General features: G+C 49.0%; 3 protein-coding genes and 1 pseudogene across 5 annotated transcripts; 3 read left to right on the top strand and 1 right to left on the bottom strand.

Moving 5' to 3' along the window:
* Positions 1-80,177: 80,177 nt before the first annotated feature.
* Positions 80,178-80,455, top strand: LOC116906278 (annotated as a pseudogene).
* Positions 80,456-81,120: 665 nt separating this feature from the next.
* On the top strand, positions 81,121-81,492 carry LOC116905828 (60S ribosomal protein L35-like). Its single transcript, XM_032908794.1, has one exon. The coding sequence runs from the start codon at positions 81,121-81,123 to the stop codon at positions 81,490-81,492; it is 372 nt and encodes a 123-aa protein (XP_032764685.1).
* Positions 81,493-92,788: 11,296 nt separating this feature from the next.
* Positions 92,789-100,324, bottom strand: LOC116906034 (ATP synthase subunit ATP5MPL, mitochondrial-like). The gene is made up of 4 exons (XM_032909093.1): positions 100,295-100,324; positions 100,117-100,177; positions 96,355-96,419; positions 92,789-92,968 (listed from the first exon to the last, which is right to left on the bottom strand). The coding sequence occupies exons 1-4, from the start codon at positions 100,322-100,324 to the stop codon at positions 92,789-92,791; spliced, it is 336 nt and encodes a 111-aa protein (XP_032764984.1).
* A 35,876-nt stretch (positions 100,325-136,200) lies between these two features.
* Hpcal1 (hippocalcin like 1) lies at positions 136,201-241,741 on the top strand. Of its 3 annotated transcripts, none has more exons than XM_032907510.1 (5): positions 136,201-136,447; positions 216,774-216,858; positions 234,564-234,965; positions 236,432-236,537; positions 240,860-241,741. In XM_032907510.1, exons 3-5 carry the CDS (start codon positions 234,588-234,590, stop codon positions 240,955-240,957), a joined length of 582 nt encoding a protein of 193 aa, XP_032763401.1. In that variant the 5' UTR covers positions 136,201-136,447; positions 216,774-216,858; positions 234,564-234,587; the 3' UTR covers positions 240,958-241,741. The 3 variants fall into 3 exon arrangements, with proteins under 3 accessions (XP_032763401.1, XP_032763404.1, XP_032763402.1); XM_032907511.1 differs by lacking the exon at positions 136,201-136,447 and adding an exon at positions 174,024-174,111; XM_032907513.1 differs by lacking the exon at positions 216,774-216,858.
* The last annotated feature ends 45,999 nt before the right edge of the window (positions 241,742-287,740 follow it).

Genomic DNA, 287,740 nt, shown 5'->3' on the forward strand with positions numbered 1-287,740 from the left:
TGAAAGCATACATACCAGAAACATTATACAGACTGAGAAGTTCGTACTGATGTACATTTTACTCATCTTAAAGGGATGTGGCTAGCTCTGTCTGTTAGGACAAGGCTGTGGCGTAAGGTACACATGTCTACCCACGGGCTGTGAGCATCACACTTCCTGGCTGTGGTTTTCAGATTAGACTCCATATATGGAGAGGACTCAAAAGGTCTGGCCTTTGGCTCACGCTCTGTGAGTTTTAACATGACCGCTGTTGCCATCGTTGGATGACTCAGGCTCCCACTGTAAAATCCAGATAAGCTGGCACGGGATGACGCCTTCCATGTGGCTGGAATGAGAACATCAGGGCTTGGTCAGTCAGTGTCCTCCAGCAAGGGACATGCTGGTGTCCGTCTGATTGGTCTATGTTTGAGCCATGCTAGTTAAATAGTTGGGGGACTGTTTGTCTGTCTGGAGCTCATGTAGCCCAGGCTTGCCTCAAATTCACTGTTCAACTATGCTTACCCGTTAAATTCATAATCTTCTGCCTCTTAAGTCCTGAGTGCCAGGATCACTGGGAACGTACCACCACGCCCAGTTTATGCAGTACTGGGAATTACGGGCTTTGTAAAGGCTAGGCAAATACTCTTAACAGTGTATCCACCTCATAACCCCCAGGTTAAGTAGTTATTTTTTATTCTCTGAATATTTGTGTTTATTCTTTGATCGTGTGATGGCTGATAGTTTTACATCAACTTGACACAAGCTAAAGTTCTCCAAAAGGAGGGAAACCTCAATTGAGAAAATGCCTCCCTAAGATCCAGCAGTAGGGCGTTTTCTTAACGAGTGATGGATGAGGAAGGCCCCAGCCCATTGTAGGGGGTGCCTTCCCTGGGCTGGTGGTCCCCGGTTCTATTTAAAAAAGAGGAGGTTGAGCAAACCAGGAGAAGCAAGCCAGTTAGCAGCAACTTCCGTGGCCTCTGCATCAGCTCCTGTCTCCAGGTTTCAGCCCTGCTTGAGTTCCTGTCCTGACTTCCTCCCATGATGATCTGGAAGTGTAAGGTGAATAAGCCCTTTCCTCCCTAGCCTGCTTTGTGGTCACAGTGTCTCATCACAGCAATAGAAACCCTGCCCGAGACAGAGGCCATTAGTGAAAGTGCAGCCTGGTAAAGCAAGGAACCCCAACATTTTGGAGACGGCAGTACTGTGGGGGGACCACCAAGCACAGCAGCTGGGGCTGGAGTGGAGCTGACCCGAACCTAGAAGACAAGCTGTTGTGTGCTACAGAGGGCAGAGCTGGAGGAGTGACCCACGCCCTTTGGAGGGGCCCAGAAAATCATGAGCGAATCTCAGATAATTGGGCTCAGTTATTTACACCATTGGAAATTGGTTTTGCTTTGTTCAGAGTATGACTGTGCCCTGGTTCTTCCCTCTTGAAGAAAGAAAGCATTTAATTTATTTTTGATTTTAGAGGAGCCCGTGGTTAAGAGACTTTTAATTTTAAAGGGCTTTGGGTTTTAAAGAGACTGAATCTTTAAAGATTGGAACTTTTAAAGCTTGATATGTTTATGTTATAATGTTGATATTAAAGTGTCATCTTAGGGAAGAGCACAAAAGAAAAGATTATGGATTAACGATGCGTTGTGTGTCGAGTTTGCAAGGGGTCTTCTCGGCTGGCTGGTTTTATGCCAACTTGACACAGCTAGAGTCGTCTGAGAGGAAGGAACCTGAGTTGAGAAAATGCCTCCATAAGGTCTGGCTGAAAGACATTTTCCTAATTAGAAATAGAGGTGGGGAGGGCCCAGAGTTTTGTGGGTGGGGCCACCCCTGGGCTGGTGCTGCCCCTGCATCAGCTCCTGCCTCTAGGACCCTGCCATCCATGAGTTTCTGTGCCGATGTTCTTGGATGCTGAACCATGACGGGGAACTGTAAGTGGACTAAACCCGTTCCTCTCCAACTGCTGCCCAGTGCAAAAGGAAGCTTCTCCGGCCAACGTTGAGAACAGCACTTATCAATGAGTTCTCACAACTAATGAGAAGGCAGTTTGACAACACATTCACTGAACAAAGAAACACTAGTGTGTGTGTGTGTGTGTGTGTGTGTGTGTGTGTGTGTGTGTCATATGAAGCGACAACTGGGTAACACCAGTGATGTCTTTTCCTCTCCAGGGGCCTACATGAACCTTGGGGCACATGAAACCCAGCCCTTCCTCTGGGGAGGAAGTTTTCAGGGCAGTTCCTAGCTTGCTTTCTCCATGTTCTGTAGCAATATGTGTTGTCTTTTGCAATAGGGCCTTACCTTCTAGTTCTGGTAGGCAATAGCTTGTGTTATTTTGGGGCCTCCGGGGGCTTCCCTGACCAATAGCTCATAGGAAGGCAGCCCACACTTGGCGCTGATTCTTTGTTTAATGACCCATGTCTTCTGGGGAAAACATTGTCCACCCATGCATAATACCTGTGTTCAAGCTTTTTTAAAATTATGTTTTCAAAATGAACTTGCAAGGCAGTGGGTTTCCATTAGGGTTTTCCACATAGACTTAGTTTTGGTTAACCCACCTCCCCGTCCCTCCCAGTTAGATGGTTGAGATGTTCGTGGATGAAGAACCCCGAGGGCTGCTTATGAACATAGGGTGTGGGCTGCTGTGAGTGGGGCCAGAGAACGTAGGCCTGGAGACAAACTATCCTAGTTTGCTTTTCTGTTGCTGTGATAAAACACTGAACCGATTTGGGAGGAAAGGGTCTGTTTCTCTTTTTTTTTTTCTTTTCTTTTTTTTCCGGAGCTGGGGACTGAACCCAGGGCTAGGCAAGTGCTCTACCGCTGAGCTAAATCCCCAACCCCGGGTCTGTTTCTCTTATTAATCTGCAATCTGTTCAGGGAAGGTCAGTGCATAAGCTCAAGGCAGGAACCGTGAAGGAATGACGGCCACTGGCTTGCTTGCTCCCTATGGCTTCCTCTGCTCGCTTTCTTAAAACAGCCCAGGGCCTCCTGCCTAGGAGTGGGTGGGGGTGGGGCCCCTCTACATTAATCATCGGAAATGTCCACAGGCCAATCTAATGGAGGCAATTCCTCATTTGAGGGTCCCTCTTTTCAGGTGACTCTGATTTGTGTCAAAGATCACAAAGGAAAAAAAAAAAAAAGAACAAAAGCACACAGCCCTTTTTGCATCTGAGGAGACAGAGCTCCACGGGAGATCCCCCAATAGAAGCCCCCACTCCCGCCCCTGCCAGCCACTTCTGTGTCCAGCTGGCCACTGGTTGGGAAGCCAAGTCATGTTCAGTTTTTTCGGACAGCACAGAGGAACAGGCTGCACCCCATCACCAATGGCAACAGGGAGGAAGCCTCCTCAGTGTGCTCTGTGGTAGGATCCCGTGGCTCCTGAAACAGGTTGCAAGCTCTGCCCACAGGGGGATGGCCACTGTTGGTTCTTGACTACCTTAATGTCATCATTTGCAGGGTTACAGTGCTCAGGCAAGGAAACCCCCTATTGTGGAGGGCTCTCTCACTGAGTTCTATGTGGTGGAATTTCTAGAATGTGGGGGAGGGTCCAAGAGTTCCACATGGGGGCTTCTGTAGTCCTGGACCTGTGACTAGTTGCTCAAGCCTGATGGCTTTTTTATGGGGGGGATGGGGAAGGGACAATTCAAAGTGATAGAGGATGAGTATGTTTCAGGAGCCATGTATATAACTCAAGACCAGCCATCTCTCAGGCTCCATCCAGCCATTCAGGCTCAATGCAGAGGGGAGAACCAATAACTTGAAATCTATGCAAAATAATGTATCGTCGCTCTGCCTGTCCTGTATCTGCAGGTGTTGAGCATCATTGCTGATGGGACCCTCTGCTGGGCAGACGGGGGTGGGGGGTGAAGAGCAGAATAGTGGATGACTTCTGGAGCAATTGGGAGTGACCCTTCTCCAGGGAGACTGGATGCTGCCTCCAAATTCTCAAGAGCTATTCTGGAAAAGGTGAGCATGGTTCTCTGGCTGAGCTCTGGGATTTGGAAAGAGGTGTTGCTACTTGTGTCCTGTGAGCCCACTGTGTGTTAGGACTTGGTGTAGTTTCTCAGATCGTCACTCTGTGCAGAGGGACAAGAAGGAAGCTGCTTTGGATGCCAGGAAAGGAAGTCCTTACTGGAAACCCACCCTGAGGGAGGCGGGGAGAAGATTTGGGGGAGGCTGAGTGGCCTGGGGTAATGGGTTTTTCAGCCACAGTTGGTAGCAACTTTCTGGGGGTCCTCAAGGGGGCTCTGGAAAGTTCTTTTGCCCCGAGTGTGGCAGGAGTGGCTGAAGCAGACAGAGCTCTCTGAGGCTGCAGCCTCCCTCTCTCGGCCCGCCTTCAAGAAGCGCATGGTTCCGTCTTAAAGCCTTTCCAATAAAGCCTTGGAGACAACAAGCCCCATTTCCTGAGCAGAGCTGAATGGTTATTTTACACTTCATCTAATTGATTAAAATGACTCTCCCGAATTAACTGGGCTTTCCAGAGCTGAGCAGGGAGTTAAATCCAGTGAGCTGGGCTGTCAGGCTGGACAGTGGCTTGTATGAGGAGTGGCCCCCCTGGTCCCTGCTGTGTACATACAACTCTGTTCCCTATCTCCTACATCCAGTGCCCTGATGCCCTCCTGGAAAAGCTAAGGGCATCTTTGCAGGGTCTCACCCCTCCGAATGGGACCAGGGATGATCCAGCCGCTGGTCACTCCCTGAAAACCTCAAGCCTGTTGGCGTGCATGCATCGGACAGTTGCCTTGATTCTTTCACACTACTCCAGAGAGTCACTGAGACACCGAGGCCTCTAGGGTGGCATATTCATAAGGTGGCCAGGTCGGGGCTGAGGCCAACCAGCTGACAGGAAGTCCTGTTCACCCTGACTCCTGCCCTGAAGACACCGCCAAGGGAATACTCCTACACTGTCACTTGATTTCATGACCTTGATTCATAGCGTCAATGCAACTGGGTTTCAAGACTCCACAAGAGACCTTATCCAGAATGACACCTGAATCAGCAGGTCTCGACTTGCTGGAGGTGACATGAACAACGTTTTATGCCAGCATGTGACACCTGTCAGGAAATCTGTCATAACGTCCATGGTGGCACATACCTGTAACCCCAGCATTTGGGGAATGGAACCAGGCCAACCTCAGTTATATAGCAGACTTAGGTCAGCCTGAGCTATACAGTGCCCCCAAGTCCCCCCAAGAGAGATCTGTTGTGAGCAAGAACATGAGTACTCATGGTGAGTCTAACAAAAGTTATACTTTATTATGCTAAGGGTCATCACATGAAGTTCACACTCCAAATTCCTAACTACAGTTCTCAGCCATCTCACCAAGACTGCTCACCTGTGTGACTTAGCTCAGCCGAAGGTCAGGTCCAGTCTCTAACAGAAGCCTCCAGTTTGAGGGGAGAGTCTCTAGCCTCGGGCAGATCAAGGTAGCGTCTTTCCAGACGTGCAGAGGGGAGCATTGCTCTTGGTCTCTGCTTATACACTGTCCAGTGGGCAGTGGGGTTCTAGTCCTGAGTCTGGTTAACTTGAGTGATGTCACTGGGTTCTGGTTATCAGGTGCAGCCTTGGGTGTGGTGGGGGATACTGACTAAGCTATTTTTACAGGTCTGAACGGCAATTTTTACTATTCTAAGACCTGTCACAGACTTTCTGGGTCACAACCATACCCGGGCATCACCTCTTCTGTCTCCTCCCCAGGCCACCTGCTGTTCTCTTTTGTGAGGTGTGGTTTTATAGCGTTACTACGTCACTGTCACCAGCTGTATCTTCTCCTCTTCCTCCTTTGAGACAAGGTCTCACCATGTATTCATGGCTGCTCTGAGACTTGCTATGTAAACCAGGCTAGTCTTAAACTCACAGAGACCTGCCTGCCTCTGCTTCCTGAGTACAGAGACTAACAGTGTCATCTTGCCTTAGGTATCCCTGGGTCAGGCCCCATGATAAGTACTTAAAGGCCCGAACTTAAAATTAATGAATGGTGGGGAAGAGGGAAAAGCCAACTATAGGAATCAGGGGATATCTTCAGTGGAGTGTGGAGTAGACTGACTAGGGGACATCTGGACGGTCACCCTTGCCATGATTGTAGATGGTGTTGTGAGCCTGTTTTGGGGCCTGCAGGGTACAAGGGGCTCATGGACACCTCCTCCCAACCAAGCCCTTGACTGCGATCATGGCCGCCTGTTGGTTTCTATACTAGGAAGGGTATGGGATAGAGCTGGAAGGCAGGTGGCATGCTGTCAGTGTGCACATGAGGGGGACCCAAGTCGTCTTCAGCATCTTAGAAACGGAGACTGCCCACAGTCCCCAGCCAGGTGCCCATGGTAGTGAAGACATCTTTGCCTTGTTGTCCTGTGCTTGTGTTATTGGAAGTGGAGCAGTGACACTGGGACCAGTGCTGGCAGTGTCTCAGGCTGTGGTTTCCTCCTGGTGAATATTTATGACCTGCCTATCCCCATTCTCCAAATTGAAGCTGATGGTGGCTCCTTTGATTTCTTTCCCACACACAGCCAGGCGGCTGGCTGCCTAGGAGCATTTAATAAGCCCTTAGGCCAAATGTCTGCTTGCCCCAAGGGAGTGTCTCTAGGGCTTTCTTGCAGGCGGCTCTCATGGCAACCTTGTAGGAAGGATTTTTTTTTTTTTTTTGGTCTCTTCCTGCTTGGGTTCAGTTTGCAAATTCAATGGAGGACAGAGGAACAGGAGAGAATCCAATGGAGAGGCTTGGTGAAGAGTAAGACATGGGTTTATATTGCCTAATGTAGGAAAGGCTTCTATTCAGAAGAACAAATGAACAGGTTTTTAGAGGAGAAGTAACGGGAGACAGGACTGGGATTCTCAGGCCAACCAAGCCCTCCCCATCTCTTTCCCAATTTCTTTGTTTCGGATTCCTACTTCATATTAAAATGGTCTGGAAGCTTTAGCAAGAATCTTGTGGAAACCAGGCATGGTGGCTCCTACCCAGCAGCTGGGAGGCTAAGGCAGGAGGATTGCCTTGAGTTCAAAGTCACCTGAGCTACATAGTGACTACCCTGTGCTATGGAGTACAATCCTGTCTCAAAACCAAACAAGTAGGACAAATAGTCCTGTACAGTCAGATCACGCCAGACACACGCTCCACATCTGATTAACTGAACTTACCTGACCAGGTCCTCCTCCATGCTCCCCAGAGGACGTCTGATCTCATCTGCCTGCCTGACTGCCTTCACAAGAGTCCTGCTAAGTCCTTTTAGCCAGAAGCCTTCAATCCTGATGTTTCCCCTAGTAATTTTCCATCACTGACCTCATTGTCTTCTTGGCTATAAATCTCCACCTTTCTATTTATTTAAATTTACCCCCTGGTCTCTGTGTGTGTGTGTGTGTAAGTGTGTGTGCGTGTGTGTGTATGCGTGTGTATGTGTGTGTGTGTGCGCGTCTGTGTGTCTGTGTGAGTGTGTGTGTATGTGTGTGTATGTGTGTGCGTGTGTGTATGTGTGTGTTTGTGTGTGTGTGTGTGTGTGTGTGTGTGTGTGTGTGTGTGTGTGTGTGTGTGTGTATGTATGTGTGTGTGTGTGTGTGTGTGTGTGTGTGTGTGTGTGTGTGTGTGTGTGTGTGTGTGTGTGTGTGTGTGTGTGTGTGTGTAGTGTGTGTGTTTGTGTGTGTGTGTGTGTGTGTGTGTGTGTGTGTGTGTGTGTGTTTGTGTGTGTGTAAGTATGTGTATAAGTGTGTATGTTTGTGTGTGTGTGTGTGTGTGTGTGTGTGTGTGTGTGTGTGTGTGTGTGTGTGTTTGTGTGTGTGTGTGTGTGTGTGTGTGTGTGTGTGTGTGTGTGTGTGTGTGTGTATGTGTGTGTGTGTGTGTGTGTGTGTGTGTGTGTGTGTGTGTGTGTGTGTGTGTGTGTGTGTGTGTGTGTGTGTGTGTGTGTGGGGTGTGTGTGTATGTGTGTGTGTCCGAAATGTACCTACCCCACCTGTGCATGCAGCTGCTCATCGAGGTCAGAGGCGCTGGATCTCCTGGAGCTGAAGCTACAGGTGGTCGTGAACTCCCTAACATAGATGCTAAAGAAAACAAAAATCCACTCTTCTGCAAGAACACAAAACCCTTTTTAAAAAAGATTTATTTATTTTATGTATTCGAGTACTTTGCCACCAGAAGAGGGCATCAGATCCCATTACAGATGGTTGTGAGCCACCACGCAGTTGCCGGGATTTGAACTCAGGAAGAGCAGCCAGTTCTCTTAACCACAGAGCCATCTCTCCAGCCCTGCAAAACACCTTGAACGCTGAACCTTCTATCCAGTTCTAAACCTTTTCTGTCTTGTTCCTGGCTAAGCCTCATCTACCCACTGCTGCAAAGTTCCATTATTGTGACCCCAGACCAATGTCAATTACTGTGCCCCCTTCCAATGTGAATGATTTATTTATTATAGATGGGTTCTCATGTCACTCAGATTGGCTTTGAACCGGCTATGACCTTGGATTTCTGGTTCTCCTGTCTCCATCTGGAATCGTGGCCGGATCACAGTGTGTGCCACTGTATCTGATTTATGTGGTTCTGGGAGTCAAAGCCAAGCTCCATTCCTGTAGTCCCACCCTTAGACAGGGCTGCATTTTCTTCTTCCCTTTCATCCTTGTTACTTCTCATTACTGTGTTAAACACCATGACCAAGTTTGTTCTGGAGGGAGATTCCATAATGACAAGGAGGCAGGGCACCAGGCCGTAAGCCAGAGCAGGAAGCTGAGAGACCGCATCTGCTGTACACAGGAAGCAGAGAGAGTGACCAGGATGTAAGTGAGGCTATCTCAAGGCCTGCCCCCAGGGATCTACTTCCTCTGTCCAAGCTGTACCTCCTAAAGGTTCCATAACATCCCCCAACACCACCAAGGACTAAGTGTTCAAATACAAGGGACCACGTGGGACACCTCATTCAGACCACCATATCATCTTCAAAGGTGTCAGTAGGACATAGTCTTTTTCCTTTTTTTTTTCCACAGAAGGTGCTAATGGCCTGTCTACCATCTTCTTGACTAAACTGTTTCTCTCAGAGGAGGCTTTGGAAGTTCTTTCTACAGAGAAAGGGGGTTCATGAACAGAGAAAGTTCAAACACCACCACCAACAAAAACCTTGCTTTCGGGGTTGGGGACTTAGCTCAGTGGTAGAGCGCTTGCCTAGCAAGCGCAAGGCCCTGGGTTCGGTCCTCAGCTCCGGAAAAACAAAAACAAAAAACAAACCAAAACAAAACAAAAAAAAACAAAAACCTTGCTTTCCGTGACTGTCAAATCTCAGACGCCTTTACTTTAAAGACTTGTCAGGGCCAGCAAGATGACTCAAGGGATAAAGACACTGTCCTACAAGCTTAGCGACCTGAGTTCAATCCCTGGGACCCACATAAAGGTAGAAAGAGAAAATCCACAGTACAAGTTGTCCTCTGGACACAAATGTGCTATGGCATACAACAATAATAGGAAACTGTGTACTAACCCTGGGTCTGAGCATCCGCCCACCCCAAGCCTCCCACTTCCTCTACAAGCTGATCCTGACCACCGTTGTTCCTCCTAGTCCGTCTTCCTTCACCCATCTTTTCCCATTGTCCATCAGTCCTTCTCACTTCTGTCTGTGCATTCTTCCATCTAGCCTTTCCTTAGTGTCCGAAACACAGCTGTGTTACCGTAGGCACTCGGCAATTTTGCCTGCTCTTTGACCAACAGCGCCCTTCCCGATGCTGGCTGCTTGCCCCTCTCAGGGCATTCTCACCATCCTTTCAGGGTTCTACAGACACAGCAAACAACCAGGAATGTGATATACTAAGGGTGGGGTTCAGAACTGCCCTGGAGAAGAATCTGTCTTTATTCTGAAAGGTATCTGGAGATCTGCAATGACAACTCTAGGGGAACTGAGGTGTTCTGGATGCCCCTTAACATCTGGGAGTAGCAGAGAAAGCCCCCTTTCCCCCCGTGACTAGCTGAGCCAACAGTGAGAGCTCCAAGTTCAGCTGCAGGACTGGTCACTGGCTTTGTTTTGGGGGACTAGAACTCGGGATTGCAGGAATCAGAGGGAGCTCTTGCTCTATGAATCTGGGTTCTAGACCCCTGGGAGCCAGGAGCTACTGGCTCATTTCTCCTGTCTAGGTTCTAGTGTGGACTGAAGTTCAAATGCAGTTATTTCTAGGACTCCTTCAGGTCCCCAAGAGGCTTCTACCCTCCAGAGAGCACCAACCCTGCCACCCTGCTTCTAGGTCACAGAATCCAGTGTGGGACTCAAGGTTTTTCCAAGCTTGGAAATGAATGACACCCAGGAATGCAGGGGCCTGGAGGGGACGCACGGAGGAGAGTTACCACAGCAGCAAGTTTCAGAGGAGCGGCATTGCCCCACTAGCCTTCCAGTGTCTTCTGCTGGTGGCAGTGACATGGGGCTGGGGGCCCGTGTCACTGCTGGTCCCTAGCCTCTTCTGTCTTATTGGACTTCCCATCGCTACCACTGCAGTAAACATCAGAGCCTGTCTCTTTTCTTTTTTTTTTCTTTTTCTTTTTTTTTTTCTTTTTTTCGGAGCTGAGGACTGAACCCAAGGCCTTGCGCTTGCTAGGCAAGTGCTCTACCACTGAGCTAAATCCCCAACCCCCAGAGCCTGTCTCTTAACTCACTGTTGACTCTCCCTGTCGGTCTTCTGTTAGAGAGTTCAGAGCCCAAGTGACAAACAGACAGCAGGCCTGTCCAGCCTTGCGTCTGGGTCCGGATCTCTATCCTCTGGTTATGCCAGTCACTACAAACAGCCTGGGAGGAGGGGAGACTTTCTCTGTCATTCCCTGGTGTTAAGGGGCACCCAGAACACCTCTTGCATCCTTTAGGACCTCCCTGTGACACTTGCTACCTTCCAGAATGCTGGCCCATCTGCTGTTATCCCAGCGAGACTGTTCATTTCCTCCTTGCCTGGAACCTGGAGTTTGTTTCCGGGACTGAGCAGGTGGCTGGAGACCTGAACACAAACAGATCCTGATTTGGGAATTGACTTGCTTACCGTGGAAATAAATGTTCCTCCTCCTGAGGAGGAGTTGCTTGGCCAGGTTTCTGAGTAATCCTTGTATTAGCTTCAGTCTTGCCCTGTGAAAACCCGCAGCCCCCCCCCCCGCCCCTGCCAACCCCCTTCCCCTGAACGAGACCCTCGGGGTGTGGGGGGATTGTGAGTCACTGATTATTTGGGATAGGGTGAGGGAGTGAATCAGGTGTTGTCAGCCATGCTTGCCGGTAGGAGGGGAGGGCAGGAGGGGGAGAGACAGGGAAGATGAGTAAACAGAGAACAGTGCCAAGGAGACATCTGGGCAGCTGATCAGCTCAGCTGCCCTCGGTTCCTGCAGTCTTCCGGTCTGTGACAGGTCAGACAGACCCTGCTGGGAGGCGGCTGCTTCACAATCTGCCCTGCGGCTCACGTGTACCAAGGACTGTAGGGAGGCTCGGTGGGGACGAAACTCTTTGAAAGACCCACACGACCGATGCCTGGTTAGGAACCAGGTGCAGAGAGGTGCCACATCTGTTTCTAAGCCAGGAGCAGGCAGAGAGGTACCCTTCATGAATAGAACCTGAGGGAAGCTGGGGCTTATGTTGGACAGCAGGGCCCTCAGGGCCGCAGCTCCTCTGAGAGGAGGAAGAGGAAGAGGCCGTGCGTGCAGAACCTCATCACAGTGACGCAGATTCTGGATGTAGTATACGGCTGCTTGAAGGGAAGACATGGAGAGGATCATGAGGCAGGAAGTGGAACTCCCTTCCTGATTTGCAGCCGGGTTTCAGCCTTCTCACTGGTAGGAAGTCACATCCGCCCCAGAACTATAGAAGGGACGATGTGAGATCACACACAACCAAGCCATGCGAACAGTCACGTGGCCTCCAAGAAGATGGTGGGGAGGGAAGAGCAGAGGGTGGAAGCCAGGCCGACTGAGGAGCAGTGGCTCTATGGGTGCTGACAGCTGGGCCTACACAGTTCTCACAGGACTGCATTGCTTCCGCTCTTGGTCATCAAGAGGGGTCTGTCAATCATGAGAAACACAGGCAGAGCAAGCACTGTAGGTCTCTCTCCCCCGCCCTCCCTCTGCCTGCTCTTCCTTCCTCCCTGTCTCTGAGCCAGGGTTGGAACTCAGAGCCTCTCATGCTAAGCAAGCTCTGAGCCATATCCCAGCCCAGCCAGTCTCTCTCAGTGGGATCGGTAAAATGGAGGACATATTGAATAAAGCAGAGAGGAGACTGGCTGAACAGCAGAAGGCTGGGTTAGGATAATCCCCGTGTCTGAGATGCCAGCCAGGACCAGTCAAAGGACTCCAACCCCCATCACTGTCCCCGGAGTAGCTCATCTGCATCAGACCTGGATGCTGTTCTGGACAGAAGGTCTAGGAGTAAAGAAACAACTCCCAACACCCTACAGAGCTGAAGGATGGGAAAGGAAGGACAGGGTGCCCTGAGGGTGTCCTCACCCCATCAGGGTCTGGAAGATTGATGTCCAGAGAAGGTTGCTGGCTACTAAAAGTTTGGTGGGGGAAGCCTGTAGACAGACCCAGAGGCAGGGCTGTTCTAGGTCATGTCACCCAGTCTGTCAGAGCCCAAGGATGAGAGGAAGTGTGGTTGCCTGAGGTTCACACATTCAACATGAATATGCTGAGGGGAATGTGTGTAACAGGACCTGGAAGTAGGAACCAGACAAGCCTGGGGTGGATACTGCACCTCCCTTCTCCCTAGTACTAACTTGATGTGAGAGCATGGATGAGCCCATAAAGTTTCTAGGTTCTGAGTCAGGAGAGCTGATGTCTGTGCCCCAGGAGAGGGCCTGGGTGGGTCATAGGAGATGGGTGGGAGGGGTAGGCACTGGGTGGTCATTGGTTCATGCACCTCTTTTTCCCTCTGCTGGCCCCTCCACTATACCTGGTTCTGGGAAGACAGACCCGGGGGTGGCTGCCTTCTGCCCTCCTGTGATGTCCCCTCTCTGCTGGCACTGATTTATGGGTGGCCAGTTCCACAGAGAGCCTGGGAAGATAGTGATGCCCTTTGTTTTTAGTTCAATTTGGTGAGCAGAATGCTCCTGGGGCCAATAGATTTTCCTAGTAATGAAATTGTAAAAGGAATTGAGTTTTGCCTTACCAGCTTAAAGGACAACCTGTGCCCTTTCCCACGTCCCAGGGTGATACCAGCAAATGCTCGTCTCTTGGTCTTTTCTCCATCTGATATTCTCCTCTTCCTGCTGGAACAGAATTTCCATGAGGGAGAGGCACGGCGTGTTAGCTACCCTAACACATCGGTTCCCTAGAACTGGATGCATGATTTTGCACAGTGTGGGGTAGGGAGCTCAGGTCCATGTGTTGCACCTCACGTCTACCCTGTCTGGACAGCCTTCCTGCTTGTGTCTGAGGGATGTCATGTGATCCTTGGTGAAATTGCAGGTTCAACTTCTTGGAACTTCCATGGAAATGAGGTATCTCCAGAAACTTCAGCCTCCGCCAATGAAATTTCACCTTAAGAAGAACCCCTTCCCACCGTCCAACTCATATAGTCCTTGATACACCCTGAATAAAGTGTAGGCACACACACTATTCCTTTTTTTTTAATTAATCATTTGTATGGTGCACACACTATTTCATTGACTAGCATCTAAGAGAGCTGTAACACTAAACTCCTTGAAGAAGCACCGCCCACCTCCCCACATTCGATCCTGCTGACCCACCCAGCCCAGACTCCACCTCATCCTCATCTGCCTGGTATGCAGCCGTGTCCTGACACCCTGAGGGAAGGAGCAGGAAATCAGAACCACACCCTTGGGGGGGTGAAGGGAGGATGACGGCGCTGTCCGTACATTCAATGACGGGGAAGGTGATAGGAGCTCCGGGAAACATCATTTAGAGGTGGGGGGACTGAGGCTTCCTGTTTCCTGCCCCTCCCTGTTACCCCCAGCCCAACTTTGTCCCTCTTGGTGCTTAGCATGTAAAGTCCTGTCAGGTTCAGAGCAGCTGCCCACCTAGGCAGGTGCCTGAACTCTGGGCTCATTTTCCTCCTCTAAAATAGGGGGGAAAGTCCCAGCCTCTAGCTCAGGGATGAAGGCAGAACCATGAGCCGTACGGGCTCCACAGGAGTCACATTAGAGAGGTCAGAATGACAAGCATCGTCCTTCTCTTTCCTATCTCCCCCAACCCCCACTTTATTCTTTCATCTTCCTTTGGTTTCCTTTCTGTCCTAACTGCTTGCCCTGCATGCAAAAACAGTGGCTAATCACCCTGATCCTGCTTCTGAACGCCTGGCTCCAGGGACCACAAAGTACCTGAGAAGGAGCCCCACGCCTTCCACTGGTGCTCTTACAGGCCTGGTCCCCATGCTTCTCTTGAAACTTTACTCATCCCTTCCACATCTAAGTGACATCATATGGCCCTTTGCTGGCCAGAGCTCCCTAGAGCTTTGCTGTGTCACCCAGCAGTTTTCCTCCAGCATGAACTCCTCAATAAGGCTGTCCCTGAAGGAAGCATTCCAAGTTAATCAAGGATACAGGGTTGGACCCCCCTCCCCCCATCAGATTGGATTAGGGCCCTTACAGGAAGAGAAACCATAGCCTTGAGCTGTCTTACAGCCAAAGAAGGTCAAGGAAAAGTAACATTTGCAAACCAGGAAGAGGTCTTAGCACACAGTAAGTCCTAACCACCAGTGGTGGTTTGAATAAGAATGGCTCCCAGAGGCTCCCATTTGCATGCTTAGTCACAGGTAGTACTATTTGAAAGGATTATAAGGATTAGGAGGTGTGGCCCTATTGGAGAAGGAAGTGAGGTCTCAAAAGCCCATGCCACCAACCCCCACACATACCCTATTCCTGCCTCTCTCTGCCTACAGATCAGGATTTAGCTCTCAGCTACTGCTCCAGAGTCTGCCTGATATAGCTATGCTCCCTGCCATGATGATAATGGACTAAACCTTTGAAACTGTAAGTAAGACCCAGTTAAATCTCTCTTTCAAAAGAGTTGCCTTGGTCATTGTGTCTCTTCAAGGAGGATAAGAAGTTTAAGGCCAGTGTGGGCTAGATAAGACCCTGTCTTAAACTAATCAAAATCAAAAAAGCATTATTAGTTGATTGATTTTTTTTTCCTTAAAAATTTCATATACATTATAGGCTAGTGTGGTGGTTTGAATATGCTTGGCCCATGTGAAGTGACACTATAAGGAGGTGTGGCCTTGTTGGAGGTGGTGTGTCACTGACCTGTGGACTTTGGCGGTCTCCTCCTATGTCCAGGCTCCATCCAAGGCTGAAGAGAGATTCTCCTCCTGGATGCCTGCAGAAGATAGTCTTTCCTGGTTTCCTTCCACTCAAGATGTAGAATTCTCAGCTCCTTTATCAGCACCATGCTTCCTGCCATGATGATAACACACTGAACCTCTGAAACTGTAGGCCAGCTCCAATTAGATAATGTCCTTTGTAAAAATTGCCTTGGTTATGGTGTCTCTTCACAGAAAAACAAAACGAAACAAACAAACAAAAATGACAAAAAACAACCAACCAACAAACAAAACCTAAGACAGCTAGGATCTGTATATAAAGAAAAACATTGTTTTTTGGTTTTTTTTTTTCTTTCCTTTTGGATTTGGGACACCTTGCTTAATATTATACATTCTAAATCAATGCATCTTCTTGTAAAATTCATGCTTCTTTAATGGTGAATGATGTTCCTGTGTGTGGATGTACCAGATTTCCTTTTTCATCTGTTGATGGGCATCTACACTGGCTCCATTTCCTTCCTGTAGTGAATAAAATGGCAATGAATGTGGGGTGCAAATATCTCTACGTAGAGCGTGGTGTTCTCTGGGATATGTCCAGGAGTAAGAGAGCTGGGTCCTATGGTAGTTCTACTTTTAATGTCCTGATGAATCGCCAAACTGATTTCCACAATAACTGTATTAATTTGCATTTCACCAGCAGCAAATAAAAGACTTCCTCTCTGTCCACATCTTCTCCAGCATCTGTTGTAAGATTTCTTGATCATAGCCATTCTGACTGTGGTCAGGTGTTTTCTTAAAGCAGTTTTAGTTTGCACTTCCCTGATGACTGCAGATGTTGAACATTAGAAAGATATATATATCGGTCATTTTGGTTTCTTCTCTTGAAAATTGTCTAATTCAGTAGCTCATTTGTTTACTGACAGACTTATTCCCTTGGTATTTAATTCTTTAATGCTTTGTAAATTCTGGACATTAGTTCCCTGTCTTCAGTGTAGCTGGTAGAGTTCCTCCTGCCCTGTGGGTTGTCTATTTTGCTCTGAGATAGCTTCCTTCATTGTGCAGAAACTTTTTTTTTAATTTAAAGATTTATTTATTATATATAAGTACACTGTAGCTGTCTTCAGATACACCAGAAGAGGGAATCGGATCTCTTTACAGATGGTTGTGAGCCACCATGTGGTTGCTGGGAATTGAACTCATGACCTCTGGAAGAGCAGTCAGGTGCTCTTAACCGCTGAGCCATCTCTCCAGCCCCCAGAAACTTTTAAATTACATGTCATTTTATCATGGATCCTTGGGGCTGGTTTCTATGCTGGTCTATGTCTTGTTCTGAAAGTACTTATGCAAACAATATAGGTGTGGGCCTAGTTTAAAATGGAGACAGAGAAAGGTAATGTTTTATGTGGGCTTTGTGTCTGCAAGTTTACTTCCTTTTTTCTCCATGTTTAAGTTGTATTAAATATACATAAAAACTCAGGTGTGGTGTGCACTTGGAAGCAAAAGCAGGAGGATCTCTGAGTTTGAGGATAGTCTGGTCTACAGAGTGAGAGCCAGGACAGCCAGGGTCACACAGAGAAACCTTGTCTCGTAAAACCAAACGAAACCCAAAAGGCAAACAACCATAAAATTTTCCATCCTGACAATTTTGTTTATAGTCAGTCTATTCAACGCATCAACAACGTTGCACGACCATCCCCACCATCCATTTTCAGAGTGCTTCGAAATGCTCCAATTCTGTACTCCTCAAACAGCAGCTCCTGTTTTCATGAGAAATCCCCTGACTTCCTCAGCATCCAGCCACCACCAGGAACTTGGTGTGAATTTGGCCATGTAAGCATTCACACTGATGTGGGACTAGAGGGTTGTCAGTTTCTTTTCTGTGGCTGTGATTAAAACCTCTTGGTAAAAGTAGCCTCAGGGGAAAGGGTTGGTTTGGCTCACAATTCCGGGTCACAGTCCGTCACTGCAGGGAAGTCAAGATGATAGGAACTTGAAGCAGCTACTTGTATCACATCTACTGTCAAGAGCAGACAGCAGTGAATGAATGCACACTGAATGAATGCACACTAGCAGTGAATGAATGAATGCACACTAGCAGTGAATGAATGTACACTAGCAGTGAATGAATGCACACTAGCAGTGAATGAATGAACACTAGCAGTGAATAAAATGCACACTAGCAGTGAATGAATGCACACTAGCAGTGAATGAATGAATGCACACTAGCAGTGAATGAATGCACACTAGCAGTGAATAAATGCGCACTAGCAGTGAATGAATGAATGCACACTAGCAGTGTGAATGAATGAATGCAGTGACTAGCAGTGAATAAATGAATGCACTAGCAGTGAATGAATGCACACTAGCAGTGAGTGAATGGATGCACACTAGCAGTGAGTGAATGGATGCACACTAGTGCTCAGTTTGCTTTCTCCATTCTTATAGTCTAGACCTCCCCCCCCCCGTACAAGGAACAGTGCTACCCACTCTGTGTTGAGTCAAGTTAATTAATTAAAACTAATACAATGTTTGTCTTATTGTGTCTGACTTATCCTGTAGCCCAAAGCACTCAAGGTTTATCTGTTTGTATGTAGGATGTGTTAAGGCTGAACAACATACTATATACATTTTCCATGTCCCTCCACCACTTGAGTTACATCTACCCAAATGAGAACAAGGCTATGATGAGTGTGAATATGTCGATATCTGTCTAAGACTTTATTTTCAATTCTTGTGAACATATACCCAAATTGCCATGGTGTTTTCCCCACTGGAAGTGCCATTTTTACATGTTTTTGGCTTTTCACAGTGTGAGGCAGGTTCCTTGAGGTTGTGTGTGGCACGCACTTATGCTTTTAAATTGCCATGTTAAGGATTGAGTTGCAAGAACAGAACACAGCCAATTAATCCACTGGTGATGGACATCTGGACTGTTGCCTACCACGGCTATTATGGATCAAGCTATCATTGTCATTCCTGCATTCATGTTCTGATGGTCACTTATTTCTCTGGGGAATACATGGGGGATGGAATTACTGGGTCACGGGATAGGCGACTGTTTAGTAACTATAAGGCATAAAATTTCAGGTTTTTTTTTTTTTTCTGGGGCTGGAGTTTGAACCCAGAATTTCATGCATGCTGGGCAAACTTTCTTCAGCCCCAGCCCCTACATTTTGAGGCCTTGAAATAGCATCGTTCCTAGCATACACAAAGCGTTCTGGTCTATTCTTTACATTGAATCGTTGCTATTTTTAAGTGAAATTTTTTTATCTCAAGATAATTACAGATTCACACACAGACATGAATAACACAGAGAGATCAGAATGCCCAGAGCCTGGTTTTTGTAGTATCAATGTCTGTGTAAAATCATATCTAAGTATGAAGCCACAGTGACTATATTAACAAAGACTAAGACTCTCTCTCTCTCTCTCTCTCTCTCTCTCTCTCTCTCTCTGTGTGTGTGTGTGTGTGTGTGTGTGTGTAATTCTGTATGTTTTCCTACTTGTGTAGATTTGTAAATCCACCAGCCCAGCCCAATGCCCAAGCAAAGATACCCCTCCTGTTTGTACCATAGCTACCTCTCCCCATCTGGCATTCTCAAACCTGCTCTCTGCCTTGACCCTTGTGGTAGGTAGCCATTGTTGTCTTGGTTAGATTGGGAATCACACAGGAGACACTCCTCTGAGCACACCGTTGAGGATGCTTCTAGGGAGGTCTAACTGAAGAGGAAAGACTCATCTGAACGTGGGCTGCACCACTCTGTGGACCTGAACCTGGACTGAATGCAGAACAGGAAGCGAGCAGAGCACCAGCGTTCATCTCTCTGGGCTTCCTGACTGTAGATGCCATGTGACCAGACACCTCCTGCTCCTGCTGCAACACCATCCCACCTTCAAACCATGAAGCAAAATAAACCCTTCCTCCCTTAAGTTGCTTCTCATCAGGCATTTGGTCACAGCAAGGACACAAGTGACTAGAGTAACCCTTTACTGTGAGAAATGAAAGAGAATCGGTTTGTTAACAGCTGAGCCTTGCAGTTAGCAGACCTCTCTGCTGTGCACTGTGGTTCCGCTGGAACTCATAAACTGGGACTTTAACGAGTAGGAAGGACTTGAGAATGGGTCTTTAGGAAGAGCTATGTGCCTGTGAGGGCAGAGCCTTGTGTGTTAGATTAGTCCTCTTAGAGAAGAGACAGTGTGCACAGTGACAAAGTGCTGTCTCATGGATAGTGACTCTATGATGTCTCAACCTGGGACTTTCTGACCCTGCCAAAACTAGCATTATATTTTTGTTGTTTATAAACTAGTCTCAGATGTTTTGCTCGATGCTGGACTGGACTAACACATAGCACGTCATCTTTGGTTCCTCTAAGTATGTGGTATTCCAGAATATGGACCAGATGAAGTTGGTTCTGTACCTACCCTTGAGAGGACATCTGTTTCCAGCTTCTGTTTATCATAATAAAACCGCTGTAAGCGTTTGAGCCAAGTTTGTATGAACTCAAAGTCACTCCAGAATGCAACTAGAAGTTTCGTGATGTCCAACTCACTCCCATTTTGAGCAGGCCCCATTAGCATCTTCCTTACTCCATGAATCTGAAGCCTTCATGGTTATGGCCTCTTTGCTCCTCGTTTTTAAAAATTGTGTTTATTGCCAGGTGTGGTGGCACGTGCCTTTAATCCCAGCGCTCAGGAGGCGGAAACAGGTGGGTCTCTGAGTTTGAGGCTAGCCTGGTCTACAGGACGAGTTTCAGTACCACCAGGTCTACAAAAACAAAACAAAACACAAAAAAGCTCGTCTTGAAAAAACGTTGTGTTTGTTTTTCATTATTTATTATTTTTGAGTCTGTGTATTTATGGGGAAGAGGTGTGTACCACAGGACACAGGTAGAGGTCAGAGAACAATGTGTGAGAGTCAGTTCTTTCCTTCTACCGTGTGGCTCACAAGGGATTAAATTCAGGTGGTTGTCTTGGTGCCAAACACTTTTACCCACTGAGCCATCTTGCTAGCCCTTTGCCTCTTGTTTCTAAGGATTAGAATTTCAGTTCCTCTGCCTTCTCAGGACAGGCCATAGGCAGCCCTCCACCCCGAACAGCTCCCACCTGTAAGGTGCAGGCCTCAGGTGGGCCAAAGTTACAATTGATTCCAGGTTTTAGCTGAAGCCTACATCCTTGCACCCAGCTCTACATACCGGTGCCCTGTGTGTATAAGAAAACAGAACAGAATACACACCCCTGCTCATGAGTTGGAAAGAGCTTTCTCCTGGGAGAGGCTCACTTGATTGGGTGGAGACATGTTCTCTTGCACCCATCCAAGAGGAAACTAACGCATCAAAGAGCCTAGGGATGGCTAGGATCAAGCTGGTCGCTGGATAGGTCACTGTTGTTTCTAATGCTCTGGGAAGCAGCTGGGAAGCAAATGGTTAAAAAGAAATTCCAAACCTCTCATCATTCACCCTAGCTGTATAATGCATGAAGCAGAGGCCCTGGGCCGCCCATTCATGTTTTCAACGAGAGCCTCAAATGTCAGCTGCTGGAAGGACATTGGCCCGCTCTGTAAGTGCTTTATGAAGAGGGGGTGGACCTCATTCCTCCTGGACCCTCAGCCTGGACAGCCATTGTCCTTCTTTATTTAAACCCTTCTCATCCTTCAGGACCTAACCTGGAAATGTCCTTCACACTACAACCAGGATAGGAAGTAACTCTCCCCAGCCCTGCTGAAGCACTTTGGGGCCACTGACAGGCCGTTTACAGCCAGCGCTATAACACAATAACCATTACAATTCAGGAAGCTTCGATTCGCTGCCACACACTGAACTCCATCCTCTCATTCTGGTCTGGCAGTACCTGATTGAGACCAGAGATTCAACACTCAGAGTTACTGCCAGGATCCATTGATTCCTCAAAGACAGGAGAAAAGGGAGGCTAGAGATGATGGCCATCTGTTTTTCTTGATTATTCTCACCAGGAATTTATTAGTTTATTTTTTTCCCCCAGAAACCAAATATAGGCTACTTCTTAGTACAGAGTCTGTGAGGGTGTGTGCCTATGTGTATGGATACCCACAGGGGCCAGAATTTGAGTCACATCCCCTGGGGCTAGAGTTAAAAGGCAGCTGTGACCTGCTTAGTGTGAGTGCCAGGGTCTGAACTAGGGTTCTCTGGAAGAACAGGGAGCACCCTTAACTGCTGAGCCTCTCGCTTGCCCAACTTGTGTGCTCTTAACCAGGACATTGGCATCCATTTGCCAGAGCAGCCGTAGGGAGAGAACACGTGTCTTTCACCAAAATATGGAAGAGGACTGATTGTCTAGACAGCAGGTCTACAAGGAGAGCCCATGGCCTGGCAGTTCTGCAACAGCAGAATGGTAGGAATGAAGTTCTGGAGACTCATCCAGTCCCTCCGAAGTCATCCTGGTAGGGCTCGGTGTGGTTCAGTGGTAGAGAGCTTGCTGGGTATGTACGAAGCCCTGGCCTCCAGCCCCAGCAGCCCAAAACCCCAAACAAAACACTGTGTCACCATAACGGCATTCCCATGAGGGAGGACACACACACAGTCTCCTACAAAAAGAGAAGCATGGCCAGAGAAGGCACAACCTACTGCTGAAAGCCTTCCTGTGCTAGCAGCTTCTCAGGACCCAGGGGCTGAGGTGGCCTCTGACCTCTTTGGAAGCCCTGGCATCTATAGAGTTGGACATGGTGCCTGGCTGGGCAAGAATGCTGCGATGGGTCAGTGATGGCTGAATTGCTGGTACTGGGTTCTCTCTGCATCTATAGGTCACCCCTACAAATACCTTGCAGGGCTCTGGCATGCTCTGGCTTTAAGAATTCACTCCTGGACTGGCCTCTGGTGACCCCTTTCTGCACAGGAATATAGCCTCCCAGTTCAGAAACATCTTTGTCCCCTTTCAAAGCTGGATCATTTCATTCCACTTGAATAACCCCCTCCCTCCCGGTAATCAATAACCAAATAATCAGTGAACCAAGAGGAGGATGGCCAGGGTGTTGACCTACACTGCTCTGGTATTGTCCTTGAATATTTGTCGTCATCCTGGCAAAGGAGGAACGTCTGTCACTCCACCTAGGAGGCTTCCACCGCTCCCTGTAGTGGAGGAGGCAACTGAAAGATTAAAGTTACCTCCAGGATGTCCCTTTGGCTCAGAAATAGCTGCTGGCTGCTGTCCCTGGAAGAGAGCTAGCTCCAGGTGGTCACCCCCTTCCATTTCTTGTACACATGGGGAAACTGAGTCAGGAAAGGATGGGATCTTGCTTGCCGCTTGCCTTTACATTAGAATAGGACTTGTGACTCTAGCGTGGAGAATAGGGTTTCAGGGCCAACTCCTCCCAGGGCTGCAGCCCCAGGGGAGAAATCTGCATGCCTATGCTCAGAGCCGAGGTGTCTAAAGCCGATTTGTCAACAGACATCAGATTTACTGGTTTCCCTGATCTATTTACACAATTTAAATTTTGAAGCAAATCCTGTAAGATCTGGTGGATTTGGGAGATTTGGGAGACATTCTGTTTAACTAATGTTTGTTTTTTCCTTTGCGTCAGAGTTTTAACAAATGCTTCGGATTCCATCTAAGCAGCAGAGCCTCTGGAGCCAGACTTTTTAACTCCAGGACTAGGCCTGGGGACGGGGAGATTGAGGGCTTCATTCAGCCTTTGTCCAAGGAAGGCTATAGCCAAAACCTGAAATACTGACAATGTTCTCTTAAGAAACAATTTATATTGGAAATTTTCATACACAGAGAAACTATGTAACAAGCTGGTGTCCCAAACCTGACTTGTTCTCTCTGTTCTTATACTTTGAAAGGATTCTAGCCACAGTGTTTCAGCTGTACAGATAAATGACTAGATTATCAAACACCAAATAGGTTCTTAAAAGTACCATTTGGGGCTGGAGAGATGGCTCAGTGGTTAAGAGCACTGGCTGCTCTTCCAGAGGTCCTGAGTTCAATTCCTAGCAACCACATGGTGGCTCATAACCATCTGTAATGGGATCTGATGCCCCCCTCTGGTGTGTCTGAAGTCAGCTACAATGTATTCATATACAAAAATCAATAAATAATTTTTTAAAAAAGTACCATTAAATCAGTGGTACTCACAGGATGATGATGATGCATGCCTTTAATTCCAGCACTTGGGAGGCAGAGTCAGGCAGATCTTTGTGAGTTCAAGACCAACCTGGTCTACACAGAGAAACCCTTGAAGTGGAAATTTAAGGGTTGTTTGGAAAGTCAGTTGTGTTGGATGGTGTTTGCTGGGGCAAACACGTGAAGGAGTGTTTTCTTGAAGCAGACACAGGTAAAAGGATGTTCTGCTAAAACAAACACATGAAAGGACATATGATGAAGGGTTCTTTGTTAATGACACACATGTATTGGTCCACCTTACACTGAGCTCCATTTGCAGGGACTCCACAGAGAGAAATGCACCAAAAAATTTTCTGGTGGTGTGCTGAAGTTTCTTGCCATTTCCGAGGACTTGGGCTGATTGACAGGATGATGTCAGCTGATACCTGCTGAGGCAAAACATGTGATAAGGCAAGACCCATGGAGGACACATGATGATTGGAGGGACAAGAAATAGGACTCACAGATTGTCAGAGGAAGTCCTGGTAAAGCTAGCTCTGCGACACTTCTTGGTTTTGCATCTTTGAATCTTCGTTGGTCTCTGCTTCATAGAGAGAGAGAGGCACAGCTGAGAACTCCTGGCGTCCCTGCTGGTCCGAATTCCTCCTGCTGACTCATGCCACAGCTGCTGCTATCCCAACACTACGACACTATGACACTACCGTACTGGACTGAAGTACATCCATGAAGTATGAAGTGTTTGTGAGTGGACCGAGCTGCCACTGCTGACCTGTGAACTGAACAGCTGATTTCCCAGCAATGCAGATGGGATTTGCTCCAAAGAACAATTTCTAAACAGGTCCATTTCTCCTGTATCCTTTCTTTTCCACTACCTCTGGTGGGTGATGGGCTAGAAGAGAGGTTTAAGCATTTAAGAACCATCATTAAAATATAGGCTTTGTAAAAATTAAAGTTGCAAACCTTGTCTCAAAAAAAAAAAACCCAAAAAAAACCAAAAACCCAAAAAACCAAAACCAAAACAAAACAAAACAAAAAACACACACTAAAACCAAACCAATCAAACAACGCCCCCCCCCCCAAAAAAAAACCCACCAACCATACAAAAAACAACCCTTTCCCACGGTAGCTCTCAACCTTCCTAATGCTGAGACCCTTTAACACAGTTTTACTTATGTTGTGATGACTCCAACTACAGAATTACTTTATTACTACTTCATAAGTATAATTTTGCTACTGTTGAGATTTAAATTTAATCTGCTAAATAGGATGTCAGGTACGTGACCTCCAAGAAGTTTGCAAACCACAGGCCGAGAGCCATTGCATTAGATAGATTGAAGATGAGGAATTCTTACAAAGATGCTCTGGGTCTCTCCCTTTCTCTCACCTCTTAACCTGCCCTTGTCCTTGCCAGACTCCTCTGTGACCTCTACTCTGACCCTCAGTTTCTTTTCCTGGGGTTTAGCAGCCCAGCTGTGCTGAACCGACCCTTGTCTCTGTCCTTTCTGACTCAGAGTCCTTTATTCTCTAAGTCTGTTTCTTTTAGCTGAAGTGGTGGGCAGCTGTTAAAGGAGATCCAGGGGGTTGGGGATTTAGCTCAGGGAAAGAGCACTTGCCTAGCAAGCACAAGGCCCTGGGTTCGGTCCCCAGCTCCGAAAAAAAAAAAGAACCAAAAAAAAAAAAAAAAAAGATCCCAAAATGCCAGGAGCATCCTTCTGATATCAAATGTAAAAGAATTTGTCTAAACTAGGCAAAATTATTTTTGTAAAGAAAAATCTGTTATAAATCACGGTAATACTTTAAGTTGACTGAATTGGTTTTTTGTTTTGTTTTTCAAGACAGGGTTTCTCCGCAGAGCTCTGACTCACTCTGTAGACCTGCCTGGCCTTGAACTCAGAGATCCACTTGCTTCTGCCTCCCAAGTGCTGGGATTAAAGCTGTGTGCCACCACCACCTGACCAAGCTGGCCTTTGATGTAGTGCTGACGGAACCTTGTGATCTTAGAGGAGCCATTGCACTCCCACGGTCTCAATTCTCTTGTTTGAAAAGTAGGAAGATTGATCCATTGCAGCTACTCTTGGGCTGTGTGTGTTTGTGTGTATCTGTGTCTGTGTGTGTACACATGTGTATATACATGTGTATGCAAGTGTTTAAGTATGTTCTGCATGCATGTGTGTGGTCCATGTGTATGTCTGGTGCCCACAGAGGTCAGAGGAATGTGTCAGATCCCCCAGGGCTAGAATTACAGATGGTTGTAAGCCATCATGTAAGTACCATGGAACTAAACCAGATCCCCTAGAGTCTGTGCTCATAAGTGCTGAGCTATTGCCACCCCCCCCCCCAACACACACACACCTACTTTGCTTTCTTAAGGCACAGGGACTCTTTATTGGCCTGGAACGTGGCAGTTAGTCTATTCTGCCTGGTTAGCAAGCACCAGGGATCGGCTTGTCTCCACCTCTCTAGCCCTGGGGTGACAAGTCCTTCCCATCACACTTGGCTTCTTAGAAACATGGGACCCGGGGATAAAACCCAGGTAGATCCTCATGCCTGTCTAGCAAGCACTTTACTAATGGGGCCAGGTTCCCATCTTCTCTGAGACAGCTGAGATGCCTTTCACCCGCAGCTAAAGCCTAGTGAACCTCACTGGGGTTTAGTTAGAATCCTAAGTCAAGAGCACAGCATAGAAGGGCTTACACGAGTGAGCATGAGACCAGGCTCTTAGGCCTACCTTCTATGCTCCAGGCCTCAGTAGTACATCTGTAAATGGGTCTAAGGTTAGTTAGGAGGGTAGCTCCTGGGACTGAATGTTTCCAGGGCCTGACACAGGTAGTAACTGCTCAGTGAACAGCAGTGTTATGGATCTCACTGTGCTGTTTCTAAAGCAGGACATACGGACTGGGCATTGGTCATGAGGTCATCTTCATCTGGAGTCAGCCCATCTTCACGAATGCTCCTGGCTTGGTCCTGTGCCCACATTATAGGTCCCAGTGAGGCTGAACTTAAACCACCCAGGGCTAAGATAAGAACCTCTGGTGTCCAGGATTCTGTCTAGGGATGTGTTTGATGTGAGCATGGTGCTGGGTTTCTGGGTTCCTGCCAAGGTCCTGTGGGCTCTTTGCCTTCTCAGATTCCTTCCGCCTCCCATCTCACACAGCATCTTCCTCAGGAATCAGTGCCACTGAACGCTCCCAGACATGTAAGCCCGGACCAGACAGAAACAGCTCCCGCTGTCTGCTGGACTAGGGGAGCATAGCCCCCTCCCTTCCCACCATGAGCCTCCTCCAACCCCATGCTGGCGTTAGCTGTAATTATGGACAACCGCAGTTTGGTTGCTATAGAAACTCGCATGGTGGGTTGGTTGTCATTTCCTTCTTAAGGCTCCTGTTTTAACAGGCCTCAAGGAAGGTCCAAAGAGTGGGTGGGGAGGAGGCTGCAGAATCCCACAGCCCACAGAGTCACAGTTGCAGCAAAGAGTCCCCCGTGACCCATGACCGATGACGGAGTAAGGCTTTGTGTCTCTTCTGTCTGTTCCAGCAATAGCCAGGCTCAGATGAGCACATGCACCCACTCCCCTGTGCCCGAGCCCCGGCATCAGGAGAAGCCTGAGAAAAGCGACCTTGGCCTTATGGGGATCTGTGTGATCCTTGCTGTGAACTGGGTTTCCTCCTAGACATTTCCAGGGCAGCCGCACCACAGAGGTGGGACAGACGTCAGTCACCTTCCTGTGCCCTTGTTACCGGTCTGAGTTACGGTTTCATTGCTGTGAAGAGACAACATGACCAAGGCAACTCTTATAAGGAAAACATTTACTTAGCGCTGGCTTACAGTTTTAGAGGTTCAGTCCATTATCACGGTGGGAAGCATGGCAGTGTGCAGGCAGACATGGTGCTGCAGAAAGAGCTGAGAGTTCTATATCTTGATCCAAAGGCAACCAGGATGCGACTCTCTTCCACACTGGGCAGAGCTTGAGCACAGGGACCTCAAAGCCCATCCCCACAGTGATGCACTTCCTCCAAGGCCACACCCACTCCAACAAGGCCACACCTCCTAATGGTGCCACTTCCCATGGGTCAAGCATATTAAAATCACCACACTACCCCAGTGGCCTGATGGTATTTATGGGAGGGGAACCATCATGACTATTCCCTGCCCTGATTCCAATTATTTGACCACAGAGAACTCTGATGCAGGCACTGGGGACTCATGAGCAATGAAAATTCTCTGGTCCCACTAGACTCACTGAGTCAGCACCCAACCATGTGTGTCTAACCATCAGATTGACATCAGACATCAGGATCGGTGGCCAGGATGCTGGGCTTGCTTCCCTGAGAGAGGGCCCTGATTTCACTCTCAGCCCCCACTGCACCCTCTCTTCCTAATGGGGAGTCTGAGCTGGCTCCAAGTTGTAGAGATCACAATGGGCTGGGTCAGGGCTGCCTGTGGTCCTGCCTTCAGCAGGGGCTTCACAGTGGTGTCTTCTCCACTCAGTCTGCCAGAGCAGGAAGTTCAGACCAGCAAAGCACACCAGTTCCAGGCTTTCTAGAAGCTCAGCTCAGTTTCTAGCCAGGCCTCTTCATGGCCCACAGATGACCACCTTTCACTATACTGTCCATCTGTCCTTCTCTGAGGGTGGCAGGTCTGTCATGAGGGGCCACTCCTTTGGACTTCAGTCTAATTCCAGACTGTGGTGGGGGTTAGGACTTTAGTGTATAGACTTGGGAGACAATTCAATACATGCTCCACGATCCTGGACCCTTCCCTCACAATGCTGTCCCGTGCAAAGTGCTTCTCAGCCCACAGTGATCTCCTAAGGGTCTGTCTTTAATACGCAGGGCAGGCTTGTTAAGGAAGTACCTTGTTCCAAGATCCCCACCTTACCCTGTCCTGATTCCCAGCACACATGCTCTTGCTCTATATAGCCCAGCTGGTTCAGTATCCACTTCAGGAAACAGAGTGGCCTCTCGGGGCTGTGCTTCTGAGCTCCAGGGGGTTGCTCAGTGCTCCCCCTTCCATGATCAGTGGCTCTGCTCCCCAAGGTGTGTCAGACTGATTGATTGCCGAGACTGAAAAGGTCGGCCGGAAAACCAGTTGGAGGGGGAGAGGATGCAGGAGTTGTCCCTGCACGAGGGACATGACTCATGGAATTTAAACCAGAGCAGTTTGGAGACAGGAAAACAAAGGTGAAATATCAGTCTGGGCAGAAAGGGACAATGACCACAGTGATATTCCAGGACTGAGCATTGACTCCGCCTGGAATGGTCCCATTGCCCCCCACAAGCTGATCCTTGTTGTTTGCTGTGGGCCTAGGGCTAGGGTGAGTCTCTAGTACAGGTCTCATGGCACAACCACTGGGGATCCATGTGAGAAGGGCAATGCCTATCATAGTGACCTTGTGCAGGCCTAATTTTCCTTACTCGTGTCAAAGGATGACTATTAGATGATGTGCTTAAGACATGGGCATGGGGTGTGGGGCGTGGGGTGTGTCAATTACAGATAGTCTAGGGCCTTGGTTCTCAACCTTCCTAATGCTGTGACTCTTCAACACAGTTCTTCATGTGGTGACCCCCAACTGTAAAATTATTTTCATTGCTACAACATAATTTGTAATTTTGGTACTGTTATGAATCATAAGTGTGGTGGTTTGAATATGCTTGGCCCAGGGAGAGGCACTATTAAGAGGTGTGGCCTTGTTGAAGTAGGTGTGGCCTTGTCAGAGGAAGTGTGTCACGGTGGGGGTGGGCTTTGACACCTCCTCCTAGCTGCCTGGGAGACAGTCCTCTCCTGGATGCAGTTGGAACAAGATGTAGAACTCTCAGCTCCTCCAGCGTCTTGCCTGCCTAGTTGCTGCCATGTTTCCCGCCTTAATAACAATGGACTGAACCTCTGAACCTGTAAGCCAGCCCCAATTAAATATTGTCTTTATAATAGTTGCCTTGGTCTTGGTATCTGTTCACAGCAATTGAAACCTAGATAAAGGAATAATATAAATATTTTCAGATATAGAGGTAGGTTTGCCAAAGCAGTCATAACCTACAGGTTGAGAAAGGCTGATCTAGGACATCCTTTAGGCAGAACTTGCCTAGACCTGGCAGATACAGGGCACTTAAGAAGTGTAGATTCAGCACTAAATGCTCTTCCAGAGGTCCTGAGTTCAATGCCCAGCAACCACATGGTGGCTACAACCATCTGTAATGGGATCTAATGCTCTCTTCTGGTATGTCTAAAAAGAGAAATACAGCTACAGTGTGTGTGTGTGTGTGTGTGTGTGTGTGTGTGTGTGTGTGTGTGTGTATACACTTTCTTTTAGAGGGCCAATAACAATAGTGAAGATGATGGGATGCTGAATTACTTGGTGGTGGCGGTGGCGGTGGAGATGATGGTGGTGATGATGAGGGTGATGATGAGGTTGGTGATGATGGTAGTAATGGTGATGAGGGTGACAGTTGTAATGATGATGTCGGTGGTGGTGATGATGATGATGGTGTTGGCAGTAATGGTGGTGATGGTGGTAGTAGTGAAGGTGGGAGTGATGTTGGTGATACTGTTAGATATAATCACAATGGCAACCGTGGCGCTGATGCTGACAATGTTGGTGATGGTGGAGGTGGTAACAGTGATGATGACAAGAGCAATTTTGGTGAATAATGACAATAGTGATACTGTATAATTTCTTACTCTCTGTGGGACTGTATCTCACATGCTCTTGCCCGAGTTCCACTGTAGCCTACCTTAATCCAGGACCATAAAGGCCACTTCTTGCCATGGGTGGGGGGAATAATTCCAACTATGACATTTTCCTACAGTAAACAAACCACCAGACTTTTCTAGAACACACAAGACCAGGACTGGTGATCCTGACCTAGCTCTCCAAGCTCTTTGTTAAACCATAGTCAAGAACAAACAAGGTAGTAATACAGGTTACCTTCAATCGGTTCAAATGTCACCTATGCCTGGTGCACCAGCCATACCCATCGTGTCTGTGGGGTGGGCTCTCAATACAGCCATGAGTCTTTCACGGGCTGTGTGATCTTGGTCAAAGCTAAATGCTGGGATCTGCCATTTATGGTCTGTGTGACCTTAACACGCTTCTTAACTTCACTAAACCTAGAATGCCACTATGGAAGATTAATAAGAGTATGTCTATGAGAGCTCGCAGTGCCAGAATAAATCAGTGTCAGAGATTCCAGAACTTACTCAGTCCTATGGTCAGGGAGAGGCGGCTGGTGCTGGGTTGACAGATGCAAAGTTGGGTCTCACTGGGAAGGAGGAGGGGTGCATGGGTAGAATGTGAATTGGAGTTAATTATGGTTGAGGCTTAGAAGGGATAGGGGTAGGGCTAAGGGCACATGGCCTGTGAAGGAACCAGTTCCCACTGTCTGTGGGACGCATTTGGGACACCAGGGCTCAGCATACCAGGACTCACTGTGGTTCTGGCCTGATAGTCCTGCCTCATTTGTGGAGTCTGGTTTCTACTATGGCTTGAGTTTTAACACTAATAGATAGCAGGGGCAGATGGGACATGAGTAAGGATGGCTCTGCAGCAGGATAGCAGGAACATGGGGAATGTCCTCTTGTGACTCTGTGACCCTTGAGGAGTTTGTGGACCATCTGGGATGAGCCCTGCAGCCTGCGCCAACCACGAGTCTCACGGCAGCTGGAGCATACACAGCAGAGCAGGAGCTCAGAAGGCTGCAGGCCAGTGATTCTATGGAGTTCCCGAAAATAGCAGAGGAAGAAGCAGGAATTCAAGGCCAAGACTCTCTGCCTGGGGTAATGCATTTGTGTTTGTCTTATTTTGTGAATAGCCCAAGGATATGGATGCCCCTGGCCCACGGTGAGTGGGGGCAGGGTGTGCTAGCTAGTTTCATGTCGATTTGATACAAGCTAGAGCCATTGGAGAGGAGAGGGCTTTGGCTAAAAAAATGCCTCGATGAGACTGAGCCGTAGGCAAGCCTGTAGGACATTTTCTTAATTAGTGACTAATTAAGGAAGGAACCCAGACCATTGTGGGTTCTCTAGCACCCACAATGACAGTAACCCTCTTAGTTCTACTGTTGCCTCCCTATCCGACTCTTCTTCAGCCTTCAGCTCTCACCAGGCTCTGGGCAGACATCCCTTGGCCTGGGAATGGTGGTGTTTTCCACCCAGCTGCCCTCCATGTACACCAGCAACCCTTGTCATCACCTGAAGCCCTCTCACTCACTGTCCAGCACAGCTCTGTATGTCTCTTTCACCCAGACTCTGATAAGCCTGAGAAAGTCCCATCTTCCACTCATAGAGGACTTCGAAGCCACAAGAGTGCTGAAGCAAAGGGTCCTGCCTATCGGGGACATCTGTGCATGTGTAGGTCATGGAACTTAATGAAAGGCTTCCTCTTTTTGTCCCAGATTTAAGGTGTCCAGGTTCTATGCCCTAACTGAGCATTTTCCCACGGACAACAACCTACCTTTGGCTTCAAGATTTCTTGGTAAAGCCAGCCTCCCTTCCTGCAGGACATGCCAGGTCGAGCAAGAGCAAGTGTGAAAACACAGCACCCAAATTAAAGCTGGTGTCTTAGAGTTCCATTGCTGTGAAGAAACAGCACGGCCAGGGCAACTCTCATAAAGAAAAACATTTCATTGTGGCTGGGACAGTTTCAGGGGGTCAGTCCATTATCATCATGGCAGGAAGCATTGCAGCATCCAGGCAGACATGGTGCTGGAGAAGATTCACATGGAGCTGAGAGTTCTACATCTTGATTGGAAGGCAGCCAGAAGATTCTTTCTACACTGGACAGAGTCTGAGCATAGAGACCTCAAAGACTGCCCCAATAGTGACGCACTTCCTCCAACACGACCACACCTCCTGATAGTGCCTCTCCCCATGTGCCAAGCATATGTTTATATGAGTCTATGGGGGGCCATACTTTCTCAAACCACCACATTCCATTCCTTGACCCCCATAAGCTTGCAGCCATAACATAATGCAAAATGCACTTAATCCAACCTCAGAAGCCCCCATAGGCTCTCAGTCTCAACATGTTTGAAAGTCCAAAGTTCAAAATCTCTTCTGAGATTCATGCAATCTCTTAACTGTAATCTCCTATAAAATTAAAATCAAAAGGCAGATCACGTACCTCCAATATCACAGGATATACACTGCCATTCCAAAACATCATAGAGAGGAAATAATGCACCAAAGTAAGACCAAAAGCCTAGGCAAACTCCAAACTCTACAGCTCTGTGTCCGATGTCCAACTCCTTTCATCTTGGTTGACTGCAACAAACTTCTCTCTCCTGGGCTGGTTCCACTCCCTAGTAGAGCTTTCCCCAGCAGAGAGCTCACAGCTCTGGCATCTTGAACATCTTCAGGTCTCCAAGACAACTTCAACTTTACAGCTTCTGGTTCCAATGTCTTGGATCCACACACGGTCTTCTGGGCTTCTCAAAAGGGCTTGGGTCACTTCTCCAGCTCTGCCCTCTGTAGAACTCTAGGCTCTGGTTGACTCCACTCCACTGCTGCTGCTACTCTTGGTGGTCAGCCCATGGTACTGACATCTCCGATATGCTGGGGTCTTCTGCTGCAACTAGGCTGCACTCACACCCATAGCCTCTCACAGGCTCTCTTCATGGCGCTAAGCCTCAACTTCTTTGCATGAACCCTTCAGTCCTGGGCCTTCAACTGCCATTGAGGCTGTACCTTCACCAGTAGCTTTCCCTGGCCTCTCGCAGGGCCAAGCCTCAGCTGCTCTCCATGATGTTCTCCTTCATGCCTTCAAGATCACTCCGCCTGGGTGAGTCTCGAACATTACCAAGTCTGGCTGCCAGTATGAGGTCTCTCTCTGGAACACAGCTTCTTTGTGCCCTCAGAAAACAATTCAAAGAAGATTTCACCTCAGTGCTGCTTCTTCTTCTTCTTCTTCTTCTTCTTCTTCTTCTTCTTCTTCTTCTTCTTCTTCTTCTTCTTCTTCTTCTTCTTCCTTCTTCCTCTCTTCCTCTCTCTTTCTTTTTCTTTCTTTCTTTCTTTTTTTTTTTTCTTTTTGACTTCTAACCTATGGTAACTTATTTTTTTTTCTCCTCACCTTCTTCTTTCTCTCATGGTTCTCCTCCAACCCTATAGCCCACCTATGTCTCTTCTGTCCATCTGTTGGCTGTCAGCATCTTTATTCACCAATCAGAAATAACTTGGGGCAAGGTCACAGAGCATTACTTGGGTATACATATGGACTCTCTCATCTCTGGGACAACTGGGTCTTGAGGAACCAGTATCATCATTAGCATACAAGTAGCATTGGGCCAAACACTATATTTCCCCCTTGCAAAATGCTAAAGATAGATGTTCCAGTGTTATAGAGAATATGGGGGACTGTCCATGTGGTCGGCTGTCTCTGTATAATTTTTGGAAGCTGAGTCCTTGTGCCCTTCCTGCATACTCAGGTAATATCTATTTCCTTCTCAGGTCTCTGATGGGGAAGACTAGGTAGCCACAGACTTACTATAAGCTTAGGTTGTTTAGGATTTAAAAGGATGTTCTAGGTCTAAAAAGGTAATTTTAGGAGCATAATACAAGTTAGGATAGAAATTAATTTAGATACAGAACTCTGAACTTACCAGGATAGGAAAGATAACAAAACACTTTCTCCTCAGTTGCTAAATGCAAAGAGACTAAATGTTTTAAATGTAACTTTCACTTAATAATGTTCATAACATTTCATAATTGTTCCTAGTGTACGTTGTTTATTATTATTTTTTTAAAGAGCCTTTTTACTTGGACAGAAAAGATAAATTGTTGAAGTTGGTTCTGTTGCTGTCTATTGTAATGCTAAATTCCATATCCAAAGGGCTATGCCTTTGAGCGACTTCTCATGTTTACAAGCTTTTGTTGTGCAAATCTTGTTCCTTGTCAAATAGTTGTTTATAGTCAAATAAAACAACCATAGTCTGAGTCTCTTTTATTTGTAAGCTAGTCAGGAATAAGCTTAAATTATACTACATGGATTTTTGGGTTTTGTTTTGCTTTGTTTTTTGAGACAGAATTTCTTGGTGTAACCAGCCCTGGCTATCCTGGACTTAACCTTGAACTCACAGAAATCCACCTGCCTCTACCTCTGCCTCTGCCTCTGGAATGCTGAGATTAAAGGCATGCACAATCATGCCCGGCTAGAATGCTAGCCTCTTCTTAATCATTGCTAATTTCTTACCTCCAGTTAACCAGCCTCAATTGTCTCAGTAACTCCTATTCTTAATTCTAAAGCCAGAGCCACATGACCAAAGCTGCCAAGTTCTGCAGATTGTTGGGGCTGGAACATGACCCCCTTGTTCTATGACATCATTACTAGTTTTCTGTTTTCCAACTCCTTCACTGCTTGTCTGCCCTGGCACTTTCTCTGTAGACTGACTTTGAACTCAGAGATCTGCTCGCCTGTCTTCTGGGTGCTGGGATTAAAGGTGTGTACCAACATGTCTGGCCCTAAGCTTTTCTTTACCTGAACTTGCTCTGTCCCAGGCTGGCCTTGAACTCAGAGATCTGCTCGCCTCTACTGTAATTAAAGGCATGTACTGCCACACCTGGACTTAAGTTTTTTCTTTTTTTAATTCCTTTCTCAAGATCTTTATAAGTAAGTTCTGGATTGTATTTCATTCCAGATATAGTCAGGTTGACAAACAAGAATGGCCACCACAATCCACCCCTTGTCAATTTGACACATAATCATATCTCTTTATGACCAAATGAAAACAATTACCAGGTCATAATGACACCTAACATGATATAACTATCCCTCAATCATCTGCAAATGCATAAACAGTAAGTTTAGCTGAGTAGGATCTTGGCCTGAGGCCACAACTCCCTTAATTCCATTTAATATTCTTAAACACAGGATTTGTCTCCATTCCGCTTCCTGGTATCCTTTTAATCTTTGAACCAAACACTTTGTACTTGTCTTAGCTTGCTAGACTTGATCAAAATGTTCTTTATGAAAGTGAACCACTAGACAGAGTCTATGCTAGGCTTTTTTGAGATTTCCTTTGTAAATGCAATTAATCTGAATTTCTTTACCTTAGCCTCAGGCTGACTCTTCAGACAAGAGCAAAAAGCAGCCACATTCTTCGCTAAAATATCACATGAATGTACTAAAATTCTTTTCCTCTGAGACCTCTTGAGCCAGGCCCCCACAGTTCAAATCATCCTCAATACAACCGTCTTCCATATTCCTTCCAGGATGGTCCATCAAGCCACACTTAAAGCATCCCACTGTCTTCATAATCTAAAGTCCTAAAATTCATATTCCTCCAAAAAAAAGCATGGTCAGATCTACCACAGCAATATCCAGATCCCTGGTACCAACTTCTCTCTCAGTTAGGGTTTCATTGCTGTGAAAAGACACCATGACCAAGGCAATTCTTGTAAAAGAAAACATTTCATTGGGGCTGGTTTACAGGTTCAGAAGTTCAGTTCATTATCATCATGGCAGGAAGCATGGCAGCGTGCAGGCAGACACAGAGCTGGAGAAGGAGCTCAGAGTTTTACAACTTGATTGGAAGGCAGCCAGGAGGAGACTGGCTTCTACAGCCAGCAGGAGGAGGGTTCCTTCTCACACTGGGTAGATCTTGAGCATAGAGACCTCAAAGCCCACTCCAACAAGGACACATCTCCCAATAGTGTCACTTCTCACGGGCCAAGCATTCAAACACCTGAGTCTGTGGAAGTCATACCTACTCAAGCCACCACAAGTGTCAAACCACCATGCTTATGCAGAGAGTGACAGGTCCAAGGAACTCAATTTTGCCAAATTCCAAAAAGCAGAAGGGACAAATGGCTACCTATGGTGTCTATTAGCATACCAAAGTGCATCCTGGCCTCCAGGGTCTCTCAGTATCACAAGTACCTGTTACACATTTCACAGTCCTCGTTGGCATCTTAGCTCCTCCCACCTCCCATCTACCTTAAACTCCTTTCGGCTCAGAGCTTCTCTTTCCCTACTCATTCTCCTTAGAGCCTTGCAATTTCATCTTTGCTCCTCTTTTGCCTTCACACTTGATTAGTGTTTCCCCCCACCCCCACTTCTCTCTGCTCTCCCTCTCTGTATGTTCCTCTCTTTAGCTCTGCTCTGCTCTCTCATGGCCAGGTCCAGTCTGCTGGCCATGCTTAATCTACTACTACCTTTCTGCTCTGGACTCTTCCAGATACTTCTGGTCTCTCTCTCTCTCTCTCTCTCTCTCTCTCTCTCTCTCTCTCTCTCTCTCTCTCTCTCTCTCTCTCCCCCCTTCCTCTCCCTGCCTCTCTCACTTATCTATAATTAAAAAATCTTGTCTCCTGAGAGACACAGACAGAGCATGACAAATACAGAGGCGAATGCTAGCAGCAAACCACTGAACTGAGAACAAGACACATTGGAGGAATTAGAGAAAGGATTGAAAGAGCTGAAGGGGCTTGCAACTCCATAAGAACAACAATGCCAACCAACCAGAGCTTCCAGGGACTAAACCACTATCCAAAGACTATACATGGACTGACCCGTGGGTCCAACTGCATATGTAGCAGAGGAAGGCCATGTTGGGCACCAATGAAAGGAGAAGCCCTTGGTCCTGCCAAGGTTGGACCCCCAGTGTAGGGGAATGTGGGGGGGGGCTGTAAGGGGGGGCTGAATGGGGAGGGGAACACCCTTAGAGAAGAAGGGGGAGGGGATAAGGAGCTTATGTCTGGGAAACTGGGAAAGGGAATAACATTTGAAATGTAAATGAAAAAAAATCCAATTAAAAAAAGAAGGAAAAAAAAAAAAAGACCCTCATCTTAACTGCCTGGAAGCCAGTCTTCTACTGGCAGCCTTCAGATGAAGATGTAGAGCTCTCAGCTCCTCCTGCACCATGCCTGCCTGGATGCTGCCTTGATGATAATGGACTGAACCTCTGAATCTGTAAGCCTGGCTCAATTAAATGCTGTCCTTATAAGAAAAAAAAATTTTTTTTTCTAGCTGGATGTCAGTAGTGCACACACTTTTAATTCCAGTACTTGGGGGGCAGAGGTACTCTGATCTCTGTGAATTTGAGGCCAGTCTGGTTTACAGAGTAAATTCCAGGACAGCCAGTGCTAGATAGAGAAACATTGTCTCAAAAAACCTAAATGAAACCAAGCCAAGCTCAACCAAACCTTTCCTTCAACAATTATGGAGTGGTCATGGCCTCTTGCTTTATACAGAGACAAATTGGAACAATTGTCCCAGGGAAGCCAGTATGGAGGCCCCCAGTACTTGGTCCTGGGATAGAGTGTGGAGCTCAGGGGAATTTGGAAAATACTCACAAATTCTATGACCACCTCAGCCCATCTGAGTGCTTAATATAAAACATAAACACACCCCCAGATTCTGGAGGAGGTTGAATAACTGCCTCATCATTTATTCCAGATGCCTCATTTCATTTTACAGTTGCCTTTGAGAACAAAGGGAGATAGATGGTGGCCGCTATCTTAGGACAGTCACCGAAGTAGCTAGGACAGGTTACAGAGAGAGCTGCTGGTACACTATAGGGAAGGGGGCCATGGCCAGCTTGGGGCTCACACACCAGAGAAGCCCCAAGGGAAGTCAGTAGGCCTGAGGCCCGCCTCCTGGTCTCCACCCTGCTAGGCGTCTCTGCCTATCTGTAGTCAGGGAGGAGAGAGAGGACAACCGAGGCTCAGTTCACTTCTTCCTCTGTGCCTTGCCGGGTGCCTCCTACTTCATCTTTTCATTCAGCCTTTAACCCTGGCCCATAGGTTCTCTACACATTCAGGATCTTCCCTCAGCTAATCCTCTGGGAGCATCTTTATAGACAGGCCCGGAGGTATGTCTCCTAGGTATTTATACGAAGATTAATCTTTAGGAGATCACTGCTTGCCAATTTGACACACAAACGATCCATTTTAACCATAAAAACTGTGGGAATCAAGACAGTTCGTCCTCTGGGATCAATGCATGAACTACTTTGTCTTGCTTTATGGCTTTCTAATGTCTATGTCCATTTTCCCAGTCAATGAAGTCCTTGTGGCCAAGGATCATGGCTCTGCTAGCTGACTCTGCCCAGCATGGATTCTGATCCTAGTTAATACTTTTCAAATACAGTCTCCTTCTTGGTCATCTCTGCCTGGTAACCAATGTGAAGTCATCTCTAGCTGACTCAGCAGGGGATTCTGCTTGGTGTCTGAACTGTCCAGCTTTTTGGCCAGCCCCGTTGTCCTTGTTCCTGTTCCCATGTCATCTAACACACACACACACACACACACATACACACACACACACACACACACACACACACACACACACAAACACACACTATCAGTTGCCTCCTGCCTCTCTCCCTGCCTCCCCATGTGGTGGGAGAAACCAAAGTTCAAGTCCCCACTGTGCCCTGTGCTTGGCTTCAGATGAGTCACTTCTAATTTCAAGGTTGTCACTGTCTAGTGGTGATATAGAGATTTTCTTGTTCCTGGTACCAACCTTTATAGATTTAGAGCCAATGTCTGGGATTCACCAAGACCTTCACATGGTATCATGTTCTTGGCTCCTGCTTTTTTCTACATTGGATTTTGTTCTTTCTGCCTCTAAGGCCCATGTCTCTAGCAGGGGTGGGGAACTACAGAGGTGACATTTAGTCTTGACTCCCAGAAAACTCCCTGGTAGTGGTAGTGTATGCTGAGATACTGCCATGTGGGGGCGGTGTTCTGTGGGTGGGCTTGAAGGAATAGGAGAACTGGTCTACCTATGAGGGTAGAGGGGTTCTTTATGAAGGACACAGTGTGGTCTCGGTGGAGCTTGCAAGCTGGGTTGGGTATAGTAGGAAGGAGATGGATGACCAAGGCTCAAAGGGACATTTAGAAGGATCTCTGAAGTCACTAGGTGTCATGGTCCCCTAACACAGGAGTGAGTGGCAGATGTACATCTTGGGATCCGTTGGTCTGAGGGACAGGTTTCTTTGGCCTGGGTGATGGATGTGGAGAGAGCATTCCTGGTGAGGAAGAGGCACTTTCTTCATCTAAGCCTGGGAGATGATGGGTAAGAGGCCAAGCCTTAGGAAACAGAATGGTGGGTAGAAATAATTGCGGTAGCCACATGCCTTTCTCCCTGATGCCTAGCAGCAATGCCTCCCAGTACAGGGGGAAATCCAGGTTGGTCCGAAGCTGTCACAACCCCAAAGCTGGCTTACAGATGAATACGTGACCTGTTAGGAAAAAAAAGTAGGTTCTGGGGAAGGATTTTTCTGTTCAGCCAGAAATGGAGTATCACAGGAGAATCTCTGTTCCTGGTCGCTTTGCTAGTTTTCAACATCATCCTGTCTTTCCCCCCAGTAATGATCCTTGAGCTGTCAAAGCCGTCCGACAAGCCTGAGGCAAAGCAGAAACGCCAACCTAGAGACCTGACACCATTGGCTGCTGAGCCAACCGTGGCTCTGCAGCTTGTCATGCACATCTGTGGTTAAATGTCTTCATTATTTATGCAATTAATCAAACTCTCTGCTTCTCACAGTAAGTGCATCCCTAATTGATCCAATGCACTAAGACTTTTTATTTTTATCGCAGGCATTATGGGAAATTATTAGATGGTCTGAACACTTGAAGAAGGCTAGTGTTATGAAATATGGCATGCAGGGGGTGGTATCTTTGGTGGGCCCATGCCGAGGTGTACCCTTGAGAAATCACACCATGTAACAAATCTGGTGTAAAAGAGGTTTACTGGGGCAGGGAAGAAGAGCAGGGACCTGGGGGAAGGAGTAGAGGCAGATAAGTGGACATGTAGACAGACAGACAGACAGACAACAGAAAGAAAGCCACGAGGGCAGAGAGAGGAGGTGTGCAGAGGTGGAGAGAGAGAGAGAGAGAGAGAGAGAGAGAGAGAGAGAGAGAGAGAGAGAGAACTGTAGGTCCTTTTATCTGCAGCACACACCACAGGTAATGGTAGCAGATACAAGCAATTGCTTGTATCCTTGAGAGCAGGATATGATTATATCTTTTTTTTCCCCTGTATTGTTCTGAAAATAGATGGAATTTATCATTTCAACAGACCAAAGAAGAGAATCAAATGATGACCACAACAGATGATTGTGGTAAGCTCTTCCCCTAATAAATAAACATTACAAGGGACCAATCACTGGGCAAGTAGGTGGGACTTCTGGGTCAGAAAGAGGAAGAGAAGGGAGGAGAGAGGCACAGCACTGGTTTTTGGACAGGTGTGATAGGGGAGCAAGGGGACAGACAGAATGTAGGAAGCTAGAGGCTGTTGTTTCAAGTGGAGGGGATTTCTAACATAGACTAGTTTGTAAATTAAGATGCTAGATTCTGCGCCCAGTAATTGTGTTACCTGTTGTTTCTAAACTAAGATTGTTTGATGTTTTCCTTCCCAGAGCAACCCATCTGAGTTCCAGAGAAAGGTACGGCAGAGCGTGGCATCCAGCCACAGGAATTTGGCATGTGTGGTGACAGCCAGCAATGGGAATTTAGTGGGACAGGAGGAAAGAGAAAGAATGTGTTCTCGGCCTGTCCACCAGGCTAGAGACAGGCAGAGGTCATCTGTTTGCCGGTCGGTGTTAGTGTGGGTTTTTTTTTTTTTTTATTTCACACAACAGATGAAGAATCAACTTTTGATCCAATTCAATAATCAGTCATGATAAGTACTCTGAGTGGTATAGGAATTGAACCAAACTTCCACATTTTGGTAAAAGGCAAGGGCACACACACATAGCAGGGAAGTTTCTCTCAATGTTCTTCTTCAATACTGTCTTAGTTAGGGTTACTACTGCTGTGATGAAACACTGTGACCAAAAGCAACTGGAGGAGTTGAAAGGGTTTATTTCACTCACAGTTTTTAACGGTTCATCATCAGAAGCAGTGAGGGCAGGAACTCAAGCAGGAAGTCAGGACAGGAACCTGGAAGCAGGAGCTGATGCAGAAGCTACAGGGGAGTGCACCGGTGTCAGTTGTCCAGTTCTGTATTTATACAGTATGCAACCCATTGGGAAAATTGTTTGATGAATACAATTCAGTAGTACTTTGCATTTTTTAATGAATCAGTAATTAATTTAAAACCTTTGCTGGACACAGTGGTGCATGTCTTTAATCCCTGACTAAGAGAGATGGTGGGAGACTGAGGCTGACAACTTTAAAATCATTCTTTATCTTGTAGAATATTGATGCCCCCCGTGAGACAGTGTCTTGCTATGTAGCTGTGGCTGTCCTGGAACTCACTCTGTGAACCAAGCTGGCTTCTAATTCACAAAGATCTGCCTGCCTCTACCTCCCAAGTGCTGGGACTAAAGGCATGTACTACTACACTAGGCTAAAATCCTCCTATTTTATATACTCATAAAAGATAATTAAAGATGAATAAAACTCTAATAGCTTCTCCAAACATGAAATGCTTAGGGGAAAATGCTTAGGTAGCAGAAAACTATAAAATGTTGATAAACAAAGACTGCTTAAGGAAATGGAGTCATGCTCTCGGGTTGGAAGAGTCAGTGCTTCTAAAAGTGTCCTCCCTAATCTGTAGAGTCAAGAGAATCCCCAACAATTCTGCTCCAGCTGGAGCCCTAGGACAGGTGGGAGGGGCCAGCGAAGATGGATAGAACAATTTGGAGGGAACCCAAGGTGAGCATGGGCCAGAATGGCTATGTTCGAGCCAGGAGAACAGAAGGAAGGCATCCTACACTATGACAAGGTGAGATCCGCAGGTTAACTGTGCAGAGTGGACAGGGCTTTGTCCCTTTAACATGCCTTTCAGAAGATGAGGTCACCAGGCAAGGACAGTCAGAAAACGTGAGTGTGATGACCTCAGTCACAGCAGCTGTGGGGCAAAAAGAGCTCTGTGAGCAGAGCCATCAGGAGGTAGTGTCTGCATTCAGGTCTCACTGTGTAACTCTGGCTGTCCTGGAACTCACTATGTAGACCAGGCTGGCCTCAGACTCAAAGAGATCCCCCTGCTTCTGCCTCCTGAGTGCTAAGCTTGAAGATGTGCACCATATCCTGGTAGGTGTTGGTGCTCTTATCCATTTGCTGGAAATGTAGCCACAGGAGGTTAGTTGCCCAGGTTGGCATTGTTGATTTGGCAACAAAGAATCACCTGCAAAAGGAGCACCAGTCGAGTAACTGTTTGAATCAGCTGGGCCTGTGGATGTGTCTATGCAAGATTGTCTTGATTGATGTAGGAGGGGCTAGCCTATTGTGGGCCGTACTACTTCCTGGGAAGGTGGTTCTGTATTGTATGAGAATGCTAACTTGTGTGTGTGTGTGTGTGTGTGTGTGTGTGTGTGTGTGTGTGTGTGTGTGAGAGAGAGGGGGGGGGAGGGAGCCAGAGTGTGAGCAAGTGAGCAATCAAGTAAGAGAGTGAGGAAGTAAGCAGCGCTAGTCCATGGTTCCTGCCTTGGGTTCATGTTCTGACTGCCCTTAACAGTAGATTGTAACCTGGAAGTATAAGCCGAGTAAACCCTGTGTTCCCTAAGTTGTTTTCAGTCAGAGTGGTTTTTGCTTTTGTTTTTGTTTTTCACAGCAACAGAATATGACTAGACCAATAATCCTTTGGAAATTTAAGTCATTTTTAATCTTCCAAATTCTTTGATAAAAATTCCTGGTGTGGGGGTTGGGGATTTAGCTCAGTGGTAGAGCGCTTGCCTAGCAAGCGCAAGGCCCTGGGTTCGGTCCTCAGCTCCGAAAAAAAAAAAAAATTCCTGGTGTGGACAATCTCTTGAACCTTGGTCTCGTACACTATACCACATGCTGTAAGACTCTGCAGAGATTTGAACCGGTGTCTTCACTGGAGACTCTGTTGGTTTGGAAGAAGTCTTGGAGGGGCTGAGAGCCTCTCCTATATGCACGTTCAAGGTGTTGGCAGGAACATGGTGCCTGTAGTCTCCTGCTTCTGGTTATGGTCCAACTGGCTCTTTGAAAAGAACTCCTTTATGCACTAGGGAACAGCTGCACTGAGATAGGTAGGAACAGACCCAGAAAGCACAGGAGCTCGGTGGGAAGGAGGGGCTGGTAGAAGGAACTAGAAATTCAAATGGAGAGGCCAGTGACCAAGACCTCAGCCTCTGGCCAAGGGCTCTTGATACTTTGCTCCTCTGCCCACTGGAGCAGGACAAATGCAGGAGCAGCAAGACCTCACTCACTGTGAGGGTACCTGAGCCTCCAAGGATGAACAGATCACAGCCTTGGTTCAGCCAAGGGGTAGATATACAGTGGACAAAGATTACACAGTGATGTGGCTGAGGCTCTGCTGCTGGGAGTAAGGCCAGAGGTACATGAATGGCTGAAGCCAGAGACACTAGGACTGTCAGAGGAACACCAATGGGATCCTGAATGGAAGTCAAGACTTACCTCTGAGACCAGCAGAACACGGCCCATCCATGACTACACCCCTTAACACATCTCCTCCTGATCTCAGTCTCAGGGACACCAGCAGCAGCCATTTGCCTCTGAGAAGAGCCTCTAGATCTAAGGAATCAACTCATCTGACCTAAGAAGTAAAGAGCAGGTGGAGGTAGGGGTCTCAGGTCTACCATGGATCTCTATGGATCACCCTTTTCCTATGACATCTCCTCTAGCCCTATGGCATCAGCTTTCACCTATCCTAGTCTCTGTTGCAAGCTACTAAACTTATGAGCTGGGTTTTACTTCTGAATTTGGATTGTGATGATGAGCTGTCATTGTGAACTTGACCCACTTAGAATCACCCAGGAAGTCTCAAGGGATTATATGCTTGGGTTGACCTGTGGTGGGATTATCTTAAAGGTTTGGTTGTGAGCCTTAGACTTTAATGGCTGAGCTATGCTTCTAGTCCTGATTATCTTAATTGTTCTGGGATGATCCAGTCCACTGTGGGTGGCACCATTCCCTAGGCAGGGATTCATGAACTGTATAAGAATGAAGAAGTTGAGTTGAGTACAAACAAGCAAATGCATACATTTATTTTTCTCTGCTCTTGACCATATGTGATGTGACTAGTTGTTTGAAGTTCCTGCCCTGACCTTCTTCTTCTCACAATGATAGATGGTAACTATCCATGACAGATGGAATTACAAGCTGAAGCAATCAATATCTTTCCCCCTAAGTTTCTTTTTGTCAATATATTTTATATCAACCAAAATAAATCTATGACAGGGGCAATGTCCCTGCCTCACAGGGCTGCTAAGGAAACCACAGGAAATGTTCTGTAAGGGCAACCAATAAGTTCATATGTAGAATTGCTGGTCTCTCTGTACTCTGGAGGTACAAGGTTGTAGTGGGAACGATTCCCTGACCTGCTTCCTGCCTCTGCCACGCTTTTCTGTTCTTGAATTTGTTAGGTCACTTTATTATATCTCCAACCACTGAGGAGCACTTCCTACAGCACTGGGCAGCAGGAAGGGCAGAGGGAGTCTGAGGAGGAAAGGGTGGCATCAGGCCAAGGTCACAGAGAGCACTTCTAAGGTGGGAACCCAGTGGTGAGGACCTAGGCCATTGTAACACTAGGTGACAGTGACAATGACCTTAGCAGCCATCCTTGAGGTCTCTGGGTTTAAAATAATGCCCCATCTGTGATACTAAATGCCGACAAATTCTAGTTTGAAAGAACATAGTGTTAGAATCCTGCTGCTGCTCAGTGACGGTGCCTGTAATAACCTTCCCCTCACACAGGCACCCACAGGCATTCTACAGAGACATTCTGTGAGGTCTCAGCTCACACATTCCCAGGTGCCAGGATCTCGCTTGAGTTTATATTGAAGGGAATATTGGTGGTCACACCCCCTGCCCCCACCCCCTCCCTGACACCTGCCTAGGAATCAGAGAGCTTACCTGTAGGCTTATGTGGTAAAACCACCCTCCAGTTAGAAAGGCATGAGACTCCTGTTTCTGCCTTGTAGGCTCTGAGTCCTCTCTTCACAGACCACCACAATTCTATCTCTTGAACTCTCCTCAGAGTCCTCACCATGTTGTTGTCAATATGCCCATCTATCTACCCATGGTGTGACTGACTCTTTTGATAAGTTCCTAATTACCACCAATCTGTTTCAGTGTCCCTCTTGAACACCCACCCATGACCTTTTACACTGTTAGCTCCCACACAGGAAGTGAGGGCTCCTGGTGGGTTCTGCCCCAAAAAACTCTACAGTGTGAGAGTGGTCATACTTTCTTTGTGTGTGTTCATGTATGTGTATGTGTATGGGTACATGTATGTATACAACACTGAATGCAAAGGCTAACTTCAGGTGTTATTTCTTAGGCACTATCAGCTTTATTATTGTATGTGTGAGCATGCGCAGGTACATGTGTGTGGGGCGACAGGCTGTGAAAGGTACCCTGATTCCTGGTCGAGATAGGTCAAATCCCGGGGGACCCTTAAAAGGGACAGCAGGCACATTCCCAGTCTTCCAGGAGATCGAGGCCTCACATAGCTGCAGCCCCGCCCCCCCGGACCCCTGTAGAGAGGTTTGAGACAGACCAGTCACATAGGGCAGTGCCCCAAGCCCCTCCTCCACAGTCGAGGACGTGATCACAGGTTACATAAGCTCAAGACAGACCAGTCTTAGAAGCAGGACCACGCCTCCGAATATGTAGATGAGGTCCTCCCTAGCTTTCAGGTTAAACCAATAGGAAGTACCTGCTGTCAGACACTGACAAAAACTGTATTTAAGAATCAAAAACTGTATTTAAGAAAGGTGTGCAGGAATTATTCCATTGTCTGAGAGCATCTGTCATAAGAGCTGTAACACCGCTGCTTGGGGAAGGGATCTGCTCTCCTGAAATCGCCGCCAGAAGCTCCCCTGCACCCCTCGCCGCCGGTTAGTCAGTCTCCTGCTGGCTTGGCCTGGCCAGAGCAACCAAAGTGAAAAGGAACCGGACCAGCAGCGGAGGCAGCAGAAGCAGTCCCCCTCCCTGCCCGAGCTCTCTTTCCTTTCCTTCTCCTGAACCCAAGGACCTATCCCGGCCAGAGGTCTCCGTGGGGAGCCCCTGGCATGCAGCCCCATGCATGTGTGCCATGGTATGTATGCAAAGGTCAGAAGGTCAGAAGTTTTAGGAATCAGATCCCCTCTTCCACTGTAAGTTTATGGAATCCATTTCAGGTTGTCAAACTTGCCTGGCAATCACTTTGACCCGCTGAGCTAACTTGCCAGAACTGTATTGTTTTTGATTTTTGATTTTTTTTTGATTTTTTATTTGAGACAGGGTCTCTATGTTGCTGTGGCTGGCCTGGAACTTACTATGTGGACCAGGCTGACCTCGAACTCACAAAAATCCAACTGAGTATTGGGATTAAAGGTGAGTGCCACCATATCTGCCCTGTTCACTTTTTCCTATGTGTTTATTTATTTTGAGACAGAATCTTTTATTGGCCTGGAACTTAAACCCCAGAGATCTTTCTTTCTCTACATCCTCATAGGATTATAATTGCATACCACCATGCCCAGCTTTTAAGTCTAGGTTCTTAAGATTCATGGTGGCTTAAATGACACCTGGATAGGCTTCTCTATTTGAATGTTTTTTTCCCTATAGATGTAATGTCTGGGACGGATTAGGAGCCACGGCCTTGTTGGATGAGATGTGTCACTGGGCATGGACTTTGAGGTCTCAAAAACCCATGTCCCACCCATTGTCTCTCTCCACTCTGTGGATCAGGGTGTAAAACAGTGGCTCTCAACCTTCCTAATGCTGTGACCTTTTAATACAGTTCCTCATGCTGTGGGGACCCCCACCCCATAAGATTATTTTCATTGCTACGTCATAAGTATAATGTTGCTACTGTTATGAATCATAATGTAAATTTCTGATATGCAGGAGATCTGATCTGCCACTCCTCTGGGGGTTGCAACCCATAGGTTAAGAAGCACCTGTTCGGTCCCCAGCTCCGAAAAAAAGAAAAAAAGAAAAAAGAAAAAAAGAAGCACCTGTGATGAATGCTTTCAGCTGCTGCTCCAGCATCTGCCAGAGCCTGTCTCCTTCCCATCACGATGATCACGGACTAAGCCTCTGAAACAGTAAGCAAGCCCCCAAGTAAATGCTTTATTTTTTTAAGAGTTGCCTTGGTCGTGGTTATAGAGCAGTAACTAGGACAGGATCGAACTCAGGTTCTCATGTCATCAAGACAATGACTTTATCAACTGAGCTATCTCCCTAGACCACACTTTCTGAAGGCTAGGGTTATATGGAGAGTATCAGTTTGGATGCTGGGAGGAAGGGCTCCTAAGGGAATGCTTAGATCTGCTTGGGCCTGCTTTCAGATTCCTTCTTCTTTCCTGCACATAGCTGCTTTGGGATAGGTTTGGACTCCATCAACTGAAGCCCTAAAAGAGCAGGCAGCCTCTCTCCTAGGCTCTATTTTCTGCTACAGGGCCTTCTTGCCCACATATGTGTCCCATATGCCATACGGGGATAGACACAGCCTTCAAGGGGGCCCATCCACAGAGTGGACCTGCCTGCATGCTACACCTGGATCCAGGAAGTTCTTAGCTTGTTGCTTTGTGGTGATTTCTGCACTCTGACTGAGGAAGAAATCTGGGGAATGGAGCTCACTAGAGGAGACAACCCTGCCATGAATCTGATTAGTGCTGTCTCTCCTGGTATATTTCCTGGTGCTGCAGATCTCTCCTCACAAGCCAGAACCACCCAGACTTCCCACTCTCCCTTTTCTATGCTTCCCAATGGCTCTCGATGCAGAGGACAAAGGAAGAACATGATGACTACCCAGCCTGCAATTCTGCCAAAAGGCCACTGCTGGAGAAGTAATTACCTTGGCTACAGCAGACATGTCAACCTTTCTGCATCTCAAGAAATATCACCCATCCTTCAGGAAGGAGGAAGGACTGAGTGCCTCCCACACCTTCCTCTGGAAGTAGGAATATCTTAGGAAAAGCCAGCCTTGCACTTGAACTGACTCATTTGCTAATTCAGGGCAGATGTGTTCATGAATGATTCTCCAGGGCAGTCTAGCCCAGAGAAAGGGCTCAGGCTTCTCACAGTTCGGCCCCCTCAGCTTTAAAGTGAGGAATAACAATGATATCCACACCTAGCTTGTTGGTGATGGATGGATGGATGGATGGATGGATGGATGGATGATGGGTAAACAGGTATGAGTACCATTCAGGCATGGAGTCCTGCTTCACCCAGGGAATGGTGCATTGGGTAATGTCAGACCGCTCAGGCTCTTTCTCCAGGGAATCTGAGTCCTGGCCTCGGTTGATGATACAAAGGCTCCAGTCGGTGGGTGAGCTTCCCTACTCTCTGTGTCCTAAGGACATCATTGGTTTCTGCTGCCTGGATTCCCAAAGCTGCCTGGCATCTGTGCCCAGAACCAGCTGAGGCCAATTTCTTCATCCTGAGCATCTTCAGATTTCCACCCTCCCTCAGAAAGGAGCAAGAGTGGGCTCTGTTGCTTGCACACCTACCCTACCTAATTGAAAGTTCTGTGGTCTTCTATTTAGAAGGTGGATTCCTTTCACCTGGAGCCAGGCCTTCTCCTCTGGTGACAAAACCTTTAGTGGGGACTGGCTAGGAATAGACATGTATTCCAGAGGGGACCTATGTAAAAATCAGAGTGGCTTCCTGGGAGAGGGGATGCTTCTAGGGTGAAATGTTTGGGGTACTTTAGATGAGGGAAGATGGTAAGCAGCCACTGAGACCTCAACAAACAACTGCTGGCTGTTTCCCACCAGCCCCTCATGTGAAAAGGTGGGGACCATTAGGGACAAGATGCTAATGGATCGCTTCTCATTGATTCTGCCCAGCTTTTGTGACCATGCTTGCAGTGACTAATGTGTTTAATTACCCATTGCTACAATCTTTCCCAGCCATCCTGAGCAGAAGCCACACCCTAAGGGTCCCCTTCCCCCTGCAGGGCTGATGGCATTGCTGATGAGAATACGGTGTTACTTCATGCAGTTAACTTAAATGTGTAGGGCTCAGTATGGGCTCCTAGAGGAACCAGAGGCACAGATCTTAGTGAGCAGGATCCCATGCAAGGCAGGACATGAACAAGCCAGGCCCATGGTTTGGGAGTAGTAGAGACCATTGGGTTCCTACTAAAGGCTTCCCTGGGGCTTTATCATCTGGCCCTTCTTCTCTGTTTGATTTATGACTCTTGACTGTAGTCCTAAATTCAGGCTAGGATGAGACAGAGGTCAGAGGTCAGGAGGAGAATGAACAGGGGGATGCATGGAGCAAGGGCTAAGGCCTGAGCCGTTAGGACAGGCTTGGTGTTACTGAGGTGAGTCAGGCAAAGGTGGCTAGTGTGTGACTGTGAAATGGATTCATGTTGTTGCTGGTCATGGTTCTCAGGGTGGCCTCCTCATTTTCCTTTCTCAGCTCTGAGCAGCAATTAAAGCAAAACACTGATTGTCCCCCATTAGATACCAGCTCACTCATAAACTTAAATACTTCCCCTACCCTCTACTCTAGAGTTAAAAATTATGTGTGTGTGTGTTGTATAGGAGGGGAGAGGGAGAGGGAGGGAGAGGGGGAGAGGGAGAGGAGAGAGAGAGAGAGAGAGAGAGAGAGAGAGAGAGAGAGAGAACACCCTATGTCATTGCACATGGGTGAAGTCAGAGGATAACTTTTGGAAATCCATTCCTGCTTTCCACCTAGTTGGACCACCATCTTTAGATTAGCTGGCCTGAGAGCTTCCAGCTGATTCTTCTGACTCCATTTCCAATTGTTTTGGTTTCTTTACACACACACACACACACACACACACACACACACACACACACACACAGAGAGAGAGAGAGAGAGAGAGAGAGAGAGAGAGAGAGAGAGAGAGAGAGAGAGAGAGAGAAGGAAGGAGAGAATATGTGTTCATGTTGATCCCAGGTGTGAGAGATGAGGCTTCAGATTGTCTGCAGCAGCTGACTATGATTTGCCTCATGCTCTAGCAGGAGTGACTTTTACAGCTGTGGATCATTTCTGTAACTGCAGTATTTGGAATTCTGGGGACTTTTTAGAGGATATATAAATGCTAGGGCCCCTAGGATTGGGGTGCATTATTGGCTGGTTATTGCTTGCAGTTGGTCACAGTTGGTTAAGTAGTTGTATGCAAAGAAGAAACAACAACAAAAATGAACTTAGATATTCTGATGGTGAAGGTCAAACTTGTCCTAAGGAACTCTATGCCCCTAATCACAGGAAGTAGTCTAACGATAACATGGACCCCTTTCAGACCTCTGACTTCATTCTGGGATCTCTTTTCTTTCCTCTTTACCATATTTTTGTCCTCTCTTATCTAGTACTAGGGCATTGAAAGGGTAGAAAGGGGTGGAGAAGGGTGAAAGAAAGAAGAACCCACAACGTAGCCAAAGACAGCTATAAGCTTCACATAATGTGGGGCGAGGTAGATTGGGGAAGTTGATTTCAGATGCCATAGAGGAAACAGCAGGGAACAAAGGAATAGATATTTCTTCTCAAGAGAACAGCAAAAATTTATTGTGGCTGCTACCATTTTGCTTCCAGAGGGGATTTTCTATTTTGTTGTTTCTTTCTTCTTTCTTCTTTCTTCTTTCTTCTTTCTTCTTTCTTCTTTCTTCTTTCTTCTTTCTTCTTTCTTCTTCTTCTTCTTCTTCTTCTTCTTCTTCTTCTTCTTCTTCTTCTTCTTCTTCTTCTTCTTCTTCTTCTTCTTCTTCTTCTTCCTCCTCCTCGTCCTCCTCCTCCTCTTCCCCCCCTCTTCCTCATCTTCCTTGTCTTCCTCTTCTTCTTCCTCCTCCTCTTCCTCTTCCTCCTCCTCCTCCTCTTCCTCCTCCTCCTTCTTTCAATATTCTGTTTTTTTTTTTTTAAAGATTAGGAGAATGGCTGAGAAGTTGGGTAATTTTCATGTAAAAATGTAAGGGCCTGAGAAGGGGTTCCTCTGCTCTCATTTCTGAAAAGGTTATAGAGTTGGCTGTTCAACTGGAAAAATTACAGGTGAGGGGAGTACAGGCGAGGAAAAAGTACTGGAGAGGGGAGAATCATGGGAAAAGAGAGAACAAAATGATTCAGTCCAGGCGACTGAGCAAGAGACCAGAAGTTTCTCAGAAGGAAAGAGGGGGGAAAACTATGCTACAGGGCAGTTGGGTCAGAGAAAAGCTGAAGAGGCGGGAGGACAATCTCATGAAAATAGCTTGTTTCGAAAGGGTTAATCTTAAATTAATTGCACCACCAGAGTGGGAGGAGGGATGGCCTGGGGTTACAAGATTATCATCAACTTTCCCAGTAATCATACAGCATATGCCTGCTAATGGTGTGGAACAGGTTATAAAGAGATAGACTGGTGTCTTACAGAAATAATAGATCTAAGGTGGTTTAAAGAGGCTATGATTTCATATAGGATGCACTCACCTTATGTGAAACAAACTCTAAATAAACAAACTCTACTCATAATAAAATTATTCTCCAAGACTGGAAGAGATTGGTAACAGCTGTACTAGAAGCTGGTCCACACTTGCAATGGTTAACATGGCGGAGGGAAGAAGCTGTGAATATTGAACAGTAAAAAATAGAGCAAGGGGAATGAATATAGTAAGAAATCAGTTGCTGGTTATCTTAGGATTTCCATTGCTGAGAAGAGACACCATGACCAAGGCAACTTTTATAAGGGACAACATTTAATTGGGCTGCCAATTAAATCAGGGGTTCAGTTCATTATCATCATGGCAGGAAGCATGGCAGCATCCAGGCAGTCACGGTGCTGGAGGAGCTGAGAGTTCTACATCTTGTTCTGAAGGCAAGCAGGAAAAAAACTGGCATCCTTGGGCAGCTAGGAGGAAGGTCTCTCAAAGCCCATTCCCATAGTGACACACTTCCTTCGACAAGGCCGCACTTCCTAATACTGTCCTTCCCTGGACCAAGCATATTGAAACTACCACACTGGGTGAAGGGTGGTACTCTGACATACAAGACCATGTTCAGTTTGATGGCACTCCTGTAAAGAACTGTTACTGTGCAGCTTTAAGAGCATGAGACAAAGTTGAGGAGCCTGGGAAAAGGTCCATGTTGTTTACAGAGATTAAACAAAGTCTTCATTGATTAGTCCCAGCTGTTTACAAAGCTATGTCAGACCCTGACACAAGGCATGTGTTGATAGAGAAAATTCGAATACCAAATGTAAGAAAGTTATTGAGCCATTAAAGGCTCGATCAGTTCCTACGGATGAGTGGATACGGGCTACGACTGATCTTGGTTCTAATGTGGACCTTGCTAATGTCCTATGTCATACTATGGCTAGAGGTCTCTAATATCAACACGCCCAGTGTTTCAATTGTGAGAAATTTGGTCATTTGCAACAAAATTGTAAACAATAAGAGCAATGGCTTTTCTAACTATAAACCAGCAGGAAGGTCTAGGTTTCCAGGAGTGTGCAGGCGATGTGGCAAGGGTTGCAATTGGACCAATGAGTGTAGCTCTAGGAGAGATATTCAAGGTTGTTGTGTTAATATAAATGATGAATCACTACCATCTCACACTAGTGCTGGCTCAGTGGGACCATGTGGCATCTGCGGGGTATTTTCATCTCAATCACTAAAGCATCTCACCTGCTAAGCTCCCAATCTCCATCCCACACTGCCTCCAGCTACTCTCTGAGCCTAGCAGGAACTGCCCTCTGCAACTCTCCTGCTTCGGACTCTGCTCATATTCCTAGCACCGGCCACCTCTGGTTATAGTCACAATTCCCAGTAGCCCCTTAAAATCAAAACTCGATAAGCTTGTAATTTAGCAATCAGATTTATACCTTAAATTCTCAATCCACAAAACATCCACATAATAAACTCACAACCAATTGATAATGATATAAACTGCCCACCTAGATAAGACAAGTTGTCCTAAAAAAAATCCATCCCTTAAGAAATGTTCATAACTACCTGTGGCCATTTAAGGCCACACAAATCTGGGTCATCCTTCTCTGCCTCCATCTTGGTTCTTCCTCTCTCCTGCCTTACAAAAACTCTGTCCCTGCCTTACTTTTTCACTGCCCAATCACAGGCCTTGCCTTATCTTGTGCCAGCCCTCACCTGCATTTAGGCATCAACTACACAGGGTGATTTCTTACCGTCAGGAAATGACTTTGGAGGTCTAACTGGACACAGCAAAAAATATGAGTTGTTTCAGTCAAGGAGTAACATGCAGACAGGCTCATAGGAAAATGTGGAATTAAATCAGTCTATAAACTATAAGGATGTGTTAACATCAGAAGGGAAGCCCAAGAAAGTTTTGCATTGGGGAGGTGGATTTGTTTATATTTCCACAGGAAATTAAAAACCATCAAAATTGATAAAGATTTCAGTAGAGTACTCCTGAAAACATTGGCCGCTGATCTGAAAAGTACTTATTTCATTGACAATGTCTCTGAGCAGAATTAATGACACAAAAGAGAAGGCGGAGGGAATGTAATGACAATTTTGGAGTTTTGGTTTCTTAAAAAAACCCACAGAGGGGTTGGGGATTTAGCTCAACGGTAGAGCACTTGCCTAGCAAGCGCAAGGCCCTGGGTTTGGTCCCCAGCTCCGAAAAAAAAAAAAAAAAAAAAAAAACCACAGAAATAATATAAACATATGGGTTTGTTTTTTGTTTACTCCCAGGTGTGAGATATGGGGCTCCTTCAGACTGTCCAGAGTAGCTGACTATGATTTGCCTCATGCTCTAGCAGGGTTGCAATTTTGCCAGATGCAGATGGTTTCTGCAATTGTGTAATGTTTGGATTTTAGGGCACCTTTTAGAGGGTATATAAATGCCAGGGTGGGTTGTTGGTTGATGTTGGTCACGGTTAGTTAAGTAGTCATGTGCAAAGAAGAAACAACAAGAAAAAATTAGATGTCCTGACAGTGAAGATCAAACTTGCCCCCAAGGAACTCCAAGCCCCTAATCAGCAGGGGCTGAGGATAAGGGGCTGAATAGTCTAAGGATAATGTTGACCCCTTCCGACCCCTGACTCTATTCAGGGATCTTTTTCCTTCTCTCTCTATCCTTTTTTCTCTCCTACCTAGTGTCAGGGGGTTGAAAGTGTAGGAAAAGGGTGGAAAAGGATGGAAGAAAGATGAACCCACTAAATAGCCAAAAGACAGCTACATCCCATCTCACTCCAGGAGCACCAGAAGTGCACCACCACATCCTTAGGTGGACTCTAAGGATACTCACCATCAGTCACACTGTTAGGTGGGTCTTCGAGAGACTGAACTCAGGTCATCAGGCGGCTTTACCAGGACACATTCTTTTACACACTGAGCCCTCTTCCCAGCCCCTCCTTCCTCTCTCTGTGTTTCCGTCTCAACAATGGACTTTGATCTGAAGGTGTGTGTTGAAGGAATTCCGAATTTTTGCTACGTTAGCTCTAACTTCACAGGGAGTAAAGAGGGAAGAAACCAAGGAAAGGGACCAAGACAAACCTTCACCCTTCAACTCTTGTCTTTTTTTAAGATTTATTTATTATGCACACAACATTCTACCTGCATATATGCTTGCAGGCCAGAAGAGGGCACCAGATCCCATTTACAGATGGTTATGAGCCATCATGTGGTTGCTGAGAATTGAACTCTGGACCTCTGGAAGGGCAGCCAATGCTTATAACCTCTGAGCCGTCTTTCCAGCCCCACCCTTCAACTCTTTAATCTCTCATCACAGTAATACATGCACATTTTGACTTGAAAGACTTCATCCAGGATAGCTGGATGCAACTCAGACAGTGGGTAAGGAGGATTTTATGAAGTCAAACATGAGTCTGACCTATGCCCCAGAAGTTCTACTCCCAGATGTGAATCATCAAGAAGTGAAATGTGTCTCCACATAAAAAGACTAGAGCAAATGATTGGGAGAGACGGCACAGAGGGTAAAGTGCTTGCTTTGCGAGCATGAGGACCCGAGTTTGGTGCCGCCAGGGCTGCGTTTGTGATCTCAGTGCTTCAGCAATGAGGAGAGAGCAGATCGGCAGACGTTTCCACAGCTGCAATGAGAGACCTGAGGGCGGTGGGAGGAAATGAAGGTCTCGTGTGTCTGGGGAAACATCCTCCAAGGAGGACACTAATAAAAGAAACACATTTTCAGAAAATCAAAAGCAGAGAGCAGATATTATGAAGAGACTCTTGCTCCAAAAGGTAACAACAACAGCAACAAGAAACATACAGAAGAAGGAAGGCTCTGCTGAGGCAAGGGAGAAACTGCCCCAGCAGCCACCATGCTCAGTGCCTACCCTGACCAACCCTTGCCCTCATGGTCACCTGTCCTGGAGCAGCACCCTCTGTGTGGTGACTATGAAGTTAAAATGAAGGAACAGGTCGCCATGGTGCCTCCCTCCCTGCCTGTTTCCATTGTCCCCAAGTCCTGCCATTCTCCCCTCTGAACCTCCATCAAACCTCCCAGCCTGAGTTTCATGGCTATGGAGCCATAGTCTCAGGCTATGGTGGCTGCTGTCCCAGCCTCTGAGAACCTGCTGCAGCCAGCCTCCCTGCACCCACACAGCCCTAGAGCTGTTCCCTGAATGTGCCTGCTTTCTTCAGAGTGTAAACCTGACCCTAGGAAATGGTACCGTGGTTGTTTTAGAGGGAGGGAACTAAAAAGTCTGTAACTAAAAAATCTCTTTACTTCTCCAACATAGCCCTCAGCTCTCTCTAGTCTTCCACTCTCAGCAGATTCTCTGTTCACACATGAGGCACCAGATAGGATCACATAGACACTTATCCATGCAGTTTCAGTCACACCCATCCCTTCCCTGTCTGGTGACTCTCCTCCTCTTCTTCCAGCACTTCTTCAGGAAGTCTGCTTTGACTTCCCTGACTGCTCTCTCCCACTGAATGCCCCTATGATATCATGGCTCCTTCCTAGGGACACTTATCATCGGAGTGAAGCCACATTTAACTATCTATGGTCTGATTCTGCTGTTGGACTTCAAAGTTCCTACAGGGGACAGCCTGCCAATGTGTCTCTGGGACAAACACATTGCATGGGGAAGGTTTGCTCATGCCTGGGAGCCTATCACTCCCATGACACAACATTCTAAAACATGCAGATTTGTTTCTTTTTGAATCCCTGTGAGTTTTGGCTCATGTGATGGTATCATGGCCTGTGTGATGGGAAAAAGGTAGCTGAAAGGAATTGGGGGTTGGGAAAGGAAAAGAAAGGGGACCTGGCAGAGAGTAAGAGGACTGACTTCCATGATGAGCTCTGAGGGAGGGGCAGGAAGCTGGTGAAGAAGGAGGGCAGTGCAGGGGCGGGTGGTTGGTCTGAGCTATGAGAGCAGAGCTGAGGACACCTAGCCTGGCACGGGAAGGGCTGGGGGGAAGCCATGCCACGCTGCCCACAGATTAAATAAAAGATGACCAAGTCTTTCTCATCTTGAAAATGTGTATAACTCTGTATCTCAGACGCTGTCGCAAGAACCAGGAAGACGGAATCGATGATTCTGACTTTAAAAAGATTTATTTTCATTTGGGGGGGGGGGGTAGATGTGCGTGCGCGCACACGTGTGCGCGCTCAAGCACATATGTAGGCGTTCGTGGAGAACTTTCGGGAGTCCGTAATCTCTCACTCTCTGTTGTGCAGGTCCTGGGGACCAAACTCAGGTCACGAAGCCTGGAGGCAGATGTTTGCACCATCTCACTGGTCCAAGCCCAAGTCTCAAGTGTGAAGGCGCCAAATACTGGGAGAGACACAAAACATAGGCTTTCTCGATATACACAGGCGCAGAAGGTGTGGTCTAGGACGAGGGTCTGGCTGGGCAGGGACCGCTGGCTGCCTGCGGGGGGCGCTATTCTACAGTACTTACCAGGTTTACTAGATGAGTACAGAGCTATTGACTCACGTCTGTCTCTGGAGCTGTTTCTCTATTTAATTTGGGCGAACGAAAATATTTTTATAAGGATTTGCATGAGCTCGCTGGCAAGCTTCACCTCCCAGGCTGCAGAGTTACATCTGCAACTTCCTACTGGAGCAACCGCACTCTTCGAGAACCAGCCACACCCTCCCCCACCTCCCTACCCCCGCCCCACCCCCCACCCCTCGCCATGTGCAACTCAGCACCTAGCACCATCCAGCCCTGCGGATGGCATCTACTTCCCTCACCAGCAGATGTCTGAACGCTGTCTTTTAACTCCTTAGTCGAGGCCTCCTCCCACCTACTGAGTTCAGCCAGGTCAGCTCTCTCTATCTTAGGTCCAGTTGCCTCGGTGCTCTTAAATCTAGTCTGGTTCGCTCCAGCCTCCCCACCCTTCCCCACAGACAGCAGAGAATACATTTCTAAAGTTGAAGGTTATGATGTGGTTCCCTTTCGACGTGCTTCAATACAACCCTGATGCTCTTCTTGTAACAGGCAGACCTGTTTTATCTGCCCAGCCTCTCTTTTTCCGAAATATCCTCCTGGGAAGTAGTCTCCTTCAGGCAGCTGTCCTGCGCTTATTGGTAATTTTAACCTGTGTGCGCACGTGCGCGTGTGCGTGTGTGCTGACCCCTCTTCCCCCAGACACCCAATGGCTACCATAATCCTCTACCCACAACTTCCCACACAGCCAGCCAGGGGCTGACTACAATCTGGGCTCGGTGGTGTGAGTATATCTGCTAATTCCCAGAGCGATGGAGGAGGCATAGCATCTCTGCTGGTGGAGATACAGCTGACATCATCCCGCTTACAAGGGAGCTGTGCAGGTCAAACACAGGAGCTCAGCCTACACAGCATCCTGACCCTGTAACAGCCCTCCCTGCGTCCAACTCTCCCCTACAAAGAACACCATTCCCCTGCCAGCAAAGGGGGACCCTCTTGGTGTCACTCAGAGCCCAGTATTCTCTCACCACACGGGGGACTCTCTCCGTGTATCCTTTCCTTCTCCTCCTCTGTCCTTTGTGCTCCTGCTGGCTGGAACTGGCCTTCGCCACCCTTTGTTGTCCCTCTGTTTGGTAGATTTGGGATTGGATGGCTTTTGTTTCAACCCCTTAAATCTGTTTACTTTTCTCGCGCGAGGTTTCAAAGGTTTCTGCCAATTCTCTAACTGTGGCGATTTGAAAGACACAGAAATCAGTGTGAAAGGACAATTGTCAGGATAGCATCAGAGATGTCACAGTAAGGAACCCCAGGTCCCTTCTGAGCAGAGGCTCGTGGCATGTCCTAGAAACTACTGTCTTAGTTAGGGTCCTATTGCTGTGAACAGACACCATGGCCAATGAAAGTTCTATAAAGGACAACATTTAAGTGGGGCTGGCTTACAGGTTCAGAGGTTCAGTCCATTATCATCAAGGCGGGAACCATGGCAGCATCCAGGCAAGCATGGTGCAGGAGGAGCTGAGTTCTACTTCTTCACCTGAAGGAAGCCAGGAACAGACTGAGCATCCCCAGGCAGCTAGGAGGAGGGTCTCCAAGCCCACCCCCACAGTGACACACTTCCTCCAACAAGGCCACACCTTCTAATAGTGACACTCCCTGGGCCAAGCATATGCAAACCATCACATATGGGATAGATTTGTATGCGAGAACTCTCCACACAAAGGTGTGAGGGGCCAATTCTTGGCTCCGATCTCCCACAACTTCTTTCATTCACACTAACATTAATCACCCTACCAAGCAGATGGGAGCCCCTATTTTCAGAGCTGAAGTTCTATGTCTGTGAACTCTCAGGCAGCCACATAGGGGAACACATGAGACTGGATCTTCAGGAGGTGATGTCGTTTTGGCAGTAGAGACCCTGCAATGGCACTGATATTCTACTAAGAGACTGGGTTGCTTTAATGATGTGAGCATGTGGGGGCGGGGGGGAGGGTGTATAACCCAGAATAAGCCTCCCGGGGTCCCCAGAAACCAAGTCTGATGCTTTCATGATTTGGCTCTTCCAGTCTCAGAACTCGGAGGAACTCCGAATTTCTGCCATTTAGGCTGCCCAGGGCTTTGCTCTAATCGCTTCGGCTGCCTAAGACAGATGTCCACATATAAATGTGAATTTTATTCCTCACTTCATATCGTACATAAGAGCCAATTCCACATGGACCCTAGATATAAATTTTCAGAGCAAAACAATAAAATTTCAGACAGAAACGGAAGAATATCTTCATGACCTTTGGGTAGGCAAACATCTCTTAGGACACAAAAAGCATAAATCACAAAAGGAAGAATGGTAAGTTGGCCTACATTAAAATTAATAATGTTTGTTCAACCAAAACCAACACTGAGAGTGAAGAGGCAAACCGCAGGGGGACAGAGGAATTGGCCATGTGCACATTAGACTGCAGACTCATAAAAATCAGAATTTGGGGAGAGTACCTTCAGGCCAGTAAGAGAAAGAGGAGAGGCAGGTGAGGGAACAGAAAGAGGGCGGCAGGGCTTGAAGAGCTGCTCCCCAAGAGAGGGCATTCAAATGGAAACAAACATTTGTATCTAGTCAGGGGAGAGCAGGCCTTAAAGCCACAAGTGGGGCCTCCTGGTGCAAGCCTGTTGTCCCAGCTGCTTGGTGTGCAGAAGCAGAAGAATCTTAAGTTCAAAACCATCCTGTACTACGGAATGAATTCAAGTTCAGACTGGGTAACTTAGTGAGACTCTGCCTCAAAATAAAGCATGGTTAAAGAAAACAAAACAAAACAAAACAAAGCCAAAAAAACAAGGCTAGACATAGCTCAGTGTTTATGTGTGAGACCCTGATTCAGTCCCACAACCACCAAAGCCAGGCAGGGTAGTACCTATTCCTAATCCCAAACCCAGTACTAGGGGCTGAGGTAGGATGATCAAGAGCTCAGTGCCAAGCTGGGCATGGGGGAAGGCAGAGGCAGGAGGATCTCTATAGAGTTCAAGGCCAGCCTGGTCTACATAGTTAGTTCCAGGATAGCCAGAGCTACATAGTGAGACCCTGGGGGTCAGGGGAGTGGTGTCAAGGCCAGTCTGGGCTACACAGACAAACCTTATTTTAGAAAACAAGAGAATAGAAAAAGAAAAAGCAGAGAAAAGAACTTAAAGCTACAGTGAGATACCAACACACACACCAAAGAAAATAAAAATGGCCACAGGGATAAGTCTCGAGAAGGGCAGAGAATATCCATATTGCCGTGGAGGGAGTCTCCCTCAGGACACTGTTTGCCCAGTGTGAGCTTTCCCCATGATGCAGCAAGAGTAACCCTAGGTGCCATTCGCTGGGGTCTACCTTTAGCCTATCAGCCTTGATGGTGTGAGACTAAAACAGGAACAAATACCTCCAAAGGTAATGGGAGACCAGAACAGGAAAATATACCTTGCAAGTTAAGAGTTCTGTTTGCAGCACCCACCCCATGTCACATGGCTGGCTGGGGGCGGGGGGGGGGCGCGGTTGTAAGATAAAAAGCAGCCTGTCACCCGAGAGGTGGAAGCCATGATGATCAAACATGAGATGGAGAAGTGGAAAATCAGGGTGGTGCATGCCCCATGGAGAGTGGCAGTGACAGGTGAGAGACAGAGGGCTGAGGTCAAATGCTGTCACTGCCTAGGACAGTCTGGAGCAGTGTGCAGCAGGCTTGTGCAGACAGACTCTGCCTCCCAACATGCTGCCTGGCCACCCATGCTCTGGGCAATGACATAAGGAGAGGCTCACTTGGACCTCCCTCCTGGTCTGTGATGCCACCGGAGGCCATGTTGCTGGCTGTGGTCCATGCTGCCGCCTGGGGCCGTGACCAAGCCTGAGATCCAGGGAGATGTGAGCAGTCAGCATCACTGACTGAGGTTGGTTTGGTGATGTCCTCAGTCATTGCTGCCTCAGGGGGACGTGTTGAAGTGAGTGGCATGTGTAGCCACTCGAGGCCATGATGAGGCCTGAGGTCTGGACAACCGCTGAGGGCCATAAGTGGACAGGTGATCCAGATACAGCCAGAGGCTGTGTTGATGTCTGCTGTGGGTGTCTGCAGTCTGGGCTGCTGAATGAGGCCATGTTGATATCCAAGGGCCTTGCTAAAATGGCTCTGTCCCTTCCAGGTGTCACTCTGCAGTGCCCCTGCGGTGTGGTGCATGGTGTCCCTTCAGAGGCCCAGGGTGACCAACTCAGCTACCACCCAGGCCCAGATGCAGGGCTTTGAGTTGCCCCACCCCAACATCTACCCCATCTCTGCTCTGCAGCGTGTATAAAGAGAGCAGTGGCCACAGGAGCCCCATATCTATGGACATAGCAAGATACCTGAGAAGAGTCTTGGCAAGAGTCCAGTACGGTGTAGCAGAGAAGCCAGAGAGAGGCCTTGAACCAGTCCCATGAGTCGTTGCAATGGATGTTTGCACATAAAGCTTTGGGGCAAAGGTGTATACTACAGGACACACTGCAGCTTTCAGTGCCACTAACACGAATGGATATGTGATGGAAAGGCAGTAAACACGGAGAATCGGAGGGATACGTGTAAAATGGGAGATGGAATAGCTATGATGGGTACGAATGAAAGACGCAGTTGAAAGAGGATGTCCCAGTTTGGTGGGGTGGTACCCATGTGGAGGCTTCTCTTCTCCTCAGAGAAGTTGAGGTTTGCTATGGACACCCAGCGTGGTGTTTGAATAAGCTTGGCCAAGGGTATGGCACTATTAGGAGGTGTGGCCTTGTTGGGGTGGGTGTGTCACTGTAGGAGCAGGCGATGAGACTTTTCCTTTCAGCCACAAGGGAACCAGTCTTCTGTTTGCCTTCAGAACAAGATGTAGAACTCTCAGCTCTTCTAGTGTCATGCCTGCCTGGATGCCGCCATGCTTCCTGCTCTGATGATAGTGAAAGGGAACTTCAGAACCAGCAAGCCAGCCTCAACTAAATGTTGTCCTTTATGAGAGTTGCTTTGGGGGGCTGGAGAGATGGCTCAGCAGCGAAGAACACCGACTGCTCCTCCAGAGGTCCTGAGTACAATTCCCAGCAACCACATGGTGGCTCACAACCATCTGTAATGGCATCTGATGCCCTCTTCTGGTGTGTCTGAAGGCAATGACAGTGTACTCATACACACAAAATAAATAAATAAATCTTAAAAAAAAAAAAAAAAAGAAGAAGAAGAAGAGTTGCTTTGGTCATGGTGTCTCTTTACAGCAAAGGAATTTTTAACTAAGATACCCAGTTACCCATTCAGGCCACAGAGGCATCCAGAGGAGGCAGGGAGTCCCTAGGCGTGAGGGATAGGAGGCAGGGCCTTTGGGAGGGTCGGTCCTTCAGCCCTACATGTCCAAGAGACTCAGAGATTTCTAAGTTTGATACTACGGTGGTTTGAATAGGCATGCCCTATCGACTTACGTATTTGAATGCTTGGCCCATAGGGAATGGTACTATTAATCCGTGTGGCCTTGTTGGAGGAAGTGTGTCACTTTGGGGGCAGGCTTTGAGGTCTCCTATGCTCAGGTTATATCCAATGTGGCACAGTCCCCTTCAAGGTTTAGAACTCCTGGCTTCTCCAGCACAATGTCTGCCTGCACGCTGCCATGCTTCCTGCCATGACGATAATGGACTAAACCTCTGAAACTGTAAGCCAGACCCAAATCAAATGTTTTCCTTTATAAGAGTTGCTGTGGTCATGGTGTCTTTTCACAGTCATAGAACCCTAACTAAGACGGATACCCAGAGCAGCAGACGTCCAGCTGCCTCGGCCCAGGAACCAGTCTAGGGTGTGCTTCCTAGGTGACTCTATATCCTGTCTGGTTGATGGTGGAATTAACCACATCACCTAGCCTCTTATCACACATCCCAGGAAACTCAGAGCCTTTGCCTCGGCGGCCTACCCCAGAGTCCCAAGGCACAAATGGTTCTCTGAGTCCTCCTTGCTTTGGAGTTGGGAAAACTATTTCTAAACCCTCTGGGCAAGAGGACATGCTTGGGTCCTGTGTCAGTTAGCTGTCCCTCACTCTAAAAAGCACCCGAGGCCATCTACGTACATGGAGAAAAGGTTGATTTGGCCTCACAGCTTTTGGCAGTATGGTAGTAAAATCAGCTCTACAGGTTTGGCCTGTGGACAAGGAGCACATCCTGGTGGGAAAGTGTGGCAGAAAAAAAAAAAAAAAAGCCATTCACTTCAAAGCCAGGCTATCGAGTTTTGAGGAGGAAAAAGAGGCTGAGGTCCCCTTCGAGGCCACTGTCACCTACTAGGCTGTAGTGTCTGCCACCTGCTCATAGTTACACACTAGAGAGCAAGTTTGCACCCCATGGGGCTCTGGGTACACAACAGTAGGGTCCGTGTGGGAAAGGGTGCCCTCATTGTGCCCAAGAGGCAGGAGGCCTTTCAGTGTGGATAATTATTTCCCAAAGACGTTAGGAGTCTATGAGGTAAGGAACCTCACAGAAGACTGAAGAGAAGTCAACAAGACAGACACATTTGTGTCCAGTTGTCTGAGCTGGAGAACAATGTTGCACTGATCTGTGTGTCTGTGTTAATGGAAACCTTTGTGTAAGATCCATGCTACCTGGGGTGAGAGTTTTCCCTCCAGCATCCCTTTCTTCTTGATAGATGGGCTGGTAAGCCTAGCAAGGGACCCTGGGTCCATGGGAAAGTCCTCTGCAGAAGAAAACAGACATAAGCACAAGGAAGAGACTTTTGCTTCTACAGAGGAGCATTCTGTCTGTGTTTTAGGCATGTGTGTGTCTCTACATAGTAATAAGATTTAAAGGCCTTCCTGGTTAATTAAGTTTATGGAAGTCTGGGTTAAGGAAGTTCCTTCTTACAGAACTTATTGGAGTGTTTAATACACATTGTCAATCACCAGGACAGAGATATTCATGTGGGCATAACTCAGGCATATTGTTCCCAGAGGAGTGTGTGTGTGTGTGTGTGTGTGTGTGTGTGTGTGTGTAAAAGTATGTGTATATGTGTGAAAATGTGTGTGTGAATGTATGTGTGAAAGTGTGTGTGTGTTTGTGTGTGTACCCGCACACACTCATATTATTGGTTCAGAGAGATCCAATGCGAATTCCAATATAAAGTAAGGAACGTGCTTTACGTGCTTCTCCACTCCATTCCTTCTTTCCTCCCTTCCCTCCTTCCTTTCTCCCTCCCTTCCTCAAGTGCTAGAAATGGAATCCAGGTCCTTGTACATACTAAGTAAGTGCTACACCACTGAGCTATATCCTCAGCCCTTGCTTGAGACAGGACCTCTCTATGTACTCAGGCTGGCCTTGAACCCATGACCCTCCTCTGCTTTCCATAGGTATTTCTTTTATGATGCTCCTTTCCAAGAGCAAGCATGAAATCCAACAAAATGGTTAATTCAGGAACACAAACTGATCTACTGGACCACCACAGAACGAAGGGCAGCCGTGACAGGAAGTGGTTCAGTGTGGAGGTAGGCAATGGCCTCGCTGAGATCCAGTCTGTGAGCTGTCTTGGGGAATCTTGGGGAGGAACTTGGGCTGGCAGGTGGGCAACCTGGAAAGGGGCTCATTTTGCTGGTTAGCTAAACTGGAATGAGGTCACAGCAGGGTGGCCTGAAGTGACAGGCTCCTCAGCTTTGGGCCTGAAAAACTGCAAATGAGACTAGGTTTGTGTCTTAGAGTTTCCTGTTTTTAGTTTTGGTGTGTTTTGATCAATTGTTTGACTGGTTTGGAGAATGCAATTTAAAGGCACTTGCACTGGAAAACATTTTAATTATTTAAACTCCTGCATGGAAGAGGATATGTTGTTGCAAATCAGAAGCACCCCAGGCATTAACTCGTCATCTTCTGGACATCAGTCATTTCCCTGGGAGCCCTCTCTGAGGGAGAGAGAAGAAAGAGGGAGGGAGGGAAGGAGGGTGGGAGGGAAACACATACACATAACACATGGGGGGGGGGAGAATACTTGTAAGAGAGAGCGGAAGTGCCATGTATTTGAAATCAACCTTAGCTACATATAAAATTCAAGGCCAGCCTGGACCACAAAGAAAGACCCCGGTCTCAAAAACACTACGAGCAGGGAAGTGGGGTGTTCTTAGCTGGTTTGGCCTTGGAGCTGAACAAGGAGAGGGCCAGCAGGTGTGGAGGATGGCCTCAGGTGAGGGTTTATGGGAAGCAGAGAGGCCTCTCCTTCATAGTTATCACCATACCGAATGGCTTTTCTGTATTCTGACACACTCAGTCACTGAGTCCGAGTTTGCTCCATTATTACAACTGTGCATGTTCAAGATATTGTCCCACTGTCTCCCAGGAAGGGCATTGTCCCCCACTGTCCCTCAGTCTCCTGGACCTGCCCCCCCCCCAGGATCCCTGCCTGGTGTGGGAATGCAGGTGACAGGAATCTTCTGGAACTTCCCAGGCCTGTACATGCAACAGACAAATGGCAAGCTGTCATCACCATGAAGCCTGTAGCAGCTGAAGAGCTGAGTATCCGAGTCCCGGGTCTCCAGGGCGGCTGGAGCAGAAATTAAGCACCTCCCTGTGGAGCCGCTTCTTCAGAGGGGAGCCCAGAGACCAGAGCACTTGCACATTGCACTCTTCCCTGTCCCTCAGTTCTCCTGGGAAGATCGGAGACTCCTTACTGTCCCCAAATCCAGTCTCCTGGCTAGCTTCTTATCTGTTATACAGGGACCTGGATTCCATAGCTCTAACCATGGGAGTCTGCACAGGTCAGGACTGTAGTCTCTGAGGCAGGGCAGAGTCCGCTCATTTAGAGCTGGTTTTCACTTGCACCTTGCAGCCCAGCCAGGTGACTGGCCCATAGGCTCCTCCCTAAGCCTGGGCTTCTACACTGCCTGTGCCTGTGGGCGGACCTCACCATGTCACCATCTCTGAGTTTCATTTGTTTTTCTAGGTAGGGTTTCTCTGTGTAGCCCTGGCTGTTTGGAAATTGCTCTGTAGATCAGGCTGGCCTCGAACTTGGAGACTCATTTGCCTCTGCCTCCCAAGTGCTGAGATTAAAGTCACCAAGCTGTTGCTTTGATTTTTTTTCCCTTCCTCTTGGGAATCCCGTTCCCACTGCTGGCTGTGTCTGTGCCCTGGATCATGGCATGCCTACCCTCTTTTCTTTGCCTTTCAGATATCCAGCTGTCCTCTGCTGTTCTTTAAGTCTGGGTCACCTCCCTGACAGACCAGAACAACCTGAAGGGCATGCTGTTGCTACAGCTTCTCCTTACAGCCTCCCATGCTTGAAGGCATCAGAGCACTGAGTCTCAAGCCCAGGATATCTCTCCGCATGACAAAATCCCACGTTTTCTGGGCCTGCTTAGCCCTTAGAGCTCTACCCAGGGCTGTTGGCCATTCAATACCAACTCTAACTACAGCCTTATGTTGGGGGTTGGAAGTACAGAGGTGCTCAAATGGACAAGAGAGTGGCCCTGGAAACCTAGCCTGGTGCAAAAATCAAAATAAGAGGACTTAGCCAGGCAGTGGTGGTGCACTCAGGAGGCAGAGGCAGGCAGATCTCTCTGAGTTCAAAGCTAGTCTGGTCTACAGAGCAAGTTCTAGAACAGTCAGGGCTACACAGTGAAACTCTGTCTTAAACACACACACAGAGAGAGAGAGAGAGAGAGAGAGAGAGAGAGAGAGAGAGAGAGAGAGAGAGAGAATCAGAGACCATAAGCAGCTCATTCAAGATCACAGAGTAAGGAAGTAGCAGGGGTGGGACTTGAACTCGGCCTTTCTGGATGGGACTCTGATCACAGTCCTGACTACCTCCCACTATGCTGATCCTTGGGATCATCACTGTTTAGGCAGGCCTCCCCTCCGTCCACATGATGTGTCTTGGCCCCATGTAATGATGAACTGTGTTTTCCTTTGGGGAAAGCCAAGTCTCTCCGTGTCTTGGGTAGTCTCCTCCCTCCTTGCTGCGGGCTTAGGCCAAAGCGGGGATCAACAGAGAAGAGTAATTAAGGCCTCTGAGCCGCTGATGCTGATTTTCCCATTAAGCCATTGTTAGCAGCAAGGAGGCGAGAGCCCCGGTAATGACTAGTTTTGCAGTTCAGTAGAGTGTGAAGGAGCTGTACTGTCGGTAAACAGTTTGGTGATTTGAAGAGCAAATTGTGGCTTAAGGGAGCAGTGGGGAGAAGCTTAGGTGGCCCCCACTTCTGGAAACTGGGGAAGGAGTTCTTTCAAGAAGAGGCCAGGGCTGGGGAAGAGAGAAGGCTGACAGAGCAGGGAGTCCTTTGCAGGCCAACCTGCCAGTCCACAAACCTCCAGCCCTTTGGCCAGTGCCCTGCAGGGTTGTGGCTGTTTGTTCTGGGTCTGTGGTCCAATGGGGACTCAGGCATGTGAAGATGAATCCTGGAGCAGTGTAGATGCAGGGTCATTGGGATCAGAAAACAGAGCTGTATGACCGCATGTCCCTTTGGTCCTTGTACTTCAGATTGAAGGCCAGCCTGGGCTACCTAGTGAGGCTCTGCGTTAATCAATCGTCTTCAGTCATGATGACGAAATCACTCTTAGTGAGGAAAACCAGTCACAAAAGGTCAGCACCACGTGATTCCACTTCCCTGAATGTGGAGAGAGAGAGTAGCCGGGTGGCTGCCTGTGGCCTGCCGTTCAAGGGGTTTAGAATTTCAGCTTGGAAAGTATGAAGCCAACATACTTTGTTCCTATAACAAAGCAAATATACTTAATATAACTAAACTAGGCGCTAACTGCAGTTAAGATGACCACTCTTGTGTTACGTGTTTGTATTCCGTGTTTGTGTTACATGTATTTTACCGACTACAGTACAACACTGTTTGGGTGGGTCCCGAAGCCTAGAATGGAAGCTTGGTTGTGAGGGTGTAGGCAGAGGGGACAGCAGTATTTGTCTACTAATGAATATTTGTGGTGAGGACTGGTCAATTAGTCCCTACTCCACATAGGGTTGACAGTAGCTATGAGACACTCCCCTGCCCCATGAGCACTTTCTGAGGACCCCAGGCCATAGCCCCAGGCACAGGCGGTGGCTCTGAGTGGATGCAGGCAAGATGGAGTTTCAGAAAGGAGGTGTCCCCCGGGCTGGAGGCCAGCAGTCCCTGTAACCATCAGGGGCTCAGCAGGGCTCCCCGTGGGGGGACTTTTGCCTTTCCCATTAGGCCTCCATCAATAGCGCAAGTAATTTCGGGTTTGGCTGAGAAGAATGTGTTCAATCAGCCAGCGTCTATCATTGCTGTAATGATTGTGTTTTGCTCTCTCTACGAGACTGCCTGAAGCCTTCCTTTCCTTGGCTCCTTGGCGGGGCCATGCGTGGACTCAGGGCCCTGCTTAGGGGTCAAGGTGCATCTCTCTCCCTGGCAGGAATTTGCTTGTCAACGGCAAGGGAATCGGCTCCATGTGGGGGCCCAGCCCAGGTCATCTGCTCAGTCTGTGGAAAGGAAGTCAACCAGGATGGTGACATGATGGTGACTCTGTGTCGAGCAAGGCAGGTTCTAGGACAGAGCCTAGCCTAACATGTGGGATGTAGGGAATTTGATGACAGGATTCTGGGCCTCCCTAAAACAGATGTGACCAAGTCTTTCCCCAATGATCTAACAGACTGAATGAAAAGAGTCAGAGAAGCAGTGGAGGAGACATCGATGTGAGTGGGGCCCTGAGCTCAGTTGTGGTGGGGCTGCAGTGCCTGGGCCTGTAACTACAGTGAGGAGACGGTTGGAATAAGATACAAGGACAGAATGAGAGCTTCCGGCTTAGGCGGTAGCACAGGTCTCACAGAGAAGTAAACGTTGCAGCTGGAGCCAGGCAGAGTTCTCGGTGGAAAAACGCTGAGATAGTCCAAGAAAGGGCTAGATGTAGCGAGCCCTAACAAGTGCACACACAGCTCCTGTCCCTGCTGGGGTCAGCTGTACAGGGTCAGGTGGCCTCCTTTGTGCACACCACAGTGACCAGGAGGCCCTTCACACATTCCTTAGCTTCCAGGAGCTGAGTTGAGGATGACTACATTTTGTGTTCAATTTGAGTCAAGGTTGAGGGAGCAGGGAGGGAAGTTGCTGAAGGCTTCACAGATAATGTCCCCAGAGTCATGGACTTATTAAGAGTCTCTTGCTTTCTTACTCACCCCTCGCCCATTCGTATGATCCATCCAGGGTGCATCCACTCCCTTAGGCCTTGGTTAACTTTGACCCCTCTGACCTAAAGGTGTGGCCAGAGAGAGCTCCTGTTCCCTGGGCTAGAGATGGGAAGGACCTGGACCAGAGAACCTTCCTTAGCTGAGGATGCTGCTGGGGACAAGCAAGTGCTGACCCAGTGCCATAATGAAAAGCTGGAGAACCAGTGGCTGTCTCTGCTGCTGCTGTGAGAGTCCCTTGTCTAAGAACAAGGTGACCCTTAAGAAGACACTGCTGGGCTTTGAATCCCTGGATCCAGCTGTGTCTGAATTCCATGCGCCACCCCCAACTTTGTAGTGTTATGAGCCAGTCAATTCCTTTTCTGCTTAAACTTTCAGGTCTTAAACGCTTAAAGTGTCCCAACCCCAACAAACAAAACAAAAACAAAAACAAAAAAGCCCCACTAGGTATTGTAACTTCTTTAAGCCCTGTTCTAAATTCTGTATTGCTCTTTTAAATGTAATCATTAGTGGTTGGTAATAATTTATCCTCAGACCCTTTAATCAAATGTTCTGTTTAGGAGAAAACGCAATTGAGTGAAGAGGCACTTAATAAAGGCCACTTTCATCTAACATGCTTCGGGAAGGCCTTGCTTCTACATGTGGGTGCTTCAGCCAGAACTCTCGGCAGTCATCACTGCTGGAGAGCCTTCCAGGGATGAGCTATGCTTTGAGTGGCCACCCACACAGGCCCAGAATGGTGATAAAAGCCATTTCAGTGTGTTTAGACTGGGGCAGACCGTGGGGCCCATTGGTACGGAGAGTTCCAGCCCTTCAGGAGTGGCAGGAACAATGCTGCCACCTTCCCCCAAAGTGACACAGTTGGCGTGGGCTCTCCAGGTTCACCAGGATATTTCCTGCTTAACTTCCCATCCCCTCGGAAGGGAGGCAAGGTTCTGCCACTCAGCTGCTGAGATCCAGAGGTCGTAGCCTCTCTGCCTCTTTCAGCATCCCCTCGAGGGTCAGAAGACATTTCTCCAGGATGGAGAGGTGGTCCCGTGGTCAAGAGAGCTTGCTACATGCTCATCAAGATCAGAGTTTGGATCTCGGCACCCACATAAGAAGCCACGTCTCTGGCATGGACCGGTAGCCCCAGCTCCAAGTGGGTGAATGCAGGAGGATTGTTGGGGCAGCTGTCTGCCGCTTAGTCGAGAGAGCTCAAGATGTAGGTTCAGGAAGACGTGCTGCCTCAAGGGACTAGAGGGACAGTGATAGAGAAGAGGCCACCTGATGCCCTCTTCTGGATCCCATGCACACATGCACACATGCACACATGCACACACACATGCACGTGCAAAGGCAAATACACCTCTCCCGAAAAGATATTCTCTGTGATCCTTATGGTGTCCAGGGAGGGAAGAGAGACTTCTCACCTACGGTTGAGCAAACTAAGGCCCCCTGGGTCTTAGGTGCTGCAGGGATTCAGGATGTCCCTGGAGCCCAAGTCCTTCTAACCTTCTGTCATAGTTTGGCTTGGATCCTCTCAAAACCTTCAGTGTCCTCTCTTTAACTTTACTTGGAAACAGGTCCCTTTGCAGCTGTGATGGGTTTGCAGTCAGATGGGTTTCCTTCCGCAGTGAGGGTCACCCTAAGTCCAACGCAATTGGTGTTCCTTACGAGGACCGAGGGTGAAAGCGCTTGCCGTGCAACCCAAACAATTCAGATTCCTGGACCTCAGGTAGAAACCTGCATGTGCTGGTCCCCATCTGCAATCCCAGCATGCCGCTGATGAGATGGGAGGCAGGGGAGACCTTAGAAGCTCTGCTGGCCTTCTAGCCTGGGGTATCCAGCACAATGACAACCAGCCAGAGCGACCCTGCAAAAGTGGAGGGAGAAAACAGACTCCTGAGGTCCTCCTCTGACTCCCACAGGTTCCCCACGGCATACTCATGCGCGTGCGCACACAGAGAAAAACAACAGAGAGGGAGACAGAGAGAGCGGGAGGAGCCCAGGGACATGGAGGCCACTTAGCCACTGAAGGAGGCTCCACAGAGGGTTTGGGGAGAGAGTGGCCCTGTTAATACCCTGACCTCACAGCTCCAGCCTGCAAAACCAAGAGATAATACACTCTTATGTTAAGCCAATGAGTTTGTGGCTCTCTAAAGGTAGTTCTGGGGAGCTGGCATAGCCCAGAAAACGTGGGCGCCTGGGAGGAAAATGTACCCAGGAGTGCTGAGGGCCAGACGGGTGAGACAGAAGAGCCTCTGCACGGAGAGAGGCCTGTCCTGCCCGGAGGCCCACACACAGTCTTGCTCAGCCCATTAAGGAAGGACTATTATTAACACAAGCCCAGCTCCGTGCCCTTTCCCATCGCACAGGGCACTAATGACACTTTCCCTTTGAGTAGGAAACAATAGCTTACCAGCTGCAGCCCATGGACGCTTTCAGAGGAGAGAGGTCCTGACCCCCAAACCATATTGTATTAGATAGTCCTTAGGCAAACTGCTGCACCTGGGCTGACAGGCAGGGAGGCCCTGCCATTCAAGGCTGCTGAACGGCCCAGGCAGGCTGGCCCAGGCACTGGCCAGGAAATAGTTCTCCTATCTCCATGGAAGAAAGCCCGGGCATCATCGCTCTCACTTGGTGCTGAGAGAAATGCACACTCTGGGGCCTGCCCTCAGTTTCCTGAGTCAGACCCTTCATATGTGTGTGCACAAGCGTATGTGTGCATAAACTCGTATACGTGGATGCAGGAGAGTGCGATGGCCGAAGAACAACCTCGGGTGCTGTTGTTCTTCAAGTGCCATTCCTGATATTTCGACAGAATCTCTGGGTTGGAACTTGCCGAGTAGTCTGGTTGGCCAGTGAGCCCCAGAGTCCTCACCTGCCTCCACCTCCTTAGCACAGGGGCTATAAACAGGTGCCTCGAGCCCAGCTTTCAAAACGTGGGTTATAGGGGTCACACACGAGTCCTTATGCCTGCGAGGCAAACACTTTAACGTCTAACTACTACCCAACCCAAATTTAAACTATTAATTTTATTCTAAAAGTTATGCGAGCGGGACGGTGGTGGTGCATATGTTTAATCCCAGCGCTCAGGAGGCAGAGGCAGGCAGGCTCTCCGTGAGTTCAAGGCCAGCCTGGTCTACAGAGCTAGTTTCAGGACAATCAGAGCGACACAGAGAAACCCTGTCTCGAAAAACAACGATAAAATAATTGTGTGTGTGTGTGTGTGTGTGTGTGTGTGTGTGTGTGTGAGAGAGAGAGAGAGAGAGAGAGAGAGAGAGAGAGAGAGAGAGAAAGAGAGAGGTGTCTGGGGTTATGTGCACAGGACTGTGGGTGGGTCCTTGGAGGCCAGAGGTGGTGGATCCTCTGGAGTTGGAGTTATAGCAGTATGAACTACCTGAGGTGAGTGCTAAGAACCAAATTCAGGCCCCAATGCAAGAGCATCATTCCAGCCTCCTTTCCCCCAACCCCTACTCCCACCATGTTTTTTCAAATGCAACTCCAATAGCACAAATGCCAGGTCCAAAGGCAGGAGATGATAGTATGGAGCCCTTTGCAGTTCTGGGCCTAGACTCCTCCCTGCTTCTCTATGGTAACTGACTCAGGTCCACTGTACAGGAGCCACTGTGGAACCACAGGATCTACTATGGAGCCATGGGAACTCAGGTCCTTTGCAAAGGGTTAGGACCACTAGTTCATTTAACGTGCAAACCACAGGAGCATGCATCTCTAACCCCCATGCTACGGGGTGTGTGTGTGTGTGTGTGTGTGTGTGTGTGTGTGTGTGGAGAGATGGGGGGTGGCCAGGTTTAGCTGAGCAAAATAGCTGAGATTCAAACCCAGACCTGTCTGATTCCAAAGCCCCGTGTCTGTGGGGTGTTCTCTAGGAAACAACACACAGGTATCGCCTCTGTGTTCAGGCAGTTCTGAAGGTTGTCCTTCCAGTAGGCCTGGTAGGAAGGGCCTGAAATGGGAGTTTTGAAAGTGGCTTGGACCAGCCACAGCCTTTTGAGCCTGCCAACATGGCTGCCGGCATCCTGGGTAAAGAGGAACAGAAATGACTGGGAAGACTCCATGACAGTCTTAACCTCTCTTCTCTGCCTCCTTCCTCTCTTCTTTCTTTTAGCACCTCCTCCCTTCTTTCTCTCTCTTCTTTTCCCTTTGCATTCTTTTTCCCTGCCTCACGTTCTCTGTGCTCAGCTCTGTGCCAAAGCCCTAGTTTCAGCAGCAACTCTGAAAGGCCCAGGACAAGAGATAACCCCCTATCACTGTGGGTTCCAGTGTGGGATATGGGCCTGAGGGATTCTGGTCCAGAACATCGAGTCGCTACAAACGTCCTGTTAGGTGAGATGGTTCCTTCTGCTTCAGAGGGAAGAATCTTCTCGAAGACTAGGAACACGGCATTTAACATTGAGGTCATGATATGAATTGAAAAACTCTTTTTCCCTGGCTTTAAATTTCCAAAGCAGACACCCACTGTGAGCTGAGTTTTCATCATTGCCTCTTGAGCTCTGGTTGTTCTCGGGTAGGAGCTGCCCCAAGCCAATTTATAAATCAACCAATTGTCTTCACAGAAGCAACCTGGGCCAATTTAAGCTACACAGTGTTAAATGAGGAATAAGTCCAGATCTGTCTGACCCCCAAAGTTCATTTCCTTCCTGCCCCTGCCCCCATTCCCAGATGTCCCTGGCCCTGGGGCCTTCGGGCCGTGTTAGAGCACCCAGCTGCTGTGGGCGTCCTCAATCAGAGGCCTGAGAGAGAATGAGGACACTTGGAATTTTCCATCATCAACTGAGATGCCCTGGGGGCCTGTCCAATTTTATTTCATTGAGCCTTGTTCTCTTCTGCTCACAGCTCTATATTCGGAGCGTTTTTTTTAATAAGTCAATTTTGCTGATTTTGAAGTGTGAGGGTTTGAACATGCATATTCTGGTTGGGTCCATATTCTTGACTTTATTTTCTGAACCTCGGTCCTTTGAACCAATGACTGGCTTGTTTTCTGACACACACCCCACCCCCATCTCTCCTCCACCTCCTGCAAAGGAGATGGTTGCAACTTTGATCCCAGGCTGAATCCTGTCTTTATTCCTGCTGCCTCCATGACAAAGAGCTGCCTAGCGACGTTCTGAGATGACATCTTGATCCCTGTTTTTCCAATGCTCTGACTTAGGCCTTATATTTTGGCTCCTGATGGGCAATTGCAGCCCTAGGGTCTTCCAGCTCTGCTCCCTGCAACTACACTGAGGCACAAGGAGCTGGGCCCAAAGTTGCCTGTCTCTATCATCCACCAGGCATCCCTCATCCTCAAAGATCAAAGAGTGACTGTAGCCCAGGTGGGCTGCCCAGCACTGAGTCCTGATCCTCTAGAAGGCCCAGTAAGCAATGCCAATGATGCCTCTAAAGTCTGCAGGCCTTAGATATAGCATCTCAAGCTGAGTGGTGGTGGTGGTGGTGCACATGCACCTTTGATCCTAGCACTTGGGAGGCAGAGGCAGGCAGACCTTAGAGTTCAGGGTCAGCCTGGTCTACAGAGGGAGTTCCAGGATAGCCAGGGCTACACAGAGAAACCCTGTCAGAGGGAGGGGGAGGGAGGGAGAGAGAAAGAGAAAGAGAGAGAGAAAGAGAGAGAGAGAGAGAGAGAGAGAGAGAAAGAGAGAGAGAGAGAAGAAGAAGAAGGGAGGGAGGGGAAAGAGAGGGAGGGAGAGAGAGAGAGAGAGACAGAGAGAGAGAGAGGGAGAGAGACACACACACACACACACACACACACACAGAGCATTTCAGCAGTGACCTAGAACCTTCTGAAATATTAAAACCTTGTTAGCTCCCAGAGCTTCTTCAAGGCTGTGCCATCCAGTGATTTCCTTTGGCTTCACAAGTCCAATTCAGGCCATGACTGATCGCCTTTCCTATGGGCTGAGCCCAAGCTGGGAGAGGATACCAATCCTGTTCTCAGTCACGGGCCTTTGCTCACAAACCTCCACTGCTCACCCAGTGAGGTCACCAATGCCATTTCCAGAGGGTCCTGGTGGCAGAAAGCAGAAGCTCTGCTCTCGTGTCCCCAGGGGCGTCCATCCTAGCTAGGGTTCCTCAGAGCTCTCTTTGCTCAAAGCTCCCTGATTTGGGTTTCTTCCAGAGGTTCTCCAGGTTACGGCAAGTCCCCGTTTCAGTGATTCACTGCTTAAATGAGCACAAAATAGAGAGTTGCCACATTGCTCCCCCGTTGGTTTCTTCGGGTCTCTGGGGCTGCACCCTGCCTAGGGGTTAAAGCAACCAGTTATAGAGAGTCCAAGTCTCTTGTCCTAGAGTCTTGGAGTCTCTCTGGGTTGTCTCTCCTTCTAGGTTCATACCATTGGGGGTAGGTCAGACAGTTGGCCTCACGCTCCCATAGGGAGGGTCTGACACCTTCCAACAATGGGCAAGCTCAGGACCAGAGAGCAAGGTCCCTGCTGGTAGCCATGAGTGGGCCAGCTGTACTAGAAAGAAAAACAAAAATTACAAAACAAAAACCAAACCAAACCAACCAACCCAACAAACAAACAAACAAACCCTCCAGTGAGTGAAGTTACCAGCAAGAGTGGCCACAGTTACTGGAACAGACAGAAATGACAGAAAGGGTCAAGACCCAAGGTTCTTTCAGTGGACTCATGGTTCCCCCACCCCCATAGGTCTGAACACTCTTCTCTGATTGGTCCTATTTTTCCCCCTCTTTGCCTACCCACGTTCAGCCACTCAGGGCCCAACTGGCATCCCTTAGCCTCAGAGCTTCAGCTTTGAGTGAGAATTCATTCCCACAGCCATTTTCATCCTCCAGACATCAAGGCCTGCCCCCTGCTTCAGGTACCTGTTGCTCTGGAAATGTGAGCACTGTCACAGCTCTCTGTTAGCATCCTGCTGCTATGGACTGTTCAAAACCACCCCCACTGAATCGTCTAACCCCACAGTGGAAATCAGTAGCATTCAGTTTAACCCCGAGTTAGTCGTAAAGTACCTCCGCTTGTACACTTTGCCATCTGTCCACTTCCTTCTTGGAGAGGGCAAGACAAGAACCAGTTTGAGACAGAGGTGGTCTCCGCTGACCCTATAGTACTATGAGTTTACCTTCACAGGCTCCTATGCCTGCACACTCGGTCCCCAGCCAGTGGTGCTGCTGAAGAGGCTGTGGCATCCTCCGGAGATGGACTTTTGCTGGGGGAATCGCATCGCTAGAGGACAAGCCTTGCCCATTTCCACTTCCATTTCAGTCTCTACTTTCCAAGTGGCCCCAGGTAACAAGCAGCAGCCGTATGATCCTTTTACCATGTGGTGACTGCTGCCACCCCTCCCCCAGTGTGATGAACTGTATCCTCTTAAACAGTGAGTCACAGTCACCCTCTCCAAGCTTAAGTTTCCTCTTACCGTGTATTTTATCACAGTGAAGTGAAAGGTAACTAATGTAACTTGTTTGGGCTTCTTATGGCCTGAGGTACCTCAGTGTAGTAAGGCTACTTGAAGGGTGGCTGGGGATTTTAAGAGCAAATGCTCCAGTAAGCAGAGCAGAAGTGGCTGAGGGGATAGTTGTGTAGAATTCTGATGAGAAAGGGCCAGGCAAGAGCTCAAGAAAGCTCTTCTAAATAGGCCATGCAGCCTCTGACGTCTCTATACTTCTTGGATGGCCATTGATGGCTTCTCTGTAGTGGAAAAGTACAGCCTCAGGGCCCTGGATTTCCCTTTCTTAGCGGTCCCATGGGATGCTGAGTCATAGGCAGTGTGGTGGTTTGAATACGCTTGGCCCATGGAATGGCACTGCTAGGAGGTGTGGCCTTGGTGGAGGAAGAGTGTCACCGTGGGGGTGGGATTTGAGAGACCTTTCTAGCTGCCTAAAAACCAGGCTTCTCCTGTTTGCCTTTGGAACAAGACGTAGAACTCTCAGCTCCTCCAGTGCCATGCCTGCCTGGATGCTGCCATGCTTCCTGCCTTGATGAAAATGGACTGAACCTCTGAACCTATGAGCTACATAAGTGTTGCCCTTTATAAGAGTTGGTGTCTCTTTACAGCAATGAAACCCTAACTAAAGCAGGCAGCATAGGGCCAAGTTCACGGAGATGGTAAGCATGGGATAAGGAAGGGTCCTCTGTGTGTGTGTGTGTGTGTGTGTGTGTGTGTGTGTGTGTGTGTGTGTCCCTTGATTCTATGTAGCAGTTAACTTCTCCTCGATCCCCAGACCTCTGAATACTCTTCAACCCTTTAACCAAGGGTTTTATTTTTTTATTTTATTTTATTGCATTTTAACTCTCCCCCCCCCCATGTATAAAATCCAGGAAAGTCAGAGGCACTACCTGGCTTCTCATGTGATACACTGTTTCTGCTGCTGTTTAAAGCTATAAGAATACTGTGGATTCTTCCCACCTGCGATGGCTATTCTTGGTTGTCAACTTGACTACATCTGGTACTAATTATAACCTAAGGATCTGGGAACACATGTGAGAGATTCTTTTTCTCTTTTTTAAAGATTTATTTTATGTGAGTACACGGTCACTCTTCCCACACATCAAAAGAGGGCACCCGAACCCATCACAGACGGTTGTGAGCCACCATGTGGGTGCTGGGAATTGAACTCTGGACCTCTGGAAGAGCAGTCAGTGCTCTTAACTGCCGAGCCAGTGCTGAGATCTTTTTCTTCTTCTTCTTAATTAAATCATTTGAAGAGAGAAGACTTGCTTTTAATGTGGATCTTTTGAGGTGGGAAGATCCACCTTTAATGTGGACCACAGTTTCCGGGAACAGCCTATATATAAATGTCATGGAAGAAGGAAACTCACTTTGCCTGTTTGTTCTCACTCTTGCTGGCAAGACCTTCACTGGCGTTAGAGCCTACTTCTTTGGGATTCTGGCGTATTCTGAAGACCAGCCGAGTCATCCAGCCGCCTGAACTGAAGAACTATAAGAGTCTTAGAGCATCCATTAATAAACAGCCATTGTTGGACTGGCTGAGTCACAGCCTGTAAGCTGCTTTAATTCTTTTCTCTCCCTCCCCCACCCCTCCACCCCTCCACATTCTGTAAGTTCTGTCCCTCTGGCTAACACACCATGCGTGCACCTCTGCTGCCTGACTGTGCTTCCCACTATGTTTGTGGGCATCACTATCTCAGTGTGGGAGACTGTGGCTCTCATATACAGTATATTCCGTATGTGGCCTCTGCCTAGTGGCTCCACTGTGGCCTGAGTGTCTGTTCTATAGTCGGGCTGGGGGTGGGCATTCAGGACACCTCGTTTTGGGGTTAGTACTACTAACTAACATGATGCTACTCTGAACATTCCAAGTCATATTTTTGGAATGCAAAGTGCACATTTATTCCTGGGTATAGAGCATGGGGGGTGGGGTTTGCTATGCTCTCTTTTGCTTCCACAGGGGTTTCTATGCCCACTGTAGCCCATATAGTTCCTGAAGAAGAGACCCAGAGATCTGGTATTTTTATAAGCTGGCACTATGCTGGGCAGGTTCTGGGCTATTCTAACCCACGTAGGCTGTTAATACCCAGATAAATGCCCTGTTGCTTGCCATCTCAGTCTTGCTCTGGCTTGCTCTGCTCCGTGTGTGTCCTCATGGCGAATTCTCCTGGTGTGTCCCCATGCTCTGTCCATACCTTTCTTCTCTTTCTATTCTCTCTCTCTACCTGGGACCCTCTCATTGGAATCCAAAGTCCCGCCTCCACTGTCCTCTTCCGCCCAGTCATAGACTGACAGCTCTTTATTAACCAATCAGAGATGATAGAAAACAATGTTTACATAACATTGAGACCAGAGATGCTTGACCATTTTATTGTTTGTACTGTATGTAGCCAGACAGCTGGGCACAAAATCAGCATCTGAATACACAGTACACAAGACTGAAGCCCAACAACTGGTTGCAAACCTGGGAGCTTACTAGGTGTGGGTATAGGAGGGATATGTTTAGAGAGGATCTCTAAGCACCCCAAAGGTTGACTCTGCACTGTTGGGGCTGAGGGTGGGAGCCCCGGCGCTTGGGAGACCAAGCAGATCAGCAGGTTGGACTGGGTCCCCAGCTCACCCTCCACCTGCACCACAGAAGTTGCCAGAGCCTTCTGTTGTTCACCCCAGGGCTGGGCTGCTTCTGAGCACAAAGGCCATAGATGCTTTCCCTGTCTTCACTGTCTTCCCTGTCTCCCGGCTGGGCAGGTGTCGGAGAGTGGAAGATCTGATTGGAGATGAATAATTAACACTGATCTCGGTGGAAACAAAAGCCACAGGAGAGGCCAGAAGCCCAGGGATCAGCTTCAATGTCTGCCGCATGACCTTGCAGTTGGTGGCTGGGGTAGGGTTCCCTTCCTGAGCCCAGGCTGAGTCCTAGTGGAGCTACAAACTGGAGTCTCCTATGAGCAGCCTATGGTCTCAAATGCATTTACATGTTAGAATCTCCCAGATAGCTAAAAAAAAAAAAAAAAAAAAAAAAAAAGACCTGGACCCTGCAGGCAATATGCATGTGAGTGGGCAGTATGCATACATAGTGTGCAGTATGTGTGTAGCACAGCACAGGCAAGTAATACATCTATAGGGTACAGGTAGGTACTGTGCACATGTAGTATGTGGTGTACATGTACCTGTGCTGATATCTGTTATAGGACTGCAGCTGCCCTTGATTCTGGAGGCTGTGTAAACAGCCCCTATGAGGCTGCTACCTTCTTTCAGAATAAAAAAAAACCTTTTAACATTTATTTAGTGTGTACATGGGGTGCGTGCACACGCCAAACACGAGAATAAGGGTCAGAGCGCAGTTTGTAGACATCGATTCTTCCTTTATACCATGTGAGCTCTGGGATTGTTCAGGTAGTCGAGCTTGGTTCGATGTGGCTTTACCCACATTGCCTGGCCCAAGTGTCCTTTTCTTTCTGTCTGGTGAGGCCATTAGGACAGGTTGGGGGGCGGTAGGAGTAGTAAAAATGATTTGGACCCCCACTGGCTGCTCTGAAAAGCCATCTTTGCATTGTTCCCTGGTCGTGCTCTGTGCTCACTGCAGCCACCTTTGCTGCCCACCACCTCCTCCAACACGGACTTTGCAGTTCTCTCGCCAGAGCCTTCAAACTCAACTAATTTCTTACTTGCTGCATCGGTGGACCACCGGCGTGCCCCACCATGTCAGACGCGGCAGTGGACACCAGCTCCGAGATCACCAAGGACTTGAAGGAGAAGAAGGAAGCTGTGAAGGAGGCAGAGAGTGAAAGCGATGCACCTGCCAATGGGGACGCTCAAAATGAGGAAAACGAAGAGCAGGAAGAGGCTGACAATGAGGTAGATGAAAAGGAGGAAGAAGGTGGGAAGAAAGAGGAGGAGGGGAAGATGATGGTAGGAAGAGGATGGAGATGAAGGTGAGGAAGCTGAGGCTCCTACGGGCAAGCGGGTAGCTGAGGATGATGAGGGTGATGATGTTGACACCAAGAAGCAGAAGATCGATGAGGATGACCAGACAGCCAAAGGAAAAGCTAACCGTGACCTATTCACCCTCCACTTCCCATCTTAGAATTTAAACATGGTCACCTTCAAGTAGAGAAGCAGGCCCCGTCCTCCCACAGAGGGCAGTGCGACCCACAGATGACACACGCTCTCCACCATCCACCAAAACCACAATATGAATTGGCAGCATGGGAGGAAAAGAGAACCAGAACTTCCCGGGCCCTGTTTTTTTTTTTTTTTGTTTTGTTTTGTTTTGTTTTGTTTGTTTTTTCTTAAACATACTTTAAAAGGAAAATTTGTTTGTATTGTTTATTTACATTTTGTATTTTTATACATAGTGTTAGGGGTCAGCCATTTTTTTTTTTGGAGCTGGGGACCAACCCAGGGCCTTGCGCTCATAGGCAAGCGCTTCGACCGCTGAGCTAAATCCCAACCCCAGGGGTCAGCCATTTTAATGATGACGGGTGACTGAACCAGCCTTCAGAGTATTTTCTGCCCTACTTCAGACTTTACTTGTGGCGTGACCACGTTCATTATAGTCTCAAAGGAGAAAAAAAAAAAAAACTTGTAAAAAACAAAACAAGCTCTCTCGAACTGGGCAGCCTCATCGGTGAACAACGCAGCAATGGCCAAGATTAAGGCACGTGACCTGCACGGCAAGAAGAAGGAGGAGCTGTTGAAACAACTGGACGATCTGAAGGTGGAACCGTCCCAGCTTCCTGTGGCCAAAGTGACAGGCGGCGCCATGTCCAAGCTCTCCAAGATACGAGTCGTACGCAAATCCATCGCCTGTGTCCTCACTGTCATTAATCAGACTCAAAAGGAAAACCTCAGGAAATTCTACAAGGGAAAGAAGTACAAGCCCCTGAACCTGCGACCCAAGAAGACGAGAGCCATGCGCCGCCGGCTCACCGAGCATGAAGAGAGGCTGAAGACCAAGAAGCAACAGGGGAAGGAGCGGCTGTACCCACTGCGCAAGTGTGCAGTCAAGGCCTGAGACGACGACAATGACAAGAAAGTCCAAAACTGACAAAACCAAACCAAACCAAACCAAAACAAAAACAACAATGAAAAAATAATTTATTCTGAGCATTCCAGTAACTTTTTTTGTGTATGTACCTAGCTGTGCTGTATGTAGGTTTGAGATGGTTAAAAGGAAAAGATTATTTTTGTTTCCTTATCTATAAAGTTGCTGTTTGTTTGTTTGTTTGTTTGTTTGTTTTGACCTGTTTGATATATGTGTGAAACAGTGTCCAACAATAATCTGGAATTTTATTTTGCCGAGTTGCTCTTAAAAAAAAAAAAAAAAAAAGAATGATTTGGAGCGCTCAAACAAAAGCCAACTGATGGAAGGGGACTGGGAATGTGCCCCTAATCTTATCGCCCTGACTTTGGGGTGTATCTTGTGGAACCCTTGTTTTTGTCATGGAGTTAAACAGTCGCTTAATTCAGGATCCAGGGGAGGGGAATAGCTGACCACTGTTTACCAAGCCTCTCATGAGAATCCCTCTTGGGAACACTAGGAAAAGTTCAGGCCACCAACTTCAATAGTCAATGCAGCTTTCTTGACCGTGGGGTAGGACAAGATACAACTGAGCATTCACTGGCCTCTGTGGCTCTGATGGTCGCAAGGCTAAAGGCATCAGGGTGTCTTTCAGTATTCACTTTTGCCTCCTGGCGTGCTTTATCTTGTTCCAGGATATTTGATCACAATGTGAACCCTGAGATTGTGTTATTTACTGGAAAACCCTGTTTCTAGTTGTGGTGTGGCTCAGCCTTAGCACACAGCTTTAATCCCAAACAATGACGGTAAAGTTAGTTTGTAGAAGGAAGTACCGGTGTTTGAAAGTGATGTCTAAGTGAGTGGCAGGCAAAGTGACGAATCAGAGACAGATTAGGATATGCCCAACTCTCATGAGACAAGAAAAGAAAGGGAAGTTACTTAGGGAAGCTTGTGGGGCAATACAGAGAGAGAGAGAGAGAGAAAGAGAGAGAGAGAGAGAGAGAGAGAGAGAGAGAGAGAGAGTGTTTTCCTGGGACAAGTACAGAGACAAGTTGCCAAGAGAGAACAGACCGGACACAGGTGAAGACAGAAGGAGCCAGAAGATTAGAACAGGTTGCCAAAGTTAGTATGAGGCTAAGCAGAGCAGCTCAGGAAAACCTGAGAGAGAAGCCAGATTGAATCAGTCAGCTTGGAGGAGAGTTTGGGCCAGAACAGCTGAGCTGACAATCCAGCCAGAGTTCAGCTCACTGAGCAGCAATCTCAGAGGCTGAAAATATATATTTCAGGCCTAGATAAGATTGTGTGGAGGCTCGAATCTTCCAGGACTATCCTTGGTTTAGCAGACAGAGGCAGTAAGCCTCAGAGACTACAATTACATCAGCCAAACGAGACTTGCCCTCCTACCCTACCCCTTGCTTGGCCTGAGTGCCACCCTGGTACCTCCTGCTAGGCAAGGCCTCGCCATTGCTTTTGAGTTGAGTGCCTTCTATTCTGTGGTGAGATGCTCTCGTGCCATGGTGAGCTCCCTTCACCTTCTGACTCCCTTCCCAGAGCACTGGTTGTTAATCAGATCTCAACCTCAGAGTGTGGGCTTTGTGCACTTTTGTTTCGACAGCCCGGAAACTTCTCGCTGTGTTCCACTGACGAGAGGTTGTGCTAGTGCCCCGTGGGAATGAGGCCACGTGGCAGAAGCAGGCTCCACGGGCTCCCGAGGGTCTGGCATTCAGCTCGGATGCAGTTTGAACTGGTGTTTTAGAACGAGCAGGTTAAAGCATTCACTCTGCTGGAAATGAAAAGTGTAGCCCTTTAGGTCTCCAACCCCATTTGATATCATCCGTTCCTGTCCTGACTTCTGCTGGTGCCACCAGGGGGCATTTAAGTCGACAGCCTGGGCCCCTCCACAAACCAATTAAACCAGTCTTTTAAAGTTTAGTGGGGTGTGCCAGCAATCTTAAGTCCTCCCCCACCGCACACACACCCCGGTGACACCAATGCATGCCTCTGGTTGGTGCCAAGGGAAGGTGTGTCAGTCATTGAGAAACTGGTCTGGGCCTCCCACCAGCCTCTCGGTGGAGGTTTGGTTATTTACTCAAGATTTAACTGAGTCTTTATCTCCCAGTTAATAAAAAGCACCACGGAAAGTCTGACATCAGGGGCAGGTGGCGGATCACACCTTCCCTGGCAAGCGCAAATACACAGTGTCTGTCAAGGTGCTCAGCTACCTTGGGCAAGTCCCTGCCTTGCTTGCACATGTCAGGGGGCTTTGGACTGAGGGATGATGATGCCCTTCCAGCTTTGCCACTGCAGCTTGCTAGACCAGAGAGGGGGTGACCAGCACAAGACCTCAGGCAGGGAATAGGTCCAGACCTGGATAAGCCTTGGCTGGCACTGTTTGTCTCTGAGCTGTGGGCTCTGCCTTCCCCATCTCAGGCTGCTTACCAAGGAAGCCCGGAGACTTGGGTGCTGGAGACCACGGGTCAACAGGCGGGAGGACTGGGGTCTTGGGGGTGCTCTGAGGAGCCTGAGGACTGGGGTGGAGCAATCCAGGAACCTCCAGCAATGCTAGAGTGTTCGAATCATTATTAATGCAGTGTTCAGGAGTGGGACCAACTCTGTCTCTGAAGTGACCTGAATGGTGGTAGAGAAACATGGTATTCCTTGAGATTGGCTCTCCGGAAGAGACCCAGAGACAGCTGCATCTGTACTGAAATACTCCCGAAAGGCCCAGGTAGCCACCAGCCTGTGTTGTTAAGAAGTGTTACAACTCTGAACTTTTCAATTTTTGGACCTGACAGGATGTGGTATAACCTTTAAAGAGGCAGGGCCTAATGGAAAGAAGTCTCCTGGTATGTGTCCTTAGAGGGAATAGTAGAACTGCAGCGCCTTCTTTCTCTTTGCTTCCTGGCCACCATGAGTAAGGTTCTCCCAACATATACTCCTACCATGATGTACCCCCTCACCACTGGCCCAAAGCAATGGGGTCAAGTGACTATGGGTTGAAACCTCCAAAACCGTGAGCCGTGATAGACCTGTCTTCCTTGTAGGGTGATTCTCTCGGGCATTGCGTCAGTCACTGAAAGCTGACCAGCACAGTCTGTAACTCAAAGCCCAGACCCTCCAGCATGTGCTTCTCAGAGGTTAGTTCCCTCCACCCCATGCTGGTATTTCAAGACTCTTAAATTTTGAATGAACATCACCCATTTGGCTGTAGAGACTGAAACTCTGTGACTATTGTTTTCTACATCCCCAGCTAAAAATTCTACTTATTCAAAGCCAGCCGTATGGATAGTAGATCCTAGGTCGGGAACTTCTTCTCCTACCCTCCTCCGCATGTTAATTCATACACAGACCTCAGAGCCCCAACTTACTTAACTAGGTGTCATAGGTACCCTCTTCCTCCTCCCCTCCAGCTACGCCCAACCAACTCACAGTCCTCGCCCAAATCTAGGTATGAGGAGAGAAGAACCTCTCCATTTGTATCCCAAGCCTTTGGAAGGAGTGATGGGACATGGCCTGAGCCCAAAGAGAACAATGTCCACAAACACAGAAGTATCTTTCAAGATGGAAGCAGTGTGACTGAGCTCGACAGACGACCAGTTGCTTTGGGTGTGGGGGAGTCAAAGCACTGATCTGAAATCATCCAAAAGGGTCAGCCCATTTCTGGAACTCTCTGGAAAAGCCCAAGGCTGTTGCTTTCAAGGCAGCGTTTTAACATTGTTGGATGGGCTGCTACTGCTGCACATATCCTGAAAATGTCTCTGGTTGGTGACATCAGTCGGTTGAATGTTTTCTAGTCCCCAAGTACATAATTAATTTTTTGTGTGAATAGCGTTGCCGGTCTACCCAGTGCATGCAGTAGTGGTTCTGATTGGATAAGATGAGGTGTAGTGTGTGTGTGTGTGTGTGTGTGTGTGTGTGTGTGTGTGTGTGTGTGTGTGTATGTTTGGGGTTGGGGAAAGTCTTAGAAACTCTCAAAGAGTGAAAGCAAGCCTGTCTATTCCATGCCACCTTCTTGGCTTCTTGAGGTAGCCCGGAAAGTGATAAGTGGGAAAGAGAAACCTGGCCCTGGTGGTCTTCAAATTCTATGGATACCTAGGCTCTTTTTTTCTATAGCCTATTCCTGTGTCCTGGGTACTCAGGCCCAGCCTCGTCTCTTGAATCAGACCATTTGGCTATGCAGCCGCCCCAGTACGCAATGCTGCCCAGCCTTCTCAGCTGACCAGGTGTCTGTTGTGTGCCAGCCACCAGCCTGTCCAGAGCAACAAGCGGAGTGATCAGCTCTGTGATGCCACCCCGAATGTACCCTTCCTCTTCTCACCTGTATTAATTCTGTATTACCGTGACTAAGCGCCTGATACAAACAACTTATGGAGTGAGGATTTATTCTGGCTTGCGTTCCTGAGCCAAAACAGCTGCTTGGCCTATGTGGTTGGGCAGAGGGTCATGGGGCAGGAACACCCATGGGAGGAAGGCTATTCTCATCACAGCAGGCTGGAAGCAGAGAGAAGGGCAGGCAAGCCTTCTATTCAACAGGTTTTCTCCTTTCCCTCTCTTTCCTCTGCTTGCCCTCCAGTCTGTGGTGGGTCTCACACCCTCAGTTAATCATCTCTGGAAACACTCCTGCAGACACACCCAGAGGTGCACCTTGCCGGTCCAGGTGTTTCTAAATCCAGTCACAGTGACAATCAAGATTAAGTTTCATGTCACCCAAAAGAGGAAAAAATAAAAGACGTGTGCCAGAGCCTTGCTGCCTTCCCAGGCTGGGGGTCAGATCCTCTAATGACACAGGAAGGAGACTCAGGGCTGATGCTCTGGGTTCCACAGGGCCCTGTTGAAGGGCAGTTTCCATGTTCCTTTCAAATGGGAGGGGGGCTCCAGAAACGCAGAAGGGAAACAGAAGGTCACAGGTCTGAGAAAGTGGGATTGGCAGGATTCTCCAGGTTCCCTCCCAGCTTTACAAAGGCAGTAACTGACGACGGAGAGGAGATGGACTGGCCACGCTATTGGGAGATCTGTCTGACCTGCCCAGTTGTTTGCAAGTTGAGCTCCCGCAGCAAACTCCAGGGTTGCAGCTTGTGAATGACCAGCTATGCTGGGTGGGCTATGACTCATCCCTGCTCATGATACCTCACATGTATTGCTGTTAGTAACCCCAATAAAAAGTCAATGCTTTGCCAAATTGTACTTTGGTACAACCGTTAACTTGGTCTATTGTGGGTTCCCTTTCAGGATTGAGTAAACATGTGCGTGTGTGTGTGCGTGTGCATATGCATGTGCGTGCGTGCATCTCCCCAGGAAGAGTTTCTCCCACAGCGGATCTGGATGGGGACACTACAGGAATTGAGCATAGGTTACCACCCAGGCTTTAAGGGTGAAGCTTCTCATAGCCACAAGTAGGGGACAAATCGCTGATTGTGGGGACTGGCTGATGAATCTTGGTTCCCTAAGTGAATTTAGCTTTTGGGCAATTCCCACAAACCCTTAACATACCCTTGTCTCCATAGGCCATTCTCTGCAGGGTCTCCAAGCAGCTCAGGAAACAATGGGCAGGGTCTCTTCAGAGTCCTGTGATGCTAGGTGGGGGTCAGGATAAGCCTGACCCTATGGGCTGTCACCCCACCCCCAACCCCCAGGTCAGGAGACACTTTCCATACCTATTAATTCTCTTTCAAATTGGAGGGGAAAAAATAACCAAAAGAATCCCAGCGGCTCTGAAAGGCTTTTATGGGCTCCCTGGCAATTAGGAAGGCTGAGCTGAGGGAAGTGGAGGGAGCTCTGGGGGCAGGTCACTCCAGGAAGCAGCGTTGCAGGTGGAATTTTCCATGACACTCAGCTCAGCTCCGAGTGGGATGTGCCCACGGGAGGGGACAAGATCCCTGAAGATGTCCCAGCGTATGGAGGTGATACTCCCCCAGAAGGGAGACAGACTGGTGCCTAGCCACTGCGGCTAACTTCCACTGTCTCACAATGATTCCGAAGCTACTCACATATGCCAGGCCCCTTCCGGGGAGCCCCCAACTAACAAGGAACTATCTGCAAGCCCCGCTCACTTCCTGGTCAGGTGGAGATGATGAAGCACGCGCCCAACACTGCAGAGCCACGGAGGGGTTACTGTGTGCACCGTCCCAAACAGTCACAGGGGCTGTGGAGGGTGCGTGCCACATGCCTTGGAGGGTCTCCAACTTCCAGGGGCAGTAGTCCCAAGGAGGCAATGACTTCACCCCCGGAGCCCTCAGCCTCTTCCCCCAATGATGTCAGACCACTGGGTATCACAACCTCACCACTGGCTACAGGGACCCAGCGTGGCGACCCACGATCACACCAACGTACACTAACTTTCATCCACTCTGGGTACCCGACACAGGGGACAACAGGAGGCAGAGAGGACTGAGGCCTTCAGAACGTGCCTAAAGCTCAGGAGTAGAGAGAGCAAGGCTGGTCACAATGACCTTCTTAGGAAGTCTCATGGAACTAGGCTCAGAAGACCACATACATGTAGTAGCTCATATCCTTGTGTACACATACACAGACACACACACACACACATCAACACAAGTATACTTATGCATACCTCTGTGTATACCTTTACACATGAACTCATGTATCTGTATGCATACACTCACCCACATGATTACACACACACACACACACACACACACACACACACACACACACACACACACACAAAATAGTCCACAACAGGGAAGCAGAGGGATGAGGCAGGGTCAAGGTTTTCCAGGGAGAAGGACAACTGAGAAAACCTGGGTACCTTGGTCAGCATCTCCAGGGAGGGAACAGGACTAATGGAGGGAGAGGAGGGTACCAAAGAATAGAGTGTTTGTTCCTTGTCCCTAGTCCCTAGAAAGGAGCTGGGTGGAAGTCATGAAGCTGGAGGCCCCCTGTACAGGCCAATTTCGGCTTACTCCTGTTCTCTGAACTAACTCGGAGCACCCAGCATGTTTGAGTCCAGGTTACTACCTCAGGTGAGGAGGGATAAAGTCACCGAGCAATGCTGGGACAAGCTCAGTGCTGGAGAACTGAGCCCCCTGCCTATTATCTGGGCCTTCAGCTCCTTAGGTCCCTCAGCCTGGGAGCAGCCGTCTCCCTCCAAGATAGCACCCTAATTCCCAATACCTCAGAATATCTGCTTCCCACAGGGCTGAGAGCCCAGTGCCCCCTCCACAGAGTGATAGGTGAATCTCTCCAATTCCTGAGGCACATTCCCTTCCCAGCCTCTAGAGCAGTAGATGGTTCTCACCCGTGGGCCATGACCCCTTCATGATTGCATATCAGATCTTTACATTATAATACACAACAGTAGCAAAGTTACAGTCATGAGGTAGCCATGAAATAAGGGGGTCACCACAACGTGAGGAACTGTACTGAAGGGCCTCAGTATTAGGAAGGTTGAGAACCACTGTCCTAGGCCTACAGCCAAGATACTCTAGGGCAATGCCTTACAGATTAACTAGCACCGGCTACCACTGCTTCCCTCTTAGTGCACAGCAGCAAAGTCCCTGCACCTCATAGTCAGGAGGAAGGACGTCCTGCCAGCTGTGGTGGAAGGAGGCTGGCAGATGCAGGTGCTATCCACTCTGCTGGGGATGGGGTAGGGCAACGGGAGACGCTGATCTGCTGGATCTAGCAGGCTGTTCACTGCCACTAAGGGCACTGTGGAGCAGGGCTGGAGTTTGAATGAGGTCAGCTAGGAGACCAGAGTGGCTGGAAAAGATGCACAACCTTGAGTCTTCCTCACAGCTGCTAGAGAGCTGGGTGGGTTGCTTTGTAAAACTAGAGCTCTTGGGCCTGGAGAGATGGCTCAGCGGTTAAGAGCACTGACTGCTCTTCCAGAGGTCCTGAGTTCAAATCCCAGCAACCACATGATGGCTCACAACCATCTATAATGAGATCAGATGCCCTTTCCTGGTATGTGTGAAAACAGATACAGTGTACTTATATATAATAAGTTAATCTTTAAAAACACAAATAAGCAAATTAGAGCTCTCCATCCAGCTCCCCTCAGCCAGACCCCTAATCCCGACCACAACACCAGCCCTCCCCTGTTTCTTTGCTTCTTGTCGAAGGTTTCTTCTTTTTGGTACAAAAGGCTCTTTGATTTTTCTTTCATTTTAAAAACTTATTTTATCAGTATGGGTGGTTTGCCTTCAAGTATGTCTGCACACCATATGCATGCCTGCTGCTCACAGAGGCCATAAGAGGGCCTCAGACCCCTTGGAACTGAAGTTACAGATGATTGTGAGCCACCATGTGGGTGCTAGGAATCGAACCTGGATCCTGTGTAAACGCAGCAAATCTTCCTCACCACTGGGCTTTCTTTCCACACATGCCCCTCATCCCTGCCACGTTGCTTTTGCTCAGTGTGTCTTATCACAGGGACAGAATGAAACTGGCACAGGTAAGCTCAGCTTTTATCTGCGTCATGGCCTGGTTAAACAGACTGCTCTCGGAGCCTCAGTATCCCCAAACATGAGAAAGTTCCAAGAGAGACAACTAAGGCTTCTGTCAGCTCTGGATTCTTCCCAGTGAACTTGATACTTCTCTGAGGGATGGCCAGACAGACGGCAGAAAGAAGACAGGCCAACTGCCCCCCAGTGAGGTTCCCACATGGCCCACCGGTGACAGCCAAGTCACCCTTTTCCCTACTAGGGGTTCCCACTCTCAGTTCCCACCCTAAAACAGGAGTGCCCCTTTCAGAAATAACATTCAGATCCCCTCTTCTCAGGAGGTGTATTAGAGAAAGCCAACTGCCCCCGAGAATCTGCATTTGACCTTCGCTAAAATTAGGTTCCGAGTCCCAAAGGGCAAAAGCGAAATGAGGAGGAAAATGAGAAAACAAATTGAGGGCGTTGGAGGATGTTAAAAATATGTGTCTGTAGTAATGTAGGCGAGGAAATGAGGACGCCACAAGCCAGTGGAGTCCCTGCGTGACTACCGTCATGTGAACGTGGGATCAGAACCACACCGCTCTGGACTCTCAGGGAAACTGAGGCCCACGGAGAGTCATAAAGCTCCCAGGCCTCCCACAGCGCAATCTGAAAGCCAGTCATATGCATGGGCCAACTTCCCCAAGCATGAGCACAAAATCGCACCTCCTGGCCCGGAAGGAACCGGACTTCAGGGGCGCTCGGCTTCTTACGAGCTGCCGTGAGCTCCTGGGAAGTAATTATAGTCTTTATCACAGGACCCGGCATATCAAAGCTGTGTAATATCCTCAGTTATTGTTTTCATTATTAATATTGATCACTGGTGTGGAGTGACGCGAGGACGGGGCTTATAGAAAATTATGTTCCCCTTTCTCCCCTAGCGACAGAATCGGGAGAGAAGCATGGGGCTGTCCTGACTAGAGACACTGGGATCAGAGTAAAGTGGGGGAGATAAGAAGGAAGGGTTGGGCTGAGGGCAAGAGAGGCAGACAAGTGTCTGTGTCATGGTGGCTGAGCAGTGCAAGCCTTTCTTGAGCACTGTAAGGGGCTGGCCCCGAGCAGATCTGCCAATCTCCACAAGCCAGCCACCAGCCATGGCTTCTCAGAGGACTTACATTTTACAAATAGGACCTTTATTAGATCTAAAATTTGCCTTTGCCTCTGATGGCCTGACTCTGTGCGACCCTCCTAATGAGTGTGTGGCGTAGGAGGTTAGTTACAGATTACAGTCACAGGTCACCCAGGCTGTGAGGAGGAAGCAGCTGAAGCCCCACCCTAAAGCACAGGCGGCCTCCAGCTCCCTTCACTGGACGCCCCCTGCACCCTCCACCCCACCCCCACCCCAGCTCCGTCCCACAGCCCATCACCGAGTGAGCTGCCTGATTCTTAAGAGCTTGTGAGGAGGCTTCATCAGGGAACAGCATCTACATGTGCTTGATTAAAGAAGGGCCCTTGGCTGGTGAGGGTACACCTGAGCATTCAGATTTGGGAAGTTCACTTATGGAGCAGTGACAGAGAGGCGGGACATCATAAAGCTGGCCAGGTCAGCTAATTAACCCTGGCAATCAGTGGAGTGGCAGATGTCATGGCCAGGTTGCCCTTACATCCTGTAATATCTTTTTAATATAATCTATGTACAAGTCCTTTATTAGATGCAAGACTGGGGACATTTTCCCCATTATATGACCTGTCTTTGTTTTCTTTTCCTTCCTTCCTTCCTTCCTTTCTTCCTTCCTTCCTTTCTTTCTTTTTCTTTCTTTCTTTCTCTTCTTTCTTTCATTCTCTTTTGTTCTTTCTTTCTCTCTTTTGTTCTTTTTTCTCTTTTTGGTTCTTTCTTTCTTTCTTCCTTCCTCCTTTTCTTTCTCTTTTTAATGGCAGGGTCTCTATACATAGCCCTGGCTGTTCTGGAACTCATTATGTAGACCAGGATGGCTTGGAACTCACAGAGATCCTCCTGCCTCTGCCTCCTGAGTGCCAGGATTAAAGGAGTGCACCACCATGCCCACTAGTCTTCACTTTCTCGATGGTACCCTCCAAAGCACGAATGATAGCAATTCTCTTAATCCTGACTTATTAGTTCTCTGCTGTCATTTGTGATTTGATAGACATTGTCTAGTGCATGAGGCTCTGTGCCCATTATGATTTTCTTCTCCCCTCCCCCTGACCCCCTTCCCCCCCACGCACATGCACACACAGTGAGTAGTGAGCCTCTCAAGTACAATGCTGAGTGGAAGAGACAACCAGGGCATCCTTCTCTTGTTCCTAATTACAGGGGGAGAGCTTCCCATTTTCTTCCATTAAGTACGGTACCGGCTGGCACCTTCGTCAGGATGAGAAAGCACCTGTCTGCCCCTAGTTTTGCCGAGTGCTTCATGAAGGAACATTTAATTGTGTTAAGTGTTTATGTGTTTATGGAGATCACTTAGTGTCTTTTGTCCTATTACTGTGACATATGCCCAGTGGCTTCAGGTGTGGAGCCAACCTTGTATTCCTGAGAGTACATACCATTTTTCTTTTCTTGTTTTTGGAATTATTGAATATTATTAGCTAATAATATCAAAGTTAATATCTCGATCCTGATGTCCAATCATAAGGCAGCAAACACTGCTTCTTGTTCTTCGGGCTTTCTAAGGAAGGCGTCTCAGAGGTTCTGGTGGAGCCTACTGCATTACCAAGGACTTATTCAGGGGATGCAGACTGTGGTATCCACAGGGAGTGGTGCTTCTCAGATACATTTATTAATGCCACAATGTAAACAGTACTCAGGTAACTGTACAGTGATGTTGCATGTTCCCATCTGCACAGTTTGCTTAAGTTTAGTCATCTTGAGTGGACTGGGGGAGCAGTTAGTGATGCCCATGGGCAGGCCCAGGGCTGGAGCCTTTCAGAGTGTTACTCCTCTTATCAGCACTCCTGATTTTATCAACACTGAGGGTCATTAACCCCACTCCTACCCAAGTTTCCTGGTAAACCTGGGTATAGTAGGGTTTCATGGGGACCCAGACTTTCTTAATAAAGCTTTGAAGCTACTCAGCAGGACCAGTGCCACAGGCCAGATACCATTTTTCATTGTGTCTAATGTTTTAATATATTCCTGGATTCTATCTGTGCTTTGGGGGGGGGGTTGTCAACATTCACAGGGGAATATTGGTCTACTTCTCTGATGATGTCTTCATGGATGTCAAGGTAAGAAAGCATGGGTTCTCTGTTTACATGAAGAGGGATGTACCAAGGAGCCGACTGTGAGGTCTCTGTGTGCACACGTGTGTGTGCATGCACAAGGATATGCATGAGGTGGTGGGAGGGGCTGCTTGCTGGTGGATCTGTGTCACAGAGGGTCAATACGCAGTGGGCCACTTGGATTTGTTTTCTGTGTGAGAATTCTCCTCACACGTTATCTGGATGCATTTATTTTCGAATGAATCCATCTTTCCAGAAAAGATTCCTTAAATGTCTTGCACGTTCTGTTGCCAAGGAGAGGCTAGATCGGGAAGAGGCATCTGCAGGTCTGGGTGAGGTCTTCGCTTAAACCTCTCACACATTAGCCCTGTCTCTGTCATGCTCCAATCCTGGATGTTCTCAAAATCTCCGGTAAATCAACTGGCTGTGGCCTTCTGGGGCAATGTGAGGAGTATGGGGGAAGAGGCTTTGGGGATCAGGGCTGGCTGGATTCCAGGCAGGTGAGCTGGCTCATTGGATAAAGGTGCTTTCTGTCAGGTTGTTCCCAGGAGCCACACGGTGAAAGGAGGGAACTGATTCCTGCAGTTGTCCTCCGACCTTCACATATGTGCCACGGTGCATACGCACATGTGATACACACACACTCAGATCCACGCACTAAACAAATAAACGAATGTAAAAACACTTGTTTAAAAGCCTGCATTATAATTTCCCTATGGTCTCCTGGTCCCTGCTCTGTCCTATGTCTTCTGTGGGGCTCTGGACTTCCAAGGTGTGCCTTTTAACTCCTTTGTTGTTATTTTAATAGCGTTTGCTGCAGGCAGAAGTCTCAGTAAGGGTTGTTAACTTTGAGCGATTTTTCTGTCCCAAAGTTGGGGGCCCACCCAGAGTGAAAGAGTGGAGCTCTCTAGTGTGACTCTCCCTCGGCTGCTGCCTCATTGCTCTCTGAGGTTCCAAGCAGGACACAATGGCTCATTTGACCCTCTTTCGACTCCCAGTGTTAGGGATGGAATCTAAACTGGCTTAGGGTTTTCCAGCTGCTGTAGTTATTTGGGGGGGTGGGGGGTGGACTATGGAACCTTTAGGAGGTAGGATCTGACTGGTGAAGTGGGTGCCTACAGGCAGACTTTTGAAGGTTATATCTTGCTCCCTGGCGCTCTCTCTCTCTCTCTCTCTCTCTCTCTCTCTCTCTCTCTCTCTCTCTCTGCTTCCTTGTCAGGCATGATGTGAATGCCTTCTGCGACTATGAACAGAATGTTGCGACCTTTACCACCACCATGATGATCAAAAGCCCCCCAAACCCCTGAGCTTCCTGTTCTTGCTTTCTTCAGGTATCATGGTCACCAAGAGGCAAAGGGAACTAAATTCACCTGCAGGTTTAAATGCAAATGTTTGTGTCAGTCGCTAAGGACCCCTCCCAGACCCCTGTCAGGAATTCTGACCAGAAGGCTTCATTGTGTCACCAGGAGATTGTGGGAGTGGGTAGTCCCTAACATGTGGTTCTGATCTAATGATTAGTCTGTGGTTGGTGGTGGAAGGCTGGCTACGGAGGCATGCTGGCCTAGAGCAACACTGGGAGGTGAGTTCCCAAGCGTGGTGTGACCCTGAGAGCCGGAGGCCTTGGAGAACCAGAGGAGGTCTGGCTGCATATGTTTTGAAGACAGACCACCTCTCTCTTGGTGAGCTGGAAACTGGTGTGTAACGAGGAGAAAAGGATGCCGGGAATATGCACTCAGAAGGCCTTGTCCCCGGTACAGCCAGCCCTGCCTAAGCAACCTCCAAAAGGAGATGCCATGGCTTCAGACCAGCTCTGGCTTCTAATACCTTCCTACCAGGATGCGGTCCCATCACAGCCTTCAATCCGCGTACCTGAGGCTCGCACTCCAAACAGGGGCATCACGCTAGGGGTAAGCCTCGGGGTTTGCTGTGGGATCCCTGTTTGCTGGACAATGGGGCAGAATGCCGTGTGCCCCTTAGACAGCACTGCCCACAGACATCCTCTGGGGACACAGCTTTTCTCGATCGGTCGCTTGGGCCAGGCAGCGTGGAAGCATTCCTGTCTTCTCAGCTAAGTCACCTACACAGCAGGCCACTGGGGACAGAGGGGAACATCAGTGAGGCAGATAGATGGCCCAGATTCCAGGACACTTGGTGAAATCTAAGGTCCAGGGAAACACGGTGGGTATTCCCAAATGGGTGGGACTTCTCAACTTTAATTTTCCAACTCTGACAACTCTGTATGCGGGAGTCTGGCCGGAACATCAATTCTGAGTGGTTTTTGTGTGCCAGGTGCTTTGCTGGGCAGACCCTTTCAACTCCACTCTGATTTGTTAATAAGCCTTGCCGGGACACCTGCCCCATGCCAGAACCATTGCAGAAAGAGATGAAAATCTCTAGCAGGAAGTAAACCAGACAGCAGCCTGTCCTCTCCACACTCGTGCTCTAGTGGGGGCTGGGGGGGGTGCTGGAGGGGAGAGCTCAAGAACAAATAAACAGCATGGCAGTGTGCACCTTTAAACCAACACTCAGGAGGAATCTCTGTGAGTTCAAGGCCAGCCTGGTCTGTATAACAAGTTCCAGGTCAGCCAATGCTACATAGTGAGACCCTGTCTTTTTGTTTTCCTTAAGAAAAAAGTAAATAAACAAATGAAAATATAACGTGCTAGGTGGTAAAGCGTTACGTAGAAAATAATACAGGGGAGGGAACCTCTTACTTAACAGCAATGAGGAAGGCTTGGAAGGCAGTGCTCTAAGCAAAAGCAAGGAGGTTTAGGAGGAACTAGCCATGAGCACGGCTTGTGAGAGGCAAACGTGTTGAAGGCACAGTAGGTGCTGAGGCCCTGAGGGTTTGTGGTACAGGAAGGTGAGGTCCTATGGGAAGGGTCTCTGTGGTGAATAGAGTCAGAGCAGGGACCACATGGTGTTGGACCTCATGGGCCACTGTATGGTGAGCATGGGATCCAAGGAAGATTCATGGCACAGGAACAACACCCCTGTCTATGTAAGAAGGTTCACACTAGGTCCCTTGGTACTTAAGCCCTTGGTTTTTCTCACTACTCTCCTGTCTATACTTCACAGGTAGCAAATGTGTTCAAGAGATGGCTCACCTGTCTTCCTGTCTTGCTGGGTTCCAGAGACTGGTGAAGTATAGGGACATAGAAGCTAACTGTGCCATTAGCTCCGTGTGTGTGTGTGTGTGTGTGTGTGTGTGTGTGTGTGTGTGTAAGCTTACCTGGAACTGTTTCTTTTGAATGATAAAAATGCCACGGTCCACTGTACTAAGCACAGGGTGACCAACTGGACACAGAAGGACAGTCATTGAGTCAGGATCTAGACTCAGCCAGTCTATGCAGCTCCTCTCACAGGGTATCAGTCTCCCTGCCTCTCTCCCCAGTCCTGAGCCCTGTCAGCAGTGAATGACTGATTCACTGACAAGCTAGCTCCCCAGGGGGTCTGCAAGGGCTGCAGGAGAAGAGGCTTAACACACGGGCAATCACTGCTCATCACCAACATTCCCGATGTGCAGAGTGTTATAAAGGCTCAGACAAACATGACGGCCCCTCAGAAGGACCCAACTCTCAACCTACATTACCCCAGAATCAAACAAGAGGCCCTGAAGGGGAAGCCCCTGAGCCACACTTGGGAGTCCCTCAGTCATATCCACCCTTCCTGGAATTTTCCTGTCATCAATGGGGCAAGAGCAGGAAAACTAAGAGGGTAGGAACTGCTGCAGGGTGGCTTTGGAGACAGTGCAGGTCATGAGGTATGACTTAGGGACTCCTGTCACTGTGGCTGTGGCGGGATGTGCATTGTGATCAAAGGAGGTGGAACCAAGGGCATAGGCTCCAGAGGGAGGCCCTGGCTACCACCATACTGCACATCCCCTACCTGGGCTGTGTACACAGTAACCTGGCAGGGACTAGCATTCATTCTGGTCTAAGATGGCAGAGGCCATACCAGCAGGCATGCATATATACACATACACATACACACACATACATGTGCACACACATGCATACACACATGCATGCATATATGTATATACTGTACACATATGTAGAGCATATAAATTAGACCATGTATATACACACCACATGCATACCAGCTACACTCCCCATATACAAACTATATATTCTCCATAACACACACATGTGCACATATGCATACACACATGTATATACTATACATATACGTATGCAACACATGCAAATCAGACCATATATATACACATCACATGTATATAAACTACACTCCTCATATACTAGCTACATAGTCTCCATATCTCTCACACACACACACACGTACTTATACACATAAGCCTCATACATACAAACCATATGTGTATTATATCATGTATGCCAATCTACCTTGCAAAGCCCAGAAGTCCTCTATGGAGAACAGGGAAACTGGCAGCTGCCCACATCTTTGCTATACAGCCCCAGCCCATCCTTCCAGTGCTTGGGGCTGTAATGAGTGGCTAATGCACACTACCTGTAAAGTGAGAAGGGTCAATGCAGTCGCCTGCAGAGGATTTTGGCTAACTTAGGGTCAGAGAGTGGGAGCCACTCTGGCTTCTGTCTATCCCTCCAGATGTGTCTAACACATCCATGACAGTGGATTTGGGAACAGCACCAGCAGGAGGTACGCGGTGGGCAGACCAAGTGCTGAGATGAGGAAGCAGAATCTATAGTTACCTACTCTGAATCCAGGCCTGCTCTGCGGTCAGGGGAGACGGTACTCTTGAAAGCAGAATCTCCCACTTCGGAGATTCTGGGAATATCCTATTTCTAATACCCTTGGGCCAGGCAAGACTTCAAATGGAGGGGCTCAGCCAAGATGAAGACTGGCTTCTATCTAGGAAAAGCAGTGGGGGCCTGGGCTCAGCTGCGACAAGAGAATGTCTCCTACAGAGCGTTCCAGCCCAGTGCTGATGCCCAGAAAGCTCTGAGACCCAATGACTCCCAAACCTCAGGACCTGGGAGCTAACCAGTGCTCACCAGCAGCTCCAACCGGGCGTTCACATGCTCCCTTCTCAGCTACACCGACCCCTGCACACCTATGTCCCTGTCTGCTCTGTCCCTGCTTCCTGGTTTTTGCCTCTCTGCTACCAGCAATATAGGATTATCTTGTTCATATGTCTGTGCCCTCCTGCAGAGTGCTCCAAATGTCACAGATTCTCAGAAAACATCTGTGAGAACAAGCCAAGCTGTGAGAGGCCTCTGGCCACCAGCTCACTGGGAGGGGGGTGTAGGAGGGGCCTGTCTGCTCCCCATCCTTATTGCTGGGGGTCTCTGCTGATAAGGGAAGAACCCCAGAGTCACGGATGAGGGGGCTGAGGGCAGACTTGGCAGCAATAACTGTCCTGTCCTAATGTTAGAAACCAAAATGTGGTCTAGGTTCCCAGGAAGTGTCAACCTGTGGTGTGACTCTAGGAGCTCAGGCTCTAAAGGTTGAGGTGAGTTCCTAAGTAGGCAGGGACATAGGTGACCCCAAAATGCAGGTAAGTGTGTGAATACCTGATATAGCTTCAGCAGGGGACTTGGGCTAGCCTGGGATTGAGAAAGCTGAGAGACTGGATGGCATTAGTGATCGTGGCCCTAATGCCTGCCACCTTCCCTGCCCTCCTCAAAGCAGAGTCTGTTGTTTTCTGGCCCTGTGGGGTTTGCCCAGGCCTCACCACACCATCCCTGAGACCAAAAAGCCTCTGGTATGTAGCCACACATTCTGAGAGCTGTATTCAGAGCCATTCAGACTTGACTCTGAGGATGGGCCCTCAGAGCCTTACCATGGAAATGTGCATCCAGCCAGCCAGCCAGCCAGCTCACCCAAACATCCTCTTCCAGATGGACTGATGAAGCTTCACTTGCCAAGAAAGGCATCCCAGAGCCCAGCACAGCCACTGCCGGAGGATGGCCACAGAAAATGAATGTAGGGTTTCTATAAATGCAGGGAGGGTTTTGTAATGTTGGGGTGGGGGTGGGCGCCAAGGCTGCCAGGGGCCCTGAAAGGATGACTTCAGGTGCCTGCTTTCCTATAGCCTGTGCCCCCTCCCCTGCCCTGCACACCCCAGCCAGGAGCACCAGGCTCAACATCATCTGAGTCCGTTTGCCCCCCATAGCAGCTGCTCTTCCTGGGGCTTTCTTTGTAACCATCAGCAACATCAGACAGGGAGTGCAGTTATTTTCATCGTTGTGGCGACTGAAGAGCACTCTATAAAAGCAACTTAAGGAGGGGGGAGGGGAGGGAGGGAGGGAGGGAGGGAGGGAGGAGGGAGGGAGGAGAGGGAAGGAAAGAGAAAGGGAAGGATAAATCTGGCTCACAGTTTGAGGGTACAGGCTGTCACTGTGGGGAAGTCATGGAAGCAGGATTGAGAGACAGCTGAGGCAGCTGGAGGCAGCTAATGGTGACATTGTATCTATTGTTCAGAAGCAGAGTGATGGCTGCCGGTGTTTAGCTCTTTTGTTCTTATTCAGTCTGGGACACACACACACACACACACACTATTCCAGCCTATGGAATAGTGCCAATAGTACCACTTAGAGTGGTTCTTCCCACCCCAGTGACCCCAATCTAGATAACCCCCTACAGACATGCCCGGAGGCTTGTCTCTTAGATGATTCTTCAAGTTGACAGTCAACATTAGCTCTCACAGAGAGGGACCTAAGAGTGCTGGAGGCTTCGGGGTGACAGAACCTCTGTAGTTGGGTATGAAGATTCATTAAGTCTGTAGTGGACTTGTCACAGTGGGTGACACTTGCAATGTCAAGAGCAGCTTCCGGTGTGACTAAAAGCCCTGTGAGCACCACTCCATCACCTCCCCACTTTGGCACAGCCAACTCCCTCCCATGTGATATTTGCACTGTCCCCAGGTCAGCTGCTAATGATGTCCTGCTTGAACCTCCTTCATATTATGCACCAAATCTTGGGAGTATATCCCCAACCAAAAATACCTGGGTCAGAATGGAAACACAGTATCCAGTGACTCACCACGTACCTGAAGCCTTAGTGTCACTAAGACACCACAGGATGGCTTGCAGGAAGACACCACAGGATGGCTGGGCAGAGACAGGAGGGGGGAACAGAATGAGCCTGTCAAACTGTGGTGTGATGGCAGGGAGGTGGTGGCATGGTCCCTGATGTCACCCTTCCCACATGTAACTTCTTCCTCCCACCCAGCCAGTCCCTGGCACCAGCTTCCTCATGGCTGCTAGTGGACACAGCCCATCAATCTTGACCTACTCACTGACCCTCCATAGTCCACTAAAGATTCTGAATACTCACTCGAGGATGAATTCCAACTATTTTTGGCCTCCTGTTAGCTAGACCTGACTTCTCTGTGGACCAGAAACCACATCATGATGTTGATTGGGGAGGGTAAGACCATTACTCACCCCTGAGACCCAGCGTGGGTGATGCTAACAGCCGCTACCCTGCTAGTTCACTGATTACAGGACCCGTCACAGTTTGCAGTGGGAAACAGTCTGTGCAGAGAGTAAGGCTGGCTGTTCTGGGAATTCTTTTGGCTCCTAAACCAGGAGCAGCTGCTGGGTTTTAGAGTCTGGGAGTCTCACGGTCAGTAAAGTGTTTGGGCTTTGCATTCACAAGACCTAGGTTCTCCCATCCTCTGATCCCTCTGGAGTCCCAAGGAGCTTCCATGCTGCCGAAGGTACCCCTTCCTCTGAGACCACTCGTCACTCACTGACCCTCTGACAAAATGCTTTTGAGAATGTCTGAAGGATGTGTTCTTGCGTTTTAAAGGGGATCTACAGCTCCAGGGCATATAATACCCTCTTCTGGGTTTTGGAGCATCTACATGCATACATATGGGTATCTAAACACAGACACACACACACACACACACACACACACACACACACACACACACACACACGCACACGCACACAGACACACAAATAAATCTTTAAAATATAAAATATAAAGTAAGTATTTGTGGTAAACATGGCCCTCCCTGCCCCTGGTGCTGGACTGGGGAATGAAGCACAGTTAGGTACTTTATGGCACACTCTTTTTTGGATGCTGACTTTTAGCACCCCTGATGGACAAGACAGAGACACAGCATGCCTGAGCCCTTGGCCTAAGGCGACAGAGTCAGTGATGTGGGATGCAGGATTTAAATAAGTTGTTCTTATCTGAGGTTGACCCAAAATCTTGGAGGGAGCTAGGCATGCTGGAGAAATCCCAAAAGGGTGGTGAGAGGGATGGGGGTCTCTCAGAGCCATCATCCCCGTCTACCCACGCACAGTGGCCCCTTGGTCCATGCATCCCAGGGACATCTGGGAACAATGGCAGTGAAACCTGAGAGCTGCAGGGCATAGCCACCTCTGGAAAGGATAGTTAATGGCCAGGGTTTTTTTTCTGAGATCATTTTGACATCAGACACCCAGGGTTGGGGGAGGCAGTGTGGGGAGGGGTGTCATTAAAGTCGTTATTGCTCTAGTAAATTTCCCTACGAGCATAAAGAGCTTTCATCCGCCTCAAGCCCTGTGATCACAGTGGAACGAATTATCACCTTTTAAACTGGATCCGTTTCAGTAAAGCCCTGCACACCCGCCTCTCTCCCATTTCCAGGATCCCCTGTCCCCTCTTCCTATAGTTCTTTTAGACATTTTCTTTTCACAGCCCTCTGACTGCCTGGAGACATTCTTGTTGATTTTGTAGTAAAATCTCTATGGCCTGCACTGGGCCGAGAATGCAGACTTGGGGTTTATTGATCAAAACCTGGAGTGCCTCAAAAAGCAAATGCGACGGGAGGGAGACGGGCCACTCGGGTCTGAGGCCACCACCCGCTTATTTCATTTTAGGTTTTCCAAATAAAAATGTGCTTCGGTGGTAGGATCCTGAGACTTCTCTGGTAAAATCAGACAACACTGGACATTTCTTTGTAATTGAACTCATTATAGGAAACTTACATTTACAAAGCATTCGCAGTCATGGTGAAAGAGCCAAGATAGCAGGAGAGGCCTCTGCCCGCAGGACTCCTGAGGCCCCAAGCCAGGAAGAAGAGAGCAGTGGATGCATACCAGCTGGCTCTCTTCTTTTTATGAGGTCCAGGACCCTAGCCCAAGGAATGGTGACACTCACGGTGGACGGGTCACACCTAATTCATCAAATCAAGATAATCTCCCATTGGCTTGCTCAGAGACCCATCTCCCATGGAACTAGACCCATCTAGATCTCAAGAAGTTGACAGTTGAGATTAACAATCAAAGATTGTTTTTTAATTTTGTTTTATTCTTTTCTGAAAAGTACTAAGGATTGAGCCCAGGGTTTTGTACACGATAGGCAAGCGCTCTACCACATTCCCCTGCCTTTGTTTCTTGTGGGACTATCCATTTAACAGGCGTCCCTCAAGTCCACCCACCAGAAAGAAGAAACCAGAAAGGATAGAGGAATAGGGGATGGTGTTTATGGTATTTAGTCATTGAAGAGCAGCAAATCACTTCTGCTCAAATTCCCTAAGCTCCTTTGGTCTCAGGTCCACACGGAACTGCAAGGAAGCCCGGAAAATGTAGTCCAGGGAGAAAGGTTAATGTTAATGGCCTTAGTAGTCAGCTTCTAGTTTGGGCCATGCCAGGTCTTTGCTCTGAGAGAACCAAAGTGGGGGCGACTAAAGAAACATGAAGTTAGTGGAGGTGCTGGGTGCATCTGTGGAGGTGCTGGGTGCACCTGTGGAGGTGCTGGGTACACCTGTGGAGGTGCTGGGTGCACCTGTGGAGGTGCTGGGTGCACCTGTGGAGGTGATGGGTGCATCTGTGGAGGTGCTGGATGAGTCTGTGAAGATGATGTCTCCATGAATCTGAAGCCAGAGAGATTTGAGAACAATATTAAAAGCCTATGGGAAGAAGTCCTCTTTGGAGCCTTGAACAGAGAATGGCAACCTCATTTTGGAAATTCATGCTCAAGGCTACAGGGAGCTACTAAAGGCTCTGACTTGAGGAATGACTTGAGTAAAGCTCCTTTAGCAGACCCCTCTCTGGGGCCACTGAAGCAATAAAATGGAAGGACCTGGAAGTCTGAGTTAAAGGCATGTCCCTGAGCCTAGTACCTAGATGGGCAGTTGCCATTTTTGTCTTGAATGAAAATTACTCTTTCATTAAATCTATTCTCTCTCTCTCTCTCTCTCTCTCTCTCTCTCTCTCTCTCTCTCTCTCTCTCTCTCTGTGTGTGTGTGTGTGTGTGTGTGTGTGTGTGTGTTGGATATATACATGTTCACATGTATGCACATGCACTTGCATGTGTGTGAGAGGAATTTGAGGTCAGGATTACCTTTAATTGTAACTTTGCTTTAATTTAAATTAGCTTTAATTGTAGATTTAGCACAGTGACTGACAGGGGGGCCTCAGTTGAGAAATTGCCTAGACCAGATTGACCTGTGGGGATTGTCTTGATTACTAAATGATGTAGGAGCCAGTCCACTGTGGGCAGCACCATCCCTAAGCAGGTAATATTTGGTTGTATACATAAGCATGAATCTGCTTCTGAGCTTCAAACCCAGCAAGTAGTGTTCCTCCATAGTTTCTGTAACAGGTTTCAGGTTTCTGCCCTGACTTTCCCCAGTGGTAGCCTGTGATCTGGAAGTCGAAGATGAGATGAACTCTTTTGTCCCCAGCAGGAAGGAAACTAGGACAGATGTTTTCTTCTATGGTCTCTCTATCTTAACTTTTTGAGACAGGTTCTATCACTAAACCTGGGTCTTTCCAATTTGGCTACAATGACTGGCCAGTGAACCCAAGGGTCTTCCTGCTTCTGCCTCCCCATGCTGGAATCTCAGGCATGCACTCTCACCCCACACTTTTCACTTCCTTGCTGGGATCCAAACTTAGGTGCTCATGACACTGCAGCAAGTGCTTTACCCACTGAGCCATTTCCCCAAACAGATTTATTTATTTTGCTTTTTGAGAAAAGGCCTCTTTGTATATACCTCTAAATGGCCTAGAATTTGCTATGTCAACCAGGCTGGTCTTGAATCCTCGAGAACCACCTGCCTCTGCCTCCCAAGTGCTAAGATTAAGAGCCCTATGTTCACTTCTTGATTGCACACGAAGCTCCTGGCGGGATTCATGTTAGATGTAAGCTCCTCACATTAGAACTGGGGAGGGCAGGGTTGGTCTGGACTCTAGTTCATCCATGTTTTCTGTTTCCTGTTTCCTCATCCATTCTATCAAGCAAGTGACTGCTGGTATTCAGCCCTTAGCAGGAAGGCCAAAAGCATCAAGAAATTATTTGTCTAAGTGAGGTCTAAACTGCTCTGCCTTTTCTTCACCTCATCATTTGGTCTGCATGTCCTTCTATCTGCAGATTCTCTTGGTTAAATGTTACAAACGCTTTCAGAAGCCAGATTCCTCCTCCCTAGATTTGGGTTTCATATATTCCCTCATGTTGGTGTTCAGCCTTGTTTAGACCTATGTCTGGTTACTGAAGGACTACAAGACTTGGGGAAAGGTTGGCAGGGAAGGGCTCTAACTCCAAGCCCACTGAGGGAGGGTCAGTTGCAGGTGGGGCGAATGTGGCTCTATGCAGGTTCTGGGGTCAGGCTAACCAGTGACCTGAGGCTACCTTCAAAGTGCTGTGTGATCATGGGCTCTCCGGGGACATCAAGACACTGCTGGCCTTGAGTTCTGAGTAAGTGTAGGGAGGTTGTTTCCCAAAGGTTTGAGCTTTCAGTGGTCACCAGGAAGGGAGCGGTGCGAGGGGATGACACCATTTGTGTTCTGCGGTTTTGGGGGGTCTCTAGGGTCAAGACATTACTCAGAAGGCGGACCGCTGTCACAGAACTTCAGAAGTGTCAGGATGTCATACTCTCCAAATGAACAAGACCTTGCCCTCTCAGGCCCTGACATCATGAACTCTGTGGTCGCAGGGGTCAGCTGGCTTGCCTTTCATGGATCATCAATGGTCTCCTACCTCCTGCCTCTCACCCACCACTTTGCTGCTATGTTGCTGCGGTTGACAGAGTCCTGCACAGGAAGTTTGGGGATGCAGTTAATCATGGCAGGAGGCACAGGTGGTGCATTTGTTTCTATGGCTCTTGGAGCAAATTGGCATAAATATATTAGCTTAAAGCGACACATGTTTATTCTCTTACTCCTTGGAGATCAGAAGTCCGAGCCCTGTTTCCTGGGGTGAAGACCAAGGCCATGCAAGATGTTCGGAGAAAGTGGTCCCCAGCCCTCTGTGTTCTCTAGCACTGCACCGCCTGCAATCCTTGGCTCATATGCTTCTCCTCAATTAACTCCAAAGCCCATGTGAGCATCTTCAAGTCTGTCCTCGATTCTTCACCATGCCTTCTCTCTGGTACAATCTTCTTGTTCTCCCTCACAGGGGTGCACACTCATGATGGTTTTTGGGGCCCATCCTGATAATCCCCCCATCACAGCATCTTTGATTTGGTCATAACTGCATAGATTTTGTCCAGGTAAGGAACATTCCCAGGCCCCAGGAATCTAGATGCAGTTACCTTTGGTGGCTGTTATTCTTCTGCCAGGGGGAGGGAGAGAGCTGGACTGCACAAAATACTAACAGAGGGTCAGGAACCCAGACCCACCCACTCTAGGATAAGAGCATCCTGCCCTGCCCATACCTCTAATCCTATTCCAGTGCCTCGGGCCTCTGAGCTCTGGCAGCTGACTTTGGAGCCACAGCTAAAGGCGGGAGGAGTTCAGTTCAGTATAGTCTTTGACAGGTAGGCTGACCTCTTACAATTTTGAGAACTTACAGGATGGGGCCAGTTCTTCATATTAGCTGCAGTCTGTCCTTGGCCAGGTTCTGGGAGTTCTCTGCCTGCAGTTCAAAGAAAAAGTCTAGGTGGAGCCAGTAGGCTTGGATCTGGCTGTGTTTCTTGGGATGGGCCTTGCATATGTTATGAGGCTGGACTCTTTATTACCGCAGTGCACAGTCAGCCTATCCACCTGTGTGTGACGGTCGGGCTCAGGGCTTGATGGTGTGCCTGGGGCTGATCTTGAATGGCTTACTAAAGTGTTTCCCTCACTCTCACTCAGCAGCCCTGGTGGCAGAGATTCCTGAATGAATGGAGGTGGGCGGGAAGGGCTAAGGGATTCCCTGTGGTCTGCCTGCCAAATGTCCTTGATTCCTGCTTTAGTCAAACATGCTACACCACTTTTTGCATCCATTGCATGAGGCATCTATGCATGTTTGAACACAGAATTGTTCATATCTGTTAGCAAAGGATGATGGGAAAGAGACAATGTCTATCCGATGTCTGTAAATATTCCCTATAGCCTGGGGCCCTCCACTTTTCCCCAGATGTAGTGTCTTTTGTAAAATAGATCTTCATAGCAAATTCTAGATATAGGACTTTCAAGAACTATTTTGGGATAACAGTAGAAAGCTAACTCTCTCTTCTCTCTTCTCTCTCTCTTCTCTCTCTCTCTCTCTCTCTCTCTCTCTCTCTCTCTCTCTCTCTCCTTCTTCCTCCTTCTCCTCTCCTTATCTCTCTTCTCTACCTTTTCCTCTGTGTGTGTGTGTGTGTGTGTGTGTGTGTGTGTGTGTGTGTGTGTGGTGTGGTGTGTGTGTGTGTGTGTGTTTGTTTGTCTTCCCATGCCTCATGTCGCCTCTCCCCTTTACCCCCTGGGCCAGCCCAGGATGAAGTTCCAGGTCAGTAAATGGACCCTTTCTCTGTGAATTTGCTTAATGATTTAGAATTATCTAGAACACACACACACACACACACACACACACACACACTCATATGCACACTCACATACAAACACAGAGAAGAAGAGGGGGAGATAAAGAGAGAGATTTCTTTGATTTCCTTTACCCTTTCTTGAAAGCCTGAGAATTTTCTAGAAGTTTCCAACTCATATCTGGCAGTTTCATGAGGAAACCCTGACTGCTCTTCCACAGGACCCAGGTTCAATTCCCAGCACCCACATGGCAGATCACAACTGTCCAGTTCCAGGGGATCCAACACCCCCACACGGACATATAATCATTGCAGACGATACTAGTGGGAGGCTAGTCTATTCTGTCTGTATTGAAACCTTGCAGAGTCTCCTAACCCCTGTTTCCCTCCACATAACAAGGTGCCTACCTATTGTCCCAGGTATTCAGGAACCCAAGGCAGAAGGACTTTGTAAGTCCAGGACCTTGAAGTCAGCTGGTCCATGGGACACGTCACAGACAAAAATAACAAAAACACAATAGGTGTATGCAGTTTTGGCCCAGTGGTTGTAGTGATAGATTAGAAAAAATATAAAACGATAAAGTCAATACAACAATACAATACAAGGGTGTGTGCACATATCCTTGTGCATTCTGTTCTGGGGGCTGGTGAGATGGTTCAGGGAGAAAATCTGCAATCCCTGGGACCCACATGATAGGAGAGAACTGACTCCCACAAGTTGTCTTCTGACCTGCACACATGCACCATGGCACATGCATGCACACTCAAGCTCACATGCATGCTAGTGCTAGCATACACACACACACACACACACACACACACACACACACATAATGTTAATTTTTTTTCTACTCTGTCTGGGTGTGGTGGGATATGTACTTAAGGGATAGAGGCAGAAGGATCAGGAGTTTAAGGTCGTTTTTTTTGTTTGTTTTTTGTTTGTTCATCTGTTTTTTGTTTTTTGTTTTTTGTTTTTTGGCTACATGGTGAGTTCAAGGCCAACCTGAGCTACCTGAGACCCTGGGTTTTTGTTGTTTGTTTGTTTGTTTGCTGTGTTTGTTTTAATCACTTATAAAATACTCAGTTCCACAAACCCTTATCTTGCACTGAGAACAGTATCTTGCTGTGCTGGGTACCGGGGTCAGGTGTTGCATAGACAAGAGCACCTCCCCACTCAAGTTAACTACAACCCAGCAAGGAGTATGTCCCATAGCGTAATAGACCTGGACACCAATGGGCTTGCTCTCCCGGAGGCCTGGCTTTTCAGAAGCCCCTCCTACAGGACCACCTCTCATCTTCTAAGGCCGAGAAGCTGCCAAGGTTCTCTGTGTGTCAGGTTACACCCATGGCTGTGCCAAACAACAGCTGTCCTTCGAGAGAGGCTCTCCTGGTGCAGCCCTCCACCTGCTGTGAGGTGACCTTCTGAAACTCATGTTTCCTTAGCTGTCCCCAGATCCCGCTGGCCTTTCCTGTGTCTCTGAGGGCTGGCATGTTGCCAGGCCTTGGCCTGTAAGGATGGGCCTGAACCCCCTCTCCCTGGAGAACCCCACAGTCAGGTGGAGAGGCAAAGCTGCCAACGAACAGTGCAACAGCTTGTTCCCGAGAGTTCACAGGTCCTAGAAGGGGAAATGGAACCTGCTAAGCGGAGTGGGGAAGGGAAGGGGGAGGGAGAGAGGGAGGGGGGCGAGCAAGCTGGCAAGAGGAGCTGATGAGCCACAGATATAACTGGGAATGAGGGGGTAGCCCTGCTCCTTGCAGGATGACACTTGCCCCATGCTTGCCTCTATTTGGGTTCTGGCTCAATGTCCCAAGGACACCTGGAAGGAATGCAGAAGAGCAGCTCCAGGAAAGAGTCTCCTGTCTGGACGGAAGACCTGATACAGATGTCTGCTGTGATTGTTGTAATAGTGTCTGACTCTAAGACAGATGGGTCAATCAGTGAGAACACAAGGGAGGAGCAATTTCCAGTTACATTTAAAATGGGGCTGGCCGGACGGCTCAGCATTTAAGAATACACACTGCTCTTCCGGATAATCTGCCTTCAGTCCCCAGCAACCACATCGAATGGTTCACAGCCACCTGTAACTTCAGCTCCAGGCGACCCAGCAGCCTGTTCTGACCTCTTTTAGCACTTCTGTACATGCGTGCAAATGGACACACATACATATAAACTAAATAGACCATGAGATTTCATAAACATTGTGCTGTGTCTGGGGCAGGGATTGGAGGATGTACCTTAGGGCCAGGGAGTCAGGGACTCCCTTTGTAGGCAGCAGAAATAAATCACACAATTCCATACAGCTGTTCTTCAAGTATAGCTCAGTAGCACCCCTGGGGAAATCCCTCTAAGACCAATCAGGAGGTCTGCAAGCAAAAGCCATTACCAGGAATGAAAGTTGGTTTGGTAGGGTGTTTGCTAGGCATATAGGAAGCCCTGACTCCCATCTATTGTGCTGTACGCCTGTGACCCCAGTACTCAAGAGGATCAGATCAGGGTTTGGGGATTTGTCTCAGTGGTAGAGCGCTTGCCTAGCAAGGGCAAGGCCCTGGATTCGGTCCCCAGCTCCGAAAAAAAGAAAAGAAAAGAAAAAAAAAAGAGGATCAGATCAAAGCCATTCTCCTCTACATAGTTAGTTAGAAGTCAGACTAGGGTACATGAGACCCTGTGAAAAAACAACATGATTTATTTTCTTAAAAAACAAGATTTATTTATTTTCATTTTATGTCTATTGGTGGTCTGCATGCTTCTCTGCCTGTGTGAGGGTGTTGGATCTCCTGGAAGGAGCTGCCAGCGGGTGCTAAGAATTGAACTCCGGTCCTCTGGAAGAGTAGTCAGTGCTCTTAACCGCTGAGCCATCTCTCCGTCTCCCCAAACCGTTTCTGTAATGCTGCTAAGGCCTTACTACTGTGCTATTCTCTTCTCACGGGTGCAGAACGATTTCCTAGACCTGTGCAGTGATCAAGTGCAGAGGCGACGGAGAGATCCTCTATCAAGCCAGCTCCTATAACTGTGGAACAGCGGTGTGCGTCTCAGAGAACATGTTGTTTGAGGAAAAATACAGCTGCTCTTTTCCGTCAAAACTGCCATGATAGTAACGTGTGATGGGTTTCTTCTGCATTGGATGAAGGACTGTATAGGACCAATTGAGAGCAATGTAATAGCCAGACAGTGGTGGTGCACATTTTAATGCTAGCACTTGGAAGGCAGAGGCAGGTGAATTTCTATGACTTTGAGGTCAGCTTGGTCTACACGGTGAGTTCCAGGATAGCCAGAGCTATCCAGAAAAACCCTATCTTGAGAGACAGAAAGAAAAAAACCAACCAAACAAACAAACAAAAAAAAAAAAGAAAGAAAGAAAAGAAAGGATGGAAGGAAGAAAGAAGGAAAGAAAAACAGGAAAAATGAAAGAAAAGGAAAAAAGCAACTCAGTAAGGAGTACACTTCTGGGGAGGGGCAGTACATGGAGGAGTACAAAGGGGTCCTGGGAAAAGCCTTAAAAGCTGGTCTACAGCGTCATCTCAAGTCGCCCTGGTGGAGCAGGGGGCTGTTGAAAATTCTTGTGGGAATCTAAGAACCAGCCTTGAACTTGGAGCTTGACAGGGGTTATGTTCCATAGCCCCTTCTGCATAAGGGACAGCAACATACACTTTAGGGACACCCAGAGGACCCAAGACAGGCGGAGTGAAGGGGAAAGAGAATCAGACTTCTGAGCCATTGGTTTTGTGGCAATAGGATGAACACCACTGCTTTCTGTTGGTACCAGGAGCCCAAAGGAGGCCATGGTAAATACTAGTCAGGCAGTGTTTTCTCCTACTTCCTACTACCTGGACCTGGCCCCACCTCCAACACTGTATCTATCGCCCGACCCATACCTGAGCAGGTGAGGGGCTTCCTGACTTGGAAGAGTAGGAGACACTGCCTTGGAGCACAACACCCGGTGTTATGCAGGGAACAGACCCATGCACTCTGGACTCCCAGTGAGCACGCATATAGGCACAGAGGGATGAACTCAGCCAGGAGCACCAGGCTTGGAGCGTGAACCTGGTAGAAGGAGCTGGCAGGATCCTTGGGCAGCTGGTGAGCAGTAACCATGAGCGTGCCTTTCCCTCCTCCTGAGCCTCCATCTGCCCAGATCCAGGATTCAGGCTTCCTGAGAGGCCTCACCTGGGTTTCCAAGACTTCTTCCAGGAAGGTGTGCATAAACCAAATCCAGGATAGTTACTTGGCTCCACCTGGAAAATAGGGTGTTAGCCAAGGTGTCTGAGCTGTGCCAACTGGCACCGTGTAGCCCTACCCCTCCTCCCCAGGCCAACACAGGAACCTTAACTGGCAGTCCGACCTGAATCTTCCAAACCTGGCAAGTCGAGCTGTAAAGAGCGTGCAGCACACACTTGGTCACATGCATACCCTGCCTATATTTATATAGAATTCCTCACGGATGTCAGAAATGAGGGTGAGCCAAAGGCCTGCAGGCAGCTGGTTGGCTCCAACCTCTGTGGTTCCTGTCTCTTAAGAACCCTTGGGAAAGGGGCCGAAGGGAGAGGCTTCCAGAGCTCAGGGATAGGAATGTTGTCTGGAGTCCCAAGTGCCAGCCCTGCATTGCGGAAGCTTGTGTTCTGAAGCCTGTGGTTGCCAAGGGCTACAGTTGGGCTCCTGGATGAGAGGCCTGGACTATTCACCTCGGTGGGTGCACGCTGTTCATGTATATATCCTATGCCAGCATGTCTGTAGTATTTGATAAGTTATTCCCCATAAGTTCCACAAGGGTGAGATCGAGTTATAAAACATAGCCAGGACATCTGTTGCCAATCAGCCCCCATCCCCCACTCCCACTCCTGCCTGTATCTGCCTCTCACTACCTGGATACAAATACCACTCAGTAGAAAGAGGACCCTGAAGCCAATTGATCACCATTGACTCATGCTTGGCTCCTACCCTGGGTGCCTTCTGTCTGTCCTGGGGCTCTCCAGGTTAAAGATCCTTGGAGTTAGGCTTAGAGGGTAAACAGGACTCAGCATGGGTGGCCATACAGTGACCCTACTTCAGAAGCAGGAGACTGAGACACGGCAAATGTGTGACCAGATGAGGCCTGACCAGCTTCTTCCGCTGACCACTTTCTGTTTGCTACTTGCATCCCGGTGTCCTGCGTCCACTGGAGGGTGTGCATACCTATCATGGCCTGTGAGTATCTCTAGGGACAGGAAAGGCTTAGACAGGAATAGGATTCCCTGCCTTTGTGGAGTCCCACACTGCAGCAAAGCTAACACAGGATTGTGGCGGTGATGAAGGCTCTGGTGGCGAAGCTCCTTTAAACACCTTATGTGAGGCAGGGCAGACGATGCTCAGTGAAGCGCTTGCCACACAAGCAAGAGGCACCAATTCCAACCTTAACATCCCTATGAGAAGCTGGATGTGGTGGGGCATGGTTATAATCTCAGTGCTAGGGAGGTAGAAACAGTGGGTCTTAAGAGCTCACTACAGCCAGCCTAACCCCCCAGGTTCCCTCTGCTCTCAATGAGAAGTCCTGTCTCAAAACAAAACGTAAGATGGAGTTAGATGGTTCAATGGGTAAGGGCACTTGGGACCAAGCCCACTGACAGGAGTTTAATCCCCTATAGGACTCACACAGTAAAAACAGAGAACCAACTCCCACGAGCACATGTATAATGTATATTCTCTCTCTCTCTCTCTCTCTCTCTCTCTCTCTCTCTCTCTCGCGTGCATATGTACACACACACACACACACACACACACACTCACACACACACACACAGCCAGGAGGAGGGGGAGAAGAGAGAAATAGAGATAAACAAACACACAAATAAGTATAAATGGTATATTTTTTTCTAAAATTGGCGCTCCTGAGAATAATGCCTGTGGCTGATCTTTAGCTCAATATGCACCCACATATAGGTGCACATAACCCTGCCCCCCCATACCCCCCCACACCCTCCCCTGCTGGTGCACAGCAGAGAAGAACACAACACCTTCAGACGTTCTCTGCGACTCAGGTTTTCCAGTCACCCTCCCAGCTTTATATCCCTTTATCACTCCTAAGCTTGTGGTTGGGTTAATTTTTTTTCTAACTTCCTTCTACTCTTTCCAGTTGATTTAACTTTCCATGCTCCAGGCCAAATTACACACAAGCCACTCCCTCTCAGGCTTCTGCTGCTATTTTTCTTCATAGAGGTGGCACCTGCAGGAGACCCTGGGAAGGAGAGGCAGACTGGGGGGGAGGGACCTGGAACAGCATCTAGCCAGGCAGGGTTTCTCCTGCCTGTCCCTTCAACCGAGGGCTGTGACCTTCCCTCCTACATACACAGCGCCCATTGCTCCCCTCCCTTGCTTTCCCAAGAAGCCTATAGTTGGAGTGGGTGTGGCCACCCCACTGGTACAGGTGAATTATGCCCCCTCAAATTCACAGGCTGAAGTCCAGCCCTCAACACCTCAGGGCGTGACTGAATTGGAGACAGTGTCTGACGGTCATGTGGGTAGGTCCCAGTCCAACAGGACCCAAGTCTTCATCAGTAGATTAGGACACAGACAACACCACCTGTGGACTGTGAAGATGGAGAGACGACCCCCCCCCCACACACACACACAAGCCAAGGAGAGAGAGGCCTCAGCAGAGAGCAATACTGATCCCACCTGGGCCTCATACTTCATGCCTCCAGAGCTCAGAGACGATAAACTTACATCGATTAAGTAAGCCACCTACCTAGTCTGGGGCACTTGCCACAGCAGCCAACACAGATCCATCTACTCTCTTGGGCTCAGCACCCTGCCTGTGCTGACATGCCAACCCCCTAGAGGGCTCCAGAGCCACATGAGGGTACACTGGGCTCCAAGAAGTCAAGGTCCCATAGTCTCTGAACTATGTTTTCATCACCTGGGCCTTCCCATCATGCTATGTGCTTGGGCTGCCATGATCAACTGTGTCTCTTCTCTTGACAGCTGATTTTGCTTCCAAATCAGCCACATGAACTGTGCTTGTTAATGAACTATGCACGAAATGATCTCTCTGCCCCATAACCATGAGTACAAAAGTGGTCATCTCTATGAACGCTTAACTAAGTGATTCGAAAGTAATTCCTGAATGGTGGGTTGTTCCTCATATACGCTATTGAGTTCCATGTGGTATGAAGCCTGTCTCCCAGTTACTCTCCCCCTCTTGGAAACCATGCTGTTTTGTACCTCTCCATGAGGTCAAATCAAGACTAGTGAGCAAGACTGTCAGGATCGTGTCTGGGGGTGGAGTGTGTGGCTCAGTTGGCAGAGTGCTTGTGGTGCAAACATAGGACGTGAGTTCAGATCCTCAGCACCCTTACAAAAGGCCAACTTAGCAGTCTGTGACTGTAATCTTAGCTCTGGGAAGGCAGAAACAGGAGGACCCCTGGGACTTGTTGGCAAACCTGTCCAGTTGAGTCAGTGGTCTCCAGGCTCACTGAGAGACCCTGCCTCGAAACATAAGATGAAGTATGATTAATGAAGACATATGACATTGACCTCTGACCTCCACACATGCACACACATCTATGTATACATGCATACACACAAGCATACACACAGACATGCGCACACAAACTATTGGTAGAATATGGCGTGGGTCTGGGTCGTCAGTGCCTAGGACACAGTGGATCGAGAGCTGCAGCTTGGTTCTTCGGGGCCATTTGCTCTGGAGGACAGCTCTTTGTAGAGGCCTTATCAGAATGAGCTGGGGGCTGGGCGCTGGTGGCATACATCTCTAATCCCAGTACTCTGGAGGCAGAGTCAGGAGGATCTCTGTGAGTCTGAAGCCAATGTGGTCTACAGAGGGAGGTCCATGTCAACCGAGGCTATGTGAGAAACCTTGTCTTGAAAAAAACAAAAGAGGGGGAGAAGGGACAAGGGGAGGAGGAGGAGGAGGAGAAGGAGGAGGAAGAAGAGGAGGAGGAGGAAGGAGAGGGGTGGGGAAGGGGGAAGAGGAAGAAGAGGAGGGGAGGGGGAGGAAGGAGAGGAGTGGGAGAGGAGGAGGGGGAGGAGGAGGAAGCAGAGGGGAGGGGCAGGAGGAGAAGGAGGAGGAGCTAGGTACTCTGCTGGTAACCCATTTACCTGTGGATCCCTCTGATCCCTCACCTCCCAACCCCTCCTCTGGTAGGCTTGAATATCATCTGAGCAGACTCATTAGAAAACCTGAGCAGACCGGTGTGATTTCGTTGCTCCCAAGTCTCAGGCCACAGGCACAGCGAGAGTAAAAGAAGGCTGCTGTGGGAGGGGCTGAACGCGATGAGATTTGTTGTGAAGGATTTAGAACAGCGCATGCGGGAGAGACATCCGGAGAGTCATGGGGAAAGTTGGTCCGAGGAAGTGATATTCGGGCTGTTTCATCAGTGTTTGCCAGCTCTCCTGCTCTCTAAAGAAATGAAAACTAGGGTATGGTAGCACATGCCCTTGATCCCAGCCCTCAGGAGGCAGAGGCAGGTCGATCTCTGAGTTCAAGGCCAGCCTAGTCTATGGAGTGGGTTTCAGGACAGCTAGGAATACACTGAGAAACCCTGTCTCGAAAAGGAAAGAAAGAAACGGAAACTAGATAATGTGGTTGCCATCCCAGCCAGTGCACAGTCCCCCCAGCACCTGGACTCAGCGGCTGTGCTACTTAAACCAAAACCATGGTAAACGGACTTAATGTGTGTGTGTGTTTTTTTTTTTTTTTTTTTTGGTTCTTTTTTGAGCTGGGGACCGAACCCAGGGCCTTGCGCTTCCTAGGCAAGTGCTCTACCACTGAGCTAAATCCCCAACCCCTTAATGTGTGTTTTATGTTAAAAATGGGATTCTGGCTGGCTGGGCATGGTACGGTTGTGGGCACGGAGCCAGGTAAAGAGCTGTGAATTTAAGACCAGCTTGGTCTATATGAGTTCCAGACCAGTTCCAGACTACACAGGGAGACTCCATCTCAAAAAAGCTAATTGTTTATTAAAGCCATTTTTGTTTACAAAACCAACATCGGCCCAAAAATTGTGACAAAAGAGTAGGATTTTAGAACTACAAAATGATGACCCTTTGTCTAGGAATCCAGAAAAGCCATCATGAAGGCCTAATTTAGGCATGAAACAAAAAGGCAGTAATTATCCATTGTACAAGTGTCTGTCATAGTAGGCAGAGCCAGGTGAGAAAGACCCTGGCTGGAGGAGTTTTCTACCTTGGCAGTGTTTCCTCATGCCTCTTAGGTGCTACCTAGAGCTTGGAAAGAACTCTGGGGTTCTTCTTCTGTGTTTGCACGTCTTGAGAAGGTAGAAAATGGTTGGTACCTCCCCTACCAAGCCCACTTCCGTTCCACTCTCCTGAGAGGCTAGAAGCTGATACCTACAGATATCTGCTAGGCCAGGCTTTTTGCCCTGGCATCGTTAGTTCACAGGTGGTGGGTGAAGTTCTCAGATGACCAATTGACCAAGGAATCTTTAAATTGGAGCCTGAAGAAGAAACGGGGAGAGAATAAGAGAAGAGCTGGCACCAGGGCCTTTCAGTCAGAAATTGTTGTGAATCTCTGGGGACCCTTGGAGGCTAGTCCAGTCCACGTGGGCACTCTCTTGTCAGAGCATAGAGGGAAGAATAGAGTGGCTGGTGGTGATAGGCTCCAAGAAAAAGGCACATAAACTATTAAGTTGTGGGTGGGGCAAGTGGTTCAGCAGGACACTGAGGTAGACTGCTGAGGACCGAAGAGTTTAGTAGAAGAATTAACACATGGGCAGATAGACAAAGAGGCAACGACTTGGTGGAGTCTCTGAGAAGGGTGGGGAGCAGGATGTGTGGTGTCAACACCCATTTTGATGTGGACTGACTTCCCAGGAAGAGGCCCTGTCTGTTTTAGCTAGGAACTCACAAACAATGTCTGGGCAGGGTGCCTGTCAGTCTCTGAGAGAGGAGACCTGAGCAGAGACTGGATTCTAACACTGAGTTCTTAAACAGGTTACACACATCTCCAAGAACAGAAGGTTGGAGGGCTTTCAGTAGCAGGTAGCATGATGCCCAGTGACCTTAGATTCAGCCTGGGATGGTTTCCAGAGGCAGGGAGAGGCTGGCAGTAGCCATGCAAGTGGATTGAAGCAGTGCCCTTGAGGCTGGATGTGGGGAGGGCTGGTGCCTGGATGGAAAAAGACAGCATGAGCCAGGAACCAGCTGAGTCTGGACTCCAGGCAGGCAGCCTCAGGTGTGATGCCAACCATAAGGTTGACAGGGAAGTAATCTAGAAAGGACGACTGGGGCTGTAGTGATGTGAATGAGAAATGCTCCCCCATAGACTCATGCATTTGATAATGTGGTCCTTGGTTGCTGTTTGGGATGTTATGGAATGTTTCAGAACATGGAGCCTTGCTGGAGGAGCAGATCACTGGGGGCAGACTTAGAGAGGGTATAGCCAAGTCCACTTCCAGGTCTCTCTATCTCTTTCTCTCCCCCTCCCTCCCTCCCTGCCTCCCTGCCTCCCTGCTTTCTGCTTGTGCTAGAAGGCATGCTCTCTCAACTTCCTATTCTGGCTCCTCCAGCCATTATGGACTCTCCCTTCAGAACCATAAGCCCAAATAAACGCTTTATTCTGTTAAGTTGTTTTTTGGTCAAACTGAAAGTGACTGGGGACCTGAGCAGTTATTTATTGGAGCAACAGAAAAGCAAATGACACAGAGGAACATACAGCTGTGGGTGCCTGCTGGGTCTTGAGATGAAGGCTTTGAGTCCTTCACGAAAAGCTGGGTGGATTTGGCTGCACCAAGGAAACTGCTGGCCTGTAACAGGTCATGGCAGCCATAGGTTATAGGCAGCGCCTCTGCAGATCTGGGCAGGAGAACCTCTCCTGCAGGACCCAGGCTCTGGAGGAAGGCTAGATACTCTTTTTTTTTTTTTTTTAAGATTTATTTATTTTAGTTATGAGTACATTGTTGCTATGTTCAGACACACTAGAAGAGGGCATCAGATCTCTCCAGCTCAACCATCATAATTCTATAATTGCATTTTGTATTTAATCCCCAACCCGTCTCATGCCTTTCTTTTTTTTTTAATATTTTATTTATTCATTTATTATATATGAGTACACTGTAGCTGTCTTCAGACTCACCAGAAGAGGGCATCAGATCTCATTACAGATGGTTGTGAGCCACCATGTGGTTGCTGGGATTTGAACTCAGGACCTTTGGAAGAGTAGTCGGTACTCTTAACCACTGAGCCATCTCTCCAGCCCAAGGCTAGATACTCTTAATGGGCTCTCATGACACCATTGATGGTTCTGAAGCTGCTGGATCCTGAATGGCAGTAACCCATTGAAAGGTTATGGGATCTCATCTCAAGAGCCAAGCAGAGCAAGAGCCTTTGGGTGTGGAGGGGCAGGGAAAGGCTCTGTACCAGCCAAGCTGAAGGAAGAGATCATTTCAAGACAGAGCAGAGGAAGTCCTGGGATGGCTTGCTGGACTAAGCCCTATGGAGCTCTGGGCTGGCTCTGGACAAGGTGATTCTGCAAATGCAATGGGAATTGTTACCAGGGTGTGTATGCATACAGACTAAGTCTCTTACAAGATGTTTGGAAGATGGAAAGGATCTGGGGGTTCTGAGAGATGGGCTGTTGCCATAGCCCCTTCTTAATCAACCAGGGAAAGCATCTGAGTGTGTTCTGACTGGGTTTGGTTGAGCGTCAAGTGCAGATGGATGCAAAGGGGCTGTTCTTTAGGAAGGATGCTCAGAGCGTGTGACTTCGATGGTGGTGCTGACTGTAACTTGACAGGCTCTACAATCACCTAGGAGACTAGCCTCTGGGCATATATAGCAATTTCTAAATTGGGTGAATGGAGGTGAGAAGATCCACCCTAAATGTCAGTGGCACCATCCCATGGGCTGGGATCGTGGATGGGATCGGAAGGAGAAAGCCAGCTGAGCTATAACATTTACCTCTTTCCTTCCTGCGGTAACCCATGTGATCAGCGGCCTTACGGCTCCACCACCATAACTTCTCTGCCATGCTGGACTGTACCCTTAAACTGCCAGCCAAACTAAACTCCCCCTTCCTCCCTTAAGTTGCCTTTGTTGGGTATTCACAGTGGCCATGCTGGCATGGTAGCACCCCCGTGTCATCAGGTGTCCACTCCCTCCTTCTACTTGCTATTCTAGCAACCACTGCCTGTTTCCCACTGTCCAAACCTTCTTCCCAGCCATTAGCCGCTGCCCCAAATCTGTTGCTAAAGGGGATGAGAACAGACATGGTGGACCCCCAGATGCCTCTGCTGCATCACACTGAAACATTAATGAGCATCGCAGAGAAAGGAAGATGATTTTGGTTTTAGGCTCCTGGGGATCAGGAAGGGAGTGAGGGATTTGCCAAAGGCTGAAGCTCTAGCAGAAATACACTTCACACTCCTGTGAGGCTGGGGTAGAGGGGTCGGGGGACACTTGGGTTTGGAGACAAGACAAGGAAGGAAAATTATTTTTCAAATGTTGGGACACAAAGAGACTCGGGAGCTCATCGGACCAGAATGAGGTGTACAAAAGAGACCGGAGGATTTCAGAGTCAGGAAGATATTAAATATGCATTAAAGAAAACGAGGAAGTGGGTAGAAGAGAGGAGGGTGTGGAGACGTAGAGCGGTTCCAGACAGAGTCTGTGAGCACAGTCACGTGTGGAGTCTGACAGGCTAGAAGAAAGTGGGTTTCGTGGTGAGATCACGGGACAGTCCTTAGAGAAGGGTTCCAGAGAGAACAGTGTATGGACTGGTGGGAGGGACAGATGAGCAGCCAGTGGGGAGAAGGGCAGGAGAGGGGACAGGCAAGATGGCTCAGTGGGTTAAGGCACTGGCCCCAAGGCTGACGACCCGAGTTTAATCCCCAGGACCCATGTGGTAGAAGGAGAGAACTGACTTCCACAAGTTGTCCTCTGAGTACCATATGTGCACCGTGGCATGCGTGCATGCCCACACTAACTTATGTGCGTGCATCCACAAAATCAATAAATGTTTTTAAAAAAACCAAGCTTTGTTTAAAAGAAGACGAGAGCTGGGGCAGGGAGTTCTGAGTTGAGACGTGGGGGGAGCTTGGTGCCCAGGTCTGTACTGACCTTGGGAGGAGCCGGTGGCTGATGGATGGAGATCACATGGCCAAGAAGAAGAGCCAGGAGGCACTGAATGGGCCATCCATGTAAATATTTACAGCACGACGGGGCAGAATGCCCTGGAAGAAGAGAGTAAGTGAGGAAACAAGTCAACACCTTCACAGATGTGCTCGTCTGGGGGTCTCCACGGGTTTGAACTGAGAGACTAGTCATCAATTAGCTGCTTAGCAACGAAGACTGTCCCAAACTATCCCAGCTTTCCTTCCCTGATCCTGTTAGCCCAGAACCCAGAAGGTTCTATTTGCGTGAAGGTGAACACCTACTCCTAGCCTGACATTTGCAGTATCTAGGACAGTAGGATATAGGCTTGAGAGCATCTGAGTCCAGTTCTAGAGCCCAACCTTAATAAACATGTGGCTTTATGCCACGTCTCCTTCTCTGCATGGTGGAGATGACCACAGGACTCTCTCCAGGGATGGTGGATTGCAAACGTTTGCCTGGGCAATGTACTCGCTTTACCTACTAGAATTAGTGCAATCCCTCTGACGTCCCCACACACCAGCACTCCCCTCCCCTCCCAGGTGCCCTGCCTTCCTGTCAGAAAACCCCCACCATCTTTACTTCTTCTCCCTCTGGTACCCACTGCCATCGCTTAACTCTCTTTGTGAGGCTGTCGGCAGAAAGACTGTCTTCTTCATCCTACTCCCGTTTAGGTCAGCCGTGTCTTGCTTTTGGACTCACAGTGGATAATCCATGCCGGTCCATCATGTGATCTAAGAAGAACAGCAAGACCTCTGACCCTTGGGGAGGGGGCTTCCCTTTTCCCTCTGGAAGACTGGTGTCCTCCTGCCCAAGCCAAGCCTTCTACAATTGTCCAACCCCCTTCATGATGGTCTAGAAAAATTTTGAGACAGGGTTTCACTATGTAGCCTTGGCTTCTGTTGCGATCGGTACTCCTGACTCCCTGGTACAGTGCCTGGGCCCCTTGGAGATAAGGCTCCTCTGAAGCTTCGCAAAGGGCGGTTAGTACCTGTGGGATGCATGGAAGCAGCAGCAGCCTGTGTTGGAGAGGACCAAACAGCTGCCTCCCAGCCCTCTCTGACCCAGCCACTCTCTGCACAGTCCCAGTGAGAGAGTGAGGGAGGGGCTCTCTCTCCTAACTGCAAAGCATGTTCACGTTCTCACTAGCAACACACCAATTTCCCCCTGAAGACATCCATGAGGTCAGCTTCTGTCCCACGAAGCTTAGTGTGAGTGACAGTGGCCAGAAGGCCATCCTCTATCCTCAACCAGAGTTACCTCTCTGTTACCCTTGCTTGGGAACCATTTTTTTCCTGCCTCAGATGCTATCTTCAGATTTCAATGACCTGAAACCTCCAACGGTGCTCTGGAACAGTGGTTCCTAACCTTCCTATCGCTGTGACCCTTCAATACAGCTTCTTTACGTTGTGGTGACCCCTCACAACTATAAAATTATTTTTGTTGCTACTTCATAACTGTAATTTTGCTGTTGTTATGATTGTAATGCAAATATCTGTGCTTTCCAGTGGCCTTAGGTGACCCCTGTGAAAGGGTCGTTCAACCCCCACAGGGTTCATGACCCCATAGGTTGAGAACTGCTGCTCTCTACTAGGCCGTGGCACCTTGAGGCTTAGGAAGATGTTGGCAATTGATCTGAATAAATCCTCAGACCCAAGTCCAGATGGGATACCTTGTAGATCATGGTTGGTTGAAGAGGTAGCTGGGCCTGGTTATATCTCTTCTTTGTTATTCACCAGGGGATGGGGGCAGGAGGCTTGGGCTCTGTTCTTCAGTGGGGAAGGGAGAGAAGACCATGGTGAGACCAGCTGATAAATCCACAGAGTATTTCTGGGGCTGTTCCGCATCACTACCTCTGTGCCGAGATAAGTCTCTGATCCCAAGGAACTCACGTCTGGTGACAGAGATGGTGATTCTGGTGAGATTAGAGCTGAATACCGAGGTTTGGAACAAAACAATGGCACTTGGACATTCCCAGAAGTAGATGCGAGTCCTGGAGGGCTGGGGAAGGCTTTGCAAGGTAGGTGCCAAGTCCAACCATCAAGAGAAATACTGCCTTAACATCCCTCAACTCTAAAGCAGTGTAAAAGTCCCTATTTCAAAGTCTTACCATGTAAGTAGAGGCAAGCGGTTTATTCTGTGACCCTGTGACTTGTGCACAGGAACTGCCCCAGGGAGCTTGGTGTGGGTGACTGGGGCCAGAAGGCCATCCTCCATCTTTTTTTTTTTAATTTTGTTTATTTTATGTATATGAATACACTGTAGCTGTCTTCAGACACACCAGAAGAGGGCATCGGATCCCTGTTACAGATGGTTGTGAGCCACCATGTGGTTGCTGGGAATTGAACTCAGGACCTCTGGAAGAGCAGTCAGTGCTCTTAACCGCTGAGCCATCTCTCCAGCCCGGCCATCCTCCATCTTAACCAAAAGGGAGATTACCTCTCTTTTACCCCAACCTGGGAACCATCTCCTCTCCCTCTACCTCCCCTGCCTCAGATGCCGTCTTCAAATTCTAGTGACCAGAAGCCTCCAAGACACGTGTCTTCCTATATGAAAGGACAGAAAATGAATGAGCTATCAACCAGAGTCTTTGCAGATCTAAATAAACTCGAGATTCTGTCCCAAGAGATTGGAGCTAGGTAGCTTAGAAATAGTCCAATGTGAGTGTGGTTGAAGCTAAATACAGGGCAAAAGACTGGAGAGATGTTCAGCACTAAGAACGCCTGTTGCTCTTGCAGAAGCTGGAGTTCTGTTCCCAGCACCCGTAGTGGGCAGCTTACAGTAGCCTGTAACTCCACCTCCAGGAGACCTGACGTCCTCTCCTGGCTTCTGAAGGCATCTGCACTCACATGCATACGATACACAGACACCCACTGTCAGGGACATCATTGAGATATGAATCCCCCTGGACAGGTTTACAGTAAGCATGGATTGACAGTGGTTCATGAACAGAGTAGAAGACTCAGGGCTTTCTACGGCGTCATGGATTTTGGCATTAGGGCTTCCGTTTCCTGTTTGTCCTGAGAGGTGTTTTGGAACTACATACCGAGCACAGGATTTCTTACAGCCTTGGTCTCTGTCCAGTGTGTCTGGGCATAATGCTGGCTGCAGAAGAACTGAAGGGGTTTCACAGGACAGGGAAAGAGAGAAGGAGGACTCCTCAATGAGGATGCAGTCTGTGTGTAAAAGGCCAGAAGGCAGACCTACCACACAGGTGACCTGAGGGAAGATGTGGGAGAATGAAAGACAGCGTTTCCTAATGCCTTGCCTGAAATCACTCAATTGGTTCACTAAAGACATGTTACCATGGCTCTCAGTATCTTTCCAGTTACTCAGTTATCCTCTCAACAAATTTTAGAACAGTTCATCAGCCCTAGAAGAACCGCTACCCATTCCAGAGCCACTCCAACTCCCTCTGGCCGCTGCTGCCCTGTAGATTTAGGAAACCATGATCTACTACAATAAAGTGGCTAGACACTTGGTCTTTGCAGATTCTAGACCTTATCTCAACAATGTCGACCCAGCTAGTTCCAAGGCTTAGTCCTCATTGGAAAAGCCCACCCTGCTCCATTTTCTTTCTTTTCCCTTCCGTCTTTCCTTCCTCCCACCCCACACCACCTTCTTGAAGACAGGGTCTCAGCCCTAGCCGACCTCAAATTGTTTGCTGTTCTCCCTCCTCAGCCTGCTGAGGGCTAGGATTACAGGTGGGAGCTGCCATAGCTGTCAACGAGACCGTCTCCTGATGCCTTCTCTTCCAAGCACATACACTAACCAAGTTGGACATTAGGATCCAAAATGTTTTGGACCAGAAGTGTTCTGGATTTTGAACATTTTTCAGATCTGGGGGAAACGAGAATCTTGCATATCCATTAATAATATAGCCTGGATTTGGAGCACACCTTTAATCTTTGCTCTTGGGACACAGAGGTAGGCAGATCTCTGAGGTCAAAGCCAGCCTGGTCTACAGAGTGAGTTCCAAGACTACCAGGGCGACACAGAGAAACCCTATCTTGAAAACAAACAACAAAAAACTATATATATTGCTTGGATTTAGAAACCAAGTCTAAACCAAAGACATTCATTTGTTTTTTATACACCTGATAAGTGTAGCCTGAAGGTAATTTTACCCAGTATTGTTAGTAGGCTGCCTTTCGGCTCAGCTTGTCCTGCCTGTTGCAGGCTTCGGTGTGGAATTTTCTACTGTAGCATCATGGTGGTACGCTAAGCATTTGAATTCTGGAGCATTTGGAGTTTTTCACTTTTGAATAACGGATAGTCAACCAATATTTATTTTACTTTTTGTATATTTTGTTTTTGAATTGTCTTTATTATTTTGTATTTTATGTGCATGGGTGTTTTGCCCCGTATATGTCTGTGTACCATGTGCATGCAATATCCTCAGAGGCCAGAAGAGGGTGTTGAGTGCCCTGGGACTGCAGTTACAGATGGTTGTGAGTCTCCATGTAGTTTGGGAATTAAACCCAGGTCTACTCTGTTTCTCTATCCTCTTATTGTTTGTTTGATTGATTGATTGATTGATTGATTGATTCATTCATTCATTCAATATGCATGAATGTGCACCACATGAGTGTCTGGGAGCTAAAAATAATTACAAGCCACCATGTGGGTGGTAGAAGTTAAACCCAAGTCGTCTGCAAGAGCAACAGGTATTATTATCCTTCAGGCCATCTCTCCAGCCCTGTCCCTTCCTTACCCTTATTTTACTTTCAAATGTGTGTGTGTGTGTGTGTGTGTGTGTGTGTGTGTGTGTGTGTGTGCGCGTGCGTGCGCAGAGTCTAGTTAAAAGCTCATTCATGGGGCTGGGGATTTAGCTCAGTGGTAGAGCGCTTACCTAGGAAGTGCAAGGCCCTGGGTTCGGTCCTCAGCTCCAAAAAAAAGAACCAAAACAAAAAAAAAAAAAAAAAGCTCATTCATTTTCCATCCTTATAGGAAGACATAGCCATTCCTTCCCTGTCCCCCAACCAACTCCTCCTCCCTGTGCTCCAGCTGACGTGGTACTGGCAGTGTAGACCATGCTCATAGACATCTACCTGCTTCTGCTTGTGCTACATGCCTTGCACTTCCTATCCTTTAGAAGGGAGATTAAGCCCCCTTTACTTTTTTTTAAAAATGGATTTATTTATTATATATGAGTACACTGTAGCTGTCTTAAGACACACTAGAAGCGGGCATCAGATCTCATTACAGATGGTTGTGAGCCACCATGTGGTTGCTGGGAATTGAACTCAGGACCTCTAGAAGAGCAGTCAGTGCTCTTAACCACTGAGCCATCTCTCCAGCCCCCTTTACTTTTTCTTATTCCAATAAGAATATAATGCCAGAGTTTTTGTGCTCACTCTGAGTCATGGCATAGCTTTGTAAATACAAAATATACCATCCAGAGAAACAAGACACAAAAGACTGGGTCCTTGTCACCTAGAGGTGGCATTTTAATCCTATGTTTCCTACCTTTGGGCTACTGCTGTTTTGTTTGTTTGCTTCTTTCTTTTTCATTAAAATCAACTTACTTAAATTATAACATAAAATGAAAATCACCCATTAGCATATGTCTTTCTGCATGTGTGTGTGTGTGCACAAGTACATGTAAAAGTTTAAGATCTCTTACTGGCCTGGAGCTCATCAATTACGTGACTGGCTGGCTGGCCAGCAAGCCCCAGACATCTCCCTCCCTAGCAATCTGATATGTGGGTTCTAGAGATCGAACTTAAGTTTTTACATGGGTGCTGTGTGCTGGCTAGTTTTATGTCATCTTGACACAAGCTAGAGTCATTTAGGAAGAGGGGACTTCAACTGAGAATGCCCACAGCTGATCTGCCTGTAGGCAAGCCTGGGGTGCATTTTCTCAGTTGACTGACGGACTGACTGACTGACTGACTGATTGATTGGGTGATTGGTATGGGAGGGCCAAGCCACCCCTAGGCTGATGGTCCTGGAAGGTATAAGAAAGCAGGCTGAGCAAGTCACGAAACACTTTTCCGTTCCTCTTCTTCACTTTCTGTTTCAAGGTTCCTGCCCTAGTTGAGTTCCTGTCCTGACTTCACTCATTGATGGACTGTGATGTGGAAGTGAAGTCAAAACAAACCCTTTCCTCCTCAAGTTGCTGTCGGTTGTGGTGTTTCACCACAGCAATGGTAACCCTGACTAAGACACACTACAAGCAACTCACCCATGGAGCCATCTCCCCGACTCTGAAAAGTCCCTGTGGTTTTAAGTGGATAGTTTAATGAAGTTTGACAGATGCTCAAGCCCATTTAACCAGTGTCTCAAGATACAGAATGTCTCCATCATCCCCCAAAATTCATAGCATCCTTTGCAGTCATTTGCTACTCCCAACACACCAGCCCTAGATAACAACCATCAACCCACTTCCTGTCTTACAGCTTCATTTCAACCTGAGCTACCTTTAAAATATTTTATATTATTTTTATTATGCATGTACACACATGTATATACACACATTTACACACATACATATGTACACATAGGCAACATGTGTGCATATACATTGTACACATATACATACATATACATAAATGTATGCATAGGTATATACACATGTGAGTACAGATGCCTGCAGAGTCCAGAAGAGAAGATCAGATCCCTGGGAGCTGGAGTTATAAGTGGTTGTGAACTGCCCAGTGTGGGTACTGGGAGCTGAACTCAGGTCCTCTGTAAGAACTGTCTGTACTTTTAACTTCTGAATCATCTTCACAGCCCCCCCCCCCCACTTTTACCTGAGGAAGAACTAGATGGCTACCTTGCTGAAGTCAACATTTTTCAGATCTTTTTTATTTTTACCTGACTGACTGTTACCAATCTGAATATAGATTGTCTACACAAGTCAGCTTTAAGCATATGTGGTATTTTCTTAAATCCCCGTGTTTTCTTGGAGAGTCTTTGATTTTCCAACTCCCATGCCCCATGCTTTAGGTTAGCTGCCTGAGGGGCAGATCTGAAATGAAAGTCACAAACAAGAAAGTTTGCTAGAGAGATCAATGTGTTAGGGGGCACAGGCTAGGACAGCTACAACAGGGGGAGGCTCTGATGTTGGAGTGACCTTCACTGTTGTTCTAGGCAGGAATCTGGACCTTACAGGTCCCAGATGGACCTGTCTCCAGATAGGCTATCCTGGACTCAGGTGGACCTTTTCCACTAGAAGACAGTTCCCAGGGAAAAGCCAAGTGCCATACGTCACCAAAGCTCAGAGCAGCTGAGAAATGAGTGTTGTGGCTATGGTGGGCATCCAGGGGGTTCATCAGAGCAGCTGTGACACAGTGTGTGTTGGAGCGTATCCTCAGGGACTGCTTGGATGTGTGGGAGCTGCGTACACACATTAGCCATCACTCCCCGCTGTGCTCTACCCCAGCCCCTGGCAACCAAGCATCTGCTGAGCCTCCATGGACGCGTGAGTCATACCTCTGCTGTGTGCACCAAAGCCTGCCGGAGAGACGCCTGACTCTCCGTGGGTCAGAGGTCTGGGGACAGGGTCGTCGGTCAGTCAGAGCAGCTCTGCTTGGCTCCTCTATGCCTCCTGTGTGCTCTTCCCTACCCCCCTCCAACATCACCCACACCTGAGACGCTAAGGATTCCGATCTTTGTTTTCCTCCTCATTTGTCTGGTACACTAGCTTCCGTCAGGCCTGACTGTCTCCGGTTACCATTTTTTACTTCTCTCCCATAAGTGACTGTCCCTGCCTCCTTATCTTGGTCCTTTCTTATTTTAAGCATCATGCACAGAGCCTTCCCTGGTCCTAATTAAATGTCCTGTGACATTTTACTTCCTTCTGAGTCACACATTTCTCCAACCACTGTGTCTAAGATTCTGCCTTACTTTCCCTGCTCTGTCTGAGGTTCAGCACTACCCAGAATGTGGCCTTACAGGGATGCCAACGGTGTCCTCTCTGCCTAGGGAGAAGGAATGTCTCGCCGATGATTGCTCTCCCGGAAACCTGGACGTTCAGATGACCTGGGTGTGGCCGCATACCCAAATCCAGGCTTAATAAAGGAAAGCACATGGGAAAGTATTCATATGTTAGTTTACGAATTATTTTGTTATTGTATGTGTTTGTAGGTGTGCCGCAGTGTATGTATGTGTGAGACATGCATGCAGGATCCCACAAAAAGGCCGATCAGGGATAGGGGCAGGCAGGCATGGTGGTAGAAGCAGGAAGTTAGCCCATCACATTTTCATCCACAAACAGAAATTAGGGGAAGGGGGAAAGAACAGGAAGTAGGGTGAAGGTATCAACCCTCAAATCCGCCCCTACTGACATACTTCCTCCGTCGAGGCTCCTCCTCCTCCAGAGCCTCCCCAAACATTGCTAGCAACTGGGGAATCAAGTGTTCTAATCATCAAGTGTTCAAGCGGTGAGCCTGTGAGGGAGATTTCTCACTCAGACAAGCCCCCGGACCTTTAATTCATTTGTAACGAAGTGAAGATACTCTGTATCGTGATGCACAAAGATAGCTTGCAACATATTTCCTACTTGCAACTGTCTTTGAGAAACGCCCATAGGCATTCACATTCATCTACTGATCTGAACTGCAGGCTCTAGAAGTCTGTGGTTTCAATGTAACCGGTTTCATTTCAACATGAGTTCCTTCAGGGGTGCAGTGACATTCTGGCACTGGGCTGTGGGGCTTTTGCAATCTTTTCCCCTTGAGTTCTCTAACTAGAAGCACAAATGAGGGAGTGGCCTCTAAATCGCTCCTAGATGTGGCCATGTGACTCTTGAATTCACGATTCTTATTACAGCATGGAGTGCACCCTTGCCCAGGCCCAACCCAGACCTGTGCTGAGGATGGAAGGTTCTACCATATTGCTTGTTTTGCCCTTTCCAGACACAGATGAAACTGAGAATCACTTTTGTGGGAGGGGGATTGTTGTTTGTTTTTTGTTTTTTGTTTCTTTTTTGGGGGGTGTTTGTTTTTGAGACAGGTTTTTTCTCTGTGTAGTTCTGGCTGTCTTGGAACTCACTCTGTAGACCAGGCTGGCCTCAAACTCACAGAGATCTACCTGCCTCTACCTCTGGAATGCTGAGATTAAAGGCGTATGCTATCACCGCCATGCGACACTGAGCATCTTGAATATGTTTATTAGCCATTTGCACTTTTGTTTTCTTCTGCGCAATTCCTTTTTTTGTTTCATAAGAGGCTTTTCAAGTTGTATCCTGTGATACTTATGACAGTGGCTCCCCACAGGCTAAGCGAGGCAGGGGGAAATCTACTTAGATGTCTGTATTCCAGGGCCTACCTCCCACTTAACATTTATTATTTATGATTTGAGGTAAATGCCTTCCTCTCTGATGTTTCCAGCTTATTCATTCGTGTAGCGCACAGTTCAGTAGGCTTTAGTGGATATACAATGTATGAATCACGACCTGATTCGAAGCTCTTCCTCTCCTCCCTCCTTTCCCATTGGCCCCTGCAGATAAGAATCTCCTGTCAGTTTGTAAATTGTCTTCTTTTGAGCATTATGTAGAGATGGATTATACAGTACATGGCCTAGGTACTTATCTTTATGGTCCTAGCTGTCCTGGTAGATGCAGAAAATTCATCCTTATAGTCTTTGAAGTTTTAAAAATTTAAACTCTATTTTTGTCATTATTGCTTGTGTTTTGGCTTTCTTTTGCTTACTTTGAGAAAAAGTCGACTTCTGTAGCTCAGGCTGACCTCAAAATCCTTATGTAGCCAAGGATGACCCAGAATTCCTGATTGTTCCTACCTCCACCTCCTGGAGGTGGAGTCTCTGATTTATGTTTTCCAGATGTGCCATGGTGTTGAAGTTTCTTTTCATTACTTATTGATCATTTATATAATAGATTATTGTTCAATCCAAAGTCGTGACCTTATATCTATTTTTAGGAGTTTTATAGGTCACTGATCCAGTTTGAGTTACTTTTGTATAGGATATGAGGTAGGGGCCTAAATTTACTCTTTTTTTTCTGTTTGCTTGCTTGCTTGCTTGCTTGCTTGCTTGCTTGCTTGCTTGCTAGATATATTTTTGAGACAGGTCTCATGTAGCCCAGTCTTGCCTAAAGTTTGCTGTGTAGCTGAGGACGACCTTGAACTTCTGACCCGCCCACTTCTGCTCTTGAGTGCTGGGATTACAGGGGTGTGCCACTATGCCAAGCTTCCAGCTCTGGTCTCCCAGGTGTCCCAGCAGCCTTTGTTGAAAATGCTATTCTTTCTCTAGTTGAATTATCTTCACAGTCTTGACAAGAGTCACTTGACAATGTGTGAGGATTTATTTCTGGACTTTCGGTTTTATTCTGTCCATCCAGATGGTGATTTTGATGCCAGGACCACACTGCCTTGATTACTGGAGCTTTGTAGTGATGACGTTTCTCTCCCATATGGAAACTGGAAAGCACATTTACCCATTGCTCTGGAGAAACACAGGAGTAGCGGTTCTTAAAGTGAAGTCTTTGGACCTACAGCATCCACATCATCTAGGCCAGTGGTTCTCAACCTGTGGGTCTCGACCCCCAACAGGGATCACATATCAGACGTCCTGTGTATCAGATAGGTACATTACAATTCATAGCAGTAGAAAAAAAAATACAGCTATGAAATAGCAACGAAATAATTTTATGATTTTTATATGAGGAGCTGTATTAAAGGGTCACAGCACTAGGAAGGTTGAGAAGCCCTGATCTAGACACTTGTCAGAAATGCAGTGCCTGGGATTCGCTTCACTAAAAACCCTGGGCCTGTGGCCCAGCAGTCAGCATTCTAACATTCCCTTTTGGGATTCTGCTGGGTGCTGAAGCCTGGGTTTCATTGCACTGTATCTCTACTGTCTTGCTGTCCACTGGGACAACCACAAACACATGGTTATTTATTGACCACTGGGGTTGCAGTCAATGCAAATACACTCAATTTCAAAGTTAATATGGAAAGGGAATACAAAATACCTTGCTCGTGATTTTCACATTGATTCTCACATACATACGGGATTAAGTAAAATACACCGTTAAAATTGATCTCAGGAGCTGGGGAGATGGCTCGGTGCATAGAACAGTTACCAGACAAGCATGAAGACCTGAGTTCAGATCTATAGGACCCATGTGTCTTAGTCTGTGGCCAAAGACTCTGATCAAAGTCACTTTATGGAAGGAAAGATGTTATTTAGCTGGACCTCCGTGTTACAGTTCATCATCAAGGAAGTCAGGGCAGGAACTCAAGCAGGAGCCTGAAGTAGAAACTGTGGGGGAATCCCGCCTGCCGTGGAAACACACTGCTTGCTGGCTCAACCTCTGGTTCACTAGTTGAGTCTGGTGGTGTGCACCTATAATTCCAGTGCTGGAGAGGCAGAGACAGGCAGATCTCTGTGAATTCTAGGCCAGCCTGGCCCACATAGAGTGCAACAAGTCAGCCAGGACTACATAATAAAATACTCTCTAAGAAAAACAAAAACAAAAGCAGGGAGTGGAGATACTTGCTGGAAATATAACTTGGTGGTTAGGAGGACTGGTTACTCTTGTAGAAGGCCAAGAATTGATTCCCAGTACCTACATAGTGGCTCACAATTGTCTATGACTGTCCTAGGGATCTAACACCCTCTTCTGGCCTCCAAAGGAGCACCTGGCACGCATGTGGTACACAGACATATATGCAGGCAAAACACCCATACACATAAAATAAAATACATTTTACAATGGAAGAAAAAAAACCCACCCTGATTCCTGTGCAAGTGTGTCCTGAGTTCATTTTCAGGACACCAGTAGAGAACAAAGCTGGAAAGGTAAGCAGTCTTTCCCCCAGTTTATACTGGTTTAGAACAGTGGTCAGGGCCATTGTTTGTCTTTGACCTTGGAATTTACCTTCTCCTGAGGGATCTGCCATCATCACACAGAGCCTAGGTGAACCCTCCCGTTCCTCACAGACAAGGAAAAGACATCAGTGTGCTGTTCAGAGCCTCAGGCTGAGGCTTCTGACGTGTGTGTGTAGAGCCCGGCAGGCTGTGGTCTCCCCCTCAATCCAGCTGTGTCAATCCCGCGGATCTGTAACCCAACTTGGTGACTGTGGAGTGAGTCCCCCAAGAACAATGTTTGCAGTGGTTCAAGGACACTTCACAGTTTGTAAAGCCACTTTCTACCCCTTGGTGTGTTTGAACCTACCAACCTCTGGTCACCCGATGTCAGAGTACCCTGAGAGACACGCAGAGTGGTCAGAGTTCTGTTCTGTGACACTGACCAGACTTGGAGCAACTGGGACCAGCACCCAGGGCTTTCTGACTGAGGTGGTGCTTCTCGATATATGTGCTGCATGGCCAGCTCTGATGGAGAAGGGAAGGGGCAAAGGAGGGTGAAGAGGACAATAAAGATGAGAGAAATGTGCCTATAATTTCCTGGGCACCTACCATGCTGTAGGCCTTGCGACTATAGCAACTGTTTAAAATAATTAATATCGACATCTTAGACATTAAGAGCTAGAGAGCTGGCAAGACTATAGAGAATGTTCCAGTCAAATGTGGGTAGTGGATAAGAAGATATAAGAGGTATTTTTTATATCTCTCATCCACCTCATGAGATATTGTCTTCTTGGAGTCCTGAAAGACCCACTTCCTTGTTCCTGGTGCCCCAGCATTCAAAGTAGGTTAGAGGGCCTCAAAAGATGCGAGGTGAGGCTTCCTGAAAGCCACGGGCAGGTTCTGGGACCCTAGGCGTGTAACCAAGGAGAGTTTAGGGAGAAAAACAAGGAATGTGTCTCATGCCTTCTGCTTACGTTGCTGAGAGAAAATACCACAGGCTAGTGTTGGAGGGATGGTGGCTCAGGGGTCACCAGAACTGGCTGCTCTTGCAGAAGATCAGGGTTCACTTCCCAGGCCCCGTGTGGCAGCTCACAGCCAGCTGTGTCTCCAGCTCCTGGGGATCCAATGCCCTTTTCTAGCTCATGTGAGTGAGTACTACACACACACACACACACACACACACACTGTGCACAAACATAAATTCAGATAAAACACCTATACGCATAAAATAGAAGCAATATTTGTTTAAAAGCCACATCCTAGATGACTCAAACAACTACATGTATATGTATGTGTATATGTATGTGTATATGTATATGTATATATGTGTATATGTGTATGTGTATATGTGTATACGTGTATATGTATATGTGTATATGTGTATATATGTATATATGTATATATGTATATATTGCTCAGAGCCCCAGAGTTAGGAGGCTGAAGATCAAGGTCCTGGCAGGTTCAGAGTCAAGCTTCCTTCCTAGCTTTTGTCTTCTTGCTGGATCTCCACAAAGCATTTTCTTGGTGCCTGTGCAGAGAGGGGTTGATTTCTCTCTTTTCAAAGACCACCAACCCTGTTGGTCAGGGCCTAGCCTTCTGATACATTCAGCTTTAATTATCTCTTCAGACTATTTAGATCTAGAATGACACCCCCCAAAGGTTTATATGGTAATTGCTTGGTCCCCAGATTGGTGTTATTGTGAGACAGTAGAGGCTTTAAGATGTAGGACCTGGGGTTGGGGATTTAGCTCAGTGGTAGGCGCTTGCCTAGGAAGCGCAAGGCCCTGGGTTCGGTCCCCAGCTCGAAAAAAAACAAAAAAAAAAAAAAAAAAAAAAAGTAGGACCTATTAGAGGTTTTAAGTCACATTAGGGTACTTTCCTTAATAAGGCAGTTTTTGCATTTCAGCTCCTATCGTGATAAGCTACTTGTCCCAGGCCCAGAGTGGCTGGGCCCATCAATCACAGAGCAGAACCTCTGAGCTACATCTAACAAGCTTTTCTGTGTCTAGGTTCTAAAATCGTTGTCTCCAAATTCATAACACTAGGGGCTAGTGCTCTAATGTCCGAGGCAGGGACATATACACAATCCAGTCCACAGCAGCCAGCAGCTCTAGGTCACTCTAGCTTATCTTGATCTCTTGGAGCTTGCAAGGTTCTGCCTCTGAATCCCAGTGCCTGCACGAGCCACGAGCCAGACACGTATTTCAAGAGAGGTCACGTACACAGCGTGTCTCGGGGTTAAAAAATATGGACTCTGTTATCGAAGATCCTTAGACCTGAGCCATCTAAGGATGAGAGGGAGGATCTAGTGACTTTGCTAGCTGGCAGAACACAGCCCTCTTCTCAGGCGCCTCCTTGGGTGTCACCCCTGGTACTGATAGGAAGTGCTCTGGTCATCGCCTCTGCCAGCTTCTGGGGTCAAGGGAAGGGTAGACAACCTCAACAGGCTCGAGCCTCACCTACTCCAACCCTGCAAATAAAACATGATAGAAAATGAAAAGGCTGTGGAGACATAGTGGCTTCCACAGCCTTGAATAGAAAGAGACTATGACCAGCAACTGTGTTAATTTGAAAGTCCCCCAGGTAAGTTAAGACGGCAAACTTTCTCTCTCTCTCTCTCTCTCTCTCTCTCTCTCTCTCTCTCTCTCTCTCTCTCTCTCTCTCTCTGCAAGACAGGGTCTCCCTATGCAGTAGGTCTGGCTGACATGGAACTCACTATGAAGAACAGTGGTGGGTACAGCCAACTACCCTCAGGTTTCTTAAAGTACTAATAAGTAAGCTTTTATTTAATTTAAAAATTATATTTGCTTTGTGTGTGTGTGTGTGTGTGTGTGTGTGTGTGTGTGTGACTAATTGACTAATTCTGGACCATGAGTATGGGCAGAGATGACTCAGACTTCTTCCAGGCCGGGCTCCTAAAAGACCTCCCTGAGGTGCCACTTCTGCTATCTTAGGTTTTTGTTTTGTTTTGTTTTGTTTTTTAATGGATGCTGAGAACCAGTGGTGGCCTCCAAAGACCTGAGGTTCTGCTGAGGTCACTAGATAGAAGGTAGCGGGTTTCTCAGTCAGGTTGAATGAGAATGGATAGGGGGCCACAGTACAAAGCAACCTGCCTTAGTTGGCAGGATGTCTGAAGGCTTCTGCCTTAGCCATCCCCTTTCTGGGAGCTTCCTACCTGTAACCCTAGATACCTGTGCAGTGGTGTGCTACAGAAAGGGGCAGACTGACCTTTGATAGGGTCTTTACTGAGAAGGAAGCCTTTGTGGCCAGAGAGACCCAAAGGCTAGCCCTCTAAATCAGATAGGTGCCCTGTAACTCTCACAGCCGACGTTCCCTTGAGTCCTCTGGGTTCAGTTTTGCCTTTCTGCACCAGAGGCAGGGAGGAATGGAGAAGGCCCCCGGGCTGCCCTCCACCTCCAAGCTGCTCTACTCCTGGTTCCCCTGGCAGCCTCCTGAATAGTAGTTCACTCACATGTTTTTTGTGGAGGAGGATTTGAAGGAGGGGTTTGAGTTTTTCCCTAGAGACGCCAGAGAGACAGTTTCATCTCCGCACAGCAAGCTCGCCCAGCTCCTCTCACAAGCTGTTTCTGTGGTTACCTGTCTTCTGGGATATTTGCAGTGGGTGGGCATGGCAGGTGCGGTCTGCCAGAGTGTACCAGGAGTCTGAAGGAAGCACCACTGGGACCCAGAAGGCCAGATGTCCCTATTATTGGGAGATGTCAACCAAGCCCCCCTCCTCACCAAGAAACGGAAACCACACTGAATGTCAGGGAGGCAAAGACCCCCAAGAAGGATCCTGGACCTCCTCGTTGTCCAGTTTATAGGTGGGAAAACCGAGGCTGAGGGAATCTAAGGGTTTTCTTGGCAAGATGGCTGGATGAGTTAGCAGAAGTTACTACAGCTGGAACACAGGTCTTCCCGCCTCCAGGCTAACCTCTTTCCCTTAAACCAGGCGCGGGGAAAGTGGGTGATAGGTACACACGGGACTGGTGTGGAGAGGGAGGAGAGCCTTGCAGGCATACCAGAAGGTCCTGGGGTACCTAGGGCGACTCAAGCTTCTTTTCCACTTCCCTGGACATTAGAACTGCACTTCCTTCCAAGTACGGGGGGTGGGGGCTGGGGAGCGGGGGTGGGTGGGTGCCCGCGAAAGGCCATCCCCTTTGGGCACCGCCTCTCAGCCTCTCCCTACCCGCAGGCCAGAGGCCAAGGGTTAGGAAGGTGGGACCAGTGCTCGACCCCGCCCCCGCTCTCCCACACCTTCCACCTTGCCGCCCTGCCTCCCGAGTCCCAGTGGCCTTAACACCCTGCAGGACCTCTGCTGCGCTGAGAAACTGCGAGTGGTCAGGGTGATAAGTGGACCAGAATTGGCGCACTGATGGTCCAGCAGTGGGTGTGGCACAGGGCGGGGGCGTGACCAGGCTGTAGCTGAGGCGGGGCTAAGACCGGGGGCGTGGTCGAGACAGGAGGCGGGGCCGTGGAAACTTGAGTGCCCGCCCTTGCGATGCGCCCCGCCCCGGCCTCCGCCTCCGGTCCCGCCTTCTCTTCCCTTCCTTCCCGGGCTGGCGGCGGCTGCGGGTGGTGGACCTGCAGAGCGGCGGTCGCCTACACCTCGCTCTCTCCTGGGCCGGCGGATCCTTTTGTCTCTCCAAGCGGCGAAGGTCGCAGAGTCGGCGCGGCGGTTGCGGGCGCACAGACGCCCGTTCTATTGGTCATCTCCCCAGCCTCGGCCACCGCCGAACTTGAGCTCGAGAAGCCAGCGGATCGCGTCCAGTTCCGGAGCCGGTAGGGAAGGGGAGGCTGCGGGACTGCCGGGCTGCGTGGAGGGAGCGTGTGTGACCCGCTCGCTGGGACCCGGTTGTGTGAGTGCGCGGGTGTGTGCGCGCGGCTACTGATGGTGCCTGTTTCTCTGCGTAGTGGGCTTGCAGCTGACCGCAGACGGTGGCGTGGCTCTAGAATGGCGTGTCCTCGTGGGGATCGTTGTGCTCGATGGGATGTGCACTTTTTAGATTACGTTTGTGGAATTGTGTGTCGGGCACACTTGCCTGTGGGGACTAGTGCTGGCGAGGGTCGAGGAGGAGCCGCCGTGCGCAGAGTGGGGGTGGCGGGGTGGGCGTGGGCGGTCTGCCCCGGAAAGCTGAGCCCCCGGTTGGTGTCGCTCCGTGCACTGCGTAGCTCAGGAACCTGAGGGTAGGACTAGGACCCGATGAGCAAAGTGCCTGCCTAGTGGGCAACGGGCGTTTACACCCCCCACGGGAGGCAGGTCCACGTGATAATTATGAGCTTCGAAGAGGGATGGGGACCCCTTGGACCTCTAGAGCAGAGGGAAAGACCAACCCAGTCCTGGCCTCGCTGTGACCTGCCCTGAGACCTGAGCCTGAGACAGGCCACCTTCTTGGGTCGCAGTTTGCGTCTGTATCAAATGAGGGTGGCCCCTCTGGGGCTGTCTTGACGCTAGAGAACGCACCACACGCAGTTCTTGACCCAGAGTCTTGCACACAGTAGGTGCTATTCATTGGATTCTCATCTCATTAAAAAGAAATCTGTTTTGCCTTTTTTGTGGATGACGCTCTCATTTCCTCCTGCACGGTGGTTTGTGCCTCCTTCCTGGATCTAACTTCACAGCGAAAGCTTGGAGATTGAGAAAGTTTAGGCGGCTGGGTGCGATACCTCCTCTCCGCACCTTACTGGCTGCGTGACGCGGCCTTCGAGTGTGCGGGAGCCCGCAGCGCAGGGCGCTAGCCCGGAAGGCTCCTGAGCCCGGGCAGCGTTCCGGAAGGCTGCGACTACAGACTCGCGTGCCCTTTTGTTCAACAAGTGCCTGGAGGATGTCGATCTGGAATTAGAGTTGCGGTGAGAAAGTGGCTGTCTCTGTAGACTCATAGTCTGGGGTTCCTGGAGCTTTTCTCCCGGCCTGGTCATTCAGGAAGCCACCCTCTGTTCTAACCACTAACAAGTCCACCCAGAAGAGGGTGTTCGCCAGGACTCTAAATCCTGTTAGACACCCTACACCCCCACCCCCAAGCCCCGCCTGCCTTGGCTCCCATGCAGTCAGCCCGATGCGGGAGACTGAGGTCCGGGTGGCACCCTCTTTCCTATTCTGCTCCTTGATTTTAACAAACGAATATATTTGGTATTGAAACCTGGTAAAACCGCACTGCCCTGAAAATGCGTACTGATCTTGGCAGTTCAGCCTACCTCACTTTAGTATTTGCACTGCGCCAGCTAGAGGGGCAGCATGGGGTTGCATTGGGGGAACCTGTCAGTTCCCCGGGGAACCTGTCAGATCCCTTGATTACTTCCCTTCCCTACCTTGTTGTTCTCAGGATCCTTCCCAATTTAAAAGCAGCCTTTAAGCAAGGCTCTCAAAATGGAGCAGTGGTGGGGATGCCTGCCACCTGCCTTTGTATGGGATATGTTCCAGAGTCCTGCATGCTCCCCGTGCTCCCTACTTGTGCTCTGTAAGAACCTGGAAAGTCTAGCAGGTGCTGTGACATTGGAGCAGAAACCTTCAGTTTGGGTCCTTTGATTTGTCTCCGGAGTCCTGAGGTCTTTGGGATGATGGACATCCAGGGATGTCCTAAGCTGATTTTTAATCCTGATGTCAGGGACTCACTTAGAAAGCCACCTGTTCTCAGTCTTACCAAATGATTTATACCCTAAAGAGAAAAGGGCTTTTGATTGGAATCTTATCTCCCCCAAATCAGATTTGATAATCATTTTTAAAAAAGCAGTCTGGCTTTCTTAGTTCAGAAGACAGACCGAAAAGCTGTCTTGTTTTGTTTTGTTTTCCTAGTTAAAGCCAGCCCTTTGTGTCAAGCAAACCAGTATTTTGGCCTTCGATCTATTTCTGTTTCACTTTTGAAAGCGCCTGTAATTACCACGCTCTTGAGGTTTTATTGGATAATGTGCCAAAGGGAAGGCCCAGGGGCTGTGCCTCTCCCTGTAGTGGGATGTCGTGCCACAGTCTAGCCCTACCTGCTCCTTTGAGCCCTACTTTGACGATGTTCCCTAGGTGGAACATAGCTGTAAATGTGTCATAATAGGCTAGGAGCCACATCTTTGAGAATGGATGTCTGGAAGGCTGTTGGCTTGTGGAAAGACTAGAGCAGGTAGACAACCCAGATGAACAGGGGTTTGCCCAGATTCTGGCCAAATACAACCCACAGTGTGCTGAGAGGGGAATAAGAGGGGGAGGGGAGGAAGGAAGGGAAGGGAAGGAGGGAGGGAGAGAGAGAAGGAGAGAGACAGGGAGAGAGGGGGAAGGGGAGGGAGGGAGGGAGAGGGGGGAGAGGGGAGGAGGGAGGAGGAGAGAGACAGACAGACAGACAGACAGACAGACAGACAGAGAATTGTTTTAGACTTTGTCTATGCAGAATTAGAAATCCCCAGGCAGGGGAAAGGAATAGGTTCAGGGTCCCTTGCTGGGCCAGCTCCATTTTTTTATGGAGGGCTGTGTTCTTCCGCTAGGTGGTTGACCAGCATCTCTTAGCCTTGAAGCTCAGCTCAGAATCCCAAGGACTGTCTTTCACATACAGTTCCACACTGACCAGACAGCAGGATACTTTCATACGCCTCCCTCTCCAACTCATTCTAAGACGTTGGATTGTCCCTTATAAATGGTGGGACTCTGGGTTTACCTATGACCCAGCGATAATCCCAGACCCTCTCGGGGAGCCCCGGCTTTTATTTGAGATTGAAGGTTAAACTATTCGGCGACTCGGTTCTTTAGGTTGGGAAGGGAATCCAGTTTGCATTAGACCAGTTTCATTCCAGCAGATCCCAAACCATGCTTGTCTGATGTGTGAGAATGCTGGCCCAGGCTTGTTGGAGGATTATGTATGGTTTTTTGAGTGTCTGTCAGGGCCCAATGTTATTGTGCTTGGGAATGGAGGGCCCGGATGGAGTTAGGACGAGCTGACACTTAGAGATTTTAACTGCGCACTGCTTCGAGGCTCCCCGCTCTAACCCTACAGTCTCCGGGGCTTCTTCAGGGTAGCTGTGTATCTGTAAATCCCTCCTACTTCCTGTGGCTAGCTCTTTTGAGGTCGGGTTCTTATTCTGTGGAGGATGTAATATATGGAGATATCAGGATGGACTGTAGGACTCCCTTAGAGCCCCTTGCTCTGTGTAGGAGAAGAACAATATTCACTTCAAATCACTTTTTACCAAAGAACAAAAATGGGCAGGCCAGGCTCTAATGGAGCAGGTTGTAATATATGACTTTGGGTAATCAATATAGTTTGACAGGTGGGACATTTCTTAGGCGCTGTTGAGCAAAGTGTGAGTCTAAAGAAATTAGATGCACGTCAGCACACAACACACACACACACACACACACACACACACACACACACACACGCACGGCCCTACCTTGACCATGTAGGTTCAAGTAAAAATAAATCTCCAAGGCAAAGCCTTACACCTCTGCGTTCTTGAGCCATGACTAACTGAAGCCTCCCTTCTCCCAGGCTCTCCTTCTGCCACCCTGAGGGCAGGAGATAGGGCTTCTTAGAGCTCTTTTCCTTTACCCGAACAAACCCAACACGCTCCGGCACTTGCTAACCTCGTATGCTCTCCTGGTACTGTGTCTGTCTCTTTGTGGTGTTTTAGGGGACAACCTAAGTTGGCGAGCCGCCGGGAGCCTGGGGGCGGAGCACCAGCTCAGCTCCTCAGTCCACAGTGTTCTCCAGGAGTCAGCAATGGGTCTGTGACTAAGAAAGCTCAAGACGGGTAACCACGACGTGGCGAAAGATCCTATGACCCTAAGGAAAGGAAGAAAAGGGTGGGGCTGCAGCTCTGTGTTAGATCATTTGCCTGGCATGCACGGGGCTCTAGGCCCAACTCCCTAGTACTGCCGGCTAAATTTAAAATGGAAGCAGGTGGGGGAGGGGGGCTCAACTTGCATAACTTTCGTCGATTTCCCTTCAGTATCTTTGGGTCTCCATTGAAATCGTCCATTGATCTAGGTTTGCTTCAATTAGCAATGATGAGCGATGAGTCCCTCAGTAGTAGTCGTATAGGCAGTATACCTGCCAGATCCCCCAAACTGTTGGTGACACACCCGTGTCACCTCCTTGGCTGCAGCCCTGGCCCCATGTTCTGGGATGGGATATGGGGTTCAGGATACCCATCCCAGTAGGTCCAAAACTCTGTGTTGGCCACATCTTCTACCTGTCCTGTCCAGACAACATCCTCTTCCTCATTTGTGAAAGCCCCGGGTCTCCTTTTCTGCCCTCTATTGCACCTCGTGAATGTTCAAAGTGAATCTGAAGTGCTGGCCTGTTCTCCCCAGTCAGAACCTCCTCTGCCCATGTAGCTTGGCTCCTGGTTCCTTCACTGCAGGCCTGCCACCATCAACTCAGTGTAGAAGATGCACATTTGGTCATCTTGCCCCTCCCCACTCGGGTCTGATCTCTTTCAGTGAGTGTTATTTTCCCACACCTTCTGTGAGTATCTCCCAGTCAGGCTTTGGGCGGGCTGGGCTTTCCTACTACTGGTGCGAAATTTAGGGGCTTGGGCTGAGGATGGGCTAGGAAAATCATCAGAAAGCCTTTGGAGCTCAAGGGACCTCTGTAGGGGAGCACCTGTCCAGGGTAGGAGCAAGGGGGCTTCTGGGGGAAAAGCCCTCTAAGTGGATACTTGGGAGAGGGATGTAGAGTGGAGGGCTAGGTGGTTCTTACCTCTCCCCACCTCATCCTCCAGAATTTTGCAAGATTCCTACCTCTGAGGTGATATACTGTAGCTCAGATAAAGTTATGCCCACTTTAAGTGTGCATACAGTTCAATAGTTTTTGTTTTTGTTTTGCCGGTTCACAGTTATACAACCATGGCCCTCATCATCTGGCGAAGGCTCCTTGAATCTTTCTCAATGATGCTTCATCTTCGTGCACAGTCAGCCCCTGTCCCAAGCTCCACCCCACACAGCCGCTTGTGGTCACATTCTGTGACTTTACCTTTTCTCTCTCCTTCCCCTTCCTCGGTTTGAGTCAAGGGATATCTTCCTTGGATTCATCCCGGTGTCCACCAGGTACACTTAACTTTTCACCTCCATGTTGACGGAGAGAACTGGGCACTTGGCCATGTCGCTTCCGCATGGCGAGCTCTCTTCCTGGTTTCTCTGGCCTGTACCTGGCATAGTGCTGGTACCCAAGGTTTACGCAGAGAATATTAGCTGGGCTGATTGGAGTTGCTTTTTTTTTCCCCACGAATCTTTCTCTCTGGATATCTAATACCTAGCAGAACATTGGATGGTGTGTGCTTCAGCTAATGTGGGGGCCTGGTTACTTACTTCATGAAGAACTTGGGAAGCAGATGCTATCAAACTTGTCTTTTAGATGTACAAGCTGAGGAGGCCCAGAGCAAAATAAACTGCCTAAGACTATCTGCATTAGAAACTGGAGTGCCAAGAACGGAACCAGGCCTTTGGCCCTGCTTGGGTTGTCACTGGGTGCTTGGTATTGCCTGGCCCGGTCAGATGCTCAGTTTTTCCTGAGTCACCATTTCCTAAACCATGGTAGCACCTTTCAGGGCGAGAACGGTAGATGGTGTCTTTGTTTGCCTCCGTGTCTGGTTCAGCTGGCAGAAGTGGCTGGATTACCCACATGTAGAGGGTTCTCTTGGGAAGTAAGTGGTGGGGGTGGCCGTCCTTGGGGAGAGGGATGGCTAAGCATCAAGGTGTGCTTTGACGCCTCGTGCGTTTCAGAGGTAATGTTCTCCTCGCCCTTGTGGGTGGTACTAAGGCGGCTAGCGGAGGAAGATGCCCCGCTTGACAGGTGCACCAGCAGAGGCCCACGTACCCCATGCAGACAGTGCTCAGACTTCAGGTCCCCAGAGCACACCCTCAGGTTACAGGTTACTTCTCTCCCAGTGGTAGAGGCAATTCTCATGGTAGGGCGTGAGGATGTCTTGTTTCCTTCCATTTGGAAAAGAGCTTGGGAGAGGGTGAGGTTCTTGGGGACTGTCAGATGTATTGTCTGAGAAAGTCCTGGGCCCCCTGGACCTTCAGAGGCAAGGCGACAAGTCTGTGGTCACAGTCACTGGTTAGACCTCCTTCAGTGGGAACACCTCCATACCATAGGTAATCCTTTTTTTTTTTTTTCTTTTTTTTTTTTTTCCGGGGCTGGGGATCGAACCCAGGACCTTGCGCTTCCTAGGCAAGCGCTCTACCACTGAGCCAAATCCCCAACCCCTTAGGTAATCCTTTTAAACCAGGCTGAAGGAACTGTGTGTGAAGGTTACTGGAATGGAGCTAGGAAGGGCCTGGGCTTGGAGTTCAGAAGACGATCATTTTGGGTCTTCCTGGTCTCATGACTTCTGGGAGACCCTTCTCAGGTTTCCTTATCACCCAGAAGGGACCCTGATATTAGGGGCTGCCCAGATTACTCCCCATGGTGTGTCTCAGACCCGGTGAGACTGGGCTTCCTGCCCCTTGCCCCAGGGAGTCCTTGGAAAGCATGTGTTGCATTTGGATGCTGGTGTCTCCTCAGACTGAGGAGGGCTACAGGGAATGCTCACAGTCGGCCCCCAGCACTGTGCTCGCGAATTGTACCACGTTCCTCCCCTTAAGGCAATGCTCAGCTCTCGGCTTTCTCTCCGCCTTTAAAGGACGCTTCTTCTTGGAAGCAGAGCCGATGGCAGTCCCCACTCCTCCCTGTCACTTCCACATTTTCCATTAGGTTTCCTGTAATTCACTTTTGGGGGAACTGAGAACCTCTTAAAAACCAATCATTGCCAGGATCACACAGGCTGTTGTTATTGTTGTTTTATTACCATGGCGGACTGTTAATAGATGTTCCTGGCCAACCGAATGCTGTCCAGCCTGGGGTCCAAGCAGAGATTTCCCCCACAAACCCTGCCCAAAGGTAGCTGGATAGAGATACACAAACCTTTACACAGTGTCCACATGGGTCCCATGTTTGGTGGCGCAGCCAGGACAGTGGCACAGCCATGGCCTCCAGGCGCGGTATGTGTCCTGTGGCTGCTGCCTTGGTTTCAGTGAGGTTAGAAACAAGCTTTTCTGGGATGCATCTGAACTCTGGCCTGCCTGTCCCCGCCTTCATCCTGAAGGGGTGAGTAAGGGATTGCTACTCTTGCCCCATCTGTAACTAATGCCATCCTGTTGCTGTGTTGTTGTTGTTGTGTGGCCTGATGGTCCCCTGGTCTCCCTGGACTAGGAACTTGTGTTCTGAGAATGTTGCTAAGACAGGGCCAGGAGAAGTGAAGCTCAGGTGAAGAGTTCCAGAGAATTCAGCCTGGGACCCCCACCCCCAAGGCAATATAAGGGGCTCCCTGTAGCCTGTAGCTCCCTCCCATAGCTTGTTTTGGGGAAGTTACTGGCTCCCCAGGAAAACCATGTCACCAGGGTCACCATAGCCATCATCCATCACTGGTCGCCATCATCATGATCACCATTATGATTACCACCATCACCATCATCAGAGTCACCACAGACTCCACCATCATCACCACCATTGTCATCGCTGTTGTCACCATCATCACCTAGTCTCCGCATTCAGCCCATTCCATCACGTGGTACATGCCATGTGCTCTACAGTCTTCCGAGATTAGGGGTAGTAGTTAGGAGGCGACCTTGGACAGGATGGCCGTGAGCATAAATAGCTCGGTGGAATGTGATTCTGAAAATGGCTCCAGGAGAGTTACTGGAAGCTTCTGGGGAAAAAAATCTCTTTCAGGCCAGTGCTGTGTGGTCTATGGTGTTCTCTGAGCCCCTCTAGAGAGCCCAGCTAAACAGCTTGGGTGTTGTTTGCCCACCCGTCCTAGGCAGTGGGTCTCTGAAGCTGGAACCCTGTAGATTTCTCCAGCTTGACCCTCCCTTAGTGGCATAGAACTAGCAGCACAATGGATGCCCAGATGTGTGCTGGAACAATCCCCACTTGCTCAACTGTAGGATGATGGTTGCACTGAATTATTTACGGTCTCCACAGCTTGCCTGAGGGCTTGCTCTACAGGCTTGGGGTGGCCAGGCCAGTGCACTAGTGGCATCTCCTTTGCGTGTCGCCGATTGGTGTCACCGATTGGTGTGCACTTGTTCTGGGCATTTGTTGAAGTAGTCACTCGGTGGTTTGGGAGCCCTCAAGACTCTGGGCTGTTGGAATGACCCCTACCCTGCTAATGTCTGGCTTTGACTTGGCCTAGGGAAGCCTCTCTTTCAGCCTCCTCGTTTGTCAAATGGGGCTTCGGGCTAGATGCCTTCCAAATCCTCTGTCAGTACCACAGTTCAGGAAAAAAAAAACCGGTTTAAAAAAATGTAAACTTGAGCAGTAAGACAAATCCCATGAACAGCATACTGAGAAGATGTGTGTAGCTAGAAAGATTAACGAAGACCCTCTCTTAGAAAATACAGGCACCTTGGCAACTGCTGTATTGCGGGGCGGCACTGCAGAACGTGATAGTGGGTGGGGGCCCAACCCTGGAGTGCAGACAAGACAGAATCAGAGCAGGAGGAGGGAAGTCCAGGAGCTGAGCTCTGGGGCTTTCATCTGCCCAGGCCACCATTCAGTCTTTGCTTTTGACTCCTTGCTGTATGGGATACAGAAGGCAGGGCTCCTGGGAAGGAGGGAGCAGAGGCCCTTGCCCACAGCGGGAGTCTGGCTGAGGTTGGTAGGTAAGCCCAGCCCTTGGTCTCTGGACTCAGTGCCTTATTCAGGTGCGTACTGTTCTCACGGGGTGCTCGAGTAAGGAAAGCCACAGGTAAGGATGCAGTCCTCGTTATAATGACAGGTTTGTGTTCCTGGGAGGGTCTGTGCTGATGATCTAAGAGACCAGGAGATGGTGCCTCTCTGGTTTGATTAATTGTAAACTAGGGAGACATCAGCTTTATGAAGTACTGCACAGGATAAGTAATCCTATTATTTTTCATACCAGAGTATATTTAGTGATGTAAAATACTGACCAGATTCTGCTTCAAACTGGTCTTGTGAAAGGATTCCTACAAATTCTTTTAAAGTTAGCACAGAGTTGGACAGTAGGGGTTAGTTCCTGGGGTTGGACACTGGAAGTTTAAGCATTTCCTAAATATGGGGTTGGGAACAAAAATGGACAATTACACAGCTTCATTTTACTTCTGTTTGAGAGGGGAACCCCAGAGGAGGACTCCGGGAAGGAGTGGGCTAAGCTGTACAGGCGTTGAGCTTGGCTGGGGACTGATTTCTCTTCCCTGCAACTTTGTATCTCTGTGAGTTCTAAATTTTCCAATGGGCATGTACGACTTTTGTAATTTGAAAGCAAAACAGGCTGGAGAGATGGCTCGGCTGTTAAGAGCACTGATCTGAGTTCCGTTCTCAGCACCCACGTGGGGGCTCACAACCATCTTTGACTCCAGTTCAAAGGGGTCTCATGCTCTCCTCTGACCTCCATGGGCACAGACGTGCATGAAGGCAAACACAAAAGAAGAAAGAAGGAAGGTTGGTGGGCTTTTAGAGGAAGCCCGACCCCGTAGTCCTCGCTAACCTCGTCCCTATCATGCTCCCTTTAATTTGTTTACCCGGCTTCCCTCCTATCCCCAGACTGTCTGGAACCCACAACTTCCATATTGTGACTGTGTGAATGAATGGAAATGTATCATAAACACACCATTAGAATTTGTTAATTCAATCCAAATTCAATATTGAGTAAAATGCATTAGACTGGATATAAGGGGAAAAAAACTTCCAGAGTCCTCCAAGAAATCCGCCTTGTCACTGTGGCTGAGGACAGTTTGCTCCGGATCCACAGTGCATCTCTACTTTGTTTGTTTGAATTTGGATGTTCACTTGTCTCTTGATCTGAAGAAAGTTTCCTGGCTCCTGCTGCTTTCCCTTAGAGTATTATTTTAAAAGAACCAGAATTATTTAGCGTGTGCTGTGTATGCCCACGTGTGCATGTGCATTTGGGGGTTAGAGGACAAGTTGCCAGGGTCAGTTCTTTCCTTCTGCCATGTGAGTTCAAACTCAGGTTGTCCGGCTTGGCAGCGGGTACCTTTTTCTGCTGAGCCATCTTGCCAGCAATTACTTGGGGCCTTTCGAAGCCTAGGGGCCAGAGGTCTCAGTAGTCTCATTGTCCATCCTTCTTCAGGTACTATCTCCTGTCTGTCTGTTTGTCTCGCTGGCTGGCCGTTGTGTCCAGTCCCCCTCCCCTTTTTTTTTTTGGTTCTTTTTTTCGGAGCTGGGGACCGAACCCAGGGCCTTGTGCTTGCTAGGCAAGCGCTCTACCACTGAGCTAAATCCCCAACCCCTACCAGTTTCCCTTTTGAGAGTAACCTTTTATGTCCCTGTCCAGCCATTCCCTCATGACCTGATGGTCGGACTTGCTGGCATTCCTCCTTGGGAACCAGAGGGTTCCCGATGAGAAACCTTCATCTTCTCCTTTGAGTCAGATGCTGTGGGCTGATGCTGGCTGGACTGCATTTATCCGCTGGCTGGGAATGGGGCCATCTCAACCCTCGTTAGGGTCAGACCGTACTTTTGGTGGCGTCCCTCCAGAGGCTGTTATTCCCTGTAGTTTTTTTTTCTGCCAGAGTCCAGGCTATTGAGTCAGCAATGGAAAGTTAAGAAGATGAGGCAGCCATCAGAGAAATGGGCTCGTATCAAAGATTAATTTTAGGGTGAATAAGGAGAGAGGCTCTGCCAGCTGGTCTACCTCAGACAAATAGCATTGCTGTGCCATGTGGGAAGCCCACGGTTGCCTTTCCTACTCATAGCTCGGTGGCTGCTTATTGTTCCTGGGATTAGACATGTGTCGAAACACAGCTTTATGGCGTCTTCTCGGTATTTATGATATGGAGAAAGAAAATTGCAGTCGTCAGCAAAATGCCATTGAGTCTGGTTTATAACTTTAAGGCTTTCACCGAAGGACACCAAATTAAAAAGAAAAAGAAAAGAACAGGGCTCTAGTGTTCAGACGTCGTTCTTCCCGATGCTGGGATCTCTGACAATTCCAGGATCCAGCACCAAGGCAGGAAGCCTGCTTGCCTGTCACTGAAGACAGGTATGTTGCTATGGAGACCAGGTATACCACTGTGGTTTCCTGGGTACCCCAGTCATCCTAGCAATGGAATAAGCCCCACCTTATGTGGCATTTCTGAAGGAATTCGTGCGAATTAACTTTCTCCAAGCAGAGGTCAGCTGTTTTATTTCACTCACAGCAAGATTTCTGACGTCTTTTGCCTTCAACCCTCTTCTGTTCAATTATTACTATCCCCCCTTCCCTGCCAGAAACACTTGAACGTATTGAGGCCATATATTGAAAACAACAACAAACATTTCAGACCTCTTACCAAAGCTAGGAAGAGCAGCGGGTTCCCTGCTGCAAATGAGCTCAGCCATCATGGGCCGTGTGCCCAGCCTTGACCCAGGGTCCAGGACACCGTTAAAGTTGGACTGCTGAGTTTATGTTATGGGCACAAGCATTACGTTCTCAGTGTCCTATCACAAAATACATGAGAGAAATAACTTAAAGGCCCAGGAACGGTGGCACATACCTTTAAACCCAGCACTTGGGAGGCAGAAACTAGCGGATCTCAGTAGTTCAAGGCTACTCTAAGTCTACACAGTGAGTTTTAGGATGGTCAGGGCTACATCCTTTCAGCCTGCCTCCAAACAAACAAACAAACAAACCTTGGAAGGGTGAGAGGGGCCAGCAGATGGCTTAGCCCGTAAGGACAATTACTGCCTGAGTTCCATCCCTAGGCTCTGCATGGTGGAAGGAGAGAGCCCATTCCCAAAAGCTGCCTTCTGACCACCCACAGGCAATAAAAATAAGTAGATAAATGTAATATAAAAAATTAGAGGTAGAGCGGTTTACTTGGGTGCTCTATTTCAGAGGCTTATGTGACTGGTCACTTGGCCCCACTATGTGACACAGGAAGTGTTGAGGTTGATGAGAAAGAACTCGAGAGGAAGAGGTCAGGGTCCCATTGTTCCATCCTGGGCAGGTCCTTGATGACCTGATTTCCCTTCGCTAGGTCCCATCCCTTGAGGGTTTCACCAAAGCCTTCAGTATTGTCCTGATTGAGCTTTGTCATCGCGGCACAAGACTGGAAAGAGGGAATCGTAACCGAGGAAACACCTCCATGAGATTAGCCTGTCGGCATGTATGATTCCACAGTGAGCAGTGCCACCTCTGGGCAGGTGGTCTTGGATTGTGTGGAGGAGACCTCCATGGTCTCTGCTTTCAGTTCCTGCCTCTAGGTTCCTGCCCTGACTTCCATCAGTGATGGAGTGTGATCTTAGAGTTCTAAGACAGACACAAGCCTTTTCCTCCCCAAGTTGCTTTATGTCCTGGTGTTTTATCACAGCAATAGAAACCCTAACTGTGACAGAAATTGGTACCAAGATAATGGAGTATTTTTTTTTTAAATATTTATTAATTTATTTTATGTGAGTACACTGTAGCTGTCTTCAGACACACCAGAAGAGGGCATCAGATCTCATTACAGGTGGTTGTGAGCCACCATGTGGTTGCTGGGATTTGAACTCAGGACCTCTGGAAGAGCAGTCAGTGCTCTTAACCCCTGAGCCATCTCTCCAGCCCAAGATAATGGAGTATTGCTATGATCAAACTAACCATGTGTTTGAGGAAGGATTGTGGAGATGTTTACAAGTTTGGGTTGGAAATGTCATTGAATACTCAGATCTTAATGGCCAATTCTCTGGGGGCTTGGAAGGTTAAAAATTGGAGAGTAGTGTAGGTATTGGAGGCCTGGCTTGGATACTTCCAGAGGGGACACATACTATTAGGTCTGTATTTAGTCATATTTTGAATTCGGAATTTGTGGTTCTGGTCAGCTGGGGCTGAAGGACTGGCTGTGATTAACAAGAGACTAGGACCACTAAAGTGAAACCTTTGCTTGCCTAGAACAATCAGTACTGGTCATCTGGGGCTGAAGAATCAGCCATAGTTGACGACTGAGGAGAAATCTGAGAACTGTTTCCTCAGAATTAGCTGTAGTTAAGATGGGCCAAGGCTGCGCCTTGTGCTTGTAACTGAACTTGGTACTGTTTAAGAGTCTCCCACTGGTTTTGGAGGCATGAAGGGGTCATGTTGAGCAGTTGAGGCTTGGCATTGTGAGAGGCCATGGAAGGCCAATGGTACAGGTGCAGCCTCAGTTGCTGTAGAAGCTCTGGGGTTGAGGAGATCATGGAGAGAAGCTGCTGCTTGGCACCATGTGGCAGGGTCACAGCTCCTGAAGAGAGTCTATTAGGGAAGGAATACCACCACGTTGCAGTGGAAATGCCAGTGTTTTGAAGATGCTAGTACCATGGAATAATCACCAAGGACAGCAGCAGCTGTAGAGTAGAGCTAGCCTGAGTCTGTGGCATGAGATGTGGGGACTGTGGGTGGCAAAGCCAAAGAGGTAGAATTGCACAAGGCTACAAGATCATGACTAAATCCCAGATGTCCGACAATCAACACTTTTGGACTTCGGTTTTGCTTTGCTTTGAATGTAACTGTACTCTGGTTCTTCCTTCTTGGGCTAAGAAATCATTTGACTTGTTTTGATTTTGATAGGAGTTCTCAGTCAAGAGACTTTGGGTATTTCAGAGAGACTTTGAACTTTGGAAAGAGACTTTGGGTGTTCCGAGGAGACTGAACTTTCAAAGTATCGGAATTTTAAAGACTCGTGGGACTTTTTAAAGTTATATTATTTTTGTATTGCTATATTAACTTATGGTCTTGGGGACAAATGGGAAAGGAAAGGTTGTAGTTACTGTGAAGCACTGTGACAAGGGGTCATTCGTCCTGGTTGATTTTGTCAACTTGATACAAACTTAGACATAGCTGAGAAGAGGGACTTTTAATTGAGAAAATGTCTAAGAGTGGCCAAGAGGCCAGGATCTAGCACTTGGGAGGCAGAGACAGGCAGACCTCTTGTGAACTGGAGGCTAGCCTGATCTACAGAGTAAGTACCAGGACTGTGCATGAGACCCTGTTTTAAAAAATAAAATAAAATAAAATAAAAGATAGGCCTATAGGCAAGCCTATGGATAGGGCATTTTCTTTTTTTTTTTATTTATTTATTTATTTTTTTTTATTTAATTTATTTATTTTTTTTATTATTGTATTTTCTTATATACATTTCTGTGTGTTATTCCCTTTCCCGGTTTTCGGGCAAACATCCCCTTCCCCCCCCTTCCTTATGGGTGTTCCTCCCCACCCTCCCCCATTGCTGCCCTCCCCGACAGTCTAGTTCACTGGGGGTTCATTCTTAGCAGGACCCAGGGCTTCCCTTCCACTGGTGCTCTTACTAGGATATTCATTGCTAGGGCATTTTCTTGATTAATGATTAATGTGAGAGGGCCAGGCCACTGTGGGCGTTGCTTCTCCTAGACAAGTGGTCCTGGATTGTATAATAAAGCAGGCCGAGCGAACCGAGCAAGCCCTGGAGACTAAGCCAGTAAGCAGCATTTCTCTGTGCCTCTGCTTGACTTACTGCCTTGGCCTCCCCTGATGAGGAACTGTAACCTGTGAGCGCCCCAAGTTGCTTTGATCCTGGGGTTTAACCACAGCAATGGAAACCTAACTGAGATGGTAGAAACCTAAGTAAGCATATGGGCCTTCGGGGGATACTTAGTCCAAGCCATCATAGCCATGTGTGGCTTTATGATGATGGTAGGCACTTGGCTCCTACCTGACCCGAGGGTAGAAACTCTCTCCCCGTTCCTATGGGGAGAGTGAGTACATGCCCTGCTAGGATGACCCAGCAGCTCTGTGGTGTGTGGTGGTGTGGTTATGATTCATAGGCATCTCTTATAACTATCTTGCATACCTGGCAGTTTATGCCCATCTGCCCCCCCCAATGTCTCCATAATCTTTTTTATTATAGTTTTCTTAATGTGTGCACAGGTTGGAGGACCTGCGGAGGTTCTCTCCTTCTGTGACGTGGGTGCTGGGGTCGAACTCGACTCATTAGGTTTATTCATGGAGCCATCTTGTCACACGACCCCTGACACACACACAACACACACACACACACACACATACACACACACACCACACACACACACACAGCACAGACACACATACACCACAGACACACACATACACACACACACACACACACCACACACACACACACACACACACACACAGCACAGACACACACACACACACACACACACACACACACACACACACACACACCACCAGCCCCCACACAACACACAGCACACACACACACACACACACACACACACACACACACACACACACTCATCCGGCCGACCCAGATTCCTAAACGCAAACCAGAGCGATCAGCTGTAGACAGACCGCTCTTGCGAAGTCTAGGTCCCTTCACATAGTGGTATGTCCTTCCCTCCTCCTTTCATCCAGCTGGGCCTGGCATCCTCCAGTCCTCAGGGTCAGCAATCCTTAGTCTGTGTGCTGGACTCTGAGGTGGGCGCTTCCTCCTGCTTGCCCGGTGCTGACAGTCTTCTTCATGTGATCTGGGAACCATAGGCTGCTATGGCTTCTTGCAGATGGCCTCCTGGCTCCTGCCTGGTCCTGGGTGGTGATCTTGAGGGTCTATGTCCATGACAAGCATGGAGAGCAAGACATGACTGTACTTGTCCCCCTTCCCCCTTGTCTTCTCCTGTTACGATAAGGACCACATATGGTACCTGCCAGGTACCATATATTACTATATAATACATAGAATATAATACTATATATTATATTCTGAAGGTGAAAGAGGGAGGAGTGAAAGTCTATATAACCAAAGAAAGAAACCAAGAAACAAAGAAAGAAACAAAGAAAATAATTAAGGTATAATTCATATACCACCAAAGTCATTGTTAAAAATTTTTTTATTCCGTGGGACTGGAGAGATGGCTCAGCTGTTAAGAGCACTTGTTGCTTTCACAGCGGACCTGAGTTTGATTCTCAGCACCTAGATGGTGTCTCACGACCGTAAGCAACTTCCAGGACTCATTGAGTGGCACACATTTGAACACATAAAACCGTAATTTTTATAAAAAAAAATGCACGATTCCGTCATTTTTAGTATTCACACGAATTGAATGCAAATGGATACAATCGGATTTCACAACGCATCTATCACCCCAGGAAAGAAATCTCACAGGCATTACCAGTCACGTCCCAGTCTCTCTAACCCTGGGCCTGCAAACACGTGTTTTATTTCTATGGATCCACCAACTTTGGACATTGCAGGTAAACAGAACCATCGAACACGTGACCTTTTGTGTTCGGCCTCTTTTATTGAATATACTTCGGTGCTTCTTGTGTGCATGCAGTAGCGTCTCCAGCTGTGCACTCTGCCTTTACAAGACACTGTAACATCCCACGGCAGGGGTATTACCCTTCCCACTCCCCTTTAGTTCCTTTATCTGGTGATGAACATTCGGGTTGTTTTCACTTTGAGTCACCATGAATAACGTTGCTGGGGACATTTGCTTACACGTCTCTGTATGGACATAAGTTTTATTTCTCCCAGGCATGTACGGAAACCCTGTTTCATAGCGTGTGGTCCAGGATGGCAAGCGGGAAGGTGATCGTTGATGTTGTGGGCTGCCTGGAAGTCTCGGTATGTGGGATTGCAAGTGCAGAAAGCCCTCCTACACAAGGCTGAGGAACAAAGCCTGACCTCAGCGGCCTTCCAGCCAGGGGAGCCCAGACAGTTTAGCCAGGAGACGTTCAAGGTCAGTCAAAGTCAGTTAAACGGGCTCCCCGTTCCAAAGAAAGCACCCAAATCCCAAAGCTTTCAGAGCATCTTATCTTGCCTGGAAAGCTGATATAATTTCTGGAAGTAGGGCAGCCTTTTTGTGACCATGAGGTTGAAGTTCCTGGACCCAGGCCAGCAAAGCAGATAAACAAACTAGGTCTTTGACGGCCTCTTAAACTCTGAGCCCGGAGCCTGGGCACAGGTGTAACGTAGAGAAAACCCTCTTTTGTCTAAGCCACTGTTTGTAACCAAATGTGTTCTTCACGGATCAAAAGCCCAACACGGGATGAATCATTTCAAAGTCCCTCAGATAGATCACTGCCTGCCAGATCACTTTCTGGTCCCTTCTCCCTGTTCTTCACTCAGCAGGCTAGACTTCCTGTTGGTCACCAGGATGAGGGGTTCCCCCAATAGACATAAAGGATGTTGATACTCACCATTTCGCTGTTCTGCGCCTTCATACACGCTGCTCCTTCTGCTACGAACACCATTCCCCTCCGCCTGTCTGGGTTTGGCACTGGGCCAGTCGTCTTTCAAACGCTGTGCTGAGAAATGGCTCAGGGGTGGAGAGCATTTTGCTAAAAGCACAAGGGCCTGAGTTCGAATTCCCAGGACCCACATAAAAAGTCAGGCATAGAGCGCTTGCCTAGCAAGCAGAAGGCCCTGGGTTCGGTCCCCAGCTCCGAAAAAAAAAAAAAAAAAAAAAGTCAGGCATGGTTGGGTGGTGGCGCAAGCCTTTAATCCCCACACTCGAGGGGCAGAGGCAGGAGGATCTCTGTGAGTTTGAGGCTAGCCTGGTCTACGGGAGTTCCAGCCAAGTCTATTACACAGAGAAACCCTGTCACCAAAAATCAACAGCCACAAAAAAGCCAGGCAGGGTTTGTAACTCCAGTGCTGCAGGTGGGGCAGACAGGAGGAACTCAGGGGCTCCCGGCTGCCAGGTTCAGCGAGAGACCCTGACACAAGAATAAGGCACCTTGTAATAATAGAGCAGGACCATAGACCTCTCTGGCTTCTGCATGCATGGGTTCATGCATATGAACACACACATTCCAGTACCACGCATGTACAGAGATGCACATGCACATGGGTACAGATTTAATAAAAGTGAACAGCACAGGAGGAGACCCTTCCTCTTCTTTCTGGGATGCCCTGTGCAGCTTGTAATCAACATGGTGGAGCGGCATTTTCCAAAGAAACTCTTTCTCCCCAGTAGATGGAGTGCCCAGGGAGCAGGGCCCACGCAGACTATATTCTCTCTGTCTGGCATCTGGTCTTGCCCAGGCCTCCATCCTGCCCCTGGGATGGATGAAGCTGAGGTGGATGGTGGCCGAGACTATCACAGATGTTGGCGTCAAGTGCTCTCCCCTTTGTGCGCCTCATTCTGAAGTCCCTGCTTTATCAGGCATGAGCGACAGCAGCAGTGATGGAGCCCGGGCAATGAACGATGCCTGTTCATCGTACAAACAGGAGTATCCAGTGTGTGCCTAGGTTCCTTCTAGGCCTTTGGGACACATCAGTGGGAAAGCGTCCCTCTCCTCTCTGGGCTTCACTGTGGTTCCTTCAGAGATATCTTGGGTGTTTGCTCCTCTCTTTTTTGTCCAAGAACATGGTCTAAAGGATGGGCTTCAAGGGCCAGTGGGATGGCTCTGTGGGTAAAGAGGCCTGCCACCAAGCCTGATGATTTGAGTTCAAACCACAGTTCTCACAAGGTGAGAGGAGAGAACTGACTCTTGCAAGTCGTCCTTGAAGCACTACACGTGTGCCATGGCCTGCATGCAAGCATATACATGTAATAAATAATTAAAAAAAAAAAAGAGGGTGGGCTTCAAACCAATGGTTCTGTCATCTCAGGGTAAGGAAAGAATATTGAGCAAAATGAAGTTGAGGAAAGTCGGGGGAGAAATCCCATAGTGCCTCATGGCCTTTGAGAAGGAAGAGCTACATCTTGTTGGTTTTGGGGTCTGTGCTGAGAACCCTCTGGCCAGGGGTGAAACCTAAAGGTGGTGTTATGTAAAAGCCAATTAAAATAAATTAAATGCAAATACTAATTCATTGTAATGTTAATTTCGAGCCCTGGATCAATCTGAGGCTGTGGAAATGCCAAAGTTGTTAAGGCTGTGGTTGTCATGGTGACCGTGCTCTGTGGAGAGGGGCCCTGTGCAAAGTCCTTCTAGGGGAGGGGTGTTGCTCAGTGCTGACCTCTACAGGGCAGGTAGGGTTCTGTTAGTCAGCCTGGGGGTCAAGAGACCTTATGAACACTATCTCAAGACTCAGTTCACCCAGAACTACCTGTCGGTTTCCTTGGGAGAGAAAGTCACTTCTCTTCTGCCTCAGTTTCTGCCAAGGGGCTTACCGGCTTTTGGCTCCAGGTGCCCCTCACCAAGCATGAGGACCTGAGTCCGATTCCCAGAATCCATTTAACAAAGCTGGGTATGGTGACGTGTGCATATAACCCCAGCATTGGGAGGCTGAGATGGGTACATCCTCTGGGCTTGATAGCAGGTCAGCTTAGCCACTTATTCCAGTTAAGCAAGAGACCCCATCTCACAGAACGGAGGGGACAGTGCCTGAGGGATGTGTCTAAGGTTGACAGCCAGTACATGCACACACACGGGCACCTGAACACACATGCATATGGTACAAAAATTTTGAGGTTCAAAAGGTGATGTATCTGTACTCCCTAGGCTTCCTGGTGGCAGTGCCAGGGTAGGCATGGGGTCCCAGGTTTTATTTCCCCCTGTACTTGGGACCCACTTCTGCACTGACTGTTCAGAGGGCATCTGCAGGGACTTCTAGTTATTGTCATGTTGGTTGGCTTTAAATGGGACAGTGCCGGACCCAGGACTGCCTTGCTCTGTTTGTGGGGGACAGGGTTGCTGCGGCTTCCTCCACAGCCTGTAACTTTAAGACACGCCACACGCGGAGGCTCACAGCTGCAAGCTCACATTAAGCACCTGCCTGAGGTGCATCGGCTCCCAGCCCTTTATCAGAGTCCTGCTTTCTCTGGCTCAACTGGGGCTAATTAGTGCCACTGCCGGCTGGCTTCGGGTCCACTTACTGGTTGTGTGAAGCCAGCCTGGCCTTTCCCCGTGCTTCTGCGAGGGCAGCTGGGAAATGAAGCAGCTGCTCGGGACTTTTTTAAATTACGTGGGAAGTAGACTGTTCTGGTGTGTAACCTGTGCCGTCTCTGAACTGTCGCCTCTAAGTGCGGCTGCCTTTCAGGGCTCCGGTACTAAAAGATGATGGTCACCAGGGGCCCAGGCTGTGCCCCCAACTCACTGGACTGAATGAAACTGGGAGGTGGCAGGCTCCACAGGGAGCTCTGCTCCCAGTCTGCCGCGGGGCTGTCAAAGTTAATTAACGTGCTGACGCTCTATTTCCTTTGAGTTTCCTCCTCCAGATAGGTGCGTGCGTGGGGGGTCTTCCTACCCACCGGCACCGGCCAAGAGGCTACCAATGGATGCCTACCGGCTTCCATAGTGAGGTGGGAGGCGGTTTCTGGGTATGCTGAAGGAGGCTGGCATGCTACCCTTGGGCTGTGACAGTAGATGGCAGAACCCTGTGGTGAGTCCTGCTTTGATCTTGATGGCCTCTCTTTAGAGGTTGGGTTAGGGACGAGACTGGGAATTAGCCATCCGGGTGTTTATGCCTGCCTTTCTTCCATATTGGTCCCCCCAGTCTCACCCCTCACCTGTGAAGGTAGGTGTGCTGGATAGTTTTACATCAACTTGACACAAGTTAAAAGTCCTCTCAGAGGACGGAACCTCAATTAAGAAAATGCTTCCATAAGATCAGGCTGTAGGCAAGCCTGTAGGGCATTTTCTTAATTACTGATTGATGGGGAAGGGCTTCTTGGCCCATTGTGGGTGGTGCTATCCCTGGGCTGGTGGAGCTGGGTTCTATGAGAAAACAGACTAAGCAGCCAATAAGCAGTGCCCCTCCACAGTCTGCATCAGCTCTTGCCTCCAGGTCGGCCCTGCTTGAGTTCCTGTCCTGACTTTCTTTGGTGATGAACTTTGTGGTGAAAGTGTAAGCTGAATGAACTCTTTCTTCCCCTAGTTACTTTGGTCATGGTGTTTCATCACAGCAACCGTAACCCTGACTACGATAGCAGGTGAATCCATCCTGGTCGTTGCTCCAGGGTAGGGTGGCAGAAAGCCTCCTTGAAGCTGGCCTCCCAGCTGCTGAGTCCAAGCACAGGAAGGAGGCTCCACTCAGCCTCTAGCTAGCACTTGTTTCTCTCTCTCTCTCTCTCTCTCTCTCTCTCTCTCTCTCTCTCTCTCTCTCTCTCTCTCTCTTACAGCTTTAGTAAGGAAATAATACTCCCGCGATTTCTCCCTTCAGGCAGAATATAGAGAGCAAGCCACACCAAGCCTGTGCATTAGAATTGGCCAGCACTCGCTAACAGATGCCTGAGGTTCTTAGCATGGGCGGCTGGCCATCACAGCCTCTCCTCCATGTCCACCGTGTATCTCAAGAAGTTGGGCTGCTGCCATTTACCAGACCTACGCCCCTCCTCTCCAGCCCCCAGCTTTTGGTCATGCTCAATTCATGCCCTTCTTCACAGAGAGAGGGCTTCTGCCTGGGTGCTTCCTCCATTAACCTGTGGCTCCTACACCATGGCGGGAGGGAGCGAGGGAGGAAGTGCAGGGACCTCTGCCGCATTCCTGGCCTCCCTGTGACCTCACACACTGTCCAGGGTACAGCGCACTTGGAATGGAGCCTTACCTGCCATTCCTGTGATTTGCGGCCACAGCCGAGCTGGAGGAATGCTTTACCTTGTTCAGCCCGAGCTAAACGACTCCAAGCTCGCATTCCGCAGAGCGTAATCCTGCTAGGGCAGAATGGGAACGGTCCGTCCTGGGGTCACTCGCTCGCACAGGTGGCCTGTGGGAGACCAGGTCCTCCTCTCTGTTCCTCAGAGGGTGTTGGAGTTAGACCCTTCTTTGCTTCCTGAGCATTTCCAGTCAAGACACTTTTCTTTGAGCCTCAGTTTCCCCACACGTGAGTCCCATGGACTTGCTCAGACTGTCTCGGGGGAGTCTATGAGCTTTTTCTTGTCTTGCTCATGTGAGTTCCTTATTTCAGTAACACTGGAGAGTGGTTTTGTTTTGTTTGGTTTTTTTTTAATTTTTATTTTTAAGCCCAAGCCAGGAGCCAGTTTGCCAGAGTCATCTGTGGGTGTTGGTAGCCTTACCTTCAGCAAGACTTGAATTTGGCCAAGAGCCCTGGCTTATTCCAGTGGAGAATGGAGTTATTTAGAGCCAAACTGTGGGGGGGTGGGGGGTGGGGGGTGGGGCTTAATTCTCTGGGAAGCTTTTGCTGCAGATGGTGCTAACGTTAATGACTTACTATATATGTCTTCATAAGTGGGTGATTTATGGCTAACACCAGACCCATAACTTCTCATTTCCAGAAGCTTCATTTGTAATGGCCTGCTAGGTTTAGGAAGTGTGAAGGACTTGAGCTGAGGTCATTTCTGTTCATGAGCTGTAGGCGGGAGGAAGTGGGCCTGTGGGACACCAAGGGGCAGCCATAAGGGACACCACCATCTCTTCAGGAATGGTCCACAGTGGGCAGGTGATGGCCAGAACCCTATTTTATGGAGGAGGACACATGGCCCAGGGAGGTTAAGTGATTTGTCTGGATTAACAGCTCCCAGTAGACAGAACTGAGATGCCTCTGACCCTCAGTGTAGACTAGTGCTTCCCGTAGGGCAGCTATGACATTTGTTCACCAGCATGATGTGCCAGCCTGACTGGGTTAACGGGTGTCTAGGTAGCTAGTAAAGTGTCATCTCTGTATGTGGCTGGAAGAGATTAGCATGGGAGCCAGGAGACAGAGCAAAGGCTAGCATCTGGATCAACAGGTTCCCCAATGCGGGTGAGGGTATTGTACAGTTCCTTGAGGGTCTGAGTAGAGGTGCTGACCAAATGGATTGCTTATTTTCCTTATTGATATGACGAAACAACTTACTAAAGGGTATATTTGGGCTCACAGTTTGAATGTACAATTGATCACAGTGGGAAATCCAGGAACTTGAATTGGCTGGTCACATTGCATCCAATCAGGAAGGAGAAAGAGAGACTGGGTGGTGGTGGGGTCCGTTTGTTTGCTTTGTGCTCAGCTCACATCTTTTTCTTTAGATCTGTACTGTAGCCAGTGGGATGATAGTCCTCACGGTCAGGGCGGGTCTTCCTGTCTCAGTTAAACTTCTCTGGAAGCACCCTCAGAGAGACACACCCAGAGTATACAGCCAGTCTCCACGGTGATTCTAAGTCCAGTCAAACTGACATTGAAAATTAGTCACCACCCAGGAGGGAGAGTGGATATCATCTCTCCTCTTTGGTTACCAAGCTCCTGCTTCTTGAGCCTTTGAGCTTGGCCTAGAACCCCCCACCAACTGGTTTCCCTGAGCTCCATCTTAGAGACAGCAGGTCGTGGGACTTCTCAGCCTCCGTAACAAAGAGGGCCGGCCCCTCATCATCTCCCTATAGGTTTCTTTGTATTTTCACAGCTGTCATTCCCTGGAGAGCCCTCAACCCCATAGCAAGATTTGGGTTACTTTCCTACCCGAACATTCTCCATTCAGGATGGTAGGTCACAGGGGCAGTGAAGTGGTTTTGGAGACCTAATTATGCAAATTACCTTGACATGTGGGTTTGGGGGAACTCAGTTTAGACTATTACACACGGAAGCATCAGCCAGCATTAATCCTGAAGAAGGGACGCCAGTTATTCTTGGGCTGCTTTTGGATATCTCTCTTGTTTTCTGTAGGAATTCGCTTCCTGTTCACCTCTGTTGCCTCACTCCAAACACAGGACTGCTTGTCTCTATGTGGAAATGCAGAGTCCCCAGCCCATGCCTGGCTTGGCCAGCCAGTGGCTGCCCGTGGCTGATCGGTTTGCACGTTAAGTGTAGACTCTCAGCACACCACCTGCAGAGTATCTCGTCAGGAGCTTCTGGAAACTTCCCTCTTCCCTGTCCCTTGCTGTCACCGCTCATTTTATTCTCTTGGGACAAGGGCTATCCCGTTTCCCTCCTGTCACCTCCAGTGTGCTGTTCTCCAGCCCTGTTGTGTGGTACACCGTCCTCGGAACACTCCTTGGAAACTTGCCTGCAAAGTGCATTCACTACTCTGGGACTGGCTGGTATCCCTGTGCTGGACTTGGGCTTCTGGACACTTTCCCAGGAGTCCCCAGTTGCATGCTGTTAGCTGAACACGCAGACTCTCTGCCTCTGGAGCCTTGTGTCTGCTCTCTGATCATGGAAACATTTTATTTTTTTTCTCTTCTAACCTCATGCCCCATTCCTTCCTTCAGAGGAAGGGGTGCCAACTCCAAGCACAGGGCTGGATTTCTTCTTTAGTGTTCCTTCTTGACTCTCCAAACCTGGGGACCCTGAGAAGTCCTTGCTGGTAGGATAAAAGAGGGCAGTGGGGTTCTTGGGGCAGGAGATGCACTGTTGGGGGGGGCATAGACAGTCACAGTCAGGCTCTAGTATAGCTCAGACGGAAACCGGTCCCTTTCCATGTGTGGATCAGCCTGGGTGCTCTGCCTGTGTTCAGGGCGGTTCATTTGCCTCTTAGGGCTCCAGGACATCCCTCAGCTCCCTCCTTCCTCCTAAAAAAAATTTTTTTTAAGTCTGCTATGGACCTGGAAACGTGGCCAGGGGCAGGGTTACCAACTGACTTTCAGCCCTGGCTGAGCTGACTGTCCCTGATGGGCTTTGGTAGGAAAGTCCATGTCCCCGGTGTCATTTCACACTGTCGGATCTGCCTTGCTCATCCCCTGGGGCTCTGCTTTTATTCAGGCTTGTGAAGGGCGTATAGAAGGAACTGCTGTTTCTCAGCTCTGAAGAGGTGCTGCTGAGGCCACAGAGGACCAGAGCATTTGAGTGGGCTCATTGGCTCTGTCCATCCTGCAATCTGTCTGTCCATCCTGCAGGCCTCAGTGTGTGCTTTATTAACATTCTAGGGAGATTCAATGATACTGTCCTTAGCCCAGACTGGGGATGTAGCTCGGCTGCTAGAAGACTTTCCTGGAGTGCATGAAGCCCTGCAGGCCATCTTCAGTGCCCTTTAAACATAGTTGTGGTGGAGCGTATCTGTAGTCACAGCCCAGCACTTAGAGGTAGAGGCACAGTGATCAGAAGTTCAAGGTCATCCCTGGTGTCCTACAGAGTCCAAGGCTAACCTGAGCTATACGAGCCTCTGTCTCTTTCAAAACAAACAAACCTTTAGCGTAAGAGGGTGGAGAACACTAAGCAGGATGGTCTCTAGAACCTTCTACGTCTAACCCATTGCTCTTGAAACCTGCACCTTTCTTTATAACTTTGGATGTGCTTAGAATTCGCAGGTCAGGCGGAGTGGCCTTGGGTCTGCAACAACCTTTAGAGCCATTCAAGCTATGATTGACAAGCGTAGCACCTGATAGGTGGGAGGGACCAGGGCCCATGACCTCCCCACATGTCCCAGACAGACACTGTAGAGAGCCAGGTAAGAGCCACAGTCCTGCTTTGGGGCACTGGCCAGGCCTCGGACTGACTTCTCGCTGCAGCCTTGTGGGTGAGGGCTACACTGAGAGGGGACAGACATGGCTTTGGGGAAGAGGAACACATGGATCCACTCTCAAGCTACATGGAGGTAGCAGATACTGGGAGCAAGATGCTGCCATGTTCCCTGGCATCAGGAAGGACACCAATAAGAAGCCTGTGGTGCCTGCATCCTGCCCACAGGCCCAAGGGAGACTGAACCCGGTGCCAAGCAAGAGCTTCCCCAACAGTACAGGTCTGGAAAAGGCTGGATTCAGCAGAGACGTAAGGGGCCTTACCTTGACCCGCACTTTTCAGTACAAAGGACTGTGTCCTACTCTAAGGACAGGCGCGGGGTTCCTCAGCCACAGATGCTGAAGCAGAGCTGACATTCTGTGAACTAATGCTGGACCTGCTTATCAAACCCCGCTCTTCCTGCCACGATAGAAGATGACACAGTGGTTCCCAGAGGGGAAGTGACTCTGCTGAGGTGGAGCCTCCACTATCTGCTTGCTGTTCCTTACCCAACACTTTTTTTTTTTCTTTCTCCTACCTCTCAGGAATGGACTTCCTTCCATTTAAATGTGACTTGATTAGAAGTGTCCTCAGCCAGTGTCTACCCAAGAGGTGTCTTATGTTCTTGGAGCCTCTCTCAACCCTGGCTGCCACCCCTCGGTGTTTCTCAGCAAGACCGTGTTGGGCCCTCCCAACTTTTCTTCACTAAGTTCCTGTCTAAAGGGGGTGGGAGTTAAGGGCAAGGCTGACCCTTGAACTCCTAAGCTGGGTGTTATGATTTCAAAGAAAATGATCCCCCTAGGCTCATAGGGAGTGGCACTCTAAGGAGGTGTGGCCTTGTTGGAGGAAGTATGTCACTGGGGACTGGCTGTGAGGGCTCTGATGCTCAAGCCCGGCCCAGAGCGTCATCGTCTCTTCTTGCTACCCGCTGGTCTGCATGTAAAACTCTCAGCTGCCTCTATGCTGCTTGTCTGCTTGCACACTGCTATCCTTCCCACCACGGTGGCCGTGGGCTAAATGTCTGAAACTGCAAGAAGCCCCAGTGAAATGCTCTCCTTTATGAGTTGCCATAGTCATGGTGTCTCTTCACAGCAGTAGAAACCCTAACTAAGACACCAGGCTTTTGTCTAAAGGAAAAATGGGCTGATACTTGTTAACACCTCAAGAGGGACAACTGCAGCGGTAGGGCTCATCTTCATTGTACCAGGGAGAGAGGGTGGGGGAAGGTTAGTGTAACTCCCAATACAAGGAAGATATGGGCTAGGGAAGGTGAGGGAGAGAGGGAATGAGAGAAAGGGAGAGGGAGAGGGAAAGAGAGAAGTTGTGAAACTATGTGTGTGTCTGTGTCTTCTCTCTCTCTCTCTCTCTCTCTCTCTCTCTCTCTCTCTCTCTCGTGTGTGTGTGTCTGTCTGTCTGTCTCAAGTCTCTAGATGGAAGATGACTGAGGGAAGAAATCAGGGGTAGAAGATTCAGACTTTCTCCCCTTGGGGTGAGGGGTAAGGAACTTGAGTGAATGTCAACAGTAGGTCATCAGATTGAGTGGAGATATGTTGTTCAACTAATTCAGCAGGTTTCTCACTAGCCCTAGGCTAGCTAGGCCTGAGTGGGTGGAGTGGGGCAGGTTATGTCCCAGCCAATGAAGGCTCAGAGAAGCCTGGCGTGGCCAAGGAAGGCATCTCGACCAGGGCTATGAGGAAGGTCGTAGGGTCACAGGCTGTGGGGTTCTTATTGCAAGAAGCCCAGGCTGCTCTTGGCCTCTGTCCTTGCTCTTCCTTCAGCCTCTGAGCACAGTGAATAATAGAATTTTCACATCTTAAAATTGACTGAACCCTAAGTCAGATGGCCAGTACCTGGGCTCAGGGTTTTGTGTCTCTTTGACCCCTGTTCCTAAGAGCTTTCTAGGGAGGGATAGTTAACCTAGGTTGCAGGTCAAGGGAGCCAGCACTAGGGCATGGCTTCTCACATCTGCCCACACATCCAGGTCAGGGACTTCCTGTTTGTCACCTGGCTTCCTGCGTTCAATGTCTTGCTTCTCAAGGCCCAAGTTCTCACCTCTGCCCCAGCCCTCCGGTTGAGTTGGAGTTTCTTAGCATACACTCCCAAAGCCCATGTGTTCCGGTGGTCAACATTGGCCATTTTGGTTTGGATTTGGTTTGATTATTTGGATACTGTGTCTTACTGTATAGCTCTCGCCAGCCTGGAACTTGCTATGTAGATAGACCAGGCTAGCCTTGAACTCAGAGATCTGTTCTGTAATTGACCACCACCATGCCTCGTCTTGGTTTTGATATTTGAAGAAAAAAATTAATTCCGTTTTTACACACAAACTTGCATATTTTGGCCTAGAAAATACAGAAAAGCAAAGCCCACCACCCCAAAAAGGGCACTCTACCATGGCCAGCAAGATGGCTTAGCGGATAAAGACGCTTTCCTATGAGTATGACAACCTGAATTTGGTCTCTGGGCTGCACGCGATAGAAAGAAAGAACTAACTCTGACTTCCACACGTGTATCTTGGTGTGTACCCATACACACATACATACATCTACACATACACAGATATGGTTTTTCCAAATCCTCGTCATTCCCCAATTCAACCCTATTTGCATGCCGAGGTGTGTCTCTCCGTTTGTGTCTGCCCATTTAAGGAGTTCTGCTGCCTACGAGCAGAGCACACAGACCAGTGTCCTCCAGCTGCTCCTAGATGTAAAGGAGTAAAACCGTCTCATTGCCGTCCAGCCTCTGTGGATGTATATGAACATGTATGTGTATACTTCGGCCAAAACCAGCGCTGCTGCCTCTGTTACTCTTGTTGAATGTACTGTGGAGAGCAGTACTGTCCAACAGAGCAGGCTCCCTGCCTCACTCTCTCCTTCCCCAGCAAGCCCTGTGCCCAAGGAGGAGGAACATATTAGTTTTTATCCCCTCACCACACATGCAGAACCTTAAGGGAAACATACTGTCTCTGTGTTAGATATACTTGTGTGTCACCATTCCCATTTGTCTTTTTCCTGAATGGTGCATTCAATAATGTTTCCGTGTCTTGCCAATGTTGACATTGTAGTGGAGGGTTCTGGGGGTGGTGGGGTGGTGGATGGGGATGGGAATGCAGGGTGGGGTCATGGGGGTGGGGAGGTGTGGGAGTTGGGGATCGTATGATGGGGTCATAGGGAGGTGGGGTGGGAGTGGGGGCTGGTAGGGTGGGGTGGGGGTGGGGTGGTGGCATAGTGGGGCGGTGGTACATGCTGCTTTGCAAGCACCATTTCCCCTTCTCCTTTTGTCATATGTAGCTCGGTATGTTCTGTCCTTGTGATGAACATCTGATTTTCATGCATGCAGGACGTGGTCTCCCTTTGCATGCCTGTGTCTGCAACCCTCACCCTTGATGTGGCCTGGCCTTAATGGTTTGAGTCCAGAAAATAAAATACAGAGATTAATGGGGTCTCACTGACACCTAGCGCTAAGGCTGGGGCTGCCATGCTGGGTCTTCGATTTTTTTTTTTTTCATCTCCTTGCAACCCTTGGGTAGAACCCAGGACTTCATGCAGGCTGGGCAGGGCCTCTCTGTTGAGGTATGCCCCCAGCTCCTCTCATCCAGCTCCTCTCATTCTCTCTGGGGCGGCTTGCCCTGAAGGAAGTCAGTGGCATGTGGAAGACAACTCATGAAGAGGCCATGCCTGTGGAAGGTCTGAGCCTGCCAGGAAGCTTGGAGGCACATCCCTCTCTATCAGAGGACAGAGGCCTCACGAGGCCTAAAGAGGCTATGACTTCAGGGTCTCCCAAAAGGTCCGAGTGCAGGCAGCTCCTCAGGAAGGCCCTAGCTGTGTCCTCGTGGAACCTTGGGGTCTGCCCTCTGAGGCCCAGTGGCTTGCAGCTGAGCGGCTTAATCTGCATTAAGGTATTGCTGACCATCATTGGGCTTGGGGAACAGATTTACTATTTTTAGCAAAAGTCAGGGAGTGTGATAAATCCTGTTTGTCCACACAACTGAAGAGAGGGGTTGTTTATTATGAAGAGTGGCTTTTTAAAAAAATTAGTCATGGCTGCTCTATAGGACCATACCGTGTCTCCCTGCTTATATGGGATGTCCTGAGTAGACAAAAGTAGACCTGTTGGAATGGTTTCCGTCTCAATGCTGAAGTGTTATTCAGACCCAGAGTTAATTCATACTCCCTGCCTGGACCCTGTGGAGCTTCAAGTCTCTGGTTTCAGGGCCAGCAGAGAAACCGAGGCAGGAACAGCGTAGCCTGCACTTTCCTATGTGGGCTCATCTTAGGGATTCTCATGCTTACCTGGCTGCTTTCACGAACTTTAGGGACTAGCTACACAGCATAAGCTCTAAGTGCCCTATGTGCCACCTCCAGGATGGCTAGAATACAAACCAGACAATAACTAGTGTCAGTGGACACATGGAGATATTTGTTCCTTGTTGATAGGGGTGAGAAACAGTGCAGCCACACCCACCGAGACGTAGTTTGGTGGTTCCTCAAACGATTGCACAAAGAACTGACAGGTGACTCTGTGATTCCCCTTCCAGGTATATAACCTCAAACAGTAGAGAAGCTTGTGCACACAAATTATGGCTGTCCATAGCAGCTTTACTCCTAATAGCCCCCAAAGTGGAAGCAGCCCAGATGCCCACCAGCTGTTAAATGGGTAAACAGAATGTGTTAGATCCAAACAGTAGAATATTACACAGCCATAAAAAGGAAACTGACACATAAAGGAAACTTGACAATATTACCCCCAGTGAAAGAAGCCGGACACAGAAGAAGGCATATTGTGTTATTTGGGTGAAATTTCTAGAATAGGCAAATCTAAAGAAACCCAAAATAGATTATATTAGGGACTGCCTGGGGAGGGGGGTGGGGAGGAGGGAACCAGAAGTGACTGCTGATCTTCTTTTCGAGGAGATAAGAAATGCTCCTGCAATTTGATTATCTGTTATAGTGTACCTCCTTGGGAGTCAACTGGAAACCCCAGGGCTGAGTAGAGAACCCAGCTGTGTTGCACAAGCATAAGGACTGGAATTCAGGTCCCCAGAGCCCATGTAGGAGCTGCATAGATGCCATGATCACCTTCAATCCCAGAACTGGGGGAGAAGGGGGACAGAGAAGACAGGAAGGCATTCATTCCCTAGGACAAGTGGGCAGCTGGGCCAACAGAGTGGCTGAGCTCCAATTTCAACCCTAGCCTCAGTGAATTAGATGAAGAGCAATGGAAAAGGACTCTGGATTTCAACTTTGAGCCTCCAGACATACATCACACACATATGCACATTTGTGGGAGGAGGAAGAAGAGGGGGAGGGGAGGGGGAAGAAGGAGAAGGAAGAGGAAGAGGAGGAGGAGGAATAATATTTTGACAGGCTATGGGGAGTCACATAAGGAAACGAAGTGATTTTGAGAATATTATCCTGGTCATGTTAAGTTAGCCCGCTTAAGTTCTTTAAGCTCCACCACGCCCATCTGTAAAGTGGGACTGCTTCCACTTTGTAGGGCATTTGTGTGTCTTCCTGGATGTAGGTCCCACAGAGTGGTGCCTGCGATGACTGTCCCCAGCTCTCTGCCCAGCACTAAGTTGGGTACCAGGTGGTGTTGAGGAGGGTGAAGCAGTGCTCAGAGCCCACCCATACCCAGAGTCAGCTTGCAGAACGCTGACGCAGCATGCTTGGGGATGTGGTCACAGAACTCCTCTCATAGTCTCGTGTCCCACCGGAAGCAGCCCTGTCAATCAATATTGTCTCTGCTTGTTCAAGAACCAGAAAGTGGTTCTTGACCTAGAGATTTGCTTCTGTCTCCCTAGTGGTGGGATTAAAGGTGTGTACCATCCTGCCTGGTCAGAGCGAAGTTTAAGCATCCTCAACCGAATGAGGTGGGTTTATGTTTTAAGGGAAGTAGAGGCCTAGAGCAGTAGTTTTCAACCTTCCTAATGCTGTGACTTTTTATATAATTCTTCATGTTGTGATGACCCTCAACCATAAAATTATTTTCACTGCTTATTTCATAACTGTACTTTTGCTACTGTTATGAGTCGTAATGTAAATAGCTATGTTTTCCAATGGTCTTAGGTGACCCCCGTGAAAGGGTTATCTGACCCTCAGGTTCAGAACTGCTGGTCTAGAAGAAGCCAAGTTACACAGCAGACCTCAGAGTTGGCTTGCGTACTCCGCACCTCTGTGGAGCTAGCTTAGCAACAGGCCCAGTGGAGTAGTCGTCTCTGGGGCTCGCAAGCCTCCTGAGGTGACTGAGTGTTGGTCCTCCTGCTGTTGGAGCATCTGAGGCCCTGAGGTTTCAAGATGGGGACACTGTCCTCTGTCTCATGGTGTGGAGTGTTCTTGGTTAGCCCAGATTAAGACACTTGGATGATGTTCTTCTAAAGAGGAAAAATTGTTTTCACATGCACGTGTGTGTGTGCGTGCGTGCACATGGGTACACATGTGTGTTTTCCCAAGATAACATTCACCATCTTCCCTATCACTCTTGACTTCATGTCCTTCTTATCTGGGAATGAAATGGAAAGTGGTTGCCCTCCTGTCTCCCTCCAAGCTCCTTCAAGAGGTCAGTCATAGACATGAGATACAGTTGGGCCTTAACCAGCTGAGTGCCATTGCAGAATTTCTTAGTCTCACTGTGCCAGGTGTCCACACTTGAACAGGAGGGAGCAAGTGTTCTTGGGCTGACTGTTCTCAGTGTAGCTTGACTCTGGCCGTGGAAGATGAGGTAGGACAGTGCTGGAAGCTGTGCCATGGACTTAGGCATAGTGTTTCTGAACTCTCTAGAAGAATGTGCCAGTTATTAATGTGCTTTCCACAATGAGTGACTCAGAATGTCCTTTACCACAGTAGAAGGTGAATTCAGAGGACACTAGCAGCAGACACTGGCACACTCCCCTCCCCCCAGGTAGTACCCCATGGGTATAGGTGGATGAAGCATGGAGGGGACTGAGCTAAGTGCCCAGTCTGGAGGGGACAGAGCAGGTCTAACGCAGGCCAGAGCTCTGCTCCCATGTGCTAACTTCCTATAGTGCTGGCCTCTCAGATTTGGCTCACTTCTCAGGCCTGAAGAGGGACCTGCCGCTTGCTGAAACACCAGGCCCCTGTCTCCTCACTCTGTCCTGGCCCTGTTCCCTAATACACAGCGCTTTCCTAATCACACCACCCATGTCATGTGAGCCTTGAACTCCTTCCCTCTGGGTTAAAACATCCCACTCCCCCCCCCCTCGTAGAACATCTGTTCTAAATTCTAGATTCTGCACTGATGTGTAATAGGTTTGGAATAAATTGCATGGCACGGTCCAGCAAGCCAAACTCCACATCATGTACGAGGGACTGGTTCTCTTAAAAGAACACACACACGCACTCGCGCGCACACACACACACACACACACAGACACACACACACACTTCAGACCAGCTGTCCTGGGTAGTGTCTCCAACAACTCCCAAGTCCCACTGGGTTCCAGAGAGTTCCCTGTGGTCAGACTTGGCCATGATGGAAGTTGGGAGCTTTGGGAGGAGAGGGTTGGTATCTTGAAACAGAGACCCTCCCAAAGCCCCCCAGAAGTGGAGTTCAGGGATCCTTTATTGTAAAGCACCCCTGCCCATTGCAGTGGGAAGGGGGTGTGCAGGATTGGAGACAGTTCTTCATTCTTTGGTGAGAAACAGTGCGAACTTGGCATTGATTGATTGAGTTGGTGCTGGGTGGGGTGTGGTCCCATTTGGAGTCTCTGCATGATCTGGGCAGGTCCAACCTGCCATCAGTCAAGACTGGCCAGCCCTAGCTCCTGGACACAGTCTAAACAAGACTTAGCCTGTGACCTTCTTTGGTCAGCCAATGGGAGAGTGTATATGTAGATGACCAGGCCCCAGAACAGGAGTCACCAGCCTGGAGCATGGGAGAAGCCTCCCAGGGAAGCCTGAGGCTTGCTCTGAACCTCTGGCTTGCAGTTGACGTGGGAGGGGCTCAGCTGAGTGTGTTCCAGGCACAAGGAACAGCATGTGCTAAGGTGTCTGAGCCTTGGGATTGGATCAAGGCATGCCTTGAGTGCCTTTCTGGGAGTCCCATCAATCTCTACTCAGGCTTTGTTTGCCTTCCTCCCCAGTTTTCCGTGTGAAGGGAGGTACAGTTCGTTCCCGGCCTAGCATGTTCCTGCAGCCATGCAAAAGCCTCTCTGTCCCGAGCCTGGAATCCAAGGCTATGGCCTGGACATGGCATTTATACCTCTTCTCTGAGGTCTTCCCTACCCCCTTCTTAGAGAAAGGCCATGAAGTGGGAACTTTAGAGATCAACTGTCTCGCCTTTGAGGTCTGGCTTGGGGCTCGGTGTGGAAGTCAGTGCCTTACTACTGTGGTAAGAACTGTCTGTCCTCTGTGTAGCCATGAGTGTGGGGGTTGTTCTGCTTCCTGCCCCTGACTCCTCTGTACTCTGGAAGCTGCTGAGACCACATGTCTGTCTGGAGCCAGCCATACTGAGGCAGGTATGATCAGCCAGGGCTCTCATGCCCCAGTGTCAAAATGACTGTGATAGTGGTTGCTAAGCATCCCTGGGCATCTTTGCTGGGGCCAGACTTCCCTGTGACCCAGGTAAGTCAGGAAGCCACTGGACTGTGTGGGCGGTAAACCTGCACACACAGGCCCCTGTGTCACACTTCCCCCATGCCTGCTGGGCTGCTGGGCAGGCTTGTCTCACCTCTGCTTTGCGCTCTACAGTTCAGAAGTCTTGCTGTCTTCAAAGGCGAGGGGCCCCAAGCATAGAGAGGGTTGGGTTCTGCAACTTGAGAACACTTCAAACTGACCTCAGCTGAAGTCGGTTTAAAACCAGGTCTCTGATCTCCCTAGAATGTTACCCCCCAGGACTCGGAACCCCGCTAGGCAGGAGGACTGCCTTCCTGTAGTGATTGGTGCAGGCGCCATCTTCAAAGATGAGTGTTGGGTAGGAGGATGGAAGAAGTGAATTGGGAAAAGGAGGGGATGGAGGGGAAGGGATGGAGGAGAAGGGGGGGAAGGGAAGGAGGGAAAGGAGATAAGGAAGGGAGAGAGGGGAAAGGGAAGAAGGGGAGGAGGGAGAGTAACAAGAGAGGGAGGAGGAACAGAAGGGAGTAGAGGGGGAGGGAGAAAGGGGGGCATTTTCTTTCCTAAAAGAACTGGAGTTTAAGTGAGAATTTTAAGATTTATTATTTTAAGTATGTGCCTGTCTGTGTGTGGGTGTGCATTTGTGAGTGTAGGTGTCTGCAGAGGCCAGAGGGGCAGATTCCTCCAGGACTGGAGTTACAGGCAGTTTGTGAGCTGCCAGCTGAAGGTGCCAGGAATCAGACCAGGGTCCTCTGCAAGTGCAGGGGTGCTTCTAACTGCAGAGACACCTCTCCAGCCCTATTTTATTTCTAAATTATATATATATATATAGTATGTGCACATGAGTGCAGTGCCCTCAGAGGCCAGAGGAGGACATAAGATCCCTTGGAACTGGAGTTGCAGGCAGCTGCCCCATGTGGGTTCTGAGAACCTGAATGGGAGCCTCTGCTGTGGGAACAGCCAGTGCTCATAACTGCTGAGCCACTGCTCCAGCTCACCAGGTCGACAGTTCTAAAAGACAGGGAACATTGCTCCCTTGCGATAATATTTGTCCCTCCCCTCCCTTTTGTGCCTTCCCTGCCAGACACTCCCTTTCCCCTAAAGCACCCACAGCAGCTGCACACAGAGGCCCACCCTGCCCCTATAGCACACGCTTTGGCAAAAAAAGCACACCCTCCTGTCCCAGCTTTCTCTCAAGGACAAAACAACCTGGTGGTAACTCAGACCGACATGTGAAGAACCAAAAGCACCATCCATTACCTGCCCCGAGATGAACACTGGGTTGTGTAGCTCTCACTGTCTTTGGCCACAGACACTGGGATGCATATGTCCAGTGCTGGGCTTGCAGGGTCCAACCGGAGCTGCACTGATCTAAAGGCCAAGGGCAGAAGTAAAACCAGTTCTTGCAAAGGGACTTTTAGATGGTTATCTGGTGTCATCTAAATGCCTCCTGCTATTCCTCGGTGGGGTGGGCTGAGAGAGGGGAGGGGCAACAGGAGGAAGAGGGGTGTATGTGAGGGCAACAGGAGGAAGAGGGGTGTATGTGAGGGCAGGCTGAGCATATGGTTGGCTATGCTTTCCCTCAGTACACGGCTCCTGCCAAAGGCTCTCCCCACCACCACCATCATGGTCTTCTTGCAGATCTGCCCTCCTCTGCTTACAGGAACACTGAGCTGCTTTTCCATATCCATGCTGTGTGATATCCTGTAGGCATTGTACAGGGAGCGTCTGCATGGCACATCCTACCTGGGCATATCTTCCTCGGAGAATCCTCCCTGGAGCTCAGAACCTGTTGTTTTATAACCAGTTGAGCTGTGTGGAAACCAGGGCTGAAGCTTCCCCTATTGAAAGCTAAACCAAACACAAACCAGGCCGCAAAGCCATGTGACCCGATTAAGTACCACAGTGAACTCACCACCCTGAGGCTTTGATCTCACAGGCTCCTGTCCCTGCACACAGCACCAGGGGACATCGCCTTTGATGTTGACTCTAGCACAGCCATCTTGGGACCAGCTAAGCTGTCTGTCAGGGAGCGGTGGTGGTAGGTCTGAGCCAGGACTAATTATGTAACAGAGCCTGGATTTCAGGCCCCACCTGGGCAGGCCATTTGACAGTAAGGGGAACCCAAATGCCTTGAATTGGCACAGAGCCTGTTTATTCAGGAAGTGAGAAAGGGCACACATCTGCTCAGTGGTGCAAAAGCAAGCCAAGTTCCTAAAGTCGCCCGGCCATTGTCTTGGTGGAATTGTGGAATAGCTTCTTGGATATCACTCTTTCAGGCCCTGAAATGGAGCCCCGTGCAAAGAAATAAGAATAATGACCCTGGCATCCCAGCCCCCATTGTACCATCTGGTGGCTCAGAAATCTTTTATAATCAAATGAGTAAGGAGACTTCTCACACTTCACACTGTCTGTGTGCAAGCTCTCTCTCTCTCTGTCTCTCTCTCTCTCTCACACACACACACACACACACACACACACACACACATGCATGGGTGCTGCACGCACAAAGATTCTGAAGCAAAAGATTCTGGTTTTTTTGCTGTGTTTTGGAGGCTTCTCTATGTAGTCTGGGTGGGTACACAGATGGTATGTTTAGCCAAAGCATGAGGGTTGATTTGGAAATAAATGAAAGTTTGAGTCTGTGCACACATCTGACGGGTCTGTGTGCCGTGTGTGTGTGTGTGTGTGTGTGTGTGTGTGTGTGTGTGTGTGTGTGTGTGTGTTTGTCTGGGTCCATGCAGCAGACAACCGAAGTGCGTATGCCTTGGGGTCCTTAGGCCTCTGGGTCGGAACATGGCTGACACCCACCTGGCTGTCTTTGACCCTCTGGGGGGTGGGGGGGATGTAGACCAGAAGAGTAGTGACAGTGGTCGGTAATGAGGACACAATGGTCAGCTTTAGATGACATAGGACACAGCAAAAGAAACATTAACCCCCCTGGGAGGAGATGGAAAGGGTCAGACCCAGCCTGCCTCGGGCCTTTTGAAGCCCACAGGCCTATTCGGGGCTGTGGAATCCCTGAGGAGGCAATCCTTCATCTCCAAATTTGAGCATGTCTGCCTACTTCCACCTCCACCCCTAATTGGTGCCAATTCTGTCCACTTGGCCAGTTAAGCAAAACAAACCCCCAAGCAGCTTGGAGTCGACCCGTATCAGGAGCCGGTCAGGGTGTGAACCGGCTGTACCATTGGGCAGCTGGCCAGCCAGGTCGCCAGCCTCAGACTGGGGCTGGTTGTGTGTCCTTGTGCTGGCAGAGGGTAGCGTGACAGACCCTCCCGGGCCGGCTTTCCACCATGGACAAGGGTTGAAACCAGCACTCAGTCTCTCCTCCCTCTCCCCCCTCTCCCCTCCTGCTTTTCTGCGTCTATTACATCTCTCATTCAGCTCCCCCAGACAGCTAGGCAGCCTCCCCTCCCTTCCCCTTCTTCCTGGTGGGGCTCAGGACCTCTCGGAGATGGGAGACTTTAAACACGTGTTCTCTCCCTCTCTGCACCCCACCCACCTTTGGCTTGCAGACTGCTGCGAGCTGTTTTCCTCCCCAGAAGAACGCTGCAGCGGTAAGCACTAAACACTCAGGAGTCTCCCAAGCACTGGCTCAACCGGCTAGAGCGCGAGCAGCCAGCCAGCCGCCGGGAGACGCTGCCCAGGTGAGTTCAGCTTCACCGTAGTGTAGGCGCCACTCTGGGAGCAGGAGGGTCTTTGGGTCTGGGCTCTGGACGAATGAATGCTCTTTGGGACTTGAGTATCTGCTTCTTGCCTTGTCTCACTGCTGCGTGGGGGCCTGGTAGAACCTCCACGGGAATCTCATGGTGGAAGTGGGATGGGGAAGGGTTTTTCCTGCACTGGTGAGTCACAAGAATTTCATGAGTGAAATATCCCTCCCTTTGCCTCACAGTGGTCCCCATAACATTAACCCCCCCAACACTGGGTCCCAAGTGTGAACCAAAGTGCTGTGCAAATGGGGGGGCAAGGAGGGGGGATACCCCGTTTTACAACTATGCCAAGGCTGAAGAGATAGCTCAGCAGTTAAAGGCTGGGCTCACAACCAACCTTGGTCCACTGACCTACCAAAGCTTCTTTTGAAGTGCCTCCCATCATGGCTTCCAGGACCTGATTCGGAAGAGTTGGGGGTTGTCATCCCCAGTGAATACCTGCTCTTCTTTCAGGCTCCCCCAGACTTTCTGGAACTTTCTGCTAGCTCTTGTCTTCTCAGGTAGAAGTGCACCTCTGTCTCTTCCACATTGTCTGGTTTCTTATTCCACCCTGGAGGCAGGGGGGGTGGTCTGGGAACCCCCCAGGCCTCCTCTGTGACATCAGACACCACCAAGTACCTGGCCGAGGACGTCGGCAACATCGTCTTAACATCCAGTCCCTAGGTTCCTCATCTCTGCCTCTCTGTTGATTCACACAAGGTTCAGTGAAGCAGGCTGCTTCAATATTAAAAATGTGGTCATGGGGATGGGGATGGGGAGGGAGGGACAGGGGCAGGGCCACCTGAGAGTCCAGCTTAGGGGTGTCCCAACCAGTTACCCAAGCATGTGTTCCTCTATGCTTTGATCCAGTTTTGAGAGGTCTGCTGTAAGCCTAGCTCGAGCAGGGGATGGGACGGGGACAGCTAAGGATTAAGAGATGTCGAGGCAGACTCGATTGTATCCAGCAATTTTGTACACGCTAAGCAGCAACATTGGGTTTCTTTTTAAAGTAATCTGGATTTTGGCCGCCTCCCAGGAAATCCGGATGTGTGTGGCGTGATGTGGCTCACGCCTGTTTGGTCTAGTAGCCCAGCTTCTTTGCCAAAAGCTCTCTGTGAAGTTCCCAGCAGCTGGGCCACAGAGGTACTGAAGGGCCTTAACCAAATTTCAGGCAAATGAAAGGATCTGTTTTATCACTGATAGACTCCCCATGACAGCAGCTACACCCTGGGTGCCCGGTCCCCCTCTAACGCTGCTCTGTTTGCATCCTTCCTATGTATTTTGCTGTTACAGCGCCCAGGAATTTTCTTGGCTCCTGTGACGCAGCTGGCTGGCCATGGCTGTGGACGTTTCTGAATTTCTTCCCATTATTACTGTGTCAGAATGGAATGCAAATCTTAAAAAAGAAATTTTATCATGGTTTTCCACTACTATAAAAGTAATAACAAGCCAGGCATGGTGACTCATGTCTGTAATTCTGCTGCCCAGGAGGCTGAGACAGGAGGATTGCCATGAGTTCTAGGCCAGCCTAGCCTACAGTGTCTGACCTTTATCCTTAAAAAAAAGAAAGGCAGGACTTTGGGGTATGGCTTAGTTGGCAGGGTGCTTGCCTAGCACGCACAAGGCTCTGGATTCAGACCTCAGCCCCTCACGTACCAGTCTTGATGACATATCCCTGTCATCCCAGCACTTGGGAGGTAGGGGCAGGAGAATCAGAAGTTCAAAGTCTGCATGAAAAAAAGAATACGGTTGGACTCCCATGTCATGCTGTACAAAAGGATTAACTCAAAACATAACCAAAACATACACATAGCAGCTAAAACTAGAACACTCCTAGGAGCTACCTTGAAATAGGCCATCACTTCGTTGATACGACTCAGAAAGAACAAACATTGAAAGAGAACACGGTCACCCTTCAAAGGACACGAGCAAGGACTTGAAAAGAGGTCTGAGAGGAGACGAGCCGGACTGCAGGGCACATTCACTCTAGACTCGTAACTGGAATGTGCAAAGAGATCTTATGACGGAGTAGCAAAAAACCCTCACAGAAAAACGTCAGGCCAGGGTTTTGTTGGCACTTCAGTCATGGCCCTGGCTGGATGGAGGGGTCTGGTCACGTTGCTAACGCAGTCAGGAAGGGGTGCGGCAGTCCTGGTGCTCTGCTCACTCTCTCCCTTCTCTTCAATCCAAAATCCCCACAGTTAGGGTGGGTCTTCCCACCCCAGCTAACCCAGTCTAGAAATCCCCTCACAGGCACGCCTAGAGGTTTGTTTTCTAGGGGATTCTAGAGCCCATCTCGTTGACAGTCAGTGTCAGCCCTCTCTTAAAGAATTCATGCAGGGACCGCGAGCACACGAGTGCCCAGCGTCACGAGAGCCGTGCAACCTGAGACCACCACAAAGGGCCCACCATACCCACTAAGACTCTGAGAACGCCAGGCAGATGCAGGTGTAGGAGTGGATGTGGGGACATCAGAACCCTTGTCCATTGCTGAAAGAGATGCTAAGAGAAGGAAGCCATCACAGGGGATGGCAGGCTGGGTCATTCCACTTCCGTGAACTCTTCAGAGCAAGGAACACCACGGAGACAGCATACATGGTTACCCGGGATGGTAGTCAGGGGGAAATGGTAGTAAGTGTAGATTAAAAAAAAGATTTCATCTGGTGTGTGTGTGTGTGTGTGTGTGTGTGTGTGTGTGTGTGTGTGTGTTAAACATACTGTTGTCATACATATAGCGGTCAGGACAACTTGTGAGAGTTGGTTCTCCCTCTTCGCCATGTAAAGTCAGGCTTGGTATGCCAAGCACCTTCATCATCCAGACGTCTTTCTGGCCCTGCTATGACCTTCCTTAGGAGGGTGACAAGTTCAAAAGGTGGATTGTGGTGATGGCCACACGCACCTCCGAAACAACTGGGCCCCATACTTTGGCCTTGTGTGCTGAGCATGTTATCCCTCAGTGGAGCTGTGTGTTAGTCACGCCTTGCTGTGACAAGACGCCTGGCAAGCGGAGTCTCTAGAAGGAAGGGTTTATTCCGGCTCACGGTTTGAGGCGACCCGGTCCTGTAGCTGTGGGGAATTGGGAGGGAATTGGGATCATGTTACACCCACAGTCAGGAAGCATGGAGATGAAAATTGCTACTCCACTTCTACTCACCTTTTCATTCACTCTGGGGCTCCGTCTAGATCATCGGTTCCCAGTGTGGGGATCAAACAACTCTTTCACAGGGGTCACCTGAGACCATCAGGAATACACAGATATGGGCTGGAGAGATGGCTCAGCCGTTAAAGGCTAGGCTCACAGCCAAATATATAAGGAATACACAGATACACACATTAGAATTCATAGCAGTAGCAACAAAAAGAATTGTATGGTTGGGCGTCACCTCACCATGAGGAACTGGTATTAAAGGGTCACAGTGTTAAGGCAGGCGAGAGCCACTGATCTAGATCATGGGAAGGTGCAGCCCACTTTCAGAGTGGGTCCTCGGTAAACCCTCAGTAAAGTCTCTGGGAGCACCCACATAGACACGCATCCAGGGCTTTGTTTCCTAGGCAATTCCAAACTCTGGTTGACAGTGAGAACTGACCAACACAGGCTAATATTTTAAAACCCCAAGGACTTAACACAGGAACTCTGCTCCCTGTCTCTCCTTCCCCAGCTCACATTTCAGTGGGAAGAGCTCTCCCTCAGTGTCCTCCCGTCAGCCTGTCTGGGACCCTCCTTTCTTTCCTCCCAGTCCCAAGGCAGCCACTCAGAAGGAACCTCGACATATCACTACAACTCTTGCACTGCGGTCTTAGATCTCTTTAGCTTTCCTCACGGGCTGACTTCCCCCTGGCGCTTCTGTCTAGAGCTGAACTAATTGTTCCAGAACCAGGTGACTGTGTCTCCATTAGCTGTCACACATCGGAGGCTTTGCAAGCTGGGGCAGGATCCAGGCCCATTACTTCCTCTGCAGCCACAGCCATCCCAGAAGTTCATTATCTGAAGTCTGTTATCTGAGCATCAGGTCGTAGGAGAACCCCAGACACCAGTCCAGGGTAGGAGCTAAGGAATGGGAGCTCAGAGCCCGGTGCTTCCTCAGGAGGAGTGGCCTCTGGAGTCTCAGTGTTGCTGAGGTCCTCTGTCCGGATGTCAATCATTATAGCCTTCTGTATATTCCAGCAGAACAAAAATAGCCTGCTGTCCTGGAAGGCTAGGACGCTCTTTAGTAGTGAGTTCTGATCCTTACCTGTGGGGTGGGTTGGTCCTTTAGTGATTTTTGATCTGCGCTGGTCAACAAGAAAGCAAACTTTGAAAGGGTATGCAGACTCTCTGAGAAAGCAGGTTGAGCTCTGGGCTAGGTTAAGAGGAAGACAACCCTCATGCCACCTCCTACCACAGGGGTGACACTGACGACACATTTTCAGCCCTGCTGTCCTAACGGACTTTGAAGGGCCACCTCTACCTTCTACACCCACCCCCTCATAAGAAGGATTTCTGTCCTGCCCATTTTGTGGCCAGAGGGCCCACATGTGTTTCTTCGAGTTATGTGAGCACGAGTCTTCTGCCGCTTGCTCCAGATGCCAAGGACTCTCTGAGATGGAATGGTTGGCTTGCACTGGACGCCACAGAGATGGCCATGTTTCCTAAATCAAGAATGGTCTCCAGGCATGCCAGGTGGGAGCTTCATCAACGAGGTTGCCCCCCCGCCCCCAATCCCTTTCTGCTCCTTCACAGTTTTCTAGAGTTTGAGTGAGAGCCAAAATACAATTAAAGGAGAAGAAACAGAACTACGTTAGGTCACAGGGCCGGAACAAACTCCGAAGGATGGTTTCATTGTGGAATCTTAAGGCCCACAAGGCATCCTTAAGAGAGAGTCTTGGAAACAGGTCTTCCTTGTTCTTTGGGGATGGGAGTCCCTGGCTGAGGCTACAGCAGTGACACTGGGCCCCTCTTGGAGAATGCATGGCACATTCACATGACCACACAGAGAGTGGGATGGTACTGATTTGTGGGCCTTTAGGCAAAACTTACTCTCTCGTAGCTGGTGAGAGAACTGGTCGGCAGATACTCTGGGCAAGACTGGACTTCCAGGCCATATATCAGGGCCTGCTCCGCCCTGCCCCTCCACTCTCCGAGTGTGTGGGAGGGTGAGCCAGGGACAGATATGAGGAGGTGTGGGAGAGACACTGAAGAAGGAGGGAGAGGAGGGGGGGGAGGACAGTCCCAGCTGCAGGGGCATTAGCAGCAGCCCCCACTCCGGAAGTGGGTACTTGGCCTTTCTCTGCCCTTGAGAAGCAGTTTTGGTCTGGGTAGGCATCCTGAGTGTCTGAGGGTTTTGTTTGTTTTGTTTTAATCTTCGCGGGCCCCTAGCCCTTGCTGTCCTATCTGGGACTGCCCTGAAGCAGCTGTGAGATTGCACTTGCTTAGGTGCAGAGCCCTCCCGGGCCTAAGTACTAAAATACTTCAGGCCATCTGCAGCTCTGCCGGCCTTGGTGCTGTGAGACTCGGAGCCTGGTTTCCACTCTCTGGCATAGCAAGTTAATATCCTGACTCCTTCCTTTCTTGGGAGAAGTGAGCATTGCTCTCTGACCACATGGACATGGCCTAAATGTATCATCCAACTGGCAATGAGCTCAAAGCTAAACTAGTCACCAGCACCCAGGAGATGCTCACTACTATCTACCAGACTCACTCACTCACTCATTTGTTCTTTAGATTCCAGTCACAACCCTATGGGGCAGGTGCATCTTTCTTGTTTGATAAACTGATGCCCAGCAAGGTTAAACAACTTGCTTAGTGACCCACGGCTCCTGAACTACTAAACCTCACACTGACCCGGAAGAGGAGACAGGATCCATGTGTAGGGCTCTTGAGTCTAGCACAGAAGCATTAGAAGGCCCCAAGGAAGCCAGCCTCATCAGGAAAGGTCCCACAGAGAAAGTCCCTGCGCTTAAAGGACCAGGGCAGTGGCTGTGAAATAAGCCTTGAGGGCTAGCCGAAGCACTGGCCAGAAGAAAATCTTGATGGACGCTAGAATGGGCCAAGATAATAGAACACAGGTGCCCAGGAGGGCTGCCATGAACTGGACATCAGTGGGGTGTCACGTACACTGCTCTCTCTCCTGCAGCTGCTCTGTAAGGCATGGCCCCTGGGCCCAGAGGTAGGAAATATCCAAGTGTGAACGCAGGATTTGCATCTGCCTGGTTTCATCGGGGCACTCTGTCTCCGCATCCTGACCCCACCAGTCTGGAGACTGGAAACAGCATCCCTGGGCATTGGTTGAGTACTAAGAAGCACTCCCCTGTAAGGGGTCCAGGCACACCACTCACCCTCCTCTACTCTTGTCCCGGGATTTCCCACACCTTACCTTGCAAACTTTGCCCTACCTGACAGCATTGAAACTTGCACCCTCCCTCCCAGGCCCCCATCCCCCAAAGCTAGACGCATATCTTAAAAGGAGAATGAAAACAGTGGTGTCCTCTAGGAATGGTGATGCATTCCAGCTATGTAGGAGGCTGAGGCAGGAGGATTGTTTGAGGCCAACTGGGAGCAGAGAAGAGCCTGCGCTCCCAGTCCAGCAGTAATGTCCTTGTATTCGAGGTGGAATTGGGGTGGGGTGGGGGGACGAATTAGGCTAGGATTTGCAGGTGACAGCCACCTGGCCAAGTTCCCAAGCCCCTGGCTTTAACTCTTCCTAGTATAACGTATTTCCCAATGTTTTCTTATCTTGCACCATTTTCTGCTTGGGGAGCTGTGTGACATGTGGCCTGTGTGTCATATGGCCAGAAGGCTGTGGCAGATACCCCAGGGCAGCCCAGAGGGGATACCAAGGGGAAGAACCCCTGAGGTTCAGCACCCTCGGATTCCTCTCTGGTTCAGACATCTGTGAGGCCGCGTCTCTCAAAGCATGCTAGGAAGTGCATAGAAGCCTCTGTATCTTTATTAGATCACCCTGCATCGATCCGCAAGAAGCCAGTGTTCTTTAAAACATCACGATGCTTCCTCCAGCTTCCTCCACACACCCCCCACCCCCGCCCCACTTCCTCCTCACTCTCTCTCTGAGGTATCTGCAAAACAATGTTATTTACCCCCCATTTGTTTTCTCTAACTGCTGTTTAGAGAAAAAAAATCAAGAGATAGTTTCCCTCCCTTCCTTATCTCATCCCTAGCATCTCTAACAATAAGACTATCTTCCTATGAAACAACAGCCTTCTCTGTACAGAAAACGGTCTCCGGTCTTGGCAGGAGAGAGCGATTATGAAGGAATAGCTGGGAGGGATGGAGAGGCATAGGAGAAGGCTCTTCCCCATTCAGGACCCTGGTTGTGACCTGGGCCCCTGCATCTCCTGGACTGACTCTTAAAGGTGCAGAAGCTTCACCCTGCCTGGAAGTTCCTCTAAGTATATATTTGACCCACCTTGCATGCCCATCCTGTGTACCTTGTGGCGTAGCACCCTGGAAAGGGGCCTTCCCCGTAGGAGCAGAGGCTGGAAATGAGGAGAGTGTGCAAGCCCCCGTTTCTAGCCAAAACTATGGCCACCATTGCTGCCATTGCTGAATGCTTCTGGCCCCACCTTGGCCAGCAAAGGGTGGGTGAACAGTAGGGTGTTGAGACAGTCCTGCTTCTTCATGGAGACCAGGGGGAAATCGACAGTGATGTAGACTATCCTCGGTGGGCTCGTGGTGGACAGCTGTGTGCAGGTGCTTGGGAAATGGGTGTGTGGGGGGCACGTCAGGGCCCTCTGGATTCATGTCTGGCAGTACTTGGTGAGGTCCAACAGGCAGCCAGTTCTTCTGTAGAGATGGAGAAGGTGAGAAAGGCTCTGGTTTTGTTAGGTGCCTGGCTCTTGGGCTCTCTCCGTCTGTTTCCTCCCTGTCTATCTGTGGACAGTCTTTGCTGCCCTTGGCTTGTGCACTAGCAGTATAGGGTATCGGGCACTTTGCCTTTCCTTGGTAGGCTCTCCATTGCAGCGGCATGCCACGGGCAGATGTGGGCTCTGCCACCATGGAGCCTACCAGCCTGTCAGCATGCTGGCTTCCACTTTCGACTACAACTTGGAACTAGAAGGATGACGATGTATGTGGGACCACCCCAGGGCATGGCACACTGACACAATATGGTGGCCAGTTCACAGGGAGACCTTGGTTAGTATCTGTACAGGGACTGCTGTGTCTAACATGGAAACCAACTGTCTTTCACTCACCTAGTGAGAAAGCCACCAAGGAGTGGAACCTACTCACTCCTCCTTTCCTTCCGCACCTTTTGTTTTGCTTGGTTTTGGTTTCTTGACAGGGTCTCCTATAGCCCAGGCTGGCTTTGAATTCTCTATGTAGCTAAGGATGCCCTTGAACTTCTGATCCACCTCCCTCTACCTCTCAAGTGCTGGGAGTATAGGCATATATCAGCACTCCTGTTCTGTGTGGTGGTGGTAGGCAGGAGGTTGAGTCAAGAACACTCTACCCACTGAGGTACACTTATGATCTTTCCCCAGAATTTCAGTCTATGATCCTAATGGCCTTCAAATAATTGGAAGGGAAGAAATCCCAGAGAAGAGTCTGGAATATTCCATCATCTGACCGAATCCATTCTACCTTTGGTCTTGAATAAATGATTCTTTGGGTCATGGGGAGGACCCATGATAAGTGTGGGACAAGTGTCCCAGGTCGTCAGCTGGGAAATCTGGGGATAAGAGGATGAATGCTAGAGTCCTAACTCCCCAAGAGGCCAAACCTCAAGTTCCTTAGTGTCCTTTTCTGTGGACACACAGAGGATGAGTGAAGGACCAGAGAAGGGGAGAAGGGGGAGGTATGGCATTCCATTGTCCCCTGGCTCTAGAACTTAGTAGTCTTACAGCTTTCATTTGCTGGGAAGGTGATGTGATAGGAGAGTCTGCTCTTTGTTCTGCCCTGAGCTTCTGCCTCTCCACAGCCTGAGCAAAACCACAAGTCCCTGCCTTGTCAGCAGGGGTTAGCAGGCATTGTCTGTGCAGAGTGGTTTGTTTACAGAAGGGCTTCCAGCCCCCTCCCCTGCCCAGATTCTGAAGCCACTGCCTGCCAGACCTCTGTTGACCAGTAAGGGGTAAGGTCTTTTGAGCCTTCAGTTGGGCATACAGCGGTCTGCAAGAGAGTATGAGTCAGAGGACTCCTGAGCAGGGAGGGGCTTCAGGACCTTGTGTACGATGGGGATATCTAAGGCCTAAAGAGTGAAACTGGTTTTCCCAGAGTCACACAGCCTCCCCTCCCCACTGTGTGTGTGTGTGTGTGTGTGTGTGTGTGTGTGTGTGTGTGTGTGTGTCCCTGTCTGTCCTTATAAACACACAGTATTTCTGAGGTGTGTGTTGGTGTGTTGGGCTTTTTACTTTTCCAACTGTAAGACTGAGAGAGTGTCTCAGACTCTCTGTAAGACTGAGAGGTGTGGATGCCTCTGTGGTTCATCATGTGACATCATGGCAAGGAAAGTACGGCTTGGAGAGATCTATAGATAGATGGATGGGCAGGACTCTTGGGGTTACTCTCTAAGCAGCCGGACTTCAGCTGCCTTGATGACTTTGGGACTCCAATAGCCCTGCTTGGGAGCTTTTAGAATGGGCTCCTCAGGAACGGTCTTAACGCTTTGACACCCACGCCTTCTAGGCATGACTTTCCAGTGCAGAACAAGCAAAGTGCTGGGGAGAGGCAGGGTGCGGGGGCGGGGGAGCAGGGAGGGCAGATGCTGGGGGGTAGGAGTTGGGGAGCAGAAGTTGGGCAGGTGCTGGGGAGCAGAAGTTGGGGGGCAAGTGCTGGAGGGCCGGGTGCAAAGTCCATCCTCCCAAACTTACCTATGAAGTATCCTGGGTGGAACCAGAATCTTCATTTCAAACAATACTTTATTTTAGCTGACTTTAATCCCAGTACTCTAGAGGCCAGCCTGGTCTACATGGCGCGTTCCAGAAAAGTCAGGGCTACACAGAGCAACCCTGTCTAAAAAAAAAAAAAAAGAATTATCTTGTTACTATTTAAATTTTTAAATTATGTGTATGGATGCAGTGGTGGTGCACATGAGTATAGTAGTATTGTACCCTCGTAGGCCAGAAGAGAGTGTTAGATCCCCAGTAGTTGGACTTACGCACAGTTGTGAGCTCTCCAACATGGATACTAAGAATTGAACTTGGGTTCCCTTGAAGAGCAGGACCTTTTCTCAACCACTGAGCCATCTCTCCATCCCTAAGGATCTTCATTTGAAAGGAACTCAGGTCAATCCTGAGATCAGCCTCTGCCTGGACACCCTCAGCAAGGTCAAAGGGTTTGTTTACTCTCCTCACTGCCCCTCAAGGCTGTGCAGAGTGAATTGTTTCCTACTGCTGGACCTTGATCCTCCTGTCTCTTAAAAAGGGTGTCACCCTTTCCTGTTTGTTGGCTGTAGGGGTCACCTAGAGTGTACAGAATATATAGTGCCTTGAGGCTGGCTCCGTGTGTGCTGGGTGAGTAGTGCCTACGCTGGGCTTGTGGGGTGATGGGCAGGGCAGGCCAGGGTGATTCAGGGTGCCAGGATGTGGGAAAGTTTGCTGGGAGGATGCCAGGCCAGGACCACAGAGCAGGCCTGGGGGGCCGATGTGTTTGAGTAGGAAGGAAGCGATTGCATTAGAGCTTCAGGCCAGCCCAGAGATGGATCCTCCTACCCTTCCTGAGTGCAGGCTCCTTAGCCCCCAAGATGAGGACACAGAGCCGGAGAACTGTAACCTGGTTGGGACACGTCCCAGCAGGTGTGGGAGCTGGGCCTGGGACTCCCATGCTTGACCCCTGAGCATGATGGAATACCTTGGGGTCTGTACACAGGGGTTAGGGCAATATCCTCCTGCCCTCCTGGAGGTTTGTGGGCTCATTCAGGAGGCCGATGGGTAAATTCTGGGAAAATGCCGGGCGGGATTGATTGCTGATAAGACGCCTTTTCACCGTGAAAAGTCCTCCTTCAGATGCCACCTCATCTAAGTAAGAGTCTCCTCTTCCATTTGCACCCCTTTCTCCTCTAAGAGGGACCAACCTCTCCCCCCCAGATCCCCACACCCACACACACACCAGATGTCTCCATTCCTCTGAACACAACTTGAAAAGGACCCAGGGATTTATTTGTGCCTTAGCCTTTCATGCGTCTGCCCTACCACGCTGGGTTCTAGAACTCAATCACTTGTCTACACAGGGAGGATGAGGCCTCCAGGAGTCCGGGTCTAGTATGGGATCCTCAGACAGTAGGGCTCCTGGTCATCTCAGTAAGTTCTGGGGTAGAGTGGGCTTAAAGTGATAGGGCTGGCAGAGTCCAGGCGAGGGCTGGCAGCAGAGTCCTCATGGGAGGTGGAGATGGAGCCTTGTGAGGAGAGGTTAGTCTTCTCCATAGGCTCCTTCTGGAGGCTGAGTTCAGAGCGCTTGACCCTTTACCGCCGGGTCGGGATGGTTGACTTCCTGCAGCCACAGCGTTTGCCTTCTGCTCTTAGCTGTGGATAAACCTAGGTTCTAACGCTAGTTAACCTGCCGTCCTCACTTGGACTCACCACCCTGGGCTGAGGTTGCCCTTCTGTGCTCTATTCATGAACAAGGCTCAAGAATAAGTCACACAGCGGGTGTGCGGTTGGTCCAGCGGCCAGTCAAGGATCTCTACAGTCTAAATTCATTTTTTTCCTCACTGTCTCTGTGTATGCCTTCACTTGCTGGGTGTGTTTTGTATCCTGAGAACATCTCATCAAGCTCAGGCTAGTCTCTTGTATGTAGACCAGGTTAGACATCATGTGACAGAGGCACCATCGCCTGGTTCTAGAACAAGTCTCACAGTAGCTCTAAGATCTGCTTTCCAAGCCCTGGCTCACTAATAGTCATCCCCAGTGGTCTCTACCTGATCTTACCATACCTGGCCCTTTGCGATGTTTCTCCCCACAGCCCATCATTCGTCTTTGTCCCTTCCTGCCTCAGCAGCTCAGAGTTTACTCTCAAAACCATAGAAACAACTTCAGGTGCTCTGCACCCAATGCTCCAACAGCCCTGAGCACCCAGCGCTGCGTCAACCCTGGCCATCCTGTATCCTGGGAGTCTATAGCTCCAGGATCTCATAGTTCTGGGCACCCGTATCCCAGCAGCCCTGGGCAATCCATAGTCCCAATCATCCTGCACCCAGGTGCCCACAGCTCTGAGCTCTCACAGACCCAAGCGTCCTGCACCCAGGTGCCCACAGCTCTGAGCTCTCACAGACCCAAGCGTCCTGCACCCAGGTGCCCACAGCTCTGGGTTCTCACAGACCCCAAGCATCCTATATCCACATAGCCTGAGCTCCCACAACCTGTGTCTCAACAGCCCAGTTGTCCCAGGCCCCAGATACCTTGAACCTCATGTCTAAATAGCCCATGGCATCCTAATCCTTGTCACCCATAGCCCCTAGTGTCCACAACCCAGGGTCCCACAACCCTAAGCAGCTGGCACCAGGTGTCCCAACATCACCCAGCATCTATAGCCATGAGCATCCTGTCCCTACCCATGGCACCCACAGCCCTAGACTCCCACAGTTCCATGCCCTGGAAACTCCAGGTGCCCTCCATCCCGGGCACCAACAGCCTTTGCTTCTTACTAGCCCTTGTGCCCAGAGCCCTGGGTATCCTGACTTCAAGTGCCTACATCTCTAGGTTCCAAGAGCCCTGGACATCCTATCCCCATGTCCCCACAGCCCTGGGCTCTCCTACACCCCCAGGCTCGGCTCCCTGTACCACATGACACCCCGACTTCTTGCTTCTTTACCACCCAGGTTGATGTGATTTTCTGTCTTAGAGGGGAAAAATATATTCATAATTGGGTGTCTGATCCAAAGTCAAGGCAGCCTTGATTTTACATGGGCCCAGAGGTTTCCTGGCATGGGAGCAACCAGCTGCTAGGTTAATGCTGAGTCCCTCGATGTGGGAGGATAAGGGTGTTTGGTGGCGCTAAGAGAGGGAGTGAGAGCCACATAGTAATTGACATGGCAGAGGAGCCCAAGAGGCGGATTGAATGGTGCCCCTGAGGCAGAGTAAGGAGGTGTTTCTGAAGGAGAGTTCTAATTGCTTTTGTGATGTGCTATCATCTGAGGGTAACCGTGTGAGCGCACTGACCTCCTGACGGTTAGGTATGGAATTATGGGATGTGAGCCGCCGGTGTGGGGGTTCTGCAAAAGGCATCTTATTAGCATTTTTTAAACTAAAATTTAAATATCCTTATTGTGGGAAGACTCATAAATAACCAAAACGGAACCCGAAGAGTAAAATATTAATAACCGCCACAGACTCACATGCATATGTAGATGTAGGTGTTAGATTTTTCTGGTCAAAGTTTGTCATAAGTTCTAGACAAGTCCTTGAGCCTCCTGGTGCCCTGATTGGTTCCCAACTAAAAACCTTGGAGCTGATATCACAGTGAATTCTGTGGGGCACGGTGGGGAGGGGGCTGGCGAAAACAGAGCAGCTGTCACTGCAAACCAACAGTCCGATAAGCTGAGCCTTGACACTGATCTAGCCCCTCCCCCAGTCCACCCCCACCCCCACCCGGGAGACCTGGGCCCCCAAGGCACGCCAAGTTCTTTGCTGGAACTTGGGAAGTTGGCTCACGCTCTTCTTTGGCACACCTCCTAAGCTGTGGCCAATATTTAGCCACCCTCCTTGAAGTCTCCATCCTGTGCCAAGGGTTCCGTTGACCTCGTGGCCTTGGCCACCCATTCACAGTGTCCTGTCTAGCACAGGCTGGGGCTGAAGGGCAGTGTGTGCATGGGGCCCCCTGACAGAAGCATGTTTACTGGGCTGCTGTGCTCCCTGCACCCACAGCTCCAAAATGACATTTCAGGAATTGAATTACCGACATTTCAGTACTTCAGAATCCAGGAATAGATTATTTGATTATATCTGTTGGAAGTCATCCCCGCAACCAGCTTTGCTTTCTCAGCCAACAGCTAAACCTGGTGAGGAGCAGGAGACAGCAGGGGAAGGCCGTAATTACGTGGTTCTCCCAAAAGCACATCTCTGGAGCTGGCAGCAGCTGGTGGCTTGTCCCTGGTCTGGGAAAGCCCTTGGACTCCGATACGCCAGGCCTGACCCGAACTGGCACTGAGTCCCAACAGGCACAACATTCACCTGCTAGTGTGGGTCACACTGCTGGGCCTTTGCAGACTAAAAATGCCATTTTGATGGCTTCTGCTGCAGCCAGAAGCACCTCCCTCCCACTCTGTAGGGCCAGGAAGAAGTGGGCCATTTAGGTCCGCTGGGTAAATCAGGGTATCTGTGGCCTGATTTCTGTGACAAGTCCTCTAGAAGTTGTTGGTGTTGGGGTTCCAATTTTTAGGCCTCAACAGCCGTTGAGGAAATCTGATTTTTCCTTGGCCTCAAGGTATCTACAGAATATATGAAGTTTCCAAGAGGTGTTTCCTGGCCCAGCAACAATGTCTCCCTTTGGAGCTGGTAGCCCTGCAGCAGTGTCCCCTTTGGAGCTTGCAGCCTGCCTGGCCCAAGATGGGAACATGGACACTTGGTGCTGCTGAGCTGGGGTTCTGGTTTCCTTGTTGCTTCATGGCTGGAACCCACCGAGAGCCACTCATAAGCACTTATCCCTGGGTCAAGAGCAAGTTTGTGGAGATCAGAAGGATGTGCCTCTCTCCCCAGGGCTCTCAGCACTAGACTGATGGCAGTCTAAGCACAGCAGGGAGAACTTTGTCCCTTTAAAAACTGTCACCATTTGCCTAGTAATCAAATAATAATTAATAGGTTGTGTTTAGCTCCACCAGGGAAAGCCGAAATGAGCTCTAAGGAGGCACAGGCTCAACCAGGCAAGAACTACTTAATTCAAAGGGAAAGGAAGGGCCTGGCCTTATTAGGCCACCCCAGCGTCCTTGAAATGTACTTCTTGGCGTCCTGGAAAAAACAACTCTCTTGTGCAGGCGCCTACCTGGACTACTTATCTCTAAAAAGGACAGAGCGAGGCCTCTGGAGTGGTTGGACTCAAATCTGGTGCTGGCATTCCGCCCACACAATCTTTTGTAGAGCCCTGGAAGCCCAGGCCCCCTTTCCTATTTATAGCCCTTAATGTCCTCTTCCTTTCAGTCCTGAAGAACTAACTTCCTGGTTACCCAACCCCCACCTCTGGTTTCAGCTTCTTCTGATCTATTTCCCACCATTTCTGGAGCAGGCAGGGCATCTTCATGGTAGAGGTAGGAGCAGAGAGGCAGCGTATCACAGGCAGGTGCCTAAGGGCAGATGTGGAATGTGGCTGGGGGAGATGTGGGGATCCAGGTGTCTAGTCTTTCTTGACCTGAGGTGTTTAGTGACTTTGTCCCTCACTGTAAGACCCCTGACTCCTCAGAGCTTGGCAGAAGAAAGTCCAAGCAACAGAGGCACCTGTAGACCAAGTTCCATTTTGTCTCAGGTCCCGTGGCTTGGCACCTCAAGACTGAATGGTACCTGTGGGCCAGCTTTTGTTCAAGGCTGCTCTGTGAAGTCTAGATACTCAGGACAGTTCGAGACATTGAGGTGAGTACTAGTCGCTACCTGAGGAGCCTGACCGGGGGCCATGATCCAAGGGATCACTGGAGCCTAGCACTCTTGAAAACTCCCAGCATGCTCTTCTGAGTTATGTGGTGCCCTGCCCCTGAGAACCAGGTAGCAATGATGTTAAGGAAATCGTGCTCTGTGCCTTCGTCTCCTGCCTCTCTTTCTTCATCTATGAAGGGAAAGTGGTGGTCTATCTTAAGTCATACAGAATGGAACCAGTCACTGGGCTTAAACTTTGCTCTAGATCCAAGGTAACCATGCCTTTCAGGCTGTAGAGCCCAGGCGGGAGCTGGCATACAGGAGACCCCAGAAGGTTAGCTCATGGGCAGAGGAGTAAGTGATAGAGGAGGCAAAGCCAGTGGGAGGGGCCTGGTGGATGATGTGCACTTAGCAGAGGGCAGGGAGGTCGTGCTTGTGCTGGGGTGAGGTGGAAGGGTCATGTGAGTCTGGCGGGCTCTTCACTTGGAGAGAAACTGGTCTGAATGCACCAGCATCTTGAAAGTAACCATAGCCTTTGAACCACATGGAGAGTCCAGCTGGAGTCCACATCTGTCTTGCAACCTTGACCCAGTTTACAGTGCTCCCCGAAGCTTTCCTACCAAGCCATTTACCCTGTCACCTCGAGTTCTCTGTCCTCTGTACTCAGCTCCACCACGGCTCAGAGGCCTGGGTAGCATAGCCCCATGTTGGGTGGATAGCTTAAGGCGTGGTCTCACCCCAACTGGAGTTTCCAAGAAGCTAAGTCTTGCTGCATTAAAGGATCAGTGGGTAGGGTGTGGGACTTCCATGTTCTCTCTGGGGCTGGGTAACACTGCAAGTTTTGACCTGAGCAGCCATCCCTGGAACTTTTGTTTAATCCAATGAGCATGGAGGCCTTCTCTTCACAGTCTCCTGATCCCCTGGAGGGTTCGCCTGAACAGATATAAGAGCAAGCCCAGAGTGCCCTCAGGCAGGCTCTCCCCTGGATGACAGTGGTAAGGAGACAGGGCATGCACAGGCCCTTGTGGGCCAGAGTTTCTCTGCTGCTGGGCTAGCTCTGGGTATTTTATAGCCATTCAGAAGAAGAATGGCCACAAGTCCACCTGCCTCTTCCAGAAGACATCATCTTCAAAGATGAGAGGATGTGCATGGATGTTTCCTTGGTTCACTGTCACTGCTGGGAACCTTGTTGCCACTGTTGCCCATGGAGTGAGGGCCTAGTTGTAGTTTTGCTTTATATCTGAGCAGTCTTCCAATGATGAGAGAAATCAAAACCCTCCACTTCCTGTAGGCTGAAGCACAGGAGGGGAAGCTGTGTGGTGCTTTGACTGTGCAGAGTTAATCTGCAAAAGACAGTCTACCAACATGTGTGCACCACGCACTACATGGAGCCCTTCGGGCACTCAGCACATATTCTGACTCCATATTGTAACCAGGGTGGTGGGTTCAATACCAGCTTGAGGTTTGAGCCCTCAAAGGCTCCTGGGTGGGAGGTAGATGATTGAGCAAATGCGTGCAATCCAGGGGGACAAGCGCTGTCACGAAGGCAGGGCTCAGTAGTAAGTGCCACACGCTGCTCAGGACGCCTGCCCCCGGCAGCCTTCCTTCCCACACTCCTGGATCTCAGCATGGGTCCCTCACTCCTGAGCATCTGTGTTGCCCCTCAGGTGGCATCCATTTATAATGGACACAAAGACAGCTCCCATTCCCCACCTAAGGACTGAACTACAGGTGTACTCAGAGCCACTTGTCACAGCGGTGGCTTGTGTGACCCAGCAGCTGTGGCTCCCTGCTCTTGCCTGGCTCAGTCACACCAGTGACCCTAAGAGGGAGCAATCCAGTGCCAGGGAGCCTCCTTCCATAGGCCCCTGCCTGCTCTCAACGGCTGCAGCATCAAGAGGCTCTAAGGGACATAGTCAGTGACAGGTGAGAGCAGCAAGCCCCAGAACCCACGAGATAATCCGAAGCTGATTCCAGGCATGCAGCGAGTGGAGCCAGATCCCTGGACGGGGATGAGGAGCTGATGGGGAAACCGAGGCACGATGTTGAGGACGGTGTGACTCAAGGCTCAGGTCCCAGCAGGTTCTCTGCTTCTGACACCCATGCCTCCTCTCCATGAATAAAGCATGGGGTGGGGGGGATGGTGTCATCATTATCGTCTGAATCCATAATAGAAAAATTAAAATTTAAAGTGATGGAAAGTGACGAGTGACAGAAATGTTCCTAGAAACTGGAGATTGTGCTCTGAGTGGCTCTCGGTGAAGATGACATCAGACACCTGAGTCCCCAGAAGTGGGTTTTTTAATGTTTCAGTATTTGAAGCCCGAGGACACAGGAGCCTTTGTTCTCTGGGCTCCTGGGGGGGGGGGCTCAGTTCTCACCACCAGCCCCAAGAAGCAACTTCATCTCCTCATGGTCCTATGCTTTGTGATACAGGCCTCCTCAGGGGTCGTGGCCAAGCCTGCCCATGCCACTTACGGGGACCCATGTCATTCTCATGCCAGAGGAAGCCCAGGCCATTTAAAAGCCAGGCCACTAGAAGCCTTTCCAAATTGTCTCTAAAGTTCTTAGCCTGAATCCAATATTTGAACCCCAGGGTCCTTGGGAGTTTTGACTCCAGAGTCACTTCCTTCCTGGGGTGGCCCCGGTATTGTATGGATGTTGGCTACCAACTCTGGTTGATGTTAATTATTCTAATGTTTTAAAACCACGTCTGGCTACAAAGCCAAAGCAGCCTTAACTCTCTAGTTTTCCGGCCTCAGCCGCCCAATCAGCGTTGGGAGTGCAGGTGAGTGCCGCTGTGTTCAGAACGAGGTCTGTTTCCTACCCGGGCTCTAGGAAAATCTAAAATGTAGCCAAGTCCTTAGTCCCCACCCACTCCCAGGAGCTCAGAGCAACCTGGCTGGGCCTGCCCAGTTCCCCAGGGCAACCACTTGTCTTCCGCTGGCCTGCTGGGCTCCAAATGCTACTGGGCTCCTTCCTGAAGAGTGTTCCAGATCCTCCCCCCTGAGTCAAGCTGAGTCCTCAGGTCAGTAGGGCAGAATGCCAGAGCCCCAGGGACAATGGGCTGCACAAAACACTTACTTTAATTAGAAGAATTATGTAAAACAGATCAGAAAGTTGGCAAAAATATAGGACAAAAAAGTCACTGAAGGCCACCTCCTGACCCAGCCACTCATTTTGCCCCACCCTCTGGTGCTTTCCTCACAGTATTGGCATGCACACTGGAGAGGCCACGTGTGGTCAGCCTTCTGAGAAGTCTGAGGTTTATGGGAGACACCCTTTTTCTCCCAGGTGAGACACAGCTTGTCTGCCTAGACAGAGGTAGTAAGTGGCCTCCCATCTGCAGACACTGATGTCCTGAGTTCAGATTCAAAGCGTTACAAATACTAAATGTCACAGTTGCAGGTGGGGTGGGAGCAAGTAGAACAGCCGAGGTGGCTTCTTGGGAGGGGCAGGTGTGGGGTCCCGGAAGGAATTAGGAGAGAGGAGTTGGGCAGACAACTGGACCTGACAGCATGGAGTCTGTGCCCAACCACCTCCTCCCTGGCAGTCATCCCCCTCCCCAAATCTGGAATCTTTTGATTATTGGTCTGTAATCTGCACGCACACACACACACACACACACACACACACACACACACACACACACACACACACACACACACCCCAGGAGAGCTGAAGTTCTGTGAGGTGTGGATTCCTGGGACTTCACCACACGGAGAGGGACAATGATGGTGCTGGGAAGATTGAACTATGGAGAGGGAAACAGCAGAAGTCACGTAGTGAATGGTTCCACAGGCCACAAAGGTCTGCCAGAGTTCTGGGATGAAGAGGTGCTAAGCCCTCCCTCCCAATGAGCTGTTTATGGTGAACAAAGAATGCTATAAAATAGAGTGGGAAGAGAGGGGAGGGAGAAAAGGAGGATCCTTATTGTCTCAGCAGGAGCTAGGGTCTGCCCTGTCCAAGGTCTCTCCAAGCCTGTGTGCTTACTCCTGGAGACCTGTGACCTTATCCCTTATCTTCTGCTTAAAGCCTGCCTTTTCATCTAGTAACATTGTATCCCGCCAGAGAATTCACGAAGCAAGAGGTATTGGCTACAATCTGTCCTGTCTCCACGCCTACATTCCCTCGGGAGGCTGAGGTAGATTTGAGGTCCTTGGGGGGCTTTGTTCAGAGGCCAGAGCTGAGGAGTGACAGTTGTCTGTGTGTGAGGAAGGCAGAGGGCATGGGTCCAGCGTTCACTCCCATCTCATGCCCTTTGAGACACTCAAGGCAAAGCAGTTAGGGAAGAACACGAATTGTACAATGGCGCTTTTTTTTTTTTTTTTTTTTTTTTTTTTTTGGTAGTGTGGCTGTTGGGACAGATACGAATACGGAAGTGGAAATTAGACCTGGATGTCAGTCCCAGATCTTCCTCTTAGCAGCTGTCTGACCTTGGACAGTTATCTAATCTCAAGACTTTACTTTCTTCGTAGGACTGGTCAGGGTCACCCCCTCCCACTGAGTCAAAGGGACAGCAAACCACAGTCACTCTATACAGAGCTACTGAGCACAAAGGCACCAAACCAGCTGTCTCCTACTGCCTTGTTTTATATCTTGGGGGAAAAAAAACCTCAGCAATTAATAAAATAAGTCAGTAGAGTAATTGGTGAGGTGATAAATATTCATATTTGCTAAACCACTTATTAGCATAAATTTAAAAGATTCCTTTCTCCTGATAAAAGTGTTTTGGGTAGTTACAGAGCTGGGTACATTTGTCAAAACTAAATGGGTTGTACACCTAGAAAGGATGAAATTTATTGTAGGTAGATTTAATTTTTTTTCCTTAGCTGGGTGTAGTGTCACATGCCTGTAAATCCTAGCCAAGGCAGGAGGATGATAATTTCTAGGCTGACACACACACACACACACACACACACACACACACACACACACACACTTTTTTAATGCAAGAAAAAACACATGAAATTGACAAGGTCTAATTTAAGAGCATATTTCTGATATTGATGAAGAAAAAGACATTTACTGTTTTTTAGATTTTTTTTAATTGTGTGTCTGTGTATGAGAACAGGTGTAACACACACACACACACACACACACACACACACACACACACACACACACACGAGTGTAGGTGTCCTTGAAAGTCAGAGGTGTCAGATCCTTTAGAACTGGAGTTCTAGGCAACTGTGGGCAACTCAGCATGGGTCCTAGAAATGGAACTAGAAGCTGTGTTAGAGCAGTATGTGTTCTTAACCACTGAGCCACCTCTCTAGCCCTGACATCTAAATAGCTTGCTCTGTAGACCAGGCTGTCCTTGACCTCACAGATGTCAGCCTGCCTTTGCCTCCCAAGTACTGGAACCAAAGGCAGGAGCCACCATACAACAGAACTTCTGATGGCAAGTTTTAAAAATGTTTGGACTTGGACGTGACTTAGTCCCTCCTATTCCGTGGAAGGCCACACCTTATAACCATCCCCAGAACTATCAGGGCAGGAGACGCCATCCTGTTTCTCCGTGGGACCTTCACGGAGGCTGCAGTGTACAGACAGAAGCAACACTGAGATCACCGCTTCCTCCTCCTCCCTGTTCCTAAAGCTTCTCGTCCCATCACTTGTTTGTCAAAAACAATTGTGAGGACGAACAAAACGTGGCTCGCGAGCGTTGCTTTGGAGAGAAGGGGTTTATAACTGTCCTTGGCCCCATAAAATGAGGGGCTTGTGGTGAGACCCTGGAAGGTTGACAGACTCAGGGAACACACACTAAGCTTCCCTCTGGGCTGTGGATGAAGTACTTCAAATTCCACAAAGCAATGGCTGCTCTTTCCCCAAAGGCAGCTGAGCGGGGCTCAGTTAATGATGGCCTCACAGTGAGTACAGCAACCCCACCTATCTTTCGGCTGGATGTCCGTTCGTAGGTGCTGGGTGGTTTTTGCCTGGACCACATCAGCAATTTCAGCCTCTACCCCTACAGCCAGGTCTGCTACTTATCAGATTGGCCAGGGATGGAAGGAGGCTGGAGAGCTATTAAAATTCCAGAAGCATTTGTAGGTTGAGAAGATGAGACAGGCAGGAGAGGGAATGTGATAGGGCTGACGGCAGGCTTCCCACCATGCTTTAAACATGTAGCCACCCATTCATGAGAGGACCAGTGTGAGAAAAACAACGAAGAACGCTGGCGACCTAGGGGACACTCTGAACCAATGCCCTTTCTCAGCACATGTGCACAGGCTGACTGCAGCCTTGAGCAGGGAGCCGAAGGTCCTGAAGCCAGGCCTCCCCAGAACAGCCATGCCCTCCTCATTGTAAGGACTGGAGGTCCAGACAGGAAGGATGCTTAGCTCAACCAAGACCTGTGCGGGTTTTTTTCACACTGCATAAATGCCACTGCCCCCAAAGAGCTGTTAATCAGGCTGGCTGTGAGTCTACCTGCCCTGCCCTTTTGCCACTGTAACTGTACTTTAAAAACTCCAGCTGTCACTCAGCAAGCAGCTTTGCTGGCTTTGGAGACACCCCAGCCCATGCTCTGGGGTCGGGAGAAAATGTGTGGGCACACTGGTGGGAAAGCCTGAGAACTCTCTGGCTTGAGGTCTGGAGTGAACAGGGAGAGCCTGCTGGGACCAGGGCAGGAAGCGAGCTTTGCTCTCTGAGTCTGTGAAGTGAGGAGTACCTGGGCTTTTCATCTAGCTAGCTCTGCTGAGAAAAGCCGGTAGGCACTGGGCCAGAGGCTGCTACCAGCTGAGGTCCGTTTTAGCCCAGCGAGCTGAGTACTGACCGCAGCCGCCCACTGTCTGCTGTGTCTTACAAGCCTCCCCAGAGGATGAGCAACCTCCTGGTTGACTGGAGTACTTCCTGGAAAGTTCCTTCCAGGACTGCACCCCACACCCAGCTCTCTCATGTTCACAGTCACTTGATGATCTTACTGCTTGGAAAGCTCTCCTGGACCCTAAGTAAAGTTGGGGTTCCCTCCGTGGCTTCTTTTAGTATCACCTACCCAGGGCCCGTACCGTTTGACCCAGAACCTCCTGTGGCCTTTTTGCTACATGCACCATGAACTCTTTGGAAGCAAGAATCACTCTTGTTGTGTGTTACATTCCGGACGCTTAGGACAGGGCCTGACACATGGCGGGAGCCCCCTTAAACATGATGTGTCAGACTAAAATCGCAAATGAGACTTCACCTCCTGCTAACAGACCACCACCCCGATGAAAATTCAAATACAGTGTCGTCTTTGATTGGGTTCCCTGGGTCACTGCTTGTGTGGGGGCAGAGGCAGTCCCTAAGTCCTTGAAGGAGCAGAAAAGATCCTCTATGCTGGTTCTGTCTGAGCTGTTCAGGAGCCCCCCTGCCCCCCGTGGTGCTTCCAGGATGGACATGTACCTGACACACATGCCCAGTGCCATCTGAGGCTCAACAGCCACCAGCCTGTCTGGGTCTCATGCCTCTTCCCACTGGGATGCTTGTGCAAGTCTCCTTCTTTCTCAGGCCTGGATTTCCCTCTGTGGAAACATTGGGTGACCCCTGACTATTCATGCAGAGATGATGGTTCTTTTTGCTTCATGATCAGCTAGATTGAGACATGTTAGATGGGACTTAGGAGACCAGATTGTTGGTCTTGGGGTATCCTGATGGTCTCTGTGGCAACTCCTACACTGGTTCTGACTGCCACCAAGGCATGTTGTCACTGCAGCCCCAAGATAGTCTGATCTACAGTAAAGATTGGTCTTAGGGTCGAATGTGATCAAAGTACATTGTGTGAATGTACTTTGGGGCCCATTATGTTGTGCAGTTAATATGCACTAAGGAAAGAGTGACACTGTTACACTATTACAATGTGTCTTTGGTTTTGTTTTTAAAGAGTAGTCCTGTGTGGTCTAAACAGTAAGTGTCATTAAAGAAACATAGATTAAAACCTTACCACTGTAAGTCTACTAGAATGGCCAGACTCCAAACGTTTCTGGAAGACAGCTGGAAGTTTCTCACAAAACTAAACATGCTCCAGTGATCCAATCGTCACCCTCCTTAATACTACCAAAGAGATCCAGTCATATGCCCACAAAAAACTTACACACGAGAACCCCATGCCCAACTGCTATGACCCAAGTTGACCTTCTCAGCCACATGGTTCCAACCTGCCATGTTGCCACAGGCCCTAAGCTGCAAGGCCAACTATAGATGAAACTTCTGAATCTGTGGCCAGAGTAAACTTTTTCTGCATTTAAGATGATTATCTCGGGTGTCTTTTGATGAAAAGTTGACTCAGACACAACTTTGCTGCTGGAATACACAGTCTGTTAAACGGAACACTGAAGCAGCAGCAGCTTATGGGGTCCAGCTCTTGTCCCGGCATCTCTGTTGCAACATTGTTGATGTTTGGGGCTTTGTAGTTCTTAGACTGCTGTAGACTGTTGTGTGTATGTACCCCATTCTCTTCACCCATTGCTGCATGTTTCCTTTTACTGAGAGCTGCTAACATTTAGAAATATATATTATAGATATGCATACTTATCCAAATGCGCATACATTTCCACCCACGTACGTGCATGTGTACACACACATAACACATGCCTCTTTAATGGTAGCTCTGGATTGGCACATTTGCTTTATATCCAGAACCAGTTTCCTGAGATTTGCCCCAACCTGTAAGACACATTTCTCACTCACATACAAGCCACGGACAGCTTTGGACCTCCACTCTTGAGGGTGGGGCCGGCTGGAAGATCATCCCTTCAGTTACACACTTACGTCGCCTCTCACACAAGGATGGGCATGAGGCTGGATGCCAGCCAGTGTGGCTACTGCAAAAGACCCCTTGTGGGAGCTTAGGGACAGAAAGGTGGAATCCTCCTTCATGTGGATCAAGATGGGTACAGGCTCCTGACCCTGGGAGGTGCCCTGGCCGGTGTCCTCCCAAACCCCACCACTGCAAGGCAGAACTCTCCTCTGTTCTGGACAGGTGAAAAGTGGGGCCTCAGACTTAAAATCTCATTTGCTCTCTCTGTGCCCGGAGGTGTGCTGGGTGCCAGGCAGGCCCTGCCCTCCATCTGCTCTAGTATCTTGCTGCAGGGGTACAGTTGCTAGCCCTGGACAGCTGAGATGCCCCCAGTGCCACCAGCGGCAGGTAAGGTGAGGGGAAAGTGAACCTCACAGTACCATAGGAATGGGGTAGGGCAGCAGCTCTCAGCCTGCAGGTCTCGACCATTGGAAAACGGTCTTAGGAAACCGCACCCATACACTTATTCTCGCTGCTACTTCACAACTGTAATTTTGTTACCGAGTGATGGTATCTCGGTTCCTAAGAATGTTGGGAATGTGTGTTTTCTGACAGTTGCAATCTGCAGGTTGAGAACCACTAGGGTGGCAAGGACAGGTGCTTGGGGCCTCCCTGGAGGGACCTCGAGACTGATCTGAAGGAGAATAGAGAAGGTAGGAAGTGTTCTGGGCAGAGGAAATAGTCCGACGGGCATGCCAGAGCTTAAAGACGGTCAATCGTGGTTAAAGCATGAGACTTGTTTTGTGAATGAACTTCTCTCCTTCCCACTCTCCGCTGGTCCCCCTGGGGTCCTGACCTAGGGCTGCCATTGGTGCATGGCTGCTGCAGTGATTGGCAGGGGTGACTCCAGAACCCTCGTGCCTCCTACAGCAGCCTCAGCTCATGTGGTTGGGAATCTGCATGGGAACAAGCAGGGACTCTAGGCTTCTTTCCTGACGCGGGGGGAAGAGTGGGGGGGGGTGCAATTGTGTGTTCTCAGCAGGCTCTGGGTGCAGATGATTCCAGGGAGATGCCGCCTTCCACAGGGAAGCTGCCCCTGGGGCTTGAAGCTGGCCTGAGTCTGGACTGTATTAGCCGAGCCAGGCTGGTTTAATCCGTGGTGCTGAACGAACAGTGTGGACAGATCCTGGGGAGCTGTCAAGATGGTGAGGTCCAAATCCGGTGTCTACCCACGCCTGAGTGGCTGAGCAGTGTCACTAACAGGACCGCCGTGTCTTTGGGGTGCCTGTGGTGAGGCGGTTGTTGTGGGGATGTGAAGGCTGCTCATTTGAGGGGAATGAATAATTTATTTCTGTTTTCGCGTGACTTATCCCTTCATTGAAACTGAGCTCCTGCACATCCTGCAGGCTCCTGATTAAGGGGCTTCGGCAGCCTTAATCCCAGTCTTTGTGGTGTGTTTCCACGTGGTCGCTCGACAGGCTACATCTCGAGTGTCTCGGCTTCCTCTGTCTCTGTCTCTGTTCCTCCCTCCCTTTCCCCCCTCCCTCTCCCTCCCACCCCCCCCTCTGAAATATAGTCCCTCTTTTACCTGTCCAGAGACTTTAATCCCAGTAATTCTGCCTCACGGGTTGACTGTGTTGTGACAAGCTGAAAGCTACCTACGGCCACAGTCCTCCCCTATTATCTGGTTGTTACAGGGACCAGTCTCAGCCTCTGCCTAGATTGCTCACCTATCTCCCTCTGGCAAAGGCCCTGCCACATTCATCCTGCCCAGGTTACCACCCTGACCCTCCTCCTCCATCAGTTAAGAATCCACAATGGCTCCCAACTGCCGAACACAGTCTGTATTCTAATATTCAAAACTATTCGTGAGCTACCCTGGTTCCTCCTTTGAGCTGCCTGCTGATTCTTCACTCAAAGTTTAGGAAGGGTCTTCTTCATCCAGGAGGTATTTGGGGTCTTGTGGACCCAGGACCAAGATCCCACTCTCTGACTGCTCAGCCTAGAGATGACAAGCAGGCCCATCGGATGGTCTAGCCCTGGGCGGGAACTGAGGGAGACCGCAGGGAGTATGTCAGGATTTGGGCCTAGCATGTGCATGTGAATGTGCCCGACACATGGTCCTGTGCACAGCAGGATGGTACCGCCAGCCCTTTGTATAAATGCCTGTGGGTGGAGGGGGTGTTTCTGTATGGGTTCATCGCCTCATGTGGTCTCATGGCTACCAAGGGAAAGACAGGGAGAAGAGATGGAGAAGGAAGCAGTTCCAGAGAGAGAGAGGTGACTGTCCGGGGCCACCTAGTGACAACCCAGAGTCCAGAATCAGCATGCTTTAGATTCCTTCCATGTCGAAGGGTTCACCCTCAACTCACCCTTCACATTCCTGGTACTCTGAGAGCCTGCTGTCTGTCCCTCAGCCACCTGGGGTGGACTCAGGACAGCCACTCCTAGGGACACTGTGGCCATTGTGCTCCCTCTCAGGCCATAATGATAATTTGTTCCAAACCAAATACCTGCTCTCCTCTCTCTCCTCCGATTTCATTACTAATAAAACTGCTGGAATGTGTAACAGTGGCCCCAGCCCAGGTGACAGGTGACCGCTGAGTGACCACAGATGGTATCACCTGAACACTTGGAATCTTTTTGTCACCATCCAACAAATAAAAGCATCTGCCTTTCCCAGGAGTTTTGTTTGGTCATGCTGCCACACCTGGCCACACTGGCCTCACCTGCCCACTTCTGGGTATATGGCCTGGCCACACCTGGCCATACTGGTCTTACAGGGCCACTCCTGGCCATACACCTGGTCACACCTAGGTCTGTGATTTAGGAGCAAGACTTCCCTCTTGGGATCCTTTGCACAACTGTAAATGGCGGGCCGGACCAGTCGGGTGTTTGTTTTTTTTTTGTTTTTTTTCTTCTTTGCTTTACCCAGGGAAGCCTCCGTTAAATGTCTGTGTTCACAGATGTGGTACCACAGTGGAAGGAAAGGCAAGCTACTTTTCCTTCCTGTCCCCATGAGACTTCAGGTCTCTGGAGCTGCAAAAGTCTGGTTCAGTTCCTGGCTGAGACAGGTGGGCATCCCTTCCTACAGAAAGTGCCAACTGGATTAGGAGTCTCTCTTTCTCTTTCTCTCTCTCTCACACTCACACACACACACACACACACACACACACACACACACACACACACACACACACAAATACCCACTTACTTCCTGGGAAGATCTTATGGCCCCTGAGCATAAGCAGGTCAGCAGCAGCAGGTAGTCATGGTGGGAGATGACAATGGCCCTGACTAGGGAGGTCCCAGGAAATCTGTTATGAGAAATGGGCCACCTTTATCCCCACTCTGTGGAAGATGATATCACTTACCTAGCAAGACAAAGCTGGAAGGTGTCGATTCACTGCTGCTCCCGGGTCCACAAACCCTTTACTCCTTTCCTCTGGTGCCTGGTATTTTTGCAGCTTCTGGTTTTCAGAGTTCCTCCGAGGCAACATTGCTTACAATCTGAGTCCTTGGGCTGGTGATAATATGGCTCAACAGGAAAGGGTTCCTACCACAAACTCCCTGGCTGAGATCTATCCTTATGACTCACATGGTGGAAGGAGAGAACTGACTCATGAAAACTGTCTTCTGCTTTCCACGTACAGCCATAGCACATATGCACCCTCACCAAATACACACACACACACACACACACACACACACACACACACACACATAAACACTATACACATGATGCACAAACACACCCATACACACACACACACTATACACACATACACACACTATACACACACACATACACACACACAAACACTATACACATGATGCACAAACACACCCATACATACTACACACATACACAAACACACACCACTCACAAACACAACCATGAACACTATACACATGCACAAACACACCATACACACACCACAAACACATATACCACACACACATCCATACACACCACACATACATAGACACCTGCACCCTCCCCAAACACACATACCCTTAAATAAATAAATAACAATTTATTTTTTTTTAAAAAAATGAGGAATGCCTTCAGTGTTTAAGTCATTCTCGGTGTTCCTCAAACTTAATACATCGAAATGCTAAGTCACAATTGATGATATTAGGAGGTGGGGGCTTCAGGAGATAAATGACGTCAGGAAAGCAGACCTCTCAGGATGGGATTAATTCCCTTATAAAAAGAGGTAGAGGGCCTTCTCCCTACCACACCAGAACATGGTGAACCAGAATAAGGTTCTCAGCAGAACCCATCCATACCAGCACCTTGACCTTGGATTCGCCCCAGAACCGGGAACTGAAAGTGTGTTAGGCTGCTCACTCTGTGGGCAGTTTATTATAGCAGGCCCCAAGGCATGTGAGCTCTTATGTCTGGTTTCTTCATTCACCATCGTCTGTGTGGTTAGGCATCTCCGATGGGCATTCTGATGGCTTTTTAGTATTCCACTGTGTGCAGACACAAAACTTTCCTACTGGTGAAGTGTAGGTGGATGTTCGGGTAGCTTGGTGCCGACACATGCTCCTGGATTCCTATCCATATCCTATCCTATCCATATCCTATCCGTCCATCTCGGTGCATCAAGGAGCTAGACCCCTGCTTCATGCATATGAGTAGGCCGGGCCTTTCAAAGTGGGCATAGATGGTAGGTTTTGATATCTATTTGCTTATTTGTTTTTCGAAACAAGGTCTCACGTATCCCACCGTGGCCTCAAACGTGCCTTGTAGCTGAAGATGACCTTAAAAGTCTGATCCTCCTGCCTCGACCCAGTGAGTACTGGAATTACAGGTGTGCACAACTATGTCTGGTCTGTTCAATGAGAGGGACTAAACCCGGTGCTTCATGAGTGCCAGGCAAGCACGCTAATAACCCAGCCACATTGGTTGTGGGAGCACAAGCAAGAGCCACAGTCAGGCACTGCATAGGCTTCGGAGTTGAGAATCTATGCAAATTCTAGTGCTCCCAGACCAAGGCTGGTAGCACTGGGCCCTGGCCATGACTGTGCTTGGCCCAGGGTTGGGTTCAGCTTACTGTTAAGCCCAGCCACCCCTCTACCCACTCCTTGTCTTGTGAGGTGGGCAACCCGAGTGGTCTCATCTAGATTTGACTGCCACTGTGTGCTGTGAAATACAAGCCGATGACGTCTGCAGGATCCATGGTTCCCTTTATGACTCCATTGCTTTACTATTTATTACTAATATTACTATTGCTTTTCTTATTTTCTGAGACAAGTCTTCCAACAGCGCTCAGACTGAGCTAGGCACTATACAGCCCAGGCTATACTGTATAGCCCAAGCTAGCCTGGAACCGACAACCCTCTCACCTTAGCTTTCCTACTCTAGGGTGACAGATGTGCGCCATCGTACCCGGCTCTAACTCACTTTCCTGGGCTGTGCAACGAAAGAACTGCCTCTACAGAGAGAGGTCATTGTCCGGATAGCATTCGAGGCTATTCTGCGAGCCACTGTGCTTGTTACCTGGGGACCGTGGTCGGATGAGTCATTTTTAAACCACAGTCGCTCAGGAGTAGTCATAACCCCAAACCATCCATCTTGGGCTTCAGAGCCCACAATATTTTTTTTCTCCCTAAGGGACTCTGCTTCCTAATTAAGTTGAGCTTCAGAATATATTAAGACAATTTGTCATCTCTTGAGCACACATCCGGTCTGCGGGAGCGGGCGGGAGAGGCCATTTCCGGGTTCTCTGCAGGTCTCAGAGATACGGTACCTGGACAGGAGCTGAGACTGGGGGTTGGAGAGGGACTTCTCTAGCTGAAGGCAGGCACGACAGGCCTTCCAGGTCTAGGCCATCAAGAGGTTCCTGCCACAGAAACAGCCAAGGACTCCAAGAAGTCTTAGGCTACCACTGTGGTGCTGTGTGTACAGCCGTGCTGTTCATACGATCTGAGAGCTGAAGCTACTTATAGACCATGTATATCCTGACAGCTGGCCCTCCACAGTACCCTCAGATCCTGGAGCACCCCTTCAATAAGGGGAGTGTCTAACAGCATACCTGGCATCAAGCAAATATCCAAGTGAAACTACTGCAATGTGCCCTTCCCACAAATGTGGAGATGGCCCTGGACGTAGTGCACATGCTGGCCCTCGGCCTGGGTGCCCAGCAGCCGGGGACCCGAGGTACTGTACTGGCTTGGCCTATAGTACAGCTGGATGTGAAGCTGCATGTCCTGTCCATCAGTTATGTTGACACCTGCTCTCCTTTTCCTGTGTGAGAAGGATAATGGTCCAGCACTAGGGAACCCTGTGGTTTGTCTCCTTGTTCCCATGACTCTGTCCTTTGTCCTTCTGCCCGCTGATGTAGAAATGTAGGAAGACATTGGCCTAGATTCCTTTTTGGCCTCTGGTGGGCCTCTTAGTTAAGGATACTGTTGTTGCGATGGAACACCATGACCAAAAGCAAGCTGGGGAGGAAAGGGTTTGTTATCTTCCACGTCCATCATCAAAGGAAGTCAGGGCAGGGACTCAAGCAGGGAAGGAACATGGAGGCGGGAGCTGATGCAGAAGCCATGGAGGGGTGCTGCTTACTGGCTTGCTCCTCATGGCTTGCTCAGCCTGCTCCCTTATAAAACCCAGGACCACTAGCCCTGGGTCGCCCCACCCACAAAGGGCAGAGCCTTTCCCCATCAATTTATTAAGAAAATGCCCTACATCTGGATGTTGAGGAGACGGTTCCTCAATTGAGGTTCCCTTTTTCTAGTAACTCCCGCTCATGTCAAGTTGACATAAAACTAGCCAACATACTGGATTTTGAAGATACAGTTCAAACACCCTAAACTTTACAAGTCATATACACAGTGCATGGTAAATGTAACACATATAATTCAGTGGTTGGTGGTCTTTTCACAAGTGTTAGTAAGTTTTGGAATGTTTCGTCTCTCAACCTGCATCCCCTTTTAAATGGCCCTTTCACAAGGGTCACCTAAGACCATCGGAAAACACAGATATTTACCATTCCTAACAATAGCAAAATTACAGTTATGAAGTAGCGGTGAAAATAATTGTATGGTCGGGGGTCACCACAATGTGAGGAACTTTATTGAAGGGTCACAGCATCAGGGAGGTCGAGAACAACTGCTCCAGAAGAAACCTCACACTCCTAACTACACCCTTGTTTCCTCAACTCCAAGAACCACTGCCATGAGCAGGTAAGATAGCTTGGTGAGCAAAGGCTGTCATCAGCACATCTGAATTTAATCCCTGGAACCCACATGGTGGAGGAGAGAACCAACTACACACACACACACACACACACACACACACACACACACACACACACACACACACACATACACACACACACACATCTCTGTCTCTCTCACTCATAAACAAATAATTTTATTTTAAAGGAAAGTTAGTCTTGCATGCCAGACGGTTTTGACATCCCTGTTAAACTGTACGTGTGGGTTCAGCTGATTGGCTTTTGAGGCACGGGACTGAACCTCAGGCTTTGCTGTCCCTGGGCTACATTCCCGCAGCCCCAAATGTATGCATTTATTTCTGGGCTCTCGGCTCCATTCCATTGGTCTGCACCTTCCCATGTGTCAGCCACTCTGACTTTCAATGCCTTTTAGTAAGCGTTACACTTGGGAGGTGTGATGGTTCATTTATGCCTGACCCAGGGTGTGGCACTATTAGTAGGTGTAGCCTTGTTGGAGTAGGTGTGTCACTGTGGGTGTAAGCTTTAATACCCTAGTTCTAGCTGCCTGAAAGTCAATATTCTGGCAGCAGCCTTCAGATGAAGATGTAGAACTCTCAGCTCCTCCTGCACCATGCCTGCCTGGATGCTGCCATGCTCCCACCTTGATGATAATGGGCTGAACCTCTGAACCTATAAGCCAGCCCCAACTAAATGTTGCCCTTGGTCATGGTGTCTGTTCACAGCAGTAAAACCCCAACTAAGACAGGAGGTGTGGTAGGTAGGTGGCTCATCTGGCTTGCTGCACAACTGTAGGGACCAGAGTTCAGATCCCAGAACCTGCATCGAATGTTGGCTGTGCATAGTGGCTGTAATTCCAGTGCTCCGAAGGTCCAGATGGGATCCTGAGGCAAACTGGCTACCCAGACCAGTCGAATCAGTGACTTCTGTGTCCAGTTGAAAGCCCTAGCAATGAAGGAAGGTTCCTGATGTTGACCTCAGGCCTCACATACATGTGCCGTCACACATGCATGTATGTGTATGTACATGTAGACACTCTACACAGACAAAACACAAGGAAGACTGAGAGGTGCGAGTCCCACTACTTCCTTCTTTCTTATAACTATTTCTGGCTACTTCGGGTCCTTCGCAATCTCGTATGGATTTTAAAATCGGTTTTTTATTTTCTACAAAGAAATAAAGCATGGATTCCGACAGGAATTGTATTAAGTCTGTGGATCAGTTTGGAGAGTGTCCAGCTTAACGTTAAGTCTTGGGGTTTGTAAACAGACAATGTTTCCCAAGTCATTTAGTCATCTGCCTTGACACCTTTCAACAATGTTTTTGCTTCCTCCAGACATGGGAGTGCATGCCCATCATCCCAGAACTTTGGAGGCTAAAGCCAGAGGATAGCTGCAAGTTTGAGGCCAGGCTGGACTACATAGCAGGTCTTAGGCTAGTGTGGACTATACAGGGGACCTTGATGTTTGTTTGTTTGTTTGTTTTAATTACGCAAGTCAAAACAATGTCTTTTTATTGAGTATTTTTTCCCCTAGAGTTTGTTCTTTTTGATGCCATCTGTTTGGAATTGTTTATTCTAGTCACTATTGTCCTTATCTTCAGAACTCGATTTTTGAATTGCAAATTTCTACACGCAGTCATTTTTATCTATTGATCTTGCCTCTAGCAGCCTTGTTGAAAAATGTTATAATGGGTTCATCACGGGTGCTAACTATCAAATAATAACAGCAGGAAATAGAAGTGGTATGTTCCCTCCATTCTCACCATAAAAATCTTTTGTTTTTGCATTTCTTTTCTTGCTTTATCGCCCTGCTTAGAACCATACGATTTGGATAGATATGGCTGGGAGGTGGCTCAGTGGTTAAAGCACAAGGACCAGAGTTTGGATCCTCAGAACCCAAGTAAATACCAAGTGGGCATCCTGGGCCCCTTGTAATGATAGCAAATAGAAAACAGAGACAAAGCAAGCTGTCTAGCAAGGCCGATAGACAGGTGTGGTGGTTTGAATATGCTTGGCCCAGGGAGTGGCACTACTAGGAGGTGTGGCTCTGTTGGAGTAGGTGTGGCCTTGTAGTGTGTCACTGTGAGCATGGGCAATGAGACCCTCGTCCTAACCACCACTGGGAGTCAGTATTCTGTTAGTAGCCTTCAGATGAAGTTGTAGCACTCTCAGCTCCTCCTGTACCATGCCTGCCTGGATGCTGCCATGTTCCCACCTTGATGATACTGGACTGAACCTCTGAACCTGTAAGCCAGCCCCAATTAAATGTTGCCCTTTATAAGAGTTGTCTTGGTCATGGTGTCTGTTCACAGCAGTCAAACCCTAAGACAGCAGGTGAGCTCTGGGTTCAAGTGAGAGAGAGAGACAGAGAGATTCTGTCTTAATAAGTAAGTGATGGAGGAAGACTCGGGATATCAGCCTTGGGCCTGCACACATGTGCAAACACGAATGCATGCATGCACTACAAGCGCATGACAAGAAAGACAGAAATGACAAGATGGAGCAGGCATCCTTATCCGATCCATGCTAGGAGATATGCCGCTGTTAATCGCAATGTTAGCTGTGACTTTTTTTTTTTTTTTTTTTTCTTTTTTTTTTTCGGAGCTGGGGACCGAACCCAGGGCCTTGCGCTTCCCTAGGCAAAAGCGCTCTACCACTGAGCTAAATCCCCAACCCAGCTGTGACTTTTTGTTGTTGATCATAGATGTCCTTCATCCAATGCAGAGGTGCTCTTTCGACCCATTGTCCACATGTAATGTTTTCATCATGTAAGGGCGTCGGACATTGTCAAATGCTTCTTCTGGATCTGTCTGGGTGAGCAGGTGACTTTGGGTTGTTATTGATATGATACATCAGACTATGTAGAGGTGCTTCAGACAGCCTTTGTCCCACAGTGCATGTATTGGGTGCTCAGAACCAAGGCCGCTGTGAAGACTCACGATGCAACACTTCCAAGCCCTCCGGGAACACCTCAGATAGTATATGTTTGATTCTGATTTAGTGTTTGGTCATTGCATTTGGTTTTTGAAACCTTGTACTGTTTAATTTTCAACCATCATATTCAGTGGCTCCTGATGGTGTTGTGACATACGGTTTAAGGAGCTGGGTGTTACAAGATGAGCCTACAAGATGGTTCAGTGGGTATAAAGACACTTGCCACCAAGCCTGATGACCTGAGTTTGTTCCACTCCATTGGAGGCATAACCGACTCCTCAAAGTTGTTTTCTGACCTCCACACATCTACCTTGGCACACACATGCTTATATACATAGACACACACACACACACACACACACACACACACACACACACACACACAGGGGGAGGGAAGGAGAGAGGGAGGGGGAGGGAGAGAAAGGGGGATAATTTAAAACAACAAAAAAGAAACTGATCATTAGGTCAGTTGATTTCCAGATGGTAAATAAACCAAGCTTGCCTTCCTGGGATAAACTTCACCTGGTCGTGGTGAAAGATCCATTTACGTGATGCTGTGCTTAGCGTGTGAGTTTCTGGTGGATTTTTGATCAATATTCATAATGAGAATGGCTCAGGACTTTTATTCTCCTGTGAAGTGTTTCTCTGGTTCGGTGTCACTGTGTATCTCTTTGAATGTGTTAGAAAGCACGCCTTCCTTTTCCGCCTCCTGGGTAGTCAGGAAAGGACCTCACATCTCTGCAGAGCTCTGCCGGTGAAGCCACTCGGGTGTGGAGTCTTCACTGTGGGTAATTTCCTCTTTGCTTACTCAACCTCTTCATTACCTGAGTCCGTTTGTACCTTTTCTTTTCTTCTTGACAAATTACATTAGCTTCTTTTTTCATTGGGGTGACCAAATACCTGACCAGAAAGCTCCTGGAGAGGAAAGGTTTATCTGGGCTCACTGTTTGCAGGGATACAGTGTATCCTAGCGGAGGAGGACCAGCAGCACGAGTTCAGGAACTCCCTCCTCTGGATAGATGAGGAAGCAGAGAGAGGTGAGTGGGAGAAGGCTCCAGACTATAACCTCAAGGCATCCCCCCAGCAGGAAAGACCTCACTCCTAAAATTCTACCACCTCCCCAAACAGGGCATCAGCTTGGACAATTGTGTTCAAACATGAGAGTGGGAGGGGAGAGGGTGTCCTGTCAGAGTCCTCCGCCATCCTGTCAGAATACTCCACCAGGCAAATCAAATCGCAGTACTGCCCTTGTTTTGTAACCTGAGCTGGCCAGACTCACAGTCTTAACCCCTGAGTGCTGGGATGACAGGCCACCACACTTAGCTAAGAGCCGGCCTTTTCATTGGCTTAGATTCTCCCAAGCGCCCCCTTGCCCTTCCAGGGTTGGCATCATTGAGTTCTTCCAGTGTGCAGAGTCGGCTTGGTTGTTTGTTTGTTTGTTTGTTTGTTTGGTTGGTTGGTTGGTTTGGTTTTAGAGGTGTTTTTGTTTGGTTGTTGTTTTTGGTGCTCATAATTTTAACCAAGTAGGAAGTGCCATTATTCTGTCCGTTTTACAGAGGGAAAAGGAGAAGTTGAGTAACAGGTTAAGGTCCCCTACCTGGAACAAGGCTCTGGCTTGCCCGAGGGCCCGTGCTGCCCTCTCTGCCCATCCCCTTCCCATCCAGCTGTCCTCACAGATAGTCAGGTGTGGCCACAGCCTACCTTAGGTCTGACAGACAAAAGAGGCTGGGCTCCAACAAAGAAGCAGGGGTTCAGAAAGCACGATGCAGGAACCTGGGGCTCTAGTGCAGAGGCCCTGCCTGGCTGTGCCTTGTGGACCGGCCCAAAGGCTCTACACAAAACTCTTCCCCACCAGGAAGCCTGTGCATCCTTGGAGCAGCAAAACCTTCATCTCGGGCTCCGTATGACTCACCCATCTCTCCTCCAGAGGAAGAGACAATCTGTAAGACAATCGCAGACAGAAATCAGGATCCACCAGACATAGCTCAACATAATTATTCCCGCCTAATGACTTCTGCTCCTTGAGTCGTCTCCAGCAATGACTGCAATCTCTATCTGCCACTGGAAAGCTGGTAGCCAGGGAGCCCCTGCAGCTGAATGATAGGGCCGGGGAGAAATTTGCAATTCATGTTAATGGAGTGTTCAAAAGCAGCCTTGAGGGTCTCTGGAATGGAGGACTCTCTTGCAAGGAAACCTGGGATCAGAGATGGCCTTTGTGGATGGGAGCATGTTTTCTTCGGGGATTCATCTCACTTCCTTGGGCATGTTATACTGTAATAGAAGGCACAGCCTGCCGAGCCCCACGTCCTGTAGGGACCTCTGTTCAGGTACAGCCAGGTCTTTGACATCCCCCAGAAAAGAATTTCAGGACAGGGGAGTATAGAAACAGACTTTGAGTTTATTAAAAGGAGGTTTTTTTAATTTATTTTTTATTTCTGAATTTCTGATCTTCCTGCCTCCACTTGCCAAATGATGAAATTATGGGGGGCGGCGGGCCACCATGCCTGCTTTTAACAGCGCTGAAAACTGAACTAAGGCCCAGTCGTGCATGCTAAGGAAGCCTGAGTGAGCCATACCCTCAGCTCTAACAAGAGATTTTAAACACAGATGTAAGAAGAAGAGTTACTAGACGGAGAAGCAGGGCTGGGGGGTGGCCCAGTAGGTAGAGGGCTTTGCTGCACAGCGGTGAAGGCTGAGTTTGAATTCCCAAGAGTACGAAAGAAAAGCTAGATGCACTCGTGAGCATGGGTAATCCCAGCGTTCCTCCGAGGAGACAGGAGAATCCCTGACCCTGACAGACCTGTGAGCCTGGCCTGACCTGAAGAGTTCACCTCAAATAAGACGGAAGGCAAGGACCAACGCCCAGGGTTGTCCCCTGACCTCCGCATGGGCACTGTGGCACACCCATGCCCATATTCACACATAGGAATATACACACATACATACATGTGCTAAATAAGTAAATCAGGAGAAGAACAAAACACGCCCAGAGGAGCATCCGTTCCCTTAGCTCTGGGCAGTCTTCCGTGTGATTTTGGTGGCCCTGAAGTTACATCTTAAAGGGGATGTTGAGGACCCTGAGGTACACCAGACAGAATTACAACCTGATCAGGTGACTCAGGTCACAAAGGTCACCTGGACACTTAGGTCGTTCTCATGGAGAGTTAGTAATCTTTCAAGACAGGGTTTCTCTGCGTAGCCCTGGCTGTCCTGGTGCTCACTCTGTAGACCAGGCTGGCTTTGAGTTCACAGAGATCTGCGTGCCTCTGCCTCCAGAGTGCTGGGATCGAAGGTGCCCGAGAGTTAGTAATCCTGTTTGTGAGATTTCCAGAAATGATCCAGAGAGGAGCCAGGCCACGCTCAGGGTCATCCGCACCCAGGCCTTCGACACAGTTCACCGCTGTTGGCGTTCTTAGGGGGAGCATCTCTATATAGAGATAGAGAGAGAGCATCTCTCTGTGTCCACACCCTCCATGGCAGGTTGTTCATCACTCTGGAATTCGTGATTCCCAGTGGGGCAGAGACTTCGTCCATTCCCTTCCCACAGCTCCATAGCCTTCTCTTCTTTCTATCCTTCCTGTTACCCACGGAGAACCCGACCACGCCCGAGGTCACAGGGTGTGCCCAGTGTGTGCCCAAGGTCACTCAGCTGTTGGACAAACTTGAAATAAGAACTTACCCTGGGCCCTCCCCGGACACAGCAGGTCCCTTTTAAACCTGGGAACCTCTCCAGGGGACAGGGATGGATGCTACTGAGTGCTTTCGTGGATTGGGTGTGGTCCCCTGATGGTCATTAGAGCTGTCCCCAAAAGACCAACACTGGGCTTTTGTAGCTGAACAGCCAAGGCACCTCCCGCTGGTTGAGGCAAGGCTCTATCTAAAGCAGTGGTTCTCACGCTTCCTACTGCTATAGCCCTTTAAGACAGTTCCTCATGCTGTGGTGCCCCTCTGCCATAAAATTATTTTTGTTGCTACTTCATAAGTATAAATTTGCTACTGTTTTTGAATTGTGATGTAAATATCTGTGTTTTCTGATGGTCTAAGGCGACCCTATGAAAGGGGTTGCAGCCCACAGGCTGGGAACCACTGCTCCAGAGAAACTGAATGGTGGAATGAATATATGTTACCAAGAGGATGTAGTAGACTGGCTTACACGGTAGGAGTCCAGCGCTGGGGAGGCGGAGAACCCTGTATGTTCAGTACACGAAGCTGCACACCTTAGCAGTCTCAGGCTGGTGCTGAAGGTGTTGGAGGGCTCCTACACAGATTCTGGTCTTGTGCCTGGGCTCCGATAGGTTAAGGCTAGACAGGGTATCAGAACCTGCACTCACCGGCAAGGAGGGAAGGTGAGCAGCCATAAGCAGTCCTTGTATTGGTGCCACCCACCCTCAGGGAGGGTCTCACTCCTCCAGTTGATCTTCCCAGAAATAACTCTTACAGACTCACCCACCCCAAAGCGTGGTCCAGATCCAATCAAGTTGACAACCAAGACTAGCACCACAGGCACTGATGGTACAGCGTCTGGGGAGCTGGGAGATGGCGGGCTGGTGTTTACCTGCTCAGCTCAGGGATGGGGAGACACCCCTCGTCCCCCCACATCTAACTCCCCAGTGCATATTCACACCCCTAAAAGAAGGTGGGATGCTTGCTCACTGAACCCTTGGTAATTTTTTTTAATTAAAACAGTGTTTTAAGTGTGTGTGTGTGTGTGTGTGTGTGTGTGTGTGTGTGTGTGTGTGTGTGTGTGTGTTAGGGATGGAGCATGGCCCTGAGGTTCAGTCCCCTGTGAAAAAAAAAAACCAAAAAAAAAAAAAAAAAAAAGGAGTTGTGTGTGTGTGTGTGTGTGTGTGGTGTGTGTGTGTGTGTGTGTGTGTGTGTGTGTGTGTGTGTGTGTGTGTGTGTGTGTGTGTGTGTGTGTATAGGGATGGAGCATGTTTGGTTTTCTCAAGTGGAGTCCATAAGACCCTCTTGGAGGTTGTGAGGTGCCTGACATGGGTGCTGGGACCAGAACTTGGGTCCTCTGCAAGAGCAGCGCATGCTCCTCACCACTGAGCTCCCTTTACAGCCCGCATTTGTAAACTCCACGCAGGTTAATATATAAAGTGTTTGGTTTTCTCGAAGTGAGTTCCTCAAGGTCACCATCATACTTAGTGCCATTGTCCATTGTTCTCATTAGTGTCCTTCCCCCGACCCCTCCCTCGACCTCCTGCCCCCTCCAGCCAGGTCCCTTCCTCCCCTTGCTTCATCCCTTCTGCCTTCATGTTATGTGTATCCTGTTACCTCTTCCTACCATAGGATCCTTCCCTCTCGGGCACATCACACATCACACCACACACACACACACACACACACACACACACACACACACACACACCATACATACACACACCACACATAAATACATACACACACACATATCACATAAACACACCATACATATACACACACATACCACACTTACATACACACACACCACATACATACATATACCACATACACATAACATACACACACATACCATATATACACACACACATACATACACCCCCTCAATACATACATACATACATATACACATATATACACACACACACATATCCACCACACACACACACACTCACACCCCACTCTATCACACACACACACACACATAAACCCCCCCTCACTCTCGCACACCCCCCTCCCACCACACACACTCCTCCACACGCGCGCGCACGTGCGCGCGCGCGCGCGCGCACACACACACACACACACACACACACACACACACACACACACCCTTTTTGAGTCTGGCTCATTTTGTTAACAATGATTTCTAGTTACTTCTGTTTTTGTGTGAGTGTCATGATTTTGCTTGTGCTTCTGATTATATAAAATCATGTCATGTGTACACCCTGTGATCAATTCTGTTAATAACAATGATGAGTGCAGAAAGCAGGGCTTGGGTTGAGGGATTTGCATTTTGGGTGTTCCACTTAGTCAAGAGTGATGTGGCATGTCCCAGAGTCTCTCCCCCTTCAGAGCCCCTTGGAACATGGCTCTTGGCCAAGGTTGTGGGGAAGGCAGGATGAAGAAGTCAGTGGCTGACATTGTATGCCTATTTGCCTGGTGATTTCCACTGCAACCACCAGGCTGTGCGTTCTGATGACCTTCCACGGGATTCCACTCCTTTCCACCATCTGCCTGCACTTTGACACCCTGAGTGTCAAATCAGACCCCCTAGAACCTGTGAGTGTGGGGGCTTTGAAACACCTTGAGAAAATATGGACAAGGTGGAGCATGGGGTATCCGAGGTCAGTGAAGCTGGTCTGTATACAACATTGTAGAAGACATGAATGCTGTGTGGGCCATGAACTGAGTGAGGGCAGTGACTGTGGATGGTACAGATGTCCCATTCTGGTGTAGGGTGCTGACCAGATGCGATGAGCCCAGGGGATGTTTCTGTGCCTGCCTCTCTCTCTCTCTCTCTCTCTCTCTCTCTCTCTCTCTCTCTCTCTCTCTCTCTCTCTCTCTCTTGCTGTTTTTCTACGAATATAAAAACTGCCCTAAAATAAAGTCCATTAAAAATACATATGGGGGAGGGGCTGGAGAGGTGGCTCAGTGGTTAAGAACACTGACTGCTCTTCCAGAGGTCCTGAGTTCAAATCCCAGCAACCACATAGTGGCTCACAACCATCTGTAATGGGATCTAATGCCCTCTTCTGGTGTGTCTGAAGACAGCTACAATGTACTGTATTATTATATATAATAAATAATCTTTTAAAAAATACATATGGGGACTGTCGAGGTGGCTCAATGCTTAAGCGTCTGCGCTGTTCTTTGAGAGGACCCTAGTTCTTCCATGTTGAGAGGCTCACAACCACTGGCTAACTCCAGCTCTGGGGGATCTGGTGCCCTCTTCTGGCCTCCACAGGCACCTGCCCTAACGTGCATATTCCCACACATAATATGTGCACATATCTAGTAGGGAAGTACATGGCTTTTCTAGTCCAGATCTTGGATTTCTGGTCTGAGTCTAAACTCAGGGGTATTCCTTTGTAAAGCACTGATTATTGAGTGCCTGCTTTGCACACGGCTCCTGGCTAGGCACTGGTGCGTGGTAATGAAGTGAGGCGTTCTTGACATTGTGGTGTCCAGTCAACTGGGCTGGGCGGGAGGAGGGCAGACACACAGCCCCCACCCTTACCCCCAGTCTGCAGAGCAAGGGGACCCCCAGGACCTCCTGCTCTTTAGAACAGACCCTGGGGTGAACAGGTGCTTGGTGCAGTGAGCGCATACTGCGATCATCACCGTGGGCAGAGGGACTCTACACTAAAGGGCAAACTGAGACAGTGCTGTAGCCTAGGAAGAGAAGTTGTGCTCAGGTGACGGGACTTTCCTGTCCCATCCTGACTGCCCCTTAGCTCTTGAGTCAGTTACCAGCCTCTCCGTAGGCCCCACTCTCCCTCTCAGGGAAATGGAAGCTACACTGGACCTCCCTCTTTGGTCTGTCCTGGGGATCTCAGGGGACAAGGACGGCTTTTAGTGAGATGTAAGACTATTTAGGAACAGTCCCATAATACTGTTCACTTGGAAGAGTTTGCGTGGGGAGTAGACAGGGAGGAAAGAGATGACCTTCAGAGCTGGCTCTACAGGGGAACTAGGGTACAGTGGTTCATGCTGCTGACTGTATGTTTCCTTGCCCAGATGGGCGAGGGCTCGTGTGCTGTCTGAGTTGAGTCACTCAATGTGTAGATCTTCTATGGCCATGCTCTGAGCCAGGGAGGCTTGGCTGGGCAATATGGGCTTTGAGGAGAAGGCCTGGGGGTCACCCCCAGTAAGGTCCAGAGCAGGACCTTGGGTGCTCCTTTGAGCCTTCCTAAGCCCAGCCTGGATGCTCCACCAAGCCTCCTAATGACTAGAAGGGCTAAAGAGCCAGGAACCACCCAGAGCTGCACTTGATGGTCCAGTTGCCCAGTTGAGTTATAATTAATATTTTGAACCTTGAGAGCCACGGCCATAACCAGTGCCTACATTGGCTTTGTGATGATGTAATCCCAGCTGACGGTGGCCAGTTCCTCACCAGGCTTCTGTTAATAGGGGAATCATAGGACTTATATACATATACACACATACACACATGTGCACATACACATGCACACATGGTACATATATGCATACTCACTTAAGCACACAATCAGCTTTGCCTGGATGTTTGGGGCAAGTGAAGGGATGTTGTGAGCTTACCCAGATGCTAGTGCCTCACATGACCTGTGGTCTTCTTTTCCAGGGGCATGGTCTAGCAGCTCAGTCAAGCCTGTGCATCATCTGATCCCCAGCAGTTCTGGTCCCCCTTGGCCTCTACTTGGCTCTAGGTAAGTCACCCTGGGGCCAGTGGGCCTGCAGAGCATTAGGGCTGTGGATGGAAGGGGTAGCTTTTGTAGAGACTATGGGACAATCTCAGTGATCTCAGGGAACGGGTCAGGAAACTGAGGCTGAGAGGTAAGAAGCACCCTGTAGGTTCCAAGTTCAGCTCTCTTCTTGGTCTCTGGGAACAAGTGTTCCTGTGTTTGTTCCAGTGAGCTTGTCTGGGGAGAAGAATTGGGAGCTCAACATAAAAGCATAGAGCAAAGATCAGGGCCATCTCTCCTGAGCTCCTTTTGTCTTCCATGCCCTCTGCGCCCCATGTTTCCTTCTCCCTTCCCACACACACCTTCTCCCTTGCCTTCTCCATCTGAGGCCATACCTTGAAAGAGGGAGCAGCACCCAGAACGGAGGGGTCAGTGTGCCTTATCCCAGGATGAGCCAGGCCTACTTAACCGTGAGGCCAGCACACCGCCATTGTTTCAGAGGCTGTGCGTGTGTCATGGTTCTTGCTAATCCCAGTGGCTGGTACCTCGAGAGGCCTGCAAGAGTCAGAGGCAGATGTCGAGTGGTAGCTCCATCTGGTAAATGCAGCTAGCTCCCTAGAGACTTAGGCCAGCAGCTCCCAGCATACCTGGGTGTGGCTGGGTTCCCCCACATCCCCACCAGACATCTACACCCCACAGCATCCATAGATCAATTTCCAGGGCACAGGGTGTCCTTAGGACTTCCTCCGGGTGGAGTACCTTTTCCTGCCTTCATCTTCCGGAGGAAGAGGCTATGTCCTACTGCCTTGTTCTTCACTCCCCCACATTCCTTGGATACTCTGTCCAGGTCGTCAGTGAATCTAAAGGACATAACCAGAAGGGAGCCTCTGTCTTGAAAAAAGAGGGTCTTTGGGTCCCCTCAATAGAAAATAGACATGATTGCCTGTAGAGAACATTGCGGGGGGTTAGAGTGAGATCAGTTCCCGAGTCTAAACGACTGAAAGCCACCCGCCATACATGCCTTCCAGCCCCAGGGTCCTCAACTCCAGCTGCCACAAGTGCACAAGTGCACAAGTGCACAGTAGGGTCCAGCCACGCCTAGACACCGATGTCTGGAAGCTGGAGCAGACAAAGAGGTCAGAGAAAGTAGAAGTTCAAGCCTATGGGGTATCTCCTCATCCTGAGGCCCTTGGATGCTTTGGTGTACACCCAGTGAACCCTCGGTAGCCACACACAGACCTCGGCACTGAATGAGGAGAGTCTTGGCCAGATAGTTCTTTCTTTTTTTTTTTTTTTTTTTTTTTTTTCCTTTTTTTTTTTTTTTGGGGACCCAACCCAGGGCCTTGTGCTTGCCCCCAGGCAAGTGCTCTACCACTGAGCTAAATCCCCAACCCCAGATAGTTCTTTCTAATCCGGCATCAGAACTTGGCCATGGTGTCAGAGGTCAGGGGATGTCCAGTAGAAAGACCCTTCTGATGATGGGACACTTCCTCCATCCCCATCCACCTGCCTGTGGATTAAAGCACGTCCACGCGTGGGGCCCAGCCACAGCTGTGCTCAGCATGTATTGAAAACATGCCCTGTCCCCAGTGAGTCTGAGGGCTCTGACTTCTAATGGCAAAGAAAAGCAGAGTACAGCCTGGGCCCTGAACTCATAACGTAGAGAAAGGTAAAACTGGAAAGAGGTCAGGCAGAGAGGGTCGCATGTAGAGGCTTCCCTTTGGGATAAAGTATTCCTGAAGAAGGTGTGGGAGCAAAGGCCCAGTGTCGCCCATAGGAGCGGAGACAGAAGCAGCGGAGGTCTGTGTAACTGGAGAGGATGGAATGATGGATCAGACAGATGGGGGTGCGATGAGTTGCAGCAAGGATAGCAGGCACAGCCTGCAGCTCAGAGCTCACCGTGTACTGAATGGTAGCCCTGGGTCTATAGATGATGACCTCCAATTGCAGGTCTCAAAGATCAGTGTTGCAAGGAGAGGGCTTATGTGGCTAACGGCATCTTCTAGAACAGCGGCTCTTAACCTGTGGATCATGACCCCCATAAGGGTCACATGTCAGCTATCCTGCAATCAGATATTTACTTATGATTCATAGTAGCAAAACCCCAGTATGAAGTAGCATCAAAAATAATTTTATGGTTGGGGCCGCCAGAACATGAGGAATTGTGCCAAATGTCACAGTATTAGAAAGGGTGAGAACCATTGCTCTAGAAAATTCTGAGTTAATGGGTGGAGACTGAGTGTGCTGTAGGAAAGAGCAGCTAAGCTGACCCACTCTGTAATGATCCCTACCTGGAGATGACCAGCTCGAAAATCCCGCGTGGCACCTCAGGCAGCAGACCAGCCTGGCTTTCCTGGAGTAGATTCTCGTGGGGGAGCGTCGTGGTTAGAGGGTAGGGTATAGGGTGGGAAATCTTTCCTGTGTTGTACGTGGGAGCTTATTTTTAGGGTAACAATGACTTGAAAGTGTCAAGTTTCTCTCTAACTTTATCTCAGAAGGCTGTGCCTGGAGAGCAGTGTTGACAGTTGTGAGAACACACACAACCAAGGTACACTTGGCTTTCTAGTCCACAGTGGACTTCTCAGAGGGATGGGAACCACTGTCTTCACCTGCTGTTTAGGGAAACCTACCCCATCAGGTTCAGTGTGAGCTGATACCCGGGGCCGTTGATAAGCAAAGCCAGCCTGGATCTTGGCTAGTTGGAGAACAGTTTAACTGCCAGTCACCTGGGTTCAGTGCTCCTAACAGGACACAGCCAGGGACACTAGTCCATACCTATGGGCAAGAGGTCTAGGTTCTCTCAACCAGAGCTGAGCCATCTCAGACACCTCCCCCTGTATCCTGGCCTCTCCAGGTGGGGTCCACATCAATCCTTTTCTTCCCTATCCCCTGGCTCACCCTGGGTACAAGTTCCTGAGTTCCTGAGGCAGCCCAGGTTTCATATCTCTCTCTGGTTGATCTTTTGAATGGTCTTGGACTTCCCCGACCCAATGTGTCAACTTTTAGGCTAGAACACAGGAGACCCTTAACAAATGTTTGATTGTTGGCAATTGCTGGAATCTCCAGGTCTCAAGAAAGCCCACACTTTGGCTGGAGTTAAGACAGTGGCTTAGAAAGGATAGGCTAGGGGCTTGAGGGGCATAGCTCAGCTGGTGGGGTGTTTGCCTAGCATGCATGACGTTCTGGGTTCCATCCCTAACATGAACTGATACACACACACACACACACACACACACACACACACACACACACACACACACACACACACACCTGTAATCCTAGCACTCAGGAGATAGAATCAGGAGGATCAGAAATTCAAGATCAGCCCCAGCGACACTGCACGTTTGGAGGCCTGTCTAGGAAAAGTGAGTCCCTGTTTTAAAATGGGGGCAGGAGGGATGGTGGGGCAGGCTGGACCAGATCATACAGAGAGGTGCAGAAGTAGGGGTAGTTGACAGGTACAGGAGCATCAACGAGGACAGAGGACAGCGCCTGTGAGCTGCAGAGGCACTGTCAATGGCTGGGTCTTCCGGGGATCTAAAGGAGTGCCCAGGCGGCCTGCTCCCTCCCTCCCTAACTTCCTTCCTCCAGTGAAACAATTACTGTGGCCTTCCTGTGTATGTTAATTGGTCATGAGATCAGTCCCAGCTGTGCCCTGGGGAACTGGAACCCAGCCCTGTGCCCTGGGGGGGAGCAGTTGGTTCATCTTGAAACTCCACTTCTGTGCCTCACCCTCTGCCCACCACCTGCCTGGACACTGTATTTGGCATTATAGGCATAGGCTCTGTGGAGAAGGGCCCAGGCTTCAACCAGCAGTGAGCATCTCACACAGCTGTGCATGCATGCCCCTTGCTTTGCTCTGGGGGTTCACAGAGTAGGTCTTCAATTAGTGCTTGTCACTGGGGCTTCACTTAGTAGGTATTCAATTATTGCCTGTCACTGGGACTTGACATAGTAGGCATTCAATCAGTGCCTGTCGCTGGGGCTTCACATAGTAGGTATGCAGTTAATGCCCGTCGCTGGAGCTTCATAGTCAAGTTTCTGAATGACTCAGAGGCTCCGTACAGAACCTGTGGCTTCCGGCCTTGTGATAGCAAGATTCAAACTGGCCAAAGGTGGCCTTTCCGAGCTGCCCACACCATTCCTCATAAACATGCTCCTGCCTGGGCTCAAGACTGGCTGCTGGGGCCACTGAGGGGCCGTAGGCATATCCCATTCCCCTGCTTAGCCTTCTCTGCAAGGATGGGAGGGAGCGATGACGGTTTAATAAGCATGACTTACTGTTTTTATTTCTTCCCAAAGACATTAGCCATGAGTCAAATAGCTGGTGAGAGATTCCCTGGAGGTTTTCTTCTGAGCTTAAAACAAAAAACAAAAAAAACCTAATTTGTGGCGTGAGTAGAGAAGCTGTGCTTGCAGCCCCCAGATCCACAAGCTTCACTGGGGACCACCTACCACAGGGGTCCCTTACCCTGAGGACAGAGCCCTGTGTCAACACATAGCCAGCTCACCTAACATTTAAGGTGACGTTTCTCTTGATTGGCTTCTGCCCAAAGCGTACCAGTAGAATGTGGCAGGAGCTCATTCACTGGGGGCACATGAATTCTATTCCTCCAGTTCGCTGGGGAGCCATGAGGTGGGAACCTAGACATCATTCAGTCAGGGACCGGGGAGAAATGGAGCTTTCTGCTGTCGACTGGGAGCCGTGAACCTGCCAGACAGAACATTCATGTCTAGGAAGGAAAAGAGCCTTTTGATGTACCCTAGAAGACTGTCGTGTGGAGGAGTCGCATTTTAGAGCTGGGGTCTGTCTGCTCAGGTTTGCACTGATCAAAAGCCACTGGAGAAGGTGTGTGTGTGTCAGGAAGTGCCCTCCCAGACCATTCCAAGGCTGGCAATGATCAGGATACCTGGGCTTGTGCAAGTGTTTTAACGCGCCATTACAAATGAGTATAGATCTTGGGCTACCTCTGTTGCTTCAGGCTTTTACTCTGGCTTTCACCCAAATTGAACCACCCTTCGAGATGAATCTGAATTCCTTGGGTCTGATGGTATTTATTCCTTCTTTCTTTCCCTAGCCTTCCCTCCTCGCCACACCCTACATTCATCCGTTATCCATTCCTCTCATACTGTTCCTCGCCGTCCCAGACCCTTGCGAGTTGTCCTAGTCCAGTCGACACTGTTCTGTTACTGCTGAGCAGTATCGTGGGTTGTGAGCCATTCTTCGTCCCCCTCAGTGTGCCTGGGGGGTAACAGACCCAGAGCCAGCCGGGTAGCAGACACAGACCTGCTGATGGCGGTCTCCCCTAAAACCTAAGCCTAGGAGCTCTTGAAACCTAGGAGCTTCGAGGGGCCCCTGAGTCTGACCCCGTGAACTGCCACCCCTGCCCCCAGGTAGATGGACCTCAGGTAACACGTGCCCATGCTCTCTCTGTTGCCTAGCGGCTCGCCTCCGAGTACACTGAGGCTCCCTCTGAGGATTCCTCTTCCCTGTCCCCTCAGTCAGCATCTGCTCAAGGTTAGGGTCACTCGCCCAGCACATCTAAGCCAAATCCATGCACGCTTGGTAGAGGTGTGAACAGAGGTTGAAAGAGGAGTGGCTGGATGAATGAATGAGCAAATGACTCATATTCTTGTGTGTGTGTGTGTGTGTGTGTGTGTGTGTGTGTAAGCTATGCAACGCGTATGGCGTGAAGTGTGAGTCACTGCCTGAGGGTCCCTATCCCTCACACTCCTATTCCCAAGCAGTAGACATCAGTTAGGCCTGGACTTCCCAGCGTACGGGCTGCAGTGAGAGAAGGGGCCTCCCTCCTTCTGCAGCCCCACCCCTGTGTCAAGCAGGCCCTTGGTGCTCGGGCCCCTGTACTAGATCTGCCCCTCAGCAACACGAGCCTCTACAGTCCCTGCCCTGATGTTTGCCTGACTACATCCTTCCTTCCCTCCCCTCATTTCCTCTTTGAAGTACAGGAGTTGACCGAACGTCACTGGCCCCACCCCAGGGATGTGTCCAGATCACTGTGACCCCAGGCTCTGTGCCAGCACAGGACAGGGTTTTTAATGCCACTGCACTAGGCGTGACCTGCAAGAGAAGCTTTCCAGGTCTGTGGCTTGCCGCCTTGCTGCCTTGCCTCACCGGGTGCAGTACTCTGATGGAGCTCACTGGTCAAGCTTGGGGTCTTTCACAGTAAAAGTCCCCCAGTTTTACCACTAAGCATTTCCCTGGTGTCTCCTCATAGCTTCCTCTTCCCTTCCTTTCATAGAAATAGTTATGCTGTAAACTCAACACACAGGGACGTTCACTCTCTGTTTACAGCGCGGGAGACAGGACTCAGAGAAGTTGAGGTAGCCAAGAACATAACTAGAAAGGAAGGCTGTAGGCAGGGATTGATCCGGGGACCACCAAATCTGCCTGTTCCATTGCGGCCTGACACAACCGCAGTTCCGTTGAGAGAGGGAACACAGAGGCTCAGTCAGGAGCAATGAGAGATATTCTACCCTGCTCGATGCTAGGCCTGGCTCAGTACCCTGGAGTCACTGCTAGGCTCTCCCAGGAGTGTTGGGTGCTGGCCACTGGCCAGGACAGCCGAGTCAAGTCACTGACCATGCAGAGCCAGTGCTAGAGGGCCCGTGCCATTCCCTTGTCTACTGGGGAATGACTGTTACTGGCTCCTTTGGCCTGCAGCCTCAGAGTCTAGTTGATATGAACTGTCATCCTGCCCAGTCAGGAGCCTACATGTGAGTCATTCCACAGCCAGCCCAGGGCCCCCAGAGAACCTGCTGCATCAAGCCTGGGGCTAACGCGCCAACTTGAGCCTGGGTGCTGGACATCAAGGCAGAGAAAGAAGCCCATGCTGGCTCTATCCCACCAGGACTGATTGCACAAGACATCCATCTGTGGAGGGGCTGGGGGACCAAAATGGAGGTCTCTGTCCCTCTCCTGCTTACAGTAATGTCTTACATACCCTTCAAAAGAGCACATAGGCATGCTGTATTCCAGTAATTTCAGCAGACCGAGGAGTGTCTCGATTTCAAGGCTGGGCTGTGTATCACACACACCTTTAATCCCAATACTCAGAAGGCAGGAGGATCTCTGTGAGTTCCAGGCCAGCCTGGTCTACAGAACAAGTTCCGGGACAGCCAAGGCTATACAGAGAAACCTTGTTTCAAAAAATAAAATAAAGACTCTGTCACAAGAAAACGGGGGAAAGAGAGGGGGGAGGATAGGCGGGAGCTGGCTACCACTGTTGGTAGAATGCTTGCCTAAGATCCACAAAACTCTAAAGTCTGTCCCTAAGTACTGCACAGATGCAGATGGTGGTGCACGGCCCTAATCCCAGTCCTCGGGAAGTAGAGGCAGGAGGATCGGGAGTTCAAGGTCATCATCCTTTATATAATGAGTTCAGTGTCCAGCCTGGGATATATGAGACCCTGTCTCAAAAACAGAGTGTGGGGGTTGGGGATTTAGCTCAGTGGTAGAGCGCTTGCCTAGGGAAGCGCAAGGCCCTGGGTTCGGTCCCCAGCTCCCAAAAAAAGAACCAAAAAAAAAAAAAAAAAAAAAACAGAGTGTGTGCCCAGGCCACCGGAATGAGACTGTGTTCGTGTGATATCGGTGTCTGTTCCTCTGGCTGCTGCCTTGAGCTTCCGCTGGGCAGTGGAGCATTGATTGTATCCTGAGGTTTTTGACTGGCTAGTTCTCCAAGGTTTCTTCTGTAAAGCTGGACATTTGGTAAGGAAAGTTAGGGGCTGGACATGCCCTGCCTTTCATGTCTTTCCAGCTATCCCTATTGCCAGTTCTACTGTGATTGGGTTGGTTATCTTGGTTGTGCTCCATGTTAGCTGGCCAGTCCTCTGTCCCCATGGCGATACTATCATGTCTTCACTGGGCCGCCGCTGTGTGCTTCAGGGCAGTGTGTTCTCCCTAGCTCTGGCCCTGGCTCTCACTCACACACTGCCTTCTGCCTTCCCTCCTCCACTGCAGGGAACTAACTGTCCACATGTCCCACTGGTCCCATATAGAAGCAGAGGCTGCAAAAGGTCTGGTGATGCTTAATGTGGCAGCCCAGCCATCACCCAGAGCATCTTTGATGATGATGACCTCTTGGGAAGGAACAGGAAGCCTTACTTGGGACCCCATAGCATCTGGCTAGTGGGCAGCCCCTAGTGTGACACATTCCTGTGTGTCCACTCTGCTGTCACTGTTGTGCCAGAATGGAGCTTTCTAGAAGACTAAGCCACCCTCACCTCTCACGTTCTTTCCTGAATCCCTGACCCTGGAAGTCACAGAGCTTGAGAGCCCTCAGGAGGGTAGGACAAGTCTCCTGAGCCTCATGCCGAGCCTTTGAAATGTCATGCAGCCCTAACTTGCAGTAATCAAACAGTACGCGTACCCTGCCCTGTTTGGGGGCACTGAGGGGGCTCACGGAGGTAGTCATTAAATACAGCAATGCAGTACCCAGGAGTCTGAGAGATGGAGTGCTCTCTGTGTGTAAGCATGAGGACCTGGGTTCAGGTCCCCAGCACCCGTGTAAAGAGCCATGTATGACCCTGCGTCCTGCGCCCTGTGCCCTGTGCCCTGTAACCCCGGCACTGTGGGGTGGAGGCAGCAGGAACCATCCCAGGGTCTTTTTGGCCAGCCAGTCTAGACAAAATGGTGAATAGTGCTCTCCAGGTTCAGAGAGAAGCCCTGACTCAAAAATATAAGGCAGAGCTGAAGAGAGGGAAAACAAAAACAACATATGGGAGGAAGAGAGTGATTAGGGGGCCATATCTGAGGACTGGAGAGCTGGTTCTGTGCTTAAGAACAAGTCCTGTTCCTCCAGAGGAACTGAGTCCAATTCTCAGCACCTGCGTTTGGCTCTCTGAGCCACTGGTAACTCCAACCCCAGGACTCTTGACTTCCTCCCACCTCTCTGATAAGCACATGGCATACATACACGCAGACATACATGTGGATAGGAATTTAAAACACAAAATATGTTTCAAAAGAAAAAGACAGCTGGGCAGTGGTGCACACACCTTCAGTCCCAGCACTCAGGAAGCAGAGGCAGGTGGATCTCTGAGTTTGAGGCCAACCTGGTCTACAGAGTGAGTTCCAGGATAGCCAGGGCTACACAGAGAAACCCTGTCTTGGAGGAAGGACAGAGTAAAGAAAAAAGAAAAAGACATTCTCATGTCAACCTCTATATCCTGTATGCTTTTGTGTATGTGCATGCCTAAGGGTGAATATGTGTGTGCATGAGGGTGTGTCTCATACACACACACACAGGGAAAGAAAAGAGAATTCAGTGCCTGATCTGAGGAAATGCTCTGAAAAAAAAAAATAGGACCAGGGTTTGAAGGTGGTTGTGAATTGATGCTAATCCTAGAGGCCTCTCCTAAGAGGAAGCACCAATACTGAGGGAATGACCCTCTCTGACACAGACAGGAAAGGGGGCAGAGAGGCAGAGGAACTGCAGATGCAAAAGCCCTGGGGCTGCTCGAAACAGGGTCCAGTGAGGGGAAAACCAAGATAATAATGCTTGGTTTAATAGATCAGAAGCGCCATTGAGATGTTGGGGAGAATGGCCATGGACTCTGGGAAATCTGTCCCCGAGGAGGGGTGGGACGTTTGTGTCTGAACAGGCTGCAGGGTGTGAGGAGGAGCTTCCTGGGTGGCTGGAGCGGGTGTGACCCAGATGAGCCTAGCTCAGTGAGGAGAGCCACCCACATGGCCCCCTTCCTGTTACAGTAGCAGTTTCCGGTAAGAAAGAAAGTTCTTGGGGATTTCCTGTTCTTTTCTCCACCTCCTCCAGTTCCCCAACAACTCCTGTGTCAGCCTTGGGAGAGAGCTAAGGGAGAGAGGTCCGGCAGTGCAGGGTGGGGTTTCCCATGCAGCCTTGCTAGCTGCCCCTCTTTCTCTTGTGACATTGCACTTGTACCTTGTTGCCTAAGTTTTACACGTATGGATTAATTTGCGTGTGATGGGCAAGTGTCAGAGTGTATGTATGTACGTAGGTCAGAGGACACAACTGATGGGACTCGGTTCTCTCCTACCACGTGAGTTCCCAGGCTTACACTCAGGTCATCAGGGTTGGAGGCATTCTAGTGGCTCTGTTTGTTTTATAACCATCGAGGCTCTGGGGAAGGGGGAGTCTGAGCTCCTGGGAGTGGCTTGGAGTCAGAAGGTTTTGTTTGCAGCTAGAGCTGCCACAGGGATCTGTGGCTCAGATGGCTGAGTTTGCATGTGGGTGCCCAGTAACACCCTAGCCTCCCCCCACGTAGATCTCACTGGGGGCTGGCTGTTGTCCCACTCAGAAGAGGAGTATACCTCTCCCACTGCAGCCTTCTGCTTCCCTGTCGTGGGGTCAGGCTTTGGGGCCTGGCTTCTCCAGAGAGGTCCAAGGAAGCCCCGCAGGCTAGGTCTGTGGAACTGAGGAGGACTGCAGGATGGGGAGCACAGTATCTTTCACTAATGGTGTCAGTGAGTAAGATGATCACAGGATGCCGGAGGGTGCTAATTGTCTGAATAGGATCCCCATTTGGTGGCATCAGCTCTGCAGTCCTTGGTACTGCCCAATGCCGTCCACCAGAAACATGATGACAGCTACATGCATATAAAATGAGATTTTCCTACAGCCACAGGGAAAGAGGAAAGAGAAACGGGGGTGGGGGTGGGGAAGTGGGTTAGGGTGAGCAATGTCCACAGCCTGTTGGATTTAACCCATTGTATTCCAAAGAGGAGCCCAAATCCTGTGTATTTTACACTAAGGACTTACTTGAGTTTAGACCAGTGGCTCTCAACCTTCCTAATGCTGTGACCCTTTAGTACAGTTCCTCATTTAGATTGACCCCAACCATAAAGTTATTTTGTTGTTACTTTGTAACTGTCATTTTGTTACTGTTACAAATCGAAATGTAAATATATGTGTTTTACCATAGTCTCAGGCCACCCCTAGGAAGAGTCCTGCAACTCCTAAGGAGTTAGGACCCACCCATTGAGAAGCTCTGGTTTAGACCTACTATGCTTTTCTTGCCTAGTTTAGACATTGAAACTGATATCAGCAGAGGGCTAGGGAATCTGCCAGTCTGCGCCCTCTAGTGTCCGTCCAGCCTCAGTGCAACTTGTGTAGCTGGAGGTGCATCTCTTGCTACACTTACCAGGGCAACTGCCTGCCCTTCTCCAGAGGGCAGCCCCGAAGTAAAGGCTGAGGCTGCTTGGGTCTCACACATTTGGAGAAAAGCAGGACACAGGTCCAGGTCCTGCCCCTCCAGACAGGGTCTCAGCTGCAGGAGGAGCAATCTACTGCCGGTCACTGTCACCGTAAAGAGGAGCATAGTTGAGGCTGCTTTCAACCTTCCACCTTCTGTCCCACCTGACATGGAACAGGCTCTCCGTCAGCCAAGCCCAGATGGTCTGTTGAAGTTCAGATTCACAGAGGACTCACCCAGTCTCCCCCAAGTTCAGGACCTCATCAGGGTTTGATACCCACATCTCCCACCATCTTCCCTCCGGGGTCTATGTCCAGCAGCCCTTGGCAGTCTGGCTGATGGGATTGCTGAGTGGTGGGACGAACTGTGTCACCCATGTTCCTAGCCAGCACTGAGCTGTGGCTAACGGGACACTGGAGTGCAGGGTTCCCAAGGGCCTCTCTGAGCGACAACAGAACTATGCTGTTAGCCAAGCTTTTTACTCACAGTACCCAGCTTGGGTTAAATATTTTCACAGAGCTCCCCAGCTTCTTGCTCGCTCCTTCTTTACCTTACAGTGCAGTGTATTAAGGACAATAAGAGCATAACAGAGAACCGGGGAGAAGGCGTAGAAGCTGTTAACTCCCTCCCCCCAATTCCCATTACCGTGAAGTCACATGTCCCCAATGCTCAAGGCTGTTGTCTGTCTGATCTAAGCCCTGCTAGAATAGGAAGTGTTTTAAGCCAAGTAGGAGGTGGCTGTGTGATCCTCAGGGACCCTCATTCCTCACCCCCTAAAAGATGTCTGATCAATGAAACCTGGGTTAGTCTGATGGCCAGAGCTAGGCGGGCGTTTCTTCTGGGGAGCATGCACAGTGACTTTTTTTTCTGTCCCTGCAAAAGCATTTGTGTCTCGTCAGGTGTTTTCCCAGACAGCTAAACATCAATAAGGCTGGCTCAGTTGCTTAATAAATAACAGAGGGGTCACAGGGTGCGCAGCACTGAGCCTCTCTAGAATCCTCTCGGTGCCTCCAGGGGAGCTAAAATGAGGTCTTTTGTATTAAATATTTTATCCAGGTCTCTGTTAGGCGTCTACGAGAGAGTGCCGGGAAGCGTGTGTGAGACGCCAGCCAGCATTAGCAGTCTCATGAAAGTGGGCATTAGAGGTCTTCTTCCGCCATGACTTTGACAGCCACTTTACTGGCGAGGAGTTTCTGTGGGTACCAGCTAAGTGCACCTTGGAAATTCATTGCCTCTCAGGATGTTAGCAGGGAAGGGGCCCAGGACGGAGCCCAGCTCTAACCTGGATCTTCTCTTTCTCGAAACTCCTAGCTGAGCCAAGGGAGACCCCTTACCAGTCCGGTTCTCCTTGGAGGCTCTGTCATCTTCCGTCGTCCCCTTTTGGCCTTCGGTTTTGACTCTAAATGCTGTCTCCCTAGTTCTCCTGCTTAGGAATGTGCCATAGCAGCTCAAGGCACTCAGAGTAGAGACCACAACCCAGCCTGACTCAGGCCTCTTTACCTCACGAACCCAAGAGACTGGAAAACACTAGAACAGGTCCTGACCACCTGCTCAAGTCTCAGCCACCCTCCTAAGTGGTGGGGTGGGTCTGTCAGCCCAAGCTTCCATACACAAAGAAGGAGACTAGGGTGGGGAGCTCTCTATGCAGAGCCAGCTTTCTTGCCCTCCCTGGGGGTTCTTTGGCTAACTCGATCTGTGACTGTTAGTCCTCTGTCCCAAACCTCTGTCCCGAATCCTCATCCCCTTTGGAAAAAGGTGGTGGGTCACTGTCACTGACTGTACTGAGCTAAGCGTTCCGATGGCTCAGGACTGGCTGGCTGCCGGACATCCGTGAATCGCAGCAGCACTTAGCATTGTACAGGTACGTTTTTTCTCATCTTGGTGGAGTGGAATGTGACAGGGCAGGAGGATTCTGCTCCAAGCCCTTCCTTACTGGAGTTTCAGAAAAAGGGCCAACCCTACCCCCTCTTTCACCTTATCTCATACCGCCTATGCCATTGGTCCCAAGTTCTTAAGATGACCAGACTCGTTCCCATTGACGCCACCCTTTCTTTGAATGAGCTTTTTTTTTTTTTAAAGATTTATTTATTATATATGAGTACACTGTAGCTGTCTTCAGACACACCAGAAGAAGGCATCAGATCTCATTACAGATGGTTATGAACCACCATGTGGTTGCTGGGATTTGAACTCAGGACCTCTGGAAGAGCGGTCAGTGCTCTTAACCACTGAGCCATCTCTCTAACCCTCTATGAATGAGTTTGCACGCAGAAGCAGATTTTCAAGCCTTTGTTCTTCTCAGAGCCAGATCCCGAGGCTCAGACCCTTCTGTTTCCCTTTTCTACATCTCATGAACCCTCAACGCCTCAGGGATAGCCCTGAAACACAGTTTGAAGGCTCCCGGGTCTCGATCCTCCTTTTGATACACTAGCTATATCAAAGTTCTTCCTGCCTCCAAATCAGTGGATCCTGGGAGCAAGGGTGTGTGTGTGTGTGTGTGTGTGTGTGTGTGTGTGTGTGTGTGTGTGTGTGTGTGTGTGTGTACGATAACCACAACAGCAGGAATGTCCTAAACCAACCCAAAGCCTGCGTTTCCCCTAGCAGCCTGACACCAGGGAGGAGGTGAAGGCTGGGCACAGGCACAGCCCTGCCTTCTCGAGCTCCTGCCTCTGAAATATTTGGTAAAGGAGCTGGGAAACCAAGCATCTCCTCCCGCAACACCAAGGCTGTCTGCACTGCAGCTTCCTCCCCACCGATATCCGCAGAGCGGGTACGAGGAGTTTGGCATCTTGGTAGCATCTGTTAGATGATAAATCACAGACGCGGCAGCAATGTGTGTTCAGTGAGGTGAGTGGATGCCGCATGCACGAGCTGGAAACCAAGGGTCTGTGGCAAGGCTGCGGGGTGCGGGGCTGTTGGTCATGAACTCCACAAGCACAGGGCTGGCTACGGGGGCAACGGAGCTGTTACTGCACTGCCCTCCCCGCGACTGTCCAACCCACACGGGAGCCTGGAGTCGGGTCCTGGCTCACTTAGAGGTTCTGCAGCTCTCCGTGGGCCAGTTTTCTGGTCAGCGGGTTGTATCTGATATGTGAGGTTTCTAAGGGGACCCCGGTCGAGAGACACACTGTAAGTCTCCCCTCATTCGGTGGTGAGGGCCTTGGAGCCATGGCTCCACCAGGGCTAGGCCCTTCTTTCTTCGATACTAGTATTTGAGCAGGGGACTCCACCCCCAGCTTGGTCCAACCTGGCTTCTCTACCTCTTACCTACCACCCCAACCTCTGCCCTGTTTTTTAGGATGTCCTGCCCATCTTGTTTCGCGCAGTTCTATCTCCAGCCTGAGGGCCACCACTGACAGTGACATCCTAGCAGCCATGTCCCTGGGCTCAGTTCAGTGTCCCTTCCTCTAAGTACTCCAGTTCCCTTCTTCCCTCCCCCTCCCTCTTTTCCCCTCTCCCTCTCTCCTTCCTTCCTTCCTCCCTTCCTCCTTTCCCCTCTCTTCTTCCTTCCTCCCTCTCTCCTTCCTTCCCTCCTTCCCCACCCATATTCCTGGAGGGCCCCGGATATCTCTTTTTGCAACTCTTGTCCTGCTCAACTTAGGGATTCTTTGGACCAACCATCACCAGGTGTACCACCCTCCCACTGTTGGCTGCCCTATTCTTACCTCTGCTTCCATGTTCCCAGTGTGGTTTCAATTGTACATGTTTTGTTAATTGAGTTTCTAAAATGAATTGCCTACATTAAAACTGGGGCATTTCTATCTCTTCCCAAAGAGTTATGGCACGCTCTTACCCCGTGCTGGGGTGTGGATTGGAGCACTGGGTGGAGGCCCCCCTGAGAGCAGCTAGCTCATCTATGTGCTTCTCGTAGGCCTATGATGAGCCCTCAGCCACTGGAGTCCTCCTAGTGCAGACTCTCTGTAGCTGGAGAAGTTGGCCCCATGAGCTCCTGTTCAGAGCTGGATGTGGGAGGGGCGGTGTACTTCCAGCCAGGCAGAGGTTGGCTGACTCATGGCTTAAGCCCAGGCTGTCGATGAAGCAGAAAGAGGACACTGTAAACCTTGGTAGAAGCAAGGCTGTGAGATAGGAGGTGAGTATAGCAAGAAAAGAGGGGATCTGTCAGTCAGCCATCACGGGGGGAAACTCAAGAGGGCCCATGCCTCACTGTGCAGGTCCTTAGTTCTGCCCTTTTGGTTTTGTTTTTTGTTTTTCAAGGCAGGGTTCTCTCTCTCTGTAGGCCAGGCTGGCCTGGAACTCTAAGTTATCTGTCTGCCTCTGCCTTCTGAATGCCGGATTAAAGCTATCTGTGCACCAACTCTGTCTTCTTGTTGTTTCTGAAGCCCCTCCCAGGCAGGACTCCCGCCCAGGCATTGTGTTGTTTTATCAACTCAGAGGTTCTTAGACATGCCACACTCAAGAGACAAAGGCTGGGCCACTGTGACTTGGGTATGCTTATTCTTTGAGCAGAAAATAGAAACAAGGGGGACTGGGATCCTGGAGAGGGCTCTACAGATGTGTGGCACCAGGCTAGCTCAGATGATGATTATTTCTGATCAGGATACTACGGACATTTGAGTTGGTTGTTTGTACAGGTGTGAGGAGGGATGTGTTTAAATAAGTAAATGTATGCTTTGAAAGGCAATATCAAGTTGCCATATATCTGTGTTGGACAAGGAATTCTAAATGTCTTATAGCTGTGTAGATAAGTAAATAAAACATGTACACAGAAAGCTAATGGCCTGGGAAGGAGGCGAGGAAGACGGGAGGTAGCAAGTAATAACGTGTGCGTATCTCGTCTTCCTTGACGGGGTCCAGCACCTAACGCTTGGAATCTGTAAGCCTCCAATCAGTTCAGAGTGATTTCCCTCGGGACGTACGTAGAGGATACCCACACTCATTCTTCTACAGGCTTCAAAAATAACTGAGCTATGCACGTGTGTTACTGTGAGAAGGAAAGAAAACAAAATTGCAGTAGTGAAGCGAACGAGTATCAATGTCCAATGGCAGATCACTGCAGGGTCTCACACAGGGGCCTTGTGGGAGACCGAAGTGGGGTCTGCTTTCCAATGGAGCACAGTCCTGGATTTCCATGGGGACCTGTTTCAGCGGTTAACATTCACATCGACATTCACCTACCGATCGATGCTAATTCTAGAGCCTCCCTGTCAGAGAAGTAGCTCAGGCATAATAACGAGCGGGGACTCCCTAAAGCTCTGCAGGTGCCTCCCCTCAGGGATGAAAGCATCATGGTGTGTGCTGGTAACTTCTCCCAGTCAATTATGTGGGGGCAGGAAGGGAGGTCTGGGGGAGTCTGGACACCCCCTGCCAATATGCCTCAAAGATTTGTTAATACCCTGGTGCCCGTGAAACCCTACTCTATCCAGATTTACCCAGAAATCTAGGTAGGAATGGGGTTGATAAATATCATTTATAGGGCTGGAGAGATGGCTCAGTGATTAAGAGCACCGACTGCTCTTCCAGAGGTCCCGAGTTCAAATCCCAGCAACCACATGGTGGCTCACAACCATCAGTAATGAGATCTGGTGCCCTCTTCTGGTGTGTCTGAAGATAGCTACAGTGTACTTATATATAATAAATAAATAAATCTTTAAAATGTCATTTATAAAATTAGGATCGCTGATGAATGAAGTTAAACTTTGAAAGGCTAAAGCCACGTTCCTGCTCTCTGGAATCATCCCTGAGTCCCCTCGGGATGGGTGTCAGTCTCTCCTCATCAATTTAACCAAGCCATGTTAGGCAGGAGCGTGAGCCACCAGCATCCGCCTGCCCACGCATGACTTAGTTACCATGCGGCATCAGCAAACGTATCTGTGACGTGAAAACAGACAAGCACGCCTGGTCCCCCAAGGGAAAAGAAAGAACTAGCTATTCAGAGCAAAGAGTCTGTCCGGTCCCCTTGCCCCAAGCTGATGAACTGAGGGGTTTGTGTCCCTCTCGAATCTTGTTTAACCCTTACTGCACTTTTGACAGTGCTTCATCCCTCTGACTTTAGCTTGCCTCTCCCCGTTCCCTTATTTTCACGATTCTGCATGCATGCTCCAAGTAGACCGTGTCCAGCCATAAAAAGATATTCTTTCTGTCTTTCATAGAGTGTTCTGGGTTTGCCATGTTGTGTAGAACCAGTTCGTGCCTCCTGACAAGAGCCATCCAGGACACAGTAAAAGTCAGAGTTTGCACTGTTATGGTCTTGAGTTCTTCTAGCCCAGCAGTTCTCAACCTGTGTGTCATAACCCTTTGACGGGCGTCACCTAAGACCATCCTGCCTATCAGATATTTACATTGTGATCTATAGCCGTAGCAAAACTACAGTTGTGAAGTAGCAACAAAAATAATGTCATGATTGCGGGTTCGCCACAGTATTACAGGGTTGCAGCCTTAGGAAGGTTGAGAGCCACTGCAGTAGTTAAATGGCAGTGGACATACAGGGGACATTGCTTAGCCAACTTGGTGGTGAGGTGACATAGAAAGCCAGACCTTGGGTCCCAGGCATCTACAGCTCACCTTGTGTCTTTGTCTTGAAGGTTTAGTCTCCACTGCCAGCTGCCATGGGCAAGCAGAACAGCAAACTGCGGCCTGAGGTGCTGCAGGACCTGCGGGAACACACAGAGTTCACCGACCATGAGCTGCAGGAGTGGTATAAGGGCTTCCTCAAGGACTGTCCCACCGGCCACTTGACAGTGGACGAATTCAAGAAGATCTACGCCAACTTCTTCCCCTATGGCGACGCCTCTAAGTTTGCCGAACACGTCTTCCGCACCTTTGACACCAACAGCGATGGCACCATCGACTTCCGGGAGTTCATCATCGCACTGAGCGTGACCTCTCGGGGCAAGCTGGAGCAGAAGCTCAAGTGGGCCTTCAGCATGTACGACCTGGACGGCAACGGCTACATCAGCCGCAGTGAAATGCTGGAGATTGTGCAGGTACCGGCGCTCGGCAGGGCCGGGAGCCAGGGGAGCCAGGGGAGCCAGGGAGGCCAGGGCCCCATGCACAGCCGTACACCAGGGCATTCCTCGGCCCACTTGCTACCTGGTGTACTAAAGGACTGCAGGTCTTTTGCAAAGAGTAACGATAAAAGCCAAGTGTTTATCGATTGCTTGCTAGACATCAGGCCCCAGCTGAGCTCATCCATCAGGTTGACTTCCACAGTTCTATAAAATGGGTCATTAAAATGAGATCTGGGGCTCAGATAGGTGATTAAGAATTATCAGAGCAAGAACCAGGGAAATGGTTCAATGGGTAAGAGTACTCGATGCACAAGCACGAGGACCCGAGTTCTGATCCCAACACCCATGGAAAAGCCAGGAGTGGCTGAGCATGCCTGAAACCCTAGAACTAGGGGACTAGTGAGTCCCAGAAGCTTGTTGACCAGGCTGCCTAGCTAAAAGGGTGAGCTCCAGGTTCAGTGAGAGACAAAAGGAAATGCCATAGACGCCAGCACTCCTGTCTGGTCTCTGTACAGGTGTTCATACGCCCACATTCGTTTAACAACACACACACACGCACGCACGCACGCACGCACGCACACACACACACCTTAGCTGTCTATAGGGCCTCCTATAGAAATCAGAATGACTTGGTAAAGGATGAGGCGGCAGTCAGTCCTGCATGGGAATCATGCTTATGTGCACCCTTCATTCTACCCCTCCATGCTTTAAACCACCTCTGTATCTGGGCCAGTGAGATGACTCTGTGGGTAAAGGTGCTCGCTACCAAGCCTGTCAGCCTGAGTTCGATTCCCTAAGACCCACATTGTAGGAAAATAGAACCAACTTCCACAAGTTGTCCTCTGAGCTCCACATTATCGACACCTCCCAATAAATAAATAGATGCATACACGCATACATCCATCATACATGCATACATACATCATACATGCATGCATACACACATACATACATACATACAATAAGGAAAGCAGTTATATAAGTGCCTAATGCAGTGGCTAGAGATGTGCTAATGATGCTTTGTATCATTTGGGAAATAATAAGAAAAGGTCTGTGTGCCTCCAGTTTCTTTTTCCAGATGATTTCCCACCTGTAGTTTGTTGAATCTGCAGATGCAAGACCCACGGGTGGGCAGGGGTCACTGTATTTCCCCTTTGACCTCCCCCCCAGGCACTCCCCAGCCCCCCACCAAAGATCCTTTGTACCTTTTAGGCAGACGTCATGCCCCCTCACCCCCACACTCCCAGCCCAGAGTCCCCAGCTGTATCCTGTGCTCTTGAACATCAATTAACCTTTACTGGCTCCCTTCACCCAACGCCTTGTCTGCGAGATTTGTTCTGATGAGAGAAGGGTCTGCCCTGCCCGTGCTCCTTGGCAGGCTGAGTGAGAGCCATCACCCATCCTCCGTCCTCCCAAGCACACTCACAGACGCCCCTTTGCAGGCCATCTACAAGATGGTGTCCTCCGTGATGAAGATGCCCGAGGATGAGTCCACACCCGAGAAGCGAACAGACAAGATCTTCAGGCAGATGGACACGAACAATGATGGTAGGAAGCTTTGCGGGGGTTGGGGGTAGGGGGTGAGGGGGGTGGGGCGCACAGATGCGCCTGTGAAACTGCTGTTGGCACAGATGTGTTTGGGGTACACCCTCTGCTCTGCTCCCTCCCAGCCCCCTCGATTCAGCTCTGCTGAAGGAAAGAAGACTAGAATTCAGGGTCAGGGATACCTAGCCTGCATCCTGAACCCTTCCTATGGCTTATGACCATGGGTAGATCAGTAGACCCTCCGAGCTGTAGGCTTCATACATGTTGTCTTAGTTAGGGTTATCATTGCTGTGATGAAACCCCATGACCACAAGCAACTTGGAGAGAAAAGGGTTTATTTACTCACAGTTTCCATATTATAGTTCATCATCAAAAACAGTGAGGGCAGGAAGCTGGATGCAGAAGCCGATGCAGAGACCATGAAGGGATGTTGCTCACTGGTTTGCTTCCCCTGGCTTGCTCAACCCAATTTACAGAATTCAGGACCACCAACCCAGGGTTGTACTACCCACCATGGGTTGGGCCCTCCCCTATCAATCACTAATTAAGAAAATGCCTTTCTGGTCAGGCATGGTGGCATATGTCTTTAATCCTAGCACTTAGGAGACAGGCTCTCTGTGAGTTCAAGACCAACCTGGTCTAAAAAGTGAGTTCCAGGACAGCCAGGGCTGTTACACAGAGAAACCCTGTTTCAGAAAACAAAAAGAAAGGGGGGGGGGAGAAAAGAAGGAAGAAAGGGAAGGGAAAGGAAGGAAAGAAATAAGAAAGGAAAGGAAGGAAGAAAGAGAAAGAAAGAAAGAAAGAAAGAGAAAGAAAGAAAGAAAGAAAGAAAGAGAGAGAGAGAGGAAAATGCCCTACAGGTCTTCATGCAGGCGTTGTATAAAGGCATCTTCTCAGTTGAGGCTCCCCTCCTCTCTGATAACTATAGCTTTGTCAAGTTGACATAAAATTAGCCAACACACATGTTGATGGAGGGAGTGGTTTTACTATTTCCACGAGTCTATTTGGGGAAGGGAGGCAGGTATACTGGTACACTGTGAATCCAAGTCTCGAGATCCTGAGAGGCCAGCCAGGCCATCACCCTGGGAAACGAGGCACCCCAGATCCTCATGGGGCTCATCAAGCAAAGAAGTCTGGCTATGGCCATCCTACCTAGGACTCCGAGGTCCTGCCACAGCTGCAAAAAGGCAGGTCTCAGGAAGCGGCGAGGTGGTGAGAGGTCACGAGGACATGCTCTGTGTCCTCCTGTGCCTTGGCTGTGAGTTCCTCATAGGACCTCAGCCAGGGAGAGGTAGCTGCACGGTGAGTTGATTCTGCCTGTCTGTGGCTTTGTAGAGCCAAGACTGATTGGCTTTTGTTCCAACAAGAAATGCAGCATTAAGGAAAGAAAAGGCTCCCCGGGTTGCGCTGAGATTAAATGCACGCTAATGCACCAGAAAGTGCCGTGCGTGAGCCTCGAGTGCTCTGTGCAGGTGAGTTGAGGACGGAGCTCAGCGGGGCTCAAGGTTCCTGTGGAACTGTAGACAGCAAAGAAAACTTTCCAGACAGCAAGGAAATGCCTTTCAAAACATGTCCGCACACAAAGCAAGACAGCCTCTTGCCTGCCTTCCAGCCAATTTAGAAAGTGTTCTTTACCCTCTTGTGTATTGTGACATCAAGCTTGGGTTCTGACAGACCGTACTGAGGCTTGGCCGCTTCCCAGGCTTGGCTTTCTTCTCTGTGAAACGGGGATAAACCCACTTGCGTGGGCGTGAGGCTAAAGTAGTACCACGCTGGCGGCACACTTAACATGGAGGGCCGTTGTTTCTGATTGTCAAAGCCGGGACCTCACCTGCTTCAGAGTGGAGTCTGTGTCCCCACTGTGCACTTGCCCAGTTGTTTGGCCACTCTATGGAGGTCACTGAGCACGTAATCCGCCCTGTACATTTGCTAGCACTCAAGAAAGGAGAAGGCGGGGTTGGGGATTTAGCTCATTGGTAGAGCGCTTGCCTAGGAAGCGCAAAGGCCCTGTCTGGTTCCCAGCTCCAAAAAAAAAAGAACCAAAAAAAAAAAAAAAAAAAAAAAGAAAAGAAAGAAAGAAAGAAAGAAAGAAAGAAAGAAAGAAAGAAAGAGAGAAAGAAAGAAAGGAGAAGCGTTCAGAGAAGCTGGCACAGACAGGATCAAGAATTGGAGGACTGGGGCTGGGGATTTAGCTCAGTGGTAGAGCGCTTACCTAGGAAGCGCAAGGCCCTGGGTTCGGTCCCCAGCTCTGAAAAAAAAAACCAAAAAAAAAAAAAAAAAAAAGAATTGGAGGACAGCAAAGCTCTCATCCCCCGGAGCTGTCAAGAGTCTACACTAGGAGGCGCTGTGATGGTTTTAAGTGTCAACTTGACTCAGTTTAGGATCACTTCAGAAGTCTCTTTCTTAAGATTTAGTATTTATTTTGTATATGAATGTTTGCCTGAATGTATGTTTGTATATGTATGAATGTATGTTAGAGGCCAGAGAAGGGCACTGGGTCCCCCTGGAGCTGGAGTTACAAATGGTTGGGAACCGCCCTGTGGATTCTGGGAACTGAATCCAGGACCCTCTGCAAAAGCAGCAACTGTTCTTAACTGCTAAGCCATCTCTAAAGCCCTAGAAGAGAGTCCTTTTTGCTTGTTTTTTGTTTGTTTGTTTGTTTGTTTGTTAGAGGCAGGGTTTCTCTGTGTAGCCCTGGCTGTCCTGGAACTTACTGTTTAGGCCATGCTGGCCTTGAACTCAGCGATCCTCTTGTCTCTGCCTCCTGAGTACTGGGATTAAAGATGTGTGCCATCACTGCCCAGCTCAGAAGAGTCTTAAGGAAGAATTATCTAGATCAGTGGTTCTCAACCTACGAGTCCTGACCCCTTTGGGGATCAAATGAGCTTTTTCCGGGGGTTGCCTACGACCACCAGAAAACAGAGATATTACATTCTGATTCATAACAGTAGCACGATTACAGTGTTGAAGTGGCAACGAAAATAATCTTACGTTTGGGGGTCGGCACAACACAAGGAACTGTATTAAAGGATCCGCTCGCTCCGGCTGCTACTGTGCCACACGGCCCGAAGCTGGCCACTCCTGGCTGTCTCCCTTTTAGCAGCCCTCTCCGCGTGGTCCCCTAGGCAGTAGTTACTGCGCCTGACACACACACACACACACACACACACACACACACACACACACACACACACACACACCCCACACACACACACACACACACACACACACACACACACACACACACACACACACACACACACACATTCACACACACACACACACACCTCATGTATGGCCCTTGTATGTTCTCTCTGCAAGGGCAACAGAACCAGATCCACGCACGCCCAACGGCCTCTCAACCCTTTCTTTCACACACTGTCCTCTTTAGCTCAGTAAAATCAAAGTTCCACAAACTTGTGATTTTTAGCAATTAGATTTACATGTTAAATTCTCAATACACAATTCATCCACACAATAAATTCACTGCCAATTGATACAGATATAAACCGCCCACCTAAACAAGATAAAATCGATCTAGTTCACCTAAATCTGAACCATCCCCCTCCATAGACTCCATCTTGATCTTCCATTCTCCTCCTCCCCCCCTCCCTCCTTCCTAGACTTTTTCCCACCTACCCTTCCTTCTCATCCAATGACAGGCTTCGCCTTATCCTGGACCCGCCTTGCTGCACAATGACATCATCCTACAATGGCAGCCTATGAGCATGCCTGGTGGGTTGTCTTGGTTAATTGGTGTAAGAAGGCCAATTGCCAATCTCTAGACGGGGGCCTGAACAGCACAATAAAGGAAAAGGCCGAGTATCTGCAAACAGCCAGGCAACCATACATCCATTCTCTCTGCCCTGTGACGTTTTAAAGTTACTCCCTGTAGTGATGGATTGTAACCTAGGACTAAACCAGAGAAAACCTCCTCCCTTAAGTTGCTTTTGGCCGGGGGATTTTTATCACAGTAACAGAAATAGAACTTGACCAGCACCCATAGTTTGACCTGTCTCCCCGGCTGCCCCAGATCATGGCAGCTCTCCAGGTCTCCAGGTGGGGCTGGCAGCTTACTTCTAGCCACAGAATTCATTACGAAACCTCAGCCCCCTACAACCTACACCATAAAAGGAGAACCAGCTCTTGTCCTCTGACCACCTATGTGCCTCAACGTGGCATATGCGCCCACATACATATGCACAGTAAATAAATGTGTGTACACTCACATGTGAGCGGAGACTGGACATTGTCCATTTCCCAGAAGGTTCCGGACTTGAACCAGAGCACTGGCTAATCCCACGTCTCCCACTTCTATCCCTCAGGCAAACTGTCCCTGGAAGAATTCATCAAAGGTGCCAAGAGCGACCCGTCCATCGTCCGGTTGCTGCAGTGTGACCCCAGCAGTGCTAGCCAGTTCTGAGGGGAACGGGCTTTCGGACAGTTGTGAGAAACACAGGCTTGACCTGCCATCTTCAGCTTTGCTTGCAAAAGTGGATTCCTCCGTGATCTCTCCTGCTCTCCCGGGACCTGGGCCAGGCAGCACATCACACCCACCCGACCTGGCCAGCCGCAACTCCCTCCTCTATCTGATCCGTCCGTTCGATATCCCTCCCCCTCCAGTCCAGGTTGGTTCCTTCCAAGGGTTCAAGTGTTCTCGGCTGCAGGGCTCCTCCCTGCCCACAGAGGGCCCGGAGGCCCTAAAGGACACCAGACACGACTTTTCAGTATCCTACCAAGACCAGCTGATTCATTCTATGATCCCAGGTGACTTTGTGGGGATGAAGAAGATGGAGAGTAGACAGGCAAGCCCTTCCTGTGCATGGCTCCACCTCCCTTGTTCATTTTCTCTGACCAAAGCCGCTTGCACGTACATACCGTGGTCTCCTTACTTTTAATGTATGAGTTATGTGTATGGTGAGATGGACTCTAACGTTTAGCCCCTGTATTTAATGCCTCTGACTGCCTTTGAAGCATGGTCCCCTGTGACCTGTGACCTCCCCCCACCCCACCCCAAGTCTGGCTGTGCTGTGGTATTTATGCATTCGTGATTTGCCTGATTCCACAGGAGATACATGCATGCCCAGGGCTGCGGACATCTGCCCTCCGTGCTGCAAATACAGGTGTTTCCGTGTGCTCCGTCCTCTTCTGTCGATTGGTCTGGCATATTAAAATGATCAAATAAACCAAGGCCTGCGAGTTTCCTGTTTGCTGTGAGCACCCTGTTCACGGTTCTGCGCCTCTCCAATCCTCAGCAGAAGCGAGTCCCTGGCATCCAGCTGCTGTTGGTAAACACAGTCCCCGGGGTACCCTTCTAACTGCCACTGTGTCTACACATATTCTGTGCCTGTTCTGCAATATCTGCCTAATGCCAAGAAAGACTCGTGAAAATAAAGGATGACTGTTCTTGGCAGGTCTGACTGTGACAAGCTGCCTCCCCGCCCCCACCCCCGTGGTTTAATCAGCAAGGTGGCAGGAGAGCCACCTTCAAGAGAACAGGGGCAGGGTCATCCGCAGTGAGGGGGCAGACCTGGCCTCTCACTGTCCTCCTCTGGTACCATTCCTATGCCTGGCCCCTGAAAGAGCTTCCGTCATGAAGTTGTTTGTCCCCTGTGCCCAGAAGCCATCAGGAACCAATACGTTTCTCCCACCGTCCACATCCCCCACTGTCTTAGTTAAGGTCACTACTGCTGTGATGAGACACCACGAGCTGAAGCAACTTGGGGAAGGAAGAGTTTACGTCACTCACGGTTGATGTAACAGTTCGTCGACAGTGAGAGCAGGACCCCAAGCAAGAGTACTGCGTTCTCTTAAATGCTGAGCCATCTCACCACTCTGGCTGGCTTTCTTACATGACCACTTGCCAAGAGATGGCACCACCCACATCAATCATTAATCAAGAGGAGGCCCCCTCAGACGTGCCTGCATGCCGATCTGATGGAGGCGTTTTCTCTGGAGTTTGTGTGCTCGGATTTGGATTTTATTTTTTCAAACAGGCTTTCACTGCAGGCTTGGATGGTCTGAAGGTCAACATGTAGATGAAGCTGCCTCAAACTCAGAGGTCCACCTGTGGAGGCTTTTCTCAACTGGGGTTCCCTCCACCCCAGGCTGTGTCAGACTGACGGAGGAACAACCAGTAGAATTGACTCTTGGTCAGCCTGACATATAAATCATCACTACTAAACCATAAACTTTCCTTTCTTTATTCCCAAGATCTTGTGTTAATATCAATATCACAATATAGAACACACCCCGACATTTAAAAGTTCCAATAACCTTTAAAACTTTAAACACTTTAAATGTCCAAGTTCTCTCTTTAAATCCCAAATACGTTGTTACCCGTAGGTTCCTATCAGTCAAAAGCAAGTTAAATACTTTCTTACTCCAAGAGGGAAGAAGGCAGTCACCGTCACAGCCTAAGCAAAGCAAAACTCAAACACCTCAATATCTAACATCTGGAACTCACAGTTTTCTGGGCTCCAAAGGGCTTAGGAGGGCTGGAGAGATGGCTCAGTGGTTAAGAGCACTAACTGCTCTTCCAGAGGTCCTGAGTTCAAATCCCAGCAACCACATGGTGGCTCACAACGATCTGTAATGAGAACCGATGCCCTCTTCTGGTGTCTGAAGACAGCTACACTGTACTTACATATAATAAATAAATCTTTAAGGGGGGGAGAGGTAGGAAGCTCCAGTCCTAGTTTTTCCCTCCGCAGGATGCAAACAACTTCTCCCAGGGGCTCAGGCTGGGCCCACTCCACATCTGCCTGTCCTTGGCAAACATCCTACAGTCCAATATGTAGCATCTCCATTACACTGGAGTCACCACTGCAATGAGGCCGCGCCTTTTCCAATGGCCTCCTGGGCCTCTCTTCAGGGACTCTGACCCTGTTCCACGGTGCCAAGCCTCAGTTCTCTTTCTGACACCGCAAGTCTGCAGCTTTCACTGCCCAAACCACTACAGTAGGGGAAACATAACCACGTTCAGCTACCAGCATGAGACACAGCCTTGTCCCTATCTGGAACCCAGCTGCTGCGTGCTCGACCCTGGAAAAGTGCTTCTCAGAGGAGGTCACCTCAGTCTATGATGCTGCTCTCTCCTGAGTCACAACTGATTTTTCTACCCCAGCTGACCAGTATTGTCCCAGCAAAGCTAAAGTTTACTTCAGTGGTGTTAGTCTCTTGTTAATCACAGCTGGTCTTTCAGTCCTAGCTGACCAGAGCCACAGGTTCTGAATTCAGAGTGGCGTCACACCAATGGCCTGGGAGTTGTCACTTCCTTCTGAAACTTCATAAGCCAGGCCTCTGTCATCTGCATTTCTCTCCACAGACAAGAACACATCCCTACACGTACATATGCATACACATACATTACTACACATATTCAATGCACACAGCTAATTGATCAGTTTTTAAAAAGAAAATGTTGACCAGGCAGTGGTGCCATACATTTTTAATCTCAACACTCAGGAGACAAAGGCAGAGGGATCTCTGTGAGTTCAAGGCCAACCTGGTCTACAGAGTGAGTTCTAGGACAGCCAGGGCTACACAGAGAAACCATTCCAAAAAAGAAGGGGTGTGAGGGGAGTCTGCCCTGGGCTAGACTGGTAGGCAGTCATAGGCTGCATAGACAGTCCTGAGACAGAGGCTTGAGGAACCCTGAACCTCTCCAGTGAGTGTGGAGATGAAGCAGGGGAAGGAGTAAACATGGGCTGAGACCTCAAATATATGGAATGGCTAAGAATTTAGTCAGAGAGCAATCGGTGCCTGCCTTAACTGACTCAATGGGCTCCATACACAGCAGATGCCTTTGGTTCACTTGCTTAAAGTCACAGGGCCTATGGGCTGAGCCCCAGACAGAGCAATCTGGAAACACCCACTGAGCACCTGTCCTGGGTGAGTACTGGAGACTCTGGGATTGGCCAGACATTGGCTTTGCTCCCACCTCACCTCAAAGAGAAAGGTGCCGATGGCCCAGAAGGCGTTTTAGATATTGGGCAGAAACAGTCCATCATGATCAAATGGGAATGCCTTGGCTGAGGTCATACAGCAAGTTCAGGTTCCCTTATTCAAATAATGGGGAGTAAGAGGATGGATGGGTGGATGGATGGATGGATGGATGGATGTGTCAGCACAGTTAGGGAGACATCTCAAATGGGGAACCCAAAGATTCACAGGATGTGAGGCACCCTCACACAGACATACATACAAGCAAAACAACAATGCCCATAAAATAAAATTAGATAAATCTTTAAAAAGAAAAGGAAGAACTGATTAAGGAAGAGGCTGTCTCATGGCCAAGCCCTGAGCTAACCTTCTCCATGAGACCCCAGAACACCCACAGGATGGCTAGTTGGAAGCAAGGTGCTAGTCAGCCTTCGTAGCTGTGGTGGTTTGAATTTGCTTGACCCGTGGGAAATGGCACTATTAGGAGGTGTGGCCTTGTTGGAGTGGGTGTGGCCTTGTTGGAGTGGGTGTGGCCTTGTTGGAGTGGGTGTGGTCTTGTTGGAGTGGGTGTGGCCTTGTTGAAGGAAGTGAGTCACTGTTGGGGTGGGCTTTGAAGTCTCCTATGCTCAAGCTCTGCCCAGTGCTCCTCCTAGCTGCCTGCAGAAGACAGTCTCTTCTGCTGCCTTCAGATCAAGATGTAGAATTCTCGGCTCTTCCAGCACCATGTCTGCCTGCATGCCACCATGCTTCCTATCATGATAATAGTGGACTGAACTTCTGAAACTGTAAGCCAGCCCCAGTTAAATGTTTTCCTTGGTCATGGTGTCTCTTCACAGTCATAAAACCCTGCCTACAACAGGTGTCACGGTTAGAGTCCGCCTCTTTAGTCCCAGCTGGGCACTGACCCGTCTCAAGCGTAAGGGGAGGAGACAGCTACACTGAGCAGTGTAACAAGGCTTTGCTGAGAGCCCAGCTCAGGGCCATAGAGCAGGCTGCCGCTTGGTACTTGAATTTAAATTAACATAATGAGTTCAAGAGGCCCAATTACTCCAGACACAGAAAATGAAATTAGTGAACACAGGCCTTCTAATCTGTCCCATCCTCTCCCCCATGAGGCAGGTTAGAAGAGGGGGCTGTCCTGGGGCCAGCTTTAAGTGAGCTATTTAATCATGGTCCAGATGAAAGGATAGTGAGCCGTCCACGGAAGACAAGGGGCTCAGGGCTGCCCTCGTGCTCCGCCCCTGGGAGAGAAGACACTATGTGCAGGGGCAGGGCTGGAAAGATCTGCATGCCATCTGCCAGGCCTTCCGAAGGCAGGCAGCAAGGGACAGTGCCAGCTGTGGTGGGATGATCAGGATATTCAAGTTCAAATCCTAGCCAGGCCACTTATAACCTTTGCAAACACAAACCTTAAGAAGGGGACAGGGCCAGTGGCGGTGTCTCAAAAGCCTTTAATCCCAGCACTCAGGAGGCAGAGGCAGGAGGACCTCTGTGAGTTCAGGGCTACTCTGGTCTACAGAGTGAGCTCCAACAGCCAGGGCTACATTGGGAACCCCTGTCTTTAAAGAAAAGGAAGAGGGAGGAAAAGGAGGAGGAAGAGGAAGAGGAAAAAGAAAAGAATGAGGAGAAGGAGGTTTTCCCATGCTAAGGCCATGGCTGATTGCTCTCTCCATATGAATTGCTGAGGCTTTCTCTCTACAATCTGCTAAGCTCTGTCACTACCTAGTTCATGAAGGGGGGTGGGAGAGATGAGTGCTTGGGGTATCAAATGACCCACAGTATCTGAGCCTGAGGGAGGCTGCTGTGACATATATCTGTGCCTGCTGCTGCTTCCTGAGTGTTAGGATCAAGTGCATGTCTCTACAACAGCACCACCTCTAGCTCCTAGAGACAGCTTTTGAGGCAGCCCTGACGTGTAGCCCAGGTTGGCCTTGAACTCACAGTCTTCCTATTTATACCTTCTGAGTTCTGGGATTGCACATACAAACCTGCTGACACTAGGGTTTTTTCTTTCTCTGATAGTGTGTGTGTGGGATGGGGTACACATGTCGGGCGTGCACAAGTGTGAACACACTTGTGGAAAACAGAGTTTAACTTGAGTGTCAGGTCTTTCACAGCAGTGCCTGGAACTTGCCAAGTAGGCTAGGCTGGCTGGCCAGAAAACCCCAAGGATCCCCTGTCTCTGCTTCCTCAGTCTGGGATTCCAAATGCGTGCCAGCAAACCTGGTTTTTCCCATAGCCTTTGGAGGATCTAACTCAGGTCCTCACACTTGTGCAGGAAGCACTTCATGGACTAAGCCATCTCTCCAGGTCCTAGGGCTTGCTTCAGTGATGCTTGAATGAAAAAAGAAAGAAAAGAAAAAGAAGAGGCAGTTGTCCCAGGTAAAACAGTGCTCTTCCCAGGATGCACTGCCCTTCCACTCTCTTGTCCAGTCAGCCCTTCCTGAACTCACTTCCTTGTCTATGAAGATAAACAGGCCAGCTGTGATGCTGAGATCCCAGCAAAGGCATGGAAATTCCCATTAAAATAACCTGCTGGAAGATGGAGGTCAGTGAAGGGAGTACTTGCCCACCATACACAAAACCCCATACACCAGATGTGTATGTTATAATTCCAGCACTAGGGAGGTGAAGGTAAGAAGATCAAAAGTTCAAGGCTATCCTCAGTTATATAGAGAGTCTGAAGTCAGTCTAGCTAAATACTCCTGTAATCATCTGCAAGATAGATTGGATGGATGGATGGATGATGGATGGATACATAGATAATAAATAGATGACAGGTAAGTAGATAGATACATAGATGATACATGCATACATTTATACATAGATACATGATAGATACATAGTTGATAGATTGGTACTTAGATGATAATTACATAGATACATAAATTATAGATAGATGATAGATACATAGATGATAGAAATATACATATATATGATAGATACATAGATGATGGATAAATGATAGATACATAGATAGTAGACAATAGATGATAGATAGACAGATACATAGATAGATACATAGATAGAAGATAGATAGATACATAGATAGAAGATAGATAGATAGATAGATAGATAGATAGATAGATAGATAGATAGATATGGCTATAGTGCCTTTGCCTTCTACAAACTGAGTGGCTACAAGGCAGAGCTGTCCCTGAGAGTAAGACTGAGCCATCAGTTCCCTTTAAGAGGATTATTCATGAGTCTAAAAATAGAAATGCCACTGGTGTGGAAGGAGAGCAGGCAAAGCAATTGTAGCCTACGCACGCAATGGAGCACTCTCAGCCTAAACAAAGACGGTCGCTTCCAGCAACACTCAGCTATCCATTGAGCCTCACCTCTCAGTGAGGAGTCCAAGAACCCCAGCATGAAGTGCTATGATGCCGCTGTCTGAAGTTTAGGGCCAGGTGAGGTTCATCTCTGTGGATGGGCATCAGGTTGGTGGCACTGAAGAGGGCAGAGCTACAGGTAGGAAACTATGGGCACAGATTGCCCATCTGGAACTGGCTTCCCACATGCACTTCCTGTGAGAAAAGAGTTGCACTATTACACTCCTACTGTGTGTGTGCTTTTCTGATTTATGATGCCTATTTAAGGAGACTGGAGAGATGGCTCAGTGGTTAAGAGCATTGGTTGCTCTTCCAGATGTCCTAAGTTCAATTCTCAACAACCACATGGTGGCTCACAACCACTTGTAATGGGATCTGATGCCCTCTTCTGGTGCGTCTGAAGACAGTGACAGTGTACTTACATACATGAAATAAATAAATCTTTATGGTGCTTGTTTAAAAGGTTTGGTGGTACATACCTGCAATCCCAGCTGAGGAGAGAGGATTGCAAGTTCAAGGGAGATTGAGCAGCAGAAAAAGTTCAAGGCCAAACTGGGCAGCCAGCCCAGCGAGACTTTGTCTTGACATAAAAACATAAGATGATTGGGAATATAGGTGAGGGGTAAAATGTTTGCCTAGTGTGCATGAGGCCCTGGGCTCCAATCCTCAGTACCTGCCCCCCAAAGTAACAGCAATAAGGAAGAGGAGGGTTGAGGCAGGCCGTGGGTCACCATGTAGGTACTAGGAACCAAACCCAGGTCTTCAGCAAGAGCAACAAGTGTCCTTGCTGCTAAGCCATCTCCCTAGTCCCCTTTATAGATCTTGGCTCTCCCCTCTCTTTTCTCAGCATCCAGAAGGAGTTCTGAGGTTGCCCCCCAAATGCTCTCCCTGTGGTAAAGCATTCTTCCCAAGCAGGCTTTCCAGCTTACTGGCCACCTCAGCCTGCTTTCTTATAGAACCCAGGACCACCAGCCCAGGGATGGCCCCACCCACCATGGGCTGGACACTCCCCCATCAATCACTAATTAAGAAAATACCTTCCAGCACAATCTTATAGAAGTATTTCCTCAATCGAGGCTCGCTCCTCTCAGATGACTCTAGTTTGTGTCAAGTTGACATAAAAACTAGCCAGGGCAATCGTAATAACAATTTTGAAGGAAAGTGCATATGAGGGGACCATGGAAATGTGGAGTCTGCCTCCAAGGTACATGGCTTTATTTCGTGGACCTGTATGTTAATGCACACTTAGCTACACTGCCATGGATGCTGAAACCACCACTATGTGGGACAGAGCAAAGAACAGTACAACAGAGACAGAGAGGTAAGACCACTGCTCCCTACCCTGCTGCCCACAGGGCTGGGTCTCTGGTCACCCTTGTCCTTCTAGATCCCGAAGGCCCCAAGGGCAAGAACCATGTTGATTTATCTTTGCTCTACACAGAGCTCGCACAGGCCTTAGGGAGTGACTGGACACACACGCATTGACGCTAACATCCTGCACCCTGCAGATAGCCTTAGCTAGAGATAAATACATGGTATGCATGTGTGTGCGCGCACACACACACACACAGGACAAGCCAGTTCCTTTAAGCATGTCTCCCCATCTCACACATAGGAGAGCCCTGGGTGTGTGAACTCTCCTCTCCCTGGCTATATGACTCCAGTCAGTCACCACTAGCAAACAACAACAACAACAACAACAACAACAGGTCAGGGAGCTTGTTGGAGTAACTGGAATTCTTCAGGCTTTTCACAGTGGGAGCCCCATCACCTTTGCACCAGAACTGAAAATGATCTTTCCCCTGCTGAGCTGCCGATGACTGCAGTTCCAGGGAACTAAGGCAGCATTCACCCCTCAGCTGACCCCTCAGAAACCTCACTGCTGTGTCAGAACCAGCTATACCGATTCGGCTTGCTGGGAAGACACACGCTAAACGACGCTTAGCATGGGGATGTATAAACCAGAAACCACTTTCTCATCGCTGTGAGTGACTATACGGTGATCATCGTCACTGGCTGGCTTTCTCCTTGACATTTGTCACCCTAGGCCCCTCTCTGAACTGTGTCCCAGGGCACCAGGTCCAGTGCTTCTGCATGGGACGTGAGCCTCCACTTTGGTTCCTCGCAATGATGGGATCTGACTCAAGCCCATGGGTGAGACTCGGGGTGGGTGCACCATCTGTCCCTGCTGCTCAGACACATTCTCTTGTCTCTTCCCTTCCGCTGCAGCCCCTCGTCCTGGGACTTTGGGGAAACCCAAAACCAGATGAGCTAGTAAACACTAGTGAACATGCCCCGTTGACATGTTACTATGCCTTCCGGCGTGTGACGCCGCCCTGCCCACATGGTCCAACTCAGTAAGAAGCAGGGGGACCAGAAACACCTGGTTCTCTCCTCCTTCATGAACAGCGGGCCCTGGGGGTGTCTTCCTCAGCTCTCCAGAAGACTCGCAGAGAACTCTGAAGCCCCTTCTCCCTGGTTCACAGAACCAAATCAGCACCTACTGGCTCACCCAGGCCTAGAAATTGTTCTCTCTTTACAAAGACTGTTGGAATGGGGAGTAGGGTGGGGCAGGATGGGGCTCAGCTTGTAGGGTGTTGGTGAATAATGCTGAAGCCCTGGGTCCAATTCCCCACACTGAATAAACGGGGTGTGGTGGTGCAGGCTTGGAATGCCGTCAGAAGTCCAAGGTAATCCTTGGCTACGCAGTGAGCTTGAAACCAGCCTGGGCTACATAAAGCCCCACGTCAGAACAAGACCATGGTTATGCAGACAGGTGACACAGCCCCTCACAGACCACCACAGTGTCATAAAACACGTGACTGCGTAACTATTGGCTTAGTTAGGAAACACCATGGCAAGCTGAGGAGGAAACGGTTTATTCTGCTTACACTTCCACAGTGGAGTCCATCCCTGAAGGAAGTCAGGACAGGAAATGACAGGGCAGGAACCTGGGGGCAGGAACTGATGCAGAGACCACAGAAGAGTGACCGATTTGCTCGTGGCTTGCTCAACCTGCTTTCTTATAGAACCCATAACCGCCAGCCTGGGGATGACACTACACACTATGGACTGGGCCCTCCCCAGTAAATGCTAATTTAGAAAATACTCTACAGTCTGTCCTACAGCCTGATCTTTTAGGGGTATTTTCTCAATTGAGGCTCCGTCCCCTGATGTTTCTAGCTTGTGTCAAGCTGACATAAAATTAGCTAGCACACTTTAACACGTATACTCATACAGTGCTTTTGGTCTATGCTAGTTTTTCTGCACTCACATATGTGTGTTTTACTGCCATGCGTGTACACATGTATCAATGCACTTTAGGAATGTAGGTATGCAGGTGTGTGTACATCCATTTTACTAGCAGATATGACATGCATGTGAACAAACTTGTGTGCTTATATTTGGTGCTATATCCCTGTTTGGGAGTGTGCATCCAAACAGGATGGGTTTAAATGGACCCCACACCCTCTAGTTTCCAGTCCCTATTTTGCCTCACACTGCCCTCTGAGCTTTTGTATCTCTGAGCTTTTGTATCCCCACAGCGCCACCTGTTGACTACCTTGTTTCTACAGATGGAGATGGATACATGATACATAATGGATAGAGTGATACATAAATAATAGTTACATAGATACATAGATGATAGACAGACACACACACACACATACATGATAGAGCGTTACATAGATACATAGATGCCACTATGCATCAGAGAGGAGCATGCATCAGAGGAGAAGCCCAGGGGATAGGGACACTACCAACACAGCCCCTAAGATCAAAGTGTCCCCAGATGGTCCCATAGTCCATTTTCAAATCCCAAGCCCATGGAGGAAGCACCACCCAAAAGGTACGACATCTTGGTGAGCCTTACAGAATGTGGCTTTTGCACTTCTGTGGCTTGTGGGAAAAGCTAGTCCCAAGCCACAGCTCACCCTATACCAAACCTTGTAGCTAGCCAGTGTCAGAGGCAGTGTGGTGGGTGGCAACGGTAGCAGAGGTAGGGGAGGCTCCAGGAGGCCCAGAGAGGGAGTGTCAAGGCTGGGGTGGTGGGAGGATGGAGGAATTTTAGAAGCAAGATGGACTCCTGAGCTCTCCTGGAGGTTCCGGCCAAACTCACCGACTCTGCTTCTTTCAGGGTTTTAAAGATTCATTTTATTATTTCAATTGTGGGCATGTATGTGAGTAAAAGAGACTACATGCATGTGCATATATGCATGAAGGGGGTCTGCAGAGGCCAGAGCAGGACATTGGATCTCCTGAAGATGGGGTTACAGGCAGTTTGAGCCCTTGTACATAGATGCTGGGAACCAAACTCCGGTCCCAGTAGAAGTGGTAAGTGCTCTAACCACTGAGATATCTCTCCAGCCCTACCTCACACACTTTAAGCTTAGACCACACCAAACTCCGTGAAATGTCCTAAGTGCAGCACAGCATGACACTTCTTACTAAAATACATTTGTGTACATGGTTTCTGAATCTGAACTGCCCTTCCCCCTTTGAACAGAAAACTCCTATTCATCCTACAAAATCTCATCTCTTGTGTCTCATTTGTGCAGCCGTCCCTGTTCCCCATACCTCCTTCTTAGTCTTATTAGTCAGCAATAACTACATTTACCTTCCATTTGTCAGATTTACTATGTCCCTCGTGGTTCACTTATATTTTTTAAGATTTATTTATTTATTATGTGCAGTGAAGAGGGTGCCAAGAACACATTACAGATGGTTGTAAGCCACCATGTGGTTGCTGGGAACTGAACTCAGGACCTCTGGAAGCACAGACAGTGAGTTCAACCTCTGAACCATCTCTCCAGCCCAGTTCACATATTTTTAATGGCCATGCTGGCTTAACTAGGGTCAGATCACTAGTCCTGTTCCCTGCTATGTGTTATAAACAGGAGCCTCCAAAAGTTTAAGTAATCCAGTCATGATTATAAGTTCACCCTTATAATCCCAGCACTAGAGGCTCTAAGGCAAGAGAGTCTCCAATGTGAAGCCATCTTTGGCTCCCCAGGAAAGCCCTGTCTCGTAGAATGAATGAAGATGCCTAAGAAGCTTGTCCTAGGTCCAGTAACTGACAAGGAACAGACTCACAACTCAAACCCTATGCTGCCTGACTCAGAGCCCCTAGATACTGTCACCATTGCTTGGCTCTGTCCCCTTCCAAAGGGTGTGGGAGGCCATGTCAGCTTCATCTTGGCGTCCTCTTGACCACTAACTTCTCAACACAAAACTTCCTTTAGTCTGGGAGCCGTTGAAGTTGGCTAAATTGCTCCCATTGGGAGGCATTGTAGGAACAGACTGACAAGGCTCAAATCCAAGATATTCAAGAGCCATCCTAGGGTGCAACGCTAAGAATGGCCAGTAGATGGCGCTGTTTCACTACGCCAGTTGCCGATTCTGACGCCTGCAGGACTGTTTTTCCACTGGGTGTGTCTGGGGCTTCGATTTTCAGCCCTCCAACATCAGAGTTAATGGATGGAAGAATTCAAGTGCTAGTGAGTGAACCAAAATATATGGAGCATAAAATTGATATCAAGGAGATAGGGCATTTCCCTCTCCCTTGCTTTCACTGGAGTTCACTTGCTAGGTTTCTCAGAAAGGAAAGACGCCTTAAAGTGTAGAATTTAGTCAAAAACCAGAAGCACCCCAATGGTGTCACTTGTGCATCAAGCTGGGCTCTAACCTCATGACACGGACTTCAGGGTTACTCCAAGATTGACTGCAGCTGGGGGTTTTTTGTTTTTTCTTTTTTTTTAAATTTATTTATTTATTACATATGACTACACTGTGGCTGTCTGAACATACACCAGAAGAGGGCACCAGATCTCATTACAGATGGTTGTGAGCCACCATGTATGTGGTTGCTGGGATTTGAACTCAGGACCTCTGGAAGAGCAGTCAGTGCTCTTAACCGCCGAGCCATCTCTCCAGCACTAAATGCAACTGTTAAATGTTATCGACAAATCATGCCAGTATGTTTTCTTTTACTCGAGCCAAAATTAACACAAGGCCCTGCAAAGCCTTCTAGATATGTATCCTTTTCTGGTAAATGCAGCTTAGGCACTCATTATTTATGGATGGACCACAGGGGGAGGGTACTCCAAACTGAACCGAGCAGAAAGTTGGGACAAAGGATACAGAGTCAGGGGTGGATCGGGGAGGCTCATTATTAGGAGAACCTGGGGTCACCTCCCCACAAAAGCCTCTCTGCCATTTTCTAACCATATTGATTCAGGAAGAACCATCAGTGATGGTGATGACACAGATCTATATATGGCCTGAAACTGTCAAATGCCGTGCATGCAGTGCACACACACACACACACACACACACACACACACACACACACACACACATACACATACACTCACTCTCACTCGGGATATCCCTGGCATCTATAGCTATGCCGGACAGGACCAGGGATTGAAACTGAAGGATAGACAGATGCATGAACCCAACTGTAGCTTCCCTTGGGCCTGTCACTACTCAAACACCAAAACTTATTTTGTTTTTTAGAAGGGTCTGTGGGGGACCATGGCTTAGTGCATGAAGCACCGTGTGTGTAGGCTTGAAGACTGAAATTCAGATCTCTAGAGCCACATAAAAGCTGGGCGGGTATGGCAGTTACCTGTAATCCCAGCATCTGTGAGACAGCCTAGGCATCCTCAGGGTTGCCTGGCTAGCCTCGATGGAGTCAGCAAGCTCCAGTCCACAAGGAGGCCTGGCCTCAGTAAATAGAGAGTGGTGTAGGAAAACACCCAATGTCTACCTCTGAGGTGCCCACACATACACATGTGCCCACACATATGTAAACACGCATTCAGAGTGCATATGCATACACATGCAAAAACATTAAAGTAAGAACTATAAGGAAGTCTGCGGGCCTGTATGTCTCTGACTAGCCCAGACTAGCCCATTCTTCTGACCTCAAGCTGAGGCTTGTAAATCCACTCCTTTCCTCTCTACGTATCTCCCAGCTTTCTCAAACTAGCCTGGCCTGGAGGAAACCCATCACTGCCCTGGGCCCTGAGGAAGTCCATGCTAAAAACCCTCACCCTCCTTAGCATCTCCCTCTACATCCACCTAAACTAATAGTTCTCAACCTCCCTACTGCTGTGACCCTCGAACACAGTGCTTCACTGTTGTAGTGACCATGGCCATAAAATTCTTTTCCTTGCTACTTCATAACTATAATTTTGCTGCTTGCTGCTGTTATAAATCATTTTCTTTAAAGATCTATTTATTTGTTTATTTATTTATTATATAAGTACATTGTTGCTGTCTTCCTGCACACCAGAAGAGGGCACCAGATCTCATTACTGATGGTTGTGAGCCACCATGTGGTTGCTGGGATTTGAACTCAGGACCTCTGGAAGAGCAGTCAGTGCTCTTAACCGCTGAACCAGCTCTCCAGCCCCCATAAATTCTAATGTAAATATATTTGAACATAGAGATGTGCCAAAGAGGTCATGACCCTCAGGTTGAGAACTACTGCTAAAACTGCCTTGCTTCAGTTATGGCTTGTCTCTTCATCTTTAGACCTGTCAGAGTTTAGGCTGTCCATCTCGAGCAATTGTCACTGAGAATAGATCCAAAGTCCAGACTCCACTACCCAGGCCAGGAGCCTTTCCACACACAAAAGTCACCTGGTGTTTCGCCCTGTGGGCTGGGTGCCTGCTTTACAGGGAAGCCCTACTGTGGACACAGGGTTTGTCTCAGGGAGCAATGTCTTCTTTAGATAAACTCAGTGTCTGAAGCAAAAGGCAAGAGGGTTTAAGGAAAGCTTCAGGCTAGACAAGCAGTCTCTAGAGAGACCGGGTCCTCACCGGTCAGAACCAACTAGCCAAACCTGATCCTCTGGTTCCAGAGTCAGGACTGGCTCCAAAAGTCTGCTCAGCAACTGTGGGCAGCAGCTATGAGGCCTGGAGAAGCTTCCAAGGCAGCAGGTGGCCGTAGGATAGAGGAGTTTGGAGTTTAAGGACGTTTTATATCTCAGCTGCTCCCCTATCCCCAACTAGGACCCGTGAGACACGTGTGGGAGCCCACAAGTCACACAACTTCCCAAACCTCTGTTTCTTCCTTTGTAAAGTGAGACTAAACACACGTGGTACTAAAATTCCTCCTCTTGGGGAGACAAAGCGGTACCGTTCCCCCCAAAGTCCCAACATCCAACAGAAACGAGATTTGCCGAAGTTCATTCTGTAAAACCGATGAGTTTATTGAGCTTCCTCGCAGAACATAGATAACGGGGTGCTTGCGGGAGAATGGTGCTCCTCTCCCAACAGGCTGCACCTAGAAAGCCTTTATCCTGCTGGGACCAGTTCTTCCCCACAGCCATGTAGACGGAGTCCCAACCCCTAGTCTTCTCAGCTGTCCTGGTTCATTTTATTTCAACTAAGCTAGAGTCCTCCGAAATGAGGAAACCGCAATTGGGCAAATGCCTTCCTAAGAACCAGTTGTAAGCGGTTTTCCTAATAAGCTATCAATGGAGACAGCCCGGCCCATGGTGGATGCTGCCTTCCCTAGCCTAGTAGTCTATAGAGTCCTGGCCTCTATAATAAAAAGCAGACTGAGTAAGCCAGGAGGAGCAAGCCAGTAAGCAGCACCCCATCTGTGGCCTCCACATCAGCTCCTGCCTCCGGGTTCTTGCCCTGACTTCTATGATGGCCAGTGATATTGAAGTGTAAGCCAAAGAAACCCTTTCCTCCACAAGTTGCTTTGGTCATGGTGTTTCGTTACAGCAATGGTAACCCTGACCAGGGCACCAGCCTAGAGGCTCTAGCTCTCCGCGAGGCCAGCCGTGCACCTGGGGCAGCCTTGCCTATAACACATGGTATGGAGTGGCTGGATACTCAGGTGAAAGTCTTGTTAACCTCCCCACCGTCCACAAGGGGGTGTAAATGGTCAAAAAGAACGATCTGTTTCTAAGCGGACACAGCCAAACTGACCAAGATGGCAGTTGCTTGACACAGAGAATGTTATGCATAACATGAGACTCAGGGATGGGAATGTAGGAGACTGTTGTTGTAAAAATATATAAAAATAAAAAAAGTAAGGTTGTCTTTTATCCCCACTAGGTCTACACCACAGTGCCCCAAGATATCTTAATTCTCAGTCAGCAAAGCGTCTTACCCACTCTGCTCCATCCTATATCACACTGCCAAAGGCCTCCCTCTGAGCCTGGCAGCAGTCTCTCTACCTATCTAGCTCCCAAGGCAGGCTTCCATGCCAGAAACACACATCCCAACTCGGTGGCAGCCCAGACCAGCCGCCGCACACTTTCTTACACTTAAATCTACACATGAAAGAACACACAACATAATAACCTCTGGCCCAATTGGTAAGATATAACTGCCCACCTAAACATACAAAGCCCAATACACACCCATCCCTTAAGAACATTCGTAACAACCTGTAAAGGTACAGCGTGGAATCTTAACCTCACCTGCCATATTGATCTGCCACGCGATCACGTGGGAGGGTATGGATCCTGCAGGAGACTGGAGGCTACGGGAGATGAATGGCAGGCAGCCTTGCACATGCTCCGAGCCCCTCACGCACACACCTCAGCTGGTTCTCTCAGCTGCTTTGATGGAAGGGAGCAGCACATGCCACTGGCACTCTTCTGACCAAGCAGCAGGTTCTGGAATGAGGTGACTCACTAGGGACAGAGACGTGTGCTTCCCGATTTCCTCTCCGCTAGGAGAAAGGCCAAGTGAGCCTGGAGGACTGATGTGACCCCAAGATGGCAGGCCCAGGGAGCTGGGTGAAGAGGTTGGGATGGGCTGAGGTGGGCTCAACTGAAACACTAGGACTTAGGTATGGCCTTCCATGATCCCCATCCACAAGCTCTGTTGCCCTCAGAGTCTGACTCATCAACTCAAAGAGGTGGGAGAGAAACCTGTCGCTGCCCTTGACCCTGAATTCTCAAGGAACTCCACACTAGAAACTAGGGTCCCATCAGGTTAGCAGGGCAAAGCTACATGCTGGCCCACAGATGTGTGCATCTGTCAGGGTTTCATGGCCAGCTTCTGTCTCCATTCTTTTCTCTTCATTGCCTGTGTCAGTTCCTTCTGCTAAGCCTAGAAAACACAACAACAAAAAGCAAACAAAACCCACCACTCCGTACCGTCCTGTCTCTAGCCTGATAAGACTCCCATGGCTTGCTCCTCGGCCCATACCTTAGTCACACATCCCCCATATGCCCTGACTGTTGCCGTGTAAAACTTGAGGTGTCTGCCTGTCACATAAGCCAGCTTCATGTTAGCATTCTGTCTAAGCTCCACTCCACGGTTACCTGGCAACAGCCAGGTATGCCTGATACTATAAAAGGGCTGCTTGCCCCCTCCTGTCTCTCTGTCTCTGTCTCTGTCTCTGTCTCTCTCTCTCTCTCTCTCTCATTCTCTCATTCTCACTTGTTCTCTTAGCCTCTTCCACCTTTGTCCCTTCTCTCCCTATTCCCCTCCCCCTCTCTCTCCTTGTGCTCATGGCTGGCCTCTATTTCTCTACTTCTCTCTCTTCTCTTCTCTTCTCTTCTCTTCTCTTCTCTTCTCTTCTTCTCTTCTCTTCTCTCTCTCTCTCTTCTCTCTCTCTCTCTCTTTCTCTCTCTCTCTCTCTTCCTTTCTCTCCCCCTACTACCCTCTTAACTCCCCTCCTCATGCCCTGAATAAACTATTCTATATAATACCATCATGTAGCTGGTCCCTCGGGGGAAAGAGATGCCTCACCATGGGCCAGCAGAGGAACCCCTTCCCCCATTCCTCACCACACCTCCATAGAACATATCCCCCCTCTCTTTATATAAACACATGATGGTAGAAGGAAGAAATGCTAAGGTGGAGTCCTCACAGTCACTATTATTAAGTCTCTTGGGCCATCTCCTGAGGAGGGGGCCATCTTATCGGTTGTTTTTGAAGCCAGGATGGGGCAGTCTTCCTCAAACCCACAGATGTGCAAGCTGGGATACAGGAGACAGGAAGCAGGGACTGGCCCTACCTTTGTCTCTCATCTGTGCTTGCAGCTGTGTATTCTACGGTGTACAGACATACCCAACAAGGGTGGGTTTCTGTCGACTCAAGATGTAGTCAAGATGACTGGCCAAGATCAGCCACCACAGGGGTAGATAGGCTGGGCGGTAAGTACTTCCCTCACTGTGGCCAGCGGGATACTAGCTAGGAAGAATTTTGTCAAGCCAGGATGGGTGCTGACCGACTTGGGAGAAATGCACAGTAAGGGTTAACCGTGGTGGGAGCTTGGGTAGGAGGTCAGCATCGAGACAATCAGTCTATTCAACAGACACTGTGCTCAGGGGCCGGCCATGGGCAAAGCGGTGCCACAATGGCTGCTCTTGTCAGGAGTTTAGGCTCCACTGTGAAAATGGACATTTGGAGGTCGCCTGTAATATCAAGCTGTAGCCTGCAAGGGATGTGGTGTCAGACGGAGTAGAGCAAGGTCTTGAGGAACGCTTGCCGGTGCTTGGGGCTGGGCTCCTCATTCTAATCAAGAATTCCACACTCAAGTCCTTCACTGAGCCACTCCGACATCCCCTGGAGCAGGTCTCTCTGGAGCCAGGTCCTCAGCTCAGAGTGGCTGCTGGGAGGGCCTGCTGGTTTCTTCTCTGGTATCTGCAACCTCCAAAAAGCAATTTATGGGAGGAAGGGTTTCCATGGCAGCTTAAAAGGATGCTATCACGGCAGCAGGAAGCACAGAGAGACGAACACTGGTACTCAGCTGGCTTTCTCCTGTTTATGCTCTCTGGAACCAGCTGGGGAACACCGATGCCCATGTTTAAGGTGGGTGTCTCTTCCCATTTCAAATGACCTAACAGACGATCCCCTGAGGACGTACCCTGAGTCCTATCTCTTTGGTGACTCCGGATCAGTGGTTCTCAACCTGTGGGTCTCAATCCCTCTGAGGGGGGGGGGTGTCACAGATCAGATATTTACATTACGATTCGTGACACTAGGAACATGACGTTATGGAGTAGAAACAAATAACTTGATGGTTCAGGGCCGCCACAGTGCGAGGAACTGTGTTAAAGGGTCTCAGCATTAGGAAGGCTGAGAAGCACTGCTCTAGATCCTAATATTAACTAATATTAACCAACCAGAGAGGGTCAATCCCCCAACCTCGTCCAATGGAACTCCACCCACGTCTGGCCCACTGAGCCTCACTACAATGATTCTTAGAATTTGGGTAGAAGAAAAGTTGCCAACAATGTGTCTCCCCAGTGGGCACTAATGACAGGGAGAAAGATGGCTTTCCTGGTCCCCAGCAGCCACTGTGAGCATGGCTTGTCAGGGACCGTAGAGTGAGGAAAACCAACATTAGGGTCTAGGAAAAGGTCAGCAGTGGGCACCGTTACTCAGTGTGGAGATGGATGGCACCGCCAGGTCTTACGGTTGAACAGAAGTCACTGTCAGACGACCACAGGAGGAAGGAAAGTTCTACCGTGCCCAGGGCTACATGGAAAAGAACGGAGCCACAGTCCAGAGATGCAACTACACCGTACAAAAACCTAGACCTGACTGTTCCCTATGTCTGTCTCCAGCCGTGAAAGGCAACTCTGTGGACAACGGTGTTAATGTTCAAGGTGAGGTTAATCCATTTTTCCTGCACTAGCTGTCAGAGCATGGCGGCTAAGGCCAGGACTGTGCAAGGCTTCCACTCAGAGTTTCAGCTGATACTGCTAACCGAGAGCTCCCAGGCCCAGAAAGACAGACGTGCTAGACAGTCCTCAAGAAGCCTCCAAGGTCTGGATGGAACCCTGCTCAGGTCACAGTGGGACCTGGATAAGAGATACCCAGTCTGACCTGGAATGTTCATACAGACTGCCTGAAGCTGGTAAGGGGAGTTATGAAGTGCTTAGCCTGCAAGCAAAGGCAGCTGGGGGAAGAACAGGAAGCATAAGACAGAGGAGAGGTGCTAATGGGAGGGGGGAGGGGAAGGAAGGGGGAAGGGAGGGGGGGGAGAAGGAGAGGGAGGAGGGAGAAGGGGGGAGGGGGGGAAGGGGGGAGGAGGGGAGAGGAGGGGAAAGGGGAGGGGAGGAGAGCAGGGGAGAAGGGGGGAGAGGAAGGGAGAGGAGGAGAAAGAAGGGGAAGGGGAGGGGGGGGGAGGGACCTGCCTAGGCCTTGCTGGTGCTTTATGCCATAAGAAGCCGTGAGATAAGCCAGGGTGCAGGAAATCAGTTAGAATGATATAAGAGGGAGGAAGGAAGGAGACCAGACTGACATCGGTACTTTCTCCCATAGCAGCACAGACAGACGTGACTGGCAAATGCTCACTAGAGCATTCTATGCCATAAGAACTGAACATTGATCCGGAGAGAGGCAGTCAAGCAATTTTTGGGTATGGAATGCAGTATGCAGAATGTGTGTGATACAAATACATATATACATACAGTCACAAGACTAAGATGTGTCTAAATAGCCATATAAAAAAACTTTAACATGCTCCGATATATAAGAAAAAGACACCAGGTGGTGGTGGAACACAGCTTCAATCCCAGGATTCGGGAGGCAGCGAGCAGTAGCTGAATCTCTGCGTTTGAGGCCAGCCTGGTCTATGGAGTGAATTCCAGAACAGCTAAGGCTACCCAGATAAACCCTGTCTCAGAGAGAGAGAGAGAGAGAGAGAGAGAGAGAGACAGAGAGACAGAGAGAGAGAGAGAGACACGAGAGAGAGAGAGAGAGACAGAGAGAGATGGGAGGCAACCTCCTTAGGGGTCCCCAAGGGTCCTGACTTCAAGCTACAGGTGACTTAAGATTTAGTGATAAAACAGGCCCCTGGATTGATCTCTATCAACCTAGTCCCACTCACTATGAGGGAAGCCACCTTCCAGTGTGAGTTGCTCTATAGAGAAACCCAGGTAGCAACAGCGACAGGAACCTGGGGCCTGCCAGCAGCCACCTGAAAACAGGCAGAGAAGAAGGGAACTGCCCTGGCTACAGCCCAGGTCCTGGGCCAGCTGAGCTACTACTGCATTCCTGAGCCACAGGAATGCTGGGAGAGCAAACACTAAGAGCTGAAGGGGTAACAGTGGGAGGAATTCCACTGTCTGCAGGCACACCTGGGACCGTGGGGAATGTTCTGGGCTGCTGACAGTCACTAAGAGCTGATCAACAGTCACATTTAAAGCATCATTTAAAACAGGAAAAAAAAAAAACATGCTGGAGAGATGGCTCCGTGATTCAGAGCACTGGCTGCTCTTGCAGACAACCCCATTTGGTTCCCAGCATTCACACAACAGCTCACAACTAACTGTCACTTACTCCAGTGACTCCCTCTTCTGGCCTTCAGAGGTATTGAACTCATGTGGCACATACATTCATACATATATACATGCAGACCAACACTTACACACATATAATAAAAAAAAATAGACCTTTAAAAAAAGGGGGGGTTGGGGATTTAGCTCAGTGGTAGAGCGCTTGCCTAGCGAGCACAAGGCCCTGGGTTCAGTCCCCAGCTCTGAAAAAAAAAGAAAAAAAAAAAAAAAAAAAAATCCCAGCATTCAAAAATACAGGTCTGGGCATGTTGGCACACACCTTTAATCCCAGCATTCAAAAATACAGGTGGATCTCTTTGAGTTCAAGGCCAGCCTGGTCTACATAGCAACATTCTAGGACAGCCAGGGCTACATTATAGAAAGACTCTGTCTCCATTAAAAAAGATAGAAAAAGAAAAAAGGAAGGAAGGAAGGAAAGGAAGAGAGAGAGAGAGAGAGAGAGAGAGAGAGAGAGAGAGAGAGAGAGAGAGAAGCAAGCATTGGGCCTTTTTCTGTATCGAGTGGCTGAAGTAAGAAAATGGCCCACTCCATCCCATCCTGCTCCCCACCATGCCCAATGCTGGTTGCCAATACAGAGTGGCCAGCAAGTAACAAAGGGAGAATTAGTCCCAAGAGTTTCTTAAAACACACTGAGATAGGTGCTCTCAACTCTCTCTCTCTCTCTCTCTCTCTCTCTCTCTCTCTCTCTCTCTCTCACACACACACACACACACACACACACACACACACACACGCACGCACAGGAGCCGCTCTCACTGCCTCCTCTGCCCATGTGCCTATTCCAGAGCTTTTAGTGAGGTGGGCCTGCCTGTGAGAGGGGTTAAGTAGAGGATGCACAGCGATTGTCTGTCTGCGGGTTTGTATGGGAAAAGGGAAACTTTAGGTCTCAGAAAGGATGATGTTGCTTGAAGTACTGGGAGGTTCCCATTCTGGCAGGGACTATGAGGAAATCATAGGGACTATGAGGGAATTCTGGACAGGGAGAGGGTCCTTAGGGAGCTCCCCTGGGACTGCAGTTGCCCCTGGCTGTGTGCTCTGAGGCCCATCTGGAACCTAGGAGAGTCTAACCCACGGTTCGCCTGCTTTAAAAGGTCTTCTGATTTGTGTGGGATGATATCTTCTCTCCTGGCAAAATATAGACCTAATACATCAATATGAGTTAAACCTTTACCAAGGAAGAAGCACTTGGAGACCTCATGGAGGAGCCACACTGTTCCTGCTCTTCTACTCCATTCCAGACACCCTTGCCCCATCTTGATCCTCAGAGATAGACCTTTAGTGAGTCCCCTGCAGAAGTGACATTACATAAGAGCATCCTATGGGACAATTGTTATCTCTTTGTGTAGAAGAGGACCCAGGAAGCTTTAAATAGACTGGGAGTCACAGTAAGACTCTCCCTGTCCCTAAGACTGTGCTGTCCCCTGTCTCCGGAAGACAGCCTGGTGAGTCATACAGAAACATGAAGACTGTCCCCTGGGGCAGTGTCTCCATGCCTCCTCCTGCCCCTGCAGCTCTACAGTTTCATCAGTACCAAGAGTGTTTTAATGAATGGACTTCTCACAGCAGTTCATCAATTAGTTTAAAATTACACCAGATCCACCCCCCCACACACACACGCGCACCTCGTGAGCTCAGCTGAGGCCACTTCTCCAGAAAAAGCGTTGGCTGTCCTCCCACAGTCTGTCTCCTCTGCTGGCAGCGACTTGTCAAAGAGTAGAGGGAAACACAGAATCTAAAGTTAGGAAGAAGAAATGCCTTTCATGTCACCAACCTGCATTCTTTCCGTATATTTGTTTTCATAGCAACAAATCAAATGTTTTAAAAACAAACCAGAATTAACATGAAGCAATTTCATCACCTGTCTCCCACAGTGCACTGGGCGCCTCCATATCAAGTCCTAAGTGCCGAGTCCTTTCTCCTTTGCGGGCTTCTGTTGGACAGAGTTTTCTCTTTTGAGCTGCTCTCTTGTGGTTGAGAAAGAACCTTTCTTCTGTAGTAACAAGACCCAGAAGTGAGTAATCCAGGACAGTAACATGTCCTTGTTACAAACTTCGGAGAAGAGCCAGGTCCCCTTCCAACACACAAAGTGACAGAGACCTAGGAAATCCCCAGCTCCCACTTTTCCCACAAAGTGAGCTCAGTGACATTTCCCGAGTGAGGGGGCAGGAGAGGAAGTACTGTCAGTCCCAACTAGACTGATGAATAGGCTTCCTCAGCACACCCACGGCAGCATGTGTGGACACTGACCTGACTTGTGTTCCTCGACTTTGCCCCAGAAGATACAAGTCCCACAGGGGTTCCTCCAACAGCCTAAGTACAACTAAGAGCAAACTAATTCTCTTCCTGGCTCACAGATATAGCTCCGTCCTGAGCAGAACAAACACATTCATGGGAATTCAGAAGGGAAAACTGTTAGTAGTGAGGTGGGTCCCACCCTTCCCAAGGGAGCTGGTGACACTATTCAGGCAGGGCAACCTCTGAAGAGCAAACATGTCATGATTATGCAGCAAGGAGAGGCCTGGCCCTGAAGGCGCACAAGAGGATGTTTGGGATTAGGAGACGGGACAGAGATCACCAAAAGATCTATAGATGGGAAAGAACAGGAACATCCAGCAGCAGATACACCTTCCAGCAGCAGATACACCTTCCAGCAGCTGATACACCTTCCAGCAGCAGATACACCTTCCAGCAGCAGATACACCTTCCAGCAGCAGATACACCTTCCAGCAGCAGATACACCTTCCAGCAGCTGATAGCACCTTCCAGCAGCAGATACATCTTCCAGCAGCTGATACACCTTCCAGTAGCTGATGCACCTTCCAGCAGCTGATACACCTTCCAGCAGCTGATACACCTTCCAGCAGCTGATACACCTTCCAGCAGCTGATACACCTTCCAGCAGCTGATACACCTTCCAGCAGCTGATACACCTTCCAGCAGCAGATACACCTTCCAGCAGCTGATACACCTTCCAGCAACCAGGGCTTTCCAGCAGCTATACATCTTCCAGCAGCAGATACATCTTCCAGCAGCTGATACACCTTCCAGCAGCTGATACATCTTCCAGCAGCTGATACACCTTGTAGCAGCAGATACACCTTCCAGTAGCTGATGCACCTTCCAGCAGCTGATACATCTTCCAGCAGCTGATACATCTTCCAGCAGCAGATACACCTTCCAGCAGCTGATACACCTTCCAGCAGCTGATACATCTTCCAGCAGCTGATACATCTTCCAGCAGCAGATTTTCCAGCAGCAGCACTTCCCAACCAGGGCTTTCCCCTCAGCAGCCTGAGAAAGGAGTTCTTCAGGCTCCAGCTTAGCAAGGCTTAAGCAACTACTACAGATATGAAGAGGTTTATTTTTAAAGCAAAATCTCCCTTGTAGTTACAAAAATAAATCGTATTTGGGCTAGGGATGTAGCAAAGTTGGTCGAGGGCTTGCCTAACTTTCCTAACACCCTGGGTGGGGTCCTCGGAGCTACATAAAACTGGGCTGCACACATTTATAATCCCAGAACTCAGAGGTTGAGGCAGGAGGATCATAAATTTAAGGTCATTGTCGTCTATATAGTAAGCATGAAGCCAGTCTGTCCTGAAAATAAATGAATGAATGATACTTGTAAAAATTCAAATAAAATGACTATAAAAATGAGAATTCACCTTAGATCGAATACAGCAAAAGTTACTGGCAGGATAACAAGAAGTCTCAGGGTAAATGTACTTGCCAAGGAAGCCTGATGACCTGAATTTGGTCCCCCAAACCCACACAATGGAAGAACAGACTCCTGAAAGTTGTCCTCTTGCCTCCTTGCACACAGTGGCACAGAAGCATGCACACATACACCACCACCAATAAAATAATAATAATAATAATAATAATAATAATAATAATTTATATAAGAAATGTAAAGTAACTAGCAACTACGTGGTTCTTGCTCTTTCAAACACTATGCACACAAGCATGTTTTATTTTTGTCTGTTTGACTGTTTGTTCCTTTTTAAAGACAGGGTTTCTCTGTATAGCCCTTGCCTGAAACTCAATCTGTAAACCAGGCTGGCTTTAAATCCACAGAGTTCTGCCTGCCTCTGTATCCCAAGTGCTGGGATTAAAGATGTGTGACACTGCACATCTCCTAATGACCCACCTGTCCCCAGTCATTCACTTGACTTGCACTCATTTGTGTGGGTGAAGGAGTGTCTGTGTCTGTGTCTGTGGCTGTGGGTGAGGAAATAAGTGTGGGTGAGGGTATGGCTGTGTCTGTAGGTGTGGCTGTGTCTATGGATGTGGCTGTGTCTATGGGTGTGGCTGTGTGTTGCATTCTATACCCTTCTCTTTCTTTTCACATATCTGCAAAGAGAGTCAAGACTCCACATGGTTCCAGCACCCACAGGAGGCTTCCATTGACCTTTAATAATCATAACTCCCCCTTCCCCTCCCTTTTCAGGACTTTTTTTCACTCTGTGGAATTCTCTAGAGAGTCACCTGAGCGGTGCATTTGAGGGCTTTGTTCCCCTTCCTGGCTCAGCTGCATTCCACAGCACTCACGCATGGCAGCTGGGTTAGCAGGTCACCATTGAAGGACATCTGGACGGCTGCTCCTGGCCATTACACATACCGTCATTGTGCACATTTACAAAAGGGGGACACGAGTTTCCATATCTTTGGGGTAACTGCCCAGGAGTGCAATGGTTGAACCTCACAGCAATTGTATGCTCAGTGTTTTGTTTGTTTTTTTTTTTTAATTTTATTCATTTACTCATTTCATGTGTGGGTGTATGCGTGGGGAGGTCAGAGAACAACTTGTGGGAGTCAGTTCTCTCTTTTGCTATATTGGTCCCGGGTTTTGACCTCAGGTCATCAAGCACCTTTACCCTCTCAGCCATCTTACCAGCCTGTGTGCTAGGATTTGTTTCTTATGAAACAGTCGAACTATTTTCTAGGATGGTGTGTTGGGAGGCTAGAACAGATAGAGGGAATCTATATAGAGACATAAAAGGGGGGTTATTAGAGCCGCTTACAGGCTGTGACTCAGCTAGTCCAACAATGACTGTCTACTGGTCCAAGAATCCAGCAGGTTTTCAGTTCATGAAGATGGGCATCTCGGGGTTGGGGATTTAGCTCAGTGGTAGAGCGCTTGCCTAGCAAGTGCAAGGCCCTGGGTTCGGTCCCCAGCTCCAAAAAAAAAAAAAAAAAAAAAAAAAAAAAGATGGGCATCTCGGCTGGTCATCATAGACACTGGAATCCTGAAGAAGTAGATGCCAATGTCAGTGAAGGGACAGACTTGCCGGCGAGAGCAAGGACAAGCAGGCAAAGAGCAAAGGCTTCCTCGGTCCATGTTCGTCATATAGGCTGCCACGAGAAGGTGTAGCCCAGATGGAAGGTGGATCTTCCCACCTCAAATGATCTAGATTACAGGTTGGTCTTCCCAACTCAAAAAACCTGGATTAAAAGTGGGTCTTCTCGCTTCAAAATTAAAAAAAAAAAATTCCTCACACATGTACCCAGCAGCTTGGGTTTCACTGAATTCCAGATGGAGTCAAGTTGACAACCAAAAGTAGCCTCCATACGTGGCTGGGAAATTTTACATTCCCACCCACAATTTATGCAAAATTCAGTCTCTGTGAACCTTTGCCAGTGTTTGGTGTGGTCACTGTTTTTATTTTAACCATTTTGACAGACAAGCAATGATATTTCACTATGGAGTTTCTTTGGTTTAAAAACAAAGAAAGAGGCTAGAGAAATAGCTCAGTGGTTAAGAGCATTTGATGCTCTTCCAGAGGACCTGAGTTCGGGTCCCAACACCACATCAGGCAGCTTCCAACCAAATGTAGCCACAGCTCCAGGGAACCAACCCTCTTTTTAGCTTCCATGGGCACTGCACTTGTACACACACACACACACACACACACACACACACACACACACGCACACGCACACGCACACGCGTACACACACACACACACACACACACACACACACCCTACATAATTAAATATTTGGGAAAATTTAAATGAAACATTCACTAATATAAAATGTACAGGGAAACAATTTTTATGCATTCATGCTAGAGGTGTACAGTGCATGTGTGTCTGGTGCCTGAGGAGGTCACCCCATGCCCCTCACCTGGAACTGGAATTACCATGGTTGTGAGCCACCATGCAGGTGCTGAGAACCAAACCTGGGTCCTCTAAGAGAATAACAAGTACTTCCCTTGAGCCATCATCCTCTTGCCCCAGAAAGCTTGTTGGTTTTTCTTTGGATTTTGTTGTTGTTTGTTTTTGTTTTTTGGTTGTTTGTTTGTTTAGTTGGTTGGGTTTTGGTTTTTCAAGACAGAGTTTCTCTGTGTAGCCCTGGCTGTCTTGGAACTTTCCCTGTAGACTAGGCTGGCCTTGAATTCAGAGACCTGCCTGCCTCCCCCACCCACCCAAGTGCTGGGATTAAAGGCGAGGGCCAGCACCACCATCACCACAGCCTGGCTGGAGAAGTTTGTCTTTAATCTGCATGCTCAGGTGCTAAGAACACCTCTCTTTAGTTTTCTTAGTTTATCTAGTTCTCTTTAGTTCCTTTCGTCTTCAGGTTCGATCTAACTTTCTGTCTTTAGGGCCCAGTCGTATGAGGTATGGGGGTAAAGTCCTGCCAATTCAAGACATCTCTCAGCTGACTCATGATAGAACTGGACAATCTCTGTCCATCTGCTTCCCCACTTTCTCCTCACTGTCTCCCTGGAGGCAGTTTTAGCTTTAAGACACGAGGGAGGCAGGCTGCCTTGAGCTGGTACCCTTAGGACACCCACATGGTCATGTGTATATCTATGGAGGACACCCCACTCCACCCCACCCCACCCCCGTATTAACTGAACACCGTTCTTCATGGCTCCCAAACACCAACAAAAACAACTCTCTCACCCACTGACCTACTTTGTTTCATATTGCTGCATTAAATGCAGCAACTTGGGGAGGAATGATTTTATTTCATTTGGCAGCTCACGGTCCATTAGGAAGGAAAAGAAGGCAGAAACTCAAACAGGGAAGGAACCTAGAGGCAGGAACTGAAGCAGAGGCCGTGAAGGAGCATTGTTTACGGTCTTACTCCTCACGATGCACTCAGCTTGCATTTCAAAATTTTTGGGGGGGCTGGAGAAATGGCTCAGCAGTTAAGAGCACTGACTGCTCTTCCAGAGGTCCTGAGTTCAATTCCCAGCAACCACATGGTGGCTCACAACCATCTGTAATGAGATCTGATGCCCTCTTCTGTGTGTCTGAAGACAGCTGCAGTGTACTCACATACATAAAAATAAATAAATCTTTAAAAAAATTTTTTATATTTTTTAATGCTTATTTATTGTATGAATACAATGTAGCTGTCTTCAGACACACCAGAAGAGGGCATCGGCTCCCATTACAGATGGTTGTGAGCCACCATGTGGTTGCTGGGAATTGAAATCAGGACCTCTGGAAAAGCAGTCAGTGCTTTTAACTGCTGAGCCATCTCTCCAGCCGCCCCCCCTGCAGCATCCCCCTTTAAAGATGTATTTATTTTTAGTGTATTGATGTTTTTGTTTGTGTGTCTGCTTAAGATGTGCATGCTATGTCCAACGTGGCCACAAGAGGACTCCAGATCCCCTGGAAGTGGATGACAGATGGTCGTGAGCCACCATGTGGATTATGGACATTGTGACCAGGTCCTCCAGAAGAGCAGTCAGTGTTCTTAAACACTGAGCCATCTCTCCATCTCCTCAGATAGCTTTTTTTTTATACAACCAGGGACCACTAACCACAGCAGGCTGGGCCCTCCCACATCAATCACTAATCAACAAAATGTCCCTTAGACCTGCCTACGGGTCATCTGATACAGGCAGTTTTCTCAACCGAAGTTCTCTCTTCTCAGAGAACTTCTAACTTACGTTAAGTTGACAAAACCACTATCCAGAGCACTCCCTGTCAAACAGCCAAGAGCATCCATCTTGTTTTACAGGGGTGTGTGCTGGAACCCCTGCAGGCTGTTATACCTCCTTACCATAGACCAAAACTCGATGGATGTGGGGGATCACAGAATGCGTGTCTGTGGTATGACTGACACATTCTGTCTGTCTAGTCTATCTGATCACCACTTCTAAGCTCTAGATCACAAGTTTCTTCCAGGCCACAAGGACTTTCTGTGATCACTGATTTGAATGTCCAGACTGAAACCTGTCTCAGTCAAACAAGGAAAAACCGTTGTCTGTTCCCTGTGCGTGGAGATGTAGTAAACTCTCTAAGTCCAGTCAGATCCAGCTACCTGGGGAACTAAGTAACTCTCCCAGGCTCGAGTTTGGATTTGGGGCTCAGGCAGAGGAATGCAAGGACAGGCCCACCCCATTGCCCCTTCTCAGGCACCCTCCCTGGCTGTCTCTGTTCTTCTAACTCAGGAGCATTGCCCCTCAACCCCTCACTACCCTAATCCTTCTTCCCAGGCGAACAACACCACGCCATCATAGATTTTCACACTAAGACACAATGGTTCCCAGCCCTGATGCAAGCCAAGATCAGTTGAGTAGAATGTTGAAGATTCATGTAGGCCTGGCAAGATGGCCTAGTGGGCGAAGGAGCTTGTTGCCAAACTTGATGACCTAAGTTTGATCCTGTGGACAAGTGTGGTAGAACTGACTCTAGCAAGTTGTCCTTTGACCATGCACACCATCCACGTATACAAATACATAAACAAAATGTTTTTTAAAAAAAGATATCTGTGTGCTCGCTGTCAAGGGGGGCAGCAGGGTTATTGACAGGCTTCTGGCCCTATAGAGTAGTTTCTGTGTCCTGATTCTTCCTTTAAGCACAGATCCTCTGCTTTTAGAAACTGAAATGCCTGAACTGCTGTCCCAGCCTCCTTGCACAGTGCCTAGATTCTGGCCCTAGTCTTGAACTGGGATTTTAGTGTGAAAAGGAGATAAGAATCCTCTCTGGGGTGGCAGACATCAGCAGAAAGATCTAACAACCTCTCTCTACCATCATAGCATGACCAGAAGCCACAGCTGGGCAGCAGGGTCCTGAGAGGACAAGCACCACTGTGCAGTTGACATGTGGTTCTGGCTGCATAGCGCCTGACCTAGTCTATGCCCCTCTGGAGATCCTGGGAGTCACCCCAAGCTCACAAATAAACTCCCTTACTACTTCCATTAGCCAAATTAGGATGCTGCTCCCTTGGGAAAAAAGAGCCTGTTGGCTGTGAAGTCAGAAGGAGGAGCAAGACCTTGTCCTTCAGGGGACCAGCCAGTCTGAAGAGCAGGCTCAGATAGGCAGGGTTCTGGGTCTTCTTCAAGCCATCTCCAGGTCTTTGAGGCTGGTCAGTCTCCAGCAGTAAGAAAGGGAACAATGTGCCTGAAGTTTGGTCTCCCGGAATGCAGTTTCTTGGGCCTGGCCCCTGGCCAACAGTACCACAGTACTGGGGTGTGGCACCTGGATTCCTGCACCTCTCCGGAGGCAGTGCCTTCAGGACCTGAAGCTTGGGAGCCCTGGTTTTAGCCTTTAATACAAGCCTGGAGCAGGTCCTTGAAAAGGCAGGGCTCTCCTCATGGAAAGAGACTGAAGTCTCCCAACATAAAACCTGGAATTTCCGACAGGAATCTCTCGCTGGGAAAAGGAAAGGGTTGGGACCCTGACATTAGCCAGAGCAGGAGTCGGTCTCCAGTGCTGACAGCCTGTGGGACAGACATGGGGAAGGGTTGTGTGTTGAGTAGAGAGAAGGATGGGTCAACCACAGGTTGAACCTTGACCAAGACCGCCTAATCTAAGCACAACTGTAGTCAGGAAACAGAGAGAGAAGGATGCTGGTGCTTAGCCTACTTTCTCCTTTCTATTCAGACCAGAACCCCAACCTATGGAAGGGTGCTACTTAGAGTGAGTCTTTCCTTCTTGAATTGGCGCGATCTAGAAATTCCCCTGCAGAACTGTCCATAGGTTTATCGACTAGGTGATTCTGAATTCCATCAAGTTGACAATCATTATTCACCATCAGTGAGTAGGTGTCGATTCACGTTAGTGCTGAGAGCCAGACGGACAGGGAGTCAAGAAGCGTTGTTTCTACAATGGTCTCGCTGCTAATCGCACTTGTAGGAAACAGACACTGGTGTCCTCACTGCTTAGCCCTGGGCTCCAGCATCATGTAAAATGGGTGTGGTGGTTCATGCCTGTGATGTTAGTGTTTGGAAGCAGTAGGATCAGAAGTTCATCTTGTTGTTGTTTATTTTTCGAGACAGGGTTTCTCTGTGTAGCCCTGGCTGTCCTGGAACTCACTCTGTAGACCAGGCTGGCCTCAAAGCCAGACCGTGCCTCTGCCTCCCAAGTGTTGGGATTAAAGGCATGCACCATCACCGCCCAGCTCAAGATTATCTTTATTTATTATTTTTTTATTTTTTATTTTTTACTGGTAGAGACTTTTATTTTGGTGGGAAAACGAACACTCTCTCTTTCTCTCTCCTCTCTCTCCCCCCTCAGGCAATTGTGCCCTCTACCATCATGGGGGCTGGTGGTGCCATGCCTGTGCCCACTCCAACCTCAATGGTGTATGGTATCATGGAGGTCATTGCCGCAGCCGATACCAGGATGGGGTCTACTGGGCCGAGTTCCATGGCGGGGCCATCTTTATCTTCAGAGCAGCCTGAGATGCATGAGACTTTGTCTCAAAAACAACAACAAAGCCCCAGTGTATCCCATAACAGCAGTTAATTTACGATGACCGACCATTCATCAATGTCTTCTTCATTCCTATGGCTATTGTAAAAAAAAGGTTAACACTTAGGGTGACTCACCTGGGAATTGATCATTTGGCATTCTAGATGCTAACGGCTGAGATCAACACGTTGAAGGGTCTGGTTCCGTGTGAAACCCGGAGGCTGAACTTTGCCCAAGCCTCTCTGTGTTTGTAAGTAGCCATCGTCCTGTGTCTTCCTCCTTCTATCCGTACTTGCCTCTGGGTCCAGATCTCCTTTCCTATGAAACAAACCGAGCAAACACCCTTGCAGGCTAGAGTGATGACACGGTGGGTAAGAGTCCTGCTGTGTGAGCTTGAGGACCGGGATCCTTTTCCCAGGGCCATGGTAAGAAGCCAGGAGTGGCTGGCTGCATCCCTGAAAACCCAGCACTGTGGTGGGTGGAGACGAGAGGATCACTGGGAGCACTGGTCACCTGCCTAACAGCAAGTTCAGTGAGAGACTACACACACACACACACACACACACACACACACACACACACACACACACACACACACACACACACCCCACACACACACACACACACACACACACACACAAACCCTAATTCTTAGAAGTCCTTGATTGTAATGGCTTTTAAACCAAATTAAAACTGAAAAAGAAGAAAGGCAAACTTCTCTTCTCAGAAGGACATGGGTGCTGTTGGAGCAGACACACCGTGCTCACTTCAGCCAAGTTCTTATTTCTAAATAAGGCCACACACTAGGGCCTACTTCCACATAGCTCTTCTATGGGGAATACAGGATGTTAAATGGCTTCCGGGTGTAAGCACAGAGTGAGGGCAGGGAGCCCGGGATTACGGCGACAAGCCTAGATTCTAAGTTTCAGCTCTGCACTGTTTGAACCAGTTACTAACAAGGGGACTTGGGACATGCACTCACTGGTTGTTGGCCACTGTCTTCTGAGTTGAAGGTTTGGGTAGGAGGAGCAGGTGGCAGGCATAAGATGGCATGGGTTTGCTATCCCTGATTTGTGTGATTTCTCAGTTCCTCTTCATTGGACCAGGGCTGTACAAGAAGTACTTAATAATGTCTGTCTGTCTGTCTGTCTATCATTTATCTATCTATCTATGATAATCTATCATTTAGCTTTATCTATGTCTGTCTATCTCAAGCTATCATCTATCTATCATCTATATGTTTGCATCTATCATCTATGTCTATCTGTTTGCCTATATCTATCTATGATCATCTATCATTTATCTTTTTTTAAATATTTATTCATTTATTATATATAAGTACACTGTAGCTGTCTTCACACACACCAGAAGAGGGCATCAGATCCCATTACAGATGGTTGTGACTCACCATGTGGTTGCTGGGAATTGAACTCAGGGCCTCTGGAAGATAAGTCAGTGCTCTTAACCACTGAGCCCCTATCATTTATCTTTATCTATGTCTGTCTGTCTATCTCAACTATCATCTGTCTGTCTGTCTGTCTTGAGACAGGGTCTGTTTAATCCAATCTGATCTTGAAATCCCACTGTACTCAAAGATGACCTTGATCTTCTGATCCTCCTGTCTCTACCTACTGAGTTTTAAGTTACAGCCGTGTTCACTTTGCCCAGTTGATGCAATGCTGAGGGTAGAGGTCAGAGCCTCTGGTATGCTTAGCACGCAGTCCGCTGAGCTACATCCTGACTCCTTTCAATTGACTCTTTTTCAATAATTGATTTTTTTTCTTTCTGAGTCGGGTTTTCTCTATATAATCTTGACTAGCCTGTAACTTATTATGTAGGCCAGGCTGGCCTGGGACTCACAGAGATCTGCCTGCCTCTGCTTCTCAAGTGCCGGGATTAAAAGCATATGCCACAATACATGACCCAAGAATTGAATTTAAAACATGTGGATGTTTGTATCTAGTATACAACTGAGCATCCTCTCCCTACCTCTTGAGTTTTCAAGGCCGTTTAAAAATTTGTTCTATTACTATAGTGTGTGTGTGTGTGTGTGTGTTTTCTTTGTACATGTACATGCATACATGTGCATGCATGTACTATGTATATTGAAGGTAAGAAGACAACTTTCAGGAGTAGATTCCTTCCTATACCGTGTGAGTTCTGAAGATGGAACTCAGGGTGTCGGGTTTGTGTAGTGAGTACCTTTATCTCTGGTATCTCACGGGCTTCTGCAGGGCCAGTTTTTTTCTTAAGCCAAAACACAGAAACATTGAACAGGAAAAGGGGACCTAGCCCCAGAGTTCTAGTGGGACAGCTATACGAAGCAGCAGTGTCATATTATCCAAGCTCAATTAGTGAATGGTCCCAGACCAGAGCTTCTCTATCTTACATAACAGATCCCACACAACAACTCACTAAGCCCCATTAAGTACCCAGTGACCTTTCTAGTCCGGTGCTCCAAATTCCTTCATAATCCTTCCCAAAACATGGAGCCAGCTCTTAAGAATACCCCACTCCAGGTACCAATTTTTGTCTTAGTTACTTTTCTGTTGGTGTGATAAAACACTGATAAAAAACATGTGAGGACAGAGTGTTTATTTTGGCTTACAGTTTATAGGCCATCTGGAAGGGAAGGCAGGCCACTAACCCAAGGCAGGAACCTGGAGTTTATTGGAGGAACGCTGCTTCCTGGCTTGCTCCCCCTGGGTTGCTCAGTTTGCTTTTTTGTACTCCCCAGGATCACATCAATTGTCAATAAAGAGAATGCTGGACAGTCTTGCCTATAGGCAGTCTGATAGAGGCATTTCTTTCAATTGAGGTTCACTCTTCTCAGATGGCTCTAGCTTGTGTCTAGTAGACAAAAAAAAAAAAAAAAAAAAAACCAAACAAACAAAAAAACTAACACAGCAGACATGGATTCTGTCACACATCTTGCGATAATAATAAATGTATAAAATGTATTTTTTAAAAAGCCATTGAGGGGTTGGGGGTTTAGCTCAGTGGTAGAGCGCTTGCCTAGGAAGTGCAAGGCCCTGGGTTCCGTCCCCAGCTCCGGAAAAAAAAAAAACCAAAAAAAAAAAAAAAAAAAAAAGCCATTGAGTAGTTGGGACTTAGTGAGCTGTTCTGTGGGAGCTTGGAAGAGCATATCGAGAGCAATGTAGACGATGGAGGCCTGGCTTGCAGAGTTTCAGAGGGAAGTTCCCTTAAAGGCTGTATTGGGGCAGTTTGTATGATATATTTGAATTAAGAATCTGTGGGTCTGGTCAATTGGAGTTGAAGAATCTTCTGTGCTTAATAAGAAACCAGTACCACTAAACTGAAACTTTTGCTTTACTGGGAAAATAGAGAACTGACCAAAAATAGCTGGAACTAAGAAATTAGTGGTGATTAAGAAGAGACCAGCATCACTGAGGTAAAGTGCAGGAGTGTTTCCTTAGAGTATGCACACTAAAGTGTTGTCCAGAAGGAGCCAAGCCTACAGCCCATGCTGGTAGCCAAACTCAGTAATGTGTTGGAGTCTCTCACATCTAACTGCTTTTGAAGACACAGTGGGGTCATGGAGAACAGCTGAAGCGCTCTGAGAGACCAGAAGAGATCATCAGTGAAAGTGCAGCTTCAGCTGTGGTGGGAACCCTAAGACTGAAGGGGTCCTGGAGGGAGGCTGGGGCTTGGCACATGTCAGGGCTGGAGTCCCTGAAGAGAGACCAGGAGGCTACGTTGAAGGTGCAGCCTGTGGAGCCCCAGTGTATTGGAGATGGCAGGAGGGTGGGGCCATTGCCAGTCAGTGATGGCAGTGGCTGAAGAGTGGAGCGGCCTGAGTCTGTGAGTTGAATTGAATTGTGTGTGTTAGAAATGGCGGAGCCTGCGAAGCAGAGCTGCACAGGACCTCTGGAGCCCAGAAGATCACTGAGTCCCAGGCACTGGGGACTGAGTTATTTGCATGGTCGGAGTTTGGCTTTGGTTTTTTTCAGATTGTGACTGTGCCCTGGTTCTTCCCTCATGAAGCAAGAAAATATTAACGTCTTTTTTTTTTTTTTATATTACAGGAGTCCACAGTTCAGAGCCTTTGGACTTTTAAAAAAGATGTTGGATTTTAAAGAGACTTTGAACTAAAAGTCTTGAAAATTTTAAAGGCGGTGGGACTTTTAAAGTTATTTATGTTGTGGTATTGATATTAATGTGAAATATGGAGGATAAACAGGAAAGAAAGAGTTCTGGCTTAATAATCAGGCATTGGTGTGTAAGCTGACAAGGACCAGTTGCTTTGACTGACATAAGCTAAAGTTATCTGGGAAGGGGACCTCAGGATTGCCTGTGGCAAGTGTGTAGGGCATTTTCTTGAGTGATGATTGGTTGGAAGGCCCCACAGTGCCATCTCTAGATAGATGGTCCTGGAGTGTAAAAGCCAAACTAAGCACCAAAGGGAGAAAGTCAGTAAGCAGCATTCCTCCCTGGTCTCCACGTCAGTTCCTCCACCAGGTTCCTGCCTTGAGTCCTGCCCTGACCACCCTTCAAGATGGACTATAATCTGTAGACTGAATGAACCCTTCCCTCCCTACATTGTTTTTGGTCCGTGACTTATCACAGCAATAGAAAAGTAAGGCATTGTCTTCTTAGATCGTGACACTGTTTCCCCATTTGGCTCTCCAGTTGAAGACCACTTCCTTTTCACCCCCGCAAAGGACTGTCCTATGCTGATGACATCTGGACCCATCTTCGCAGATACTTTCCTTTGACAAGTCTTCCTTTTAGAAAGGAAGTGCTCTGAAGAATCACGTCGCGATAATGACCCAAGCCGCTATGACCATTTTTCAAAAATGGAAACTAATTAAAAACCTGCCATGGATAAATGGGACCTAGATCCATCTTGGGGCTCTTAATTCGGTGTTGGGGAGGGTGGGCTTCAGAGCTGCAGTCATGCAGATGCCCCAGGAGACATATGACTCCTCAGTAGCCACGTGCATCCTCTGTGCTAGGACAGGACTGGCAGCTAGTCGCATGGATACTGCAGGAACCATGCTTCCTTCCCTAGTCTGTTTCCTCACTGCAAGACAGGGACACAAATATGAAACAGAAAACCGCTAATTGTCTTTTCTCCTCCTCTCTCTCTAAGATAAAGAAACCTTTATGTGCCTGTGTGTTTTGCCTGCATGTGCGTATGTGTACCGTGTGTACGCTTGGTGCCTGTGGAGCCCAGTAGGGCGCATCTGGTCCCCAGAGCTGGAGTGGCAAACAGTTGTGAGTTGCCATGTGGATGTGGGAACCAAACCCAGCTCCTCCTCTACAAGAGCAAAAGAAAAATGTCTCCTCACTGCTGAGCCATCTTTCCAGCTCTCTCTGCCTGCCACTCTCATCTGAGTCATCTGAATGTGGTCAGCATAGGAGGATCCCTATGCTGGCAAAAAGGAAGTGTTCCTTGCTGTGAGCAGCCTGGAGTGCCAAATGGGGAACCCGGGCCATGACCGCTCGTGGGAAGAAGACAGTGCCTTACTTTGCTATTGCCATGTTAATACACTGACCAGATGAACAAGTGTACATTTAGAGTTAAAATAAATGTCTAAGGACAGGCGGAGATGGCAGCAGAGATGGCTGGAGGGGTGGCCGGAGAGGTGGCTGGGATGATCAGTACTCAAAGGCAGCCGTCCACCTTCTTTCATTTAAGGTGGTGGTTCTCAAACTGTGGGTCACGGCCCCCAATCAGATATCCTGCACATCAGATGTTTACATCACAAGATCACAGTTATGAAGCAGCAACGAAGTAATTCTATGGCTGGGAGGGTCAGCACAACGTGAGGAGCTGTGTTAAAGGGTCACAGCGTTGAGAACCACCACTCTAAGGTGAAGTTGCTGTTTCTACATAACTCTATTTACACCTTGCGGATGCACAGTAAAAACATGGACTCAGAGTCACAGGTCCAAGGGTGTAGTAAGAAGGGTCAGAGTGAGCAAGGCCCTTGGTGAGCATCATGCTTGGCTCTCAGGAGCTGAGTGACAGCAGCCTGGGGGACAGGACGTTTGCTAGAGGAAGGAAGGACCTGCCACAGCACCCAAGGGGAACAGCATGTTGTTGCCATCACGTGCACTTTGCATGTATGTTTCCTCTTACTTCGCAAGACCCTTGATCTGTGCCACAGAAAAGGAAATTGAAATTCAAGGAAATTGAATTTGAGGTATCAGGAAGTGAACGCATGGCTTCATGTGCCCTAGGCAAGTACACTACCCCCGAGCTATACCCTCGTTTTTTATATTTTTCTTGAGACAAGAGCTCACTGCATTGCCTAGGCAGGCCTTGAACTTGCAATCCTCCTGCACCAGTTTCCCGTGTAGCTGAGATGGCAAACAGACACTAGACTAGGGAAATGCTGGAATCTTAAGTGCTTTGCTCCAGAGCAAGGGGAGGGATGTGGTAGGCAGGGATTCCAGGGCTCTCTTGTTAACCTTAGGTCTTATCTTCTCTGGGCACTCTTACTCCACAGAGATGAAGGTAGATGGGCCCTGGAGTTTGTACAGTGTCTTGTCAGTGCCAACAGATTTTCCAGGCTTCATCTTTTTCCTTTTATCTTGAGACAGAGTCTCACTCTGTAGCCCAAGCTAGGCTGCCGTGAACTTCCTCACGTAGCATAGGCTGCCCTTGAACTTGTGACACTGCTCCTGCTTCAGGTTTCCAAGTGTTGAGACTGCAGGTGCAAGTCACTGTGCCTGGCAGCAGCACTTTCCACTGCTGGCTGTTAAAATGACCAGGGTCTTAGTTATGTTTCTCATTACTGTGCTAAATACTGACCAAGACAACAGAGGGTTGGCGTCTATGCCCGTAGAGTGAAGGGATGGCTACAGGCCGCTGAGTCAGCTGCTGAGAGATCACATCTCAATTTGTAAGTAGGAGGCAGAGAAGAAACACTGGGAATGGCAGGAGTCTTCTGAAACTCAGAACCCACACCATAACACACCTCCTCCAACAAAGGCCACACCTCCTAATCCTTCCCAAGCAATTCCACCAACTGGAGCCCCAGTATTCAAACAAATGAGACTACGGGAACCAGTCTCATTCAAACCACCACACTAGACTTGGCTGCAGATGTGGAGAATCCTATCTTCAAAAATAGGTGAATCCAGGAGTCCCTTTCTCTTCAGGACTTGTTCATTGAGACATCTGCGCCTAGGCTTCCTGACTACTGAATAGTTTGACTATCACTCTGGCTTGCCTAACAACAAATCCCCAACAAACTCCATTTCTCAAGAGGGATCCAGAGAAATTAATAAAAACGGAGTCCAAGGCTAGATTTAATTGCTCTTGAAGATTAGATTTAGCCAGAACAAACTGGATAACTGAACAGTGATAAGCTTGGTGCCCCCAGACCACTTAGTCATTGGGCCAGTAATTCCTGAGAACAGAACTCTCTTTACAATGGCCTCTATAGTTCCCAGGATCCAGACACCAGTGGGACAGTCCCTTCCCCCGGGGATTTCACAGTCTGGTGGAGACAGACAAGGGACCAAGGAAAACACGAGGAAGCAAGCAATGAAAGATGCTATAGTAGGCTGGGCGAGCTTCAGAGGACATGGACCATAGTGAAGAAGTGGGAGTAAAGGCCAGTGAGGCTGGAAGAGCTAGCAGGAGTCAACAGGGAAGACGCTTGTGCCAAATGGAGGGCACGGATTGTAGTGCTTCAGCCCTTGGCTGAGATATGGAAGACTGAGGAAGTCAATGGGCATCCCCAGAACTGCGGGGCACATTCTGAGAGGCCCCTGAGATCCTGGATCAGCCTCTGTCCAAGTCACTCTTGCTGGTTACCACCCTGCTCCCACCATCTCCCACCCTGTTAAGATGCTCAGCCTTTAGAATATGTCACCTCAGCTCTCAGAGGCAGACATAGGATGAACATAGTGCCCCGAACACAACGGTCTCACCATGTTCTGTAGTGCTGTGAACAAATGCATAAGTAAGTCAGTGAGTCAGAGAACGGAAGGTATGGTAAGCTACAGGCCGACACTTATGTTATTGTCCTGAAGGTTTTAGGGAGACGAGATCACACGTTGTCCTGGTTAGGGTCATGACTGCTGTGATGAAACACCATGACCAAAAGCAACTTGGGGAGGAAAGGGTTTATTTGGGTCACTTCCACATCATAGTCCATCATTGAAGAAGTCAGGACAGGAACTCAAACAGAGCTGGACCCTGGAGTCGGGTGCTGATGCAGAGGCCATGGAAGGATGCTGCTTACTGGCTTGCTCAGACTGCCTTCTTATGGAGCCTAGGACCACCAGCCTTTGCAGATGGCACCACCCACAATGGGCTGGGCCCTCCTCCATCAATCACTAATTAAGAAAATGCCTTAGAGCTGGATCTTATGGAGGCATTTTCTCAATGGAGGTGTATCCCCGGTCCCTAGATGATTCTAGCTTGTGTTAAGTTGGCACAAGGTAACCAGCATACACATGAATTTAGGGAGCATAGAATGGGTTTGAATTGCTGAGAACAGGAGGAAGAAATTGTGGTGGTGGTGGTGGTGGTGATGGTGGTGATGGTGGTGATGGTGTGATGGTGGTGGTGGTGGTGATGGTGGTGATGGTGGTGGTGATGGTGGTGGTGGTGGTGGTGGTGGTGATGGTGGTGATGGTGGTGATGGTGGTGGTGAGGGTGGTGGTGGTGATGGTGGTGATGGTGGTGGTGATGGTGGTGATGGTGGTGGTGGTGCTGGTAGAGGCAGCCAGGACAAAGCTATGCTCTTGAGAACAGCATGTAACCACTATTTTGGGCTTATTCTGTATCAGATAAGGGACTGTGCTTTCCATGAAACCATGAAACAGGGTCTGATCACAAGGTCAGTGAGGAAAGCCAGCACCCAACTTGTGTTTTTGACCGCTGGGCTCTCCCAGCGGACACAGGATTGAGTGGAGTGTGGAGTGGGTGTACAGGGAACTCACAACTGGAAGCCTGCTTGACATACATAGGGTGAAGGTATCAGAGGCCCAGGGGACAGGCTGGAGTTAACTCTATCTCTCCTCTCATTCCATTTGCCTTAGGTGTCTTTATTAATCTCTTGAGGACTGAGTGGGAGAGTTGCCCCCACAAAAGAATGGGGACCAGCCTGAGAACCTGATGCTCCAGCAGCAAGCTAGCCTGGGAAACACATGGTGTCTTACCCAGTGAGCTAGCTTGGGGAAACACATGATGTTTTATACAGTGAGCTAGCCTGGGGAAACACATGGTGTCTTACCCAGTGAGCTAGCCTGGGGAAACACATGGTTTTTTTTTTTTAAGATTTATTTATTTATTTATTATGTAAGTACACTGTAGCTGTCTTCACACACACCAGAAGAGGGCATCAGATCTCATTACAGATGGTTGTGAGCCACCATGCAGTTGCTGGGATTTGAACTCAGGACCTCTGGAAGAGCAGTCGGTGCTCTCAACCACTGAGCCATCTCTCCAGCCCCAACACATGATGTTTTATACAGTGAGCTAGCCTGGGGAAACACATGGTGTCTTACCCAGTGAGCTAGCCTGGGGAAACACATTGTCTTTCTTCCCTGACAGAACAAGCAGGTTGCTTATGACCGCTTCCCTGCCCGCCGACATCTGTGAGAAAAGGATGCCGAGAGTTCTGATGTCACCTGTGTAAATGCTCTGTGAGGTCAGCCACTGCTCTCGGGTGCTTCTGGGAATCTCCGGGGCATGTTTTCAGGTCTTAAAAGATTCTGTGCTCCCACACTGTTGAAGCTGAGTCTCCATGGAAGTCGCAGACTGAGACGTCTTTGTTCCTGTTCAATGACTCATGGATGCCCTTTAAAAGAGAACGAAACAGACGTGTTTTGATGGGGGAAATACATGAAGAATGCAGCTGTTTTTCTTTTTTCTTTTCCCAAATAGCCATCAGCCCATCTAATTTAGGCCGATGAGGGAAAACACACCAAAAGCTCCCAGCTGACCTTCCCCATGAGGATCTTGTGCCCTGGTCCTAGGCCCAGGGTGGGGGTAGGAGGGTGAAGAGCCTGGCCCTGGTGGGAAAGGGAAACAGCTTTTCCAGGGCTGTTTAGAAAAGAGGCTATGCCTACAGTCCATTGTGTTTCTAGGCAAATCTACTCTCTGTAGCTACGGTATAATAGATAATCGTGAGTCCGTTTATGGAACATTTACTATAAGTACAACACAGTTCTGTTTGTTGTACATTCAAGTTTCCTGACCTCCCAGAGGAAGAACCAGGGCTCAGAAAGAGTTAGTGGCTTGCCAGGGTCGCATAGAGAATGTCTCTGTGGGGACAACCAGGCAGCAGGATACAGTGTCTATCTAGAGTAGTGAGTCTCAACCTGTGGGTCACACCCCCTTTGGCAAACCTCTATCTCCAAAAATATTTACATTACGATTTGCAACAGTAGAAAAATTAGTTATGAAATAGCAACAAATATCGTTGGGGGTCGCCACCACATAAGGAACTGTAAGGGGAGAACTGTATTTAAGGAAAGACCGTAGCATTAGGAAGGTCGAGAAGCACTGTTCTAGAGTGTACCTGATTGATAAGAACCTTCTTAGATTTTATTTATTTTATGTGGATGGGTGTTTTGCTTGCATGTATGGCTTTGCTCCACATGAGTGCCTGCTGACCACTGGGGCCAGAAGAGGGCATAGGATTCCCCCTGGGCCTGGAGTTACAGATGGTTGTGAGGTGCCATGCAGGTGCGGGGAATCATACCTGGGTCCTCTCCACTGAGCCATCTTTCTAGCCCTCTAGAGCACTTCTATGGAGCCAGAAAACCTGGGTTACAACCTATGTTCCAACTTTTATAATCTGTGAAACCTTGGAGAGTCACTTACCCTTTCTTAAAAAGGACTTGTTTATCTTTGATTTATGTGTTGAAGTGCTTTCCCTGCGTGTATATCCGTGCATGTCTGCAGAGATCACACAAGGGCACTGGATCCCCTGGAACTGGGGTTATAGGCAGTCATGAGCTTGCCACGCAGGTGCTAGGAATTGAACCCAGTCCTCGGAAAGAACAGCTAGCGGTCCTGACTGCTGAGCCTTCTTTCTAGCCCTTTGCTTATCTTTCCTGCTCTGCAGTAGGAGGTGGGTGACACTGTTATTGGAGGAGACAGTCATAAACTTGAGCTGATCTGGATCCTGGTGAATCCTACATGTCTGCCCCAGGCCTTATCTGATTCACTCAGGCTTCGAGGCCCCTGTGCGATGGTTGACTGGAGAAGCAGAGGAAGCAGCCAAGGTTTCTATGGGCCTCCAGCACATCCTGATCTGTTGTTATGAAAACTGCCTGAATGGACAGTGATGGTAAACGTGTCCCTGGTTCACACACAGCCAACAGGAACCCATCAGCTGTGAACCGCAATGCTCCGTGCCAAGCACAGACAAACGACGGCAGTAGTTCCTGCGGCTGTCAACCTTGGTTTCATCAACTTGTCCTGGGTTTTCAGGGGGTTTCCAGGAAGTGCGGCTGGTTTGCATCAACCTCTTTGAATAGGGGAAATCCCATGTTGACAAAGGGGGAAGCAACAACAAATCACAGTGAAGGGGCAGGAAGCAGCTCTCTGATTTGTGGTCCTACATTATCCAGGGCAGCTCTGGTCCTGGAGCTTGCCCTGGCTCCTTAACAGGAAGGAAATGATAGCCACATGGAGGACGGGTCCTTGTAAATGGCTTGCTCTGGGTGGGCATTCTTTTTTTTAAGATTTATTTATGTATTATATATAAATACACTGTCGCTGTCTTCAGACACACCAGAAGAGGGCATTAGATCTCATTACAGATGGCTGTGAGCCACCATGTGGTTGCTGGGATTTGAACTCAGAACCTCTGGAAGAGCAGTCGGTGCTCTTAACCACCAAGCCATCTCCCTAGTCCCTGGGTGGGCGTTCTTGACTGTTTTACCTCCTTTCCTTGTTGGTGGTGTTCCCCTCTCTCCTCACCCTAACAAGGGATGAAAGTCCTTAACACCATCTAGGGGGTCACCCACAGAGGCAGCAGTAGGCTGCCCTGCTTGTGCATGTGTGGCGACGGCATCAAAGCCAGAGCTCAGACAATCAGTGCCACACCTCCCATCATTCTGCCTCTTCGGAGACGCCCCTGTGACGATGTACAACTCCTAGGTCTTGCCTCAGGAAGCCAGGCATGTGGTAGCCCCTCTGTGACTCCCCTGTCAGCATTTGCTTAGGTTAGCTGCTAGGCATGAAAGCCAATTGACATTTGTTTCTGTAATTAAGCCCCTTATTTGATCTCTCAGAACAGAAAGAGCCCTGACTAACACAGAGGGTTTTAGACAGTATGTGGAAAGCCAAGCTGAGCAGTGTGAACACTGATTTGGTAGGGAGAGGGGAATCCTGGCAGGTGTCAGAGCATAAAGGGACATCTGCGTATGTATTCCGTCAGCCAGCATGTCTTCTGGGTGCTCCTATGACTGTGGCCCTGTGTTGTGTCCCTATTCCAAGTACCGTCCTTTCTAGGGACACCCTCTAATCCTCAGTGTTAGCTGCTGCTTATGTGTAAGACACTGTGTGAGGTCCTCATCCACATAAGGTGCTTACAGCAACACAGAGGCAAGACCTCCATTGTTAGAAAAATCAAGCTGGTTGAACCGGCTTCAGGAGTTTCGGAAGTCTGAACAGACAAGGAGCACTTTTCTAATACTTTTTTTTTTTTACTTAACATTTTAAAATGTATTTTTTATTATCACTTTTATCATTATTATTCTTTTTTAGGGCACACACATGCCACAGTATGCATGCAAAGGTCAGGGGATCACGTTCATGAGTCAGTTTTCTCCTTCTACTGTGGGTTCCAGGGTTTGAACCCAAGATGTCAGACTTGCGTGCGGGCACTGTTACCTACTGAGCCATGTCACTGGTCCAAGCATCACTTTTGTGCCTTAGCAATGACTCTCCCCATTTTATTTTCACAAAGCCTTTTAGTCCATCTATTTTAATTGCCGCTGTGCTGCTCACAGAGCTCAGTAAGTGTGCTTAGTTTAGGATGTAACGTAGGGTTCCAGTATGGACCCTCTCCCTTCAAGAACTATGGGGAAATACCAATAACCTACAATAGAAGGTCCTGTCCTAGAACTCACTAGGCTGGTCTCGAACTCACAGGAATCTGCCTACCTCTGCCTCCCAAAGTGCTGGGATCAAAGGCATATGCCATTGTGCACTACGATTTCTTTAAAGTTTTTAGTTGTGTGTGTGAGTGTCCGTGTGTGTGTGTGTGTGTGTGTGTGTGTGTGTGTGTGTGTGTACACATTCATATGAGTGCATTTTCCCATAGAACCAGAAGAGAGAGTGTGATCCCCTGCTGGTTGGGATCCCCAGTTGGGAATGCTGGGAACTGAACCCAGATCTTCTCAGGGGGCAGTAGATCTTAATTGCTGAGTCATCTCTCATTGCTCACTGAGACATCTCCCTGGCTCCAGGAAGGGCCTTCCTGACAGCCAGCATGCGAGGCAAAGCAGCTTCTTGGCATCAATAGAATTTGGAGAGGCAGAGAAGAGGATGAGGTCACAAAGCAAGTGATCTCATGCAGCCCTGGGTGGTTCTCAAGCTCGGCAGTCCTGGGAGGACACAAACATCAGGAGGTGTCGAAAACAGAAGGGTGGAGGGACTGAGTTATGCGAGCGCCCCCTCCCTCCCCCTGGCACTCCTCTTTGAAGAGCCACAGCCCCACTGATCCACAATTTAAGAGGCTAAGAAGGGAGCCCTATGCCACCCAAGCACACATAAGGTAGGAGGGCTTCGAATCAGCAGAGCAGCCTCCGGATCAGACGCCATGTTCGATTTTATCTTCCCAGGCAATAAAACGTGAAGCACATTCTTTGGCAGCAAGGAGAAAGGCAGACTGCGGGCTTTTCCTAATTCTTTGGAGTTTTATAGCATGTCAGTTATTATAGCTCTGCTTACCACAGAGCCTGCGTCTCTGGAGCTGGAGCAGGCTGTGGATGTAAAAGGAAATGCGGTTAGAACAGTAAAGCCGGTGGAAGAGAGAGCTTGTTATCCGGGCTCCTTCAACTCTTTCAAGATCAAATGCATGTCTGACTGACTGGAGTTAGAGCTCAGTCTGTAGAGGGCTTGCTTGCTCAGTCCTGGCTTCAAGTCCCAGCACTGCATAAAATGGGTGTGGTGGCACAGGCCTGTCATGCCAGCCCTTGGAAGGTGGATGCAAGGTCAAAGTTCAAGGCCATCTTTCTCCGTGTAGCAAGTTGGTCAGCCATGGTTACATTGAGATCCTATTATAATAAACAAACAAAGTATATATCTACATTACATTCCAGGACTCCCCTGGGAAACACTCCCTAATCCTTAGGGATCTGTTTTACATGAAACCTGTTACCCTAGGGTCTCTACTGTTAGGGATGCTTTCGTGTGGTCTATGGTGTTCCTGTCTTTGGGGTTTGCTACCGTTCGAATTTATCATGCTTTCAAAAACACTCGGCAAATGGGATTGCTTTCAATCTTATGATTTCATAGACACCTTTAAAAATAGAGTTTAGCATATATAAAATAATTGCAGTATGTAGCCTGATCATTATTTCTTTATGATAAACAGCCTCTTACAAGGAACAGCTCTCGTGTAGAGTAGTGCTAAGTTTTCCAAGTCTGGAACACAAATACTCAGGAAAAAAAGGGGAAAAAAAAAAAAGGACAGGATTCCTGGGTGAGAACATTGTTTGGTGCTAAAACACTGGTATTCAAGCCTCTGTCTTCAGGATTCCCTAAGTTCTGGGCTTAAAGATGGGAGAACGGTTGCTATAAGAAGTAGAAAGGATGCTTCAGAAGATAGACCTGGGTCATTCAGTCCCACACCTGTTGTTGCTAATCTCTAAACCTAACCCAGAGGGCTGGGTCCCGACGACTAAGGTGAATTACAGGAATCATGGTACTGGAATGCTGGCCAGAGGGCCTGTTAGCAGGAGGATGTTGTAGAACACGGTCCTCTGATCAAAACAAACGTCACCTTTATCAGGTCAGCAGTGCATGCTCTCAAGAGGCTA

Source organism: Rattus rattus, chromosome 7 (genome assembly GCF_011064425.1).
Source record: "Rattus rattus isolate New Zealand chromosome 7, Rrattus_CSIRO_v1, whole genome shotgun sequence".
Taxonomy (NCBI): Eukaryota; Metazoa; Chordata; class Mammalia; order Rodentia; family Muridae; genus Rattus; species Rattus rattus.

What these genes read in the sequence shown, in the direction of transcription:
- LOC116905828 (XM_032908794.1), top strand. Translation starts at nt 81,121, where the DNA reads ATGGCCAAGATTAAGGCACGTGACCTGCACGGCAAGAAGAAGGAGGAG.
- LOC116906034 (XM_032909093.1), bottom strand. Translation starts at nt 100,324, where the DNA reads ATGAGGAAGCTGGTGCCAGGGACTGGCTGG. An exon ending in TGGTGCCAGGGACTGGCTGG is followed by an intron (nt 100,178 to 100,294) that starts GTGGGAGGAAGA and finishes GTCTCTGCCCAG; the next exon opens with CCATCCTGTGGTGTCTTCCT. An exon ending in TAGTGACACTAAGGCTTCAG is followed by an intron (nt 96,420 to 100,116) that starts GTACGTGGTGAG and finishes TTCTGTGTCCAG; the next exon opens with TTGGTCACCCTGTGCTTAGT.
- Hpcal1 (XM_032907510.1), top strand. Translation starts at nt 234,588, where the DNA reads ATGGGCAAGCAGAACAGCAAACTGCGGCCTGAGGTGCTGCAGGACCTG. An exon ending in AAATGCTGGAGATTGTGCAG is followed by an intron (nt 234,966 to 236,431) that starts GTACCGGCGCTC and finishes GCCCCTTTGCAG; the next exon opens with GCCATCTACAAGATGGTGTC. An exon ending in GATGGACACGAACAATGATG is followed by an intron (nt 236,538 to 240,859) that starts GTAGGAAGCTTT and finishes TCTATCCCTCAG; the next exon opens with GCAAACTGTCCCTGGAAGAA.